This window comes from Ctenopharyngodon idella, chromosome 15 (assembly GCF_019924925.1).
Source record: "Ctenopharyngodon idella isolate HZGC_01 chromosome 15, HZGC01, whole genome shotgun sequence".
In the NCBI taxonomy this organism is placed as follows: domain Eukaryota; kingdom Metazoa; phylum Chordata; class Actinopteri; order Cypriniformes; family Xenocyprididae; genus Ctenopharyngodon; species Ctenopharyngodon idella.
In genome coordinates, this window is record NC_067234.1 from 28,328,824 (window position 1) to 28,575,476 (window position 246,653).

At 37.0% G+C, this 246,653-nt stretch overlaps 10 protein-coding genes and 1 long non-coding RNA gene across 21 annotated transcripts in view; 4 read left to right on the forward strand and 7 right to left on the reverse strand.

Annotated features, from left to right (window-relative positions):
- Window positions 1–6,731: 6,731 nt before the first annotated feature.
- On the reverse strand, window positions 6,732–31,451 carry mnta (MAX network transcriptional repressor a). 2 transcript variants are annotated; one of them, XM_051863456.1, is made up of 6 exons: window positions 31,409–31,451; window positions 22,859–23,405; window positions 22,668–22,709; window positions 21,459–21,570; window positions 11,143–11,335; window positions 6,732–9,974 (listed from the first exon to the last, which is right to left on the reverse strand). In XM_051863456.1, the coding sequence occupies exons 1-6, from the start codon at window positions 31,434–31,436 to the stop codon at window positions 9,211–9,213; spliced, it is 1,686 nt and encodes a 561-aa protein (XP_051719416.1). In that variant the 5' UTR covers window positions 31,437–31,451; the 3' UTR covers window positions 6,732–9,210. The 2 variants fall into 2 exon arrangements, with proteins under 2 accessions (XP_051719416.1, XP_051719417.1); XM_051863457.1 differs by lacking the exon at window positions 31,409–31,451 and adding an exon at window positions 29,641–29,927.
- A 975-nt stretch (window positions 31,452–32,426) lies between these two features.
- mettl16 (methyltransferase 16, N6-methyladenosin) lies at window positions 32,427–73,257 on the reverse strand. 2 transcript variants are annotated; one of them, XM_051863458.1, is made up of 10 exons: window positions 73,096–73,257; window positions 72,431–72,571; window positions 48,844–49,031; window positions 47,504–47,644; window positions 47,300–47,412; window positions 47,040–47,182; window positions 41,159–41,228; window positions 38,084–38,173; window positions 33,589–33,762; window positions 32,427–33,101 (listed from the first exon to the last, which is right to left on the reverse strand). In XM_051863458.1, exons 2-10 carry the CDS (start codon window positions 72,556–72,558, stop codon window positions 32,616–32,618), a joined length of 1,533 nt encoding a protein of 510 aa, XP_051719418.1. In that variant the 5' UTR covers window positions 72,559–72,571; window positions 73,096–73,257; the 3' UTR covers window positions 32,427–32,615. The 2 variants fall into 2 exon arrangements, with proteins under 2 accessions (XP_051719418.1, XP_051719419.1); XM_051863459.1 differs by having other exon boundaries at window positions 73,064–73,227.
- Window positions 73,258–73,863: 606 nt separating this feature from the next.
- On the reverse strand, window positions 73,864–113,732 carry pafah1b1a (platelet-activating factor acetylhydrolase 1b, regulatory subunit 1a). Of its 2 annotated transcripts, XM_051863461.1 has the most exons (11): window positions 113,565–113,732; window positions 106,831–107,071; window positions 91,561–91,645; window positions 89,812–89,886; window positions 89,401–89,607; window positions 85,867–86,035; window positions 82,114–82,216; window positions 81,540–81,768; window positions 78,562–78,663; window positions 78,296–78,452; window positions 73,864–76,691 (listed from the first exon to the last, which is right to left on the reverse strand). In XM_051863461.1, exons 2-11 carry the CDS (start codon window positions 106,860–106,862, stop codon window positions 76,618–76,620), a joined length of 1,233 nt encoding a protein of 410 aa, XP_051719421.1. In that variant the 5' UTR covers window positions 106,863–107,071; window positions 113,565–113,732; the 3' UTR covers window positions 73,864–76,617. The 2 variants fall into 2 exon arrangements, with proteins under 2 accessions (XP_051719421.1, XP_051719420.1); XM_051863460.1 differs by lacking the exons at window positions 106,831–107,071; window positions 113,565–113,732 and adding an exon at window positions 98,837–99,042.
- Window positions 113,733–114,188: 456 nt separating this feature from the next.
- cluha (clustered mitochondria (cluA/CLU1) homolog a) lies at window positions 114,189–145,965 on the reverse strand. 4 transcript variants are annotated; one of them, XM_051863454.1, is made up of 26 exons: window positions 145,625–145,965; window positions 136,486–136,679; window positions 136,234–136,405; window positions 136,008–136,151; window positions 135,791–135,918; window positions 135,540–135,694; window positions 134,538–134,663; window positions 132,200–132,347; window positions 132,029–132,121; window positions 131,248–131,942; window positions 129,779–130,074; window positions 127,523–127,624; window positions 127,326–127,426; window positions 126,800–126,952; window positions 126,420–126,482; window positions 125,441–125,685; window positions 123,758–123,842; window positions 123,516–123,669; window positions 123,298–123,437; window positions 121,557–121,637; window positions 121,016–121,141; window positions 120,715–120,836; window positions 119,896–119,989; window positions 118,430–118,564; window positions 118,254–118,327; window positions 114,189–117,356 (listed from the first exon to the last, which is right to left on the reverse strand). In XM_051863454.1, the coding sequence occupies exons 1-26, from the start codon at window positions 145,752–145,754 to the stop codon at window positions 117,230–117,232; spliced, it is 4,083 nt and encodes a 1,360-aa protein (XP_051719414.1). In that variant the 5' UTR covers window positions 145,755–145,965; the 3' UTR covers window positions 114,189–117,229. The 4 variants fall into 4 exon arrangements, with proteins under 4 accessions (XP_051719414.1, XP_051719413.1, XP_051719412.1 ...); XM_051863453.1 differs by having other exon boundaries at window positions 129,719–130,074; XM_051863452.1 differs by having other exon boundaries at window positions 129,632–130,074.
- A 1,659-nt stretch (window positions 145,966–147,624) lies between these two features.
- Window positions 147,625–163,401, reverse strand: ccdc92ba (coiled-coil domain containing 92Ba). Its single transcript, XM_051863767.1, has 4 exons — window positions 162,746–163,401; window positions 159,957–160,089; window positions 158,793–158,840; window positions 147,625–153,398 (listed from the first exon to the last, which is right to left on the reverse strand). Exons 1-4 carry the CDS (start codon window positions 162,755–162,757, stop codon window positions 152,698–152,700), a joined length of 894 nt encoding a protein of 297 aa, XP_051719727.1. The 5' UTR covers window positions 162,758–163,401; the 3' UTR covers window positions 147,625–152,697.
- Window positions 163,402–164,908: 1,507 nt separating this feature from the next.
- tlcd2 (TLC domain containing 2) lies at window positions 164,909–191,612 on the reverse strand. Its single transcript, XM_051861258.1, has 4 exons — window positions 190,975–191,612; window positions 190,582–190,664; window positions 188,338–188,420; window positions 164,909–167,760 (listed from the first exon to the last, which is right to left on the reverse strand). The coding sequence occupies exons 1-4, from the start codon at window positions 191,151–191,153 to the stop codon at window positions 167,371–167,373; spliced, it is 735 nt and encodes a 244-aa protein (XP_051717218.1). The 5' UTR covers window positions 191,154–191,612; the 3' UTR covers window positions 164,909–167,370.
- A 2,008-nt stretch (window positions 191,613–193,620) lies between these two features.
- Window positions 193,621–201,758, forward strand: aifm4 (apoptosis inducing factor mitochondria associated 4). Of its 2 annotated transcripts, none has more exons than XM_051861254.1 (20): window positions 193,621–193,762; window positions 194,022–194,125; window positions 194,198–194,279; window positions 196,125–196,234; window positions 196,415–196,524; window positions 196,675–196,719; window positions 196,806–196,881; window positions 197,243–197,355; window positions 197,494–197,580; window positions 197,670–197,761; window positions 197,907–198,037; window positions 198,628–198,743; window positions 198,829–198,900; window positions 198,993–199,056; window positions 199,136–199,212; window positions 199,832–199,949; window positions 200,501–200,599; window positions 200,698–200,773; window positions 200,871–200,975; window positions 201,125–201,758. In XM_051861254.1, the coding sequence occupies exons 3-20, from the start codon at window positions 194,212–194,214 to the stop codon at window positions 201,156–201,158; spliced, it is 1,593 nt and encodes a 530-aa protein (XP_051717214.1). In that variant the 5' UTR covers window positions 193,621–193,762; window positions 194,022–194,125; window positions 194,198–194,211; the 3' UTR covers window positions 201,159–201,758. The 2 variants fall into 2 exon arrangements, with proteins under 2 accessions (XP_051717214.1, XP_051717215.1); XM_051861255.1 differs by having other exon boundaries at window positions 193,654–193,762; window positions 194,077–194,125.
- Window positions 201,759–201,985: 227 nt separating this feature from the next.
- On the forward strand, window positions 201,986–220,291 carry pak4 (p21 protein (Cdc42/Rac)-activated kinase 4). Its single transcript, XM_051861253.1, has 10 exons — window positions 201,986–202,172; window positions 210,881–211,102; window positions 211,357–211,571; window positions 211,669–212,101; window positions 212,371–212,826; window positions 213,052–213,185; window positions 215,227–215,353; window positions 216,693–216,818; window positions 216,906–217,040; window positions 217,158–220,291. Exons 2-10 carry the CDS (start codon window positions 210,902–210,904, stop codon window positions 217,311–217,313), a joined length of 1,983 nt encoding a protein of 660 aa, XP_051717213.1. The 5' UTR covers window positions 201,986–202,172; window positions 210,881–210,901; the 3' UTR covers window positions 217,314–220,291.
- A 611-nt stretch (window positions 220,292–220,902) lies between these two features.
- zgc:152863 (uncharacterized protein LOC562658 homolog) lies at window positions 220,903–227,031 on the forward strand. 2 transcript variants are annotated; one of them, XM_051861256.1, is made up of 5 exons: window positions 220,903–221,103; window positions 223,175–223,281; window positions 223,959–224,156; window positions 224,779–224,920; window positions 225,896–227,031. In XM_051861256.1, the coding sequence occupies exons 2-5, from the start codon at window positions 223,188–223,190 to the stop codon at window positions 226,206–226,208; spliced, it is 747 nt and encodes a 248-aa protein (XP_051717216.1). In that variant the 5' UTR covers window positions 220,903–221,103; window positions 223,175–223,187; the 3' UTR covers window positions 226,209–227,031. The 2 variants fall into 2 exon arrangements, with proteins under 2 accessions (XP_051717216.1, XP_051717217.1); XM_051861257.1 differs by having other exon boundaries at window positions 220,911–221,103; window positions 223,172–223,281.
- Window positions 227,032–232,517: 5,486 nt separating this feature from the next.
- The window catches only part of hif1al (hypoxia inducible factor 1 subunit alpha, like), a 16,253-nt gene continuing 2,117 nt past the window's right edge, over window positions 232,518–246,653 (reverse strand). Inside the window, exons 1-15 of one of the 3 annotated variants that reach the window (XM_051861555.1) lie at window positions 246,220–246,423; window positions 242,102–242,292; window positions 241,016–241,167; window positions 240,145–240,229; window positions 239,896–240,008; window positions 238,170–238,357; window positions 237,286–237,392; window positions 236,944–237,091; window positions 235,650–235,885; window positions 235,390–235,526; window positions 235,215–235,310; window positions 234,989–235,119; window positions 234,286–234,397; window positions 234,054–234,171; window positions 232,518–233,959 (exon numbers count right to left, since the gene is read on the reverse strand). In XM_051861555.1, coding sequence (XP_051717515.1) covers window positions 233,880–233,959; window positions 234,054–234,171; window positions 234,286–234,397; window positions 234,989–235,119; window positions 235,215–235,310; window positions 235,390–235,526; window positions 235,650–235,885; window positions 236,944–237,091; window positions 237,286–237,392; window positions 238,170–238,357; window positions 239,896–240,008; window positions 240,145–240,229; window positions 241,016–241,167; window positions 242,102–242,150 — 1,752 coding nt within the window. In that variant the 5' untranslated portion in view covers window positions 242,151–242,292; window positions 246,220–246,423 and the 3' untranslated portion in view covers window positions 232,518–233,879. Of the gene's footprint in view, window positions 233,960–234,053; window positions 234,172–234,285; window positions 234,398–234,988; window positions 235,120–235,214; window positions 235,311–235,389; window positions 235,527–235,649; window positions 235,886–236,943; window positions 237,092–237,285; window positions 237,393–238,169; window positions 238,358–239,895; window positions 240,009–240,144; window positions 240,230–241,015; window positions 241,168–242,101; window positions 242,293–242,498; window positions 243,431–246,219; window positions 246,424–246,653 lie in introns of those variants that run through there. The other 2 variants (XM_051861554.1, XM_051861553.1) reach the window with 2 other exon arrangements.
- The window catches only part of LOC127495104 (uncharacterized), a 1,460-nt gene continuing 1,048 nt past the window's right edge, over window positions 246,242–246,653 (forward strand). Inside the window, exon 1 of the long non-coding RNA XR_007925058.1 lies at window positions 246,242–246,397. This is a non-coding gene — a long non-coding RNA (uncharacterized LOC127495104). The remainder of the gene's footprint in view (window positions 246,398–246,653) is intronic.

Sequence of the window (246,653 nt, forward strand, 5' to 3'; positions counted from 1 at the left end):
GTTTTGTTTCATTTTAAGATTTCAATGACAGTTGGTTTTGTTTGGTTGTGAGATCACAATGACAGTCACTTTGTTCTTTTAAGAGTTCTCAATAACAGTCAGTTTCGTTCCTTTATGAGATCTCAACAATGGCAGGTTTTGTTCCTTTACGACTTTTCAATAATGGTCGGTTTTGTTTCATTACAAGATTTCAAAGACGGTCAGTTTTGTTTCGTTACAAGGGTCCAGTGACGGTTAATTTTATTTCTTTACGAGATCTCAATGATGGCAGGTTTTGTTCCTTTACGAGATTTCAAAGACGATTGGTTTTGTTTCTTTACGAAATTTCAATGATGGTTGATTTTGGTCGTTTACTAGATCTCAATGACAGTCAGTTTTGTTCCTTTACGAGATCTCAATGGTTGATGGTTTTGTTTTTGTTATTTTACGAGATTTCAAAGACATTTGGTTTTGTTTTGTTACGGGTTAGGGTTAGGGTTAGGGTTTACAAGACTTCAATGATGGACGGTTTTGTTGCTTTAGGACAGGGGTGCACAACCCTGTCCCTGTTCCTCAATGGTTGATGGTTTTGTTATGAGATTTCAATGACGGTCAGTTTTGTTCCTTTGCGAGATTTCAATGATGGTCGGTTCAATGGTTCATTGCCAGTCAGTCAAATTTTAATTTGTTCAGTTACGAGAATTCAATACAGTTTGATTTGTTCTTTTACAAGATTTTAATGACAGTTTGTTTTGTTCCATTACGAGATTTCAATGACGGTCAGTTTTATTCCGTTATGAGATTTCAATGACAGTTGAGTTCAAAATGATTCAAACTGATGGTTTTGTTTTGTGAGGAGATTTCAATGACAATCCAATGACAGTTGGTTTTCAGTGTCATTTTTGTTCCATTACAAGATTTCAATGACGGTCGGTTTTGTTTCTTTGTTCTTTTACAAGATTTCAAAGACAGTCGGTTTTGTTTCATTACGAGATTTCAATGATGGTCAGTTTTGTTCCTTTGGGGGGTTTTTTTATGAGATTTTAAAGACAGTCGGTTTTGTTTCGTTAGGAGATTTCAATGAGGTTTGGTTTTATTCAGTTACGAGATTTCAATGACAATTTCAAAATTAATCATTTTATTCAGTAAGGATGTGTTAAACTGATTACAAGTGATAGTAAAGGCTAATATTGCTAGAAAAGATTTCTATTTTGAATAAATTCTGTTCTTTTTAACCTTTTATTCATCAATGAATCCTGAAAAAAGTATCACAGGTTCTAAAAAATATTAAGCAGCACAACTGTTTCCAGCACTGATAATAAATCAGCATATTACAATGATTTCTGAAGGATCATGTGACACTGAAGACTGGAGTAATGACTGATTAAAATTCAGCTTTTTATCACAGAAATAAATAAATTTTAAAGTATATTAAAATAGAAAACCATTATTTAAAATTGTAATAATATTTCACAATATTACTGTTTTTCTGTATTTTTGATCAAATAAATACAGGTTTGATGAGCATCCTTCAAAAACATTAAAAATAGTAATGAAAAAAAAAAAAAAGAGTCCTTCCATGTAAATTGTAAGAATTAAAGTAATACTTCATTTGTGATGTGAAACTAACTACCTGCATGTTATGTGATGTGATGTAATGTAGGGATTATTTTTGCCCCAGGGTTACACCCCTTATTTTCTGGGGTTTATTTTAATCCTTTATTCAGTACAGTTTATGGCGACTGTACTGGGTATGTTATGTGCTGTATGGATTATTTTGCACCAGGGTTACACCCCTTATATTCTGGGGTTTATGTTAACCCTTTATACAGTACAGCTTATTGCAACTGTACTGGGGCGTTAGGACCCACTCAAGCCACAGGTTGATCAGACCCATTGGCCTCTCTAACATCTCTTCCCGCTGCTACCCAGTCTACCATCCAGACAGAGACTAGACTCAACCCTACTTAGCTTCAGTGGGTGTGCAGGTGAAGCTTCAGGTTGACCACTGCAGGGCTTCTCAAACATCTTTCTAACTCATTTATAACCTCTTACGTTGAAATATAAATCTCGACAATGGTGACATGCTTCATGCCGCAATGTATTCTATAGCAGACTATTATTAAGTTGAAATTAACTGCATTACATTTACATGATCAACAACAACAAAAAAAAAAAACACTGAAAATTTAGACCACTAGATGATGACAACCTCTTCATCATCAAGTTGTCATCATCACCTGACCACATTTTCTCTTGCTATTTTTGCCACAGCTAATACAATTTCAGCAGCAAGAGAAAACTAACACTAAAGGTATGTTTACACGACAACAATGTACTAAAACGGGAACGTTTTTCTTTGTACAGATGACAATGTTATCAAAAATCCCCATTCACATGGATCCATGCAAACGACTAAAAACTGTATTATGCATGCCAGACATTAAAGGGTTAGTTCACCCAAAAATGAAAATAATGTCATTTATTACTCACCCTCATGCCATTCCACACCCGTAAAACCTTCGTTCATCTTCAGAACACAAATTAAGATCTTTTCGATTAAATCCAATGGCTCAGTGAGGCCTGCATAGCCACCAATGACATTTCCTCTCTTGAGATTAAAGAACTAAAAACATATTTAAATCAGTTTTATAATATTAATACTAAACTACTGTACTCACATGAACTCATTTAAATATGTGTTTAGTACGTTAATGGATCAAAATAAAATATACAAACAAAAATATCTTAATGTGTGTTCCGAAGATTAACGAAAGTCTTACGAGTGTGGAACGGCATGAGGGTGAGTAATAAATGACAGAATTTTCATTTTTGGGTGAACTAACCCTTTAACTGCTCCCGATCTAGACAGAGTGTCCCCAATCATGTTTCATATTTACAACAAGCAAAATTATCTGCCAATGGGTTTAGAAAAATAACAAAACAGAAAATTAATAATTTTGCTTGTTTTGAGCAAAAACCTACTTCATTTTGATGTCCCCCCCCCAAAAAACAATGTATTATGTCATTTTACTTATCTAACAAAAGCATCAGGATTTAAGAAATTTTATTTAGACTACAAAAAAGACAAAACAAGAAAAGCATTTTTTTTTATAGCATAATACATTTACACTACAAATCCTGTTACCGCAGCATGAGATCATGCTATATTGCACAAATCAAATTAAAGTACACACAAAAACATTCTAAATTGACACACAAAGACATCAAGAATCAGCACATGAATCTCAACAATGGTGACAATCAAAAATGTCATGCCACAGTGCATGCTGGGAACAATAGTACAAAACTCCCAGCATGCATCACAGCATGAATAAATTATGCAGATGAATTGTCCTTTTAGTTTCTTTAATTCTAACTATTAGTTTTTATTTTTTGCTGTGGTTTTTGTTCTGTCTTTTAGTAGTTTTTTGTGATGTCCAGAGTTGATCTGATTGTCTCGATATTTTGTTGTCACCATTGTTGAGATTCATACGCTGATTGCTCATATCTGTGTTTGTCATTGTAGTTTGCTATCTTCTGCACATGGTTTTTATCTTCAATCTTCTGAAATACAATGTGTTCTCATATTGCAATAAAACATTCTTTTGTAGATGAATGACATTAATAAAGTCAACCTGGTTAATAATATATGAAGCTGTAATGCTGTTTGTGGAGTTGTTTTATCCTCCTCTGCTGAGATCTGGAGAGATTTAATGTCTTCTTTTATCTTCAGTTGATTTCATCTAAGGCTGTGGCGGAAGTCAGTTGTAGCTTTTGTGTTTCTGTTTCTCTTTTTTTGTTCTCTTCTTTCTTTCAGTGATTCTGCTTGTTAACAGGCTTATTAATGCTAAGATGATTCTATAAATAATATATAGAGATTTTGAGGCTCAGATAAGGTCCAGTTCTGGTTTATTCCTTTGCTCTTGGTTGACATGTGGCATTGCTATGGCCTGCTTGTGGCTCAGATCTGGCAAACAGGAGCGGTCCGCCCAAGTGCTATCAATCCACGCCGTATGTGGCCCAGATCATCATACCACGTATGGCAGATGTGGGCCGGATTTGGGCCGGCACAAAGTTGCTATCTGGGAACTGTCATTTGGAACTCATTTATAGAGTTATTTTTATTATAAATATATGTTGATAATGATTAAACTCTTCAGTGCCCTCTAAAGGCATCATTTTAGGTAGCCTGTATAAAGGGATGGATTGTGTGTGTGAGAGAGAGAGAGAGTCTGGTGGTTATTCCAATACTACAAAATAAATAATTTAATGAATAATGCCTATTTTACTACTCTTTAAATCAATAAATAAAAATGTTTAAGGCATAATAGCCTCATCCTTCTCGCCGATGACCACACCATCCCAATATTTTTTTTTTTTTTTTTTTTTTTTTTTACAATTCGACCTCTGATTATATCATATAATTAAATTATATTGTATCATAACTAAATTATATCTTTACAATCACCATATCTGTGCTTATGCAAAGAGATAATTATCTCATTTAAAGGTTAACTCATTTATCTCATTCATAATTAATAGTCACATTGGAAAACACTGCAAAAAGTATTATTACATAATTCTTAAAGAGAATGCGGTGCTTAATTTAAAAAGTATGTATTTGTTAGCTGTTGGGCTTCTTTAACTATCCATATTCTTGTGATTTACCCTGGACTTTCCCACTACAATTCTATCCACATGGTTTGGTTGAGATGGGCAGGATTAATCTCCACCCTAATACGGACTGAAGTCCTGCCAAGGTTTTGAATGCATAAATCAACTCTCCTTTTTCAAGTGCTATGCATCACATATTGACTGATTCAGACAGACAGGTATGGAATCATTTTGTGACCTTTTATTTATCTTGATTTCAGCCAAACCCTTGCTGTTGGATGAACAGGGGGTGAAAATCCTAATGAATTATGAGGTTTTGCTTTGTCATCTCATGGCATTTAATACTTTGCCAGAACACATTCCATTCCCAGATGCTAACGCTCCTCATCTTGCTCACCACAAAACTCTTCTGTTTGTTCTCCATTTTGTTTTGTTTTTTTGTTTTTTTTTACTTGTGTAAATGGAGCAATTTTTAGATATTATGTTAATTAAAACTTTTTAATGTACGGTACGTGAAGGCCATTTCCACCTCAACTTAAAAAATAAAAAGGTAATTCTGAGATAAAAGTTGTGAGTCACACATATCTAAGAGATATAAAGTTACACTTACCTTTTGTTTTTTTACTCTGAGCCACACCATATTAGAGGGCTATTTTAATTGTTTTATTGTCCTACATACAACTCGACAGTCTAAATTAGTACTGATGCGCGTGTACAGAACACTATTTAAAGGGATTGTTCACCCCAAAGTGAAACTGTCATTATTTACTCACCCTCGCACCATTCCAAACTTGTATGATTTTCTTTCTTCTATATGAGGAGATGTTAGCAGAATGTCAGAGTTGCTCCCCTCCATACAATGAAAGTGGATGGTGACCAGAGGCTGAGCTAGTAGTTTAAAGTTTTCTTTTTCATGTAAACTATATGGCCTTACTCAAACTGTCAAATGGATGTTTAGTTAAAAGTGGAGGTTTAAGAAATATTGTACAAATTTAAAGGGATAGTTCACACAAAAATGAAAATTCTGTCATCATTTACTCAGTCATGTTGTTACAAACCTGGAATGACTTTTTCATCTGTGGAACATAAAAGTTATTTTGTAAAATGTCTCAAAGTTGGAAGTCAAAGGGCTCCAAAGTTGTTTGGCTCTTAATGTACTTCAAAATATCTTCTTTTATTTCCCACAGAAGAAAGAACATCATAGAGGTTTGGAATTTTTGGGTAAACTATCCCCTTAAAGGGTTAGTTCACCCAAAAATGAAAATTTTGTCATTAATTACTTACCCTCTTGTCGTTCCACACCCTTAAGACCTTCGTTCATCTTCGGAACATGAATTAAGATACTTTTGATAAGATCCGATGGCTCAGTGAGGCCTGCATTGCCAGCAAGACAATTAACACTTTCAATGCCCAGAAAGCTACTAAAGACATATTTAAAACAGATCATGTGACTACAGTGGTTTAACCTTAATATTATAAAGCGACGAGAATACTTTTTATGTGGCAAAAAAACAAAATAACGATTTTATTCAACAATATCTAGTGACGGGCGATTTCAAAACACTGCTTCATGAAGCTTCGAAGCTTCACGAATCTTTTGTTTCAAATCAGTGGTTCGGAGTGTGAATCAAACTGCCAAAGTCACGTGAACCACTGAAATTTCGAAACACTTAATGACGTAACAAAGCCTCGTTTACTGAAATCACGTGACTTTCACACTCTGAACCACTGATTCGACACAAAAGATTTGTAAAGCTTCGAAGCAGTGTTTTGAAATTGCCCATCACTAGATATTGTCAGAGTCGTTATTTTGTTTTTTTGGCGCACAAAAAGTATTCTCGTCGCTTCATAACATTAAGGTTGAACCACTGTAGTCACATGAACTGTTTTAAATATGTCTTTAGTAGCTTTCTGGGCATTGAAAGTGTTAATTATCTTGCTGGCGATGCAGGCCTCACTGAGCCATCGGATTTTATCAAAAATATCTTAATTTGTGTTCTGAAGATGAACGAAGGTCTTACGGGTGTGGAACGACATGAGGGTGATGACAGAATTTTCATTTTTGGCTGAACTAACCCCTTAAGTTAACTATTTGACTATCAAATTAATTTGTGTCCACAAAACAAGTAAATGCATCAAGATTTATTTATTTTTATTTAACATTTGTTCTTTTGTTTATTTTTGCTTTTCTTATAACATAATGGACAGTTACTGTAGGTCTATGCGCAGCCCCAAATTTACAGGCTATATACACATCTTAAACTTTCTCCATAGGGAAAACACACTATATATATGCGCATATATAATATCAGTGTGGAAGGAGGTCTGAAAAGTTGCCCCAACATATATATAACTGTACATGGTCCCATAAATTTAAAAGAACATATTTTAAAAAGTTACCACTGAAACAGGAATCATCCATCTACATGCGAAACACAGCCACATCAGTTTGTCTAAGAATGTGTACAGAGTGTAAATACACATAACTGACAACCAAAATAAAAAAAGTTCAGTGTGTTTTCTCTCACACGCTTACAGAAGCAAAACAAATGCAGGGATTCTTGCGCAACATAATGCTAGTGTGATTTGTAAACCTGGTTTGCACTTATTGGGACAACTGACAGGGATCACAGTGTTAGTTTTAAATCAAATCTCTGTGTAGGGGTCAGTGCGGCTCAATACAGACATCTTCCCGTCCACGCATCCTTCACCATCTCTTACAACTGTCCTGAAGCCTAAAAATGTTCATTTAAGGAACACGAGGTGACATCCATCCACCTTCCAATTGCACGGGAACATTATTAGTCACAAAAACACACATAAATCCTCTGTGAGATGCATTCGCCACACACACACACATCAGCACTGTGCATGAATGCATGTAATTTTAACACTCATGACATCTGCTACATGCAAAAATAACCTCGTACTGACTGCACATATAATGGACATTTATCACCAGTGGCAAGATGAAGGCATTGAATGTGTTGGAATACATTCGCAAACTGATGGCTACCCCTCAGCGAATGGGCAGCACAAGCTGAATTCATACACCACTGAGCTGGATATAAGCTGGTGGATTTGTTAGTGAATAACTTAGAGTGCAGTTGCAACATAAGAACAATAGGGGGCGTCTGTGCAGCATTGAACGGGACTCCAGATTGACAATGTTAAAGGCACTGCTGTCAGATTCCCAACGATTCATGGACAGTCACCGAACAAGAGTGTCTATGCCAGCTAGAGCACTACAGATACATCATGTAAACTCTGTAAAAAGATATTTTCTTTTTGAAACATCTCACATACGCTCCAGGTGTCAAAATCTAGAAGTCAACTACATGATACTGTACACTGCAAAAAATTTTCTTAATCAAGTGTTTTGTTTCGTCTTGTTTTACAGTACCAACATCGAGATACATTTACTTGAGAAGCAAAACGACTTGTTTTCTGAAAAAAAATTATCAAAATTAAATGAGTTTAAAACAAGAAAAAACAAAAACAAAAAAAACAAAACTTAATTTAATAGGAAAACAAGATTATTTTTCTTACCCCATTGATATATTTTTTCTTGTTTTAAGCATAAACTCTCTTCATTTTGATACAGTTTTCAGAAAACAAGACTTAATATCTTAAGCCATTTTCCTTCTCAAGTAAATGTATCTTGATTTAAGAATTTATAGATAATTTATAGATAGGAAAACAAGACAAAAATACCAAGTAAGAAAATCATGTTTTGCAGTGTAATGATGCTACATCATGCATCAACTATAGTGGTAAAATATGACACCAAACCGACCAGGTAAGTTGATTTTACAATGACAGTACACCAAAAAAAATGACAATTCTGTCATTACTTAGTTACCCTCATGCGGTTCCAAACTTGTATGACTTTCTTTATTCTGCAGAACACAAAAAATGTCTTGGTGTTTTTTTAGTCCACGCAATGAAAGTCAACTGGGTCTAATAATGTTTCGGACCCCATTGACTTTCATTGTATGTACAAAACACTTCTTCATGTGTGTGTTTTGGAGAAGAAAGAAAGCCATACAGGTTGGAACAACATGAGGGTGAATAAATGGTCTCTGTAGGGACTGCAAGAACTGGTTTGGGAATTACATCAGACACAACACAGTACATTAAACCTGGTCTAATGGGAGCTGAGAAGAGTATTCACATGAGGTGTGCTGTTAGTTGAGGAGTTAGTATGAGGTATTATGGGGGAGTCCTTTTAAATAAGTCATTTAAACCAGTAGTCACACGTAATAGGCTGGCTGAGAGTCAGTTTAGGCTGGGATCGGACCACAGTTTCATCATAATATACTCCACTAGAGCCTAAAACACACTGAGCAGCACACAAGTACTCTAGACTTTGCCTTTGCCCACACATAAAGATAGAACATCTCTTTTTGTCTTTTATTATATATCATTATATAGTATTAGACATTCAATAAATTTCTTTCTGTCACTTTTTGAGTCTTTATATACTTTCTTTTCATTTGGAATGTACTGAGTCCTGTAGTTTTATAGTTCGTTTAGATGCAGTGCCGCAGTCTCAAACGGGGCGGATGTGGTGTAAGTGTCTATACTCTATCTAGGGGTCCGACTGTCAGCGCTTCAGGCCAGCTTTAGCGTGCTGACTGGGAAGGAGGGCATGGTCACCATGGTGACCGGGTTGAGGACGGTCTGGCCCACCAGCTGAGGGTGATGGGTAACCACTTGAGCACCCACAGCCGTCTGCTTGCCAACCATGGCGGATTGTGCGGCAGATGCCGAAGTGCCGTTCATTTGGCCGTGAGAGAGTGTGTGCGCGATGTGGCTCATAACTGCCGGCTGTGTGACCGTAACGGGCTGAGGGTAGATTGCAGGAAGGTGGGCGACAGTGATATGGCTAATGGATTGAGGTCCAGGAGCCAGCTGCACCGAGCTCGAAGAGGAAGGGGCGATGTGGGCCACGTGCTTGGAGCTTGGCTGGATGACGTGATTGATGGTTTGGATGACAGAGGCGTGCGACGCCGATCCCGCGTGAGCAATGACGGAAGGCTGCAGGCTGGCCGTGGTCACTATATGGGTCTGGGCCGGAGGTAGGGTCTGCGGGGCCGGAGCGGATGGTGGGCCATTAGGAGCCTGTGCTGGCATTGAGGACAAAGCGGGAGCTGTGATCGGGGCAGCTGCGGCGACAGGGGATAGTTGAGCTGAGGGAATCGGGGACAAAGTTTTAGACTGTTTGTGCGGGATGGAGATGTGCTGTGTTATAAGGGGCAACGCAGAATGGGATTTCTTTAACTCTGGCAGAAGCGCAACAGGCACTTTGAGTAAGGCGTTGGCCATGGCGGATAAGCTCTCGTCTTCAATATCTTCATCGATGTTGTCTTCGCCTTCTGTAGAGACAACAAAATAAAAAGGGTCACAAACGCATTATAAGTAACTCAAGTTATGTAATCAGATTACTTTTTCAAGTAACTAGTAATGTAACATTACTTTTAAATTAAAAAATTTCTTAGTTACTTTTTCAAATAAGTAACGCAAGTTCCTGTTTTCCCATTTATTGACTGACAGCTCTCCTGTGCCCATGTTGAGAGAAGTGCAGGTGTTGTGTGCGCTGTGTAAACATGATTTTTATTGTAGTTCTAGACTAAATGTGATCTTGCATTGACTCATCTCACTTTCACAAAAACTGATTCAGTATTCTTCAAAAGGAATAAAAACAGTGAAATGCAATCTCAGAATATTACGCAAACCTGCAATAATTAAATATTAAATTACACAAATATACTTCATATATTTAATCTCACTTTATTAACCAATGTCTTTGATGCTGACCTGCGATGACCCAAATCAACCATATTAATAAGCAAAAATTACTTTAGATAAACCACCAAATTTGTGTTTCTTTTTTTTTTATTGCTGAAGAGTGTTGAACTTTCTTCTCCTGCATCCTACATTCTGCAATCCAGAGTGGCAGTACAGCTGAAAGGTTTGTTTGAGCTACGCCCTCTACTGTACTGGAGTGAATTTACATTTCCTTAAGCCTGAGGCTTATCCATTTCACTTTTGGCATGAAAGAGCCTTTATATTTGACAAAAATTGAACTTGTTTTTTCTTTTGTTTTTTTAAAACAAACAAGCGAGCCCAGCCCAGGGTAGAAAAAGTAACGCAACTCATTACTTTCCATAACAAGTAACTAAGTAATGCAATTAGTTACTTTTTAGGGAGTAATGCAATATTGTATTGCATTACTTTTAAAAGAAACATTCCCCAGCACTGCTTTTGAATGGTAGTATATGCATTCAATAATGTAGACTCTTTTCTGGACTGAAAAACATTGACTTATTGACTTTTTTGCACTCATTTTTGACTATTTTTTTCTTTGTATTTTTAAAGGGGGATGAGTCCTTGTGCCACCCAAACTTTAACTAAAAAATTACCTCATGACAGGACAAAAATACATTTCTCAGGCAAATTTATGGAGATTTTTTTAAGTTCTGTTGGCAGGCATGCTGTCAAATACCACAGAAACCTGCAGACAAAGCCTTTTGCAAGACTAACCTGAGGCAGTGGAGGTAGAGGCCTGGTCATCATCTGGTTGCACAGTCTGTCGAAGAACGCGGTCGATCTCAATCACATCGAATCGCTGGCTCAGCTCGTTCTTCAGCTCAGCCAGTCTCTGCTGCAAGGCGATCTTCTCCCGCGCCAAACGTTCCATCTCATGCTCGTAGTCTTTCTCCTTCCTCTTCAGAGTCTACAAGGGTAAATAGAGAAATAGGCAAGTGAGCATTTATCCAACACATTAAGAGCTGGCAGGGTGCACTTAAAATCTATAGTCCTCTAAAGGCACAGCTGCAAGAATTAAATGTCACCTCGCTGTGCAACAAAAAGCATGTCAATAGAATACAAGACAAGACCAGCATTCCAATGTACTTAAGAGTTGATGGCTATTTCCTAAACCCCCATCTATTATTAAAGAAGTAAAGCTAAAGCAAAAATAAAACCACACAGAAAAACAAGGAACCAGTAAGAGACATGAACAGCAGGATGAGTAAGAACTTAAAATAGAGGAAGGCAGGTTACATCTTATGTAACCAATGATAACTAGTCAATAAAAGTAACTTTAAATGCTGAATAATACAATAAATATATAATAATTATTAATACAATATAATAAAATGTAATAAAATAAATACATATATACTGAAATACAAGACTGATGAGGGATTATTTTGTGATGATGACCAATAATATTTTTTACTCATAGCCTAGTAAAGCACAATCAAGGCTGATTAAATTATTGAAATTTCTTATAAGGAAGCAACTGGAATTTTTTTTAGACTTGTAGATAAAACAGATGTCACATGCTTCTCTGTAAGTGTGCCCGTAATCATCCATAGGCGTGGACACAAGTTCCTGCTCCTTCCTGAATGTCTCGCTCCAGCTTACCCCTCCCCCACTGTCTGTTTTTGCTTTCATCAGAGCCCTGCCACGGCTCTCGTACTCGCTCAAACACGTGGATTACCCAAAGCATGACAGCACCTCCCACTTCTGGGAAGGCATTCACTTGGTGTGCACGAGTGCACACGCTGAGTAACATCAGGGGGAGGAGCTCATGACGCAGGAGCTTGGCCAATCACAAGTGGACATCTGGGTAGTGTGAACGTGCCAAACAAGAGTACATTTCTACCTTCCCACATTAACACATAGATACTCATCCATCTTCACAAACATGAGGTAAACTGTAGATCAGAGAAACAAGAAGCTCCAAACACACACAGAGATAGAGTGGGAGGGCAGGGACAGAGGGTGAGACACTGCACACAATGGGCAGGGCCTAAGCGACCCAGTTTCCCCTGCACTGTCAGCTGACGCATGAGAAACAAACAGGCAACGAGGACACAGCAGAAGCTAAGGCCCTTAAGAGGATGGATAGAGAGAGATTAAGGGGTCTGCGCACAAACTCCACTAAACTAAAAACCACGCAGCTCACGGTGCTCATCTGATGGGGGAACAGAATGAAATGTGAAGTTAAAACATAATAATAATATATTTTATATTTAAAAAAAATTCTTTTCAACAGAAATATGATGTCAATATATTTACAAAATCTTGTACAATATATAAATATATTTTATATGTAATAATAATAATAATAATCTGATAGGGAACTGAATAAAATGTGAAGTTAAAACATTAATAATAATATATTTTTTAAAAATATTTAAAAAAAAAGAAATGTGGTGTCAATACATTTACAAAATATTGTAAATTTTTTCTCAATATATAAATATATTTTATATATAATAATAGTAATAATAATAGAATTCACAGAGCTCAGTGATATGGACTTTAAAATGTTATGTATTTTTTTATTTTAAAAGTGTAAAGTCCATTCTGTTCATCCTTCAGACATATAGCTGAGCATGTGAAAGTTATTATTATATAAAATATATTTATATATTGTACAATTTTGTGAATACATTGACACTACACTTTTAAAAAAAAAAAAACATAACATTTTACTGTTAATATATTCACAAAATTGTACAATATATAAATATATTTTATATACTAATAATAACATTCACGTGCTCAGCTATATGTCTGAAGGATGAACAGAATGGACTTTAAAATGTTATGTATTTTTTTTATTTTAAAAAAGATGTAGTGTCAATATATTCACAAAATACTGTACGATATATATGTACAATGTTATTTAAAAATATCCATGTTAAAATAATATAATGAATAATAATAACATGTATAATATAATAATATATTCAAAAATATGTTATATATTATTTTTTAAATATTTTATTACACAACACACAATAATAATAATAATAATAATATGATTCTTTTATTGAAAAACCTGAACTCTGAAAGCTGGGGTTTATAATGAATCTCTCTGTGAACAGTGAGTGATGATGCAAATGAATCACTGAATCAATTAACTGAAAGAGACAGCTTGAATTGATTCATTGAGATGAATTTAACTTACCACCTCTTTAAATCGAGACGTTATTAAATTATAGTTGCATGTTCCTGATAGTTAAATGATCAGTAATGTATTAAATGATCATGAAGCTTGTCTAATGACATAGGAAATGCACAGAGCACGTTCAAATTACTGTGATATGTGCCAAAAAAATCATTGCATATAAAGTATAATACACTTAAAGAAACCCACTAATGACACAATAACCCTCAAACAATGAGGAATGACAATGGTCGAGGACACACATATCACACAGCTCATCCTTTCCCCACACCACGTGCGCTGGACAAGCATGGCCCTGCAAAAACAACAACAGCGTGGAAACTAGATCCAGGCCAGTCATTTGATATGGGTACAGTTATGCGTACATCGCAACACAGAAGATAAAGAAGGGCTTCCAGCTCGACTCGGGGTCTGTTCTTCTGCACGCTGGTGAATAATGACAGGTCACGGGGCCAAGCGATACACGCCACTTCCTTTTCAAAGCTCAGAGTGCCCTTTTGCCTCTCAGAGGTGTCAGTGTCTTTGTCTCAGCAAATTAAATGGAGTACTCCACCGTTGTCAAGGCAACAGCTGAAAACCGTCACAGTTGCCGTGGTAACAGGTATAGTGAGCGGGCAGCAGAGTGTGACAGCATGAGCATGTGCTGTCTGCACTGGGCAGAGGTATAAAAAGCCTGTTTGATTAAGCACCTCTCAGTGGCTCCATATATAGGTCTGGTGTGCAGGACAGAAGCTTAACGTAACAACACTAACAGAAGGAATCAGAGCAGCAGAACTTAAAATAGTAGGAAAATCTTCACTTAGCCCATTACTGACCAATACTACCTTAGCAACTGTTGCCGTCTGGCATTTTCTCAGACAAGTTTTTGCTCTTTTTTTAATAAAGGTTTGGTGTTGGTAAGATTTTTTTTAATGTTTATGAAAGAAGTCTCTTATGCTCAGCTCAACAAGGCCAAAATTTGATCTAAGTAAACAATTAGGAAATATCATTACAATTTAAAATAACTATTCTATTTTTAATATATATTTTAAAATGTCATTTATTCCTGTGATGGTAAAGCTGAATTTTTAGCATCATTACTCCAGTCTTCAGTGTCACATGATCCTTCAGAAATCATTCTAATATGCTGATTTGCTGCTCAAGAAACATCGAAAATCATGCTGTTTAAAGAAATCTTGAGTTTTTTCCTATGGGATGTTCTATGGGAAAGCTCATCTGAGATAGCAAGAGTAACCAAGTGGGTGGGTCTGAATGAAGGGACTTTTACAAACATAAACCTCCATTTGAAAGACCCCCAGAACCTACCAGAACACAAACCTAATACTGAATCTCATTGCAAGAATTTCATAACATTAGAGCTGTCTCTGGTCTTTTTTTTTTTTTTTTTTTACAATTGTGCCTTCCATTTCCCTGGGGGGCCAGCACATTCCTTGCTGGCTGTCTCCAGCAGGCCCTCATGGACCTCACCTCCTACCGCTGATGAGGCATGCTGACAGCTCTGTGGTCTGCGTACTGCATCAGGCGCAGCTCCAGCTCACAGCTGTGCATGCCTGCCTCTATTAGTCACACACACACAGAGTCCGGCCTGCTCTACAAACACCCAAACCCACTGAACTCCTGATCCGTAGACTGGGGCCCCATTCCCTCCCTCCTGCTCCAGCCCAGCTAAACCATCTCCCGACTGAATATGAGTGAGATGTTATCATCTCCTACATCGAAATAACAACATCTGGATGGTGTTTGAGATAGAGATGAATGTGAATCACTGTCGTATTTATATTCTGGAGGACATGGAGGTAAAATCAGGTCAGAGACTAGTGGTTGGCCAATATATTGGCATTCTTTAAAAGGTGGGGTATGTATTTTTTTAACTACACTGTTTGGAAGTTAGTCGGGCCGACACCAACAACAAATGTCTAACCAATCAGCATTAGGGGGCGTATGATGGTCGAGGAGAGAGAATGAGCAAGAGGGAGATTTGAAAAAAAAAAAAAAAAAAAAAACGCAGAAAGAGAAATGATGAGACAATGCAAAAGAGCTCAAAAGAATATCACTGGAATGAAGGTTTATGACTGGGCAAGCACTTTAGGACCAGCGTTAATATTAGAAAAGCTTTCCAGTGCTGGAAAGAGCTAAGAGTGTCTGAAAACAGACACGGAGGCTTCTTTGATTCTGCTTCACATGTGAGTAACACTGGGTTTAAGTGTCATTGATTGTCTGGAGCTGCTGTGCTGTTGGCGATTAACAACAAACTCTTGTTTGTATTTACTCTTGTGTTCTGTACGTTCATTTTTTTGTGATTCCTTGTCGTTTGTACATCATCTGCGCTTTATTTTTCGTGAAGCATTTTGATGCGTGTCAGCTGTGATACACCCACTCTCGTATTGCGTGTGTAACAGTGGCCAGCTAGTGAGAGTTTTGCAGGTAAATCACTGCACACTGATGACCGCTAGAGAATGAGGTGTTTAGCGTCAGTGCACTCGCCTCGCATGCCAGCAACGGACGGGCCGGGGTTCGAGATAGACTCTGAGCAGGGTGGTTAGGATTGGAGAATGAGTTTTGGAGGTGGAGCAATTAAGAGAGGGGTGGGTTTGTTTGGGTTGATTTCAAATATTAACAATGTCCAACAGCGTTGTTGAAAAAATACATACCCCACCTTTAATTATCGGCATTGGCCGAAAAGTTTTTCTGCTTGGCTGATGTGGGGGAAGCGAACTTTAATTTTGACTGCACTGACAACGGCAGGAATCACAAGCTGCTATTGTGAACTTGCAACTCCCCTTCAACAACAGAACAAATGTCTACACCGGATGTAACCATTGTTGCATTATGGCCCTGTTTACACCTGGCATTAAGATGTGTTTTGGTCGATCGGATCACAAGTAGACGAGGGAGGCACATACCATTTACACCTGGTATTATAATCCGTCTCTTTTGTCCACTTTCAACCACTTCTGTCCTGATTTCTTCGAGGGGAGGGTCTATGGGCGGGTAAATGTATGGGCTTTTCAGATCTTTAGCTCTAATGGACAAAATAAGCTCACATAATTTACATATGAACGCGCCCGGAGACAACTGAAAAACATATGGAGAGCAGCAACTTTCGTTTCTGCGCTGAACGCTGTGAGCGCGTGTTTGAAATCAGGAATGGTGAGAGAACATTGTGCTTGGTACGTTTTCGTCTTCAAACCAAACTTTACAAAAGGTTTAAAGGGGGGTGTGACCAAAAAAGTTTGAGAACCCGTACTATAATAGGTATCTAAGGCATAAATCTAATTTATTTTAGGCTTTATCGGCCAACCTGCTCTCTAAGATATCAGCATTAGGCATTTAAAAAAAAAAAAAAATTAAAAAAAAAAAAATCAATATTGTTTCACCATGATCAGACAAAAAAAAAAAAAAAAAAAAGTTCTTCACCATCCATCAGAACAGCAGCTCTCAAAACCAAGGGTCGAGGGATGAGCTGAGAGCAGCTCTTATTAGCTTTAGTAGTTGGTTTCAACTACAAGCCGAGCACATGACCTCCCCCTCCCTTGGCTTACTTAAGCTCCTCCCCCATGACTATGCACATGCTAAAGTGTGCATTTGTGTCGTCATGTTTATGTATATACAAGTGTACATGCATACGATGGATTTGTATGAGGTAAAAATTAACCTGATGTTGTCACATGCAGTGTTAGATGGGGGAGGGGTGTCCTGTGTTTGCAGACTCCGTTCTGCAGAACAAAAGAAGGGAGAGAAAGAGAGCAAATGAGCCACGTTGCAGCTCTTCCTCATAAACAAGCCTGCAGTGAAAGATACCCTGTGACTCCAGTTTGAGGCATTTGGTAACTCGGCCTGTTCAAGCACAGCTGTAAATCTCACTGGGTCTCTGGTTTGACGTGGTGCTGAAAAAGAGGAAGTCTTGTACTGCAGTGTATATTTGTGTGGAGACACAGAAAGCTCAACCGACAACAACAATATTGGCCAATCTTTAAATTGAAACAGAATATAATAAAGTCGGAATTAGCATTTTATAATTGCAGTTAGTTAGAGCAGCTTTGTCATATTGCTAATAAATCCTTTTGTGTTTCAAAAATCCTAATAGTTTTGAGCGACATGAGGATGAATAGATGACAGAATTTTTTTCTATTTAAAGTAAATTATCTGCAGATGGTGCTGACATTTACCAAAGAATACTTGACTCAGTTATATTGAAATTGCAATGGTTTGTACAAGACAAATGGGTCTTTTAGCATGCGTAGTAGGAATCATGTGATCCTGCCCACAAGGACAAGCCACTAGTTTCTGCAAAGCATGATATAGATGACCAACTTTTGACCTGCATTGGCCTTACTCTACTGCTGACACACACTTCTACACAAAGACAGGAAATGAATCAGGTGGATTTCATGGGATTCCTTCTGGTTTTGCACATCCTGATGATATGATCAATCACAATCCTTCTGATCGTGAGACACCAGGTTTGACGGCAACGTAAATCCAGTGGATGTGATTCAGCACACAACTGACCTTGTAGATTTCACAATCCACCACAAACCATCCAAAAACAACTAAAAAGAAAATATCAATATTATTATCTGGTTTAAACCATACATCAGTCACATAGTTAGCACTGAAACACAATGACCTGGAACCTACTTCGCAAAACAGGTCCTGCAAGGTTCCTTAAATAAAAGGCAGCAAATAATGCGGGGGTGTCAGGGATGTGGCTAAACTAAGATGGAGTGCTACGAGTGTGCCGTGCTGCGGCAGGAACAGCAGCTGGAGGGGGGCCGTCATGGGGGGGTGACGTCACGCGGCTCTGTCTAGCCATGTGCTCGCTACTCATGTGGCAGCGGCAGGGAGCATGATGAACGAGAGACTGGGGGAAGGAGGAAAAAGGCACAGAGGGAGGGAGAAACGGAGGAGTGGCTCTGAGCTTAAATGACATGGAGAAACTCCTGAGACTTATCAGGACTGTAGGATAACATTTAAAGCAACAGTCACCATAATCTGCTTACTGTCTGGGCTATGTTACTATTATAGGACATAAAATGAGACTAGTATAGCATTAAAAATGAATATAAATCTGCAGAGTACACATTTGTGCATTGCAAAACAACAATATGAAGAATGAGTCAAAACCACAAGGACTGATGTGACTAGTTCCTCAAGATTTTTGACGACGAGCAAATTTCTCTGAATATTCAGAGAAATTAAACAAACTTTTCTTCAAGCTTTTTTCACCCCAGTATGTTACAGTGTTTTAGTATTATTTAATATTTGCTTATTTACTTATTATAGTATTTAACCATTTATAGTATAGCTTTTATTTTTATATTTACAGTTTTCATGCTAATTTTAATAATTTTTTTAGTAACAGTGTTTTTTGTAGTTTTTATTAGTTTTTAATATTTCTATATAGCTTTAATTGATTTTTATTTCAGTTTTAGTAAGTCTAATACTAAATTATTTCAGTTAGTTGCCAAGGCGACATTTCTAATTTTCATTTAAAGGATTAGTTCACTTTAAAATGAAAATCAGCCAAAGCTTTACTCACCCTCAAGCCATCTTAGGTGTATATGACTTTCTTCTTTCTGATGAACACAATCGGAGAAATATTAATAAATATCCTGACGCATCCATGTTTTATAATGGCAGTGAACGGGACCAACGAGTATGAAGCTGAAGAAAGTGCATCCATCCATCATAAACGTACTCCACACGGCTCCGAGGGGTTAATAAAGGCCTTCTAAAGTGGAGCGATGCGTTTGTGTAAGAAAAATATCCATATTTAACAAGTTATAAAGTAAAATATCTAGCTTCTGCCAGACCGCCTTCCGTATTCAACTTACAAAGAAAGCGTAACTGACGTCACTTTTTTCGTAAGTTGAATACGGAAGGCGTAGGACGTAGCGTAAGCGTTTTGAACTGCGAGTGGCATTACACTTTCTTCCTAAGTTGAATACGAAAGACGGTCTGGCAGAATGTATTTTTAACATTAACTAGCATCACAAAATACTTCTAATGCATTCAATAATCTTAGTTCATTTCAACATTTACTAATACATTACTAAAATCTAAAGTTGTATCTATTAATAGTATTTAAAGGGTCTGAGATAACATGAACTAAAAATTAACAGTTGTATTTTTATTAACAACATTTAAGAAATAATGTAACAATCATATTGCTTATTGTTAGTTAATGCATTATCTAACGTTAACTAATGGGACCTTATTGTAAAGTGTTACCGTTTGGCCGAAACACATAAGCATTGTCGCAATTTGTCCTGCGCTTACTAAATCACTAATCAATTACTTTGGATGTCAAAAAACAGATTTGGCACGATGTCACAGAAATATGTGAATCAGGTGCCATGAAGAAAAATAAAATGAAGAGTAATCTCATCAAACAATCCTCTTATTCAGTTCCGAGAGAAGCTGATTGGTTGCTGAGGGGAGAGTGGGAGGGGCCGCGGACCGGAGCGCATGCAGAGGCAGACGCGTGGAGGTGAGGCGCGCGTGCCTGCCTCCGCCCATGGCTGGCCTGGACACACACTGTGCCACCGCCAACTCCAGAGACCATCACAAAACACGTACACACAAACACAACACTAATCATTAAGAGAGAAGCCCCGTGACCTGCAGGGACACGCTAATCTTTTAGCAGGAACACAGAACAAAACAGAAAGGGAGACAGAGAGATAATGGCTGCTCAAATCACTGACTGACTAGCTAAAAAATACACATGAACTTCTCACAAACCTGTTGTCCAGGAAAAACATTCAAAGACAGTAATTATTCAGAGTCACCAATAATAATACATCCAGAGTGAGTAACTAAACAAAATGTTGCGTTGCTGTTTTTGTCACACTGTATCAACGAGCTTTGAAAATACTGACAACTCATTTATTTTAAGTTAAATTCAATTTCATTTGTTTGTTCGGACAGTAAATGGACTGTGAATGTAAACAAACTGGTTCAAAAGCTTTAACGTAGTTAACTGTTTTTATAAGTAACGTATAGTGTAGCTATAGTACTTCTTTATCCAGTAGCTTGTAAAGCTACATTTTCAAACTAGATCTCAAGATTAATTACATTTATTCAAAAATATGATTGTCCAAATACAACAGTCACATATTCAAAAACATTCAACCTCCCAGTATACTGATCAAATCCTAGCAAATGGCTGGTTGTTTTCAACAGGCCATGTGCTTTAAATAAATACACCTTAAGCCTGGTTGAGCAACCGGCGGCAGAAAGCGGGAAAAGCGATAATGGGTCGGTCTGTCAAATCTACCAATGGCTAGAAGCAAGCGGCTTAAGGGAGGGGGTGGGTGACGGCGTCGGGGATCCAGTGACACGAGTTCTGTTTCCACACTGCCCTAGTTTTCTGCACGTCTTGTGCCTTAGCTAAATCAAATCCTTTGATTTGATTGGATTTCTTCTTCTACTAAAGGGTCTGCCTGTAGGCGCACGCATGTGTGAATGAGGCGCTGGTTTAATCAGATAGAGCAACGCTTATGATCTCGGTTTACATGAACCAAAGGAAGCGATGGTTAAGCGAAGGTGCTCTGCTTACACTGCAGGAGAGCAGCAATCCATTTTCAAACAAACTCGATTAGTGATCTGTAATCTCTTGTGCTTAAGATCATTCAAAGAAGCATTTGAAATAACTCATGTTCAGCTAATCAATCTTCAGACAAAACCACTGCAACTATCAAACTTAAGACAGCCTCATCGTGTGGTATTCCCTGCTGCTTATGCATTGTTTACATGTGTAAATACACACCTCAAGTCAAGGTAAGAAGACATGGGAAGAGATGTAGACATAGAGCAGACAGTGAACATTTAAACCAAGATCTATCACCGCAGATGGTGTGGATCTTACCTGAATGTATCTCAAAGCACTTCTCAGAACGCTCAGATTGGAGGTCTTCTTTTCATCAACATTAGGGATGTTCTTCTTCAGAGTCTCAAAACACTCCTTTAAGTGTGCTCGTCTGAGAAAAGGAAATCATTTTTAATTAGAGAGAGGTTATAATCGACAAGGGTTTTCACTTATTTTTTTAGGATTTTAATATTTTTATAAAAATGTGTATATTATAATACACTTATTACAGGTAATAACTACTAATAATTAACATAATATTATGTTTTAATTGTTTTTGATTTATATTTGTTTATATATATATATATATATATATATAATAACAATGTAAAAAGCCAATAGCAAAATCTGTTTTTGATAAGTTTGTATATCGAACAATGGCAGACAGTTTGAAACTCATTCAAAGGTTGGGGTCAGTAAGTTGTTGTTTTTTAAAGAAAAGTATACTTTTATTCAGCAAGGACAAATTAAATTGAAAGTAAAACTAAAAGTAAAGACATTTAAAAGAGCATTTCATATAAATACTGTTCTTTTGAACTTTCTATCGATCAAAAAAATCCTTAAATATCACGGTTTCCACAAAAGTATTAAGCAGCACACAACTGTTTTCAACACTGAAAATAATAAGAACAAAATCAGCACCAAATCAGCATATTAGAATGATTTCTGAAGGATCATGTGACATGTGAGCAATGATGCTGAAAACTCAGCTTTTCCATCAAAGGAATAAATTGCATTTTAAAATATATTCAAATAGAAAACAGTTATTTTAAATTGTAATAATATTTCACAATTTTATTGTTTTTACTGTATTTTTGATTAAATAAATGCAGCCTTGGTGAGCAGACGTCTGAAAAAAATATTACCCTCCCCAAACTTCTGAATGGTAGTGTACACCTTCCATCAACTTCTATGTAGAAAAGCATTGGGTGAAAGGCATTTAAAGGGATAGTTCATCCAAAAATGAATATTTTACTCACCCTCAAGTTGTTCCAAACCTGTATGAGTTTCTTTTCTTATGCTGAACACAAAAGAAGAATGTCGGTAACCAAATAGTTGATGGACCTCACTGACTTTTATAATATTTTTTTCCCATGTTTTTTCCAGGTTTGGAACAACTTAAAGGTGAGCAAATGATGACAATTTTCATTTTTGGGTGAACTATCCCTTTAATAGTGGTAAACCAACCGCAAACAAAGATGACCTTACCTGTTTTTTTCAAGCTTATTGTGCACTTCTCTCGTTCCTGCCCTGTAAACACATCATACAGTCTTTAATAGTTAGCTCCCAAACATAATTCAAACTCACAGCCATAAAACCAGCTATAAAAGTTTTCGTGTGATTCAGTCTTAAACATTGGTTAACATGGTCATAAATGACACTTTCACGCCCTGACTCACCCTCCAGGTCTTTTCTTGCCATCCAAATTACGGTGGTCATCAGGCGGGCTGGATTGGGCTGAAGGAGGTCCAGGCTGGGGGAGAAGTGCATGCTGGGAGGCCGCGATGATGGAGCCCGGGAAGGTTTGGAGCTGCTGGGCCAGTTTGGTGCTATTGGACTGAGACAGTGATGTGGTTTCTGCCTTCACCTGAGACGAGATGAGGGGGCGCTGGTGCAGCGCCTGCTGGTTTGGCAGCAAGTGGGCGTCTTTTCTGGGTGGCGTGAGGCGGGGTGCTGCCGACGGGCTGAGAGCTGTGGTTGGCGGTGGAGGAAGGGCGGGAGGAGTGGAGGATACCACCGGGATAGGGATGACTGTGATGGGCATGGTGGGGGGAGGGGGAGGGGGTAGAGGCTGGGCCGGGGCAGGTATGTGGCGATGCTCAGGTCCGGACTCCTCCACCCAGGTCACATGGTTCATTTGAATGGGCTGAGTATAAGAGTTGACTTCTGCTCTCCGCTTTTCCGCCTCCTGTTCACGACGCCGCCTTTCCTGAAGCTCATTCTCTTCTGTTGAAAGAAATATAGGAAAAATATCATGAATTATTCAAATTCAGAACCTATTGGTTCTTCAATGGTACATAGTAAAAATGTATAAGGAATGTACCGATATTAAAATTTTGGCTGATACTTATAAACCGATTATTTTCATGCTATGGCAGATAACCAATGAATGGCCGGATTTAAAATAATATATTATATTGTTTAAATAAATTAAAAATCAAACACTAACAATTTTATTCAAAGTACGAGAAATGGATATTAAATTTGAGATTTGTTAAAGATTACATTTAACTGTGTTATGAAATTACTAGTGTTTTTAAGGATTAACTTTAAGTGAGCGTTAGATGACGGCTGTGGTAATATAAATTAACAATTTGAAAAATGAATGAATAATTGAATTTTCAGTGTTATTTTAGTATTATTTATATATTACATTATAATATCTATTAATATTTTAAATTAGCTTTTTATATTTACAGTTTTCATTTTAATTTAATTAAATTTTAGTAGTTATGTAGGTTTTGTAATTTTTAATTTTTTTTTATTTTATTTCTATTCTATTTTATTTCAGTTTTAGTAATTTTAGTAGTTCACCATACTAGTATTTCAGTTAGTTGCCAAGGCAACATTTCTAATTTTTGTTTATGTTATTTAAGTTTTTCCATCTAATATTTCCATTTTATTTTATTTCAGCCCTATTTAAATTATTGAAAATTATTTTTATACTTTTAATTAACGATAACACTGCCCTATAGCAATAAATAAAAAAATAAATCAGCCAATAACCGATACATGATGGTCGATTATTTTTCTAAAATTAAATAAACACTTATTTTATTTAGCATTTATTCAAAAATCATTACAGATCTGTAAACAGCTAATATATCAGTCAATAAACATTCAGGAAAATCAACAAACATAAATAATAAAAAATAAATAAAAATGGACGTCCTCTCTGTCTGCAGTCTCTCTCAGTATAATCCAGTAAACAGTGTTCAAGGAAATGTAAGAGACTGAACTATATGTTGAACACTGCAGGTAACCTTTGACCTCACACATATGATGTGATGACATCTCATCTAAACCAGGCCATATAATGGAGACAAGGCAGCCAGAAACCAATATAGGTCAATAAAGCAGCCTGAGATTATATCTGTCTCAGAGTGAATTCCTTTAAAGGAGCTTTTGTGTGCGTACAGACAAATAAGTGTTACTGGTTAACAATGGAGGATAGAGACTACACTGTTAGAGCACATCGTGTACAGGCTTCCGGCTAAAGTTTCTCTGGCCTAAATGGAAACACGATGCTTGCCCCCCCTCCTACCACACTCCCATCTTCAGCAGTGAAGATCCAAAACACCAAAACACCACAGGACGGCCTTCTGAACCTTCGCTAAACCTTCAGCATCAATTATACATGCCGTTGCACCCTACTTGAAACCGTTTACGAAAAGTAGACACAAACTATTTTTTTTCACTCAGAGAGGAGAACTAGAACTACAGCATGTGATGCACAAAGGACTTCCGCTGCTGTTCAATAGTAAAGCAATGAGAGAAGTTAGGTCTATTTTAGATGAAAAGATTGCTCCCAGACTGAAAAACTTTTTTTCCACCAGTTAAATGTGCAAACCCAAGTAATTAAAAAGTAACCCATTCGTAGTAGGTTGATTTTCAAGTATGTACATACACACACGCCGTAAGATTTTAAGGTTTTTAAAAAACATCACTTATGCTCACCAAGTCTACATTTAGATAATTTGATGGAAAATACCATAAAAAAAAAATATTGTGAAATATTACTGCAAACAGTTTTCTATTTCAATATATTTTAAAATATATTTTATTCCTGTGATAGCAAAGCCGAATTTTCAGCAGCCATTACTCCGCATTAACACTGAACTCACCTGACAAACTTATAGACTTTGCTCAGCTAAAGTGCATTTAGATATTAGCTCACTGTTGAAGGAGAATTATCTTGATCAGCGGTTTTATGGTTAATCCACGTCAAGTCATTCCAAAAGCTATCTATACCAGGGGCGTTTCCTCCGAGGAGGCAAGGGAAGCATTGCCTCCTCAAAAAATTGGATGAGAAAATAATCCATATTACAAAAATTAAAAATATTACAAAATGTGACATTAAAAAGTCTATAAATCATTTGTTTCTAATGTAACACTGTCCAACAGCAACACAGCGGGAGTAAAGTTACAACGGGAGTCTGCGTCTCTCTTGCCTCCCCTGAGCCCATTGAGTTTTAACAGACCCCCTAAAGCAGGGGTCGGCAAGTAAGTTTTTCGCCACTAGATGGCGGGCCAGAACATAGTCAAGGAATAATTTAAGAAATTAATTGATGAAAAATGCAACTAGAATTGCCTGTGACAGACTGTTACAGTGTCTTTTGTAACTGGTAGTGAGCTGTTACTCTGTGTTAAATCCTGTAGTAGGACAGTCATTAACAAAAAGCCACATTTGTGTGGCGGTGTCCGGGTTTTACACTGGATAAATTAATAAAGCAGAGTAGTGACACGTAACCTGACAAATATCTTCATTCACCAACTTGCAACACAGACCGCCTTGTTAAAAACAAAACCATTGCGTCGTCTGCAGAGTGATTTTAACATTTAAGCTAGCTGGTGAGAGAAAAGGCCACTATCAAAAATGGCACTATCAAAGAGTCTAAAGAGGAAAGTTGACAGTGAAAATGGGGCATACAAAGAAGAATGGAAAGACAACTATGCGTTCATCCTACCTAGTTTTGTGAATACAAAGCCAGTGTGTCTTATTTGCAACGAAGTTGTCACTATTTGCAAAGAATTTAACACCGTGTCACCGGATGCGAGCGGTGCGACGCGTCAAAAGATAATTGAACCTATTATAATCAGTGATATTGTCTGCACTGGATGTGGCACGGTGCGACGCAATACAACACAAATTTCCGACAGTAATTGGATTCCCCGTTCTATTTCTGACGTTGTCCTAGTGCTTTGCAATGGTCGGTTTGTCGACAGTCACGTCTGGTGTAGACACGGTGATTAGTATAATTAACAATATTAGACAGCACCACGAGACGAAGATTTATTTCAGAACCAGTCGCTATCGAAATAAAATGGCTGCATAAAATAAAATTATTGCCGACCTGTTGCCGACCGCTGCCCTAAAGCATGCGGTGGGTTTTGTGGGGGATAACTGAGAATGAATGGGGGAAAGTCGAGCGAGAGGAGGCAATGCCTCCATCGCGCTATTGGTTATGATTGGATATGATTGGTTTGTGCGGTAAATCCCGCCTCTTGTTGTGATCCTGCCTCTTGTTTTGTGTCAACAAAATGATGGTGCTAATAGGAAGACTAATTAAAAGTAAGTAAACAACCCACCCAGTTAGATATCACTGCTTTATGTCACATCAAAATCAAACTTGAAATGACCTAAAAACATGATGACTGTGGGGATTTTTAGTGAGCAATCAGCTTGGTGAAATTAAAGGTACATCTTCGTTTCTGTGACCAGTGTTTACCGAGATTGATGACTGATGATCCGAAAATAAGTTGACTATTAAAAAGAACAGATGGATATCAGTTCACAAATAAAATATATTGTTTAAATTATTACTGCCTTGAGTTATTTTGGAATAAATGTAAAAATGCTTGAAAACAGATTTATACTCGGTTTAAATAAATAGAACATTAATAACATTGTTTATGTAAAAATACAAAAAAAAAAAAAAAAAAAAAAAAACTGTATTTGGTTTCTTTTTTTTATGTAATGTATATTTAACCAGAAAAATGTGACAACATTAAGTGTAACTGGGAAATGAATTTACATTTGATTTATAAAAAACAAAAACAAAACAGGAAACACAAATGCTTTCTATCAGCCAAATAATACATAAAAAAACACATCAAAAAATGTATAATTGCACAATGCTACTTGTTTTTAAAAAATCCTCTTAACGCCCAGGGTAGTAAAGAGGTCACAGGCATATGAGATGCCCTAGATAAAATGAAAAAGACACAGGTGTGTGTGTGCAGCTGAAACGTCATGAATCTCATTAGGGTAAAAAGCCAGACAGCATCAAATCATGTGCACTCAGAAGATAATGAGACTTTTAAGACATTCTTATCGTGTGTGTCAGCGAAGGGGGTGGTGAAAGTGCTCCAACCTAATCTCAGCCAATCACAGCACAGCAATCCACCCCCAACCAGTCACAACTGTGCTATTTGAACAGCGCAAGCTTCCTCCTGCTGTAAAGAGGTGTGGGGGGTGGATGCCTAGTTCCTATGGAACCAAACAACCAATTACCAGAATACACAAGGAAGGAAGCAAATACACATGAAAAAGCAAGTCTTTCAAGTCAACATGAATGAAAAGTGACTGTTAATACACTCCCTTTCCTGACATTAGGACTGTTAACAGCTGATTAATGAGACATTATTAATCCACAATGCAATAACAGGTAATGCAACACACTATATATAAATAAGAGAGAGGAAAAAACACCTCCCATATGCGTAAACACATAGAAATGTTTCACTTTTCATTGAATACTTCTGATTTTGTCAGACAAGGAAGAGAAGCCATCAGGTGTTTCTTTACATAATTCCTTGGACAACAACACCTGACTGTCCAAAGTATTTTGGTATACTAATTTAACACCTACATAGGGCAAAGGGTAACTGCACACAGGAAATGACTGTCCACCGGTGTGCAATGCCATTTACAGCCAAGCTTAACAAACTGCTGTCTGAATGCTTTTACAGAGTCACATGCTGAGTGGAATTACAGTCAGCTATGGTGAAATATACAGAAGTGAAACTGATCGAAAGGATTTCTACCACAAGCTTAGACTGGAGTAAAATACATGTAGCATGTGTTAGTAAAAAAATAGAACATTTAAATCCCGTAGATTATGCCTATGAGAGGTTATTTGCGGCACAAAATAATCATTTACGAATACATTAGACATATCAAATGAGAAATATAAAATCAATTAAGCGATGAGTTATAATTTGGACAAGTATATGAAAGTGTCTACTTCACGGAGTATGAAAAATAGTGTTATTATATACATTTTTAAATTCAATAATGCACAGAACTGCCTCCTGAATGGGAGTGGGCAATATCGCGATTACTTCATAATAACATACTAAATAAATGTTTTTCATTTTTAAAAATCAAACTAAACATTATAAATCTTTATTTTAATATTATAAATTGCTAAACTGAATACTGTATTTTTATTTATTAATTATTAATTAATTTTACTGATCTAAATCTCTCAACTGATTTAATAATTTCTCAACTGATTGCGTGACCTCAAAGTCAACAAGCTTGTCAAGGAAATTCTTTCTCAGAAAGTCATACTTTCAGTGCTTTATTGTTTGGCTAAGAGCAACACGATAATCCAAAACTGCAGAAGTGCGTTATATAACTGCAGTACATTTTGGAAAAGCAAGCGGGGGGGGTTACTGTCCTACTTTCCCCTCTGGTTGTAAACCCCCTCCCTACACAGAGTAGCGCCTGGCGCGCACATGGAGGAAAGGGGGAGGGCCCTGTCCACGCGGTTCTTACAAAGGGGCGTGGCTATTGCAAACACGTCACCCGGGCGCTTAAGGGGCGTTGCTAAGGCTGACACGTCACCGAGGCGCTTCAGAAAGCGCCAGTGGACGCATGCAGCGCGGGAGAGAAAACAATAGTGAGATAAATAAACCGTACACCATGGCGCTGCAGAACACCCTAAGAAAATTAAATAACACATTATATGCATTCCTCCCTTCAGAAATGATGCAGAAGAGAGCTGCGTAATGTGATACTTGGGTCATTATGTAAAGAGCAACTGGCACTCGCGCACGTACTTGTAAGCCACCGCCCTTAAAAGCAAGCAGGTATGTTTTCCTACATCGACACTGCAATTAAGTGTTCAATCACTATCTACCCCAACAGTCGAAGCAGATAAACACACATTCTCTGCATTATGCTGTCACTATGCGAAAAACATCAGTTTACCACACTAGAAAGTAAGCGTAAGGATGGTATTCTACAGTTCTGCGGTCTTGTTATTATCGGATTATTCTAACAAAATCTTTCATGTCACGCACTTCACCAAGTCCTGTAATCACACAGCCTGTGACATCACATGCAACAATGTCTCATATTACCCTGCTACTCCATTAGAGAACAACACTGATTCATTAAAGTGACCCTCTGCCTGTTATAGAGGATTGCGTCCCCATATTTTTCCTTTCTTACCACGTGCTTTCTGTTGTTGCAGGGCTTGCAATTCCAAAAACTTCGCCGCCTCTAAAAGCGTCTCGATACTCATCTCTCTTTCGTGTTATGGTCCAGAAAACGATTGGAGAAATGAATTAAAATGCTAACTAGCTAGATTCAAATGCGTCTGCTCGGGATCCAATCTTGTCGTCTATAAAAAAAAATAATAAAATAAAAGGAAAGACGTGACTGGATCCCCCTTGAAGTCACTCTTCCACGCACGTAGAGGAGTCACAACAAGATGGCGGGCTATTCAGTCAACACATCGGGCCATTGTACAGACAGTTTGGCTCCGCCCCCCTGCTTCAATGACTCCGCCCCACGCACGCTGGTATTTCAAAACACGGAGATGGCAGTTCATAATAATAATCGCATGTTTTCGTCGAATTACGACACAAAAAGCGAAATGACGGTAATACGTGTACTACCACGTTTCTTGTCTATTGGTAAAAAGGCCTACACAGAACGCTTAAAATGGAAATGTCAAATCCAGGTTTTACGCAATACACCTACACATACCACGGCTCAGCTTGATTAATAAAACATGAGATTAGAGCAGCCAATAGGAAAGTAGACACACAAGGCATGGTATCTGCTCACATGGGTGTCATTCTGCGCACGCCAAACTAAAAAACGAAAATGCAACCTACAGACAGACCCATGGTGCCGTGTGAGATTAGTCACTATTCAAACAGACAACGAGTATCGATAAACAGTGCGCAGTAACATGATTTGCCTGTCTAAAACACTTTCTGTGACAAAGAACCACAACAGTTCTGAACACAATATAAGGACTTAGGGTCCTCATAATGTAGGACAAACCAGTACACACATATTTAACAGCACACACACACTGCTTTACAGCAACTTTAGTTTTAATGTAGTTAAAAACCGAATGTTTTTGGTCTCCCACACTATTTCATATTTATACTGATTCATAAAAATGACAGCCATTTTCTGTGACCAGAAATATGCAACTTTTCTACACAAAAACATTTCACCACAGACACATTTACCCTCATTTTGAGGAATAAACACCACTTCATGCTGCTGTCCTTTTACACTGGAGATCCTATCAAAGCACCACAGAATTTTTTCCTTGCTGCCATGATACATGCATTGACTGAATAAAGGGCAAGTCATGTGACTGTATCCATGGTAACCCGTGAGGCAGTGTACTGCAGGACAGTAGGGAGTCTTGAAGAAAAGGAGGACAGAAATTATGAATGCTGCAATGCATTGATTATATATCACAAAAAGGGGAAAGTGTCTATAAATACATTCTATTACTGACCACCCCAACGAGTTAATTAATAAGTACATCTAGACATTTCCAGCAATAACTAATAGTAGTACATTTCTAAGCCCCTCGCCACTGAATCTAATCTCTCTCTTAAACTTTCTCTGCAATTTCCCACATTATTTTTTAAATAGATATTGCATATGTATTCAAACCAATTCATTCAAAAGGACAAGCATTACAAAAACAGCGGAAATCATTTTGTTTACATCTTTCTGAAAAACAGCCTTCCACTTGAGATCTAAAATCCTCTGCTATGCACGTCGTCATTCATCATTTCCTTTTAATCGCTTGAAAAGGTCAAAACAAAGGGTATGCAAACTTACTCATAAACCTGCGCTACCTTCATACTTTCATATGACTCTCACATGCATGGCAAACAGTGAATAAATTCCTGTTTTAACTTAAGAAGCTGCCCCTGGAGCAATTAGAGTAGAGCTTGTTTACCATGGGAAACCTTCACGTGACTCTCCATGCACGTTATCTGCTCGTGGACCTGTCGCTGGCTGCTGCTGCTTCCTGTTATGAAGCACTGCTCATTTTGGGACATTTGTACTGACTCAGACTTCCTGTGATACAACCAAAAAGGCATTCCAGGGACAAGAAATGCTGAGAAGCAACACAACCTATTATTGGGTTACTTCTGAGGAATGCTAAAAATTTTTTTTTTTTTTTTTTTAAATCGAAAGGATAATTTTTGTTCAGTAGAAAATTATGCAAAATAATAATGTAAATTGTAGATCCATTCAGATTTCTTTAAAGTCAACATGAAATGAAAACTCACTATTTTATTTAATGCATTTTATAGATCTCACTGTGAACAATTCATCAGTGAATACGTTTAATTTTTAAATTTTTTTTACTTTTTTTTTTTTTTTTTTTTTACTTCAAAATGTTTCAGCAAAATGTCATAACTTAATCTTCCGGTAAAAACAACAGACTTAAGACATCTTAAAATTCAGTCAACAACCAATGGGTAGAACCAAGTCCCTGCCCTACTTTTTTTTTTCTTCTCAATATCACTTGGATGTTCTGTCACAATATGGAAGAAAAAATCTGTCGCTACTTTAAAAAAATTGTGATAATATTGTTATACATTACAATATGTAATTTCCAAGCATTAAAGGGACTGAATTTCTTACTTCTGCTGAACACAACAGAAGATATTTTGAAGAATGTCAGTAGCTAAACAGTTGATGGGCCCCATTGACTTCCATAGTTTTTTTTTTTTTTTTTTTCCCCCCATACTATGGAAGTCATTGGGGTCTATCAACTGTTTAGTTAACCATATTCTTCAAAATATCTTCTTTGTGTTCAGCAGAAGAAAGAAATTCATATAGTGTTGGAACAACTTGAGGGTGAAAATTAAAGTGTTTTGGACTTAGTAATTTTCCCTGAATTCATGAATAAAATAAATTACTGAGTGCACCTTAAACCAAATTCACAAAGACACTAACAACAAAAATACTTAAAATATTTTTATTACAAACGGGATAAAACTTAGTTCAAACAACATTGATCAGTGGCTAATAAAACATCTGATAGTGGAGTTTTGTTTTATTTTGGAGTCCATTTGGTTTGGAGTTTAGTTTCATTTACTGCTGTGAATCTGTGTCAGAAGAGGGAAGGAAACGTTAACAAAGCCCATGTAGTGTTAGGTGGGTTTGGCTACCTGTCGGAAGAGAGAATTCTTCAAACAAGTGCAGAGCTGGTTCATCAGATCTTTATTTTGCCCTTCCACCCAATGCATCTCCACCAACACATCATTCTCTTCTTCCTTCACGTTCACCAGGCACTTGAAGAGAAAGTGCTGTACCGTCTCTGGGTTTTGAGGACCGCTAACATCCGCTTCGGTGGGGGATTCCATTGGAACGTCAGCACCTTTCTCTGGGTTGTGCTGCTCGTCTGTCTCCTTCCCGTTGCTGCCCTCTGCTGTGGTTTCCTCTGGTGCTGGAGTGTCTGCGCCGGGGACAGATGGAGCGGAGGTATCCGTGGCGGAGGCCGGTTGTGCTCTAGGGAGCTCGCGTAGATGTCGTCCCTGTTCTCGTCTCTTCTGCCGTGCGTGAATCCAGGTGTTCTCCACTGCTGTCAGGAAGAGGCTAAGCTCTGCCTCTCCACAAGGAACCCGCTTGTGAAGTATCTGAAGATGGGAAGTTCAGTGTTAAACAATTGTGTCAACCACTGTCCATATAGAATGAAAGCTTGTTTTCGCCACTAAATAAAAAAAGGTAATTGCGACTTTTTATCTCACAATTGTGACTTTTTTTCCTCAGAATTGCGAGATTTAAACTAATATCCAATTGTGAGGGGGAAAAAAGATTGTTTTTTCTCAGAGTTTTAAGTTTATATTTCGCAATTCTGACTATAACATGCAATTGAGTTATAAAGTCAGAATTGTGAGATATAAACTCGTAATTCTGAGAAAAAGTATTTTTTCCCCTCACAATTGGACATTATAACAAGCAATTGTGAGTTTATATCTCGCAAATCTGACTTTATATCACGCAATTCTGACTTTATATCACGCAATTGTGAGTTTATATTATATTTTTAGCTTAACTTACCATTTATCCCTGATAAAAGCATTTAATTTCAAACATTGGTGCGTTTCCATTTATTTTATTTACCTTGAGGTCTGTGAGGATCTTCTCCAGCCAAGCAGTCACACTCTCTGTGGGGCTGATGTCAGTGCAGCCGATGCTTGGCGCCTGCGCCTGTAGCTCCGCCACAGTGGGCTTCAGTACAGTGAAAGTGATGGGCTTACGGGCCTTCTCCAGCTTGCGTTTCTTACAGGGGGGTGACTGAGAAAGATTTAGAAAGAAAATGAGTTTTTGTTAGATAACCTAAGAGTGTTTATATCTCATGTATGAGGTCTGCAGCCTTAAAAAGTCAACACAAGCACATACAAAAGATGCAATTTTACTACAAGAATAGCTGGTTGCCAATAGAGGGCAGCAAAACACAAAGTTCACCTTGGCCTTGAGTTCAATGAATAATACTGTAGCTATCTGGAGTCCTTGTGGCATTCATGTTTGTCTGCTGCTGTCAGATGAATAGCACACAGTTTTACAAGAACCAAGAACACTGGGTAACGACAAACCCATCAACCCATCTGATTAACAAACCACACTTGTTTGATTTTTATATCAGTGTTTTTGCTAATTAAAATTATTTAAAAAAATTTCCATTAATTTAAATAAATCTGAAATAAAATAAAAATAAAATATGAATATTAGATGAAAAACTGAAATGACAAAAATCTCACCTTGGCAACTAAATGAAATAAATTAAGTTTAATTTAAAGTACTAAAATGACTAAAATTAGAACAAATAAAAATAAATAGAAAAAAAAAAAACCCTCTAAAACTTATAATAATAAAAATGGAAAAAAAAAAAAAAAAAAAAAATTACTAAAAACAAGCCCAAATTATCTTGGAAAATAAAATATATTAATAAATAATATAACAGTATATAAATAATACTAAAATAACACTATTTTAAATAAGCTTGAGACAGACTAGTATAAAACAATCATTTCTTTGTAATTAAAGTTGGAAAAATTACAAACAAAAAATGATAAAACTGCCAATTTCTCTGAAAAAAAAAAAATCAACCAAATTGGACTTCTACATTAAATGTAGTTAGGCTGCAGTCTCCATATATATTTCTGATTCATATGCCATTGTATATGAGTGTTACCTGATGTGCGTTTTTGTTTTCGCATATTATGCAAAAAAATATATATGAATGAATGAGTTGTCTTGTGCTTGGAGTAATTTATGATGTATAGTAACCACTGAATCATGCTGTACTGAGACATAACACTACACACAGGCACAAACACTACATACACAGCGCATTAAACGTGGCGACAGTCATATTTGACATTTCCAGCTCTCATCATAGCTGATTTACAAGCAGAAGCATTGCTTCAGTCACATGTCTCTCTCCTCCTCTAACAGAGCATCTGTTGTTAGAGCAGATAAACGGACAACATGACTCATCACAAGCCAACGGACCGACCCCCTCACTGCCGAATAACACACCACACCCATCATCTACTACTGCAGTCATCCATCAGCGTTTACAACACACCAGACAAACATCTTTCATATTTAGTCTTCCTGTGGTCGTCTTTTTTTAGTCAGAGCCATTGTGTCGTGGTGTTTGTGACCGTTAATCCTAATACAAGACAAATCACACAGGTAATCTGGCATCCATCACAGGATCTTACTCCACTTAACACCCCATTGCTTCTGTCCTGTCTGGATAAACAATACATTTAGTACACACTGAACCATACATCTTAACTATCTTCCTCATATACGATAACTACATTAAGCAGATTCGATTTAGGCACAGTCAACTAGTATGGTGTCTGAATAACTCCCTGTGCTGAAGTTGCTGGTTCTGCCGTTCGTCAAATTTGTCATGTCTCAGCAGACAACGGTTAAATGATGGTTTCACATAGGGTCATTGTCAGGGGGGGCACAACCAGTCCCTTGGGGTCCCCCGAACCCTAGTTTGAAAGCAAACATTTTAAGGTAGAAAAATGTATTTTTAATACATTAATGGGTTAGTTAAAAATTCTGTCATTTACTCATCCTCACGTCGTTCCAAACCCATAAGACTTTCGTTTATCTTTGGAACACAAAAGAAGATATTTTAAATGAAATCTGAGAGCTTTCTGTCCCTCCATTGACAGCTACGCAACTACCACTTTGACGCTTCAAAAAGTTCATAAAGAGGTCGTAAAACTAATTCATATGAATTGAGCGGTTTAGTCCAAATTTTCTGAAGAGACTCGATCACTCTAGATGATGAACAGATTGAATTTAGAATTTTTTTTTTTTACATAAAAACATTCATCAACGCACACATCAGTTATGATAAACAGAAGCTCAAGCATATTCGCTTGACGTGCGAGCACCATTGAGGTTCATTTTCATGTTACGCACCATGTTTGAGCTTCAAACCAATGAGGTTTGTTCTCGCGCGCCAAGCTAAATTTTACAGGGATGTAAAATTTAAATACAGGGATTTACAGGGATTTTTTTTTTACCTGATGTATGACCCAAGTGAATTGCAAAAATCTGAGGAAAAAAATTGCTGCATTTTTATATACATTAAAATACATTTATTTAATGCATTTATAGTTTCCGACAGCACTGGATGAGATAAAAGCTTGTAATGAGAATAGTTTATAAATCTGTTGTCAACAAAAGTGAAGCTTTATGGTCTTCCAGCAGCGTTCTGCTAAAATAAAACATATTAAGCTATTAAAAGTTAAATTATTATTAAATAATTGTTTTTTTATTTTACAGTACAAAAGTATTATTGCAGCAGTAATATTTCGTTATTGATTTCATTTTTAGACTTTAAATAATATTCAAATACAAATATTATTTTGAATAATAATAATAAATAATATTAAATACTCTCAATTTTACAGTTATTACAGTTCTTTATTTTTCAATAAATGTGATTTAATTTAAAATTTCTGAATTCTTCTTATTATTGTATATTATTAAATATATAGTAATACTGAATGGAGGGAAAAAACAGGTTTTTCTTCTTTTTGTCTTTAGCTGATCACATGTCTGATTTTATAAGATTTAACATTAAGGCGGTTCCCCTTTCAGTCCAGCATCCTTTTTCAACACACGAGGGCGCCATTTTCTGACTTTAAGTTGTCAAACTCGGCTAAGCATGACAAAATCATCCCACAGACAAAGTAAAACCTATTTAAACATTTATTTAACTATTGTGGCTGCAGTAATTCTGTAATGACTATATACTGCAAAAAAATAAATATGATCAGACTACCTGAATCTTCAGTGTTTTGCCTCAAATGTACTGAGCAGAATGTTTTATAGATTGTCAAAAAGTGCAATCTCTATCCATCTGTGATGAGCACATAATGGATGGAAACAGATGAACACACACATCGATCCACACGCTCCCTCTTAATTAATTTCTATCAGTCTTAATCAGAGCAATGCACTGCTTTTATCCCCTCTTCACTGTGAATTATAACCCCCTCCGTTCTGTCCATTATTTATCCAGCGACACATTTGCTCTAAGTAGGTTGAGTAGATCCTGCATTAAATAGCTTCCACTCTCAACACCGAGCCTCTTGATGTGTCTGAAGGGGCCTCGCTCGTAAATGTACAAAAAAAATAATCATGAGCCTTGGGATTTTCGCTGCGGTGAGACGAATAAAAGGTCATTATTCAATTATTGAACACAAGCAGACGAGTGCCGCAATGATCAGCGGTTATCCATGGATGCTGACAACTAGGCTCATTCTGCCCCGCTTTACACTTCCCCCAGTACTGCCTCCTGCCTGCTGACCTTTGACCCCTCAGCCTTCACCCCCACTGTAAATCCACTGCTTCAACAGCCTCATATCCCAGGCATGCTTTCAGCACCACAGGGTCCTTTTCAAGCCCTACCTTTTTTGTCTGAGTCTTCACTGTACCCCCTACCTCTTGTGCAATACATTTCACTGTCAAAGAGATTGATCTAGCTTCTGTGCTCGCTGCTAATGGGGCTCAGCTGGCTTCAGAGAGGAAGAATGGACACAGGAAGCAGAAACCAACACAAATGGGAGAGGGATAAAGCACAGAAGGATGCGGGTGCCATCCAGATCTAGACATGTCCGTACAGCCCTAGAAGTCTGCTGTATGAGGGCAGAGCAGCTCGCAGACAGATATGTAGGCCAATCTTTCTGCTCAAGTGCTTGTGAGGAAAAGGGCATCTGGGACTTGGGGAATTCTCCTGAAAGACCATAACAAATCATCCCACCGCCCCCTTTTCCATACCCTCAACCCTTTTTTCCCTTTTATAGCTCTTTTTCCCCTCTGAAGTGCGTGACTATATAGCACCGTCACCCTGTCTGGGCAACTGTTGCTAAGAAGGAGGTGCGCCGTGCCTTAGGAAGCAGGTCAAGTGTATCTGATGGAATGGGCTAAAGATGCATTATTAAAAAGAGTGCCGAGCACAGTGAATATTCAGCAGGTGTTGCTTTCCCACACACAAACACATCAAACAGTCTAGAGTGCATGGGTTATGTGAGGACTAGCTGATTCTAAACTAATGCAAGAAGAGCTGAAAGCTTACAGGCACAGGTACGTCATCATAGAAACTCCAAGCCAGGGCCCAGCGCATGGTCCGACCTTGACAGAACTCAGTGTGTGTTACTTTGGGAACCTGTGAAAGAACAAAAGATGATGATCTCATCAATGATGATTCAAACACAAAATAGGCAGTGAATCTTACAAAAACTGTCAAGAAAAGTCTGGGTTGTCCTAGAAATAAAACACTAGGAAAAAAAGGTAATCTCTCGCCACGAGTTACAACCCATGTAAACAACTTTGTATTCTTTCATGCTAGAGTTGAACAAATGAGGGTACTTTCTATCCTCTTCGCACAATCTCTCTTCTATGTAGGCCTCCATCATCACTCTAGCTCGCATGCGTTCTGGTCTGTTCTGTTTATGCAGTTTTTCTTTGACTACCTTGTAAATCGACGCCCCCAGGGCACGATTGCCACCTTGTTGATAAACTAATTACAAAATAAACAAAAACTAATTAAATGCGCATATGTGACCTGCGCATACAAAGTATGCATGGTTACAAAAATCCGGCAGTGGGCGTACTCTTCTGATGATGAAATTTGCGTCATGCGCACTGTACGCTGACCCTTGCGTACGTGTAAAAAGTGAACTATACTTTGGGCTTATTGCTCACTTAAAGAAAATTTTTAATAACAATAATTTAAATTTAAGTAAGCAGTAAGGTACGAGAGGCTGTGCTGTATCGTGAATAAGTCACGGCTGAAGGGGCGTTACAACCCCTTCAGCCGTGACTTATTCACGATACAGCACTAGCCTCGAGTACCTTATTGCTTTTATAAAACGGTTACCACACAATACAAATATTAAAACCAAAAATATGTATCAATGCAATTTTCATGAAGTAAACTTTAACTAAAAGCCTTCCTTCTGCCGGAAAAAATAGTCCCTGACAGTGAATGGCAACAGAAGTTACATTATTACGCCATAAGATGGCGGCAAAGACTGTCTTTATGAGTGTGTCAGTCAGTAGCGAAGACGTTTATATTGAAAAGACTGAATTGTTTTGAACACGGAACAAGACGCAACTGACAAATACTTTGACTAGCACTGTCAGTCACGGGAAAACCCCTTAACTGTTAAAAGGACAAGATAATACATCGAACATTTAAACAGATTTTTTATTATGAACATAGGACTGACCTGAAGGAAAATGCTAAATCTGAATGCAGGTAATAAACTTGCTCACTCTATCTTTTTCTCACAATACTCTTCTACATAATACAGTAAGCTTCAATGAACAATATCAATTGAGAACATACAGTTTACGTTGCTAAGAGTGGTTGCTAAGGGTGTTGTGTAGTGATACACAGAACCGTTGGGTGAAGCGGTCATAGCCGTGTTTTATCGTGAATAAATAAATAAATCAGAATCAAGGACAGGAACTAACCGTTTTATAATTAAAGTTTTAAAATGTAATTTTTTAAGCAAATTTAAAAATGAAAATGGCCATTTAATATAATTTACCATAATTGGCCATTTTGGCCATTATATTGCATTACCGTTATGAGTAATGCAGTATTTGTTTTTACATTACAGTAGGTTGCAGATGTTTGGAGGAAGGGGATTAAATATGCTCGATTGTCAAGGATGCAAAATGTCACAATGCAAAAAAAAAAAAAAAAAAAAAAAAAAAAGATAGTACTGATGAGAAAATGACTTCGGGAAAGACTATATGAAAGCATGTATGTGCAGAGTCTATGACCAACACCAGACCCTCCCAGTAGGCTTAAACACAGCATTATAGACACAGACCTGTCATTCACACAGTGGGGAGTGTGTTTTAACAGATATGTGGGTGTTAGGGGTGAACTATCGGGTGAAATCAAGTCGAACCGCTCTTCAGTAAAAAACACCATCCGAGTCTGACCTTTGCAGGCAGAGGGCATTTAAACAACAGATAATAGCAGAGAAAAAGGAGAGGGGAAAGTGAGAGGGTGAACGAGAATGAGAGAAAGAACCTCATTAGCATATTAATTACAGCCACAGTGGCGAGAGGAGGAAGCGGCCCTGTCTGCTGGACGTTGGCCAGGAGCACAATGACTCTAATGAGGGGTGACAGGACTCTGACACCTTCAGATGAATCAAACGACACATCAGGCCTGAGTCGAGCAGACTGACTGACACCAGACTAATAACCTGTGAGCAGGACGAAAGCCTTTCATTCACAGATATCACAGCGTTCTGACTGTACAGACACAGGTGGAGGTAATGGAGAGGGGCTGGAGGGGTGAGGCGAGAGCTAATGATGCCTAATGAACTAATGAAATCTACTCCATTAGCGCTCCCTGTCGTGGTACGTTTATATGCCACGCTAGTGAAACTCATTAAGATCAATTAACCTGAAGTCTTGGGGAGACGCCCACTCATTTATCAATAAAGATCCTAGAGGAAAATTAAAATAAAATTGGGATGCACAGTATATTAGTATAATACGAGTTATCAGCCGATATGACAGATTGTTTTCATTTATTGGTGTCTGTCGATATTGAATATATAATTGTGCAGGCACAGCCATATTTTTACATTTAGATTACCTTTGCTATCATCTACCACTCACTTAAAGATAATCAATATTTTTTTTTTTATATAATTTTAAATTTTTATTATTTCTTTATTAGCTAAAAATGACATTTTTACATTTATATATATATATATATATATATATATATATATATATATATATATATATATATATATATATATATATATAAAAAAATGTCATTTTTAGCTAATAAAGAAATAATAAAAATTAAAAAAATACTGTATATAAACTGGTATTTACTGGTGTCATAAAATTGTAGATTTTAATTTTATTTTTATATTTATTTATACAAAATAGTATAGAATTTTAATATCAGTCAATTCATAAATAATATACTGGTAGCATTTACAATTAATTATTTTAGTTTGTTCAATAATTTACACAAAACAGTATAGAACTTTATATATTTGCCATTTATCGGTAATCAGACATTTAATTTTGAAATCAGTCATTCCTAAATATATATTTGTATTGCATTGCAGTAATTAGAGCACAAAGTGGTCTAAGAAAAACTCACCCCTTGTTTCCGCAGCTCATCTTTCAAAGGTGCCAGGCTGCACTTCTTTCCCAGCATGCAACTGTACCACCTGAAAACAGGAAAAAAAGGGGTTGTGAAACCACCAGCCTGGACACCTGATCCATGGGAGCACATCAAATAAACCACAGGACTCAGAGCCATGGGTTGAATATGGGCTCGCTCTGTGGGAACGGTCAGTTGGGCTACTCTTTATATTTTTAAGATATGAGGCTCAATGGTTAATTAAAAACCCCACTTTGACAGGGAGCTTTGATGTTGCACATGAGACAAAAATCAATGCATATCCACCATTATAAAAAAAGATGAGGCTTCATCAGACAGTGCCCACAGAGAGTAGGAGGATAACACGGTTTATGCATAATTGATTGGTACTCAACCCTTAATTTTCTAATTCTTTTAGTTTTCTAAATTGACAGAATCTTGCTTTTAATCACTGAAGAATATCTTAAAGGTCAACATGAAGCATTCACCTATTTTATGTCTGTAATGTGACATTTATGAGTTTAACAGGATATTTAATGAATAAATGTAGGGCAAGGAATGGATTGGACTGTAGAAAGGGGGTGTTATATATCAGAATATAGCCAGACGTAAACACAAATTTGTTCATTATAGATGACAGACAGCACCCATTTTAATGAGTATGTGTGAGCAGAACGTAGTGGCTGAAGGTCAAGTTCACTTTCAAGAGCATCTTGATGGTAACATTTCTTCTTCAAATTCAAAGTTATTTGCTAGTAGTACCATAACTTTTTTTTTTTTTTTTTTTTACAATACCATTAACCTGCATTATATTACTGCTTTTTAGAAAGATTTTAACTATTTTAAAGACAAATTCAACTATTTTAGCAACACTATAAAATATTAATGGCTGCATTACCTAAAATAGTAGCCTAAAATAATAGCTACTCCACTAGACTCCTGAAGGTGTGCTGTGGTATCTGGCACCAAGATGTTAGCAGCAGATCCTTTAAGTCCTGTAAGTTGCGAGGTGGGGCCTCCATGGATCGGACTTGTTTGTTCAAAACATCCCACAGATGCTCAATTGGATTGAGATCTGGGGAATTTGGACTCGTTGTTGTGCTCCTCAAACCATTCCTGAATCCTGAACCATTTTTGCTTTGTGGCAGGATGCATTATCCTGCTGAAAGAGGCCACAGCCACCAGGGAATACCGTTTCCATGAAAGGGTGTAACAATGGTCTGCAACAATGCTTAGGTAGGTGGTACGTGTCAAAGTAACATCCACATGGATGGCAGGACCCAAGGTTTCCCAGCAGAACATTGCCCAAAGCATCACACTGCCTCTGCCGGCTTGCCTTCTTCCCATAGCGCATCCTGGTGCCATGTGTTCCCCAGGTAAGCGACGCACACGCACCCGGCCATCCACGTGATGTAAAAGAAAACGTGATTCATCAGACCAGGCCACCTTCTTCCCATTGCCCATGGTCCTGTTCTGATGCTCATGTGTCCACTGTGGGCATGGGCACCCTGACTGGTCTGCGGCTATGCAGCCCCATACGCAACAAACTGCGATGCACCGTGTATTGTGACACCTTTCTATCAGAATCAGCATTAACTTCTTGAGCAATTTGAGCTACAGTAGCTCGTCTCTTTGGATCGGACCACACGGACCAGCCTTCGCTCCCCACGTGCATCAATGAGCCTTGGCCGCCCCTGACCCTGCCGCCGGTTCACCACTGTTCCTTCCTTGGACCACTTTTGATAGATACTGACCACTGCAGACCGGGAACACAAGAGCTGCAGTTTTTTTGTAAAAAAAAAAGTACACAGGGTCAATTCTGACTCCAAGCTGACTTTAACAACTAACAGACAGTTGTGTAAAGACTCTCTGCTTAGACTGATTTTTGTTGGGCGGCGGTTTTGAGTTATCAAGGGGGCAATCTACCATAAGAATGAAGGAGTATAGATGAACACACATTACACTGCATATGGAGCCTTAGGGGCCTGACAATCGTTTCATTTTGTGTGATGAAATATTAAAGAGCCCTAATATCCACACATGTTCTCCAAACTGGAGTGGAGGGAGGCTGTGTGGCACCCTGACACATGGCACACTCCGCTAATAATGGGGTACTCCAGCATCTATCAGGTCTTTGAAAAGAGGGTGTTTATGCATTCTCTTTAGTTATCAGGCCCTGAGGAGGAAGTAGTAACAATTACAATTTCAATAGCACAGATTGTTTGGCATGAGGAAAAATCAGAGTTGTATTTAGGATGTAAGCGAGACAGGAGGGGCTGGAGGAAGACTGGCAGTAATTACAGATCTGAGGGGCTGGAGAGGAAGATCAGAATGCCTGGCTGGCTCTACAGGCACCTGCTGACGCACACACACACACACACACACACCGCTTTTACGACAGTCTGCTTGCATAGTCTGAACCCATGAGAGAAGGAGCTGGTAACAGCGAGATGGAATAGCGCCCAGCTTCGCCTGCGGTCACCAATCAATTCTCAACACAAGCAGAAGACACATAAAACACTCAAAGGTTTAAAACTACATGTGATCTCATGCAGACAGTGAACATTAAAAGATACCATTCAACTTTTCTATGCACACACACAGCCACGTTCCTCTTGGGGTTCAGCTCATGACATGGTTAATAAGGCCTAATGTTGGTTGCTCTGCCGCCCCTCCCCGCCCGCCTCACTCCAGTGCTCCACTGACAGTCCTGGCACAGGGGGGCTCGTCGTCTGCCCCACTCACACACACAGCTGCTCCCGTCGGGTGGCCCGGATACCGCCTCGGGTAATTATTTACTTTCCCTGTCAATTAATTACGCAAACTCTGTATGACAGATCCATCCCAGGATCCATCTGCCCTGCCCCTTTCATCAGCGTGGCCTCTTCCCCTCTTTGGCTTTCTCAGTATAAAACACCTTCTCTGCAGACCTGGACACACGTGGCTGTTTATTCCTTTCTCATTACACTCCTCACAGCCCCTCATGTGTTGACAGTGGTGCCAGACTGATATATCAGTTGCTATTTGGCCATTTTGAGAATTAACAGAGGGCCATTTTGGATGATTAACAGAAATCTAAGTTTCATAGTGCACGTTTACCGTTTAAAAAAATTCTGAATGAATTTTAAGTGAAAATTGTGTAAAATAAATACTTTCAATTTTAAACAGCATTTTGCTAATTACATTTATACATAATTATATACAGTCTATATATACATATATATGATATAAATCAGGGTTCCCATTCTAAGCCAAATGTCAAATTCCCTGACCTTTACTGATTAAAAAGCTGATTTTTCATGACCTATAATGAATGGAACAACAGGCCGCTGTTGTGCTGACAAAAATCAGCCACAGACAATATTTTAAAACCATCCATTTGCAAGCTTTATTTACTTGTTCACAGACATTTTTAGTACAAAACTAAGTTAAACACTCATACACACGACTTTTTTTTTGCGTTTACCCGTTAAATGCACTTTGATATTTTTCTGTACTATTTCTACAGAAATTAATTTATAGTTTTTATGGTTTCAGGGGTTAAACACTCTAGAGGATTTTCTGTTTGTCATCAAGTTCACCATTCAGTCTTTTTATTTCTTCACATTTAGTTTTTGCAGACCGTCTTAGACTGTTTGACATTAGGCTATTTCTGTAAAATGGTTATGATTATTTAAGTCTGAAATAATTATTTAAGTCCTGGAAAACCCGTAATATTTTTCCTTCAGAAGTAATGTTGACAGTTTATCCAATGTGTATAATTTATTCATATTTATTCATTCTACCATGGTGAATAAACGACAGTAACGGCTACGCACGACCAATTTGAAAATTCTGTGCGACTGCCACTAGGGGGCGAAATGCAACAGTCGTATCCTAATGTCGTGTGCAGTGAAAAGGCGGCTTACCGTGTCCTAAGGTCCTAACCAGACGTGACAAAGCTACAAGAAGACAAAATCAATCATAAATCACAGCCAATCATAACAGCGTGTGGGCGGGCTCTGTTCGCAGCTAAACACGAAAATCAAAGAAAATGAAACCATAAAACATTATTCAAAATACATACTCAGTGACTGACAATCTGTGTCATGAAATACACTTGTTTGAGCTTTGCATAATATTAAAATGGTTTGAGCTTGAATATCATTTTGCATGACTTTAATAGCCACTATGAGAGCAACGATGGACAACTTAAATTAAAGGAAACAAGAACGTTCAAACTGTAAGCAATAAATACTTTTTATTGTGCATTTATGTCCTTGTTCCCTCTGTATGAACTGAACTATTAGCTGCAAAATACAGAAACCATTTCAAAAATAGAATCCTTTGTCGTGTCGCGGCTGGTTAGGACAGTCTTTGACTTAAGTGATTGCCAGTTGACCAGTGGGAAGGGAATAAAATTCCACTGAAAAATAGCCTAACTATAACAATACACAAAATGCGTGAAACGTGATTTAAAAAAAAAAAATATCCATTTTGATAAATGGAAACTAAAATAAAAGTGATAAACAAAAATCCCTGATATTCCATGACTTGGACAAAAAAATATAGAATTCCCTGACTTTCAATGTCTGGAACAGACCTTTTAAAATTCCATGATATTCCAGAAATTCCATGACCCGTGGGAACCCTGATAAATTGAATAAACAGATGTAAAAATAAAACACTACATAGACTTCACTGTAAACCATCAGATTGAAGTGTGATTTTCACAAAACTATATTTTCCAGCTTTTTTCAAGGTAAATTTAGATGTCTTTCCAAAAAAGGACACCAAATAACCAAATGATATGATTTCATATAATTCATACATTTATGTAGGCTACACCAAAGCACCCATAAAAAAAAAAAAAAAAAAACGTTTCAGAATTCACAGCGTATAGTATGTGCAACAGCAAAGAGCTCGTTTACATTTTAGACAAGTCAAGTTGCGACACTGAACAGGACCACATGAAGATGCCAAAAAACCTTAAACCAGCCGCCTTGACCTGCATATATACTAAAGTACACAGCAACATTCACAGGACAAATCCAAACATTATCCTAAATGTGTGTGAAAACAACGTGAATGTACCGAAATGTGTCTGTGCATAAATACAATGTGCGATCAGTGCGTCGAGAGCGCTCATACATGATTTGTTTGCGCATCAATATAACGGACTCACGCGTGCTTCTGTACGTCACCGCAATCGTCTTTGATTCGTCTTTGAATCGTCTTTGAATTGTCTTTGATTGCAATCCTCATCCATCAAAACTTTCATAGCGAGACGCTGGTTTGCTTTATCCAGCCGATAATCATAGTTTTCATATCATCTGCCCATACAGCGGTGGGATGTTTCGACGTTCCATTCAGACAGTAACAGCGCAATGCGGGAGGGCTCACACTCTTCAGATACAATGACACAATATGACCGAGTTCGTGTTTTAAAGCGAAACAGACACTGGAATGAATAATTCTTTCTGCCATTTCTGATATAATCAGCATGGACTTTAAGATCATCTAACTGCGTGATGTAAATTAAGTTATGACGCAATTTCACATGCTTCCGTAGTTTTTCCGCGTTAAATGTGTATAATTATTTTAGCGCATTAAGGATTTTGAATTAATCGCATGCATTAACACATTAACGTTGACAGCCCTAAAATAAATAAATAAATAAATATATATATATATATATATATATATATATATATAGTCAGTCATGTCATTTTTCTAAATATCACTACGGGTCACTGAACTACCCATATTGGTTGCTCATTATTTGCCTTCCAAACTTGTGAAAGCAGTTTTAAAATGGACTATACTTAAATTCATTTGGGTTTGTCCTTATTATAATTGTGTGTGCGTGTTAGTTTGTGTGTTTGTGTGTGTGTGTGACCTAAGCCTCTTCTTCAGTTGCAGACTGTCATGGATGATCCTTTTCACAAATTCCAGCTCTCCACCCTCTGCCATGATCTCAGTGACACCCCCTGTGTTGATGGAGCTGGGCGGAGGTCTGCGGGAGTTTCTCGAATTCACCCCCTGACGGAGGAAACAGAAAAGAGGGGAAGAAACGGAAGAATGAATGGATAACAGCTATTGTCATGTGCACAAAGGGAAGGGGGGCAATGTCTGTTCAAACACTGGAGCTGAATGTACCTTTGCTTCTAACTGGTTGGCAAAGAAAGGAGGATTGCACATGCAGAAATCATAGACAATGGACTCTTCCTTTAGCGCATCCATCAGCAGAGTCTTCTGGGGCACCTTTACCACTGCAACACACACATTTATGTGGTTCAGTGGGTTAAATTACATATAAAACTGTCAAGCTCTCTCTCTGCATCACATACAAACCACACCTACCTTTAATGAGCTCTGCCAGGTGGTTTTGCTCAACGTTCTTCTTCGCATAATTAAAGCAGATGTCATCCACTTCTGTGGCGAGGAAGAACCAGCCATTCATTGTGGCTCCCAGCAGGGGGTAAATACAGGAAGCACCAGTACCTGCACACAGCCAAAACCCATCATATCACAAGCTTAAATACAAACGAAATATGATCTGCCTGAGTCTTTACGTAAACATATTCTTCATGTAGTGACAACACTTCAGATCAACAGTGCGATTCAAAGAATTGTGAATGTTTTTTGTTATTGTATCAATTTCAGATATTTTGTATCTAAACTGAGCTCAGAATGAATGACCTTTCTGAGTCTAGGTAACAGGATGAGTATTCACTGTGCAACATGATATTAGTTAACTAAATTTATCCTTATCCATTGAAATTAGAAATGTGTAAATAAAACTTTCAACTTATTCAACAAATTTAACTTAAAAAAGGACTCTCAAGTAAGTATTAGTATGATAATATGAAGTGCAAGCGACTGCCTGACAGAGTGACATATGAATATAATGCAGTTAGACTGAGGCAGGGCAGCTATGGCCATCCATTATCCAGTCACCAGGCCTTAAATGGACTGAAATTTAACAGAACTGAACAAAGATGATACCCATAAGGTCTGAATAAAAGAGATTTAGAGCTATTCATCATGTGTGTGACACTAACACCGCTAATCTCATCCCAGAGCTGGCAAAGGTCTTCCATCTGCAATCTAACCCAATCAGCAGAGCCACAACTATATCTCTGACACAACGGCCAAAGACGTCCATCTGAATGTGTATGGATGCAACACTAATGCTTTCATCAAAAGAGATGAAATAAAGACACAACTTTTCAAAGACTTTTACGTATATAGCTGACAACAGTAAACTAAAAGACTGCATGCTAATCAAAGCTCTGCTGCAAAAAATATCCAAACCAAAAAATGAATGTTTGTGTGTGTATATAAAATATAAATACAACAATGAATGTGTGTGTGTGTGTATGTGTATATATACACATACACACACACATTTATATAATAAAAATATACATACCTTTTTATATTATTATATTACTACTCTTGACAATTGTGTCCCAACTATGCTGAAAACATGGAATATTTTAATCCAGAGAATCTGGTGGTTATGTGACTGCCAGCACTGTCTTACTCTCCACCAGCCTGTGTGTGTGTGTGTGTGTGTGTGTGTGTGTGTGTGTGTGTGTGTAAACCAACCAGCAGCCCTGCCAAAACCTCGTAACACCAGCCTGAGGGACCGCAAAGAGCTTTAACAGGATAACACCAGTGAGTCTGAGCTGGCATACCAATGTCGATGCCTCTCCGTGGGTTCCCCTGTCCCCCAATCAGGTCCTCCACCCAGTGAATGTAGTTAAGGCGGAGCGGCACAGTGGGGATGAGCCGTTCCAGAGGGATCTCGATGGTTAGGCCAAAATCCTCTTTCAGCAGGGTGCATGTGAGAGCTCGAACAGCCTCCGGGTCCTTAAAGTTGAGCCTGTGGGAGGGACGAGGTTTAGTGGGGGGGTAATAGACTGAAAAGTACAGAGAGGGGTCAGCTAATAGCCAATCTTAAAAACACATCACATAGCCTCTTCTCAATTCATTAGTGGTCATCATAAAAACATCTATGCAGAGAAACACAATGAAGCACCAGCTGCTGTTGGTTTGCAAAAATGTATTAATACTTTCCCTGCCATTGATGGAATTTTTTGGCAATCCATGTTCTCACTGTTATAATGGGGCGCTATTATGCATCCTCTGAAAGAGTACATAATCTCCAGATTCAAAAACGTGTGAAGAAGCAGCAGAAACAAGTGACAGAAAAATTGCTTACGCATGTAAATCAAAACTGCCTTATGTTACTGAATGAAATGTCGTCCCAGGAAGATGTATAGGACTGTGCAAGCTTGGGGGGTGTTGATGGAATCTACTTGGTCTATGTTTTGATTATCATTCTGAATCCGATCCGGTGTTGTGCCTATTTTCGACTCCCTGCCAAATTATTACCCTCCTCGTTGAAGCCGCTACCTGATTGCCTGATCCTAACCCCGCCCCTATACCTAATCCTAAACCTACCTACTGTATACTGGGGATTAAGGGGGGTAATAATCTAGCGGGGTCAAGATTTGGCACAACACTGGACAGTCTTTGACAAAAATAAGATTTTCCTCAGCTTTTTGTTTAAAATGTTGTTGTTGTTGTTTTTTAAATAAACATTGCTTTTAAAAAAAAAAAAACACATTCAAGTGTTTATTAAAAAAAGAATGCATGAAGCTAGAATAACTTTTTGTAGTTTCTTTTGATGTGCTGTATGTTCAGATATTAATAAAACAAAATATTCTGGAATTTTTTTTTTTTTTTTTTGCAAAAATAAAATAGAAATATGAATAAAAATGTTCCATCAATTTTTTTCACAAGATAAGAATGAAGAATTTTCAATTTTTATACATATATATGTTTATATGAGCTTTAATGCACTTATCAAATTAAAAGCAGTCAAATTTCTGTTTTGATGACAAATGTCAATGAACACAAGTCTATAAATAAATCTGTAATTTACTGTCATTGTTTGAATGTAGTAAAACACCCACAGATGTAGCATGAAACATCTGGGTCATGTTTGCATTTTCTTCTGTCACTGGCCACAATTCTAACCCTGAAATCAGGAATAGACATAAAATAACATCATACATGTGAAAATCATTTGAGTATTGAACAAATAGTTCTAACCTGGTTCAGAGGAAGATAGGGATCATGTCTTTGTGACAGCTCTTCACCTTACAAATGGTTGTCGAAAGCAAAAATGCTACTAAATGCACCTTATATTTTGTGAGAAAGTGACATGCTAGAGCAAAAGGCACTATTTTTGTAATCAGCACCCCAACATTAGGAAAAAACAAGTATTGGATTTCATTCAGCAAATATGATGTAATCATCCTCAAGAATAGTCCTTTTCTCTCAAAACCCTTAATATACATCTTAAAGCATTCAGCGGCGGTAATGTCACGTTTCTGCAGTTATAAAAGCATGGAGGGTGAGCCAGGTGTAATTAGGGTGCTTTCGTACATTCACACCTCTATAGATGTAATTAAACGCTCCATGCGGCAGTCCATGTCTGCCACCTCTGAAGGGAAGCAAGATGTGCGTGTGAGCCGCACGGCTATGATGCTGTGGAACAGAGCCATGGTGTGTGAAATGCTATTTTGCAGAGCCTTTAAAAACACCTGCACCCCACCCTAAGCATTAGAGCTCTCATCACAAAAGAGCTTTGCGACATTAAGACATTTAAGTAATGGCTGTACTGGGTTTACTGGGATGTGCAAGCATTACCAAATTAGAAAGAAAGTGCTTTAGCCCAAAACAGCCTGATGACTGTGATTTGACATAGAAAATGTGTCAATGTGCAAAAAAACTAAAGAAAAAATAGCAAATCTGCCTTTTTGAATAGCTTTTTGGCTACTCAATGGGATGACTTTTTTTTGTTTTGTTTTCTGGTGTGGGATAAAAACACATTCTGTCTGTGATATGACAATCCGGTTTAAACCTTATGGTATATTTAATTTAAATAATTTTTAATTTTTCAAAACTTGCTAAATTATTTTATTAAATTATTTTATGTTTTTAAAAGAAGTCTCTTATTCTCACCAAGGCTGCAATTATTTGATCAAAACATTTAGAATTTAAAATTGCTAGTGCACTGCATGCATGGAGAAGGCTCTGAGATGAGGAAGTATTCGTTCTGATGATGGGAAAGAATTATGTAGTTATGCAGTCTTTAAATTCATCTCCAAAGTGGTGCTTTAGAAGACGTTTGGCTTCAGCATAACATCTGCTTGCGTTCATGTAGAGACAGCTTCAAACTAGTTCTCTAGGTTTGCCTGTGGTATACTGCTCTAGATAGTACAATCGGTCTTGGCTGCTTTGTTTTCTCCTCATGAATGGCCTATATTCCAGAGGATCACCACTGAATACTGGAATCCCCCTTGTAGGAAGTAAGTCTTGTTTCTGCTGGGTTACAAATAGATCAACCAGATCGCTTAGTCTTTGCAGGATAGGACAGAGATCAATATAATGTTAGTTTTTAAAGCTGCAGTCTGTAGTTTTTCTTCTTTGTCGCCATCTCTGTTTGAAACCCGTAATTGCAGTTGTTTGCGGAATCATCATCTTTACGCGCATCGTGCCTCGGCACGGCTCCTCAGTGCGGATGAATCTAATGTTTGCTGTCAATCACTACACCGGTGTGGATACTATACTTTGGAATCACAGATTGTAGTCTTGGGAGTATGACCAACATAAGAATTTTCACCGGAAAATGTCATCTGAACAAGTAACATGTCTGCCACTTTTGTTCTGAGTGAGGAAAAAAAAAAAAAAAAACATTACAGTAAATCGCACTGCCAATGGTGATTTAATCTAATGATCGCTTAGCTCGGATCATGTCAGACTGTGCAAATTATTATTATTGTTATACTTTCTCAAATTGTTAATGTTAACAACATCAGCATTGCATGACTGTGTGTATTTAGTGTGTATTAGTGTTACCATTTAGTGTGTATTAGTGTACAGCTGCTGTGAGAAAAGGCTATAAATGATCCTCCTTACATGCGTTGTAGCGTACTAGCTGGGACTCGTTTTTTATGTATACAGACGTGACGCAATGACATGCTCGAATTTCCCACGGAAACCCACCAGTACCACCCGAATTAGAAAACATTATTATAAGCTTACCGTTGTGAATTGGGCTAAGGTAAGGAGATAGTTTTGAACACTGGCTGGTTATGTACAAGCTCAAAAATTGATTTTGGATCATTTTTAACCAAAAAAAAAAGTTACGGACAGCAGCTTTAATATAATGCCAGTGTCATTGTGATTGTAGTTGCTTGATTAGAAGTAAGTTGGATGATCCTTTGTGTTTTAGAAATTTGTTTCAACCCTTTTCTTCCAAACCTTTTTCCAGGTATTCGTTCATAGCATCTCCTATTTTGAGAGGTGTGTGGGAGCTATACAGTGAACTTGCTTCAGAAGCAAGGAGATGTATTTAAAATGGCTAGTGCATACATGGAGAAGGCTCTGAGATGGGGTAATATTCATTAAGATGATAAGAAAGCATTATCTATATAGTTATGTAATCTATCTCACAAGGAGCACAAGATCTGGCTAATAAGGCAGAGATAATTCAACCTAAAAAAATAGTCTCTAGGCTTCCTTACAAGCTAAGGGGAAAAGGGAGATCTACAGACTGTTAAATTCTGGAACATACTCAAAAAAGGCCAGATTTTATCGACTTGGTAGCTTGCATGTTCCATCTATGTTGTTTTTGTATTGGGTAAAGCCAAGGTGGCCCCCATGAAGGGGAGTTATGACTTGAATTATCAGCCGCAGTTCTTGCAGCAAAAGTCGCCAGGATGTTCGCTCACCCAGTTTAAATCTAGATTAAAGACATCTCTTTAGCCAAGCATTCACATAATCCATCTCATATCAGATCAATTACACATGACTATCTTTGCTTAATGTTATGAACAGCAGCTATGCTAATTATTCTCCATTTGCTTTTCTGTTTTACCTCGGGACGCCCGTGACTAGAGAGTACATCAGTTTCAGTTTGGATCCAGCCTCTTAAGAAGACCTTAGATGACTAAAGCTTTGGAAGAGACGGCGCCAACTCCTGCGATGACTTCAGAAGATGCAACATCTGGATCAACACGCACATTCGCAAATTTCTATATATCCTAATTATTGTTAATATGTAATTCATTTTTCCAGGAGCTCTTTGCTTCTACCTTCAATTAAATTGCAAACAGTGATTGTATATTAATCGCCTAAATTATTACATTATTAGCTAACTGCATTCTCCAAATTGTAATGTTGACATGCATTCTCTGTAAAGCTGCTTTGAAACGATATGTATCGTGAAAAGCGCTATACAAATAAATGTGAATTGAATTGAATGTTGAGAGGAGCTGGAGCTAACACTGGATGATTCAGTATTCTCGACAGACAACACATCAGTCCTCAAATACATCTTTAGCAATACCAGCAGACACCAGATTTACATGGCTAACAGATCAGATCCATCACAGAATTTCCAGTGGCGTTATGCAAGTTCTGCAAACAATCCCGCTTATGATGCCTCCTGAGGTATGAGGATTGGCTTATTAGCAATGATGGAAGATGGCTGAGAGGGCCAGAATATTTGAAAAGTTTTGTTACTGACTAGCCTGAACTCCCTCAAGAATCACTTCACATCTCAGACATTGACCCAAAGATCAGTTACTCCAGTCACCCAGCTCATAGAATATTTCTCATCTTGGGAAAAATTGCAAAGAGCAGCTGCACTACTGTTGAAGTGCAAATATATATATATATATATATATATATATATATATTTTTTTTTTTTTTTTTTTTTAATATATTTTTGTACTTGAGTCAAAGATGGAAAGAAGCAGAAGCAATCTTTTCACAACATCCCAAAGCACAAGAGTTGATCAAGGACCACATGACTAAAATCAAATCTCGGTTGGATGTTCTAACACTCTCTGTAGGAGACATTACACCTTACACAGCAGTACATTCATGATGAAATAACCTCACTAAATAAAGGCCATGCTGTGAAAACCAGTAGCAGAATATACAAACTAGGTCCGATCCTAAACAATGGCATCTTGAGAGTTAAAGGTAGGTTGAATAGGATGGCAATGCCAAAAGAGTTCAAGCACCCAGCCATTTTTTCCCAATGATAATCATGTGTATAGACTATTAATGGATCACATTTACAAAATGTTAAGCCACTGTGGTAGGAGCCAATTGCTTGCTAAGCTCCATAAGAGATACTGGATCACCATAAGGTAATGCTCCTGCAAGAAAAGTCATCAGAAATTGCCTGTTCTGTAGGCATTGGCATGGAACTGTAATGGAGCAAAAGATGGCCGACTTACCCCTGAGCCATATCACACCTGACTTATCACCTTTAAGTCATGTTGAAATCGATTACTTTGGTCCCATTGAGGTAAAGAGGGGCAGAACTCTTGTTAAAAGATATGGAGTGGTATTCACCTGCTTAAACTCTAGGGCTGTCCATCTCGAAATGGCCTATTTTTTTTAACATAGATTCTTGTACTTGTGCCCTCAGGAGATTTATCTGTAGAAGTCAAGTTAGACAGATAATTTCTGATAATGGAACCAAACTACTCAGGGGAGAGTGAGAATTGAGAGAGGCAATTGCTAAATTCAACCAAGATAGAATACAGAAGACACTGCTGAGAAAGAATGTAGTGGACATTTAATCCTCCCTTAGGCTCTCACCATGGAGGTACAGTATCTCACAAAAGTGAGTACACCCCTCCCATTTCAGCAACCATTTTAGTATATCTTCTCAAGCTACAATACTATAGAAATGAAAATTGTATATACTTTAGAGCAGTCAATGTGCTCCTTGTATAGAAGTACAGATTTACAGTCCTCTACAAATAACTCAACATCCAGCCATTATTGTCTAAATAACTGCCAACAAAAGTGAGTACACCCTAAGTGAACATGTCAAAACTGTGTCCAAAGTGGTAATATTTTGTGTGAGCAGCACTGTTATCTAACACTGCCTTAATCCTCCTGGGCATGGAATTCACCAGAGCTGCACAGGTTGTTGCTGGGATCCTCTTCCACTTCTCCAAAATGACATCACGGAGCTGCTGGATGTTAGACACATGGCGCTTCTCCACCTTCCGCTTGAGGATGCCCCACAGATGCTCAAATAAGTTTCAGGTGTGGAGACATACTTGGCCACTCCATCACCTTCACCTTCAGCTTCCTCAGCAAGGCAGTTGTCATCTTGGCGATGTGTTTGGGGTCATTATCATGTTGGAAAACTGCCGTTTGGCCCAGTTTCTGAAGGGAGGTCATCATGTTCTGCTTCAGAATGTCACAGTACATGTTGGAATCCATGTTTCCCTCAGTGAAGCAGAGCTCCCCAGTCCCAGCAGCAATCATGCAGCCCCAGAATATGATGCTACCACCACCATGCTTGACTGTAGGAAAGACAATTTTCTTGGTACTCCTCACCAGGGCGTCGCCACACCATTTGAGCCAAACAAGTTTATCTTAGTCTCATCAGACCACAGGACATGGTTCCAGTAATTCATGCTCTTCAGCAAACTGTTTGCGATCTTTCTTGTGAGCCAGCTTCAGAAGAGGCTTCTTTCTGGGACGACAGCCACGCAAACCGACTTGCTGCAGTGTGCGGCGTATGGTCTGAGCACTGACAAGCTGACCATCCGCTTCTGCGACCTCTAAAGCAATGCTGGCAGCACTCATGCGTCTGTTTTTTAGAAGCCAGCTTCTGCACCTGACTCACAGCACGAGGACTCAACTACTTTGATCAACCCTTGCGGGGCCTGTTCCAAGTGGAACCCGTCTTGGAAAACATCTCTCTATGACCCTGGTCACTGTGCTGTAACTTAGTTTCATGGTGTTACCGATCTTCTTATAGCCTAGGCCATCTTTGTGGAGAGCAACAATTCTAATTCTCAAATCCTCAGAGAGTTGTTTGCCATGAGGTGTCATGTTGAACATCCAGTGATCAGTATGAGAGAATTGAACTCAAAGCACCAAATTTTAACTGCTCTAATAAAAGATACACAAATTTGTATGGTCCTATCAAGCAGACAAAAACATGAACATGATGAATAGGATATGTGGCTTTGCATGGACGTAGAGCTGTTATCACTTAGGGTGTACTTATTTTTGGTCGCCAGCTATTTAGACAATAATGGCTGTATGTTGAGTTATTTTCAGAACACAGAAAATCTGTACTACTATACAAGCAGCACATTGACTACTCTAAAATATATACAAGTTTCATTTCTATAGTATTGTCGCTTGAGAAGATATACTAAAATAGTTGCTGACATGTGAGGGGTATACTCACTTTTGTGAGATACTGTATATGGGAACAAATCATTTGAATCCTTAAAAAGATTCTGTATTCTGTCTTGAGACAGCAGACCCTAGATGATGAGGGCCTACAGAATGCTCTTTGTGAAGTGGAGACCATACTCGATGATCGCCCAATTACCACAGTCTCTGGAATTCCAATACAGCCTCTCGGCCTCTTTCAGAAGAATGACATACCTCTTACTAATGCAAAAGAGGCAGAAGTGGAACAAAATCAGACAAAATCTTAAGGCTGGTGATACTGTGCTCATCATTGAAGATGCTTAATTTCGGAATTCTTGGCTTTTAGAGACGTGTAGTAGAAACATTCCCAGACAACAGAGGATTTGTGCGTCAGGTTAAAGTGAGGACAAAGGTTCATAGAATGGTACGGAACGGTTCCAGTTGTGTATCCACTTGAGCCTGGTACGGCACGGCACGATTACATATCGGTCTCAACCCGGAATTCTCGGCTTGTCTAACCGTGCTGAATCGTGCTGGTAGAATCCGTGAAGTGACATCGCCACTCAGGATCGATCATTTGTCTGTTGCCTGGCTACGCGCTCTATTTGAGTGATGTAAACAAATTAATAATAGAATTAAAAAAAAATATCTGATCATCTTCCATAACGCGGTCATTATTTACATCTCATATCATCAGTAAATGTTGCTTTACCAAGGCAACAATTGACGCTTTTCCACCGTCAGGCCGAAGGGTTCTTATTGCGTAACCGTTCCATTCCGGGACAGCTGGTAACTTTACGTTTTCATTTTCCACTGTGGGGCTGATAATGGCTGCTCTTTAGAATGTTGTATTCTAAAGAGCCATTCTATGGCTCCTTTTAAATGAGCTATTAGAATTGTAACACAGTGGACAATTAGGGGCCAGGATGTTGGAGACATTCCAGATTTGGGACTAAAAATTTAAAATGTGATTAAGTTAAGTTTGAGAACTGTGTGCAATATTTGTATCTGTATGATTATTGCTTCGAATGTTATGAGTGATGACTTTTATTGTGGTTGTGTAAAGAGTATTTAGGAAGGGTTGTAAGGGTTAAGTGGGGTGGAGTCCAGATGTAGGGGGTGAATACAATTTTCAGACTGTGTTGGGTAGAAGAGAGGATATGGCTCAGCCGTGTCTTACCTTTGTTATTTTTGTTCAATTTTCCTTTTTTCCGAACAAATAAAACATAAAGTAGCCTACCCTATGGAGTCACATGTCTACTGATATCGTTTGGACAGCGGCTCACTAAAAATGTGCCAACAACAGTACTATTGTGAAATATTATTGCAATTAAAAATAACTGTTTGCTTTTGTAATACATTTTAAAATGTCATTTATTCCTGTGATGGCAATTACTCCAGTCTTCAGTGTCACATGATTCTTCAGAAATCATTCTAATATGCTGATTTGGTTCTCAAGAAACATTTCTTATTATTATCAGTTGTGCTGCTTAATATTTTTTGTGGAACTTTTTTTTTTTTTTTTTTTTTTTAGGATTCTTTGATTAATAGAAAGCTCAAAAAGAACAGCATTTATTTAAAATAGGATCTTTTTTTAACATTATAAATGTCTTTACTGACACTTTTGATCAATTTAATGTGTCCTTACTTAAGAGTATGGAGAAAAATAAATAAATAAATAAATAAATAAATAAAATATTGACTCCAAACACTGTGGTGCATAATATACTCACATTGTTTGCAGAAAATATAATCCAATAAATTAAAACAAAGAGAATAAATGGTAATTAAACAGAAGCATTTTAACTAGTGGTCTCTTTGACTAGATTTTGTGGTCCACTGTACATAAAGGCTTTATCAATACTGGTCATTAGCCATATACTTCTTTGGATACCGGCATCAGCCATTAAAGCACATCAGTGGACCACAGCCTTTAACACTGCAAACACGGTGTTGGAATAAATTATGAGAGCACAACACAAGAGAGGAAACATTTGTCATGTGAAAAATCCAATTCACTTCTATCTTTATAATTTATTAACACATTAGCCCTAATTAATCCAGTTTTCCAATCCAGACGATTAATCTTGAAAATGTGACCTTGGGAATTAAATTTAAATATGGATGTCGTAGAAGGTTTCCATGGTTACCACTTAACAGGATTAACTACAATAATAAAGCCTTCATGAAACACAAATGTCGACAGTAAATAAAATGAAAGCTCGGTGAAGAATTTACAAAGAGGGCCATATATGACATAATGGAGACCCAGCAGCTCATCTGGTCCTCACAGAGTGTGTAAATGATCCAGTGTAACTGTGGCTGACCTTGCATCCGTCAGGTCATAATCAGTGTGCAGAGGATGAGGCAGCGAGAGCCGTTAACCTGCCCTCTATTTTTAGCCTCCATGTGAATCGTTCGGCTCACAGGACGAACACCAAGTGCCGCAGCCCAGCCGTCTCCACAGTAACCGCTATAGCGCATGTGAGCGGCTAACCCGCCCCGCAGAGAAGTGTGTGTTAGTAGAGCACGAGCGGTGTGGATGTGTGTTAGTGTGTGAGAGGACAATGATGCTGACGTGATTTGGGTGTGTATATGGGTAGATCGGATGAGAAACTCAGAAACTGAAACCCTCTGACTCAAGGACACGGACTGGAATGAACGATGAAAAACATACTATAAGCTGAAATAGGATGGTTTAGCAGGTACAAATTAGAAGATTCAGAAAGAGATGTGTCCGAAGATCACAAAAAAAATAACAAATATTGCAGTCACGCTAAAGGAGGTTCATATCTGAAAGGGTGCAAACCAAAAACTACACAAACATTTTAATACTTCTTAGTCCTGAAGCAAAACCACTGTTCTAACCAATCATACTAACCCAACAGCACAGCATGGGTCTACCCATCAGCACCATCATCAGCATCACAAGGTCACCTCTACAGCTCTGTTTAGCCAAGTTTCAATCCCCCGAACTCAAATGCTTCCAAACCCGACCATTAGCAAACAAAGCATGGATGCTGAACACACTCCACAGCTTTTTGCTGCATTCTGTAAGATCATTGCTGTTTTAATAAGATAATGGAGAGCCGAGTGGTCTTATGAGGATTGACGTTCCACCAACTGTCAGGTTTTCCTTGGTTTTGTCAGCATGTCAAATCTCCAGTCGACCAGGATCTCACTTCAACTTAACACTGCAGTAAACACGAGCATGGCGAATATCCTGGGGACGTTCACCTCTGAGATTTGAGATTACAAGAGTATGGTTTCTGAAATTTTGAAAAGTAGAAACTAAAGGCAAACTGCAATAACATTATTTAAAATAAATTCTTTATTATTCATTATCACGTCGATCCAAACCTCTATGACTCTCTTCTGTGGAAAACAAAAGATAATTTGAAGAATGTTCAAGCTGCTCTTTTTCATACAAAAGAGAATGGTGACCAGAGGCTGTCAAACTCCAAAAAGGGCGTAAAAGCCCATAAGAGCATCATAAAAGTGGTCCATGCAACTTATGAATTGTATTCAAAGACTTCTGACGCCATTCAATAGTTGTGTGTAATGAATAGAATGAAAGTCATTATTCCCTTAAAATCTTACTTAAAGGCCCACTTAAGTGTCTTGGAACACGCAGCATTATTCAGTGTGTTGATGTCATTTCAACTGAAACATGAAGACAGGGCGGGACATATCGAACAGCTCCGCCCCTTTTTAAAAATAGCCAATAGAGTTTCATTTATACCACAGCTCGGCCAGAGCCGTTAAACTCTGTAAAACCTCTGTTTCCTTCTAATCTCTAACCGTTTCTCCTCCTAATGCCCTCTATATTACTTTAAAATACAGCATTCTGTGCATAATTCAAATGGGTCCGATACATTTTGTGGTCTGTGCCGACTCGCGGTCCGCAGATATGATCCGCTCTGTGTTCTCGTGTCTCTGGACCAGAGCAGACAGTGCTCGCGCTGCGGCAGTTCACGTGACACTAACACGGACTTCATTCACATCAATGGAAAGCATTTACACTGTCTGAACCGTTCCCTATTCTCTATATAGTGCACTATGCCATTCACCATATAGAAACTAGTAAATATGTGAACAAATGATCGATTTCAGCCGCAGCTTCAACGTCTGTTTATAGTGTAGGAGGGGGCGGGGCTTCAGATTCTAGAGAGCATTTGATTGGACAGAAGATCTGACGAGAAGCTGAAGTGTGATGTCATGAAAATCCGTCATTCATTTTAGCGGAAGTGAGAGACTGTAAGTTTTGAATGCTTATATCTCCTAAATGCGAATTTTGTCATTGTTTTGGAACACACCAGCCTATTCATAACCTCAAGGTAAACATATTCATACTAAAAGCTAGAAAATTTTGATTTCAGGGGGACTTTAACAATCGTGGCCACCTTAACTTTCACTGTATAGAAAAGAGCAGTTTGGACATTCTGCTAAATTTTTCCTTTTGCGTTCCACAGAAGAAAGTTATACAGGTTTGTAACGACATGAGGGTGAGTAAATGATGACAGAATTTACATTTTTGGCTGCTCTATTCCTAAGACAAGCTGATGGCTAATGCCATCATGTGTCAGAAACTGACACCCCAACAAGGGGAGCGTGAGTTTAAATTTAGGATTAGCCCTGTAGCAGGCAGCAGAGAGGATGAGCAATGCAAGACGCCCCCCTCCATGTCCCCGCATCTCATTTGTAAGCGAGCTGAGGCTGAACCCCGCAATTACGCCCAACATTTCAGCAGAGGGCCCTCACCATAGACAGCCCTCCGCTGCATCAATAATGCAACTCACTGTCTGCCAGGCTGCAGAGATTAATGCTACACCTTTACTGCAGCTAGAAAAGATTATATATAGTCTTATTTTCACAACAGAATGAAATTAAAGGGATAGTTTGCCCCAAAATGAATATTCTGTCATGTTTAACCACCTTCATGCAATTTTAAACCTCTTTTCTTTTCCTTTCTTTTCTTTTCTTGTTGAACACACAAAAAACAATTTCTTAGAATCTCCACATAAAATACCATGAATGCATAGTGGTCCATACAATATGTGCACTATATTGCTGTTAATTACTTAATCTCTGCTGCAACTACCAATCCAAATATCAGACAGGAAGAACATCAATAACAGCAAATGTCACATGACATCAAACCGGATTTGAAGATCAGTACTGGAGGTGAGGATTACTAGTGAATTTAAAGTTTGGTCTTCATCATGCAAAGCTTTTGAATGGCTTCAGAGGCTTCAGAAAAGTGCAGAAGCTGTATGGACCTGCCTTTTTTTTTTTTGTCCTTTTTGGAGATTGATGGATTATGGGCTGTATGGGCAAAAAAAAAAAAAAAAAAATGATAAAAAAAAATCTTTTTGTATTATTTTATTCCTTACAGTGTCATTTCCTCTTTCTATTCATTAAATAATCCAGAAAAATATTAAGAATAAACATTAAGCAGCACAAATGTTTGATAAGAATTTTTCTTGAGTATGAGCTGAGCTGTATATGATGGATGGATGTGGATGGAGACACTTTCTTCAGCTCATATTCGTTTGGTAGCGCATTACTACCATTATAAAGCTCGGATGCGTCAGGATATTTATTAATATTTCTCAGATTGTCTTCGTCAGAAACAAGAAAGTCATATACACCTAGGATGGCTTGAGGGTGAGTAAAGCTTAGGCTTTTTCATTTGAAAGTGAACTAAGGAGTAAGTGGCTGCTGAAAACCCAGCTTTGCCATCACAGGAATAATTTACACTTCATAATATTTTAAAATAGAAAATAATTTTGTCAATACTGAAAAATAATTGTATTGTTTTACTCTATTTTTTATTAAATAAACGCAGCATGCAAGACTTCTTTCAAAAACATCTTACCAACCCCAAATGTTTATACAGTATAGGTTTGGAACAACATGAGAGTTAATAAAGGACATTCATTTTTGGGTTTCATATTTTCTTTAAATGTCACCCTGTAGTCTTAATTATTAATGCTCCCTAGTTCCTTCCAGGTTGTCCACGAGCCACTGATGGACGTCGCCTCTCTGGTTCATGCCTTCTAATCCAATCTCTCTCTGGATGACATCTGCGCCCCAAATCTTTCCTCTCCTTTCATATCTTTCTCCTCCAGTGGCAGCAGAAGAAAAATGAAGGGGAGAGGATTCCTTGTCATACCCATATCCCTCTCAGTGAGTGTCTCTTTCCAGATTAACCCTATCCTCCAAACTGTGGCATAAGAGACTTAGGAAAGAAATGGAAGGAAGCTTATCTAACCAGCGTGGCAATGTCTGGAGTCTGAAACGAGGAATAGGAGAAGCTAATGATAACTCGTATATATAAAAGACTTAAATATTTCGGCAAAAACCACATCTTAAGACTAAGTTGCAAGGCTAACTTGTGAAGTTTCGGTTAAATACCAGATCAGTTGGGTTTTTTTAAGTGAATCTCTAAGCATACCACAAGAAAAAATGAGAGACGGGCTATGAACAGAATATGATGCTAATATACTACTATGACTATTCCTGAAATATTTTCTTTATGACTTTCATTTAATTCACCAAAAAGTACAGAGAAAAAAAACAAACAAACATAAAATACTGTATCACACAATGAAATGCATTTGACTCGACCTTCTACCACCAACATGTTGAAGCAACCAGAGATAATAACTCATGCCTCATTATTTAATCAGACTGCCAAAAGGTATATTTGTACACAAAACATCTTAAACACAAAACAAAAACACAATATCTGGATGCCACATACTGAATTAAAGATGCACTGTGATTAATTAAACAATTAATATTAAATAATATTAAAAACACCACATAGACAAATAAACAATATTAAAAACTTGATTTTCACAACAGGGCGCCTTTAAATTAAAATACAGATTGTTGATAATGTGTTACTATAATGACTGATAACCGATAAATAGCTGATATTAAAGGGTTAGTTCACCCAAAAATGAAAATTCTGTCATTAATTTCTCACCCTCATGTCGTTCCACACCCGTAAGACCTTCGTTCATCTTCAGAACACAAATTAAGATATTTTTGATAAAATCTGATGGCTCAGTGAGGCCTCCATAGCCAGCAATGACACTCCCTTTTTCAATGCCCAGAAAGGTACTAAAACATATTTAAAGCAGTTCATGTGACTACAGTGGTTCAACCTTAATACTATAAAGCGATGAGAATACTTTTTGTGCGCCAAAAATAACAAAATAGCGACTTTATTCCACAATATCTAGTGATGGACGATTTAAAAAAATGCCCATCCCTAGTTTTTTGTACCTTTCTGGGCATTGAAAAAGGGAGTGTTATTGCTGGCAATGCAGGCTTCACTGAGCCATCAGATTTTATCAAAAATATCTTAATTTGTGTTCCGAAGATGAATGAAGGTCTTATGGGTGTGGAACGACATGAGGGTGAGTTATTAATGACAGAATTTTCATTTTTGGGTGAACTAACCCTTTAAAACTATATACACTTTCAGCTGTTTAATCATTTTAAATGCTACAAGTTAACATTAGTATGTATGTGTTTGAAAAAATGGATATTAATTGCGTGGTCTGATAAAGATTACATTTACAGTAACAGTGTTTTTGAATTTATTAGTCTTAGGGAAATAAGCATGCACAATTAAATATCCTATATATATATATATATATATATATATATATATTTGATGACACCTACTGAATTAAAGATGCAAAGTGATGCAATTAAACAGGCCATGCTAAAAAAATAACTGTACCATTTAAAAATGTCACGTTAGCAATATACACTGTCTACTGCAGTGTTCATTAAGCTAGTACAGCTTTCAGAGCATAATCAGTGAGAAAGAGTGAAAAAGAGAGTGATGTGTGTGTGTGTGTGTGTGTGTGTGTGTGTGTGTGTGTGTGTGTGTGTGTGTGTGTGTGTGTGTATAAGAGATGAGCATGTGGTCCAGGACAGTGGTTGATGGTAACTGTGCTGAAATGTACACCTGCTGCAGATGGCAGGAGGATTTACAGTTTTATATAAAAAAAATAAAATAAAAAAAAAACACATGCAAATGTGTGTCAAACTAACACCTGCTGCAGAATTAATTTACATTTAAACAATGTTGTTTCCTCCTGTTGATACTGAGATTGTCAGACCACACATGCATAACACATGAGCCGTAAACAACTCCAGACATCTGACCAAAGTACCGTGTAGATAAAACTCTTCCTAAAAGACACTTGTCCAGAATTCCTAAATGTAACAATTCATTTTTCTTATTTATATATAATCACTTATGTACTATTCTTTTATGTAACTGAACAAAGCCCCTCTCTCGGTTAAGACCAGTGTGGTCATTTCAAATGTCCTTATTATAGTTATATCTGACCCAGATCTGTGTTAACTAATCCACCTGGATAAATGTGGCCGATGTTGGCTTGATCAAAGCAATCAATCATGCATAAGTCATGAGGAACAAATGAGGACTTTGAGCTGATCAGGTGTTTATGCACCACTTTACTTGAACAGATACCACTGGTCCAGAAAGCACCACTAATTAGCTGAATCTACAGCAGGACTGCAAAAACAATATTTAATTGGAGTTGTGAGCTTCTACTCAGAATTGAATTTGTAAAAAAAAAAAAAAACATGCACTGCAAAATGCAAAGACAACACGTCTTTCTACTGCGCAAGCTGCACACATAAACAAACACACAACACAAAATCAAGTCCGATTCACGTAAAGATGATTCTTATGAACCGGTTCTCCATATGGATCACCCAGAAAGACCCACAAACTCAGTTTGAATCACTCTGAAGAACCCTTCACCAATTGAACTCACTAAAATCAATCAGAACTTAATTCACATCTCACTCATTTAACCGCAAGTATTTACTTTTAGTAACTCAAAATAAAGTATTTTGTGCACTTAAGGTCAATAAAACATCAATATTAGAAATGCATAGATGGGTCACTGACGAATAAGGTTTTTAAAAGTGTAAAAAAAACCATAATGGAGATATAATTAATTAAAGTTTTGTTAAGTGTTAACAATGAGATTAAGTGGTTTTTATATCAATTAACACTGCTTTTGTCATTTTTAACAAGATGGACAAAATTTGTCACCAAAAAAATTTCGGTTTTACCGAATGAAACTTTTGGTTATACCGAATGAAAATATTTTCGAACAACAGGCTGATATCTAGCTAGCTAACAAAAGGACAATCAAACATTTTATATTTGGTACAAGTTTTTAAAATATTACAACATTTTCCATGTTTTTTAGTGGTTGTACCGAATGACCTGATGTTTCGGGACATGCGTATGAGCAAGTGAAAACATGAATTTTTCAAATAGTTAAAAGAGAGTTAGTTACTTTGCTTCACGACCATGTGGTCGTGCAGGTGTCTGAATGATGTCACATCCTGTCACATGATATTAACCGCATGACTTGATCCAAAATGGTTCCTTTATATTGGTTACTCCGAATGACATCAATGAAATTAATTTTTCTGGACATTTTTTCTCATAACAAAGCAACGGCTTCTACACATAATTTTAATACCATTTTGCACTATGTTGATATATGATGTTATAAAATCATGCCAGAATAAAAAATTATATAAATTTATTACATTAAAATATCAAATATAAATATAACAAATGAAATGGCTGTATTGGCCATTGGACGGTTAAACCGAATGACCTTTTGACACTTCAAAATCTTTAAAATACCTTTATATGTAGCAAAATATAATTCAAACCTTTTGCATTCAATAAAAGAGATCTAGTTGTACTACCTTTGTTTTTTATTAATTATTAAGGCCTTTGGACAAAAAAAAAAAAAAAGACTCGTCATGTCATTGACCCATATGTAAAATAAATAATTAGTAAAAAAAAAAAAAAAAAAAAAAAAAACCAATAAAAAAGATCTCATAATGGTAATGATACATTGTGCATCCCTAATCAAAATAATTAATTTGACAACATATATTTAAAAAAAATAAAGAGGTATTTGCATGCTCTATATGTGCACTAGCAAAAGGACAAAAGACTAGAAGAAGAAACGCTAACAGAGGAGGGAGTTTGTGGTGGACAGGCTGGACAACCCTGCTAATTAGACCGCAGAGGCGAATAGCTCCAGGGGCGTTGTTAGAATTTTCAAAACCATCATTAGGAATCAAAGGGTGAAGAAACACGGGGCTCTTTTCAAGCCGCATCTTCAAAAACAGCCTCTACGGCCAGACCTGACAGAGCACCTGAGAGAAAAGACAGCAGAAAGATGGACACACTAATGCTATCAGCTGAGCCTCTCCAGGTGCACAGACATCAATACAGTCTGGGGCTGTGAGCACAGGCCTTTACAGACCGGCTTTCTTTTGTTCCTCTGCTTTCTCTGAAGCACAGATCTCTCTCGCTCTCTCTGTGTCACACTATAATGACTTTTCCTGCTGAGGAAATGTGACGTGACCTAGACAGGATCAGCGCTGTAGGTGAGGAAAGACAGGCCAGCTCTCTTTGTGATATTATAGCTAACAATACAAAAAACAATAATACACAATACACAAGTAAAATATGATAGGAGAGTCAAATACCTCATTTAAACCCATAAATCTTATATATGATTGATTTATAGACCTATTTGTTTTTCTCAAGCTCATTTTAATTGTTTCAAATTACTTTAGAAAATATGCAAAATAAATTATATTTTAGTTTATTGCAGCATTGCTGTGCTTGTTACATATTTTAAATGAAGTATGTTCATTTAAACATTAAATATGTCTTTAAATTAAATTGTGTGATATCATACCCTGCCGTTTAAATGTTTGGGTGGTGAGTAAGATTTAGCAAGTTTTAGCAAGGATGCATTAAATTGATCCAAAATGACAGTAAATACATATGTAATGTCACAAAAGATTTCAATGTTTTTCAAATAAAACTTTCTATTCATCAAAGAATCCTGAAATAAATTATAACAGTTTCCAGAAAAATAATTAATAAAACTGTTTTCAACATTGATAATAGGGGTGTGAGATTAAAATTCTGTGAAAAGCTGTCTCGCGATATTGCCATGACAGAGTGTGAGGGTGAAATTAGGATAGAATATGCCACCAATATTTTTACATTATGCCTCCACTGTTGTTTTGCTTTTTATAGAAATAAAAACCATTTAATTCAGTTGGGTAATGGTTGCTTCAATTCCATCCAGCTCATCCAACACGAGATGCAGAGTCGTAGGTAGTGCAGCAGAAATCAGAGTTCACTGATCACGTATCGAGAGTAAGTGAAGAGATGACTGACAAGACCATGGCGGAGGATTTGTTGCACAGAACAGAGCCTAAGCGCCTGACAAATGTCTTATCTTTTAGAATGCGCGCTCAACACCACCTCCCTATTCAGAGTACGTGCGATTACAAAATCGAAAGAGAAAGTAAAACGCGAGTGTGCATTCAAACGTGATTTCAATACCCCGCATTTTGAAAGCGACTCCCTGACATGTTTTCAGAATAGTCACGTTGACTATTTTAACGATGTCTTTACTACTTCTCTGGATCTTGAATGTGGTAATTTGGTTTCTTTCTATGGGAGATAAGAAACCTCTTTGATTTCATCAAAAATATATTAATTTGTGTTCAGAAGATGAACAAAGGGCTTGTGGGCTTGGAACGACATGAGCAAATGACCATGCAAATGGTCAAAAAACTAAATCAAAGCACCCTGTTAGCATTCTTGGACAACTAGCCAATCATCATTACCCATTAGTAGAAAATACTAAAATAATTTTATTTTTTTTTGTGTCGTTTGATGACATTAATATATATCGGTTTAATATAAGCTACCTTGATCTCTAGATACCAACATTGGTCATTAAAAACCCCTATTGGTCAACGACTACTCAAATCTCAATGTTCTTTCTCAGATCTATGATGCTCAGAAGTCAATGATCAAAGACGACACTCTGCGACTCAGTCACTGTCACTTCTGCATACACATTCCGCCTGACGTTTTTCACATCTCTGTGACCCAATTACAAGCTCCATACCCTCCAAATCTCAAACACTTGAGGCGTTCTTCCGCACCAAGATGCTTTTGTACCCATTTCCACCTGCCACTCTACAGCTCTGTAGTGCACATCTGCAGTGCTTTCCCACAGATATGGACAGGAAACAGCCCAGTGTCGAAAGGCAGCATCCAAGATTCCTGCTTCCTCTCATACATGCATAATCAGGGCGGTCTTTCTTTCAGCTGCCAAAATGGGTCCAAAACAATAGCTAAAATAACAACGGAGGCTAAGCCAGTAAAAACTTTAGTGTGTGTGATAAAAACCCTCAGGCTTGGCTAAGACTGTGGAGATGTTCCAGAGACATGGGCCGGGGCAGAATGGAAGAACACCCAAGAGATTTAAGACAGTGCCTTCTGGCACCTCAAGCGCTAAACTCCCAGAGGCTGAGATCTTTGCTCCAATCAAGATTTCACTGAACCAAACATCGCTTGTTTCTTTAAGGCTGAACCCCTGTAGGCACAGCGGCCGATTTGCATGCACTACCTCTAAAGCCTTTGGGACGTTTCGCTCAGTAGAGAGAGAAGTACACACCTCTTGGCAAGGTCAACAGTAACGGTGCACAACCAAGTGGGAATGACTGGAAATATGGAGACTTGGCAAAAAATGCAAGATGTTCAGCCTCAGACATGACTTTAGGGCGTATGCTCAAGATGATTCCCATTAGACCAAAAACTAATCTTGCAAGTGAGGCTAAAAAAATGAAAGAAGATGGATGGGGAAAAAAAAAAAAAAAAAACTCAGGCAATTTTCCCAGAGAAGAGTGCTGCTTGTCAAGTTCATTTTCTGACAACAGCACGAGCTCCGCCCCTCCCCTGGAGCCCTGGATGCGCTGCTGTGTATCGACAGTCACAGCAGGAAGCTCATCCAATCATAGCAGCCGCTTCAATGGGACAGGCCTAAAGTACTGCGCCAATGTGATTATTGATTCACAAATAACTCATCTCCTTTTACAGAGCCAAACCAGAAGTCTGCTGACTGACTCCTCTGAGACTACATGCATCCTAGCAGACATTAACATACCAGTTTGTGGGCATTAAATATGATCTCTAATTTATGTTAATGAATTTATTAGGAATAGAGTGCCTGTTGTCTTGAAATAAAGTGTAATTGGTAATTTAAAGGGTTAGTTCACCCAAAAATGAAAATAATGTAATTTATTACTCACCCTCATGTCGTTCCAGACCCATAAGACCTTCATTCATCTTCGGAACACAAATTAAGATATTTCTGATTAAATCAGATGGCTCAGTGAGGCCTGCATTCACAGCAATGACATTTCCTCTCTCAAGATCCATAAATGTACTAAAAACATACCTTAATATTATAAAGCGACGAGAATACTTTTTGTGCGCCAAAAAAAACAAAATAACGAATTTTCAAAAATATAGTGATGGGCCGATTTCAAAACACTGCTTCGGAGCTTTACGAATCGAATCAGTGACTCGGAGCACCAAAGTCACGTGATTTCAGCAGTTTGATAGGAGATTCAGTGTTCTGTAATCGCCCATCACTAGATATTGTTGAATAAAGTCGTTATTTTGTTTTTTTGGCACACAAAAAGTATTCTCGTCACTTTATAATATTAACATAGAACCACTGAACTCGCATGAACTGTTTTCAATATGTTTTTAGTAGCTTTGTGGATCTTGAGAGAGGAAGTGTTATTGCTGGCTATGCAGGCCTCTCTGAGCCATCGGATTTAATCAAAATATTTTAATTTGTGTTCTGAAGATGAATGAAGGCCTTACAGGTGTAGAACGACATGAGGGTGAGTAATAAATGACATTGTTTTCATTTTTGGGTGAACTAACCCTTTAAGGGCAAAGTTTGTAGTGTTATTAATGTTAACATACTTTCTGCTATGCTGGTTTAAAGTCATCACAAGAATTATATACTGTAAACACCCACAAATTTATTGCTGTTCAAACGTTTAGAGTCAGTAAGAACTTTTTTTTTTACTTTTATTTAGAAAGGATGCATTAAATTGAACAAAAGAGACATTTATAATGTTCCAAAAAATACTATTTTTTTTTTTTTTTATTCAAGAAAGATTCTTGAAAAAAATGTATCAGTTTCCACAAAAATAATAAGCAACTGTTTTCAACATTGATAACAATAAGAAATGTTTCTTGAGCACCAAATCAGCATCTTAGAATGATTTCTGAAGGATCATGTGACTATGAAGACTGTAATAATGATGCTAAAAATTCAGCTTTGATCACAGGAATAAATTACATTTTAAAATATATCACTTATTTTAAATTGTAGTAATATTTCAAAAAGATTAAAATGCGACCAACCCCAAATTTCTGAACGATAGTGTATAGTAGTGTGTGTATTATACATTCTCTTAATACATAAAATTAAGAGACCACTGCAAAATGAGCAGTTTCCCAAGATTTACTATTTATATGTATGTGTTTGAGTAAAATGAACGTTTTTGTTTCATTCTTTAAATTACTGACAATATTTCTTCAAAATTTAAAGTAAAAACATTGTCATTTAGATAATTTATTTGCAGAAAATGACTGCTGTTCTGTATAACAAAAAAGATGCAATGTTTCAGACCTCAAATAATGTAACATGTTACTAACGTTTTAACTTCAGAAGAGTTCAGAAATCAATATTTAGTGGAATAATCCTAATTTCCAATCACAGCTTTCATGTGTCATGGCATGCTCTCTATTAGTTGGGTGACTTTATGCCACTCCTGATGCAAAAATTCAAACACTGCGGCTTTGTTTGATGCTTGTGATCTTCAATCTTCCTCTTGATCACATTCCAGAGGTTTTCAGTTTGGTTCAGGTCTGGATTTTGGGCTGGCCGTGACAGTGTCTTGATCTGGTGGTCCTCCACCTACACCTTTATTGGCCTGTCTGTGTGGCATTGAGAATTGTCCTGTGGGGAAAAAAAAAACCAATCCTTCGAGTTGGGGAACATTGTCAGAAGAGAAGGAAGCTATTTTTCTTCAAGGATAACTTTGTATATGGCTTGAGATATGAGTCCTTCACTAAAAAGGATCTGCCCGATTCCAGCATTACTGAAGAACCACAAGATCATCACCAGTCCTCCACCAAATTTCACAGTGGGTGCGAGACACTGTGGGTTGTAGGCTTCTCCAAGTCTCTGTCTAACCATTAGAGGACCAGGTGTTGGGCAAAACTGAAAACTGGACTCATCAGAGAAGATCAGAATCAGGCAGATCCATCTTTGTAAAGGACACAAGACTCAAGCCACGTAAGGTTATCCTAGAAGAAAACTGGCTTCCTTCTGCTCTGACAATGTTCCCCAACTCGAAGGATTGGTTTTTCCCACAGGACAATTCTCCATGCCACACAGCCAGGCCAGTCAATGAGTGGATGGAGGACCACCAGATCAAGATCCTGTCATGGACAGCCCAATCTCCAGACCTGAACGCCACTGAAAACCTCTGTAATGTGATCAAGAGGAAGATGGAAGGTCACAAGCATCAAACAAAGCCAGTGTTTGATGCTTGGGGTGGTCCAGAGGTGGCATAAAGTCACCCAACACATGACACATGAAAGCTGTGATTGGAATTTGGGGATTTCTTAAGTTAAAACATTAGTATTGTGTTGTTTAAAAATGAATATAAACTTGTTCTATTTGCATTATTCAGGGTCTAAAAACATGGCATCTTTTTTGTTATTTGGACCAGTTGTCATTTTCTGCAAATAAATGCTCTAAATGACAATATTTTTATTTGAAATTTGGAAATGTTGTCAGTATTACCATCATTTGTAGCTGATAGTCAAACCTAATTAAAAAAAAAAAAATCTTTTCAACAAGATTTCATGATCCTCCACCGGCTTGTAATTTAAAACACAGATCATTCCCTCACAATACTAGTACAGAACACATTTATGTCTTGCGTCATAATTCCTCTAGCAAATCATATGACACTTTAAAAATACAAAAACACAACATTACTTACGTCACTCTGCCGGTCAGTGTTGTCTGCACATGCTTCTGGAATTCAGGATATTTAGAGGCCAGATACACAAAGTCTGGAGGTTTATCCTTATAACGGTTTCGAGGATGCATAGATTTATTCAGAGCCATTTTTTCTGCAACACTGCAAAGACAGATGGCGTGTCAACACAAACAGCAATCACAAAGTCTTGGCAGAGTCATAATTCAAACATAATTCAAACAGAGATTCCATTCACTTTCACTGTATGGAAAAAAAGATGCTTTGCAAGTCAATGGTGGCTGATATCACCTCCTTCTTGTTAAACAGAAGAAAGAAATTCATTTCATACACATTTTTTAAAATAACATGAGGGTGAGTAAATGACAGTTTCATTTTTGGGTGAACTGTTGCTTTAAATCTTGTTTTCCATGTGCATGATTTAAAGTGCGACACATATGCGCTGTTATTGCAGACCGTCTATTTTTAGAGGAATGATATTACTCGTGTCAGTATGCAATGTAATAAATTATCACAAATGTGCTCAGTAGTAATTCTCTTGATTTGTGCTAAGAGAATAGCCAAACAGCTAATAGATTCACCAGACAAGATACTGTAAACATGCAACTCTAACGAATAGCACAGGCGACACTCTACCGTTTAAATATATCGGAAGAATAGATGAATACCGATGAGTGGAAAACTTCAGTAGTTTCTCAGTGTTCAGCACACTCGGCTGTCATTGGCAAATCACGTTGTCCCAACGTTCAAGTGTTTCTTCCCGGGTTCCGCCTCAGTCACAATTCTGCGTCGGCGCACACATATGGCGTCATGGGATCGGTTTATTTTAATAAAATGTAATATTTGCCAGGTCATTTACTATTATATATATATTTTTTAATATAATAATGTATTATCATGATTGTTATTTTCTTCTTTTACCCTTGGCTGTTTTTTTTTTTTTTTTGTACTGTTTCTTTATTGTGCTATTGTATTTATATATTTGCGCGTTTATAAACAACAACATAAACAACATTTCCTAAAATACAAATTATACTATAGTAGGGCAGATAAACCTTTTTATTCTTAATGCAAAAATTGCTAAAGTCAGCCTAAATTTCACTTTTGTTTACACAAATGGGAATAGTATTTGCAATTCATTTAAAAAAAAATCGATTTTTTTAAAATTACATTGATAATTTATTTTTATTACTTGTTTTTCTTTACATTCTGCTTATAGTCATAAATATAAAAAGTGATATTTGTATTTTATATTGTTAATTCTCAATGTTTGCATTATTTTTTCTGACCCGTTTTGTTTTCTTGAAAAAAATGAAACCATGTAAATGTGTTAGAATTAAGTTGTAATCATTTTGTACTGATTTGTAACCATTGGAAGTTGAGTGTCGCATCCTTGTTTGACTCTTCATACACCATCACTACCAACAGACACAACATTCATATTTTTTCTTTAATTATGTTGCAAACAATAACATCCAGATATATTGTTAACAATTGGCTGTGTGAACAGTGATACCATAAAAAGCAAAGAGTCCCATTCAAGCTGTGAAGTCTGAAGCCTCCAATCTATTCACAAAGTAATAGCTGATGATAGACCTGTGGCTGGAGGATGGACCTACAGACAGGACTTCACGAGTCTGTCTGTACATGAACCCATCCAGCGTGTGCAGCAGTGGGATTGCTTGGGACCTGCGAATGGCAAACTTTCTCTCCGGACACATAAAAACAGGACGTCATCGTTGTCAAACCAAGAAAGACCTTTTAAAGAGGCATGTCCAATCTTAAGGTCTTAAGGAAAGCCAATCATAAGGGAGTAGCACTTCTCTTTGGGATAAATTCTGGACGATGTTTATACATGTTTAAATTACAAATGATTAGTTTCAGGAATATTTTTGTCCAAAATTACCCACTTTTTTTGGTTTAGGTTTACAGCCCCGTTGCATAAGAATCTCTTTTTCTGTGCTGCGTAACACAGTGAAGTGACTGAAGAACCAATGTCAATCGTCTCCACCAGCATCTAAATTACTACAGGAGGCATCAACGGTGTTTGCTTGTGATGGGCACTTCTCCCTTGGGTTGCTCAGTCTGCCACAATCCCATAGCAAAATCAAGTCGTCATCTTCCTTCATACAAGCACACACAGATCGGCCTCTACAACCACATACTGAGCGGCCCACTGTTATCACGCCAGCTGACCTATCTGGTAGGGTATCTAGCTTCATGAACCAATCATGGCACAATATAAATATATTAGACGTCACTTTGACCATTTGAGGATGGTTGGACATCAAATGTGGCCAATGGTTCCCCACCAGACAGCTCAATCCTCAGTACAGTTACATGCAGCAGTGCTACGTGGACAGGTACAGATCTCAGACTAGTCACTATCAGATTTTCAGCAGCAGCAGCAGCAGGTACATCCAGTACACACACAACAGGAAATCGCTTGATAATAGCATGGTTAAGCAGTGAAGTCTTTATTATATAATTGCATTGGAATGAAAAGGCTAATTAAAATGCATTTTGAAGCCTTACATTGCGTAAATCTTCAATCCGATGGGACCGAAAATTTGACAATAGCAGGGATGTGCAAGTTAATTGAATATCTTTTGTCTTCGCACAAAGTCAAAAGGCATATATTTTCCTTAAAAGATATGGAATGGTTTATCTCCATGTTTGGGACTTTATCAAATCATTTCCCATTGTGTATTTATTTGTACATTTATTAACAGATAAAGCAGAGAGTGTGCCACTCGTCGCACTTAAGTAATGGCTTGAGCACCTGTGGTTATTTTAGGGATATTCAGCTATGGTCCACAGTATGAAGATCCCTTTACAATAGGAGTCACCATCAGGACTCTCCACAGAGAGAACAGGCAGATCATCAGTTTGTAGCGCCACAACTTGTTATAAGATTGAGCTTTCCACAGTATCAAGTGTAGGTTTTTTTTTTTTTTTTTTTTTTTTTTTTAACATTTCATCGTAAGCCATCGTTTCTTTTTCTTTTTTTCTTTTTTTTTTTTCCACCATGGAAATCTTTGCACCCATTCTTTTAAGACAGATTTTTTGCACATCCCCTGATGAGAGGAAACTTTGAGCTCTTGTCATGCTTTGCACCCTATGTCCAAACTGAGGATTCTCAAGTCTCAGCGCAACTGTCATAGGGGGCAACAAGATCATTAAACAACAAAGGAAGAATCAGGACGTCTTCATCTGAATGCAGTCTTAACAAACGTTGAGGGCCAAATCAAGTGCTTCGTAGAGGCAACGTTTAAGTTTGAAGTGCTCCTGAGTGACAGACAAATCATAGAGGTCAAAATCAAAATCTTTACTAAAGCTATCTCTGATTTGGGGCAAAAAGAAAAACTCTTGCTGCCCACTATGCAGCATGGTTTTTTGGATACAGGAGTTTCATACAAATTTACTCCTATTCTCTCTTACAGTGTAAAGTCATGTCTCTGGGATTGTATTTCTCAAGTAGGACGTGTCATGACAAGTGTACAAAGATTTATTCCCAAACGTTTCCAGACAAAACACATGAAACGTTCTTAGATGCAACCATTAAATGTTATCTAAATCCACAAGAAGAGAATGGTAAGTACACTCCAGAAGTGATGCAACAAAGCTACAGAATAACTTTGATAACAAGCCCCATAGACGATCAGATCAACTCTCCTCCTCAGCATTATAGGTTCGTTCTGTAGCCTTTGCCCCTTGAAAGGTCTCCAAGCTAGGCACAAACAGACTAAGACAGTGGACAAAAAACAAAACTAAATAAAAAAAAACAAACAAAAAAGACAAAAATAAATCAGACACTGTCATTAAATTATCAGTTTAGTGCCCTACATTTAACCCAGTCAGCTTCTGCCTTCAGTAGGTCAGGCTGAGTGAAAGATCAGCCTGTGTTAAACCTATGGTACTTCTAGACAACATTATGTAAATTTACAGTATACAGTTTTGGATTCACCATGCAAGAATACTTTTTTTTTTTTTTTTTTTCTCATTTAATAGCTCGATCTACATCCAGAATAATTTACATAAAAGGACACGCTATTGAACCGGAGTTTGGTGGGTGATAACCGTGGTGTTCGAGTGCATCCAGAAGAGCAGGAGGAAGCTGAGGGGGAAGTGGAATGGGTCCGGGGGTGGAGGGGAGCATGGAGGTGTTGTGAAGGGTCCTGCGGCTATGATCAGCGACACTCCCACACTTTTACTGTTTGATCTACACTCCCAGTGACGACGTACGGAGCCGTCTTGTGGAAATCTGTGGAGAGATCAGAGACACTGTAGTTTAGGAACATACAGACTTGAACTTAAAAGTTATATGAACATCACTGGTCGACCGACAGATTTTTTTGATGGCCGACGCAGATACCTTAGGAGATCTATTTCATTTTAAAGATAGTAATTAACACATAATGCAATGAAATTTATATTTACTTGACATAATATTCACTAAATTAGAAATAAATAATTTTATTAATAAATAAAAAAAAAAAAAATAGAAATAAAATATTTTTGGCAGGCTACAAATGCACATTTCAAATGGATTCGATAAAGTTTGCAAGATTCGTGGAATTAGACATTTATCAGACTTCAGCAAATGCGTATTTGCTAAATGCTGACAGTATATGAGAAAGTATCATAGTGTTTGCCTTTCTATTACTAATAATAGAAAGGCAAACACTATAGGGTCATTCTGTGTCCAATCAAATCAGCTTTAACATTATTTGTTCTTCAGATATTCCTCTTTAAAAGAAAAAAGTATCAGCTGTATGCAAAGTGACCCACATTTGGTTTTTGACCACTGGAAATGTGTACAATTTACCAATTTACTCATGGAGCCGCATTAAGATCTCCTTATCTCTGGGATTGAACCATCGAGGGCCTTTAAAATATTAACAAAATAAAAAAATTGAGCCGGGGACCTCTGGTTGAATTGACACGGAGTGACCATATAATACTTTTTTATATACCTATTCACTTTCCTTATTTAGCAGTTAAGTCTAATAATTTATTAAACAGGACTGTTAAAAAGACTAAAACTAATGAAGATGGAGAATAGGAGATCCTGTGCGTCTGCAATCAGCTAAAGTCCCACTTCCAACATTTATCGGCCAAACAAAATGTATCGGCCAATGATTAAAAATGCCAAAGACGTTGTATAATTTGACCATTTTTTTTCTTAAAACTGTGATCAGTCCAACATGGCGGCATTAGCTCAGCCAATGGCATGAGTTTAGGGCAGGGCTACCTGATCATTTGACAAATGGAAGAGGAGGAGAGAATCTTGTTTGAAAACAATCTGTATTTTTTCCAAATCAATTTGGTGACGCTCATGGCACAGACATGACAAACTTCAGCTTTAAAACATACATAAAACACTTTAAATAGCAGGATTCACAAGCTCAAACAGTGTCAAGAGACCTGAAGCCTCAGACAGACATTCTATTCACACCAAAACCACTGTTTCAAATCAATAGCCTAGAAGACGAGTGTTGTGTACTGAAGTGCTTTTAAAAGGAAGTTTAAAGCTTCACAGGAGCCTACAGGGGAGCTGGCTGAATAACATCAAGTATCTCTAGAGAGCTTCAGTGCCTTGATCCACTGAAAAGATCTGGACTCAAGCAGTTAAAAGACTGGAGGGTTTAGTGTCCTCTCTGAATATGTTGCCAACAGCTGACAGGACTAGCTTTTGTAGAGTTACAAACTCCATCTAACCTGAAAAATCACTCTTTGGGGAAGTAAGGATGCGCTGTACACTTCTAAAAGGCATCTTTACCTTTCCTTGGTCATCAAAACAACTGAAACATTTCAAACAACATCAGAAACCAGTGAGAGAACATTAGTGTATATACGGCCACTTACCCAGAGAGGTAACAAAATGTTCATGGGCACTCAAGGTCTTCATGCAGCGCTTGTTTTTGTAGTCCCAGATCCTCAAAGTCTTGTCATCAGCACAGCTCACAATAAACTTTCCTCCAGGGTGCACAAGAACCCCACGGACCCAGTTATCATGGCCAACCTGAAGAAGACACCAAACAAAAAGATTTAGATTCAAAAAGCATAAAGATTCTCAAAGAGTCACATTCTTCACTGCAGAGACTCACACTAATTTTACAAGACTGACTCACCAGTGTCATAAGGCACATGCCAATGCTCACATCCCACATCTTGATCGTCTTGTCTCTGGAACCAGACAACAGGAAAGGACCAGGTTTCCCGCTCTTCTTAGTCTGGCAAAACAAAACAGCAAAAAGAGCTTTTAAACCAATGCTGGGGAGGTTTAGTCTAAATTCATGTGTTCCGAAGATGAACGAAAGTCTTACAGGTTTGGAACGACATGAGGGTGAGTAATTAATGACAGAATTTATATTTTTGGGTGAACTAACTCTTTAAGGCTCCGATATACTTGAAGCGAAATCGAAGAATGAACTGGTATGAAGTCATTTTGAACAAAACCAGGCCAAAACAAAGTTCGTTTTGGGAGTTCATAACAGCTTGCCACAGCAAAAAAGTTTGCTCCAGCTATTAAACACCATCAAACTACAATTGGTCCGTGTCGACTATGTAATAGGTAGGCGTGTGCTGAGGCTTCACCTTCTTTCAAGTGGAAATCTTCTCCGGTTTATTTTCTCTGTTAATTCTATTGAGGTCAGATGTCTGTGAGTGAAAACAAACACTGGAGAGCTGCTGTATAGCAGAAACTGAAGTGTAATTCTAATTGAAAGCAACACTCACTGTTTTTTTTTCTTCATGTTTAATACTGTAAAGCTGTTTGGTTTAAAGCATTCCATTGTATAAAGTGCTTTATAATTAAATGACAACTTTACTTGACTGGAATGTCAAATTTCAGAGCTCGTGCAAACTTCCACATCACCATTACCACATGCTGTCTTAACTGCTGTCATTTTTGTGTGTTTATTTTCTTATTGCGAAGAAAGAGCAGCACATATTTTACATATTCATCTAAACGTTCTCAGCAGTATTTCGGGGACTTTATACAACTGTGTTCCCAAAGAGCAGGCATCCGCCTCCGAAAGCAAGATAACATGACTGCGTTAAATTTATTATATACAAAAAAAGCCCCACAGTGACTTCTCCTACTGCAGCCACTTCCATTTTTCTTGCTGATATTCGATGGCAGTTTATCAGGAAGTTATGATTTTCCTCTCCTCCAACTCACTGGATGGAAACATTATACACGTTTTATGCGATAACAAAATTATCGCATAAAACATTTGCAAATAAAGCACCAAGTTAAATTCAAACTTTGGATGGAAACGTAGCTACTGATGTATAACATCTCACAGAGAGCATGTGTGTAGAGATGAATATTTATGGTTCCCCTCCATAAAAGGCCAACTCTGCTCAAGGGAGAGTGTGAACAGACACATAAAAAACAAAATTGCTCTTGCTGAGAGGTTGGCATGCTCAGACAAGTGTTCAGGCACATTCATACCTTTACACAAAGCTGCTGTAATGACATACAAGGGCTTGTAATTAACATCTGTGACAGCGTTACTGATGTCAAGAGAGTGCTTTAATTCCACCTGAACAGGTTCAACAAGACCAAATACCGTTACTCTTTTAATATTGAGGAGAAAGTTCTTTACACAATAGTAATTACTGTGAGGGTTGAAGGCTGTATTCCACATGCTGTGAGGGCCAATTCTTTATCAGATAAAGATTAAATTGGACACGGTTGATCATAAGACTGGCAAAAAATCCAAATGGTACGTTCTTCACCTTAGGCCATCAAGTGTTAATCCCACCTATGTCATTTCATGATCTATTTCAAATCATTGTACATGATAAATTTAGATCGTCAGTTGAAAATCGAAAGGATTATCAAAATGTGTTTACAGAGCACAGCAAAGAAGAGACCAATATGAAAATGAATAAATGATGGATTATTTCCAAAAACAAAGAACCATTGATTCAACCCATTTTTTTTTTTTTTAAATAAAAGGTTAAAAGAAGTGAAATAAATGTCCCGTTGACCTGTAATAACATCTGAGAGCTGGTTTCTTTTTTTAGAATCTTGTAGACTTCTGTAAAATTCTTTTTACCTGGTATTTTACTGTACCCCATGTTGTGCATATTACATGTTAAAATTACTAATTACCCATGGTGGATGAAGTACACAAATCACGAGTACACAAAAAAAATAAATAAATAAAAGAACAGACCTAAATATGATTTTTATTTACAATAATCAATACTAAAGTCCGGCATTAACATTATCACATAAGCTAAACTTTGCAGGTCAAAAAAGCTCCATTGTCTATTGTCAATAGTGTAGCGATTTACGAACCTCACACAAAAGTCACTTTTAAAACAAAAATCTTTATGTTGGTCAAGTTCAACATGGCTAAATCTTCTACCCTCACGCGAAACTCCCATTCGCATTTCCAATCAAAATTATTTCACCCACAAAAATTCACTGATCAACAGTACATGTGTAATATCTTGGTTATTGGCTCATTTTGAGTCAGACACAAAGACTCGCTCTAACTGGATCATTGAATCAGCTGTTGACTCAAACAGATTAATTGTTCAGTGTGATATGTGAACTGATTCAACGGGTTCATTGAAAGAATAAGCTCATTCACGAATCAGAAATCGCTATCGTATTGACAAATTCATTGAGTTTGAAATAACAAGGCACAATGTGTTTTTATATAATGTAGTGGAGTAAAAATGTATGCTAGTACACTTTGGAAATGTGATGAAGTAAAAGTTTACCAAAATAAACACTCTGTTTCCGTACTTGAGTACATTTCGTCAATTATCTGTACTTTAACAAAGTAAATATACTTTACTGTCCACCACTAATAGCAAAAACAATCCAAGAAGCGGTTCAAAATAATTACGGGCATGCAAGCAATTACCTGTTACCTATAATTATAATTATCATGCATATTAAATAATAGTCTTTGACTTAATTGATAAGACTTGCCATTATAAATACTAAGGCACTACTTTGAAATCTGTTAACAGTAGTAGTTTCAGAAAGCATCTAAAATTATGGAACATACTAAATGGCACAAATATTTACTATCACAACTGCTACAGTATTCCCCCCCTAATTTTGACTTTGTGCCCTCACCTCTGAGCCGGTCGCCTCTAGGATGGTGGGATGAGCGCTTTCAGGGGCCCAAGAAATGCACTCCACCACGTGCTCATGCTCACGTAGCTCCGCCTTGCATTCTTTTGTGGCCACCACCCAAACACGCACTGTTTGGTCATTAGAACTACTGGCGATCAGGGTCCCGTCCTGGTTGGGCCGCACCATGCGCACCCACTCTCTGTGGCCAGTGAATGTCTTCACACAGTACCTGTTGAGCATTTCCAACAAACACAGATTTAAGCACATTTATTATTGTCAAGAACATTTCAGGTATTAACTAATATCTGCAAGCTTGTCACATCTGTTTGCAAGTCACATCTGACTATTACAACATGAAAAAATGCTTAGAAAGCAAAATGTTGCTTTGTTACTTGTACAACATCTGCACAGGTGCTTTTCAGCTGAAGTAACTCAATACAGTAAATGAAAGGACTGTTCTGTTGGAGCAAGCACCTTTGTTTTAGCAGCCCAGGACTTTTAACCAATATGCATGTTAAGAAATCTCAAAATAAAAAGGATGAAACCTACATACAGCATTTGCTAAATGACTTACCCAGTAGCCACCTCCCACATTTTAATGGTTTTATCCCTTGAGGCAGAAACTATGTGATCTCCATTGGGCATAATAGCTACAGATGAAACATTATGGTCATGCCCTGAAAAAAAATAAAAAAGTCAGTAAAGAGTTAAGTATCAAATTGTCCTGAAATTGTCATCCAATGAAGAACCAGCAGTGTCTGAGATGGATGCATTGAATTTAATTCTCGATTCAGTGCATAATATACAGTATCTCACAGAAGTGAGTACACCCCTCACATTTTTGTAAATATTTTATTTTCATGTGACAACACTGAAGAAATGACACTTTGCTACAATGTAAAGTAGTGAGTGTACAGCTTGTATAACAGTGTAAATTTGCTGTCCCCTCAAAATAACTCAACACACAGCCATTAATGTCTAAACCGCTGGTCACAAAAGTGAGTACACCCCTAAGTGAAAATGTCCAAATTGGGCCCAAAGTGTCAATATTTTGTGTGGCCACCATTATTTTTCAGCACTGCCTTAACCCTCTTGGGCATGGAGTTCACCAGAGCTTCACAGGTTACCACTGGAGTCCTCTTCCACTCCTCCATGACAACATCACGGAGCTGGTGGATGTTAGAGACCTTGCGCTCCTCCACCTTCCATTTGAGGATGCCCCACAGATGCTCAATAGGGTTTAGGTACCCTCAGCTTCTTTAGCAAGGCAGTGGTCATCTTGGAGGTGTGTTTGGGGGTCGTTATCATGCCCTGCAGCCCAGTCTCCGAAGGGAGGGGATCATGCTCTGCTTCAGTATGTCACAGTACATGTTGGCATTCATGGTTCCCTCAATGAACTGTAGCTCCCCAGTGCCGGCAGCACTCATGCAGCCCCAGACCATGACACTCCCACCACCATGCTTGACTGTGGGCAAGACACACTTGTCTTTGTACTCCTCACCTGGTTGCCGCCACACACGCTTGACACCATCTGAACCAAATAAGTTTATCTTGGTCTTATCAGACCACAGGACATGGTTCCAGTAATCCATGTCCTTAGTCTGCTTGTCTTCAGCAAACTGTTTGCAGGCTTTCTTGTGCATCATCTTTAGAAGAGGCTTCCTTCTGGGACGACAGCCATGCAGACCAATTTGATGCAGTGTGCGGCGTATGGTCTGAGCACTGACAGGCTGACCCCCCACCCCTTCAACCTCTGCAATAATGCTGGCAGCTAGGGCTATGACGGTGGCAATTTTTTCCTACCGCAGTGGGAAATCACCAACAACTGCCGGTGTTGCGGTGGTGGGGTCCGGGTTGGTTTATCAGATGTTGCGTTAGACTTGCGTTTTGCAGTCATTTTGATGGACAGGACCGTAAAAAAAAAAAATCCGTCATAATCAATTATTACCCGTCATTTTAATTTTTATATTTTAATAACATTTAATAGCTTCTGATTTCATCCACATTTTCATTTTTATTCACGAACTTACAGGATAAGCAAATAGGCATAGGCTATGCATTTATTTATATTATGAAAAGAAAGTTGATCAAAGACTGCGTCACTTTTCATCTTGAACACTTGTCGGGGATCGTGAGTGAATGCGATCATCCTTTCCTCTTTACTACTGTACAGAACGAAATAAACAAATGAAAATCAAAAAAATATGTTGAAAGATACAGTAGCGAAATCTGTATCACGTCAGTTCAATCAGTGTTGCAAACAATGTCACGTAACATTGAACCTCAGAAAAAAGTCGTTTACCATAAACAGTCAGCAAGAAAAATAACAAAAAGAACCATTTAAAACAAAACAAACTGGATTAGAAACTTAATGTAAGTAAGTATAAGTATTATAACTTTATTATTATAAAATGGACTTAAACTGGGTGCTAGCCTGTGTGTATCATTTTCATTTTATTCTGGAGACTGAACTCACGCTCTGCAGACACACTGGAGCGCACTCACCACCAACTACAGGGGTGGGAATTACAGTTACAAGCAACATCAGCCTCAGTAATCTGGGGACAGCAAATTTACACTGTTATACAAGCTGTACACTCACTACTTTACATTGTAGCAAAGTGTCATTTCTTCATTGTCGTCACATGAAAAGATATAATCAAATATTTACAAAAATGTGAGGGGTGTACTCACTTCTGTGAGATACTGTACACATTTCTACCATACAAATCAAACAGTCATGCACATTAACGTCTGACAATGTGCAGTTAAGGTTTAAAACACATTGAACAATTTAATAGAGAATAAGCTGCTAATTTGCCTTGGGCTGCTTTGTTCTCACAGTGTGCAGGGAAAGAGATGAGCTAATTACACAGGACGCCATTTTTAAGCTCCTGAATAGATGATGAAACTAAGTAGCCTAGAAAAAGCAGTCTTAAATATGGAGGGGGGTGGGGGGCACAAAATGTTATCTCGTCTCAAAGAGGATAATTAAACTGCTGTCCAAATCTCCTAATCTTCCGCTAAAGCAGCCGACCCACGAAGCGAGACGGGGAGAGAAAGAGAGCGAGCGCGAGCAGAAGGGGGACTTGCAAACAGAAGGTAGGGGGGTTCCTTTGCCACCTCTTCAAAGATAGACTGTGCTAGAACAGTCTACCCTAGTCTCAGGACATCATGCCAGCTTTAGTGATGGGTGTAAATTACAAGCCTTTGGATGTGTGCATATTACAAGTTGTCGCACACGTTATTTGGATTATAACCACTCAGGATTTACACATTTTTGATATGGATTACAAATGACTTGAGGGAAACTCTGAGAACACTTGATTAGTTTTCATCATGAAACATTAAAAGATGTTTTTTGACACGCTAAACATTGATGTATTATGCATGACAAATGATAGGGCTCTCCATCCTTACTGGCAACCAATCAACTGACCTATTCTTGAATCAACACTGCAAACGTGAAATTGTGTATTTTGATGCATAGTACCTTTGTTTTTGGCTTGTATTGTGCGCTTCTAAAATAGTACAAATATTTGTGCATTTTTAGCATAAAAAACTGAATTGCTGTGTGCATTAGCGAGGTTTTGATACAGTTTAAACTTCATAATTAATGAAATATAAGTGGCTGGATCACAAACAGTTGTGCCCCCACCCCCTATTTCTCTTCGCAGCTTTTCACACCGACTGTTTTTGCACTTTTCCAAACCTGTGGTGAAATCTGACCCAAGATAAAATGGGGGGTTTCATGACACTTTAAGTGTTAACTATTCATCTAACACAGGGAAAGATGTTGACATAATACAGCACCCCTAAGATAAAATGCAAATTCACTTGTGGTGTGATCTCCCATATGAAAAGCCTGAAGGCCTCCATTTCCTAAAAAGCTATTAAAATGTATCAAGCAATTAGGATTTTAAACAAGGGCACAGCCTAAGGAATGGCTTTCTTAGGGCAGGATCTCTCACTTTTGTGGATTTTGTGGATGTTCCCAGAACAAATCTTAAGCTTAAGAAAATGTTACATTAAATACATTAAATTTATAAATATAAATAATAATAATAATAATAATAATAATAAAAATAATAATAATTATAATAATTATAAAAGAACCTAAAATAAACCTTCAGAAACAGCACAGTAACATGTGTGTTAAAGGCTGGCTTCTAATACAGGAAGAATCTCTCTTATGGATGCGTCGGCAAGCTGGCATATTAATGAGCTGCGTTCAACACCTGCCTCCTGACACTCTATTCCCTCCTGAGACGCCCCACCGCTCCTAACAGTTCCCAGAATCAATGACAATATATGACACCATGCTCACCGTGCATGGTCCTGATACACTCGAAGCCCTGGAAGTCCCAGAGCTTAATGGTCATGTCCGCTGAACAGGAGGCTAGCAGCTTTCCAGTATGGTCAAAGGAAATGTCCTGCACCGAGTCTGTGTGGCCCTTGAGGGTCCGCTCAAAGTCACCCGTTTCATAGTCCCATACCTGGATCAGACACAAAACACATGTTTTAGTCCAAGATAAGCATCTTTTCAAAAAAAAAAAAAGCCATTAGCTCGTTTGGCAGGTTGTAATGATAAGGTAACATATTAAAAGGCAGGTTTGGGCTTGTAGCAGCTATTATATATTCAGTGAAACATCTGTAATGCAGCCAGCTTTTAAACACCATCAAACACGCCAGACTGCCCTCTGGATCTAATCTATGGTGTGAACGTTTTTATCATGTACTAACGTTTAGTCTTTATCATCCTGTCAGAATTTCATCCCACAGTAACCTTACAGTATCTACTGCACTCCAAGCAAAATTGTGGCAGAATATTTTGACATCATGTTTACCCTAAAATTCAGTTTCATCATTTTCTTTATCATTAAAGCATTTTTGTGAAGTGAGGCAAATGTTTTCTGCTTGTTCGCCTGGATGCACCAGTATGATAAACAGCCTCAGGGCTTAATGTGAAGATCAGGTTTCAGCAGTTTCTAGGCGGCAGCCAGACACACAGGGATAAGCTCTGTCTGCTACATAGGGGGCCGGTGACAGAAGCCCCTCCACCTGCTTATCTGTCTCCTGCTTCCAAAGGGGGAGACTGAACTCAACCAGTCGTGTTCTGATAGAAAACATGCACAAGAAAAGCCTGATGTGGCACACCTGGGTCAGTCAAGCACGTAAGCTTTAACCATGTAGCTGAGACTGCAATATTATAGAGTGTATACTATAGTAAGGACTTGTATCTGCCTTCATTGATCTGTCTGTATGTGCATGATCAACAAACTCACCTTTATAACAAAAAATAGGGCTGGGAGTTTAACGTGTTAATTAGATTAATTACGGAAAAAAATAACGTGTTAAATTTAACGCATTTAATGCACTTGCCCTGCCCCTAGACCAACATAGGTCATCTGACATTTCATACAGTTGACTGATGATGAATATAATGCAGGGCAACATCTCACTGCGTGATATAGCCTATAGAATGCAGTTAGAATGCCCATAAAGATATGAAAGGCGATTTGAACCCTTTAAAGCGTACGACAACACCGGTAAGATCAGAACGTTCACTGCTAAATTCAAACGTGCTTTCGCGCTTTGGCTGCACTATTGTGCCTGCGTGACATGTCGCCCCCCACATTAATAATAAATGTGCACATATTGTGAATTAAATTTAATAAATTTAGTAACCTAGCTTTCTTGGTAGCCTTCAGTAAATTAACTTCTCTAAGAAAATTATTCATAAAACATCAGCTGACCATGTGTTTACTTTCAATTTCATATTTCCATATTGATTATAAAAAAAAAAAAAAAAAAAAAAAAAAAAAAACACCAAGATATAGTTCACCCAAAAATTAAAATTCAGTCATCATTTACTCATCCTCATGGTCCAAAAGTTTATGTAATAAACTCTGTTGAATGTAAAATATTTATTTCTGGATCTACTTTTTGTAATGTCTATTTGATGCTTTAGACAATAATGACTTCAAATTATCTTTTGGGGATAATTTATCAGCCAACTTTGATGTACAATAAATTTGCGATTAATTTGATTAATTACATGATGTGGCGATTAATTAATTAGAATAAAAATTTTAAAAATCGCTTCCCAGCCCTACAAAAAAACAATACATATTAAATTTTAAAAAAAAGGGGGAAAATTTTGGGACCACAGCAAATCTAAGCCAAAATTCTGGCTGATACCAATAAAGGCAATAATTATTTTCATGTTATGGCTGACAACCGATAAATGGCCAATACTGAAATTATATACTACTTATAATATAATTAAAGATAAAACACTAAAAGCAATTTAGAATTTAGGCATCACATAACGGTTTAAAAAAATTAAAAGATTTACTAAAGATTTATAAAATTGTTTTTAAAGATCCACTTGAGTATTAGATGTTAATGAGCATGTTAGATATCAGCAAAGGTAATCTAAATGTAAAAACAAAGGTAATCAGCATGCACAATTTAATTTTTGATATTCAATAAATAAATACATTTTAGCTGATAACAGATATGGTCCCGATATACTGTGCATCCCTAAAAATCTGTTCATTTTTTATCTAAAAAAAAAAACAAAACAAAAAAACAGGCGGAACCAAGACTAAATATCTAGGCTTCAAAAGCAAGGGAACAGAAAAATAAAAGCATGCTGAAATTACCCATGCAGTGCTGCATGAACAGAGAGTGCTTTTTTTAGAATAGAGTGTTGACGTTTCAGATAAATTGTGGAGATGAAAGAAAAGACTGCATGTTTGAGCGCATGTCATATGTTCATGCGCATGTATAAAATATCACAGTCTGAAAAAAAAAAAAAAAAAACCATACTTGTGCTTGTAACTGAACTGCAAACCTGAATTGCAAACTTTGGCAGATTCAATGACCAGGCTATGCAAGAGAACGGTCTTGTCAAGAGGCAAAAAAGAAAGCTGTCAAACTGCTGATTAACATAAGAAAAAAATGTTTAAAAAAAAAAAAAAAAAGACCTGCCACAGCCGCCTTACCACATATTACACTAAGCAGAAGTGAGAGAGAAAAAAAGCATCTGGCTACGCAGCTTCAGGCTCCATGATAATTAGCAATGAATATGTGGATGGAGAGAATGGGACAGAATATATTTGGACTAGCTCTAGCTGTCTGCCCTTTTTAGCATGGGGAGGACTGGGGATTTTAGGGAAGGGTTTATTAGTACCAAGTACAAAACTAGGGCACGGGAGGAGGGGGCACAGACTCAGGTTGGTGGCCATAGCTGCCGGCACTAAGGCAGAAGATGAATCACTCAAAAAGCAAGTGTCCAGAAAAAAAGAGAAACCCTTCATAGGGCTAATTCCAAAAATAAAACAGAACATGCAGAAGGGGATGCCTGCCTTTCATATATTATACCTCCCCTCTTGGCTTTAAAATCAGCCAAAAAAAAAAAAAAAACCTTAATAAGTGGCTATAAATAGGTTTAGACTTAGGTTGTCTGTAGAGTTGCTGGGCTCGGTTATGAATAGCAGGCAGGCAGAAACAGGGCTCATTACCACGGGAATGTCACAATGCTTGTGCAGACTTGTGTATATTGTGTGCCTCAAGAGCCTCTGTATGACCAAGTCGAGAAAAAACAAAAAACAAAAAATCAAAAAGGAGGACAGTGGCTGCCTGCTGTCAAATTTACAGCTCATTCAAGGCAAGATGCTGCAATTATGTCAGTCAGTGAAGCAGGTTAGCCTAAATTTGATGGGCCATTTTCACACTGTAAATCAAGATTTAATCATACCAATGTAACAAATGCAGGGTCAGTTTTAGGGGTATGAGATGTACACCATGCAGACAGTGTGCTTGATAACGCCACAGAAGATACAGAAGACCTCACCTTTATTGTCGCGTCCTCTGAGGCAGAGACTATGACGCTGAAAACAGGATGGAAAATGACTCTGGTGACGGGACTCCTGTGGCCGCTCAGGGCGTATCTCTCAGGGGGACGGGGGATCCATTCTTTGGGGTCTCGCTTCTGTCCAACTGGCCCACCTAAAGTAATCTCCTCTTTCGCCTCATTCAGTTTTGATTCTAATTCCATCACCTAGCAGAAGGCACAATGTGTAAAAACTCATCATTACACACATCAAATTAAATGACTGGTGACACTTTGGATTACAGTTGCTTTAGCTGAAACACAGCGTTTCTAAACCCAAACTTCTGCCATTTCAGAGCATGAATAGTCAATGAGTCAAGGCTGCCTCCATGGTTCTTAATAGGATTTGCATTAAATATGAAATGCACAAACCTTTTTCTGTAATCTGATGACTGATGTCCATTTCTTTTCCAAAAGACCTGCATACTTCTTATCCAATTCCTCATTCTGGTGACAAAAGATGACAGAAACTTTATACATTAACACAACACACTGCATTAAAGAAATACAAGAATTTCATACAGCCTTAAGCAAAAAGGAAGGCATACACCTATCACCCCAGTGGCAACTGTAAATTCCCTCTAAATCCCTTCACATGGGTTAATCTCTGGCAGACAAAGAGAGCTTACCAAGATTACAAATACACAAACACTGCACTGTGAAAAATTAACTTTAGGGTGCCTGGCACTAACTAGACCTTTCTATAAGTCACATTTAGTTTTCAATTACAAATGAATCCCATTGGCATTGGCATCAACAAACCAGCACAAATAACTAAGAATGATTTTAGGGGTGGATGGTATGACTTGCATTTAATATGTATAAATAATAATAAATTATTAAATACACAATTTAGTTTTATTTAGGGCCAAGAGCTCCTCTTAAACATACAGAACATGAATATCAGAGGCTGGAATAGCCTACACTTGCCAAAACACAGCAGTAAAACAAGTGTAGGCTATCTTAATCTTCATTCACAATTCCACTTTATTAAGGGCTAATTCCTATTCAGTCTAATTCTGAAGTATGAAAATCCAACAAGAGTAATTATGTGTAAACCCTGACATATGGTCTTATGGTTGTGTTTTTAAATACGCAAGCTCATAGTCTCAGCCAGAGAGCAATATGAAGGTTCTGCTTGCTGAAAGAAGTGTACACATGGTTTTGCTTCACAAGACTGGTCTCTAACCATCAAAAATGCAAAAGCATAAGACAGCTCCCAGATCTATGGTTGATGAAAAAAAAAAGGATGTGGCAGACAAAGAGAAAGAGAGGCTCTTTTGGAGTAATATCAGAGGTGTCCAGCAGAACAGGTGCCGTTACTGTGATGAGAAGTGGAGTGAGAGGGGTCGTGTCATGCGTCTCTGAGGGAGAGGGGCATTTAAAGCCTCTGCAGAGGTCTGATCCACCATCTGCCTGGACCCTCTGCCACGTGTGGCGGCCAATGTACCAGCCCCATCAGCCATGCCAGCCTCTAATCACTCCTGTCTGACAGTCCATCAGCTACCTCCAGCCCTCAGAGAGCCACTCTTCATCTACAGTTACGCCTAAAGTCACAAAGCCCTGCAACCTCTCAGAATATCTTAACAGCTGGAAGGATCGATGATGAGATCTCTTCTGCTAAATGAAGCCATGTTAATAGCATTCTGGTTAATTAAAGGGAGCTTTTAGCACCATAGACCACCTCTCGGTCAACAAATCTGATCAATAATTCATCCTCTTTCTTCCCTGTACAAAGAAAATAAACAGTTCATCTTCTGTCCAATCAGGAGTGTTTTCAAACAAGAGCTTCTGTGTGCACCAAGTGCTCTCGCATTTCCAGACGGCACATTACGCAGAACCGTTTTCTGCTGAATTTCAGTAATTGTCCTGGTCTATCCTGTGATAATGGAGACACTATTCAGTATGTCCCCTTTATCAGTGTGAACCATCGCTTAGACAACAGGGAGCATTGGGTTTTACATCTGCCACACATCATAATTATCTCTGCACTGCCTTAATTCAGCACGTGCGCTGTCAGTCACAACCTCATACAGAGGCGCCAATTAAAAGGGGAATACTTCAAATTAAGAAATATTGGTTTGACTGGGGGTTTAAATGGAGGGGGGTTCCCACACTCACCATGTCTAATTCTGCCTCCTTTTTGAAAACTGAATATGCCTCTTCATATCCATTGGAACGAAGGTAATCAGCTATCGCTCGGTTTCTGAAAAACAAAGAAAAGCCTAATTAGTTCTCTTGATAACCAGGCTTTATGATTGTGGATTAAGAAAAGAGCTGCGGTAAGAGCTTTTGACACAACTGAAAGAACTTGTGAGTCTGAGCACATATTCAGACAGTGGTACAATGGAATTTCGTTATGAGAGACAAAACAACCGCTCATGGAAAACAGCTTTTATGGTGAATCAGGTTTGATAAAGAGGGAAAAAACACTGATATGCAAATTGCTCAGTAAATTTCATTACTGACCCAAAGATGTTCCCTTAAAAATACATTTATGAAGGCAGTATATCTGATTACAAGTCATCCAAAATAGAAAACATCAAAACCTGAAAAAAAGCATTAGTGTACAACTAGATTTATCCACTTGCAAAGGGTAAGCTTTTGCAATATTACCAATAACAATAAAAACACATGTACATATTTGCACACAGACACATATATATGTGTTCGCACACGCTCATCTCAGACAGCGCGCAAATACCGAGTTCTCTTTTAAGTCTTGCACTTGAACGAACAAATTCACACAAAAATTATGTCAACATGCCCATTTTGGCCAGTATGCTAGCAAACATAGTCGGTTATGTCTTAAGTATAACAGTCGGAAAAATACAACGCATGTGTAACAGTATATGTACTGGATCGTGCATTATGTCTTAAAGGGAAAGAAGCCTAATATTGTCTGTGTTTTAATGTTAAACAACAAATGACAAAGAAATCACTTACTACTCTTGACTGAATAACTTCAATAATGGTTAATCTTTATTTAATTTATACAGAGTGAAGATATGTAGTGTTATTTTATATTTGATATTTACTTTATTCATTTTCTGTACATAAAAAAAAAAAAAAAAAGTTAGATACCGGAAAAACATTGTTAATTTATGTGAATCTTTGCTCTATTGTACTGATTTGTGCTGTTGCTTGTAGTTTGATTATTTGTTATTTTCTTTATTTTTATTTGACAGTAGTCCTATTTTCCCTGAATACAGCACATACCGAACCGTACCGAAACCCTAAACCGTGATACAAACCGAACCGTGAGTAACGTGAACAGTTCCACCCCTAATATAATATATATATATATATAAAAACACACAGGCTTGCTGCAGTAGTTGGTGTTAGGCTGCGGTAAAAGTCGCTCTTCATTTGCATAAAAGTTACATATTTCTCAACTTTGTCGTGTCACTGGACATGCCTACATCCTGTCACCAAGTCACCGTCGCTCATGTCAGTAGAAATCGCCAGCTCTCTATTGAAATGTGTGAGTGTCACTTTGTCACTGGTAGTTTGAGCGCAGCTTTACACAGTCTTCACCGATTACATTACTTGGCCACTGCAGCACCAGCCCCCACTGCCGTTTTGCTTTTTTGCAGAAATAAAAACCATTTAGTTCAGTCAGACAACAAACGACAATTATAAACTGAAAGCTTCTGGTCTGCTCTATACAGCATGAGCTGCAGAGTCACAACAGTGCAGCAGGAGTCTGATTTCACTGATGAGAGTAAGGAGAGATGACTGACAAGACGATGGCGTGGATGATTTGGTGCAACAGATCCTGAGTGTCACTAGTCAAGTTTCCATCCATATGCGTAGAAAGAGCTTATGAAATTTGCTGTCTCCAATTGGCCTTTTACAGATAAAATGGTGTGTGTAATGACATCATCCCTAAAAAAAAAAAAAAAAAAATGCAGTCGCATATGTTTTTGTTGTATCGCTAAAAACATGCCCTTGAGCCATTTCCATACGTAATTTCGCGTATATCACAAATTATATATTATCTTGCACATCTCAAATGTGTGTAAAATTTAGAGTAATGAGACAGTTTAAATTCGCTAGTTTACGGCTTACTATTTTTTACAAAAAAATATATTTACATTAGAAAATATGAGAAGACAACGGTGAAGTGGAGCAGCTTGTCTAACAGGACTGCATGTAACTGCTTTTATGTGAAAAAGCCCATGGGTTTGGAAACAAATTTTAAAATTTCAAAATTTTAGGATCCATAAAAAAAATAAAAAAATTTGTACAGTGAAATGTTGTCTTTGCATATAGCAACAATCTTTAATGTAAGCTACCCTTCAACATGCAAAGCCAGTTGCAATTTTACGTGCCTGCGCATTCACAGCTTTTACAAATGCTTTTTTACTTTCATAGGGAATGAATGTGTCAGTTCTTAGAAGGAAGCCTCCACCTCTGTTTTCAACACATTCTGAGATGCTGAGGAGCCAGCAAGACTGTGGTGAGCGGAAGATATTCATTGATAGTGAAGACAAAGAAGGCTGTCAGAGATGCCACTCTGCTGTCCAAACTCTTCCTGGCATTGTGATGCCAGAAGGATCCACAGCCCAATATGGAAATGCTGTTTCAGCGAGACAGCCTCATTGTGCACATATACTCTTAAATCAAGATCAAAATCAAGACAGACAAAAAGAATTATAATATCTAAAGACCAGACAACAAAGAGTCTAACAGCACATACAGGCAGAGGAAAAACTCTGGGTGTGGCATGGTTGGAGATAAATGATATGATTATATATACAGTGTGTAACCTATTTGGTGAATTGGCCAGTTCACAAAGGGGCAGACAATAAAGTGACAGAGCACTAGCACCATATCTACTGCAGTCTATGACAGTTAGGGTGCTTTGATTAAAGTCAAGGTTAGCATGAGGTTATCTCTCATGTGACAGACGGCAGGAATGAACTACACACTGCTTAATGCTGAAGGGGATATATGTGTGTGTGACTCTACTCTGCTTTGAGTGGGACATGCTCAACAGATACCTTTCCTAGAGACACAGCTCAACAACAATGCTTCTTTGTTAGTCAAACAGAGCAGTTTAACAAAACAGTGATGATTATGGCCATGTACATTCTGGAAAGTTTTAGGAATGACAACTACAGTTAAATGCAGGAGTGAAAGCCCCGAATACTGTGAATCATTCCGTGTATTGTATACAGCAGTCAATTACAATTTTGCAAAACATGTTGCCATCATACAGCTGAACGACAGCAAAATAAATTCAATTTTAACCAATAATTAAAACGTCTGATAACATGTTTTTTTCCCAGTTTATGTACAGCACTAGCGTTATATTTTGGATTTCAATTAAATAAGGTCAACTGTAGTTCACTCAATAATGAAAATTATGTTTACTTATCAGTCAGTCAGTCCAAAATTATATATTAAAAAAAGTATACAGGTTTGGAACGAAATGAAGATGAGTAAATAACGACAGAATCATTTGTGGAGGACTATCCCTTTAAATGTAATGCTCAAACATACATTGTATGAAAATGAATTAGGGGGCATTGGTCTGGTTTTACACTCACTTGATTCTATCAAAACCTGGTGCATTTGCGTTCATCTTAAATCACAAACATGCATGACGAATGACAGAAAAGAGGACGCAGGCCTAAATATTGTGTTTTTAATTCATTTGGTGCTATTATGCTCAACAAAGTGAACGACACTTGGGTTTACCATGTGTGCATCGCTTCATGGGAAACGGACGCAAATTATTTGTAATAAAAATGGAAGTTGCTGCAATCAGTGAACAAACTGTAGCTCTTTTTTCTACATCATAAATGACTGTCGTTTCAGAGTGCGCAGACAAAAAAAGCTGCCATGTTCTTTTTCATCCGGATGCCTGATGTTTGTGAATGCAATTGTGTGAGATGCTTCAGGGAGGTCATTATACCAATATACTGTGGCATTTTTATGCACATTATTAGAATGCGTTTTTTATGTGACAGTCCGAGCTTTCACATTCACCCATAATGCTCCACAGTTACAGTGCAACTAAACTCAAACCACCTTCAACAGGTTCGGTACTCCAGTGCGCTCCTGGGTCCACATGACAGCTTTCATGTTACCAGTTTTTCATGTTGTTCATGCCCTATTTCGAACTAAACTACCAGCCTGCTCTTTTAGTGAAGACTTTGAAAGTTTAGCGTGACTCTTTTGTTGCTACAACAAGCCTTTTTTCCAAAATGGAAACTCTTTGGAACTCATAACATTTACAGACAAGAATATAACTAAGAATATAACTGTAAATGTAAGTTATGTGCTGGAGAAAAACAATCCTGAAAATCACTGAACAGCAAGTGCAATCTGACAAAACACATCAAGCAGCCCACGTGAAACTCTGCTTACGAGCTTCTTTGAAGCATTTAATAAAATGCTTGAAAAAAGAAGAGCTACAAAGGCAAGTCCTCTACTATGAAGTATTATGTTCAGTTTATCATTAAGATGGCCACAAGATGACATTTCAGTGTTTCATCATGGATGATATGGAGACAGACAAGTACCAAAGATCAGTGCTGGTGTAAGTAAACAAGTAAGCACAGTGTCTCTTAACAATAACAAATTACTGTAAATTAGTTCCCATTATGAGGTAATGAGGTCCCATTATGCCATGACTGTTAGACCCTTAGGTGCATACTAGTCACTCACCTGCCCAACCACTTTTGAACATATCATTCAAACCAGAGATTCCAATTAAAGCCAACTACAAGAACTATGTTTTGCGATACTGCTAGCTGCACAGTCGAAACCCAATAAAAAGTGGAAATAGTACTGAAAATTGCAAAGGAAAGAAGACACTGGCTGAGTCCGAAATTGCGTACTGTAGAGTAGGTACTACATTTGAATTTAAATTTACTTCGCGACCGTTGAAAAAGTACGTTCTATATAGTGTGAATGCGTGTAGTATGAATGAATTCGGACGTACTACATCCGCTATGTTTTTACCGTCACATGACCTACCAGCGTCAGTTACATCCCTTCAACTCCATTCACAAATCCTATCCCAGGGACTCATGGGATAGTAAAGTGTCCGTCGTATGCGCACTTCAGAATCTCGCAGGAAGTAGTAAGTCATCCGGGTACTTTTCGCCTACTGTTTTTCGAATACTATGAATTCGGACATACTACTCTGTTCGCATACTGTTTTTCACGTACTATATAGTAGAGAAGTATTCGATTTCGGACGCAGCGACTGTGAACAAATGAGTGCTCATAGCTTTGGGCTGGTTTCCATGGAAACCGAGGAGCAGGCAGAGAAGCAAAGTGGCGATTGAAGACAAGGAACAGAAGACACTCTTAATTAAGGCTGGCCACACACTTGAAGATTTTAAGCGTGATTTTAAGCCCGATTTGCACCCCTGAATGATTGGGGGGAGGGGTGGGCCCCGATTCAAGGTATGTCGCAAATTATTTTGTCCAAAACATCCTCTATTGTGTGGTGTCATTATGATTATTTAACTGCTCCCGATCGAGACGGAGCGTCCCCGATCTCATATCGTAAATATATCACACGTTACGACTCTTGATCGGGCTGCCTCTGACGTGATACCCATGATAGCCAATGAGAGTGAGCAAGTGTCACCTACCAGATGTTGCACGCTTCTTTAGCTGAAACTTGGCAGCCACAAACATGCCTCGAAAATGGAGTATTGAGAAAGAAGACTGCCCATATTCTTTTTTTTCTACTGAATGCGCTCCAGGAAAGCCAGCTGACAATGTTGATTGTCCTCCATTTGTTTTTCTTCTCGAGTCACGTTTGATCTCACAAGTCTCCGTGAGATCTCGTTTCACTGTGAAACCGTTCCTACAATCAACAGGTGCATGGTCTCACAGTCCAGTCGAATCATCTAGTGTGTGCATTCAGAGGATTATAATGCTAAAAATCGGTTGAAACTGTCATTATGTCTGTGGTCTCCCAGAGTTTTAAAATCGGTTAAGATTTGAAAATCGTCTAGTGTGTCCCAGGCCTAAGAGAGGGTTTCCTCAAACTAACCAAAGACTGTCTCAAAATCTGCAGAGCTGCCTTTCTAGACAGCATTTTTGGCAACATGGGCACATTTATACATTCAAACAGGATTATATGCTGGACATGTAAAAATTTTTGCGACAAAACAATAAAATGGCCTGGTAATGTATCTTGTTTAATAAAAATGGATGTTAAGTCATTCATCTGAGAAAATGAGTCTTTATAATATCTGACAGTGGCCAGGTTGTGGAAAATGCAGATGAAATTGCAGAGACCAACCATAAAAATGGAATTTACGGTGTAACACAGAATGTCACAGAAGTTCGCAAATTTTGGACGTCACGCTCGTGGTGTTCTCAGCATCTGCAATCTTACTATATGAGGACACTCTACATGAACCACAACTGCTCTAAAATTTGACTTCACCAGAATTTCCCCATTTCATTTGAAAAAACTATCATTAGAAACAGACAGAAAGTCCGAGGTCATCACTACAACCCACCAAAATAAACCTTTGACTTGCCTTGAAGAAATTATGATAAAAATGTATTACTATGGTACAGTAGAATGTACTTGTACTCAAAGTAATAATAATAAAAGCTTATTAAAACATTTAAGGATTATCATGCAATCATACAATTTTTAGTCCACTGTAAATCTCTGTTGTGCAGCACTCTGCAAAAAATGAAAGAAATTGCTCTTTTTGATTATATTTTAAAAGTTGAATAAAATTATTAAAGCATTATGCATTCATTAGATTAATGCCCAAAGTATATTTCGCTTTTTATGCATACCGTCGAACGAGAAGCCTTTCAAAGTATACTCCATTTGATAACGTGTGCAAACACAGGCTGACAACAAACGCCCATTAGAACATTTCATCTTTGTCCAGTGTCTGTGCTATTTTTCTCCAGAAGTTACAACTTATAAAATGTCTTTGCATTCTTTTAAACTAAAGTTGCTGCTATCACACAAGTGCTCGTCAATGCGGACGTCTGTTGTATTGCATTCTCCAGTATTTTGTTGTTTTTGTTCCATCTCTTTAGTTACATCAAATGTAATTCATTTTTTTTATAATAAATTTAATAGAGTTTTATTAATTCAATTGATAAGACATCATTTTTGATTATTAAAATTCAATTAAACCATTAAAAACAACCCAGAAAAATTCAAACTAAAACAGGGAATTTGGGAAAAATAAAACAAATTTCACACTATATATAACTAATAGCTAATTTACTGATGCATTTGATCTTTAATAACTGTTTCTGGACCAGAAAGCAAGTTATTAAAGGTCAAACTATAAATCTCAGGCAGGGCGGTGGCAGTATCTGTGTGCAATGTGTAATGTGTAAAGTGAGTAAGGAGAGAGGCTGCAGGAGAAGAGATGAGCAGCATTACCTCATTCTTTTTGGAGGAGAGTCATCTCGCTCTAACATCATTTCCGCTAAGTGCTTGCTTCCGGATCCACATCACCACTGCCAGCAAGACAGCATCCCGTACCCCTCCCACATCGACTCCACAAACCCAGTGCATCTCTCCTCAGTAAACAAACAGTCTTATCAGACTCAGATGAGCCCCTGTGGGTATATGTTGTCTGACTGCTTCTGGTGCGTGGATTTGCTTTGCTTATTATCCATCTGCCATCATGTATCAGAACATGGCATCACAGGACTGCAGAATGAGTCCCTCTGCAGGCTTTGAAAGTTGGTAACCTTTGTACAAACAGAAAAAAAGAGTCTGATCTCCCCTGCAGCTAGCCCGTACATGAAACAACATGGCCGACAGAAAATGGCTTTCATCAAAGCCAGCACTCTCTCTTTGTGTCTCTATCCAGGGATTCTACAGGAGAGCTGATTATTCCATGACAAAAGGCTCATAAACGGAGGTTGCTGCAAGTCTGCTGAGTAAGCGCACACAGTGTGTTCTTGAAGCATCCAAGTGGATTGTACACTGGTTTCCAGTAAGAACCAGCTAGACAAACCTTTTCACTCAATGTCGGACCATAACAAATGAGCTCTCAAAACTGATGACTCTAAAACTAGAAAACCCAGAGAAATAATGCAGAAACCACAGCATATCTAACATTCTGACCTTATCAGCCCTCAAAAAGCCTCATTAATTTCATCCACACTACATGCCAGTGAATAGGTCAAACAATGCCTGTAATATGAACAGGGATCTTACTAAAATCAAAAAGAGAGCATATAATAAAACAACAATATAAAAACGCATGAGGCAGATATTGCTGCATTGGTAAAAATAAGACTAATGCTCAAACCAAAGAAATAGTAAGCAAACGATGCATTATGGTTACAGTAAGCAACACTATATTGCTTACTAGGGCTGGGTATTGACACAAATTTCAAAATTCGATTCGATTTCGATTAAATTCGATTCGATATCGATTCTTTTGGATATAAGGAACAGTACATGGCAAATTTTCAAGGAAAAAAAAAAAAATCTCTCACCTAATGCTGTAAACAATACATGGGAATCAGTTCTACATTACTATAATATTGAAGATTAAAATTAACTGATTTGTATACAAACACTTAGATTAGTGGAAGTTAAGGAAGTTTTTATAATAATAAAGTTAAAATACTAACTTTACAATTATGTAATTATATTTGTACTCCAATTCGTTTTTTGAAATACATTATTTAAATGGTGGATTTATTCAAACATGCATTAAATATTGAAGAACATTATAAATTATAACGAATGTGTAATATGGTGCATATTTAGCAAAATGCTATTCTCTAGAGTTCAGTTTTATAGCTGACTAATGAGTTTATGGTCACTGAATATGGTTTCTGAGGTAAATGTGACGTTACGTGACATGTTTACAAGCTGTTTTATTGACGTCTTTCGCGTTTGAAACACTGATTGAGCTAATTCGTGAGACAGGATACGGATTTCGGTAAGTTGTACTGTATCTTTGAACATACCTTTGGTAATTTATTCATGTTTATTTCGCGCTGTAACTGGTATTAAAGCAGTTCACGCGCTCTTCGCGTTGCCGCCTCTCTTGATCTGAGGTTACAGCCATCTGTCATGCCACATCAAACAGCGCCAAAACGGTTTTTTGAATTTCGTAATAAAATGGACAGAATTTGAAATCTGAGACTGTTTCATATCAAAAGTAACAAAGCACAAAGCTTATTGCCATTTATTAGATGGGAAGAGCGCTACAATGTTCTGTTCATTCATCAACTGAAAACAGACTAGACTAATCGATTCTTGGGATTTAAGAATCGGTATTGGTTCGTAAAAATGAGAATCAATTAAAATCGAGAATCAATTAAAATCGAGAAATCAATATTTTTTACCCAGCCCTATTGTAGGGCTGGGCGATATGGCTGAAAACTGTATCACGATATCAGTGTTTCATATCGGTCGATATCGATAATTATTGATATTTTTATGACCCATTTAAAATAAGGACCAGGAGAAAAATATATTACATTTAAACATTTTTATTTTAAACTTAACCTTCCTCTGATCATAATCCCCTCAGTTATTAAGACAGAAATGTCAACAACCATGGAAAACTCAAATAATTAAAATGTTGTGCGGTGTTGCAGCTACAGATGTTGTTGGTTGAATACGGCTGTGCTCCAAAGGGTGAGCGCAGCTAAGGTGGTACATCAAGTTCGTGGTATTACCAGTCTTGGCGGGGACGACGGTCTTGCATAATTTGCAGACGACATTGGTCTGACTACGGTCAGATTTATAATATCCAAAAAACTGCCATACTGGCGAGCTGACTTTTCCTCTTTTATTTACAATTTCCTCGCTCGCTGCGGCACTCATTTTCTGCTTATCAGTCGCCGGTTACTGAAGAGGAATCCAGCAGACCAGCACGAGACAACGATATGGCGCAACCAAACTTGATACTGTTACATTATTGGCTGTTAGCGTGTCACTCCCTACGTTGCTAGGTTACCAGAGAGCGAGTGCCTTTGTTAATGCAACCAAACTTGCTTTGCAACCTCTGTTTTCTTCCAACGAAGAATAAAAAAAATATCGAACGTTATATCGAACACATTTTTTATTGATATCGATCACGTGTCTATCGCGATACATATCGTTATCGTTTTATCGCCCAGCCCTACCCTATTGCTTACAACACAATATTGCTCAATTAGGGATCGTTCTTTTAAAAAATAAAAAAAATGAACAAATATAAAATAATGCCACAGACCCCTGAAGACCCCTGCCATAGACTTGCATTGGAGGAAGGACCTGAACCATATCTAGGCACTACCAAAATATCATTTACACAACAACCTGATAAAAAAAATGTGATAAATACTTAATAAAATAGAACCTAGCAACCACCAAGCAATGCCTTAGCTATAAACTAAAACACTTGAGTCGATGCATAGCAACATGATTAAACACTCAGAACACCTTGAAGGCCTGTTTATTTTGAAAATCATTCAATGCTGAAAACTGAAACCCTATACCCAGAAAATGTGACACTACAGAGGAGAAAGCCAATCAAATAAATGAATGAAACATACAGACAATCTTATTTTAGTGATATGATGAATGTAGGTTAATTGCAAATGCTCCATGTTCTGGCAGTTCAGAGACGGCAGACCTTGAGCTAGTGTGTGTAAAGGGCACATGCATTTGGATGTGCGTGTGTGTGCACAGCATGGGAGTGTTGAGCCAGCTGTCTCACATACACACGCACAGTCGCTTTGACAGAAGCGTTAATGAGATTTGGGTTGCTCCGCAGAGGCCACACCCCTTAAGACGACTAGAGCGGGGTCTTAGCACTAATGCTGTGTTTTTGTTTACAATCATTTGAATAAGTCCTGAGCCATGGCACAATCTCATGAATGCACACACACACCAAGCAGGCAGGAGCAGAGGGATTTCCACACTCTGTCGAGAGGAAGCACTAGATTACGCATTCACCTTCCCTCGCCGGTATGAAAGAGGGGCGGTTGGCATAGTAATCTCTTGACTGCATGTGGCACTAATGCATGTATTATGTGTGTAAAGCTTTGCTCAGCTCCTCCTCAGGAATCTCTTAATCATAAACAACTACAGAAACAGCACCTGCCTGAACCTTTTCTTTACATCTCAAATTGTTGGCATTTCAATTACCCTATTTCAGTCCTCCACAATAACATAATAAATCTCAATATGAAGTCTAGACTGACCCTAAGGATGCTGAGGTAGCATCTAAATCTGTGGGTGAAGCCTCTAAGAGCAGCAGAAGGGCCGTCACCTCCTCTGTGTGCCAGTCTGCAGATTAAATCCATACTGGTGATGGGATTCCTGCTGATTGGCTGGCGGCAGCTCCATCAGAGCTCGCCAGGGGCTGGCAAAAAATGAGGTGGTCTCCAGAGCCCAGGCCTGCACACACCTGCCACACCTACAGCACAACACAACACTAAACCTACAGCGGTCACAATGAAATTACACAACCACACACAATTTATTTAAATAATTATTTTTGACCAGTACATGTAAAAGTATTTTTTAATCACTTTGTTTGAAACCGTGCTAACCTGAAAATATTTAAATAAATTAACAACAACACTTATTTATTGAAATAATATAAATGGTAAAAAACTTAAAGTAGTATTGTTGTTGTTTTAATGTATTCATTTCAAATGTAGAGAAATGCTGTCATCTCCTCCTTTAGAGACGGTAACCTGTAATGGCCAAAAATGTTTGGAATTATGCGAATGTAAAAAAAGTGAACAGAGAATGTATTACATTCAGAATGCATGATATGCAAACTACGTCAGGGCAAAAGGACTTCTGGTCCAATCTGAGATGGTCTGAGCAATAATAAAAATAAGCAAATAAGCATTTTTGTTTCATTCGAAATTCCCAAATTTTGCAGTTAGTTTAAGTAATCGCTATAGGCCCTGTTGAAGCTTATATGGATGTAGAGATAGATTTCAGTGCTAAGGTGATTTTAAAGTTGCAGTTCGGGATAAGAAAGAGCATTATTTAGACTAGATCAGCTATGTGTAGATAATGCATTTCTCAATTAACTTGCAAATGTGTTTAATTAGAATAAAATCCCAAAGCCAAAGAAGGCAAGATCAAATAACAAGATACAAGCAACACAACCAAATTCAGACAGCCTGGAGCAAACTGAGAGCACATTTTATCTCAACCGCAGAGTCAACAGCAATATTTAGCTCCTATAGGAAGACCTGACCTATGAGCCCACACTGAGCGAGTTAAACTCTCGCTCCAGGAGAGCAATGACTCCTGAGACACTGTTAACATGAGAACAGCAATCCTTCCATCATAAATACCCACATCTTCTTTATACCAACTCTGTGTCTACAGAGCAGTGTGCTGTGTGTTTATTTTTAAAACAAACCCTCACAGGCTTCAATCTGCCAAGCGTTCAATGCACCAACACAATGTGCTCTTGTATGAGTGACTCCATTATGATTTTGTAACTATATATAAGCCATTTTTAAATGTTGTGCAACCGTATGACCAAGATAAACATCACCAAGAATCCTGACACAGTTTTCCTAATGCTTTTTAATTCTTAATTTTCAAATAAACAAGCAAATCTATTTAAAATGAATATAATAGACTGTTTTTATAGACTGTCAATTTTACAAGAAAAACCTAGCCAGGCAAGTAAAAAAAACTGAATAAATCAAATATAAAGAGTGGGCCAAGGAAAACAAATCTTACAATTGATAAACTCTGCGCTCCAGAAAAGTTTTTTTTTTTTTTTTTTTTTTTTTTAAATAGTTCAAGTATCATTTCTGTATGGCCAGCAGCTGTGCTCTATGCATTGAGAAAAGCCTGAATAACACAGATTCAATTCATGTGTTCTGTATGAAATCAGTCAAAGAGGAAAACTGTTGAGGCAGGCGGTCAGCTTGTCACTGCCTCCATTTCCCCTCTGCTTTTGACTAATGAATCCAGCAGTAATGCATCAAGATGCCCCCTGGTATTCAATCAGTATTCACAAAAACTGTCCAGCATTTGCTGCCAGTCTAAAAATCACTGTTCACATTTATTCTAGAGAATTTATGCAGGGTGGGAAGTTAACATTCATTCTGCAGTTGTGTCATTTTTTCTTTTTATCCCAACATTAAACTTCAACAGAAAATACACATAAAATGGAGCATTTATTAAGTGGGAGGGTTTTATTTAGCCATTAAAAAAAAAAAAAAATCATGTTATGATCCTAATTTTTAAGAATGTAACACTACAGCTAGGGGTGTGCGATATGTATCGTCTGCAATAATATCGTGATTGTTGTTTTAACAATATGCGATCTGAAATTATCGAGTATGTCCCTCACTTTACAAAAACACAGAGCTGCATAAATACACTACGTGCTGTAGTCTAGTAGGTTAGACTAGTGTGCACGCTGGCGCGTTTAGAGTGCGCACACTAGTTTTGATTGATTTATTAGTATATTGATTTTACACAACAGTTCAATAAACAAGAAGTTAATATTTAGTGACTTTTAGACACAATATTGCCTGTTTTCGCTCTATTTCGCCAACGAAAACAGTTCCAAACAAAGCCACAGAACTGATTTGCGTCTCGTCAACAAACGGCGGTGAATGAACAAATCTTTTCAATTAATGATTCAATGACTCACTCATTAAAATGGCCAATTTGTTCCTGAATGAATCAACCGTTTGAATGAATCAGTTGACACTCAATGACTCACTCATTAACATTGACTTGCTGCCAACTATTGGCGGTTTTAATTTCACATTTAAAGTATCTTTTTATTCTTTAAATAATTTCAAAATATCAATACTCAACATTTTATGTTTAAAACATCAAAACATTATTTATGCATTTGTAACTGCAGTTAAAACGCATTTGTCAGCTCTGAGCTGCATTAAACAGTGTGTGTAAATGCATTTAAATGGCATTCAGATGCAGAGCTTGTGTTTCCTCTGCATTGCAAAGGTTAATTTTGTTGATTCTGATTTCATTTGATTGGTAACAGCCCTACTGTGTCTTATTGTTCTAATTGAATTTATTAAAAGTAAGAATTTGACACAAAAGATGAGGCATACATTTAGTTAGGTTATTATAAAGGTAAAAATGCCCTTAAAAATGTAAAAATCTATTTAAACTTAATGAAAAAGATATTAATTCAAGTCACTGCTGTGAACTAACCAACGCACAAAATATGAAGAATATCAAAAACTTTAAGAGTCAGCTGCCCACAGCAGCCCAAAACCTGCCAAGGTACCAACACAATAAACACACTCAGCAAAATATCGTCTAATTATCGTTATCGAGAAAATCCCAGAAAATGTCGAGATATCATTTTTTGAAAACTAAAGTTGCAATCCTAATTGAAATCGGCACGGACACTGTTTTTTAATGTTTAATACTTTAAAGTTGGCTGCTTTAAAGAAATCTATTGTATAAAGTGCTATATAAAATAAACAAAACATATGCAAACATATCCACACCTCTCTATAATCAGATGCTTTCTCGACTGCTGTTTTCTCACCACCGTTATTTTTGTTGTGCTTTAATTTTGTTATCAAAAGGAAAGAGAGCAGCACATATTTACATATCCATCTAAACGTCGCTCTCAGCAGTGCAGGCTGCGTAGGGATGTTCGCTAACAGTATATCGCTGCAAACATATTTCAAACTTCTTTTTACCTCTAAGCGAAGAATGAAAAAGAACTTTGCAGTGAGTATATCAGGGTCTTAACCATAACCCTCTAAATCAACAGCCAAACGCAGAAAGAAAATCTGTATTTCTCACCTTTTTGTCAGGATAACAAATGATAAGCTCCTGCAATCAATATCTTCATTAGGTTGTTCATTGAAAGCCAGGCTACAGCCTCTGCTATGGAGGAGGGGTAAACAGCTTTACATATTCAACTTATTTTAATCTCTCCCTCATTACCTCATACTGATGATTAAAAGCTCTTATCTGTCCAACTCATGCATGTTCGAAGGTTAATTACACCGCGTGCGGGACCTCAGGACATATTTATCCTCGAACAACTGCAAGACAACTCAATAACCAGACCAAATTACAGCACTTTTTCAGTGAATAGATTAAAACAGCACATGGCGTCAATGTATCTAAAACATTTCTCACAGTGGTTACAAGCTCTCTCGAACCTATTACAATGACGTCTATCCTGATGGGACACAAAAGGGTCATTTATGTCCAGGCTTTGTCTAGACCTCCTGTAGTCACCTTCTCATTGATTCATCATGACAGTGAACCAGTGATCTTTTCAACTGTCAAACTCCCTGATAAATCCATACTGTCCTTTACTGTGGTCAAAAGTTGAATGAGGTACGAGCACTCAAAGATCATGATGTCTATCACACATTGATAAATGCATTTTCTATCACAGTGAGAAGAGATCAGGAGGTTGGTGAACTTACAGTTCGTCACGTTGCCTCTGTGACAGCACCATGGTGGCGGCGGGGACGGGGCGGGGATGGGGGTCAGGTGTAGAGTGTGCAGCAACTGCTGTCTCCTTGGCAGGAGATCAGAGATAGGACGCCGGGTCCGACTCGCAGGGCGGTCAGCAGCTCACCCCAAACACTTCTCCTTAAAGATGGTCTCCAGGAATACCACGCATTGACAGCCTGCAGGCATCTACCAACCAGACAGTCCTTGCATCTGTGAAGTAAAAAAAAAAAAAAAAAAAAAAAAAGACATATTCGTCATTCACAATAACAGACCTCCTGGTCTGAATAAGAATGCAAATAAGCGCAGTCCAGATGCGTAGTGGTCATACAGGCTTAAGGCAACAGTGGAAACACGCTACTGACCTTGTTCCTCTGACAGTAGCTTTGGGGGCTAACACACATTTCATCAGGTGTTCCATCTGCTCTATTTCCCCCAGCACACATCTCATTCTAGCCTGCATTCAGTCCACCCTATCGGCTGCCATGAGGAGCGTTTTGTTACGGACTCCTGCTGCCCCTGTCGGGAGCTCTGAACACGTGTAAAAGGGACCGCTGACCCAGATTTTAACATCAACCTACTTCTGCACTCAAGTGAGACACACAGTTTGACAGTAATAAGCAGGCCTCTGAATTTTATTTTTTATATTTATTTATTTTATATATTATTTATTTATATATATATATATATATATATATATATATATATATATATATATATATATATATATATATATATATATATATATATATATATATATATATATACACACACACATAAAATTTTATTCTGTTTTTCTCCGTTCACAGAAGTGCTGCAGGTGTGTGATATGACAATGTGTGAATCCTCCTGTTCTTTGGTATTTTTAATGGGTCACATCAACTTATTCTTTCTAATTTAATTTAATTCTAATTTAACATTGTCAGTCAGGTGGGGTAAAAACTAAATGAACACCCCAAGAGACTATGTCATCATTGGCATGAAAAATATATTGTCATAGCACCCAGCCCTAGATGGGACAAAGAAAATCTAATGTGTGTCAAAAAAAATACTGCATTGGTATTATACCTTCCAGTGTAAATACAGTCTAATGTTATTCAAACAATATAGTATTAACAAGAAAACTGAAAACCACTTGCTGCTCCTAAATTATTGCTGTTCTTTATTACGGACCATTTCCTTGAATAATACTTATTAAAATACTTTAAGGCCCTGTTTACAGTAGTGCACTTTCGTTTTAAAACGCATAACTTTTGCTACGGTTACGCCTGTCGTTTACACTAATCGACCCACGAAAACGGAGACTTTTGAAAATGCTGCAGACCCCATTTTAGTTTGAAAATGCCAGGGTTGCGTTTCAGGGTAAACGGAGACTTTTGAAAACGATGGCGTGGCTGCCCACCTTCGCTCTGCGTATCCTTGACGACCGTGTAAACAATAACATGGAGACTGACCTGCAATCTTTGCTGGCTTTGTCATTTTTAGCAGCCATTGTGCAGTTAAACTCAGCATTTTTTTAATACTGCAGCTGCCTACATGCGCAAGAGGCAACTGTTTAAACTTGTACGCACATGTCCAGTGTGCATGAACAGTCATGTGACATGCGTTCTTGGTTGTGTAGTGTAGACGGAGATCGTTTCTAAAACGCTGTGGAAACGGCAGTGTAGACGAGGATCGTTTTCATTTTAAACCGCTTTTTAAAAAGAAAACGCACAAGTGTAAACAGGGCCTAAAGCTACATACCATTGTTTTAATTACATTTGTCAACATTTAGCTTAATATTTAATTTTAAATATATAAAAGGCATGTATTAAAAGGATAAAAGGTGCTATGTATTGCTTTAAATCAGTATCAAGTACCATTTAAGTAATTAGCTATGTTTCCATTCAGAGCGAATTTAACTTGTGCGCAAATTTGGAATATTGCATAAAACATTTGCAAATAAAAATAACAAAATCGTCACTTCCTGATAACTGGCGCTAAATATCACTAAGAAAAATGGAAGTTGCTGCAGTAGAAGTACTGTACATAATTTTCTTATATAATAAATTAGACGGACCGCAATAAATGCTGTCATGTTATATTGCATTCAGATGTCTGGTGTTTGTGAACGCAATCGTGTGAGGTGCTTCTGAGAGGGAATTATACCGAACCACTTTAACAAAAGACTTTGCTCAGGCATTACAGAATGACCAAAACAGCATTTCAGATGCTGTGCAATGAGATCGGTCCACTGGTTGGTCCAGTTATGCCATCCTATCGCAAATTCACATCTTTTTTGAAGCTCATCAAGGAATTTATTCGGTAAAGGTTTATGCGCATGTTTTCGTATCGCATGAAAAATTTATCCGACTCATTTGAGCGCATACATTTTTTATGCTCATTTTTAGAATCTATGCGCATCTTGGCGTTTCCATACAGCATTTTTTTTCCTATGCAATATCCCAAAATGTGCATAAAAATAGGTGGATGGAAACATAGCTATTGGCACTGGTGCAAATTACTAACATTTTGGCATTGTGACAATCCTAGTGTGTAGATTTATGATACAGAACTACTCTATTCTGTTCAAGGATTCAAATTGTGGAATTGAGAATATCATCCTGCAAACAAACTGCCTGACTATTAAATAGCTAACCCAGCCATTAAGAGTCAGTTCCCTCTCTAAGACAACAGGGAAAACACTACAACCCTCTTAGAGACCTGGATCTTGCTATAGGAGGTCTATGATGCTACTCGTGATGAACAAGAAGGCAGCACAATGAATTCTTCACCCGAGCCCTAAACACTCAAAGACATTCCACACATTTACCCACACCTAAACAGGTTCAGCACCGAGTCAAAGAGAGCCTGAGTTGAGACCAAAAAACAACAGCTGTTGAGGGAGTTAACGTGCTTCCAAACTAAATATTATTAACAAGAATGAGAGAACAGTCTTTATCAGCAATTGACCTGCTGGGCCAAACGTTTATCTGTAAATTGCCAGAACCTAAGCACCACTTGAACTATGAACAACTCGAGAGGCTCTGATATGCTGACAGGCCTGTCATTACAATGGATCAGATAATCACTGAAAAATATAGAGAAGCAGAAATCAAATCACCATGTCATGACAGCCTCAGCAGGCTTGCCAATCCCAGCAGCGTTACATGTGATGCACACCAGACCTTTTTTCTCTTAACAGCAAGGGCAGCGGGACACGATGCCAGGAATGTGAATGATATGCAAAGAGCAAGAAGAGCTCTTTATCTTCCATCTCACCCCTTTTTTTCTTTTGACTGTTTTATTAAAATAGTTCCTGTAGTCTTTTTCAGTCTTTGCCATGCAAAACATTAACAGCAGCTGAGGGAATCTAATTCAAGCAGACCCAATTTACTACTGGCACTACATTTATTGCTTCAAGTACAATTTCATATGAGAAAGTGCTTTGGGACTTCTGCAATACTAACTGTAATCTTTGAAAATTAGATTAGGGTCAGAGAAGCAGGTTCAGGCCACAAAGAAGCAGTATAAGCAGCTATAAGCTTATAAATTCTCAAACGCACAGGCCTTAGTCATGCTTTGTACCAAACCGAGCCATAACATATAATCCTGGCCATTTCAGCATGTAGATTGAATCAAAAACAGGGACAAGATGCTATTGATCCATCCAACTGACCACCATCTTAAAATCTACATTTCACACATCAAACAGCAGAGCTTTTAGTTGCCATGGTGAACACATTACTGATCCCCACTGGCACCAAAACGCATTATGGCCTCTTCTTTGCAGACGCACATCCAGTGAGCGCACCAAACCCACAGCAACCATGCCACGCCACCTCCATCCCAGTCATTACAAACTGCCCGTTGGGACTCCACAAACACACAATTATCCTGCGTTATTTCAGCCAAGGGCTTGGAGGGGTCTCTAGTAGCAACCGTCTGTCTGTGTGAAGCCGAACCACACAACTGAAGCAAAACAGTCCAGTAGTGATTATCCGTTACTGCTATAAAAAGACCAATGCTGAGCATGTTATTAAGACAAAGAATGAAACAAAGAAATCTAGCATCTGCTGTATTCTGGTCTTCACTGTTTGTTTATTAGCATAAAGATAATGAGAGATATTCAGCAAGAACCTAGGCTAGACTAATATAACACAAATGTTGCATGATAAAGGTGTAATCTCTTCCCATCATTTACTGTGCATCTCAAACTCAAAAACAGTCCTGCAAGTCTGTCATTTCAATAGATTCTTTATCTTAAGACAGATGGCAAAAGTTCTGGAATTCTGGAATTGTGCAAGCTGGTAAAGACAGCCGGCCAATAAAGCTTGGACTAGTAATCACTTCTCACATTCCCTTGATGGAATTGCCAGGATCACAGTACATTTCCACTAAGGGAACGTTGGGTAGTTCAAAAGATGACCAGACGTGAGCTGAATACTAACTTCAGATCATAATGAAGCAGTACGTTATTAAAACATTATTTTATTATTGTTATTTTTAAAGAAATTAATACTTTTATTCAGCAAGGATGCATTCAATAGATCAAAAATGACAGATATTGAAAATGTCAAAAGATTTGTATTTCAAATTATTTTGAACTTTCTATTCATCAGAGAATCCTAAAAAACATTAGTAAGAAATGTTTCTTGAGCACCAAATCAGCATATTATGATTTCTAAAAAGAGCATGTGACACTGAAGTCTGGAGTAATGGCTGCTGAAAAATTCAGCTTCGTCATCACAGGAATAAATTACATTTTAAAATATATTCAAATATCAAACAGTTCTTTCAAATTGTAATAATATAGAGGTGATAACACTGTGTTATTATGCCAAAAATCATAACCATGATTATTTTGGTCAATACTGTAACCACGATTATGTAACACGATTAGGAGTGGGCGATGAGACCAAATATGAGTCATACTTGCATACGAGTAATTTTTCCTGATAGTGATTTTTATTGTGTATATATTTTGCTGGAAATAAGGTTGCTATCCTATGAAAATTTTAGATAACAGTGAAATTTCAAAATTATTGATACCAATTTCAGTACCACTGCAGAAAAACTAATACTAGAGCTAATGTAAATAAAAAAAAGTCCTCAAACAATTGTTGAAGAAACATACAGTAATAGAGTAAAAACAAAGAAGAAAATTACAAACAAATAAAATAGAAAAAAGATAACTAAGTTTTTCATGTAAGTCTATCTAACAATATAGTATTTAGTTAATAGCCTACTAGAGAAATTGAGTATTCAAATGTTTAAAAAAAAAAAAACTATAGTCTTTAGTACTGTATGACTGGAATACTTGATGTTTCTGATTAAAGTTACTAAAGCTTTAATAGCTAAATCGAAACTAAAAAACGATTAATCGTACAGTGATTAATATTACGGTTTTTAATGTATTTTTGATCAAATAAATGCAGTCTTTTTTTTTTTTTTTTTTTTTTTTTTTAAATCTTATAACCATTAAAAAGTCTTACAAACCCCAAACTTTTCAACAGTATTGATTATATTATGCTGTTCAGTGAACTTGATCCAAGCTCTAACATGCTTGCAACCATCCATGACACCTGTCAAACAACTAGAGGGAGTGTACAGCAAACTTGGCAGCTTAAACCATAACGATTAGAGTGCATCCAAAGTACACAAGGTACGACATTTATTCAAAGCATTCACACCTTGATAAGCAACATGCATACACCTGCCTCTTCAGCATGTCTACATCTGCATGCAAGATATCGTTAGTTATGCAGTAAGCAGTCGTTAGTGCATTTATTGCTGCCTCCAGCGTTGGACTGGAAAGATGGCCAAATAAACTGCAGGAGTGATCATCATCACATCACAACACTGCAGATCATCACAGTGTCCCAGCGAACAGAGCACTAACGGGTCTGCATGCAAAGAATCAGCTGACCTACATTTGAGACCAGCTCGGCACAGGTACCGGTCCAAATCTTTAGCTCGGCCCTAATGACAATGTTTTATATGCAAACGAGCTTACTAATTGTCAAATACCTCGATTATGCTTAATAACCTTGAAGTAAACGAACACATATGTTGTCTAGGTAAAGCACAGTATTATGTTTTAAGACAACCAAGGTGTTTGACTATTTGAAGCTTGTTTGAATACTAAACATGTCAGGTTAGTAGTTATCGATCATATCTAACCCCAAATATACTGTCTAGGTAGGAAGTTCACTAGGTTTTGAAACACAGCCCTCATCAGCCTTTTTCTCAACCGCTATGCAAAAAAAACGACAATATGGATGATGTAACTATTATGTATTTACCCAAACTGAACTGGATACGGCAAGGTCAACCTTGAATTTAACGTTTATACATGATAAAATAGAGATTTGTGTTGACACGGGCGTTAGCCAACTGTTGCTAGCTAACATGACATTGATGAAACGACGTGTTGATTCGCCGACAACATACACCTCTAACGAGCCGCTAAAACTACAGACCTGAGCGTGTAATTTTTTGTATTTATAGCAGTAAATACGGTCACACAATACACACCACTGGAGCTGTCGATATATTCACGACTAATGAAGAAAAAACAGAAGCTGAAGTATTTCTCCAACGGCCGCGTCCGCCATTTTGAGACACCGAGAAAAGGAGGCGCAAAAATTACAGCCACAACAGCTCTTCTACCGGCGATTTTTATCTAACACAGCCGCAAACAGAGACACAAATAAGCTGTTCTTACCCTACAGAGTTATCGCAGAATGTTATTCCTCAGAAGACGGTGGTAAGGGACGAAATAAGTGTTATTTTCGTGTTGAAAAGGGGGGCTGAAGTCTCGGGGTCTGCCTCCTTGCAGCGCCGCATTCGCCTCTACACGGGCACGGGAGCGCGCATGGGCTGACTTCAGCAGGAGGAGGCGCGCACGCCCTTCAATCTCACACCCTCCTTTCAAATACTGTGGGCGTTACTTGAATAAATATTCAGCTCACCGCTTAGAATTGCAGATAACTACAAAAATGGACCGTGAAAATGATTTCTTACATGACCCAAATCAATGACTTTAATCTGGGTACAATCAGAGCGCGTGATCTGTTTGTGAGAGTCAAAACAGCACCTGTGTCATGCTCATGTCAGGTGCACAAACCAGTTCACATTATTATGATTTAGGCTTTGAATGTAACTTCCCAGCCACCTGAAGCAAAGGATTTACATTTATATGTCTATTAGGTTGTTACAACCTACATAAAGTTTATATATAAATAAAAACTTCAGTTCCTCTAAAAAAAATGTAGACAATAGGCCTATTGAAAACAAAGAGTAAATGTTTTATGTTTAGACACAATATTTCAATGAATATAATCACATGTTGTTTTCTAGTTTCTTTATTCATTTTAATACAAAAGGATACTCGGACCAAAAATAATTAGATTGTTATTTAGAAGAAGTGACATTAAGGTACCACTCATTAAAAGAAACCAAAGCAGACACACAAAGGGCATGATAAACATTTCATGTTGAAAACAACAAAAAAGAAAAAAAATCCATAGATATCATTGGTTTTTTAAAAAAAAAAAAAAGAAAAAGAAAAGAAAAAATACAAGGTGATCTGTTTGTTAGACACCAGATGACATTGAGACTGAGGACTGTATATTGCTCCAAATCAATATCCTCACATAATATATATATATATATGTTTTGTTGACGTTCTAGTTTATATAGTGGGTTTATGCGGATTATTTTAGAGCAAATGTATCAAAATGTGTTGCACTGAGGGTGGCGTGTGTCTTAATTGCAATATTCCTTCAAATTACTGGTGTACAGCAAATCATTTGCTAACATAAGAGATTTTTTTAATATTGCTCTATCAGTTTTCTTCCAACAATTTAAAGATCCAAAAATGAACTTGTTTTCTTTGCTTTATATGCAGGCCTACACACAGAAACATTTTGTGATTAAACTGTAATTTGAAGAACATTATTCCCAGAAAGACATTCAAGACACTTCAGATTAAAGACTAATTCAAAAAGGAAAATGAATGAAAATACCTGCTATTTTGTTTTTGGATTTTTGTTGTAGGTTAAAAATACTAAACATCTAAATTACATTAAATTGGTTTGTCATGCAAGCAGTTATTGAAACCTTGAACTGACATGTTGCTACATAACATGAACACATCACAGATTTGGTGAACATTATTATGAAAATGACTTTGCGGTTAAATTCAAAACAGGTTTAATCCATTGCTTTGTTCATTATGAGATGTGCAACTATGGAAGCTTGAAGATATTCAATTGAGATCATATTTAACATTCTTGACTGCAGATTGTTTACTTGTTATTTTTATAAACCACGGCCCAGGAAAAACCTGAGGTTAAGTACCTGGCTCAAGGACACACTAGAGACAGGATTTTCTCATTAACCCTTCAGTTCAAAGGTCACACTTATATCGACACTGAACTTGTGATGCATCCGTTACCAACTCAGAGCTCTACCACCACGTCACCAGCAAATTAGTCATGTTCCTAATAATTTACTGTTGTTAATAACTGTTGTCAATTCCAGCACTTGTTTTGTTTCAAATGTAGTTCATATATTATAATGTAACACAATTGAGTTTATCCATTATCGAGTGTTAATACATTGACTACAGCACACCCATGTGGCACCTAAGGGTACTGAAGTAGACATTCAATGACTTCTGTCCAACATCCAAGCTTTCAGATTACAAAAATCATCAACTGATGGCCAAGAAATGATGAAATGACGATGAAAAAAATACAGTTGCCCGACCTTTTGACTTAAATAAGCTTAAATAGGCACAAATCTCACATACAATTAGATATTCTTGCCCATAAATATGATTTACCAGTAAAATCGTTTTTTTTTTTTTCCCGCACCAATTTTCAGAGACAAAACATTTTTTAAACTATTTTACTTTTTTTAATATAGGGAAATACAACCAGGCTAGCGGTTTTCTTGCATCCATGTGCATAAACCAAGGTTTCATTTAGTTCCAGCATATTGCTTCATACACAGCAACAATTTTGACATTTGCAGGACACACACAAAGCATGTATACAAGCAAACACATCATCCTTGATCATTTTTTTGGTATATTACATCATCAAAGCAGCCTATCTTATTCCTCTTTTGGCGGTCCTATATGAAAACCACACAAAAAAGAAAGTGCAATAAATACTGCTAGGGAGGAACACGAGTCTCAAGTTCCTGAAGGTGTGCAAAATTATTCTATACTGATCTTATCTCAAAAACCACAGTATTAGTAGCACATTTTCACCATCTTCATCACCAACAGGTTGCACGAGTCCATCCGTTATCAATGATGTATGTATAAAAATATCATCACAATATCGTTCTGTTGCAGCAGCTTTGGAGGAATCCTCTGAATCAGTTTCTGCACCAGCAAGGACAACCATAAAGAGACATACATACATAAACACGCACACATACACACGTTTAACGTGAAAAAGAGTTTCAACACAACAGTCTAATTCAAACTGGACATTTCAAATCATTTCAATCAAAATGAATCAAGTATCTGTCTAACCCCCATGACAAAGCTTTATACAGCTTCCCAATGTATTTCTATAAAACATACATGGCTTAAATTAACGCTTACATGAAAGATCTAATGGCTTCTCATGTATTTTTACAAAAAGATTCCTTGCTTTACAGATGCTACCAATCTAAAAATGATTGGTTGAGAACACGCATCTGTAGTTTCTCCAAGTTGCATCAATCCGATTTTGTCTAAAGGCAGCAGCCACGGCGAGGGCAGAATTAACGTATGGGACACAATACTACCATTCGGTCCTGAGACTAGACCTTTAAAGTTTACAATCTTAAGCCCATGATTCTCATTTGTCTGAATTGTACGGTGAACATCTCTCATCTGGTGCGCGGTGTAGGAATCACCTGAGTTTTCAGATAGGGAGGTGTGTTTTTAGGATCTCTCTACACTTGTGGGTTGGTTTAGGACGGATTGTGGTTTATCCTGGGCTCAGATGAGAAGATAAGAGATGGGGATGATGGATGGATGGATAAGGCTCTGGTATAAAATGTCATGGTCATCCTTGGTCACCTCCAGCCTCATCTCTGCAAACTCATAGAGGAAGGACTACATTCTCCCCTGCTTCCTCCTCTGGTAGACCTCGAAGGGTCGGGTTGTTGAATTGCACGTGTAAAACATCTGCTTTCATTCTCTTTACAGCTACAAACTACACTTTGTACACTTTATTTGTTGCCTGCTCCTAGTCCTCCCTTCCCCATTATGCTCAAATTGAATTGGTTAGATTAGACAGCTCAGTTCTCAGGTCCACAGGTTCAAACAGATGGCTGCTGCATTGTGTCCTCCTCATATGGAGAGGGGCTGTCTGGTTGGGTTTGTTAATCATCCACTGGCAGCTTGTCATCCAGCTCTAACTGGCTACCCTGCTGTTCCACAATTTTCCCAGAATCCTGCATCAGCTGCCGTCTCTGCACTTCGGCCTTTAGATTTTCCAGGTCCTTTTGGCTGTGTAAAGAAATCAATGGCTTGACTTAAGTGCTAAGTATAAGTGTATATATACAGTCAAACCAAAATTTATTCAGACACCTTGAACATTTCATTCATTAATTCAGTTTTTTCACTATAGTTTTAAAAATGGTAATAAAATATGACAAGATCTCAGAGTTAAACTGTGTCAGAAAAAATTAATCAGAATGTCAGATAACACTTAAGCAAAACATGGTCAGGTCAAAGTGTCTGAATAATTTTTGGTCCCAAATCTTTATCAATTTTACTGGTAGTCCACTGTATGAAGAATTTTTGGGTATAATATGCCACAGTTTATTTTGGTTTGACTGTATATATATATATATATAGAGCGTAATATATAATTTCACTTCATTACACTTCATTATAAAATACATACACTATATTATATGATATTATATTATGTTATATAATATCATATAACAATATAATATAACATAATATAATAATATAATATAATATAACAATATAATATATTGTAATATGTAACAATATAATATAATAATAAATGTAGCTTATACCTCATTATAAGCATAGGTAAAGGAAGTATTAGCTACATATATTATTAATAAATCAGACATGTATTTGTATATAAACAGTAATTGTCTTTAATTACAACAGTTTGTAAAACCCATTTTAAGCAGAGTAAGCTATAGCAGATCTGTTGTGTTATGAGTATGATGATGCATTCTTTATATGCTTACTAGTTGTTTAAAATGGGAAAAAATTGTCTAAAGTTTTTGTAAAATTATTATATGCCATTTCATTTTGGGTAAAAAGGGCTACAATTAAAGAATATGACATGACAAAATATTTAAAAGACTATGACTTTTACTAAACAATTACTAAAACAAAACGGTGTAAACATTTACTCACCTGAGAGGAATAAAGATGATGCCATTGATGATATTAAGCTGTTCCAGAACACTGGCCATGTTTGGTGCCGTAAACTACAGAGAGAAAAAATAATAAACCATCAAAAAAGATCCTGAAAAGATCATGTAACAAAATTTTCAACCACTGAGACCCGGGATGGCTGAGGTGTGACTGACTTTGAGAGGCATTATGCTAGCGTTTGATCCGTTCTTGTAGATCTCGTTCATGGTTCTCTGTAGAGCCACAGCCTGCTGTGTGAGGTACTTCAGGTACTCTGAGCTCTCCTTCGTCTTCTCATGAGCTTCACCAACCTTAAACACAAGTATATTGTGTCGTCATTAACATTTATGATATTATCAGTGTACTACAACTTCATTATTAAAATCAGCCTTTTATTTGTATAAAAACATTAGTTGTTTTTAACTGCAAAGGTTTGTACGACCCATTGCAAGATTAAACGTGGTCACATTTACCTTTATTTGTGAATTTTCACAAGCAAAATCAAGAGAAATCTATGACATCAGAAATTTCGCATGAGGCCAAAACAATTCCCCACGTAAATTTCACAAAGGCTTCAAGTTGGTCACGTGAATTTAGTGCATTAACCAACAGAAGGCTGCTTGATTTGATAGTGTCTTCTGTGTGAGTGGTGCTTCATATGTATCGCTACACTATAGATAATGTGACTGCACCTTAAAGGATTAGTCCACTTTCAAATGAAAATTTCCTGATAATTTACTCACCCCCATGTCATCCAAGATGTCCATGTCCTTCTCTCTTCAGTCGAAAAGAAATTAAGGTTTTTGATGAAAACATTCCAGGATTATTCTCCTTATAGTGGACTTCAGTTGGCCCCAAACGGTTGAATGTCAAAATTACAGTTTCAGTGCAGCTTCAAGGGGAAGCCATACCAGACGGGGAATAAGGGTCTTATCTAGCAAAATGTTTGGTCATTTTCTAAAAAAATAAATAAATAAAAAAATTATATACGTTTTAACCATAGACGCTTGTCTTGAACTAGCTCTCTTCTTCTTCTTCTTCTCTATTAGAATTCCATCAGTGTAGACGCTACTAAGTGTATTACTGCCCTCCACAGGTCAAAGTTTGAACTAATTGTTATATACATGCACTAGTATATTGTATATGACAATTTAGTTCCAACTTTGACCTGTGGAGGGCAGTAATACACTTAGTAGTGCCTACACTGCCGGAATTCTAATAGAGAAGAAGAAGAGAGCTAGTTCAAGACAAGCGTCTATGGTTAAAACGTATATCATTTTTTATTTTTTTTAGGAAAATGACCGAATGTTTTGCTAGATAAGACCCTTATTCCTCATCTGGTATCATTTAAAGCCCTTTGAAGCTGCACTGAAACTGTAATTTTGACATTCAACCATTTGGGGCCAACTGAAGTCCAATATAAGGATAATAATCCTGGAATGTTTTCATCAAAAACCTTAATTTCTTTTCGACTGAAGAGAAAAGGACATGGACATCTTGGATGACATGGGGGTGAGTAAATTATCAGGAAATGTTTATTTGAAAGTGGACTAATCCTTTAATTGTATCATTAAAATGACATCAGGTCTGATCTATATGGGATAGCAGGTCTGATATACTGTACATTTATGGTTGAATGTACCTGGTTCTTGTATATAGTATAGCCCTCCTTCTCATGCTGCAGTGCAGAGCGGAACTCAGCCTTGCTTTCATAAACTCTGGCCACCAGGTGATGACTGCAGAAGAACAGAGAGGGTGAACATTACTCGACATCTTGACTGCATATGACACCAATGATTTGAACTAGTGCTGGGTTGACAATATTGATTAATCAACTTTAATCGATTCTCAATTTGATGAACCAATATCGATTCTTAAATCCCAAGAATCAATCTGTTTGAACTTGAAAAAAAAAAAAAAAAAACTCTAGAGAGGAGCATTTTGAAAGAAAAAAAAAATGCACTATATTACGTTCATTATATTTTTACTTAACCTTTATGTAACATCTCATTTATTGTATGTTTGAATAAATCTGCCATGAAAACAAGTAAAGACAGCTACCACTCAATATCTTTTTATTTCAATGACGAATTGGAGTAGAAACATAATTAAATCCTTAAAAAGTTGATATAAAAACTGCCTTGTGCGATTTAAATGTTTGTATATGACTGTTTTTATTTGAGTGTTTATTAGTCCAAAAATTTGGACTCTGTTGTACATTTTTTATATTATAGTAATGTATATTATAGCCTTTTATATTATAGTAATGTACCAACTGACAGATTTCCCTGTATATTTTACAGCTTCAGTTGAGAGATTGTTTTCCTTAAGAAAAATTGACATGTACTGTGCCTGATATATAGCCAAAAGGAATCTATATTGAATCAAATTGAATCAAATCAATTGCTTTGTGAAATGTGTCAATAGCCAGCTCTAATTTGAACTGGTCAGACATATGTACCTGAGGGCTACTTTCACGGACCGTGGCCCATGGTATTTTGAATTGATGGCCAGGGCGTTCTCCAGGAAACGCAGAGACAAGTCATACTCCATCACACCATGAAGCACCAGACCAATATTGCTCTACATCAGAGACAAAGGATCACAGTAAGACGTTGGCATCGTTCCACTTGACTTAAGTGACCACAGAAATTCAATTTCCTCTCGTTGTGACAAATCAGGGTTTACGTCATCAACACTGTGTGAATTGAAAGGATGACCATAGGTTCAGCACCAAAGCAAAATAAATGTTTTAGGCTTACATCGAGCAGAGCCATTTCAGGATGGTCCTCCCCACACACCACAAGCATGAGGTAGCGAGCGCGGTACAGCAGCTTCAGGGCAGTGGACAGCTGACCATTGGCAAAGCAGTACAGAGCTAAGTGCATCTGTGGAGAACAAACATGAAACATTTAGAGATCACAGAGATTGATTTGAGGTTTATTTATTTTCATTTGTAGTTTGTAGTAGAACATTTGTACATTTTCTGAAGAAAATCTGAGTGGTGTTTGTCAGTATCGGATCTGAATATCTGCTAGTACATTTCTAGGCGATTACCAAGCTGTTCCTTGGTGATTGCTAGAGCAATTAGAGTCTTTGTTAGTGCATTTCAGGCGATTACCTAGATTCTTCAATGCTTGTCTATAGGATTTTTTTTGCCAGTTTTATCGTATGTCTGATCCCTTAGAAAAGTAACAGCACAGCACATGATTCAAGAGATAGGGGTTCAAAGTAAGAGCAATAGTACGAACATTAGAAAGCACCACAAATAAAATACGTACAGAACATGATATAGATACTTACGTATTCTTGAATAGTGTTGGGGTGTTCAATACCCAGTGCTCTCTCACTCATCAGGACGGCCTTCTGCTGATTGCTCAGAGCCTTGAAAAGAGGGTGGAAAAAGTCAGCATCACGAAATCCTAAAAAATTATCAGTAGCTGATAGGACTAGTCTTGATAAAACTTACATTTTGATAGTTCACATTTTCAAATAATAGTGAAGTCATAAAATTAGTGATAAAAAAAAAGGAGTAGTTCACATGTATGCTGGGCACTTGTTGGCTAATTTTCCTTCACATCCATTTTAAAATAATAAAATTAGTTTGGTAAAATAATAGTTTCGTAAAGAAATTAATATGTAGACACAATTTTCATTAAATAGCAAAAACAGTTAAGTTGTGACATATTACAATTTATAAGATGGTTAGTTCCTCTCCTTGATTCTGTAGTTAGTTCCTCTCCTTGATTCTGTCCAATAGCTGTGTTTTATTTACGATAAAACACCGCTATGACCGCTTCACCCAACGGTTCTGTGTATCACTACACAACACCCTTAGCAACCACTCTTAGCAACGTAAACTGTATTTTCTCAATTGATATTGTTCATTGAATCTTACTGTATTATGTAGAAGAGTATTGTGAGAAAGAGATCGAGTGAGCGAGTTTATTACCTGCATTCAGATTTAGCATCTTCCTTCAGGTCAGTCCTATGTTCATAATAAAAAATCTGTTTAAATGTTCGATGTATTATCTTGTCCTTTTAACAGTTAAGGGGTTTTCCCATGACTGACAGCGCTAGTCAAATTATTTGTCAGTTGCATCTTGTTCCATGTTCACAACAATTCAGTCTTTTGAATATAAAAGTCTTCGCTACTGACTGACACACTCATAAAGACAGTCTTTGCCGCCATCTAATGGAGTAATAATGTAACTTCTGTTGCTGTTCACGGTCAGGGACTATTTTTCCGGCAGAAGAAAGGCTTTTATTGAAAGTTTACTTCATGAAAGTTGCATTGATACATATTTTTGGCTTTAATATTTGTATTGTGCGGTAACCGTTTTATAAAAGCAATTAGGTACTGGAGGCTAGTGCTGTATCGTGAATAAGTCACGGCTGAAGGGGTTGCAGGCACTCCGCTTTGCGTCGTGCCTAACAGCACCCGTTAGCCGTGACTTATACATGATGCAGCACAGCCTCTCGTACCTTATTGCTTACTTAAAGGAACTTTTCTATTTTAAAATATTTTAAAATTTGTTTATTTTTAATTTATATAAAACATTTTATTCATGTGATGTCTAAGCTCAACTTTCAGCATCATTACTCCAGTCTTCAGTGTCACATGATTCTTCAGAAGTCATTCTAATATGCTGATTTGCTGCTCAAGAAACATTTATTATTATCAATGCTGAAAACGGTTGTGCTGCTTCATATATTTGTGGAAACCATGGTCCAATTGTTTCAGTATTCTTTGATGAATAGAAAAAAAAAAAAAAAACAGCATTTATTTGAAAAAGAAATCTTTTGTAACATAAAAGTCTTTACTGTCACGTTTGATCAATGGAATGGATCCTTGAACAAAAATTGTAATTTCTTTCAATCTTACTAACCCCAAACTTTTGAACGGTAGTGTACATTTATCTACAAAATTAATCGCAAACAATTAAGCATGAGTATAAAATCTAAAAAATTTTTTTAAATAATTTGAAACAAATTCAGTCATTTGTATCCAAACATTAGACTGGAAACCGTTTTTAGGATGTACCTCAGGGTGATCACCCATGATGTAGTTCAGCCGAGCCAGAAGGCGCAGACAGGCACAAATCTCCACGTGCATGGCTCCATACACATTGTTGAAGAGGTTCAGTGCCTCGTTGATGAGCTCACAGCCCTCCTTTAGGAAGCCTATGAAACGAGGACATGTCAATCAGCATTACAAAACCATTGTATGTGGAGGTTCATCGATGATGTGTTTTAAGGTACCTTGCTGAACCTTGGCCTGCCCGCTTTGGAAGAAATGGAAGGCATCTGAGGCTTTGGGGTTGACGTGCTTCACGACAGGGAAGATATTCAGGATGTCCTCCTCGGTGAAGGCCGGCTTGTGGCGGCTGTCAAAGTTGTACTCCTTTATCAAGATCTGCAGGGGAAGCACAAAGGAAAGCCTTGTCGCTATAGGCCTGACGGAGCACTTCAGAGACACGTAGCAAGATCGATAACAGCACTACCTGAATGCCAGTCTTGATTGATATCTCCCTCAGCAGCGTGATCTTCTGCAAGCCGTACTTCTCCACTGCTTGGTCCACACTTTCACTGCGAAACATAAAAACACAACATCATTAAGGCAGTGACACACCAAACCAACAACAAAATCCAACCGCGTGGTCGCATCGTGTGCGTTAGGGCTAAAAAGTTGCACTTTAACACACTGCAAAGACTACAGCCAACAGCCCACTACGTTCAACTTCTGCTTGAGAAGAAACAACTATCTATATCAGCAGGTGTCACTAGTCTATATTCGAAAATCAAAAAGGTAAACCGACACTAGAACTGTGGATATACAATGGGTAAAAAAAGCAGCACTTACCATTTTGAATATGAACCATGTTGATCATTTTCTTTATTCCAGATGGCCATGTCATGAAATATTTGCGTATTGGAACGCTCAGATAAGAGTGAAATTAGAATGGCCTTCTGTTGGTGTCGCCTTTTTACTACTTTGCTCGCTTTCATCACTATCACTTTTCACTGGTTCATTAAAGTCCCCATGAAATCAAAATTTATGTCTTCTGGCTTTTAGTATGAATATGTTAGCCTTAAGGTTATCTATAAGCTAGTGAGCTCTAAAACAATGACAAAATTCACATTTAGAAAATATAAGCAGTCTCTCATTCCCACCAATATGGATCATTGATTTTGATGACATCACTCTGCACTTTAGCTTCTCATTAAATTTTCCGTCCAATCAAATGCTCTCTGGAATTTGAAGCATCCTGCCCCCTACACTATAAATAGATGCTGAAATCAGTCACTTGTTCACACAATTTCTATTTTCTAAATGTTGAGTGGCACATAATGCACTAAATAGGTGATAGGGAACGATTCAGACAGTGTAAATATGCTTTCCATTGGGGAGAATGAAGTCTGGTTTCATGTTAGCGTCACCACAGTCTGCTCTAGTCCAGAGACACGATAGCACAGAGCGGATAATATGCGCAAGTCGGCGCAGACCACAAAACGTATCAGATCCATTTGAATTCTACACAAAATGCTATATTTTAAAGCGATATGGAGGAGATTAGGAGGAGAAACGGTTAGACAGACTCTGCATTAGAAACAGCACTGACGAGAAGAAGAGATAACACCAGTGCCATGCACCAACATAAATTGCACACTTTTCAAACTACACATCCTCAGCATTGATTATGTTCAGAGTTTTGCTTTAGTAACAGTTTCATATTAAATCTAAAAGGAGAATCTATTAGACAGTGGCTGTCATAAACTGTCAAATGCGGCTTTGCCGAGCTCAACGGCTCTAGCAAAACGCTATTGGCTATTTTAAAAAAGGGGAGAAGCTGCTTGATATTTCCAGCCCTGTCTTCCTGTATCAGTGGAAACTATGTTAACACAATGAATGATACTGCGTGTTTCAAGGCACTTCAGTGGGCCTTTAAGCTGAACAGACAGAGTTTTCTCTCGATTCAACATATTCAACAAGCCACAGACAAAGTTTAACTAGTGCGGGATGCAAAACACACAGCAAAAACTAAGCTGACAGACACTCAACGACGGCCTTACGTTGTTCGACGATCAACCATTGGCTTGGTATATCAGGGCCTTTAGTCTCCAGAATACTAAGTTAATAAAACCAGCGGTGCTTATATATATATACACATATAACTAGATCTCACCATTGCAGATTAAAGTGATAGTAGCTCTGTGCCTCAGAGGTAATGTTCTTCCACAGCTCACTGGGTGTCAGGCTGGCCCAGGTCGTGTTGTCTCCTCCACCAGGGACACGGTTACGTCTCTTGCGGCTCTTTCTGCGGGACACCAGCTCATCCGCAGGAAGGTGAGCCACTGCATCTGGGAAAGAGCTCAAGAGGCAGTTCAGGAAGTGGCTCACAGCAGCAGATAAAGCAGAGAGCTCCACACCCTGCAAATCACAAACACACAAGCAACAACACAAAGGTAAATGCTAATAAATGATCAACAACTACAAACAAGTAAAAGTACAATGGTACTGCCATTGTTTCATTGAAAATGTATCATGGCAATACCATAATTTAGAGTACCATGTAAATACCACGGTAAATAAATACGGTAATAATTTATTTCTATATACAGTATGTATATTTCAAAAATTTGGTGTCATAAAGAAAGAAAATAAATTTTATATTCAGCAAGGATGCAATAAATTGATCAAAAGTAAGAGCACACATATTTATGATTTCCATTTCAAATAAATGCTGTTGCTGTTCTTTTCTTTCTTTTCATAATAGAATCCTGAAGAAAATGTATCACAGTTTCCACAAAATATAAAGCAGCACAAATGTTTTCAACACTGATAATGATAACAATGTTTCTTGAGAAACAAATCAGCATATGATTTCTGAAGGATCATGTGACACTGAAGACTGGAGTAATGATGCTGAAAATTCAGCTTTGAAATAAATAAATAAATAAATAAATATATAAAACAGTTATTTTAAATTATAATAATATTTCACAATATAATTCACTGCATTTTAATCGAATTTATGCAGCCTTGTTGGGCATAAGAGACTTCTTTCAAAAACATTTTTAAAAATTTTACCGAGCCCAAACTTTTGAATGCTCGTATATATGCACCATGGTATTCCTGTCAATGTACCATAGTAAATTGCTTACCTGAAGATATGTTTTGAAGATATGCTTCGCACATCTGGTGATCAGCTCACTGATTCCTATTCTCTGCAGGTACAAACAAAACAAATTAAATCCATAGTATTTACATAGTATTAAAATTAGAATAATATTTTTGTAATATACAAAATTAATCGAGGGCACTTTATTTTACAGTATGTGCACTTGCGTGTACTTACAGAATACTCACCTAAAAAATTACCCAGTAACATAAGGTAGCTACATGGATTAAGGTTAGGTTTACAGGTAGGTTAAAGGTTAGTACCTAGTTATTACCCAGGTATTGTAGTAACTATAATAAGTACATAATGTACATGTGGAACAGGACAGTAAAATAAAGTGCTACCAAATGATCCTTCACTTACATAGATGTGTTCAAGTTGTGCTTTTGCAGGCATGTTGTCCACAAACTCCAGCACAGTACCAAGATAACGCACATTAATGCCACGTTGATGAAGGGCTTCTGTCATTGTTGCTCCATCCATAGGCAAAGAGCTGTGATCTAAACAGTCTTTTACCTGCACAAAGATAAAAAAATAAAATAAAAAAAACATTAAAGCCAGCAGCAAAATTAATATTTCTACAAACACTTTCCAAAAGTATCTGTGCCTAAATGCTTCTTTTAGATACCATGTAAATTCAACTCTAATATTAATGTTTCAAGCCACCATGTTGCTTGGAAACTGTAAACAGCATATGGATGGACTAGTGAATTATATCATTGGGTTTATTCCAAATATTATTTGAATATTTATTGAAAAGTGGGTTCTTTTACCATATTGCTGTAGATGCCATTTTGCATAATATCAATAAGCCACTTAAGTTCAAATGACTTTACCACAGCCTTTCAAGGTTTTTTTTGGAGAAGGCAGGTGCTACTTAGTGACTCACAAAAGAAGGGATCTGGCAGGACACTAGGAAGGCTGCAGCATCTTTGAGAAGCTGCTTCTGTTTCTGGATGTCCTCAGCGCTGTCATCTGGGAAGCGTACTCCTGTAAGAGATGAATGAGGTCATGTGAACAACTTTGCCCATATTGTCAAAAAAATAAATCATAATCCATATAAAATAAAAACAATATACACTATACCTGGAGAGAAGATATCTGGATTGAAGCGAATGTCAAAAGAGGTGTTGCTGATGGAGCCCACAGCTTTACAGGCGTTGAGGACCACCTCTCGACTTTTAGGGTCTGTGAAAAGGCAAATGTTCCACAAAATGTCAAGATGAATTCACCATTAAAAAAATAATAATAATAATAATAATAATAATAATGAAAAAAGAACAAACTTAGCAAACAAAATGACTGATAACCATGATCAGGTGTTTGGTTAAATCAGGGGTTTTCAAACTGGTGGTGTACCACAGAGAAAAAAAAAAAAAGAGAAAAAAAAAAAGAAAAGATTTTACAAAATGTATATTAGATATGTCATCAACAATTTTTTTTCCAATTTTATCCAGATAATACAACAAATAATTTAAATATTTCTGAAACAAGCATTTCATTTTGTTGCCCTTATTTAAAGATAATAATTTAAAGGGGTCATGAACTGCACTTTTTTTATTATTATTATTATTATATAATGCTTTCCTAGGGTGCACTTATAATCTTAGCATGATTTTTACATCAAAAATTGTCATAATTTAGAAATAAAAGGCCATTTTCTACCCTGATTTTAGCCCTCTGATTTGAACGCTCTTCAATGGGCATTTTCTTCAATGTAAACACCCACTGCTATGATTGGCTAACACCTTTGCATATGAAATAAGTATTAACCGTTTAAGTATTAAACATTTACTACGTGCAAACACAATGTAAATAACAGATTCATTGTGCAGTGTAGACAGCATCATTGATTATAACGGGAGTTTTGTCGAGAGTCCAGAACTCAGTCACTGATAAACTCACGCTGTGTGATTGACAGCTCCAGCGATTATAAAGGGAGGGTTCTTTGATCGCTTTCTTTATATAATTTAAATCACAACATATTATTTTAATGCTACTAAGAGAAACAATGTGAAGTTGGCCTTTTAGTCACTGGCTTGATTTACTGATGAATAAACAGCAATAAATGATTTTGAGACAAAGAATGTCTGACATACATAAATCATTACATATCAGAAATCACTGATCACAAATTAGGCATTACTGTCGGGTTTTACATCTTATAGTAAAAGTCTGTTTGCAAACACTGTGCCAAAATTGCAACTGATTTACCAAAGAATCCACAGTGAAATGTACCGAACAAACAAATAATGCTCTACTGAGACATTCACATAATTGAAAATAAATAACCACTTTGCCAGCATTAGGATCCTTCGGAAAGTAATGTTATTTTTAGTCCAGTGATCCTGTATCTTTCTTCTCATCTCACTAACACAGCAGTGGGCAGGGCCAAAAATGTGAAGATGCAGAAGTAGGCAGTCTTTCGTCGCACTATTACGTGATAATGTGATAAAAATTTTAAATGAAACAGAGTCAGAACTTGCTTTCAATAAAAGGTGTTTTTGGACTAACAAGGACGTTTTGAGTTCTGAAACTTTTAGGATGTTTTTATAGTACAAATGACCTCTTAGATGTCAAGATTTCTCAATTCATGACCCCTTGAAATTCATGATCTCAGTATAAATGGAGCAAAAATTTATTTTTATACATTACATGTATTTTATACATGAAAATTAACAAATTTTTAAATATGAATATTAAAACATGTATATAAAGTTTGAAAAACCCTGGTTTCAATTATTAGCATAATTAACGACAGGGTTATAACAGCACCATCACCACAAGTTAATCCTACACACAATAAATTAATTTGGTTTTTAATGGTTTTCTAATCATCACCACAGAGAAAGATTAGAAGAGAGAGTGTTGTCAAGTGGAAGATGTGGGGATAATAAACTGAAGTTCTAACACAGTGGAGCCAGATTATAAAGCCAATTGAGGAGATCTGTGTCTCCTTTAATGAGCCTCAGAGAGAACATGAGCACACAGCAAGAGGAGAGATGCACTGAATAAACACAGATAGCAATTGAAAAAGACAACAGCAGGACATCTAATGAGTTGATGACAGAACTCAGATGGAGCTAAGATAAGCAAAAGTGAAAAATAAAAATAAAAAACAGTATGTGTGCATGTCTCTGCCAGCTCTTGCTCTTGTTCCCTCTCATGCTCTTTTCGGTCGCTCACAGGACGTACCGATACCTGATCCATCTTCTGCTGCTAAGGACTCAGCCAGCTCTTTAGCTTGGGCAAGTCCAGGAATTATTTCATCAGCTTCCTTACCCTCCAAGAGACTATCACACCCTCCATTCTGCCTCTCTGGAGCTGAAGGCTCATGAGTACCGTTGGTGTTTGCCGTAGGAACTTGGTCTTTCAGATCGACCGGGGCTTCCTGGTTCTCAGGAGCAGAGTTTTCAGACACAGTCGTTGCCTCTGACTCATCGGGGGTCAAAGTGGATTCAGAGGAAGTTGGAGAGGACGGTGTGTCTTCAGGAACCTTTTCAGATGCTTCAAGAGCCTGAAGTTTGCTTTCAGACTCCACATCTGCAGCGCTCGTGTCATGCAGGGCTGCAGTCTTGTCTTTGTTTGCTTTCTGCTGCATCAGCTGGAGTGCTGCCATCTTCATGAAGAGGAGATATCTGAAGCACAAGAGGATGACATGTTTACACGCACTGAGAAACTAGCCTTCAGGACATTCAAGAAATTAGCAATTAAGGAGACACTAAACACTTCTAATCTAATAAAATATAATTAGTTCAATTCTACATTTTCTATGGATTATTTATATTTCACTTTTTGATTTTTTGCAATATTTATTTTTGTAATAATAATTATTAGTATTATTTTTATTAATAGTAACTATTACAAAAAAAAATCCTTAAAACTAAAATGTGTAAATGTTTACTTTAAATAAATATGTAATTATTTACTATTTACATCTATTTTACTTTCTATTTTTTGTAAGAATTGCTAAGAATAAAAAAATCTAATATTAACAATAATAATAATAATAATAAACTATTATTAACTATAAAACATATGTAAAATATACATAAATATTTCTTTTAAATCTATTATTAATAATAATAATAATAATAAATATTATATATATATATATATATATATATATATATATATATATATATATATATATATATACACACACACAATTACATATGATAATTACAGATTTAAAAGAAATATGTATATTTTACATATATTTTATAGTTAATAAGAGTATATTATCATTATTGTTAATGTTATTGATAATGTAGATTTTTTTTTATTATTAGCAAATAATTCTTAGTAAATAATAATAATAATAATAATAATAATTATTTCCTCCTCCTCCTCCTACTACTACTACTAATAATAATAATAATAATAATAATAAAAATATATCATAATTAACAACAAACATATGGAGCTCAAAAATCTGTGTGACAATAACCAAATGACAATAACCAAACCAAATTCTGAAATTGCATTTGCCCTCCTACACATTCAAAGAATTGCTTTCGATTCAGACGAGAATCTATTTGAGATTTGAGTGCTATACTGGAGCTAACAACCTAAAAGGTTGGCTTACTTTATTCCTATTACAAAGCTATCGGGTGGCTTCAGATGACTTTGAATTTATGGCTTCATTTTTATGAGAATTTTATGGTGCCTTTTTGGAACCTGAAATCCACTATTGGTAATTAGAAAGACCAATTATACAAAAACACAAATTATACTTTTATTAGACAACAAACGGGAGAGCAGCTTTACTCAGATTTAAATAAGATGTTGATCAAGTAGCAGGAACACACCTGTGCTCTACAAAGGCCTCAATGAGCTCCTGGCGCAAGCAAGCCAAGCGATGGCGATGTTGTCGGGGGAAACCCAGCTTCTGGCTCTCGGGGGTGAGCTCTTCTCCCTCCACTGGCAAAAAGTTGAGATCAGGAGGGAAGGTACGCAAAAGGTCCAGGATGTAATGGCGCCCATCATTGCCAATGATACCCTTACACTCCACAGAGGAGCAAAGTTCTACAGAGGCGTCTTTCTCGTTGAGCACAGCATGCCGCTGCACCTTCAGGGGGCGGCTGGTCTTCTCCAAAAGCTCCAGATACTTGGGATGGGACACTACGGTCTTTCCGAAGTCGATGGAGCCATAGATGACACTCTGCTCCTGCTCCCTCTCCAAGATGCCAGGAATGATGGACTGAGCAGTTACACGGTAACCTCTGTAGTCCACCACCACCGTACCCAGGGTGTAGAGCCCCTCCACGTCCACAGCACTGTATGCCCTCACCCCGTTCAAGTCATTGGTGGGGGCGGTGTGGGCGGCAGCGTCCCCACCCAGCTCCCTGTAGTGGTCGCGTACATCAAAGCCCAAGCTGAAGAAAATGTTGTTCCAGATGAACATCTGCATACGAGTCTCCTCTCCAGGATTGATCGCCATAACGTTGCCATCGATCACTGCCATCGCACCGCGCGTCGCCGCAGCAGCAAAGTCGCTATGAACCTGAGGAACAGAAGTGCGTTTGTGAGCTGAGTAATTTTTATCAAATGAAACCATACTTGTTCTAAACCTAGTGCTGGTATGTTCACCTTGAATATGGCTCGTTCTCTCAGCAGGCGCTCAGGGAGGTTCTTACGAGAAAGTTCTCTGGTCGTCTGGAGCTCCTCGTTCCAGTCTCTAGTCTATCATAGAGAACAAGAAACTTTAATAGGGCTTTTTTTTAAAACATCCACCCAAAATTAAAGCTTTTTAGGACATACTTGGCCAGGTATGTGCTCTTCATAACCCAGGCGGGAGGTGTAGGCATCTTCAGCTCTCACACAGTCCATTGCATGGTCAATCTGTGGTGCAGTCCAGCTGTACACTTGGAAGGGAGTAGCTATTCTCTCAAATGGATGTCTTTGTACCCTATTACCAATAACATGACATAACATAATGAAGATGGGGGTAAAATGCCTAAAACTGACACAAATAAGCATTTAGACCAGATGTTCTCAACTAGGGGGCCTCAGCAAACTTCCAAGGGGGCCACAGGATGACTTCAAATAATAAATTATTATTAATATATTCAAAGAACCTTACTCAAATCTAAACTAAATTGCTAAAAACATACAAATCAAGATGTAAGCTGAAATCATATAATAACTATTGTTTTTATGGAAGAACATACAGTTCTTGGAACTTCTGGAATCACAAAATTAATCATGATTAATTCATTTAATACATCAACACTCACAGTTTCTGGTAATAATAAAGTTTTGAAAACAAGCAGCTTTGTTATAATTACAGCAGATTTTGGGATTTCTGATTTTGTGACCACACATGTGATATAGTGCTGCATGTACATGCATACAAAAACTTAAGCTGGCATACTGCTGCTCCTAGGTGTCCTTTTTCACACTCCTGACTCTGAGTAGGACATTAATACTAAGTGCAAATGTGGCCCATCTTAGATAAAAATGGTTCATGGTTCTTTAAACAGGCTAGAGCCGGTTGCGTCAAAGGAGTTCTTTATTAAGTGGAAGTGTTACGTCCAAGGACGTAGCAATATTTTGTTTCTGTTATTTATGCAAGGAGTGTTATTGAATTTTGTCTCTCTCTTTCTCTTTCTCTGTGTTTGCTGAGATTAATAGGCACCACCTGTGTTAATTCGCCTACGTCAGCACTGTCCACGCAATGGTGCGTGTCCTGAGGATTCCAAGATAAAGCTGCAGAGAGAGCGCTGAGGAATGAGAGAGACCACACGGCATTTGAGGTTGTTCCGCCCTCCATTCCCAGTCGAGTTAGCGCTCGTTGCCCTGTTTGCTGTTGGGTTGCAAATGTGTGTGCATTTAAGTTGATGACATTTGTGATAAGTAAAAAAAAAAAAAAAAAAGTATGGGTAGGAGGGTGGAGGATGCCTATATCTTTTTTTAAAGATATTTATAACGTAGGGTGGAGGATACCTATATCTTTTCTCCTGTTTAGTGGATAGTTAGAGAGTGAGGGAAGATATATGATGTTTTGTTTTCTTTCTTTTACGGATAAGTAAGTTAATGTTAATTCCCCTTTAGGTAGAGGTGTTTTGGTTTATTCGTAATGCTTTATTTCAAGGGTTAGTTCACCCAAAAATGAAAATTATGTCATTAATTACTCACCCTCATGTCGTTCCACACCCGTAAGACCTTTGTTCATCTTCGGAACACAAATTAAGATATTTTTGATGAAATCCGATGGCTCAGTGAGGCCTGCATCGCCAGCAATAACACTCCCTTTTTCAATGCCCAGAAAGCTACTAAAAAACTATATTGAAAACAGTTCATGTGACTACAGTGGTTCAACCTTAATGTTATAAAGCAACGAGAATACTTTTTGTGCACCAAAAATAACAAAATAGCGACTTTATTCCACAATATTTAGTGATGGGCGATTTCAAAACACTGCTTCATGAAGCTTCGAAGCTTTACGAATCTTTTGTTTCAAATCAGTGGTTCAGAGCACCAAAATCACATGCTTTCAGTAAACGAGGCTTCATTACGTCGTAAGTGTTTTGAAACTTCAATAGTTCGTGTGACTTTGGCAGTCTGATACACGCTCCGAGCCACTGATTCGAAACAAAAGATTTGTTAATTTGTTTGTTATTTTTGGTGCACAAAAAGTATTCTCGTCGCTTTATAATATTAAGGTTGAACCACTGTAGTCACATGAACTGTTTTAAATATGTTTTTAGTAGCTTTCTGGGCATTGAAAAAGGGAGTGTTATTGCTGGCGATGCAGGCCTCGCTGAGCCATCGGATTTTATCAAAAATATCTTAATTTGCGTTCCGAAGATGAACAAAGGTCTTACGGGTGTGGAACGACATGAGGGTGAGTAATTAATGACATAATTTTGACTTTTGGGTGAACTAACCCTTTCATATCTCTGCTTTCTTTTGAACCTCTGCCTAATATGAAAATAAAATGCACCTTAACGTTTGTTTGTGACTAGGGGCTGGAGAGCTGGAGATCCTCAAAGTCTCTACCCATGTTTTTTTGTTCGTCATTCCCCATTTACCCCTAGACTGAGGGGGAGGATGTAACAGAAGGTAAACTAAATTGGTATTAATAATAGTGTATTACCTCTTCTTTTGCAGAGCAGTGAAGTTCTTCTTGAAGGCGGGGCTAATCTGGCTCAGCAGTTCCACTAGAGAGTGGCTGAGGAAGCTGGGGTTTGCTGGCTTGGGGTTGAAGCTATATGTAGTGGACCTGCAAAAATCAACAATGATATAAATATTCTATACTATTTTGTCTAAATAAATAAATAAAAAAAATAAAAATAAAAAAAACCAAAAAAAAAACCACTAAAGCTAATCGTTTTACATGCTACAAGTAAATCATACTTGTAAAAAATTGTTGAAATAATGCAGGCTGATGACTTCAACAAAAGCATACAACATTGGATAAAAGGGTTAGTTCAACCAAACATTAAAATTCTGTCATTAATTACTGACCCTCATGTCGTTCCAAACCCAAGCATGTTTGCTTGATGTGTGCAAGAACCAATGATGTTCATTCTCGTGTGTTACGCAGCACGTTTAAGCTTCCGCAAGAACCAATGAAGTTTGTTCTCGCATATGTAGCAGGTTCGGTTGAGCTTCTGCTTATGTTCGCTGATCAATGTTTATATGTGAATAAAAGACTAAATTCAATCTGTTCATCATATAAAGCGATCGTGTCTCTTCAGAAAATTTGGAATAAACCACTCAATTCATATGGATTAGTTTTATTACTCTTTATGAACTTTTTGAAGTGTCAAAAAAGGGACCGAAAGCTCTTATATTTCATCAAAAATATCTTCATTTGTGTTCCGAAGATGAACGAAAGTCTTACGGGTGTGGAACGACATGAGGGTGAGTAATGACAGAATTTTCATTTTTGGGTGAACTAACCCTTTAACAACCTTGTATCTCAAAGTAGGCCTGTTTTTAAAGGTTTATTTAGAAGTTAGTATTAAAAATTAAGAAAATTTATGGTATTTTTACTACTGGGACCTGACTCTTGCACTCTACAACTGATCATGAAATGCCACGTTGACCAATCAGAATCAAGTATACTAGAGAGCAGTATAATAAAGTCACTTACTGATTGAGGTAGAATCCGCGGGTGGAGGCAGTGATGCTGATGTGTCTGTCCTCAACAGTCACAATGTACAGATACATGAGGTCTCCGTGCATCTTCCTGTTGCCAGGCGGTGGGTTCCAGCCACTCATTGTCAAGACCTTTAGGCACTGCATAGGCTATAGACAGAGGACAAGACAAAAGTAAACAAAAATCTCAAAACAAAAGCAAGACATCATGAAAAAGTCATGGTAAAATCTGTAATCTGCACTCACCTTCCAGTCTTTGTTCTGTGGCTGAAGGGGAACCAAAGGACGCTCTTTGCTGCCTGGTAGAATGTGTTCAGGTGGTGTGCAATCAATCTGCTCAAGTTCACTGCCCTTCTTTTTGCGTCTCCCAGTATCTGCGGAGATAAGAGCAAACAGGCCATTGAATACCAGCCATCAATCTCCTAGAAACCATTTAAGACCTCTTATTCTCCCTGTCACACACCTCCAAGATCTCCATCCGTGAAGACACTGAGGAACGAGAGGGAGTTGCAGTCCACTCCATTATAAGCGTCTGATGGATCCAGACTTTTCAGCAGGTCTCTGATGTGACGGACGTGAATGCGAGCTTCACGCACTGTGTAGGGCTCTACAGAAAGGAAACGGATACATTAAAAGCTAGGTACCTTTAAACGAGACGTATACTTAAGATAGTAGGTCTCGAATTGTACCTTCGACCACTTTGAGAAGGGAGCCTTCCTGCAGGCCCTCAATAGACTTGAGCTCAGCAAAGTTGTCGAGTACATTGCCGTCGAGCTGCAAGGAGAAGCAGGTGCGGTGGCAGGTGTCCTCGCGGTCCATCAGAACTTGGTGGATCTCTTGCACCATCTCCTGTGGTGACACCTGAGCAGGAACCATAGATTTTGTTACAATATTGTTACAAATTTCATGTTATAAGCAGTCAGTGCAAGAACAGGCCTCACCTGAAGGTCAAAGGGTTCAGTTCCTGGTGCTTGGATCTTCACAGTGAAGCCAGTGTCTTGAATTACGATCACTTCCTGTTCGTTAGCATCCTCTGCAGAGTCTGCATCAGCACTGCCATCCTGCTTGGAGTCGGCCTCCTCGGCCTGATCGTGACCAGCGTCTCCGTTCATCACTGCTGTGTCACCACGGTGCCCTGTGGGTAGAGAAATTTGAAAAAATTGTTACAATAATTTAAAATTTAGTAAACTTTAGGAAAATGTATGAAGTTTTGACATGTTATCTCGTGAGGTGGTGATAGCTAATTACATCTTCAGACGGTGGACAAAAATGAACAGCCTATCACAGCAAACAAAAGACTCTTATGAACCAGTTAATCAAAGATTCATAGAAGAGATTCAAACTTCCTTGTGATTAGTGATTTGAATCAGACTCTGTAACAGCTGTGATTGATTCACTGATCGACTGAGTTCACAACCGACTCCCTTACTAAACCGCAAGTCATTTTTCTGTTGTGATCACTTCAAAGTTTAGGTTTGTAAGGCCCCGTGTCCACCAAAGCGTTTTTTTCCAGCGGCTAGCGTACTTTTCCAATTGTTTTCAATGGGAGCGCCGCATTTTTTAAGCGGCAAGAGCGTAACGAGGCACTAAGTGTCTTTTTCACGCTCAAGCGCTGAGAGCTGTGCGTTTTTTTACCGGTCGCCTCGAGTTGAAGACTTTACTTTGAGTAAAACGCTGCACTCATCACTGTCACTTTTTAGACAGCTGACCAATCAGAGTGGAGGAGGGGCGGGACAAACACAACACCGACCAACTGTCACAACATTCTTGCTGTACAACGACATCAACAAGCAGAGAACGGAACAAAATGGATGAGAAATTAATATTGCTGGTCTCCGAACATACATAGTGCATTGTGTCAACATTTTTAGTCTGAAACTAATTATCTGCGATAATCATACGACAATGAGTAAATAAGACACACATTTACAATGTTTAAAACAAACAAACAAACAAAAAAAAAACACTGAAAACAGCACAAATATAATCAAGATCACTAGAGTTATAACTATTTTACCACATACAACTAGAAAACACCATAGTTTATATAATTTAATGCTATATTATGTAAATTATTATTTTTTATGTTATATATATATATATATAACAAACTTTAAAGGGATCTTAAATGTTTAATTTTAGGAAAACATGAAGCCCTGATTAATTGCTCATTGATCATTCATATACAATACAGTTTTGTCATTGTTAACTAAAAGTAAATAATTTTCATTTGGATGAAAAACAAAGTGAAAATTAGAAATGTTGCTTTGGCAACTAATTGAAATAAGTCTAAGTACTAAAATTACTCAAACTGAAAAAAAAAAAAAAAAAAAAAATACGTTTTTGAATAATAAAAAGACAAAAGCACATAATAAAATGACTAAAACTTGAACTATCATTAAAATGAAAACTGAAAATATAAAAATAAAAGCCAATTCAAAATATTAATACTATAATAGTATGGTAACACTTTGGTATGGGGAACACATTCACAGTTAGTAAGGTAGTTGTAGCATTTAAGTTTAGGTATGGGGTAGGATTTAGGGAGGTAAAATATGGTCATGCAGAATAAGGCATTAATATGCTATTAATAATAGGGCTGGGTAAAAAAAAAAAAAAAAAAAAAAAAAAAAAAAAAAATCAATTTCTCGATTTTAATCGATTCTCATTTTTACGAACCGATATCGATTCTTAAATCCCAAGAATCGATTAGTCTAGTCTGTTTTCAGTTGATGAATGAACAGAACGTGTAGTGCGCCTCCCATCCAATAAATCACAATAATCTTTGTGCTTTGTTACTTTTGATATAAAGCAAAGTCTCAGATTTCAAATGATGTCCATCTTATTATGAGATTCAAAAAATAAATACCGTTTTGGCACCGTTTAATGTGACGTGACAGATCGCTGTAGAGCCTCAGTTAAAGAGAAGCGGCAGCACAGAGTGAACCATCTCCTCCGCTTTAATACCAGTTACAGCGTGAAATAAACATGATTAAACATCTGAAGGTATGTTAAAAGATACAGTACAACTTACCGAAATCTGTATCATGTCTCGTGTAATACCTTAATCAGTGTTTCAACCGCGGAAACACGTCAATAAAACAGCTTGTAAACAATGTCACGTAACGTCACATTTACCTTAGAAAAACATATTCAGTGACCATAAACTTATTAGTCAGCTAGAAAAGTGAACTCTAGAAAGCAGCATTCTGATAAATATATGCACCGTTACATATTTATTATAATGTTCTTCAATATTTAATGTTTGAATAAATCAGTTATGACAGCCACGATTTAAATGTTTATATTTAAAAAAAAAACAAATTGGAGTAGAAATATGATTATGTAATTCTAAACTTTATTTGTTATAAAAAACATCATTGAGTGTAATTTAAGTGTTTGTATATAAATAAGTTAATTTTAACCTTCAATATTATAGTAAAGTAGTACCAACTGACTCCCATGTGTAGTTTACAGCATTAGTTGAGAGATTTTTTTTTTCTAGAAAATTTGCCACGTACTGTAACTGATTTACTACATTCAAAATAATCGATATCGAATCGCAAGCATATTAATAGAAATCGAATCGAATGAAAATTGTCAATACCCAGCCCTACTATACCAGCCCTACTTAAGTACTAATATACAGCCAATATGCAAGCTAATAAGCAACTAGTTAAAAGTGAGAATTGTTCCCCATTTCTAAACTGTTACCAATAGTATATAAATAATAATAAATAAATAAAAAACACTGTTCCAATAATCATTATATTAATTTGTTGATTATCTTAATAATCATTAGTTACAGCCCTCTATACTTTCTCAAAGGATGTTACTCACAACACGAATCTCACTAATCACTTAGTTTAATAGGTACTGCTTAGCCTGAAGGATTTGCATAAAGGCTAGTGGATTTTTACCAGTAGGTCAGCCAACTAGCACAGCGGTCATCTTCTGAGGGCCTGTGACACTTCACACACTGTACACAATACAGCTCCCACAGCGCTATGCCGAGCTGCCATGGAGATCTCCACGGAAACAGTTTAAGTCCTAGGTCTCAGGGGGCAATCATTCCCGGCACGCTCTGCGGCTGAATGAATGTAGCAGAACCAGTGGTGCTGCAATATCATCTGACTCAACTGTCATCGGAGGTCCTTTCTGCCTTACTGATTGATTCACTCACACAGATCTGCTGAGGCTGCATGTTTTGTGATACACTAAATTGAATAAGATTACAAAGATTCAAGATTCCGGCCAAGGCAGACATGTTTTCGAATGCCACAGCTGTCTTGGCCGTAACTCATAGCTAAAATACACTGTTTGCTTTAGACAACTGCAGCATGTCCTTGGCTCTCCTCAATGGTCACGGCTATGGCAACAAGCAGCTGCTCTCACACTACAGACACCGAGGACCACAGGGGAAGCGGATCAAACAGATTTCACAAAAGGAGCTTCGAAAACCCCCAATCCACATACACAATCACTTCAAAGGACAATTTATGTATTATATAGTTGTGCCTAAGTGTAAATAGCATGTAATGAGTAATTTATTTTCACTGTCTAAAAGGAATGTGGAGCTTGTGCTTATTTTCAGTCACTAACAGCAGCCATCTTCAGTTCAAACTGAAACCGGCCGTTTCTTCAGACCTAGCAGCACCATATGGGTATTTTATCTTGCTCTAGATTGAGTGTTTACACAGACAGATCTCCCCCAATCCAATCCAAATTTAATCATGAGCATTAGGGTAGGTGGTTCTAAGTATAGGAGCTGCCAACACAAATTTTTAACCACCTTACTGCAAGAGAATCCTGTAAATGGTGTACTCAAAGTATCTGATAAATGAGAATCAGAATGATTATTTAATTTTTATTCTTTTATTTTTATTTCATTTTTAGCAGTAGTTATTTTAGTACATCAATTGAAACTAAATGCAAATGAAAAATGTTGCCTTGGCATCTAGCTGAAATAAAATGAGTTTTTTTTCAGGATTTTATTTTGGTAACACTTTAGTTTAGGGTCCAATTCTCACTATTAACTAGTTGCTTATCAGCATGCATATTACAAGGATGTTGACTGTTTATTAGTACTTATAAAGCACATATTAATGCCTTATTCTGTATGACCATACTCTATATCCCTTAATCCAATCCAATACTTAAACTTAACAACTATCTTACTAACTATTAATAAGCAGTAATTAGGAGTTTACTGAGGCAAAAGTCAAAGTTAATAGTTAGTTAATAGTGAGAATTGGAACCCTAATCTAAAGTGTGACCTTTATTTCAAACTAAAATGTGTATGATTTTTCGTTTCAGTTAATAACACTTATCAGAATACCAAAATGAAAATACATCACTGAAATCTGAATTTCCAGAGGAAAAGCACTGGTTTCCAACCTTTTTTTGACTCCAAGGCATCCCGTTGTCTACAACAATATTCAAATGCACCATGACTTTTCCATTCATTATAAAAATAGAGCTTTACCGTTTTATTAATTTAAATGATTTTAGAAATAACACTTTTAAAATTGGGCTTTCAAAAATTGTGGGAACCCTGGTTATTCAAAGAAAAAACAAACATGTATATACACATATATGTATATAGATACAGTCAAACGAAAAGTTATTCATACATTTTTTATATATTTTTACTAGTGGGTGCAGGACACTATAGTTCATTTATGTAAGTGAGGATAGTAAAATAAACTGACATATTATACCCAAAAATTCTTCATACAGTGGATTACCAGTTAAATTGATAAAAATTTGAAACCAAAAATTATTCAGACACTTTGACTTGACCATGTTTTGCTTAAGTGTTATCTGAAATAATTAAGATTAATTTTTGCTGACACAGTTTAACTCTGAGATCTTGTCATATTTTATTACCATTTTTTAAAACTATAGTGAATAAACTGAATTAACGAATGAAATGTTCAAGGTGTCTGAATAAATTTAGGTTTGACTGTATGTATGTATGTATATATATATATATATATATGTGTGTGTGTGTGTGTGTGTGTGTTTTATAGTTTTAACTTATTTCAAAGCATTTTTTTTCTCATTTTAAATAATCTTGAGTTCTCCTTGGAAGTTTGATGGGGTCCCCTACTGGACCCTGGGCTCCTGTTTGAGAATCACTGTCCTAAAATAATTTCAAACCAGGCAATCCAGTGAATTGCATCACAACAATGGCTGGCTTTTAAATAGATCAATGTGCGTACGAGGTTTGTGCCTCGGTATTGCACAACCCCAAAGTCAATCCCCCTGTCCTTCAGTCCTCCCTCTCACTCAGCTGGGTGAAGTCCGGGTGTACGACACATTTAGTGAATCTGAAGGCTGGATGATCAGATGTAAACAGTTTACATTAGGCTATACTGATATGCTAATCTCTCTATGACACTAAAGTCAAACATGTTCTAAGACTTTACTCCACCCTTTATCCTTTAAGCCCATTGCAATCTACATAGTGTGAGTTTAATACATTAACACATGCATCACATATAATGGCACTGCTGCAGAGGTTCAGTTTAGAAATAAAACCCTGACGATTAATTTGCAGCCCTATCCAGGTAAATCATTCAGAGTGGTCAGGAAAGAGATATTACACTTCTAACTAGCCAAATTTCTTGTTTTTCCTATACTAAAGTGAATTTGCTAAAGTGAAAGGCAATTGTAAAGACCCATTGTGACAACAATAGCGGTTTAACAACAATCCAAAAAAAAAAAGAAGCAAACTTACAAAACGGCAGCAGCACAAATTGGCAGTTAAACCTGCAGTCACACACAACAAGGGACACCTGCCAGACTTTATCACAACTGAGATCATGGTGGCCTAAGTGAAACAGAAGTGAGGCCGCAGCCTATATAGATCCCCTGTGGAATGACATGATGTGTTGGGACAACAGCGCATGGTGTCGGAACATTTGGCACCAGTAATGCAATAGCTACAGGAAGTGATCCTTGTAATCCAAGTTATGCAAAAGGAAGTAAGATACACTTTTTTTTTTTTTCCCCCCAATACAGTCAGCCATGATTTTATACTATAAGTGAAAGTATCCAATAATAAAAGGGTTAAAGGTGCAATATGTAATTGAATTGGGATAGGACTCGGGAAGAAATCATGTTCATGGATGAGATTATTAACGTTACTGTAGTACGAAGCAGAGCAGGACCGAGTGTTGTGGGAGCTGAACGAGGCCGCTGGAGCGATTGCGCAAAACACACGCCTCACGAGCAGCGGAACTTTTATTATGCCACAGTCGCTGGCGCTGCTTCCGCTTTTCCGGTCATGAGTATGAGGTAACGCAGCTCTGTTTATCATATTATATACATTTGAGAGTGTTGAAAATGATGTTATAAAGTTACTCTGTGCGTTCGCTCGGCAGCTGCTGCGAGACACTTGTTACACAATGCAGTAACCTCAGATCGATTTTAGAATATCATATTAAATACTGGATAGCTTGTGTTGATAAATGGCATGCAATTCCTTTTAAAACGTATTGTATGATGGAGAAAATGCTGTATTACTGTTACCAAAAATAAAGCTGCATCTGATTATGCTATGTTAGCTACTACACAAAATAGGTTTTTTCCTCTGAGGCATGGTAAAGCATGGTACTCGCAAAAAATCAAGAAAATTAGATTTAACCTAAACAATAAGACTAAACGTGTTGAGCTATATAACAATAAGTTTTCTGTCTATAAATATATCAAAACAGTTGTTCCCTTGTCTATTAAAACATGTAAATATTAAAGCATCTTTGGTGTTTCCATGGTTTCTACAAAATAAAACCCAGGTATGACGCAATTGACAGGCGACTCCTCACACGTCCCGGAGCCTTGGTTAAAATTGCAATTTTCTCACGATTTACGAATAGTTGCAAACATTCGGGATATTGAAAGTACTCAAGAGAACAAAATATATAACACTGGCCTAGTGGTTTTTAAGTATTTTACTGCAAAATTCTTACATATTGCACCTTTAAAGTATTCATATTCATCTCAAGTCATATTCATATATCTCAACACAGCCTCCCCCTTGAGGACCCATTATATGTAAAATAACACAGCTTTCAATAGGCTAATGATATGAATTCAACTCTAATAAAGCATTATTATCTTTAAGTGCAAAATGTTTTTGAAAGAAAAAAAAATGAATGCATATTCAAAAGCATTTGATTAAGAAATGTGGAATGAGGCTGAACAACACCTGCAGATTACAGTATAAACACAGACAACTGAGTAACAAACAAAAGACGGTCTAACCAGCTTCCTAAATGGCTTTATTAACATTTATTGCGTGTATAATCATAATGCAATAGCATACAAATCATGTCAATGCACAAAGACATCTATTTTCCAGCCAGAAAATTCACATATCAGAAAGATCACATCAGTCACAAGCAGGCATCATCTCGAGCATCAAATCCAACATATTAAACGTGTTGTCAGAATGAGCAATTCCACAGCTGTCAGGTGCCATAATGACAGTCAGTCTCTTCCAAGGTCTCCTCAAATGTGACACTGACTGCAGCAGTTAGCTGACAAGTGTGCACAACATCCGACTATTTGCTCTAAAACAATCTAATGACAGTCTGCAGCTCTAAAATAAGTCGTAAATTACAGGATCGCTCCTACGTGCTAGGCAAACTGTGTAATCCCGACACTTACCAAGCAGATCCCTCTATATTTAACTGGTAGCAATAACCTTCTATCGGCATACATGCACCATGACTTTTCATGTGTAGCTACTTCCGCGTCCGGGTCGAGGAGCGAAACTTTTCTGAATGAAAACAGGAGGGGGGCCGATAAACAGACGTGCGTTTAAACAAGCTATACATTACGAATACGAGATTTTGTTCAAGTAAATATTCGAAACTCTTCGATATAATAGGTCATTTAGGCTATCAAATGTATTCATTACAGTGTTACCTAAAATTCAGACCGTAGTAAAGCCACGCTCTCCTCTCTGGCTCAATGGTTCCGTCCCACTGAAGGTGACCTTCACTCAGTTTATTCGTGTTCATGCGCGCTATTACAGAACATGTGCGTCAAGATTTCACACACAGCTAGCGAACAGGCTACTGACAACACTTTACACTGCTGATAATGAAAGTTACCCTGTACATGACAAGTAAAACGTCCCGGATTAATCTCTAGCGTTCAAGTTTAAAAGCTTCACGTGGTCGTTGAATAATTGACACATTTTGCACTTGCTGTTGACTTTGCTAGAGCAGAGGCATGTCTTGTTGAAAGTTTGTAATTATATTGTCATTTACTTCGTATTATATTACAATCATCATTTTATGTGCTACTACTTTTCAGACAAATTCATTTCAATGAACTGTAGTATTGTTTCATGTAAATGAGGCACATGAAAATACAATAAACACTTTTTGACACTATTATATGTGTGCATTCATGCATTACATTAACCTTTGCTACAGTTTACCATCCTACTAGCTTAAATTAGTCTGACCTCCCCTTAAAATGACACAAAAAGGTTTCCATGGTCATAATTTAAACCCTTTAAAACATTTAATTGGACAGAAATTGTTCAACCGCTACAAGTTTCAAACAATATTTATCCAGTAATAACAAAAGACTTGAAAAATCAGAAAGAAAGCCCTGGTCACAGCACATAATATATATATATACACACACTGACACTGCATGGACATTTTATTTCAATTTTAGTTTGACAACCTGCCTTCTTAGAGAAAATATAATATTGAGAACTAAGCTGTGAATGAGTGTATCTACACCAAGCACCATGATACGATACGACCCAAATCAAGAGCAGTACTTAAAGTACATTAGGCAGGACTTAAAATGAAAGGTTGTGAGCACAATGAAGGCACCTACTTCCCATTCAGAAACATAATGGTGTAAATCAGACAGCCCTGCGGGACTGTCCTTTGATACCAACTTCCCTTTGACCTCTATCCAGTCAATCATACATCAGATCTCAACACTGATTTACTCAAAAGTGACTTGTGTTAAAATACATCAAGTTCAGTAACAGCACAGTGATTTCTGCCTTTGTGGCTACATGCTACAGTGCAAAAGCTCACATACCGCAGGCACATGGATCCTTCAAAGCGGTCTTGCTGGTGTCTTTGCTGTTTGATGTCTCGCCTTCCCGGGCAAGATCAACGGGGTTGCAGTTCGGCACTGATGCTGGGATGTCATCCGTCTTGCTAACCATGATTCGTTTCCCAGAATACTAATTTGGTTTCAGAGTTAGCAACAGATATCCGTTGCTGAGGGCTGTGATGTGGGTCTGTCGAATGGCCTTCCGTCAGACGGAATGGCTGCCTAGTTACATGCAAAGATATTACAAAAACAACTAAACTTGCGAAGGACAGTTCTCAGCCTGGCTGTCACACGTGGTTTCTCCTCCTCTTGACCTGCTTGCCTTTGTATTTGTCCCACCCACCAAACACACGGCTACGGCAACCCTATAGCTCCATTTAGAGAAGCGCATTTTACTGCATTAGTTCTTTAGTTTGTTCTTTATTTAACCCAATTTAATAAAAATGTTACGTAACATAGATTTGAAATTGATGCCTTGCCAAATTCAGGGAACAAAGTGAAAGGGTCAGCATATTACATCAAAAATAGTAATGTGAAGCCGCGACTTACTTCCAAGATTGGGTTCTTTCGAGCTCTTCGTTTCAAAGATCCGGTTAAAAAAACAGTAGGCCTACTAATTTTACGTGATTTTTAAAACTCAGTATGGATTAAAATATTTAGTGGTAAACAAAAGTGAATTTCTTTAGACTTGACATGCTAATCTACTTTTCTTTTATTGTATGCACTCATATATATATATATATATATATATATATATATATATATATATATATATATATATATATATTATTGGTTAAAGGGTTAGTTTACCCAAAAATGAAAATAATGTAATTTATTACTCACCCTCATGTACACCCGTAAGGCCTTCATTCATCTTCGGAATACAAATTAAGATATTTTTTGATTAAATCCGATGGCTCAGTGAGGCCTGCATTCAAAGCAATGACATTTCCTCTCTCAAGAACCATAAATGTACTAAAAACATATTTAAAACAGTTAATGTGAGTTCAGTGATTCTACCTTAATATTATAACGCGACGAGAATATTTTTTGTGCGCCAAAAAAAAAAAAAAATAACGACTTTTCAATAGTGATGGACCGATTTCAAAACACTGCTTCGGAGCTTTACGAATCGAATCAGTGACTCGGATCTCCTTTCAAACGGCTAAACTGCTAAAATCACGTGACTTTGGCGCTCCGAGTCACTGATTCGATTCGTAAAGCTCCGAAGCAGTGTTTTGAAATCGGCCCATCACTATATTGTTGAAAATTCGTTATTTATTTATTTGGCGCACAAAAATATTCTCGTCGCTTTATAATATTAAGATAGAGCTACTGAATTCGCATGAACTGTTTTAAATATGTTTTTAGTAGCTTTATGGATCCTGAGAGAGGAAAAGTCATTGCTGTGAATGCAGGCCTCACTGAGCTATCGGAGTTAATAAAAAATATCTTAATTTGTGTTCCAAAGATGAATGAAGGTCTTACGGGTGTGGAACGACATGAGGGTGAGTAATAAATGACATTATTTTCATTTTCGGGTGAACTAACCCTTTAAATAAATGTCTAATCACTGCCACTTTTTAGAAACCACATTGTATTTGAAATGTTGACAAAATGCAGAATTTCCTCAGTAATGCAATGTTTATTCTTTGTAATTGTTATCTATAAACCTAAGTGTATGAAGACAAAACATTATTTTTGTTTGTGTGTGTGTAAAATTGTCATAAAATTGAGTCAAAATTTCCAGTGTTTTATTTGTAACTTTTCTGCTATTTGGCTATAAAACTTGCTTTAAATGTAATGAAGGAAATGTTTCCTATCAAGCATGGCCTTACATATCAAGATGATTAAAATTTACGGGTTCAGGAAATTAACAACATCTGCAACAATACAATTGTTATTCTCTAAAGTCAATGATGTTGACGTTTCTAACCATGATTAAGGTTGCAATTAACACAGTAATTTAATCATACAGAATAAACAGTGGATTATTTATTGCGACACATTATTGTTGCACAATGTTGGGTCGTCCAAATGTTTGTGAAACAGGACACTGATGTCTGGAATTGGCCAAACATACAAATACAGTGTGTTACATTGTTGCAGTTTCCCATGAAATTTGGTTCTAATCACTTCTTTCCATGTCATTTCACTGTCATTCTAAAAACAACAAAGGAAAAAGAAGTTTAAAGACCTTTACCATATAACAGTCAGACTGTTAAAGGGAAGACAGGTTATTCCACACTTAAGGACAGAAAAAAGCCAAATAAAATCACCATAAAACCCTTGGTAAGCACAATGTTAACCACATGGAAATGGGGACAACAAAATAACATCAGAAAAATCAGATATTGCATGTACTGTATCTGTATGGATTACTGTTTCCAATTCAACACAATTTTCAAATATGTATGTTGTAAATATGATTATATAGAAGTCATCATGTGAGGCAGTATTGCTTCTCTTTTTAACATCACAATGGCATTATAAAGAACTAAGAAATCAATTAGACAATCATTTCATAAGCAAGTATGTTTTCAAGATGAAACATTAAATGAAAAACAAAATGTATTAATTAACTAATTGTGATTATATCATGTATCACACAGTCTAAATCAACCTAATGTCCTAAATCGTTCCTATCGCTGCACTGATACAATACAAAAACTGGTTATAGGCCTTTTAAATAGTCAGGCGTATCTGCGTATACATTTACAAAATAAGGTTTCAGACCCTGAGTGAAGCAAATATCACTTTTGTTAGGGCTGTGTCAAATTAGACACAATTTTAAGCTGAAAGGAAAACTTTTTATGCATTCAGATACAATCCCTATTAGAACTGCTTTTCATATTTGGATTTTTAACAAACTTATATTCAATATTACAAGCAAAATTACCATTCTGATCTAATAAAGAGAAATATCACATATACAATTGTAAATATCTTTAGAAAAGCTCAGTTTGCAAATAGGTGGTACTAAATCACCTTTACTTTCATGTTTCTGCAAAATTACGGTCGTCGTCGTGGACTGTGACACTATGGTATAGCCTACTCATTATTAAAATTATTAGTGTCTGTTAATTGTCAAGAAAGGTGATGTTGTCGTCACCCCCATTCAATCCATTTCCATGAATTAACCCTCTCTTAGTTATACATCTAAGTGCAGGAGTTAAGTTTCAATTTGTACCACACTTATTCTAATCTTTTACAAGCTATTGTGTGATACAAACATTTAATATGTTTGCAATATGTATCACATTGCTATTAATCATCATATCACCAAAGCTCGGTATATGCACATATACCTGACCTCGCAGAATTATAAAACAGGATTGTGATTCTAATGAAACATATGCAAACATGTTATCTGCAACATCAGACTAAAATATTACAGCATAAGCAGCATAAAACTAATCAGTCCTTTGGGCATCACTGGCTCATTTAATGATGGCAAAACAATGGCCCTTGACCCTTGAGCCCACTCTCTTCTAATCAACAAGCCCACACATAAACACACTATACACCAGATAAAGCACTTAAGCAAATGATTCAGGCTGTACAGCCTACAGATCTCATTCACACAGGTTTACTCTAAATGAACCAATAGGGGATAAAATCCCCATTGCATCAGGAGGGGTGAGAGAGTGCACTTGTGGTGACACCAGACAACCTGATCATTCAGAAATATCTGAGATGAGATATTCCACAAGGGCACATAGATTGAAAAAAACCCAGTTGAACAATAACTCAGCAGCAGTAACAGGTTCACAAGGACACTGTCTTAGTCTGTTTCACACATCATGCGTCTGCAGTGAGTAAACAGCAGGGGTTATGCTTTCACACTGACAGTGTTTCAGTAGGTCTATACAGAAAAAGAAAGGAATTAATTAGTTACAACATTGCATATTTCTTATCTAATAACATTAAAATTGTGAGTTCTATTGTGCAATTGAGAATTAGCCTATTAATTTAAATGAAGAGGGGACTGCATGTGTACATGTATCCAAACATCTTGGGTTTTGCGCAATCTAACTTCCGTATTCTGTAAAACAGATCAGATCGCTTCCGGTTTACGTCTTTTGTATGTGCTTTGTGAAAAAATTAGCTGTTTTATTCAAGATAATTTAAAAGATGAGCATAACCAAAGACTACAGATATAGAAAGACTATTCACTCCTAATAGTTATGAATAGAGTACCTCAGGGATGACGTGTTTTTGAAGGCAAAACCCGGAAGCGAGTTAGCATTTTAGGACTTCCGGTTCCATCGCCATAAAGTCAATGGGTTTTTTGAATGGGTTTTTGCTAAATCGCCTGAAATAAGGTCTGTGGTTAACAAAGCCTCTAAATATTTTCACGTTTTGATCTATGACATAAAACACACCAGTTATAACCCGCTTGTGATTTTTTTTTTTTAAACCTTTATTGTGTCTTAAAAACGGCGGTTGTTAACAGAATGCTAAAAGGGACTACTTCCTTTGGCGGGGACTTTAGTGTCATCATGACAAACAGGACATTTGGACAGCATTTCTCATGAAAAAGTGGGTAAGTATTCATACACAGCGCAGATCATAATCAGCGAGCATGTTTTTAAATAAAGTTGTTTTCTAAATAAAGTTTGAGGAAGCATGCTGGTGGTGACGTTGATCCGCAACCATGGTGTGCTGTAGTCCGTTTATAGCCTACTGTTAGCTTTTTATATCTGACGACTTTATTTAGCCTTCAAAACGTATTAATGTTGTGTTAACTTGTAAATAACTTGTAAAGGTTATCTTGATAGACAAAACGTTTAAGTGTCATAACCCTTTGTTAAACACAGAGCTAATTTTTTGCGATTTTCCAAAAGTCTATGGGAAAAATGCATAGGCTTTCGATCGAGGGAACCCGTGCGCCGCTAACTTCCAGGTTGGCCTACAAAAACACGTCATCCCTGAGGTACTCTATGGGAGAAACTGCAACGCGCAATATGGCGGAATACGTCCCGCCTTCTAAGTAAAAGAGCCAATCGATGATTGATAAAGTCATTGCGTCACTGTAGCTGCTGTTAGAGACTCCGGTTCCCATAGGACTGCACATGCGCATTGGCTCGTCTCGTCAAAGCTTTTTTAATGCTACTTTAGCATTAGAAACAACATTTATGGGACGGTTCGTGTCAGATTTTGTTGCTAATTTGAAATATGTAATTTAATTGGGAGTTCGCTAAGCAGTTTTTGAGATTTCAGGATGCCCCATTCAAATAGATAGGACTTGGATGCCCGAAATAGCTGCCCGGAGGCGTTGCAAATATGGCTGCCGAGTGAAGACACTTTCCTTGAAAGGGACTTTGGCATAACTGATGTCCCCCGCATATGCAGATTGATATTTAAAAGCTTTTTTCATTTTTCTTCTTAACACTAACGTTTAGATATTTAATATAATAAAACACATATAACAATGTGACTAGGTAGTTTCGCTGATTACCTTAAAAGTCCATAGATATGCCGTCAGTTCATACTGCTGTTAACACTTTCTCTGACAAGCGGATGCAATGAGACCAGTTTTCCGGTTTGGTCCTGTGACATTCGACATATAGAAAATATTCGTGCTATAAACAGATTTATCCTGCATTTGAAACGTGTTTTGTGCCGTGTGACCCCCTCATCTGGCATGAACAGGCGTTTCGTATCCGGATATGAAGTGGATTGCATTTACACCTTCATTCAAATGTGTCTCCACTCCATTGTGATTGAAGTTCCGATCGCACTTACATGGGCAAAATGCAAATCGCCACTTTATTAGGCTATTAGATAATAGAGTAGGCCTACGTTAACAAAAAAAATTCCATCCGTTATTTTTAAAACATCGACGGATCATTCAAAATGAGTTCAGTTGTTTATTGCTTTTCCTTTCTTGCGCCTAATGACGATGCTTAATGACAACACATGTGCATTTATACTTTCGTTAAATATAATAAGAATCTATCCCAGACCACCTCCAAATGGGTTTTCACAGTCAGTGATCACAGGCGATTCAATCCTGATGTGATCACACAGGGCATAACAATGGCTGCTAGAAAAACTGCTAGAAAAATAAAGATGCGTTTGCTGGTCAGTTAATGTACGTTTTTGACCAACATTTTCCACTTTTGATGTCATTTCTATCGAGAAATTACTACTGTAGTAATTAAATATTTGTTTAGTTCTCAACAAAGCTCGAGCTATTTTGCTGTAGATTATTAAACTATTACACTGCCTCAGAAGTCTGTCCGAAATCAGTTTTGTGAGGTGCCTTAATGCACAAACGCTGCCTTACAAGTCACTGCCTGATAAGGCAGCGAGGCAACGAGTCAGCTGCCTAAGTTTTCGGATGCAGCCAATATATTAAGTGTATAATGCTGCTTCCACTAGCCTACACGATTTAATTCCTTATTTTACACTCGCCGACAGTTAATTGAAATCGTTGACGAAATCAGAGGCAAATCAGTGCTCCTTCACGTGAATGACGATGGCTATGCTTGAATTTTTAAATAAATACGCGTTCATTGACGACATGAAATGAAAATTCATCTTTTTTTAGTTTGTAAATGCATGTTATAGATCTTATTGTGACTGATTCATCTGTGTCAATGATAATTTTTATTTTATTTATTTATTTTTTGACCTGTAATGTATTGTGAATAAAACAGCAATATAATGTGTGGGTGGCATAAATGTCAGTGTGAATGCTGTAAACTCTTAATATTGCCAGTGAAAAAAAAAAAAACTACACGCCGCAGATGCAGGATGCATGAAACAGTATTGAGGACCTCGGGGTCATTTTTGATTACAAAAATGCTTTACAGCAACATAAACATAATCAATTTTGGTTTAACAAGAGCGTAAGCAAGAATCTCTCCTCTGTCTATTCATCACTGCATGTGCAAACTGTAGGAAAAAAAAGCTAGCAGTATTGCAAATATAAACATTTCTGTCATAATGCAAAAGTTCTCCCAAGGGGCTCAAGGTGCAATTCAGCAATTTAGGGGAAAATATCATAAAAACAAGTAGGTCGTTGAGGTGAACCGTAAAAGAAACACTCATTCAGCGTTGTTCTCTGTAGTGGATGCCGTGGTCGCAGTGGCTTTAGCTACAGTCGTTGCCAGTCTGCTTACTGAAGCTCCCTGATCCAGCTCCTCTGACTCCTCCCCATCTGCCTCCTGCAGGGCGTGTCTGTGTGGTGGGCGGGGCCGGGATCTGTGTCTGTAGGGGTATAGGAAGAGGGCGGGGTCAGGCATGGCCATGGGCTCCTCTGGGCCCGTCACCCTCTCACGCGGCACGCACTCCCTGGCGCGCTCTGTGCGGAGGTGCGAGGAGGGCCGGCTCGAGCTCCGCCGCTTAGGTTTAATCACTGTTGGGCTGCTGGCGCTGGCCTGAGGTGAAGGGTGGATGGGGGGCTTGTCCGTGCTGAGCTGGGCCGGCCTCCTTCGCTGCTGCTGCTGCTGCTGCTTCTGCTGCTGGAGTTTCTGCTTTGCTGAATGCAGCTGGAAAGACAGGTATGCAGCCACCTCTGTCTGCTTCTGCAGTTCGGTGTTGAGCGCAGTGGTTCTGTGGCTGCGGTGTTTTAATTCCTCCAGGAAACGGCGCTCTTTCTCCTTCAGACTGGCACGGAGAGCGCCCACCAGCACTGACTTCTGGCTCAGCTCCCATCTCAGATCACTCTGGACCTGCTGCTGCTCCTGCAGATGCTCCTCCACTTCCCGACAACGGGCTTCCAGCTGCTGCTCTTCCTCCTGCACATCTATAGAACAGAAACTTTTATTGTAACAACTCAATTCAGTGAGATAAAACAATGATTCAGTGAAGCAAGTTTAAGCACTGTGTGAATTATACCACGACTTTCAGGAAAATTTGTATAGGCAATTTTCATGGCATGACTGTTTGAAGTTTGTCTTGCAAGTTTGTCCCCAAGCAAAATTAGTCAGCATCAACTGATAATTTTAATAAACATAGGATAAAATAATAATTACCAATATAGCTGCGAGCAGAAATTATCGGGGTTCAAGCGCTTTAAGGCCTTTAAAGGATTAGTTCACTTTGAAATGAAAATTAGCCCAAGCTTTACTCACCCTCAAGCCATCCTAGGTGTATATGACTTTCTTCTTTCTTATGAACACAATGGGAGATATTTTAATAAATATCCTGATGCATCCAAGCTTTATAATGGCAGCGAACAGGGGTCACGAATATGAGCTGAAGAAAGTGCCTCCATCCACATCCATCCATCATAAACATACTCCACACGGCTCCAAGGGGTTAATAAAGGCCTTCTGAAGCGAAGCGTTTGTGTTAAAAAAAAAAATCCATATTTAACAAGTTATGAAGTAAAATATCTAGCTTCTGCCAGACCGCCTTCCGTATTCAAGGTACGTAGAAAGTGAAAAACTCTTGCAGTTCAACTTACGCCAGTTTACACTTTCTTCGTAACTTGAATACGGAAGGTGGTCTGGCGGAAGCTAGATATTTTACTTCATAACTTGTTAAATATGGATTGTTTTTTTTACACAAACACATCGCTTTGCTTCAGAAGGCCTTTATTAACCCCTCGGAGCCTTCTGAAGTACGTTTATGATGGATGGATGTGGATGGAATGGCTTTCTTAAGCTCATACTCGTTGATCCTGTTCACTGCCATTATAAAGCTTGGACGAGTCAGGATATTTATTAAAATAGCTCCAATTGCGTTCATCTGAAAGAAGAAAGTCATATACATCTAGGATGGCTTGAGGGTGAGTAAAGCTGGGGCTAATTTTCATTTGAAAGTGAACTAATCCTTTAAGCATAGGCATAAAAAAGTTTTATGTTTTATTTAACAAGCATGTAACCACTTAGATCATAGATATAAAAGACCATTTACAGCCAATACAAGCAATTTACCATAGGAAATTTATGGTTTATAAAGCTTTTTAACAGTTATCGAGGTTGAGCCAAAAACCGAGGACTAGTTAGCCAAAGTTGTTTTTTTAAATAATCTCCAATATTTAACAAATGATTCAATTGACAGCGGCAGTCGTAGAGGCAAAGTTGCTCAGAATGAGGAGTTCTACCATGTGGTATGAATGTTGTGGGTGTGTGCGAAAAATCGCGCGATACACGATCCTATACGCACGTGAAAAACACGAAGACGCCCCCCTCTAGGGCTGTGAGTCAAACAGGCCCAGCAAGTTTCGTTCCGATCGGCCTTTGTTAGCTCAAGCTAACCTTGTCTGATAGCTGCTCAAATTCATTGGCTAATGGCAGACATGTTTTTTGAGACACGTCAATGTCCTCATAGGCAGTCATGGCACCTCAGACAAAAAAACTGAATGCCAATTTTTAAGTTGATCGGACTAACGGTGAAGAAGTTATAGCCGTTTTCAAGTTTTTTTGCTGTTATAGCACCACCAAAAGGCCAGTAGCCACATCCTTTTTCATGCGACTGCAGAATGAGCTCTTACATAGGTGTGCTGAGTTTGGTGCAAATATCTCATTCCGTTCACAAGTTATAGCCATTTTAGTAAAAGTGGCTCCACCCACTTAAAACGTTTTGACAGCCCTTAGGGACCGTGAATTGAAATTTTAACTTTTTTTTGGATAATTATTGACAAATCAGACTCCGGAGAATCTCGCTGCACTGGTTTGGTTCTGATCGGGCCAAAAACCTAGGTCCGTCTTGAGCCAAGGATTCCAACTATATAAGACACTTGAGCCTACGCCATAGTTCAGGAGTTATGAGTGATTTCGTACTTTTCATCACTGTAGCGCCCTCGTCAGGCCGATCTGGGCGAGCCTTGGTGACGTAGGCGGTGTGAGTACTACCAGCCCTCAAAGTTTCAAGTAATATGACATGAGTAATTAAAATGTTTGGTATATGTACTTTTGAAAAGTCCAACTTTTTGTATGGTGGGTTCAAGCCTTAAATAGGGAGATCAAACCCCCTGTAATTCATACATCTTAGAGTTTCACATTTTACATGCAGCTAAAACATAAACCAGAGGAAGTGAGAAGACCCAGAAGCTAAACATCACACACATTTGCTGCTGAAAATGATCTCGTCTATGATCCACCTTGTGATATGAAACATGCATGTCTAATATGAACAAGCCCCTGCGTTTAAAATCATATTTTAACCGTAAAAGTGAATTTGTAACTAATCTGAGATCTAAAAGGTAAGTGGATGTGGGTGAGGAAAGCAGACAAAGGACTCTTCTGTGCCTAAGGATTACAGACTCACTGAGTAAATCCAAATCAACTAATCTCAACTCTGGTCTGGCTACTGGCAGGGTGTGCCATCTGTTCAAGGTTATCAGACACATTAAATGTCTAGGACAAAAGCTCCCTGAGCTACCGTGCCCACAAAGCATAGAGCAAATGTGAAGGAAATCGCTGGCACACAACAAAAATTACATCATTTGAAACTATTTTATAATAAAACTGTAAACTGAAAAATGACAAATTATAAATCTATATGTTCAAAACAAATGAAGGATAAAACATGTATTTTCCAGTCTCCTGTCTTTACGCTTACATTAATGTAATGTGTTTCAGATAAATTATAGGCTAAGTAGACTGAAAATGAATTATGTAATCAGTGTCAGATGTCCTTTAAATGATCCACACAAACTTGATGACCTTGTGCTGTGAGTTCAACATCTGTCCCTAATTTTTGTCTCTCATGCTCTCCTTCATTTTACTGCAACTAGCACAGTTCTGTCTATCATTTTGTCCAAATTGTCCTGACTTCACAGCCAGCCTATCAGCCTTCACCCCATGCGTCCAGACTGAGATGAGCTCACGGTGTGAATATAGAAAATGCTGTGTTATCTGATCCTTAAATCTGATCTCTCCACTGTTCCTCAATGAGTTCACTCTTTGCTGCCTCTAAACCTTTTAATAGAATATGTAATGAAACTGAGATGTCGACAACAATCAGTTGACAAAGGCATTAGTGCAGATAAGAAGCGATAGACATCAAAAAATTATGAGTATTGTTCATTTAATACTCACATTGTGCCAGCAAGATGCTTGTAAATTAGGAAATCATTTTCACCACCAATCAGTGTTTGGTTCCTTTGGGGCTTCTTTGAAGAATAAACTAACACATCCAAAATATGCTGATGTTTGATCTCAGATTAATAATTTTTCACAGCTAACATAGGCTTTGGGAGTCATGACGTGGCATCAGTTAACACGTCCTCTTTTTATTTTTGACTCACTGCACAGTTACTTCAGCAGTTTATTTGCCTCATCCATTTTTTTTCACTGTATATATCACTCCGTTTGTCAGTGTTTGCATATTCCAGACAGATTGTCAGTCTGTGCATTTTAGCGATGGTATTATTCAGTGATTTTTCTTCAGTTTACATTGTTACACCAGTAGGTGGCGATAAGTGTCTTTATGAGCCATTGAATCATTCACTCAACCAATTTGTTTAAAACACTGATTCATTCAGAAACGTCACTACTACATATCCAGATAACAGGGAACGTTCTCAGAACTTTGGGTAATGTTCTGGCAAGGTTATGAACAAATGTTTTTTCAGTAGCATTAATATAATCTTTGTTTAAAGTTATCTGGTCTTTAATAATGTTCTTAAAACGTTAGCACAAAAACATTATTTAAACATTGTTCACAGACCTTTTTTTTTTTTTTTTTCCTGAAACATTTTAGTTGGACGTTCATTAAACTTTTTTTTTAAATGTTACTATTTCAAAATGTTGAACATTCAAAAGTTACATTCCCATAATGTTTCCAAAATTATAAAAAGGACTGTGCCCTTAACATTCGTATAACCAACAAAAAATTGTTTTTAAACGTTTAATAAACTGGACAATCTAAAATTATCTAAAATAATGTTTTCATAACTTAATGGGAACATTAGCAAAACGTTCTTAGAACATATTTTTGTTAGCTGGGTATGTGTTGCTCAGTGACTGAAAGGTTGATTCTACTTTCGTTTGGAATTATTTTCATTTGCAGAGCACAAATACATCAAGTAAATGGTACTATTTTGTTTAAATGTAAGTTACACAATATTAACTTCTTGTTTATTGAACTCTTGTATGAAAAGCAATATCACACTCACAATCTTGCTGCTGGAAACTTCCCAATTAGGCACTGTAAAAAGGAATTGTTGGTTTAACTTAAAAAAGTAAGTTACCTGCTTGCCTTAAAATTTTGAGTTCATTGAAATTAAAAATTTGAGTTCATACAATGAAGGCGATTGATCAAATCAACAGAAACTCAAAATATTATGTTATCTGAACCACATTAATTATTTAAGTTGATTTGAAAGAAAAGAAAAAATGTTGTGATAAGTTAACAAATTAAATGAAATTTTGTTTTTACAGTGTAGGCCATTTTACTAATAACAGCATTGTTGGAGTAGAGAAGACATTAAAATAAAGGTATTTTCTCTTGTCTTTATGTATATATTGCTGAATATATTAAGTAATCATTTCTTAAAAAAAAAAAAAAAAACGGTTACTGGCCCCAAACTTTTGGATGGTAGTGTGCGTTATGTTCATATTATGGTATATGGTTTAGGTAACTGCTTACATGTTTACTAATTAATTAGTAATTTGTACAAATACATTTTAAAACCTCTGATTATAATTTAGAAATCTCTTTTTTCTCTCCTATTCTCAGCTTTCTTGTGCTGTTCCTCTCTGTCTCCTTGCCCGACTTTGTCTCAGCAAAAAAACATGCGGTAATTGGACACCCCCACTGGGACTGTGCAGCAAAAGCAGAGGAAAACGCAGGCAGGATCAATTTGTGGGTGGATGAGGCTGCGTCGGGCTGGAGGAGAGAGGGATGACCTGCAGTATGAAGAGGAGTCTTCTGCTTAACAATGAGTGGCCTCTTGATGTGAAATTGGCTCGAGTTTTAGATAAATTATTATTACAATCATAAGACACAGCCATTAAAAACACTACATGTGCCTCGTTGAGTCTAATCACTTCAGTCTTTCAAATGTGATCTAGTAATAACAGATACCAACATCTATATGCAGATAATCAAGATACTAGATGATGTTGTATTAAATAAACCTACTGCTGTTGTTCTTTGTTCAACTGAACACCTGTGCTAAAAATACATGAGCAGCTCTGCTCAAATAAATGAAACACTATTTTTTTTGGAAGGCAACAGAGCTCACCTGCTTGACTCCTGCCTGGGGGCTTCATGTTGAGTTCTTGTGTGAGTTCTGTAAGTAATATACGGATGCACTGTTAATTCTCAGCTATTTTTTTTATTAAACATTTTGAAATTGATACATTCCAGAATTATTATAAATCATGCTGTAAGTCTTGAATTAGTTTTGTTTTTGCATTTACATGATCCAATTAATTGTTGTTGGTTAAAATGTCCCATCCTATATTTTACATTTCATTTGGCATGCATCAGATTATAGAAGTAAAAGCAATAAGAAGTCAAATAAAATAATAATAATGCTCAATTTATTTAATTAAATAATTATATTCTCATGTACAAATGCTGTTCAAAAGTTGGAAAGAAAATTATACATAAAATTGATCAACAGTGACAGTTAAGACATATTAAAATTGTTATAATATTACAAAAAAAAATGTATATCAAATAAATGTTGATAATAATAAGAAATGTTTTAGCATATTAGAATGATTTCTGAAGTATCATGTGACACTGAAGACTGGAGTAATGGCTTTATTTTAAAATTATTTTAAAATAACTATATTTCACAGAATGACTATTTTCACTGCATTTTTGATCAAATAAATGTAGCCTTGATGATCATAGGAGACTTCTTTGAAAACATTAAAAAAAATCTTACCCCAAACTTTTTAATGGTAATCTATATATCAAAGGATTTCAAGAGAAAAACTGATTTCCTGTGGTCTTGAACTAGAATGACTGGTTAGAAGAGCAGAAGAACAAAGAGATGAATATGCAATGTGCTGCTTTTTCTGCCCTATAGCTGGCTCAGCACATTTACAGCAAAGTTCAGGTAGAAAGGCCATGCACTATATTACTGAGAGGGAAAACACAAGCCCTGCACTGACAGGAAGCTATTGACCTGTGGTTCTCTCTGTGGAGCCTGTGCCATCAAAGAGAGCAACATTACCCTGCTCTCCTCTGCACAGGATCCTGGCATTAAGCATTCAGGGCATTGCCTATGCATGCATGGCAACACAATTAGATTGTGTACCAACATAATTTTTGGAACAACATCCAATTAGGAGTGATTTATGATAAATGAAATGTCACTCAATTCAATTATGCATGTTATTAACTGTGTACAACTTGCAGGCGACTATACGGTGGGAATGGTCTTGACACACACCTGTACAGCGTTTCTGGAGGGTCAGGATCTCCAGGTGTAGTCCATGCAGCAGAGACAGCTGCTCCTGTCTAAGGAAGACAATGCTCCTCTCCACACTCTCCACCTGCCGCTCCAGGGAGACCACCGGTGATCCCTTTACCGTACAAAACACAGGGATATTTGCGGTATATAATGGTACGTTTCAGTCCTCTAATCTAAATTTCCAGCGTTCCAAGAGTACTGATATTTAGTATAGTACAAAACTGGGACTTTTCACTGTTTAAATAAGAGCATCTGTCTTTTCTCTCACTTCATTGTCCTCTTACCAGTGAGGAAATATAGTGGTGCATGGATACAGAACCAGGAAACGAGTTTGCATTTTAGCACTTCTGGTTCCATTGTCCTGAAGAAGGTTTTTTTTTTTTTAATGTGTTTTTGATTAAATTCTTGAAATAATAATTTCAATAAATAATAATTTTATTCTATGACATAAAATACATCAGTATTACCCTCTTGTGATCTTTTTAAAGCTTTTACTTGTCTTGTAAAATGCAGTTGCTAAAAAGTGGCTAATTGGGACTACACAGGATTGCCAGGGACATTAAAGGTGCAATGTGTAAATTTTAGGAGGATCTACTGACATAAATGCAATATAATATACATAACTATGTTTTCAGGGGTGTATAAAACCCTTACATAATGAACCGTTATGTTTTTATTACCTTAGAAAGAGCCATTTCCATCTACATACACTGCAGGTCCCCTTACATGATAAGTCACCATTTTGCGCTGGCATGTTTGTACAGTAGCCCTAAACGGGCAAACTGCTCTACAAAGCGCGTTTGCTTGACTGTCTTAGACAACGACATCTTTGTCCTGTGTTGGCCACCGTAGCCTCTCTATATTGCAATTCGCAACCTCACCACTAGATGACACTAAAATTTACACACTACACCTTTAAAAGTCATTAGCCAAACAGGTAAACTCAATTACTCACTAGTCCACTTTCATAGCCTTGTTGTGTTTATAATCACGCTCTTGCAAACTATTATAACTCTAAAGCCCAAAGTATAGTTCACTTTTTACACGTGCGCGAGGGTCAGTGCACAGTGTGCGTGACGCAAATTTCGTCATCAGAAGAGTACACGTGTACCGCACACGCACTGCCGGATTTTTGTAATCGCGATTTTTGCAGTAATTAGTTTATCCACAAGGTGGCAACCGTGCCCTGGGGGTGTCGATTCACAAGGTAGTCAGAAAAAAACTGCATAAACAGAACAGACCGGAACGCATGCGAGCTACAGTGATGATGGAGACCTACATAGACAAGAGATTGTGCGAAGAGATTAGAAAGTACCCTAATTTGTACAACTCTAGCATGAAAGAATACAAAGATGTTTACATAGGTTGTAACTCGTGGCGAGAGATTGCTCAAAACTGCGCATGCGTCGAACGCCTGTGTCTGCGTACGAGTCAAATTAAGTATACTTTCCAAGGCTGTGCGTTCAACTGTGTGCGTACGAAGTATACCCAGGGCTTAACTTTCAGGGAAAATGTTTTTAAACAAAGACTGAAAGAGTTGTCGGAAGTTTAGTGATGGTGGCATTGAAGTCATGCGACCGTTGTAGTTTGTTTATAGCCTACGATTAGCTTTTGACTTCTGCAAACTGTATTTATGCTTCAAAATTCATAAACGTTGTGTTAATTTGTGAAGATTATCATGATAAACAAAACGTATAAGAATCATAAGCTTTTGTTAGTCACAGACCTTACTTCTTGCAATAATCCAAAAGCCAATGGAAAAATCTTATTGGGTTTTTGCCGAAGGAACCAGGGCGATGCTAACTTCCGAGTTGGCCTACAAAAATACGTCATCCCTGCACCAATCTCTTAAAAAAATTGGATTAAAGAACATTTTGGTATCATATTTTGTGTTGATATTCAGTCCAACATATTTAACAAAGAATGTTGTCAAGCGCCCCGTAATAAGAGGTCTAGCATAGCCCACCCATAACAATTTGGTCCCGGGCCCCATAAATTTATATACACTAGGCTAGGGTCAGAAATTAATGAAGATATGGGGCAAAATGTTAGACATCAAGTGTTAAAAAATGGTAATGCCACCAAAAGTGGCACCAATAAAATTCCCATTAAATGCAAAATGTGATACAAAATTCTCTTGTTAATTCATCTTTTTTTTTTTTTTTTTTCCAATATCTGATATTTATCCTATTTTTGTTATTTTACAGTATTTTACATCAAAGGTAATGGTTAGAAATTATGTCCTCTGAGTTTCTGAGTAGATCTGTTCCACCTGATTTGACCCTACTCTTTGGTGTGACCTAATGTAGGTTGGCTGATTCATAATATTTTTTGACTTGAATGAATTTTTGTTGTTACCATGCACATTTTTTAAAATAGAGCACATTTTAAGAGCACAAATAAGCACAAATTAACAAAATGTGTTAACAAATAATATTTATAGGCTACTATTTTGTAATATTCATAATATCACTTATAAAAGAAATTACATTTTTACTAGTTTAATTGATAATTTTAACATTTTGTTTTGACGTGATCTTCGTGTGACACAATGTAAAATAAACTTCTGAGCGTTATTCTGCTTATAAACACCCAGCGAGGATATTAGAAACATTTAATGTCGACTGCTCGCAGATGCATTATGTAATACAACTACATTGCATTGTAAAATCCATTTAAATGTCAATAAGCTGAATAGTCACTCTTTCCCATATACATAACAATAAAAGCCTTAGATAACACTGCGCATAATATTATACAGCACCCACCGTATTTTCCATTAGCGCGGCTTATATTAGTATCCAACAGCTGAGGCGTTATAATGAAAAGAATGAACGTGCTCCTTCACTTCCACATCTCTGCCCTTCAACGAACCGACCCTTGAACATACAGGATGACGACATCTTTAAAGAAGATCAATGCACATCTGAAAGGGAGAAGGAAACACGGATCTGCCCCAGAGTAACGGCAGAGCTTTCGCGAGAACGACGAAATTTCAATCCTTCATAATCTTAGCTAAAGTACAATTGCTTTATCCGACAATGTCACGATCGATTAAAGTGATCCCGACGTGTTCGTGTGTCCTGCGTCTACTGAACAGCATCATCATCGCGATGACAGACAGCAGGACAGCAGGAAGAGCCTCCTTCAGTACCAGGGCAATGATGCAACTGATTCAGGAAACATAACGATGCTCTGAGGAACTCTCCACTGCAGATCCGATCTCACGTGTGGCGGGCATCTACTGACTCAAATGGTTCTTTGCAGTAGCACATTAAGCTAAGGCGCATTATGTATCGCAAATATCTAAACTAATGTCTAATTTGAGTGAAAAGTACAACTGAATTATACAACAGTTAGCTTCAGTCCACGAATTTGATTAGCCGAGCTGCGTTTCAAGAGCACTATCATAGCAGTTTGTATCATTCGAGCCCAGAGTAGCCTATTTGGCTGTTGTCATTTTATTTTATTTTTTAAATAAAATTCATTTAGCCTATTTTTTTTAATCTAATGATGTTTTATTATTTGGATTGTCTATTACAGAGTATTTGTGTTGTACTAATTAGCCTACTATTTCCTACAGTTGATGTCTTATATTCCACTACATTAGACAGTAGTGAGCAAAACTGAGTACAAACAGATGTAAATATTGTGCACTGCAGAGGGCTGTGTAGGTGTCGAGTAAACATAGGCCTACACGATTTCATTAGATGATGACGAGACCCTATTAGTGCATTATGAAACCACTGATCTCCACTGGCCCTGTTTACACCTGCGTTTTGGTCTATCGGATCACAAGTAGACGAGGGAGACACATACCCGTTTACACCTTGTATTTTTTAATCCATCTCTTTTGTCCACTTTCAACCACTTATGTCCTGATTTCTTCAAGGGTGAATGAGCCCTGGGACGACGGAAAAGCACACAGAGAGCAGCAGCTTTCGTTTCTGCTCTGATAGCCGTGCAAGACCATCTCTCATTTGAACACGAGAACATTGTGCTTGTTACTTATTTCGTCTTTTCAAACCAAACTTGGGTCTTCAGTGACAAAGTTTAAATCCCGTCTGGCTAGCGTGCTTCCCATAATGTTTAGGAATTAGGTCAGTACACATTTAGCCACATGAGCGTCTACACTACTAAAGAAATCCGGTCAAAAGTGGACTAGCTCAAAACGTTTTAGCCCCCGTTTACAGCTGTATTTAGTGTCGTCCACTTGTGATCTGATCGACCAAAACATATTATAATACTTAATACCAGGTGTAAACGGGGCCCAAGTGTGGGTATCTGGTTGGAGTAATGGGCGTGACGAAAGGTTGGGGTGTGCCGAAAGTTAGGGGCATGGAGAAAGGTCTTTATCACTAGTCGTAAAAGCAATCTGTCAGGGGTAGGGTTAGGGTTTAGTTTCTGTTGCAATTCACCTTTCAACACGCCTCCTATCTGTATAACGGAGGCCAGCTAGTAAGAGCTTGTGCAGATAAAGCTCACTCTAGAGGCTAGAGGCTGCAGTCTTTAGCCTCCTTGTTAGTGCACCCACCACCCACGGCAGAGACCTGGGTTCAAGGCCAGCACAGAGAGGGGCGAGTAGGACCTGAGGAGTTACATCTGCACACCAATTACTCTGTCCTGCAGCTATCCCTGTCTCCTAAAATGTCTGACACACAAAATAGTACAGTAAGGGTGAATTCAGCTTTGGTTTCTATAATTTATTTCATTAGCGAAAGAAGGCGGGAAACTAAAAACTATTTTACCTTTTTGGAAACTAGCATTAGCAGAGACGAAATTTACTAATTGGCCACAAATTTTTGTCTGAAACAATATTTTCGAGAAAAAAAAAACTAATTACAGGAAAATTATTTGGTTTAATGTAAATCATGTAGAATTATTAAATCCTATCTTATATACTATCTTTCCCATAAAACAAAAACTTCAAATAAAGTGTTAATAACATGTTTTATTTCACAATTAACAACATAATGGTCATATACAAATAATTTTATATTAATTACAAAACAATTCATCCAAGCAAAAATAAAATTATGCTATATATATATATATATACACACATTTTAGACAATTTTTTAAAATTCAATTCATTAGGCTAACTGGGACAGCAAGGGTTTAAAAAAAAAAGAAAAGAAAAAAATCCTTTTGTTCTGCTCTCCTAGGATATGGGCATGAATATCTTTTTTTCCAGCTGGGATTTATTTTTTAAAAAACATTCTAAATTCTGGCTTTGGAAAACAATGCAGCACTATGGTCAAAAAAAAAAAAAAAAAAATCAGATCCACAACATAACAGTGGCTTATCTTTCACCAAACACAGTACAGAACTGCACTCTCAAGTGAAAGACAACCAAACTGCTGAAATGACCTTAAAAAAAAAAAGTTACAAGACAATCAGGTTTTCTCTCAACTAAAAAAAAAAACACACAAAAAAAACACATTTTCCTTCTTAAATACATCGAGATACCAGTTACCTCACTAAGGGAGCACATATACAAGCACACAGTCTCAATATGAAGCTGCCAATAGTTAAAAAACTCAAAGATTCACTACTTCAGTGCAAACTTTTAAATTTTTAAACTTTCAAGTTCCTGCAATAGTTTTGACATGAGTAGCTTTTTAGTATCTCTCCTTCAATCAGTAAAATAAGGCAGGAATATCTGAATGAAACATTGTTATGAATAAACTTTGGTACTTTTAAAAGAATAGTTTTGTGGCACAAATCGGTGATGCTACATGTGATTATAGTGCGTAAACATTCCCACCGTATAGAAAGGCCACTCTTGCCCAATCAAATTATAATCAGACTTCAGTCTACAATCTCAATGGCACTGAGTATATGAAATACGGCTAAACAAATAAATGCCTTTACTTTAGTACATCTGACCAGGACCGTTCTTTGTTCACCATCAACAAAATCACAACACCATTTTGCACTAGACAGTGTTCCACCATTCAATGTGTTTTCAGAAGATTTTTTTTTTTTTTTTTTTTTTGCAGTTCGCACCCAACCACAACAATCAATGATATTAAGTACAAATAAATTACAAAATACAAAAACAAACAAATTACAAAGCATTATTAAAAAAGGTTCTGCACATTTAAAGCAATATAAGTGCTGCTTTAACCATTCCTCTCTATAGATTAAGCATTAGCATAAACTAACATGAGGTCTCTGTTGTGTGTATGTAGTGCCACCTACAGGCATGATTTGTGCAATGACAGTCCTGTCAGATCTCAAACCTCGCACATATCGCTCTGATTCCTCAAGAATGAGCAGGAGTGTTTTTAATTCTGATAACGGTTGTGAAGACTCCAGCATGGAGATTTAGATCCTCCACTTAAAGGGTAAAATATTAACTGTGAACAGTGATCTTTATCCACAAGGTAAGTCTGCGGTCAAGTTGACCAAATCAACTCATACCCAACTTTGTGGAATACAGTACTGATCACTGAGCACTTCCTGTCCATGGCCACTTCATTTACTATTACTAGTCAGTACAGATAATTTCAACTAAAATTCAGCTCTATGAAATTCCAAAAAAAAAAAAATGTGAAGGGACAGTTCACCCAAAAATGAAATAACTATCATCAAATCTATCATATGGCTTCAAAAGACTTTGAATATAGCACATTGGCTACTGTTACAGTACTTTTATGATTTTATTTATGTTTTTGGAACCTGACGGCCACTGGTCACCATTCACTTTCATACAGAAAAGAGCAGTGTGAACATTCACCTAAACATCTCCATTTGTGTTCCACAGAAGAAAGAGAATATTCATTTTTTGGATGAATTGTCCCTGTGTACAGAATTAGGATGATACTGCTACAAGCTAATGAGGTAGCAGCTGTAGGTGTTAATGAGGCTAGAAAACATATTTTGCGTAATGCTAGTTTTAATAAATAAACCAAACTTTTACGTTGGTTTTATTCCTCATATTTTATCCCCACTTGAGGAGTTCCTAATTGAGCAGAATATTTACTTGTATTTAATAGTTAATGTATACATTAATTGGGGTAGATCAGCATTTGATTAGATAAAGGTAAGCAGATCCAGTTCCTTTGAACTTAAACATAATGTTTCATACACGCTCAGGTTATTGTCTAAACCATGCACGAGTATTTGAGCATAAGGTTGCATGTGTAAATATGTCATCCGTTTCAGACATCTGTAAACCTGTGACAACAGCCATCATAGAAATATCTTAGTACAGTTTGAGGTCTACATGAGATGGAGTCAAAATGACTAGAACTTTGTTCTAGTCGACAAGCAGGTGCTGCGGGAATGAAGTCAGCAGGTTTAAAGGAAAAATTTTTCCCAAAAGTTTGGGAATGGTGGTGATGAGAGTGGATTTGGTTTGAGCGGGAAAGCAGGAGTCGTCCTTTTCCTACATTTCTTTCTCCTTCTCCTTGCTCACCTCCTTCTCACGGCTGGACTTCATGAAGTCACTTCTCATCAGGCGGCAAAACAGCACAATGTTCATGGCGGTCATGATGGCCAGACCCACGCTGCCGATGGTGTAGCTGGCCAGGGGGATGAGGTCACGATTCAGCACCAGCCAGCGGGTCATCCAGGCCAAAGTGTTGATGCGAAACACCACGTAGGTGCCCAGGTTTATCATGCTGTTGACACGGTAAACTGTACTTTTGGCCAGGTTGGCCATGCGGAGCACTTGCCTCATGTGCAGAAAGATCGAATTGATCTCAACCAACAGCGCCACCACTGCAAAACCCACATACCGACAGGTCAGCACCGAGATCCCGAAACAGGTGATCACCTGCAAACAAAAGAGATTTTTTATTAGGAATGCACTTAAATTTAGGCCAAGGAAAACTTTAAAGTCACCATGAAATCAAAATTAATTGCATTAGTTACTTTTTATGGAAAGTAATGTTACATTACTTTTGCATTACTTTATCCCATCTGGTCTGGGCTGTTTGTTTGTTTTTATAACAAAAAAGTTCTATTTTTGGCAAATGTAAAGGCCCTTTCACACCAAAAGTGAAATGAATAAGCCTCAGGCTGAAGGAAATGGAAATTCACGCCTCTACAGTAGAGGGCGCAGCTCAAACAAACAAGCCTTTCAGCTGCTGCCATTCTGGAATACAGAAGAATAAGATGCAGGAGAAGTAGTAAATGAGTAAATGTATGCTCACATTTAGTCTAGAACTAGTCTAGAATAACCATCATGTTTACACAGCGCACACAACACCTCTGCACTTACTCCCGATTTCTCTCAACATGGGGACAGGAGAGCTGTCATTCAATAAATGGTCACTCACTTGAGATCACAGCAATAGCAAACCACAACAATCTAACAATCCAATCAATTCCTGATGGACAAAATCAAGTCCCACCCTACATTTTTTCTTGTTTGAGAAGCCATTTCACTTTGATATTCATCACAATAATGAAGAAAAGACTAGTTGCAACTTCCGTTTCATGCTGACTTCAAGATGACTGTGCTATTTTCGGCTTTCAGCTAAAAGGCAAAACAGGGAGAAAGTGTAAACAAAAACAGTTACTTTGACATTCATAACAGAACCAAATGATCAAATTGGCTCTAATGATGGATGATACATTGACAGAAAAGACGTTGTGTTCGCCTGTGAGGACATTCAAATCAATGTCTCAAGCAAAATATGAAGGCTGAAAAGCTTCTGTTGCTGAAGAATGTGCCACTTTCCCTGAAGCAAAAGAAAATAAGCCTTTTATTCTTGTTTATTCTTAAGCTCTATTTTGTAGGTTACAAATGTGCTAATATTAGCCAAAAGACAGTTTGGCCCAGATTTATTTTGAGATCATTGTTAGTATTCTGTTTTCTACACACCTCAGTGTCGCAGTTTGTTTAAAGTCTTGCACTGAACAACACATGCATCTATACCAGTGTTTCTCAACTGGAGGGTCACAAGACCGTTTTGAGTGGGCCCCGGAGTGTGTAGTCAAGGAAACAACAACAACAACAACAAATGAAATTCTCAATGCTGTTGACTCTTTTGTCAGACGCAGTTTAAGTAAAGCGTGCTTTAGAAAAAACGTGTTTTCCTGATATAGTATCTGCGATCAGATGAGATGTTATCAGGCTGTTATCTAACATTATTTTCATAACTTGTCTTTCACCTCAGAAAAACAAACTTTCCTGTCCCGTCAGTCGTTATACTGTGCTCATAGTGCGCACTTTTTAATTGTATATCACTTCACTATATAAAGAGCAAATTAAATTACGAGCGTTCAACACTTAAGTTACATTGTCAATTAATAAGTCATGAAATTACTTATTAGCTAAACTCTGCAGGACAGTGGCCCTCCAGGACCCACTTTGGACACCCGTGTCCTAAACAGTGTCAGAAATTAGCTTTTCATTAAGGGGTAATATTTGCCAGTAGGTGGCGGCAAGTCATTTAATTCAACTGATTCATTAAAAACGGGCCCAGATGCGCATCTGTGTTTGTTTGGAACTATTTTCTTTGGCGACATGGAGCAAAAACATACTGTTTTGACCATATGTTTACAATTTAAAAAAATAACTTATTTTTTTATTTAACTGTTGTATAAAATCACATTTGCAATCATGCAGATAAAGCTATTTAAAAAGCTATTGAAAAAACAGCTTTTGTCCCACACTCCTATTAAAAGACTACCATTTAAAGATTACTCCATTCAGTTTGATGGAAAGTGAGAAAGAAATGGACACCCCAGAGTGGATGTGGAGCAGCAGAGTCATTACAGAATGTATTTAGCGTGGATTGAGATCCACTTCGCTCATATATTTGTACTCTGCTTGCTACAGCGGTACCCCAGCCCGTAAGGGCAAAGGGGCATTGGTTCAGGCCCCATAGCCACCAACCTGTGCACGTCCCTGGTGTGTGTCAACCATTTTTGAGAAATAAATTAGCTTGGTTCAAATTCCTAAAAAAATTAGGTCGCGGCCCAATGACCATGGGAAAATGTGGGTCCCATGGCCAAACCAGTTGAGAACCACTGATCTATACAGCTGTACAATATTTTTAAAAATATATAATGTAATATAATATAATATATAATATAATTTCAATTATAAAATGGTTAGTTCCTGTCCTTGATTCTGATTGGTCAATAGCTGTGTTTTATTCACGATAAAACATGGTTATGACCGCTTCAACCAACGGTTCTGTGTATCACTACACAACACCCTTAGCAACCACTCTTAGCAACATAAACTGTATGTTCTCAATTGATATTGTTTATTGAAGCTTATTGTATTATGTAGAAGAGTATTGTGAGAAAGAAATCGATTGAACGAGTTTATAACCTGCATTCAGATTTAGCATTTTCCTTCAGGTCAGTCCTATGTTCATAATAAAAAAATCTGTTTAAAAGTCCGATGTATTATCTTGTCCTTTTAACAGTTAAGGGGTTTTCCTGTGACTGACAGCGCTAGTCAAAGCATTTGTCAGTTGCGTCTTGTTCCGTGTTCACAACTATTCAGTCTTTTCAATGTAAAAGTCTTCGCTACTGACTGACACACTCATAAAGACAGTCTTTGCCACCATCTAATGGCGTAATAATGTAACTTCTGTTGCCGTTCACGGCCAGGGACTATTTTTTCCGGTGGAAGGAAGGCTTTAGTGAAAGTTTACTTCATGAAAGTTGCATTGATACATATTTTTTGGCTTTAATATTTGTATTGTGTGGTAACCGTTTTATAAAAGCAATGCTTACATAAGCATTTTAGGTTTTTTTGCCCACTCTCCCAGAATTTTTTGTTTAATTTCTGTGGCTGCCCATGAATTTCAAAGTCAGCACATTTATTGCAAAACCATTATGCATCCATCTTATTACAATCATTACCTTCAGAAACGATCTTTCATCATAATATTATTTTAAGCATTTTAAGGTTTTGTTTTGACTCGTTCATTCACCTATAGAAAGTTTAAATAGGCCAGTTAAGCCATACACAGACTAATGTGCTTAATTTCAGAAGCAGCTCTTTCATCTTCTCAACACTAATATGGTGTGAGGCGACAAGAAACAAATGAACGTGTGTTCTGAATCATCTGATAACAGCAGAGAGAGGCTGAGCTGAGGACAGGATCACAAAGGCTCTGTTGATCAGTCCTAAATCCAACATGACAACAGCCAAAGCGTTCAATCACCATAAGTGACACAAACAAATCCTAGTGATGATTTTTGTCAATATTACTACAAATAGAGTATCATTCCCCATTAATTGTCTCTATAAGCATTTATAATCATTCTTAAATAAAAAAATACCAAGTCTTGAACCAAACCAACCAGCTCTAAGAATAATCAGAGCAAAAAACCTTGATTTAAAAAACAGAAGTAGGTGAAATTTGTGACTGTGTATGTCACAATGTTTTTAATTTAATGAAATAATGTGAATGATAAAAAAAAAGTCAAAAGAAGAAAAACAAAACTCTGTTACAATATAAAACTATTAAAGGATTTGTTCACTTTCAAATGAAAATTACCCCAAGCTTTACTCACCCTCAAGCCATCCTAGGTGTATATGACTTTCTTCTTTCTGATGAACACAATCTGAGATATATTAATAAATATCCTGATGCATCCGAGCTTTATAATGGCAGCTATACACCTAGGATGGCTTGAGGGTGAGTAAAGCTTGGGGTAATTTTCATTTGAAAGTGAACTAATCCTTTAACTTACAAATACATTTTTTTGTTGTTGTTGTTTTTATATAAATATACATAAAGGATCAGAAAGTAAATTTTTCGAAAAATCTGTTGTTAGATCAAGCTTTACATTTTTTTTAAAAAATTTCCTTTTGGATGAAAAAGGATTGAAAAGGAAGTACTTTTTATGATCTTCCACTAGATGGCAGTCTATACCTATCATTACAAAACATTAAGTGCATGGATTAATCTGAAATATTTTGTGATCAACAGCTCCTACTTACACTTAATAATGCACAACTAATATTGAGCATTTAGATTTCAATCCATTATGTAGTATAATTCTGAACCTCTATAATTTATATAATTATATTGACATTTATAAAACAAATCCGCTATCATAACTGGTATGATGAGTCTTAAGTAGAGCATAAAGGTGTGGTTACATGATGTCCAATACTGAGTTACATGACTAAGCGGTGTCCCTGTGTTTTGTAAGAGGAAATACATTTGTCGGGATGAGCCTGTAATGCAACCCTGTTCACATGACACCCGCCTGGTCCTTGTGGTCAGGAATGTCACAGCAGTAAGGCTAGTAATGTTATTCACATTAACACTGCTGCTTTGGCACATGCCTCTCTCAAAAGCTCATGGTGTGTGTTTGAAGCAGGCACATAATGTATAATGGCTTTTAACAGCTTGAAATCCAAACATAAACCCCTTTATAGCAATAATGTGTCATGTATGCTGCATCATAAGGCTAAACATGACAAACGCTGACTATCTAGCTATGTGGACTGTAAACACATCTGAGTTTGCTTTACAGTGTCTAACAAAAGAGGTCTACAGTCAGACCACAGGTTACAGTAAACAATGAGGGCTGAAAAATATGTTTGTTATGTTGTTATGCTTCTCTGACTGCAGTGAAGGGCGTGTTTTAACATAAAGATGGATGATTACTAAATAAGATTTGTGTGACCTCAGTCTTATGACTGGGAGGATGTTGACCTTTTGGTTAACACTGTCTTTTTCTTGGTGAGGTTAACCGGTTACATTACGCTTACACAACGCTTGAGCTGGATAACACTCTGAACATCACAAACAAAGCTGTTATCTTCAGGAGACTCTATCTCTCCTAAAGATGACAAGAACATCAGTCCAGAATATGGAAGTAGTAAAGTACTATGTGGATGAACATATTTCATATTAGTAATGAAAGTGAAGTGCGAACAAGACTTGGCTTCAACACAAAATGAGGTTAAGAGGTGTGTCGCAAGTCAAAGACTTCAAAAACAAACACTCACTATTGTACAATTTGTAATATTTGAATGGTGACCATAGTAAAGAGATAAAACACTATAACATCCTTCTCAGCCTTGAAAAAACAATCATTGACAGGAAAAGAGCAAAGTCTTTATGTCAGATACATCACATAACATGTTGCTTTATGTTAATAGCTGTGTATCTGTAACTCCTGCTAGAACATTGCAACAGCAAGGTCATGGGTTCAAATCTCAGGGAACACGCATGTACTGATTTAATGTATAGTATACTTTTATTCACCGAGGATGCATTAAATTAATTAGAAACATTTATAATGTTACCAAATAAAATGTTATTTCAAATAAACATTGTTCTTTTGAACTTTCTATTCATCAATTGCTAAAAAAAAAAAAAAAAAAAAAAAGTATGTATCATGGTTTCCAAAAAAAAAATATATATATTAAGCAGCACAACTGTTTTAACATTGATAATAATAAAAAAACGTTTCTTGAACAGCAAATCAGCATATTAGAATGATTTCTGAAGGATCATGTGACACTGAAGACTGGAGTAATGATGCTGAAAATTCAGCTTTGCATCACAAGAATAAATTATATTTTAAAATATATTCAAATAAAAGCAGTTCTTTTCAGTTGTAATAATATTTTACAATATTACGGTTTTTACTATATTTTTGATCAAATAAATGCAGCCTTGGTGAACATAATTATGGAGCCCCACATGGTGACAAAAAAAAAAAAAAAAAAAAATATATATATATATATATATATATATATATATATATATATATATTAGTGGACATAAATTAAGAATTCATTCTCTCAATTTAGTCAATTGTGGGCAAAAATTAAGAATTTGTTCCCATGATTTATTAATTTGTTCCCTCCATTTACTAAATCTGGAACGAATTGGTACAACGTGGCCACAATTTAGTAAATCAAGAAAACAAATTATATTGTGCGCACGATTTACTTAAAACAAAAGGAAATAATTATTAAAACGTGCTGACGTATTATTAAGTCATGGGAACGAATTGTCAATTCGTGGCCACACTATACATATTTTTTCCCCACATCAAGAGACATTTTTGAAAAAAAAAAAAAAAAAACATTTAAAAATTTTACGGACTCTAAATTTTCAAACATTAGTATCAGGGTTCCCACTCTTTTTCAGCGATCATTTTTTAGGACTTTTCCAGGACAATTTCAATTTTACTATGGCAGGAATAAAAGACAAGGATCACGCCCTGAAGTAATATATTGCTCTCTAAGTCTTTAAAAGGCGTACAGTTAATTGCCATGACTTAACTATAAAATCAGTTTTTAATATGAGCTCTTAATCATACATTATGACTATGGAAGCTTGTTTCCGCCACAGAAAAAAAAAAAAAAGTCGTAATTACCTTTTTTGTATCTCACTATTCTGACTTTTTTTTCCCCCCTCGCAATTGCGAGTTTATATCACAGTTATGCAATTTATAATTCTGACTTTATATCAAGCAATTGCGAGTTTATATCACAATTATGTAAGCTCGGAATTTTTTAGAATTTTGAGATAAAAAGTTGCAATTACCTTTTTTATTTTTTATTCATCAGCAGACACTCCCATAGTTTATTGCCATGACTTAACTATAAAATCAGTTTTTAATATGAGCTCTTAATCATACATTATGACAAATTGTTCTCGTTACCAGTGTCCATATCATAGCAAAAAATATTGGAACTATTTTAAGGTCTTGTTTAACTATTTGAAAGTAAAAATATTAGTCAAAGACAAAGTCGATGAACAACAAAGAAACCCATAACAAGTAATAGAATATGTGGCAGGTCTATTAGTTATTTCTGTCCCGTCCAATGCTGGTTATCACCATGTCAATCAATATAATTTTGGATTCAATCCCGCATTTAAATAAGTTAGTCATTCCCAAAACTTTGCAGTGTGTATACTTAGCAGCATGAAAAACTTTCAAATTGCGAATGGGTTATATACAGATTTTCCTTTTTTAATCACTTTTGTGAAAACTCCTGTTATAATCAATGAAGCTGGCTACACTGCACAATGAATCTCTTATTGACCTTATAATCACATCAAAATTATTAGTTAGCAAGTTACTGAATTAGGTAGCTGCTTACTAATTAACATTTTCTGCATACATTTGAGCAGTTAATAGCATTAGCTAACTGCTGCAAGTGGCAACACAAGACTAAACATCATCATTGAAAATACTATGTCAAAACTCAACATTCCTGAACATCACACTTTCTGCAACTAACGGTAATTGTTTTTGGCCAGTAATAAGCTTTTTGTTCTCGACTACAGAAAAACCTAAGAACTTTTTAAAAAATAATTTTCAAGGACAACAAGATTTTCCAGGACATTTTTCATTTTCTTTCATTTTTCATGTGTTTTCCAGGACTGGAAAGTTTGTCATTAATTTCAGGTTTTCAAGGTTTTCCAGGACGAGTGGGAACCCTGAGTATATAAGACTTAAAGGTGCAGTATGTAATATTAGCAGCTAGTGGTTGAAATGGGTACTGCAATCTAAATTCAAAATATTGGATAGGGTTGTTTCTCCCGCTCCCCTTCTCCTCAGACTCTCATGCTGGTTGCCAGACATTCATCATAAGTTGATGAATTTATTTATCTGCATTTTAATAAGCCTCTGGACAGAGTTTTTTAGATGGATGCTGAGGCTTTTTAGGTCGGGTAGAATCCGGATTTCTGACCTAGTTTGTTCGCTGGCTTCCGTGGCTACAATACGCCGTGTTTTGGCAACTGGCAACTCGGGGTGTCAAAATACTTTTGATTAAATGGGCAGTGGGCAGAATCACACAGACCAAAACAAAAACAGACATTCTGACACAGAACGCACATTTTAAAGTAGAATAACTGACTTTAGGATTGTTTTTTAGAGAAATGAGAATGTGAACTTAGCATGTTTCCTAAATCTCTGCAAACATATGCTTTAGTACAGTCACAAAAAAATTACATACAGCACCTTTAAAAACTTTGCAAGCCTCGCACAAAATGCTGTGATGAGAAAAAAAACTTAAAAATTAACAAAACTGAACTAAATTAAGAAGACAAATTGAAAAGAAAGTAAATAAATAAATAAATAAATAAATAAATTCAGACTCAGTTTAATGTTGTTTAAAACTAGTTAAGACAAGGTGAATACCTAAGACTTCTTTCCCACTAGCAGGGAAGTGGCTACTTTCAATTAAGTTTCTGAAGAATCTTATGGACACTACAGTATGATTTTCTTTTACAATAAAACTTCCTTTAAAAATATGTATTGTGAAAAGTGCTGTACAATTAAATAAGAAAAAAACAATAATCTACTCCAACATAATGCTTTAGAGACATCAACAGACAATCAGAGTCAATCTGCATTAGCAAGATAATTCCCATAATCCATCTGCAGTCACGCTGAAATAATCTTATTCACTCACTCACACACACACACACACACACACACACACACACACACACACACACACACACACACACACACACACAGCCCTACAGTTGCTAAGCCAAAGCATGGGAGCACTAAAAAACAAAAAAACAAAAAAAAAACACACATGCTAATCAGACCTGAATATTTTTGTTGTTTACAACCAAAACAATAACCTTATTTTTTTAGTATTTTACAAGTATGCATAAAAAGTATTAACACTGATGCAATAATAACATTAGATTAGCACATCTCCATTAGCTTTCTCCCCTGCTGTTTCCTTGTCTGTAAAAATACAGTAAACCTACAGGTCTGTGTATGTTTTGGATTCATAAAACTCTCCCTGCGGGGTCAATTATCACTAGTACGGTCTCTAATTTCTCCATTACACAAAAAAAACATGGCAGACACAAACACTCCTCCTGGGTAACTCGATGGGGGGGTGGTAGCAGTTCCAGTCTAAAACCAGTTAACCTGGCTACAGGTGGAACTCGTTTAAAATGCTTTGCCAGCAGGCCCATTTGAGCAGCATGTGAGGAATACTGAAGCTCAGTGAGAAATAGAGCACAGATGCCAATGACTTTAGGACCACATGAGGTGATGAGAGAAGAGTGGACAGGTGGACTAACAGCGAGGACACATGCTTCGTTGAAGATATACACGAATACACACAAATGAAGCATACGAGGGATAGTACATGGTCACTTTTACGAAGACTCAAGAAGGAAAACACTATAAAAGTGGCCCGTACAAATTGTGCACTATTTTTCCACCATTTAAAAGTTTGGGGTCAGTAAGATTTTGTTTAAAGAAATTAATTATTTTATTCAGCAGGTATGCCTTGCATTTATTAAAACTCTGTGTAAAGACATTTATAATGTAACCAAAGATTTTTTATTTAAAAAAAAAAAAAAAAAGAAAAAAGAAAAGAGTTGAAAACTGTTTACTTCCAATTATTAAAAATACATTTTAATTTTTAGTGATGGGCAATTTCAAAACACTGCTTCATGAAGTTTCGAAGCTTTACGAATCTTTTGTTTCGAATCAGTGGTTTAGAGCACGTATCAAACTGCCAAAGTCACGTGATTTCAGTAAAGGAGGCTTCATTACATCATAAGTGTTTCGAAATTTCAATGGTTCACCACTGGGGCGCGTGACTTTGAAACAAAAGATTCGTAAAGCTTCGAAGCTTCATGAAGCAGTGTTTTGAAATCGCCCATCACTAGATATTGTCGAATAAAGTCGTTATTTGTTTTTTTGCCACGCAAAAAGTATTCTCGTCGCTTCATAACATTAAGGTTGAACAGTGGTAGTCACATGAACTGTTTTAAATATGTCCTTAGTAGCTTTCTGGGCATCTGAAAGTGTTAATTATCTTGCTGTCAATGCAGGCCTCACTGAGCCATCGGATTTTATCAAAAATATCTTAATTTGTGTTCTGAAGATGAACGAAGGTCTTACGGGTGTGGAACGACATGAGGGTGAGTAATTAATGACAGAATTTTCATTTTTGGGTGAACTAACCCTTTAAGATAAATAATGAATAATAACCTACATTTCAATCTGTTCTTCATACAAAGTGATCAAACGAATGGTGAGTAAACAGAAGAATTTTATGAAATGCAGTGCTGTGGGTCTGTGAGGCACAACCTAGAGATTGCAATCACAGTAAAAGAACAGACACAAACACAGAAAGCAGATCCTCACAGTTGAAGAGCGAGGAGGGGCCAGATGATGTGAGAGAATGTGAAACTGGGCTGGGAGATGAAGCAGAAGGTGGAGTGTGTATGTGGAAATACAACAGTATGAAATTAAAGTGTTGAGAAAGCTGAACTCAAAGGGTGTGGTAAAGTGTGAATGGGAAAAAAAAAAAAAAAAAAGATACAACATGTATGAATATGCCAGTTTGTGTTTATGAGTCACACGTTCCAGCGTCAATTGGGTATGGCAGGGTATGGCGACTGCCATACCTTGGCTGCCTGGTCAACTCCATTCAATGAAATTTATATAATTTTATTCATTGCATGCAGGATTAACGGAGTTCATCTGTAATCCTCCTATTACTATGTGTAACATATAATTTGTATTGTTAAATAAAACAGAAATGTAAGTAAATTAAAGCAGTCTGGTTGTTATATTCGTGTCATGTAAGATCAACAGCACTGCCAACGTGTCTATTCACAACGTAATTTTGCAGCGTTGAGTACTGTAGCCAATCACAGGGAGTTCTGTTGAAAATATTGACCAATCAGAGGTGTTTAAGTTACTGGTTGTCCTAACCAGCCGCAACGATTCTATTTTAGCAACAACACAAAGTATGGCAATGATAATCTCTGTTAATGTTTATGTGCTTTATTTAATGATAAAAGCATGTTATGTGACTTTTGAATATAATTTAGTGCTCTCAGCTTTGTAAGCAACAATGGATAATTCACCTCAGATCTTAAAAATTAAACAAATGGAAGCAAGAGCGTTCAAACTGTGAACAAAACAAGTGTATACTATGACAAAGATTGTTTCAGTATCTCAGTGTGTATTTTAAAAAATGGTTAAATTTTGTAATATTTGTGAATTTGATTATGTACTCATCCATTTCCTTGCGAATGCCGTCAAGATTAATCTCTGGTGCCGTGCAAATGCCTCGAGAGCCCGCCCACACTCTGTTCTGATTGGCTGTGGTTTTTGATTGATTGGCTTTTAGTTTTACATGAGGACAATATTTGTAGGATGAACAAAAAAAGTTGTTATATTAAAAATAACACTTAAATTGGATAATATTCAGACTTTTGAGCTTTGAAGTGCTGGAAAAAAGTTGGGATTGTCACATCGAGGGAGTAAGACTGGATGACGTCATCAGGGCAACCGGACACGTACTATGGCGGTGCTCCAGATCCACTTAAAAGTACTCAGACTCAAGGCATTGAAATGCTTTGAATCAAACAGGACCATGTGTCTTTAGGCCTTATTCTCAGTACGGTACACACTGAACTCACCACGCCAACAATTGTCCATACCCTGGCTTTTGGTGAAATGACGCCACTGCAGTGAATCATTGATGATTTTTAAGTTCGGTGACATGAGGGTTTTGAAGGGGCTGGGGAGAAGAGAGGGTTTCTGAAACATCTAAGACATGTATAGTGGTGAGTGATGAAAACACATGAAATCTATGACTATAAAAACCAAACACAATGATTTTAATGTACTTTTCATTTGCCAATTAAGTTTCCTAAAAAAGGTTGTCATTAGACTAGTTTCACAACTGTGCTTTGTCTTGTGAGCATGAGAGTTTCTGTTCAGATGACCCATTTGAAAACTGATTCAATTGGATCATTTCTGAAAATGAAGACTAATAAGTGTAAGAGATGCTGACACTTTTTCCTTCTATCATTGTAAATGGTGGAGATGTTTACCCAATCATGCTCAGGACAAAGTCCACACCCTGGAATAAAACACAAATCACAAACCTCACCCTGACAAGAAAACAGGTTAAACAAGATATGACCCCGAGGAAAGCAAGGCTAGGGCAGTAAAAACCCCATAAAACCCTGGTCAAAGAATGACAAGTGATGAATATACTAGGGATGCACCGATGTATCGGCCGCCGATATTTATCGGTCGATTTTTGCTCAATTTACAACCATCGCCATATTAGCTGTGACAGAAAAAAGGCCGATATATAAGAAACCGATGGTTTATAAATTAACTGCGTGAAGGTGCTGAGCTGTATAATGACTGTTGCTAATCCTAGCGCCGCTGTCTGTGCTTTAAAGTTAATCAAATAACAAAAGATCGCACACTTTTCTTGACTAAATAACTTTTGTAACTTTCATAAGTGTAGCGGACACCAACCGAATGATGACCAAAACTTTACTGATGTTTTATTAAGTTTATTGCGTCCGTTTTCACTCCAAACAAATCACCACAAAAGCTAAACATTACAGAGCACAAGAAGTGCGCATTAAACTCTCTCTCCATTGCATTATCATCAACATACAGCGAATTACTCAAAACACTTATTACAACTAACAGTAAATAAATACATACAGATCTATTGCCTTTTCAGGGGATGCTTAATAAACTGACAAACTTTAAATCTGCAAAATAACTCTGAAGAACTGCGTGCTCTCCATAGAGTACCTCAGGGATGACGTGTTTTTGTAGGCAAAACCCGGAAGCGAGTTAGCATTTTAGGACTTCCGGTTCCATTGGCCTGAAGTCAATGGATTTTTTGAATGGGTTTTTGCTAAATCGCCTGAAATAAGGTCTGTGGTTAACAAAGCCTCTAAATATTTTCACGTTTTGATCCATGACATAAAACACACCAGTTATAACCCACTTGTGATTTTTTAAACCTTTATTGTGTCTTAAAAACGGCGGTTGCTAACAAATCGCTAAAAGGGACTACTTCCTTTGGCGGGACTTTAGACATCATCATGACAAACAGGACATTTGAACAGCATTTCTCATGAAAAAGTGGATAAGTATTCATACACAGCGAGCATGTTTTTAAATAAAGTTGTTTTCTAAATAAAGTTTGAGGAAGCTTGACGTTGATCCGCGACCATGGTGTGCTGTAGTCCGTTTATAGCGTACTGTTAGCTTTTTATATCTGACGACTTTATTTAGGCTTCAAAATGTATAAATGTTGTGTTAACTTGTAAAGATTATCTTGATAGACAAAATGTGTAAGTGTCATAACCCTTTGTTAAACACAGAGCTTATTTTTTGCGATTTTCCAAAAGTCTATGGGAAAAATGCATTGGCTTTCGATCGAGGGAACCCGTGCGCCGCTAACTTCCGGGTTGGCCTACAAAAACACGTCATCCCTGAGGTACTCTATTACCTGTATTAAAGCTCCGTAGACGAGAAAACCCGTCAAAATAAGAGTCCCGCCTTAGTAAAGGAGATCTCATACATATTTAAACTTACGAAAAATATTAAAATGTATACAAAAACTAATTAGAAGATTAATCACAAAGTCTGTTACAATAAAGAAGGATTAATATGTATTTAATTTATACAGTGAAGAATATGCAGTGCTATTTTACATTTGTTTACTTTATTTCTGTACCTGAAAACTATTAAACCTACCTAAAAAGCACTGTTTCATATGTATCTTTGTTCTGTTGTCTTTATGTAGGCCTGCTGAATGTTAAATGGATCCAATCCATGTTCATTAAAAATTATTTGATGATGCAGCAATAAACCTGCTAGTATATTTTAATGCAGGTGTTTTTGAACTTTGCTTATTTAAAACATGATCAAAATACTATCTATTTTGATGACAAAATTTCAAATAAGAGAGGAAGTGACAAATATCGGTATCGACCAATAATTGTTTGTTAAAATCGGTATTATTTTTGAGAGAAAAAAAAAAAAAAAAAAAAAGTGTCTTCTGCTCAAGTCTGCATTTATTTTATTAAAAATACAGTAAAATAAGTAATTTTGTGAAATATTATTACAATCCAAAATAACTTTTCTATTTGAATATATTTTAAAATGCAATTTATTCCTGTGATGGCAAAGCTGAATTTTCAGCATCATTACTCCAGGCTTCAGTGTCACATGATCCTTAAGAAATCATTCTAATATGCTGATTTGCTGCTCAAGAAACATTTCTTATTATTATCAATGTTGAAAACAGTTTTGCTGATTAATATTCTTTTTTTTTTTTTTTTTTTTTTTTAAAACATTTTTTCAGGATTCTTTGATGAATAAAGTTCAAAAGAACAGCATTTATTTAAAATCTTTTGTAGCATTATAAATGTCTGTACTGTCACTTTTGATCAATTTAATGCATTCTTGCTAAATAAATTTATTATATATATATATATATATATATATATATATATAAATAAAAATCTAACTGAATGCTCTAAACTCTAAACCTCTAATTGGTAGTTAATGCACCCTTTTACAATATGCCATTTTGCATTTATTTGTTCAAAACATGAGGTTATCAGATACAAAAAATGCTGTAGGCGTACCTATTATTAGGCATACCTAATATTTTCCATTTCTTTGGAATATGTTTGTATACAAAGACAGCACCATCATCTGTTGCCATCAGAATAGGACTAAAGTACTGATATGATAAATCTGATAAACTGAACACAAAAGATCAAGCTATATTGAAGCACAAAAGCGTTTCAACCTCTCCATTTGATGAACAAAATCAGCATTCATAATTTGGGAACCATGCGTAGCATCGTGCATTCACACATGCACAACACAGTTGCCGTGGCAACCGGACACGTACTATGGCGGTGCTCCAGATCCACTTAGAAGTACTCAGACTCAAGGCATTGAAACGCTCTGAATCAAACAGGACCATGTGTCTTCAGGCCTTATTCTCAGTACGGTACACACTGAACTCGCCACGCCAACAATTGTGTTCCTTGGCTTGCAGCATTGCTATCGTCAATTAATTGAGTGTCAAATTCACCTACATTTTCAGCCTGACTTCAGTCTATTGGAAAGATAAACATCGGATGAAGCTACTTTATACTACAAGAATGTTCCATTCAAAAAAAACAAAACAAAAAAAACAGGAAGTTTTCAGAATATAAATGTAGTCTATTTTTTGGTTGCTAGGAAGACTGAGATGTTATTTACAAGTGGATTGTCTTGGCTCAGACAGCATGTCGTTCTGGAAGGTTTGCTGTAGTAAGTACAAACAGAGGTCTCTCGTGATGTGGGGAAGGGTCTATATCAGAGAAAGATGGAGAGGTTTCTAGATCTACAGGAAATTTTGAGGATCTCTTCTATAAGGGTGCTGGAGCATGAGCATATGTGGACCAGATGTCTCTGCTTCTGTCTGGAAAATGCTGAATGCATGCTGCAAAAGGAGGAGGGATCCAGCCACAAATACTTTACACTCTGGAGCCAAAAGTGGTTCCCTCGCTCGTACACATTCTTTCACTCTCATTCCTCCGCTGCCTCTTATTCTTTCCATTTCCCTTTCAACAGAACAAACCCTGCTGTTAACCTTTGACCTACTATCAATGTATACACTCCACTATCATTTGCTCTAGAATCAATAATGCAGGAACAACTGCATAAGTCAAACTGTGCAGTGGATATAGTCAGTGGGCAACTAGATTTTTTTTTTTAAATAAATAAAATTACTATAGTTTACAGAGGAATCATATCAAATCAAAATACTGTTACACAGTGTTGGGGAAAGTTACTTTTAAAAGAAATGCTTTAAAATATTACATTACTCTCTCTAAAAAAAGTAACTAATGGTGTTACTTAGTTACTTTTTTTAAAAAGTAATGTGTTATGTTACTTTTGCGTAACTTTTTCTCACCTGGGCTGGACTTGGTTCAGTTGGTAGTTTGTTTTTAAATGACAAAAAAAAAAAAAAAAATCTATTTTTGGCAAATGTCAAGGCCCTTTCACACCAAAATCGAAATGACGCATGAGAATAAAGTTCAACACTCTTACTTCAGAAATAAAAAAAATAAAAAAATGAAACACAAATGTAATGTTTAACTAAAGTCATTTTTGCTTATTAGTATGGTTGAATTGGATCATCGAACGTCAACAGCAAAGACACTGGTTAATAAACTGAGATTAATTACATAATTATGTATTTAATTATTGCAGGTTTGTAATTATTGCACTGTTTTTAATCATTTTGAGGAATACCGAATCTGTTTTGTGCAAGTGAGATGAATAAATGCTCACATTTAGTCTAGATCTACAACAAGCATCGTGTTTACACTGCGCACACAACGCCTCTGATCCTCACTCACGATTTCTCAACATGGTGACAGGAGAGCTGTCAGTCAATACATGGGAAAACAAAGTAAGTTGCTTTACTTATTTTAAAAATAAGTATTATTTTGTTGCAAATTTAATGCAGCTTCAAAGGGCTCTACACGATCCCAGCTTAGGAATAAGGGTCTTATCTAGCAAAACGATCGGTCATTTTCTAAAAAAATAAATAAAAATTTCTATACATTTTAACCACAAATGCTCGTCTTGCACACGTTGGAAAGGTCACGCGTGACGTAGGTGAATGTACATATCCAGTGTCTATAAAGTGAATCTGCAAAGACTAAGTCAAACGGCCTTTACAAAAAAAAAAAAAAAAGGTAAAACAACGATATCAAACGATTTTGAAGTTGGAGGAGAAAATGAGATGGAGTTTTTCTCTCTACCGCGGTACTTCCGCCTACATCACGTGTGACCTTTCTAACGTAATGTGTGGCGGATCGCAGAGCTAGTGCAAGATGAGCATTTGTGGTTAAAAAGTATATAAATTTTATTCATTTTTTTTTTTAGAAAACTACCGATTGTTTGGCCAGACAAGACCCTTATTCCTCGTCTGGGATTGTGTAGAGCCCTTTGAAGCTGCACTGAAACTGCAATTTGGACCTTCAACCAGTTGGTAACTGTTGAAGTCCACTATGCAGAGAAAAATCCTGGAATGTTTCCTCAAAGACCTTCATTTCTTTTCGACTGAAGAAAGAAAGACATGAAAATCATGGATGACATGGGGGTGAGTAAATTATCAGCAAATTTTAATTCTGAAGTGAACTAATCATTTAATGAAGCCCTATATAAGCAGGTTAGTTTCAGGTTCAGTCTTAGGAGATGTTTACCTAAAATATAGCTAAAGTATTAACATTTTAGACTTCAAAGATGTCTGTCTGAATGTTCATTGCTGTAGTGGTGGTAATTAGCTGCTAAAAACAAAAAAGAAGCAAAAATTTACCTCACTTTACCAAATCAACTAGTTGGTTGAACCATCCCTACTATGCAGTTCCATTACAACTGCATCACAGTCAGGTAAGCTACATAAAAATGTTTTTTTACACTGAAAACTATTTTTTTGTCAGGCTTGTGTGGGCCTTTTTCTTACTACAGTTGACTTGTTTACCACTCATGGTACTGACAGCTTTTTCCAAAGTACAACAGCAGGGAAAGCCGCAGGTTTAACACAGCAGAGCTGGATTATCAGGTTCTACAGAAAATGCAGGAGGCTGTAATTGAGTTTCCTGGCATGACACTCGACTGCATCACTTTAGCTATTGAGTAAAATCTGTCACTGAGCAAACACAATCACCTCAGGCTTCTGAGTAAAGGTGAACTAACAATCACCCTTGACTCTGCCAAACCGTCGAACTCCCCCCGCAGTGTTTTGTATTTTTCCACTGATTCTACCTCAACATGAATGGTATGAATGAGCACTAATACAAACTGATCATCTCAGCCTCCTCTGAGACCTGCAGGCTTTAATTAGCAAACTCAATTGTGCTAAATGAATGGGGGATGAGAGACATTTGCTCTACAAAGAACCATTTCTGAGAAACTGATTTAAAGGAGCCAAATGCCAAAAATGTTATTGGGTTAGCGTGATGCTTTTCACAGAACCACCTCTGGAAACTTAGTAGTAACAGCCAAGAAGTAATACCCACAAACCAACCAAACCATTTTTAAATTTCACAAACCAAACAAACCATTTTTATCTTAAGTAACAGTTCTCTTTTTCCATTTACTATACTGGCATGTGACATCAACTGGGTTGATAGTGGGCCTCACCAACCGTGCTTTTCCACCGCAAATGGACGACTCCTTAAGCAATCAGTGTTTCCATACATGGACTTCCTCTTCACCTCAAATCAGGCTCAGCCTTATGTACACTACCATTTAAGTTTGGGATAAGTAAGTTTTTTTTTTTTTTTTTTTTTTAAAAATGAATACATTTATTCACTCAAAGAATCCTGAAAAAATGTATCACGGTTTGCACAAATATATTAAGCAGCACAAGTGATTTCTGCATTGATAAGAAATGTTTCATGAGCACCAAATCAGCATATTAAAATTATTTCTGAAGGATCATGTGACACTGAAGACTGGAGTAATGATGCTGAAAATTCAGCTTTACCATCACAGGAATAAATTAAATTTTAAAATAGAAAACAGTTATTTTAAATATTTTATAATATTGCTGTTTTTACTGCATTTTTTTTTTTTTAATCAAAATCCAGACATGGTGTGCATAAGTTTATTAAAGAATCTTACAGACTGCAAGTTTTTTGATAGCACTGTATATAGTTCACCATCCTACTATTTCAGGTTTTAAATTTGACCGAAAACTACAAGCAGCCATGTTAGAGTGGAGTAAAAGACGCTTGCACCTATCTTGATCACATGATCTAAAGCTCCAATGATATTTGAATTCCAAATGGCTTTCCCACAGTCTCCCCGACTGCCTTCGAAAACAATTCACCTGCAGACATTTTGATCAGTTGAAAAGAAGACAAACATAATGTTTTGGCGTGGCATGACAGACGTTCAGTCAAACCCGAACCAGCAACAAAGGAAGGCCTTCTTGCTGCATTCCATTCAAACTTAGCACATCTAAAACAAAGCTTCTCTAATAATTACAGTTTGGCTCATGATGTAAATAGTGGGGAAGAACGGGATGGGGTGGAGATGAGAGGGTCTGACAGTTTCTCACACTGCCACTAAGAATCTGGCAGCACGTTCCCTCCGGCCACTTCACTGAATGAAATCCCAAGAAAAGAGGGAACAACAACAACAACAAAACCACAGAATGAAGCTGGCTACTTTACCCAGTGGTGACGCCATAGAACCCCAAACGAACCGAAGCTCAGAAAACCCCACTGAACTCAATGGAAGTGTTTGGACAGCGTCTTACCTCTGCACATTGCAACAGAGCAAGACACACTGGCTGTGATAATCAAAATGGTCTCGCTACTGATTTGTTTAGCTATCTTAGCTATTTCAGCAGTTGTCCTTCAGCTGACCTTCTCACCTTTTTCCAAAAAGTACACACACATAGCAATGACAAGGTGGTCAGACAGGTTGGACTCTTTGAAAACACTGAAATCAGGTCTGATTAGATTTTATTAGATGGCTGAGTAATACAGAAACCGCTTTTGGAATGATGTTATTGTTTACCACCAAAATCTCCTTGACACAAAGTCAGTGGCTTTCTTTTAATTCTCATTAATTATTTATTTTTTCTATTATTTTATTAAATTAAGCACATTTATCATCCAAATTCTCATAACTGTAATGCAAAAAATAACGAAATTGAAATTAAATTATGAAGTATTTAGAAATTAAGATACTTGTTAACCTTTAATGTAAGATGATTAATTTTTTTTTTAAAATCTGAATTAATTTATTACTATAATCAGAATGTAATGAGAATCACTTTTGAATGAGATTTTAAATGGGATTAAAAAAAAAAAAAAAAGGATGACAAAGGTCTGGATGGAAGCATTACAAATGACAATTATGAGGAAAATATGATTAACTGTCAAAAAATATCTTAAAGGGTTAGTTCACCCCTAAAATGAAAATAATGTCATTAATTACTCACCCTCATGTCGTTCCACACCCGTAAGAGCCCTCGTTCATCGTCAGAACACAAATTCAGATATTTTTGATGAAATCCGATGGCTCAGTGAGGCCTCTATTGCCAGCAATGTCACCAAACTTCTCAAGATCCAGAAAGGTACTCAAAACATATATAAAACAGTTCATGTGACTACAGTGGTTCAACTTTAATATTATTAAGCGGTGAGAATACTTTTTGTGCGCCAAAAAAACCAAAATAACGACTTTTCAACAATATCTAGTGATGGGCGATTTCAAAACACTGCTTTGGAATCTTTTGTTTCGAATCAGTGGCTCGGATCGCGTGTCAAACTGCTGAAATCACGAGACTTTGGCACTCCGAATCACTGGCAATAGAGGCCTCACTGAGCCATCGGGTTTCATCAAAAATATCTTAATTTGTGTTCCGAAGATAAACAAAGGTCTTACGGGTGTGGAATGAGATGAGGGTAAGTAATAAATGACATTATTTTCATTTTGGGGTGAACTAACCCTTTAATGGTCCTAAACATAAGCTTTACCCATTTAGCAGTAAAGTCATTGGTTTTCTCCAAACATATATAATAATTTGTTTGTGCCATGTTTTACATCTACTCACCACTACATGGTGGAAAAGGAGCTCCCATGAATGGCTGATCTTCTGATTGATAACCATATCAAAGAAATCATATATAAAGTACCCTGAAACACAAAAATGCATATTAACCCTCTATTTCTCAAACAGTGGAAAGATCATTCAACAGGTTTTTCAACCAACAGATCCCGTGACAACAATTGTGCTGGTTACCAAGATGTCAGTTCCAGAGGGCTATTTATATCCATCTCCCAATAAGAGGGTCTCCATGGAGACTGCATTTTAGAGCAGATCAACAACAAATGAAGCTCAATATAGGAGACTTCATTAATATAAATGTTTTGATTAGCTTTTTCAATATACACACCTGTTTCCCATTTCCATTTGTTTAGTTCACGTTATGCTAGTAGCAGTGTTCATTTTTTGAAAACAAGGTGATGAACAGATATTTTTACTGGAGAAAATGATAAAACACTAACGAAGAACATAGCCCTCATGTTTTTTCTATATTGAGGCATATTAGAAACATGCTTTCCTCAGACTTTTGAGCAAGACCTTAAAAAGCCACAATTTTAAGAGGGCTTTTTATGGGTACATACTATGCAGAGACAACAGGACTGGGATACATTTTCTGTAATAAATGTAAATAAAAACTTTTAAGTAAAGGCCCATTCATAAACAGTCATGTGACCTATGGGGGTAGCACTGGAGCCTGGGACGGATCATAAAGCCAGCCATTGATTCTGTAGCTAAAGCTGACATCTCTGCCAACTGTATGTGGGATTCCTAGAAGTATTCAAAATATCTCTGGTATTTGGCATCTTAAATGGGAGTTATCTACTTATTGGTTGAAATAAAAATAAACATTCCAGTCAACTGTGCAATGTTTAAAGGATTAGTTCACTCCAGAATTAAAATTTCTTGATAATTTACTCACCCCCATGTCATCCAAGATGTTCATGTCTTTCTTTCTTCAGTCGAAAACATTCCAGGATTTTTCTCCATATAGTGGACTTCAATGGGGACCACTGGGTTGAAGGTCCAAATTGCATTTTCAATGCAGCTTCAAAGGGCTCTACACGATCCCAGCCGAGGAATAAGGGTCTTATCTAGTGAAACGATCGGTAATTTTCTAAAAAAAAAAAATTAAAATTGTTATACTTTTTAACCACAAATGCTCGTCTTGCACTAGCTCTGTGATGCGCGTCCACGACTTCACGCATTATGTAGTCACGTTGGAAAGGTCATAGGCGGAAAAGCCTTTGTCATTGTTTTACCTTTTTTTTGTAAAGGCCGTTTGACTTAGTCTTTGTACGTTCGCTTTGTAAACACTGGGACAGTACTTCTGCCTATGTCACGCATGACCTTTCCAACGTGATTACGTAATGCGTTTGTGGTTAAAAAAGTATATCAATTTTTATTTTTTTTAGAAAATGACTGATCGTTTCACTAGATAAGACCCTTATTCCTCGTCTGGGATCATGTAGAGCCCTTTGAAGCTGCACTGAAACTGTAATTTGGACCTTCAACCCATTGGTCCCCAATGAAATCCACTATATGAAGAAAAATCCTGTAATATTTTCCTCAAAAACCTTAATTTCTTTTCAACTGAAGACATCTGAACATCTTGGATGACATGGGGGTGAGTAAATTATCAGGAAATTGTAATTCTGGAGTGAACTAATCCTTTAAGAGCGATGCAAAATAACAATACACAAATAATAGCTAATAATCCAAGGGGAACAACAACATCCACTGTTTTCCAGTAAGTTTCATGTCACATTAATCTCATTACTGCAATGCAATGCAAAAAATGTCATTAATTAGCAAATTTAAATGATAAAATATTTATAAATCATGGTGTTATTTGTTGTACAGATTTAAATGAAAAGATAGTATTAGAATCACTACTGGCAATAATGGAAATTTGAAAAAGAAAAACATATGGATCAATTAGGAGCAATTACAATTAGGGGCGATGTGCTTATAGTTGTCAAAAAAGTCCCAAAGCAAAAAAAAAAAAAAAGTCCTAAAATAGTCTTCATATTGGAGTAATATGTGAAGCGTTTTTCGTGAGATTTGCCCATATAGCAGTAAAGTCACCTGTCAAGTCTAACCCAGTTTCCTCCAATAACACTGGACACTGTTGCACATGACAGGAGAAGAGTGTAACCATTGGCATAGGGTATAAGCACGCCCCCTCCGAAAAAGCCAGATAAATAACATCTTATAACCCTTAAAATAATACAAATAATTCTTTATACTTACCGATGGATACCGATACCAGGGCGTGAGAGAAAACGGAGTATGTTTCTATCAAGTCCTCAGCCATCTGGGGATGCATGCAAAAACTACAAAGACAGACGAATTATAATCAAAGCATGGCGTTTAAATGAAAGTGCACCAAATTTGTGATGTCAGGTAGTAATAAACAACGTTCATATTATCAAGTGATGTGAACCACATGTGTCGTCTATGTGCAGCCTATCGAATGGTGTCTGTTTAACTACATCCGTTAAACATACAGAGGTTGCCAGCCGAAAAGATCTTACTCTTGGATAAAATTCTCAAACATCTGATAAAGGCATCAAACAGACGGTGCATACGGGAGTATATGGGTGTGTATTCCCCATGCACATGTGGGGGAATTCTGGCACTCACCATAGCACGGACCATACTCCAGTTATGAGGCTGTGTACGAAAGACGTGGAGATGTTTTTCCATTTCCAAACGTTCCTCTGAGCTGTCTCGGCGATGGGAAGTTTGCCGATTCCATAGTTTACTAATTTGAAAAAGCCCACCGAGGATCCAATGGTCAAAATCACTGAATTCAACTCCATATTTTAAGCGCGCGCTTCTGTCTTTTTGTCACTACCCGAGACTCTCGCGCGCGTCTAGACCTTTCCGAGATAAACCCGCTACGCTTTATCTGTTATTTCATCAAAAAGACATCCCGATTGTTTGTCTCTATTTCATTTTCACTTTCAGTAATCCAAACATATGCGACTATGTCGTTTCTGTTGGCAGAGCCCTTGTATAATTCAAATTTATCGATACTATCTTTGTTAATTTAAAAAAAAAGAATAAAAAAAACAAAGCTGTTTGTTTTAGAGCTCAGTTTGTTCGGTCCGATGTAAAGCTAAGAAGACACTGATTGCTTGCGATTGGCAACAATGAAATAGTATCTAATGCATGCGTTACAAAATCCTGACGCTTGTGTAACTTTCTTGCTTTTACAATTACCAAACAAGAGACTCTCCGCCCAATCATCGTGAGGCGCGGTTGAGCAAATAAGCGTCTCGGGCGTGTGTTTCTCTTACCTCTAGTCCCGCCCCTTCGTGTCAAAGTGGAATTATGGGAGATGTAGTATATGCAGGGCTTTCGTAACTTGCAATTTAAACGGATAGTTCACCCAAAGGTAATATTTTTTGTCATCACCTCCTCGCCCTCAAACAGTTGACGGTAGCCAATGACTTCCATAGTAGGAAAAAAGTACTATGGAAGTCAATGGTTACTGTCGTCAACTGTCTGGTTACCAATATTCTTTAAAATATCTTCTTTTGTGTTCAACAGAAGAAAGAAATTCATACAGGTTTGGAACAACTTGATGGTGAGTAAGTGATGACAAAATCTTAATTTTTGGGTGAACTATCCCTTTAAGAAAGAAGAAAAGAAAGCGGTCGGGGTCTTCAGCTGACGGACGCTCAGATTTGATCTTGCGCCACAAAGCTTCTCCAGCCTCGTCATTATCCCATCTGTCTGAAATAAATGATTTTATTCAACAAATGTTTTCCCATGACATTTATTTGTTATTAGCATATTTGGCCTATTTAAACTTTTGACAGGCTACATTAAAACCACGCGTTGGCCTATATACGTAGTTTTAATAATACCAATAGGCTAATAGGTAGGCCTAAATTCATTTTATACCAATGGATTTCCGTTGAAAAGCTGTAGGCCTATATATAGTTCTTCATCTAATAAATCCTTGCTGAAGGCCTGTATTAGCCTAAATGTAGGCCATAAAATGTCCACCAGAAAGTGATTTGAGATGTGGTGGGCACAGAATATCATAATTAATCAATGCATGCATGTCCACTGGACATACACTGTTGAACACAGTAAACAAATTGAAGGAAGTATAGAGTCTGAAAAGTGTGTTTTAATGAGTTTAATTTCTGAAAATCTACATGACCAGAAACGCAGCAGGTGGCGTCGAGCGACATCTTGTGGTTCTTTTTTATGTAAGCTATGGTGTAGCTGTTTCACAATACTTGAGTAACGAAGGTTATCACATGTGACTGAAACCATTAACAATTCAGACACAGAGTCAATGCGTTAAAATGATAGCTTAAAAAAGGAAAAGAAAGAAAATTCTGGCATTATTTATTTAGGCTACTCGCTTTCCAGACAATAACTTTTTTCTTCTGCTGAACATACATGAGGATATTTCGAGAAATGTCTCTGTTTTTGTCCATATAATTGAAGCCAGTGGTAACCAAAACTGTTTGGTTATTAAAGGGTTAGTTCACCCAAAAATGAAAATAGTGTCATTTATTACTCACCCTCATGTTGTCCCACACCCGTAAGACCTTCATTCATCTTCGGAACACAAATTAAGATATTTTTGATTAAATCCGATGGCTCAGTGAGGCCTGCATTCACAGCAATGACATTTCCTCTCTCAAGATCCGTACTAAAACATGTTTAAAACAGTTCATGAGAGTTCAGTAGTTCTACCTTAATATTATAAAGCGACGAGAATATTTTTGTGCGCCAAAAAAAAACAAAATAACGACTTTTCAACAATATAGTGATGGGCCGATTTCAAAACACTGCTTCGGAGCTTTGCGAATCGAATCAGATTGCAGATTGCAAATATCTTCAGATTGATGCTCTACAACACATGAACTATTCTTTTGCATGAGGTTTATGTTTGCAGTGTAATTATTTGAGTGTTTTTTTTGAGTGTTGTATTTATTTAATATGATTTTTGGAGTTTATGTAATTTACTTTATTTTCTTTCAAATCGTTCTGTGTAAGGAAGCTGGTTTGTGTTGGGATCCAGAGAGGGTTGGCTGGTTAGTAATATCTTTTTTTGCGGGGGGAAGGAACTTTTGTCACATGTATCTTGTTGTATTCATTGCTTCATTTGTATAAATAAATGATCTTTTTTTGTGATTTATGAAGTTTTCTTCTCCCTGATTATATTAGGTTGTTTTTTTGGTCACCCTTGTTGGAAGTAAGAGTGGACTAGTTACATAAGCATATTACAGAAGCGGCTCATTAGTTAATTTGATGTCACCGCCACGTGCGCTGATTGGCTGACAGGCTCGCTACTGCCTTGTCATCATGAGGTGTCAGCGATTTAACTAGTTTATTCTGAAAGGACTGCAAAGAAACCAGCAACAGGTAACCGTATGAGAACCGGAGAATTTCGTCCAGACAGGTAAGAAATGAGGAAATGATAAAGTACGCGAGGTCGACAGCACAGATACTAGCCTATAGTAAATATGAGCCTATAGTAAAAATATTTATCGAGTTACAAACCATCTCAGCTCAGGGTGTGTTTCAGTATTCCACGAAGAGCTGGCAACGTGCTTTCCTTATAAAAAATTAACATCTTTATTACTTCTGCTCTTGTACAGTCTCTTGTGTAATCTAGTTACCATCACTAACTATCCCTAGTGATTTATCTTGTGTTACAGATAATTAGTGAATACTGAACTTGCAAGTTCAAGTCTCTTCCTCTACCATTTGAAGGTAAACTGCAGAGGAAGCTGATTGACCAGATGTGCTTTGCTGTATAAAGGTAACGTTAGTAGTACAAATAGTGATGTTTGATATTCATCGGTTGTTGCATTGCTAATAGTTATCTCTTCAGCTGATAAACCAACAATGGAGACAAAACAGTGTGAAGAGGTCACGGAGATGGTGTGTTTAGAGTCAGATCTGCAGGATGGACAGTAAGAAGTGACTTTTAGAGTACATTTGAGCCAAACATGTTAAAGTATGTAATTTGTATACAATAAATAGGATCATGTAAGTGTTTGTTTGATTTTGTTATTACTTAAGTTATAATGTATTTACTATAATAATTATTATAAATACATTGGTGGTCAAAAGTTTGGAATAATTAAGTTTTTCTATGTTTTTTTTTTTTTTTTTTTTTTTTTAATTCTTATGCTCACCAAGGGTGCATTCATTTTATAAAAAATATAGTAATGCAGTAATATTGTGAAATTACAATTACAATTTAAAATAACTGTTTTCTATTTTAAAATGTAATTTATTCCTGCTATGGCAAACCTGAATTTTCAGCAGCCATTACTCCAGTCTTCATGATCCTTCAGAAATTCATGACGCTAAAAATAGAAAACCGTTACAATAGTTAGGGATGCACGATATATCGGCCACCATGTCGGTATCGGCCGATATATGTTCATTTTTAATGTTATCGTTATCGGCCAGATAAAGTAAATTTAGCTGATATATTAAAGTTGATAAATAATGGATTATATTTCCTTAAGCTGAGACACTTCAGTTGCGCACTGTTCATCATGATGGTTTTGAATTGCTTGAAATATGATAGAAATCACTTCAAAAAGGAAAATACAGTTAAGTGAAACATGTGCAGCTCAAGTCTGTCATATAAGATACATAAAATTATAATGAGAACATTATAATTGTGTGCTTGGGACATGGTTTTTAATGGTGAAACTTTTGTTTTTGTAATCAGGCTCTCAAAAGTTATATATATAAAAAAATGATTTAGATTTATCAGCCAATATATCAGTTATCAGCTTTCAAATATAAAGAATTATCGGTTATCGTTATCAGAAATTTTCAAATTGGTGCATCCCTAATAATAGTAGTTATAATAATATTTCATAATATTAAAGGGTAAGTTCACCCAAAAATGAAAATAATGTCATTTATTACTCACCCTCATGTCGTTCCACACCCGTAAGACCTTCGTTAATCTTCGGAACGCAAATTAAGATATTTTTGTTTAAATCCGATGACTCAGTGAGGCCTCCATAGCCAGCAATGACATTTCCTCTCTCAAGATCCATTAATGTACTAAAAACATATTTAAATCAGTTCATGTGAGTACAGTGGTTCAATATTAATATTATAAAGCGACGAGAATATTTTTGGTGCACCAAAAAAAATTAAATAACGACTTATATAGTGATGGCCGATTTTAAAACTCTGCTTCATGAAGCTTCGGAGCGTATTAATCAGCGTGTCGAATCAGCGGTTCGGAGCGCCAAAGTCACGTGATTTCAGCAGTTTGACACACGATCCGAATCATGATTCGACACGCTGATTCATAATGCTCGGAAGCTTCCTGAAGCAGTGTTTTGAAATCGGCCATCACTATATAAGTCGTTATTTTGTTTTTTTGGTGCACCAAAAATATTCTCGTCGCTTTATAAATATTGAACCACTGTACTCACATGAGCTGATTGTTTTTAGTACATTAATGGATCTTGAGAGAGGAAATGTCATTGCTGGCTATGGAGGCCTCACTGAGCCATCGGATTTCAATAAAAAATATCTTAATTTGTGTTTTGAAGATGAATGAAGGTCTTACGGGTGTGGAACGGCATCAGGGTGAGTAATAAATGACAAAGTTTTCATTTTTGGGTGAACTAACCATTTAACGTTTTTACTGTATTTTTGATCAAATAATTTAAGCCCCCCAAAAATGAAAAAATCATAATTATTCCAAATTTTTGACCACGAATAATTGTATTTATTCATTCATTCATTCTGGCACTATGTCCCCCATGTTCGTCCTACAGAATGAAGGAGGTTGAGGTGGACCAGCATAAAATCCTGTTGGTACGCAATAAGGGAGAATTTGCTGCTGTGGGTGGTCTGTGCACTCATTATGGCGCCCCACTTATCAAAGGTAGGGTTTGGTTTGATAATCACACAGGCTGACACAAACTGAGCAATAAATAACCCTGTCATGTGTTTACTTAGCACTGTAAATACAATGAAAACAGGTTTTGTTTTTTTTCATTCATCATTCTGTGCCCTTTACCTTTGTCATTCTTTAACAATCACAAAAGCAGTTTTATGCTTGTAGGTGCATTGGTTGGAGATCGAGTTCGGTGCCCGTTTCATGGAGCATGTTTCAATACTAAAACTGGAGATATTGAAGAATTTCCTGGGCTGGATTCTCTGCCTACGTTCAAAGTATGATTAAATACTGCAGGATGGCACTTAAGGAAACAAGCATTTTTGTTGTGTCATATGCCTGTTATAAATTCATATTTTATGTCACATGCAGTGTCCCATACAGTATATTTTGAATTAAACCATTATCTATTTTTTACTTGTCCTAAGGTCAAAGTTGAGGGTGGTAAAGTTTATGTGACTGCTGATAAAAAGGTTAGTCATGTACATTACGATTTTCATCAAGATTAGTTGTTTTTGAGGAGCATTTCATGAAATGTTATGTATTTTGCACATCTTAGAAACTGAAGAAGCGTGTTAAGAAAATGTGCGGTAGAGTGCCTGGAGTCAGTCACACTGTTGTTCTGATTGGAGGAGGTGAGTAATACATACATCATCGAGACAAACCTTTTATATATATTTAATGCTTATTTCGCTTATTTGCTTATTTGATATTTCACCTCATCCTAAGATGTTCATCGCCCCCTAGAGGGTTTTGTGTCGTACTGCAGGGGGGTCAGCCAAATAATGAAAATATGTTTAACAAAAAACAAAGCCAAAATTGAGAAGCTGAAGTTCAGCTAAATGTTTCATTGTCCCTCCAGCAAATAAATATATTTAAAAAATTTAAATGTGATACACAAATCTATCCACCATAGCCTTAAAAAAGTTTGTAGGCCTCTTCCCTAATCTGTCATAGTGGGAAATGCAACATTTGTGCGTGTTTGTGTTTTCACAGGTCCAGCTTCATTGCAATGTGCAGAAACCCTTCGTCAGAATGATTATGGAGGGAGAATTATAATGGTTACGAAAGATGAGCAGCTGCCTCTGGATAAGACCAAGCTTAGCAAGGTTGGAATGGACCATAAATGAAACAAAACCAGATTATATGATTTTTAATGGCTCCCCATTGTCTTATTGAATTTATAAACTAGTGTAGTTCCCTGTTTACTGTTTATGAAGATGTTGTGTGTTCATGGACTCTTGTAGGCAATGAATATTGAAATTGAAAAGGTGTTGCTACGACAGATTGATTTCCTTCAACAACATGGAATTGAAGTGTGGACTAAAACAGAGGTGGGTTTCTTTTATATCTTTCATTTATTTTCCTGGGATAACTTGCATTGTATTTATTTGTGGACATTAACAATAATTGTCCCTCAAAGGTAAAGTCTGTTGACACAGAGGCTAAAACATTGACTTTCAAGGATGGCACTGTCCAACACTATGACCAGCTCTTGATTTCTACAGGTGGCAGGTTAGATCATAACTTGTTTTTAAAAATGCTAAAGATTAGATAAATGTCTCATAAAAAGATCATATATAATGTGTGTGTATATATATGATAGACATATAGATCTAAATGCAACGTCTGATGGTGAATTATGTACTTTTGTCTTAAGAGCCAGACCTCTGCAGTGTCCTGGTGCTGAACTGGAAAACGTGAAATTGCTGCAGAGCTTTAAGGATGCCACAGAAATTCATCACAAGAGTGTAGGCAACAAGGCCGTCATCGTTGGAACTTCATTCATAGGTATACAGAAATCAACTTGAAAGTAGTATTCTTTCACAAACACTAGGGCTGTGTCCGAAAGCTTAGGCAGCTGACTTGTTGCCTTGTTGCTCTATCAGGCAGTGACTTTGCAGGCAGCGTTTGTGCATGAAGGTACCTCAGGAAACTGATTTCAGACTGTCTTCTGAGGCAGTGTAGTGGTTTAATGATCTACAAAAAAATAGAGAGAGCTTTGGTGATAACAAACCGAATATTTAATACTAACTTCCCACTAGAAATGATATCTAAAGTGGAAAAAATTGTCAAAATGTACATTGACACACAAACTGACCACCATCTGCAAAATTTCAGACTGCATTTTTTTGTTATGCAATGGAATGCACAGGATGGTGGGATATCAAAGGCAGCGAAGGATACATCTATGCTGCCTTCAAAAATTGATCAGAGGATGGTATCTCACTAGACAGTATGTGACACAGTCATTGGATTTGGACATGTCTTGTTGCCTTCCTACCTCCATATGCTGCCTGCGGAGGCAGCATTTTTCAGCTTTCGGACGCAGTCTATGTTAATGGCAATATTGCAAATTACGATTTTCAATTATCAATCAGGAATGGAGGTAGCAGCTTATCTGTCTGACAAGGCAGCCAGCGTCACTGTTATCGGCAGCAGTAAGTTTCCTTTCCAGTCATCACTGGGTCCAGCTATCGGAAAAATGACAATGCAGGCCAGTTGAACATTGTGGTATTTTCTTTCATTTTTGGTTTACTGCTATACGCCATCTATCTCAAGTAATTCATCTTCTGTTAAAGATGCTGGAGGAGAAAAATGTAAAGTTCTACACATGTAATGGTGTGGCTGAAATTCGAGGTGAAAATGGAAAGGTACAGTAAGAATAAGAGTCAATCATAGTCAATCATAGAGCTGATGTCAGTGCATCATACTGTAAATAAAATATCTTAACTTAATTGTTTAGGTCAAGGAAGTTGTTCTGAAAAATGGTGAAGTCCTTCCAGTTGATATTGTAATTGTGGGAATTGGTATGTACAAAAACAATTTTGTTATTGCAGTTTTGCTGTTGTCACTGTTGTCACAGTTACGTCTATATTCCTTTCAAAGGTGTCATTCCCAACACTGATTTCCTTAAGAGAACATCAGTGGAAATTGATTCACGCAATGCTGTTGTTGTTGACAAGGTAACCGCCTTCATATCACATAGAGTGAACACTTTAAAGGGTTAGTTCATCCAAAATTGAAATTTCTGTCATTAATTACTCACCCTCATGTCCCTCCAAACCTGTAAGACCTTCGTTCATCTTTGGAATACAAATTAAGATATTTTTGATAAAATCCTAGAGGTTTTTTTATTCTCCATAGAAAACAATGAAATTACCACATTCAAGGTCCAGAAAAGTAGTAAAAACATCGTTAAAATAGTCAGTGTGGTTCAACCTTAATGATATGAAGCGACGAGAATACTTTTTGTGCGCAAAAACAAAACAAAAATAACAACTTTATTCAACAAATTCGTCTCTCCCCTGTCATTCTCCTATGCTGTTTACGTTGGAGCACTTTTTTTTGAAGTCTTTACTACTTTTCTGGACCTTGAATGTGGTCATTTCATTGCTTTCTATGGAGGATAAAAAAAGCCTCTCAGATTCATCAAAAATATCTTAATTTGTGTTCCGAAGATGAACGGTCTTATGGGTTTGGAACGACATGAGGGTGAGTAAATAATGACAGAATTTTCATTTTTGTGTGAACTAACCCTTTAATGAACAAATATAGCAGTTTTTATGACATTGTGTTTTTCAGTTCATGAAAACCAACATTCCTGATGTCTTTGCTGCTGGAGATGTGGTGTCTTTTCCACTTCCTTTGGTCGGACATAAGAGAGTCAATATTGGACATTGGCAATTGGCACAAGCTCACGGTACAACCTGATATAATAATGAGAGTTTGAATGTTCAGAAATACACTACCATTCAAAAGTTTGGGATAAGTAAGATTAGTAAGACGTTTTTTTCCAGCAAGGACACATTAAATTGATCGACATTTACATTTTTACTAAACATTTCTACTTCAAACAAATGCTGTTCTTTTTAACTTTCTATTCATCAAAGAATCCTGAAAACATTATCATGGTTTCCACAAAAATATTAAGCAGCACAACTGTTTTCAAAATTGATAATGGTAAGAAATGTTTCTTTTAGAATGATGTGACACTGAAGACTGGAGTAATGATGCTGAAAATTCAGCTTTTCCATCACAAATAAATTGCATTTTAAAATATATTAAAATAGAAGTTATTTTAAATCATAATAATATTTCACAATATTACTGTTTTACTGTATTTCTGATCAACTATATGCAGCTTTGGCGAGACATTTCTTTCAAAAACATTAAAACATGTTACTCACCCCAAACCTTTGAAGGGTAGTGTTTGTGGAAATGTGTAAAGTATGTGGTTGTGGTCTTCCACAGGAAGAATTGCTGGCTTAAGCATGCTGAATCAACAGGTTGCGATTAATACTGTGCCATATTTCTGGACCATGCTGTTGGGGAAAAGTATCCGATATACAGGTGACCATTCCAAGATAAATCTCCCTTCTCTGAGCACATATGATATTTAATACATGAATAAATTAATTTTAACTCTTCTTCTGTTTAAATTCTGCTAGGCTATGGGGAAGGATACACTGACATTGTTTTAAAAGGAAGTACTGAGGAAAGAAAATTCTTGGCATTTTATATCAAGTAAGCTGATTATGAAGAAGCTTTACAAGTCCATCAAATCTTTATATCTTGAAATTAGAATCTCTCTTCATTCATCACTGTTTATATCATAATCCAGAGATGAAGAAGTTGTTGCAGCTGCCAGTTTGAACTTTGACCCTGCTGTCGCGAGGTTGGCAGAAATGTTATTGATGGGGAAGAGGATCACTAAGGCTCAGGCACAGTGAGTATCAATAAGTCAGAAACCCTCAACTCATTGCATCCTTATGCCAGAACTATGAATTGAAAAGCAATTATTGAATTTATTTGCACACATTTCAAAGGTGAAACCTGTTTAGGGGATATAATACAGGATTTTCTCTGCTTTCACAGATCTGATGACCTCAGCTGGTTGCAGCTCCCATGAAAGTGCTTTGGCAACACTTTCCTCCATGACTATTGATTACAGTTTATCCATCTATCATTTTATTTGACTGTCTTGCCTATAGCTTATATTCAGTAACAAAGATGGTACTGTGTTTTGTCTTCTAATTTTTTTTCCACATAAATATTAATTCAGTTACTCAGCATTTGGGTGTACTAAATAATGTGTGATAAGCATTTGTGTCAATCAGACATTTTATGATACAATACAATATATTACTTTTTCTTTACTTAAATACTACATACCCAAGTAAAGTTATCATGTCCTTTTGATTACAAATAACACATAAAAATATAAAATTTGTACATTATAAAAATCATTATGTCTATGGAAAGTCCCTATAAAACATGGAAACCCAACATGTGTGTATATTAAGCAAATTTTCAATGCATAGATATTTTTTCAAAGATAATTTGTTCTTCAGTTGCAACATCAAAAAGGACAGATAATGGATATCTTCAGAAGAGCTGTGTAAACAACACCATAAGGATGAGGTGTCACAGTTGGTGTTTCTATGTGGATTTAATACACTTGTGTACTAATATTGCTAGGAAAATAAAATTATAATCTTCATTTATCATATTTAATTATTGTATTACTCGTATTGTGCACTAAATATTTTGATTTCTTGTTAATTTCATAATTATTTCACTTACAATCATAGCAGACATTTTATTAACAAAATAAAGTAATATAAATTAAATAAATACACGTACATAATGTTCTACAGAAATCTTTAATGTGACATGATTACAGTGTATAATACTGTATACATTGCGGTTGCTGTGAGCACGGCATGCTGGGGCCAGCGCTCAACGGTCAGTTCCCCGGATGAAGGTTCAGTGTGAATATGGCGCAGAGAGCACGAGCAGCGCGCTCGTGAGGGTTTCTGTGAGACTGATACGCGCACTTAGCCCGCTTAAGCTAACTTTATACTCAAGAAACTTCACCGACCATATGAAGTTTATTTTTCAGCGAACACTCTTCTCACTACAGGTAGGACTTTTTAAACGTGATCTGTATTACAAACGCGAGTTGTTTGTGTGCCATCGCAGTTTGTTTTGTGTGTCAGCCTGTAGTTTCGGTGAGTTTTGTTCGTCGTGCTAATTTAGCTAATTCCTCACAGCTAGCAGAGTAGCTTGGTCTACCGAGTGTCAAAACATTAATTCAAGTCATAAAAGATATTAACTGGAAAGTTACTGTGTTTCTAATGCCACTAAAGTGTGTATCTGTGTTTATAGGTTTAGATTGAGAATGATTTACAGTAGTTTGCAAATATTGCCATCCTTCCAGTCCTCCTTTTCACCCAGGACTCGGATCAAGAGAGAAATTTCTGAGCTGCTCCTGAAATGCTATCTGGAAAGGAATGAATTATTCGTTATATCAGTGTCAGAAGGTGCTTAAAACTACTTGAAAGTTTGACTGAAGTGTTAATGCGTTACTGGTGGAGTTAACAGAGCAGCTAGTGACATAATACGGTAATTAAATAACACCAACGAATCAAATGAATTAGACTTGCTGTTCTGTTAGAGCTTGTTAATCTCTAAAATAGAGCTATTTTTTACGTGTCTGATAAGAAGCTGTGATGCTGACATACATCCATACAGTCACTAAGCTATTTGTTTATTTTACATAAAATATCATATTATTACTGTCAAAGTTCACAGTACATTTACCACCCACCGTTTCTTCCGTATGTAAAAGCAAGTTGTGAATTTCGAGTCAAGTAATATTTGGTATCGATGGTTTTGAGTGGGCAGTATATGGTTGCACCTGTAGTATCGATTCTGGGATGCTTTTCTCAAAAGCATCATGGTGAGCTAAGTTGATTTTAGAGACCGATGGTGGTAATGGTTCTGGTGGATTTAGTGTATGTATCGCTTCATGACAGTAATTGTTTACATCATTTAAAAGAGAGCTTCATTTTCTAAGTAGTGTAAAACAATTGTTTAATCGTTTATCAACATTTTCAGGGCAAGGCAGCTTGTTGTACCTTGTTTTTTTAATGTAACGGTTTAGACTAAATAAAACCTGAAATTTTTGCATATGTGTTTTGTTTTGTATCATATCAGGCTTTTATGGCCCATATTGTATGATATAGTCATAATATGGAGCTCTCACATCTTAAAAAAAAAAACAAAAAAAAACTTTGTAACAGTACAGTAGACTATTTGTATAAAATGCATATAAATGTGAAGCTCTACATTTAAAATGTATGGCAAAAAGAATTAAATGAACGTGTATATATAACAAACTATATGAGGTGAATCCAGGAATAAATCAAGGAATTGATTTATTGATTTAGACATGACCATGTTGTGTATACACAATGTCAAATTGATCATTTAAGACTCACTCATTCATAGTGAGTCTTGAGAAACCGGTTTGTGACTTGAGTAAGAAGTGTAAAACATCTTTTAATAGGATGTCCATTTTTAACTGATATTAGACAACATTTTTATTCAGAAAATATATTAATGGACATTTTTAAAATGGTCTCTCCTGGAGTAATTTTAGATGTTTTTTTTTATTTTTTTATCACAAATTAAATTGAAAGATTCTTTGTGACATTTATCATTGCTAAATAGATGTTATTGTTATTTATGTTTTTGTATATTTATTGCTTCTTCAGAAAATTTTTATATTATTGTAAGTAATGTATTGAAATTATATTGCAATGAGAATTTATTTTTTTTAAAATACTGTTAATATTGCAATGAATATAGCCTTTGTTGCTAATATGGTGTTAAATCATGAATAGATAAATAAATAAATATAAAATGCATATAAATAACAGTTGTCATTCACTCTATATCTCCCAATAAGACTGTATGTCCTATTAAGATAAAAGTATTTAAATTTATGATCAAAGCTCTGTAGTTTTTATTGTGGGGACAGAACATATAATGCATTTCTCTTGACCTATATCTAACAATATTTTTGTTTACTTTATAAAAATCATTAAAGAATTTACAATAAAAAGACACATGTACCACGACCTGAAGGTAGACATTTTTACCATTATACTAAAGAGATTTGACTTGCTAAAAAGTAACTTTCAATCACAGTGCTGAAGGCATGTAGTAGATTGTGTACAACAGGTTTTTCATTTTCAGCAACGTTTTGATCATGTTGATAATTTGGAGGCCTTAGAAATTCACGTATCATGTATGATAAAACAGGCTTTATCGGGAAAATTGTGCTCTTCCTTGACTCATTGTTCAAGCAGATATCACTTTTAGTTTTGTTTATCTGTGCTTTCATTATTATGTGAGTAGCATGAAATCTAATTGGAATGCTGCCTTTATCTTTGTGATGAACTACTATAAAGAGTGATAAAACACTCTCACATGTTACTCAACAGGTAATGGGGTTGTCATCCAGTATGTCTTGTACCTCTTCCTATGTCCCTTGTTGGTTGTAGTTTCACTTTCTTTGCTCCTGTGCTTGTTTCTAGCAGCTGTGAGTTTGTCCGGATATGTCTGCTTCGAGGAGGTGTGATGGGAGATTCAGTCAGGGGTGCAGTCTGTACCGGGCACTCCAAACATTCCTTAAATACTTCAGTGCCGGACAGGGTCGTTCATAATGTGCAATCTCCCATGCTACCGCTTATTTAGCCTAGCAATTGACTTTGTCTTTCAAAAGAAGTGTTTAGTATGTCACTTTTATTATTTAATTTAGAAATGAATGAGCAAAAGTGTGGTTTATTTTGCTTATTCAGTACAGTTTTAAACATTCAGTTTACCCATTGTGTTGCTTCTCAATGACATTGACTTGAATTTCAAATGAATCTGATTTTTAATGAAAAGGGGTTTTATGATACTGACCCTTCTGGCTTGAGAGGCAGTTTTTCAGTTTCCTGGTTTTCTTTGTCTAGAGCTGTGATATGAATTTCAGGTCTGCCCCATGGAAATGGCTGTCTGGACAACATTACCTTGTCTCAAGTGATTGAAGTTTTTTTTTTTTTTTTTTTTTTTCAATAGGCATTATTGTTCTATTTCTGCTGTTTTGAGAAAGTATTACTAACGATTTTTCAGAGAATATTTTTCTTTTTCTAAAGTAACTATTCTGATATTTGACTGATTTATCTCAGGAAAACAAATATACATTACCACTCAAAAGATTCCTGTTTTGAAAGCGGTGTCCCCAAGGCTGCATTTATTTGATCAAAAATACAGCAAAACAATAATATTGTGAAAAATTATTAAAATTTAACTTTATAATAATTTAAAAAGTTAGAATTAACTTTTTTTATTTTGATATAGATGTATGAATCTTCACTTGCCTCGCATCGTAAAGACAATTATATTCCACAGCTCTATTTTAAAATGTAATTTATTCATTTATTCCGGTATGATTTTGTCAAAGGTTTAAAAGACGCGGGAGAATCGTTGTCATTAATAAAGTAGGATCGCAAGGGTGCTTGAATCGAGATCGCGACCTTTTTACGATTAATCGTGCAGCTCTACTGCAAAGTCATAACTGTATAAATTAAACATAAATTAATCCTTATTAAAGCTTTTCTTTTGTTATTCGATTATCATTTATAATACAGACCAATGGTAGACCTGTAGCATGTTTTAAAGGCTGCTGTCACTAAGACATAATGGACAGAGACAATATGCTGTTTCACATTCACATAACCAACATGAATATGCCAAGACTGGCATTTTGACATAACTGTGTGTGTATTTGAACGTTTATGTGTAATAAACCACAAAAATCTGACACTCGCGAGAGGCGGCGATGTGTGTGCGCTTTGGTTGAGAGCACACAGACTGAAGACCGTCTCGCAGAGAGCGCACGTTTTTTTTCTCTCTAGGACATAGCTTACATTTTACAGTAATGTTCTTGCCTACCTGTGTCAAAAAAGTGAAATAATTGGAATATTTCCATTCTGCAAAACAGCCACTCGCCACTCGTTCACTTTTACCTTTAGACGACAAATTTAGATTTTAAATTCAATATTGATTTATACAGAACTGTTGAACTAATTTACAGTATGTAATGGAAGCACATTTTAAGTAACTGTAATTTAAATTACCTAAAATTGAACAGTAATCCCTTACTTTACTTTTTCAGCGGATAAGTAATTTAATTACGGTAACGTGTTACACCCATCACTGGTGGTGAGAGAACATTGTGCTTGGTACATTTTTCATCTTCAGCCAACAAAGTTTAAATCCCGTCTGGCTAGCGTGGTTTTCATAATTTATGCATTAGTTCAGTAGGTCTTTTAGTGGCTGTTCAAACACATTCAGCAAAATGAGCGTCTACACTATGAAAGCAATCAGTCGTATGCGTTTTCAACTACCTTCTGGAAGTGGTTGAAAGTGGACAAGCTAAAAACGTTTTACGCCCTGTTTATTTAGCGTCGTCTACTTGTGATCTAATCGACCAAAACATATCTTTACACAAGGTGTTTGAGCTTTTGGGTGTATGTAGAATGCGTAGCTGTTGTTTTATGACAATGGATAAGAGAGTTCAGTTTTACACTGTAGGAAAGCAATATTTTCTAATGTTGAAAACGCTCTAATTTTAAAACATGCTTAGTTTTTCTTTTTGGTTAGTATTCCTTGGATAAAATGATCTAGGATACTCTGTAACCGAGTTGAAACTATTGTTGTAGCCTCAATGTAAGTTGTTCAGTAGTGCGTTGCCTAATTACCCATCAGCTGCAAAGTGATGCCACTGTCCAACTTGCACATGTGTTTCGGGAGTCCCTGTACTGAACACTGAACTGTTGTCTTTGGTGAGATGATGTGTAATCCGTTCCATCAGAAAGCCCTCTTATCAAGCTCTGACCTGCAGTCAAGTGCACATAAAGACTTTGTGTATGTAGCAAATGCAAAGCATTGTGGGACATTATCACATTGGAGCTAGGCTACTGCTTTTAGTATTACACAATGACTAAATAACAAATAACAGTTGTTGGCCGACAAGAAAAGCGCTGTTGTTTTGTTGCATTATACATGCATTACCTGGAATATTCAAAAGGAGACTCTGTGTTTTGTTTCTGATGAATGGCCTGAAACATAAAAAGATCCATGTCTATTCAAAGTGACAACTGTTACTTTCTCTGAGATCACTAGTTATGTGTGCAAAATTAAGTTTCTGTCTGGAAATTATGAAAACAAATGCTAGTTTTTTTTGTGGTGGGGGGGAACTTTGTCTAAAACAAGCAACATTGCATTACTTTTCTCTTGTTTTAATCACAGCATTTTAGTGGACAGAAGCAGCAGGCTCTGTAAACACTGGGTTGGTCTGATAAGAAGACCTCTAATGACAGAGTTACTAGTTCCAAGGTCAAGCTGTATTTGTAAAAACAAACGCTGCAGGCCTGTTTCTGCTAAGCTTGCTTTATCCTACACGTACAAACTTTTACAAAAATATCTGTCGACTTGAATGGTTTCTTCAACTCTTTGGGCTGTTTTTAGGGGTCAGTGTCTCTGCTTATTAAAAGCCAATCCGCAGAGACAGTCTGCCTGGCCAGGGCCCATCTCGACAGCGTTGACCACAGAGACGTCTTTCTCACTGTTCACCAGTGCATAATGGTATGTGGCTGGAATGCCAGACTCAACCAGGAAGTGTTTGACTGTTCAAGTTTAACTGCTTTACACTTTTTGATGTCAGACACAAAGGCTGATTGATTAGTTTTTTAGTGCCTTTTGTGGGCTGATGCCACTGATGGTCATAGAACAGGAAGAGTTTGTGGAAAAGTGATTCATTTACTCGCATTTGTATTTCTGTATGCGTGTGAAGCAGCTGTAGCTGTAGATCTCTGCTGGAGAACCTGTTCCTGTCACTCATGTTCGATCCTCACCTGTTCCAAATAAACAGGTGCAGGTTAACATCCTTAGTTTTTCTGTGTAGCATATAATAGTAAGATGGGTTTGAAATTGCTTCCTTTTTCCTTATTGACACTGTATTGAGTGTTGTACATTTGTTTTGCCAGCTCAGCTTTATGCAAATGTTATTTTCTTTCTTGACTCGCTCATTTACTTATGTAACGTTGTTAACTCGTTTGTTTCATGATTTGAATACTCTATTATCTGTAGTTAACATATTTGTCTGTCAATTAATACACAGAAACGCTACAAGGTTTGAATGGGTGAGATTTTTCAATATAAAAAAAAATAAATAAATGAACTGCTTGTTCATATGCTACGGTGTAAGATATTTAATATTTTTATTCAGCAAAGATTGATCAAAAGTGGCAGTAAAGACATTTATAATGTTACAAAAGATTTCTATTTCAAATAAATGTTTTTTTAATTTTTCATCAAAGAATCCTTAAATTACATTTTCCACAAAAATAATCAGTAAAATAAAAATATTCAGCTTTGCCATCACAGGAATAAATTACATTTTAAAATATATTAAAATAGAAAATTTATTTTAAATTGTAATAATTGACAAAATGTTTGCTATATTTTTGATCAGAATGGTGAGAATAAGAGATTTCTCCGCCTAATGTTAAAACATTATGAATCCATATTTTCAACATACAGTACAGTACAAAGAATTACCATGCTGTGATACCATCCGTGCAACCACAAAGCTGACAATATGCATGTTTCAAAGTAAGGTTATTATACTAATAAGTCTGTGGTTCACATATCCAAACAACAGTGTCTGAATTTGCTCACTCATTTTTGTTCACTCTTTCCTATCAGCATTCACTATCAGGATCTAGGAAGTTCATCATTAGCCATGTTTACTTGGACACTTTTTGTTTCAGTCATTCAATTACAACCATTTCGAATGATGAATCCGAGCATAGTGTTTACAGGAGCACTAAATAAAGTGACTGGGTTGATGTGCGCGTTTATGTTACAAGCTTCAAATTGGATTTAATCTTTTAACATGCGCACACTGCACAAATATACAGAGTTTCCCGCTGTTGTCACATGCTAACCATCCTCATTTTCTTTGTTTTAAAAAGCAAACTTAGTATTTATCTATTTCGGGTCCTATTTAGGAGTAGGGTTGTCAAAACCCTTTTTCAGTTGTTAGCATTTTGAGCGGATTCTTAAAAGACTCTGATTGGCCATTGTGTTCACACGCTCAACAGATATGTCTGTGATTGGCTACAATGATCAACGCTTCAAAAACAAAAAGCAGCTTTAAAGCAGGCATCTATCAGCAGATATACACCTTGTAGCATCTCTGTGTAAATGCTGGTATCGTCACATTTTTACAATTTCATTTCCGAAGTCGGTACTTTTTACAAGCCCTAATTAGGAGACAACGCGCACACAGCTTTGTGCCATGATGCTTATTCAAGCAGTAAAAACGCCCATTCCTGCATCCAAAACAAGGCGCCTGCAGATGAGAGTCTGAAGTGGGACAATGTTGTCTTGAACCACTTTGCAAATGATGAGTGGAAAGAGAATATTAGAATGACACGACAGCTCGTTCTGTGCGTCATACGTCATTACGCCAGTTCTACATCATTACACATGCACAAAACTTTCCAGTTTCAGTTTTCAGTCTGATCAAGTGTTTACATGTCCTATCAAATGGATTAGAAAAGGATTACCCCTCTTGATTAAAATTTCAATCGGTTTGGGCATTTTTTTTTTTTTTTTTTTTTTTTATTCCGATTGAGGTGTTTACATGGAGCATTTTCAGTTGGATTGGACTTTTTAAACCGTTTGTAATCTGAACACAATGCTCCATGTAAAATTGTAAATGCACCTGTTGTGACATTGAAAGGCCCCTCAGTGCCAGCTTGCTCCAGGGTACATTTTGGCAACTGGTGCACAGTAAGTAACTATAGCATGAGTGACGCATAGCTCCTTTAGCACAGTCTTTGTGGAAGTAGTTGCTCATCAAAATGTCAAATGAGTTATGACTGCTCATCACTATGTTGTAAACTGATGTGCTTGTGCAGTCTTTCTTCCTATAGTGAATCTCTATCTGCTTCCGGAAACTATTTGAATATTTTCCAGTTCTGCAACTTTTGAATACTTCACTTGCTCTGAATGTTTTCATTACCCTCAGTGTTGGAAACCATTAAACATTCACTCGGATTCCAAGACTTCTGAAGCTGTGACCTCATGCCCCAACTGACATCGTCCCAAAAGATCAGGTTACACTTCAAATGCTTCACACTTTTGAAAAATGCCTCTTGCTGCTGCATCGTCCCAGGAAGCAGCTGAGTTTTCCCAGGCTCAGCCTGTCAGGTGTGGGAGGGGGTTTCGGCCCAATCATATCAGAGTCCAGTATTTGGATTCTGGGAGTGTCTTTGATACCCATGGAGAGAATGGGCAGGGCAAATGCAGAGAAAAGGGAAAGCATGGAAAGCTGGACTGCTTTGTTTTGTACTGCATAAAGAGACTTTTGTTGAAATGCTCAGAAAGGTGAAGTGAGAGAGCTGACATTTTAAAACTGAACAGCTGACTGTTTGTCTCTCCCATGTTTTGTGAATGAACAGGGCAAGTGTTAATTGCTATCAAGTTGTCAATAATCAAGCTTGGTTGTGAATTTGATAATTGTCTTTGTTGGGGCTTATGAGGTGTGAAACCATCATGTAATTCAATGCTATTATTATTCCAAATGTCATTATTTACTTACTCTCTGATTCATTTCTCTGTTTAATTGCCCATTTCTTCTTATGTACAGTACACTACTGCTTTTTTGATAAAATATACAGTAAAATATAAACAAAGCTAATTATTTTTGTCTTTCCCTGTTTCTAGGTCTGATGCTCTGCTGCAGCCATGTTCAGCAAGAAAAAAAAGCAACGTGTCCAGATCTCGGCACCCTCCAACTTTGAGCATCGTGTCCACACTGATTTTGATGAGCAGGAGCAGAAGTTTGTGGGGCTTCCACGCCAATGGCAGAGCCTCATTGAGGACACGGCCAAGAGGCCCAAACCCTTCATCGACGCCACAGTCATCACTACTGTAGAGCCACGCAAGGTCAGAGGGAGGGAGTCTGCTTGTGTGTTTGGTTTAGGTTTTGATTTAAGCTTTTCAGTTTTTGTTACAATCGTAAAAAAAGTATAACATTTTTTGGAAAGTTGTTAGACTCTGGGTGAGTAAAATCAGTGAATTGTAGTCCAATGCAATAACATTAACTAGCATGTTTCAGGTATCTATTTCTATTTTTCTATTTTCCTTTTCCCTCTTATCCATTCACCATAAATGACTTATAACCTGTTTGTATTGCACAGACAATCGTGCGGGGTCGTAAGATCGGTGACGATGGCTCTCTCACGTGGCTCCTGGATGAGTTTGAGACCATGTCTGTGATCCGCTCAAACTCCTTGCGGAGAGGCAGCCCACCACCACAGCCACGCAGAGACTCCGGATCATCAGGAGGGGGCCACGAGAACGGAGAACACCCCCAATACAGACATCCTGATCGCTATGGAGACAGCAAAGAGAGGTACGCAAATGACTTCTCTTACTCAAAAATTAAATTTTTGGTTTCCAGTGACTACAATGACAATATTGACAGTGAGGCTGTTTTTTTGTCCATGTAGGGAGAAACCACGTCAGGAGCACCCAGGTGCTGACCCCAGACAGTCTCAGCGGCCAGCCCGCTCATCCAGAGAGGACAGCCGACCTCACCAGCAACCTCGCGGTCAGGAGCCCAGCAGGCACAAAGAGCCCAACTGGTCAGGAGGGCCAGCCGCACCGCCCCAGCACAGAGAGCGAGACAGAGACCCACGTGATTATCATGATCAGGTAGTAAGGAGAGAGGGAAACAACGATAAGAGGCCCAAATCCAGCTACACTGGTAGGGACAGCAGCCCACAATCGCCTCGAGAGAAGAGACCACTGTCTGGGCCAAATATCCGCACCCCTAACCTGCCTGTTACAGAGGGAGTAATAAAGACCGCACAGCAGACTGGCCGACCTTTCAACACATACCCACGTGCCGAAAGTGACTCTGGAAGAAGCCCCAGCGGCCAGGTACACAGAAATCAAACTAAATATACTACTGTGTTTCTAGAATAGGTGTGCTGCTTGTATTTTTATTTTTGTAACCAGCCAGAGCAAATGAGACAAGTGAGTGAGAGGAGGCAGGTGTCAATTTGCCGTCTGAGAAAAGATCTGGTATTGATGTATCAATACTGTAGAAAAGGAGTATTGGAATTATTTCAGATATTTCACTATCTCAAAATATTTATCTTTGACAACTCTAATGTATATATAAATTCTCATTTATCCATGTTATGCAGGATTTAAAACCAGCAAAATCTCATGAGCCTTCCCACCACAACGGCCCCTCTACTGGGGCAGTCCGGGGTGGCAGCAGCAGCAGTAAAACTTCTGCTCAGGGGCCGCACAGAGCAGAGCCCCAGCATCACGCTTCCCAACCAGCCTTAGGCCCTGAGCCTCCTCACAACCAGCAGATGCCCCCAGCACCAAAACCATCAGGCCCAACTGCACCACCCCAGCAGACTCGCTCACCTCAGAGGGAGCCACAGCGGGTCTCCCACGAACAGTTCCGTGCTGCTTTACAGATGGTGGTCGACCCCGGGGACCCACGCACTTATCTGGACCACTACATCAAGATCGGGGAAGGTTCCACTGGCATTGTTTGTATCGCTACAGTGAAGACCACAGGCAAGCTGGTGGCTGTGAAGAAGATGGATCTGCGAAAACAGCAGCGACGAGAATTGCTGTTTAATGAGGTGGGTGCACTCCACACAAGATTACAGTGTTATAATTGGTTGTTCAGATATAGGTGTTTTTTTGTGATATTCAGCACATGGGAGCTGAACGTTCTTCTTCTGTAAACACTGTTTGTAGATTGTACATGAAGACATTTTGAAAATTATTATTGCTGGTTGATTTTCCTCCAACATTTCTTTCCTTAGCCACTTGATTAGATTTTTAAATAGTTTCTTGTTTCTAAGGTGGTGATCATGCGGGACTATCACCATGAGAACGTGGTGGAGATGTACAACAGTTATTTAGTGGGCGACGAACTCTGGGTTGTCATGGAGTTCCTTGAGGGTGGAGCTTTGACTGACATCGTCACACATACCAGGCATGTATTTCTCCAAAGTCCAATCACTAATTGTTTTTCAGTTATGCATTTAATCACATGTACTTTCAGATTCTGTTTAAAATAATTGGTAACACTTTACAATAAGGTCTCATACATTAACATTAGTTAATGTATTAACTAAGATGAAGTAAAAATGAGCAATACGTTTAAAAATACTGTCGTTTATTGTTTGTTCATGTTAGTTCACAGTGCATTAATGTTAACAAATACAACATTTGATTTTAATGATACATTAGTAAATGTTGAAATTGACATTAAGATTAATAAATACTGTAGAAGTATTGTTCATTCTGTCCATTTTAACTAAAGTAGTTTAAGGTGGGGTAAGTAGTTTTTCAAAAATGCTGTTGGACATTGTTGATATTTGAAATCAAATGGAAAAAAACCCACCCCTCTCCATTGCACGTAGGGGTGTAAGAAAATATCGATACACATGAATATCGCGATATTATGTTTGGCGATACTGTATCGATTCTCAAAAACACTGTATCGATATTTATTTATTTATTTATTTATTTATTTATTTATTTCGTGATTCGAGATTCGTGGCTTTGTGTTCGGTTTAAACCACAGACTGTATAAAATCCAACCGCTAGATGTCAGTGTTATCTCAGAACGTAAAGTGATGCGTAGCCGGAGAAGCGCAAGGTGCATCGCTAACGTTAGCATTAGCAAACCCAGCTCACAAGACGATAGAATTATTCCGGTCCCGCGGCATACAGAGCTGAAGTGTGTGTGCTCATTTTGGCTTCAACTATAAAGAACCCACTAAGGAGATCGACAAGAGTCAGTTGTTTGCAAAATAGGCCATGTTAAAATCCAAAACTCGGGAAACGCATTGAATCTGAGAGCTCACTTAATATCCCGATGCCATCCGCACTGCTGAGAGAGGCGTTCGATAGAATATGTAGTATGTACTGCACGCTTTCCTCTCGGTAACAAAATAAACACACAATAAAAATGACAGCGGTGACAGAATTAAGAAAGCATCTGATCATAGCGATGTGAATATGTTTGCACCAGCTCTGTTCAGCACTTCAGTGAAGTCACGTTTATTTAAATAGCACTTTATACATTAGACTTCTAAAGCAAGCAGCTTTACAGTATTAAATATAAATCAAACAGATATTCAGTCATGAAATGGACTATGCACTAGTTGTTAAATAGTTTAGAAATTAAAAACTGCTATACCGTGAACTTTTAAAACATATACACCTAAAGAATCCTGCAGTACTATTTTCCCTTAGATTGCATAAAATAGTGATTAGTGATATAAATGCAAATGATACTGCATTGATTAAATAAAATAAAGTTTTTTCTAAAATTACATCCTTTTTTCTAAAAAAAAAAAAAAAGGAATATCACAATATATCGCCTTTCTTACAGTATCGCAATATATCACAATATATCGTATCGTAACCCCTGTATCGTGATACGTATCGTATCGCCAGGTTCTTGGCAATACACAGCCCTAGTTACACGTTTGTTGTTGTTGTCGGCCCGACTAACTTCCTAACAGTGTTTTTGAAAAACTACTTACTCCACCTTTAACTAATGTTAACTAATAAAACCTTATTATTTTAACCTTATTTTTTATTCTAATTTTTTTTTTTTTACTGTATTTTCAGATTCTGTTTAAAATAATTAATTGTTGTATTATCAACTTTTTGCTCCTTTTTTAATTGTCTTATTTTATTGCAGCATGTCTGTTAAGCCATCAAAATGAAAATATGGTCAGTAAAGTAAGAAAAAGACAACAGATATTTAGGAAATAAATCATTCTATTCTGTTGTCTTTGTGACAAAAAACATTTAAATATATTATACATATATGAAATGCATTATATGCACATTTTTAGCCCAATCACCTGTTACTGAGCAATTGTGCAGTACCACTAGGTGGCAGGGTATCACAGCAGTCCAGTTTGGCATGCCATTCAGCCTGTATGTGATCATTTTATCAGCTTTAAAGATTTTATTCAATGTCTAACATTTCAGTTATGTTGTTTGACTGTTTTCAGGATGAATGAGGAGCAGATCGCCACTGTTTGTCTGTCAGTTCTGAAAGCACTCTCGGTCCTTCACTCCCAGGGAGTCATTCACAGAGACATTAAGAGTGATTCTATTCTTCTCACCCATGATGGCAGGGTAAGTCCCTCACTGCTCTTCAATAAAAAGTCTTCTTCAATTACGTCAGATGATAACCAGTTCTTTGGTCCTACTGTCTGCAGTAGAGTAAATGAGCATGACATGTTTTGACTTGTGTTATGAGACTGCCCTACTTGCTGCCATTGTGGTGTTGTTTTCTGAGAACCTCAGTGTTGATGCTTAAACAGGTTTTTGACAGACCTGTTCTTTTGTGTTCTAAGACCAGCATGTTTCTTCTTGTGATGAACAGATGATCTGAATGTGCTGTTAAGTCAGGAGTGAACTAAATCAGAATTAAATTGTTGACAAAGTGCACCTCAAGAACATTACCATCATTTATTTATTTAAGAGACCTCAAACAGCTACATTTTTGTAGCTACATTCTTGTCAATGTATTCACAGAAATATATTTCTGCAATTTCCGGCCATGATACCAAACCCAGATCTTCTTTTTGATGGTTCTGAAATAGGCAGTGGTTTGTTAAGCAGGGTCTGTGTTTCATTGTGTCTGTGGTTAAAATAGGCGGAAATTCTTAAAGCCACCCTCAGCTGTTTCTCGGCAGTGGCTGATTGTCTATGTATGTGTGTTTGACCTTACATGTTTCATTTCCTCTTGCATGTGTCTGATTCTGCTTCTCATGCAGTATACCAGAGGGCATCATTTCTGGTATAGTTAGTCAAGCAAGCATTGCAGAAGCGTTCACAGAAAATTTGAAAAGTTTCTTTAAAGATACATTAAGCAATTATTTGTAATGCAAACGGGGCTTTTTTCACTTTCACATGCTCATTTGAGGTGTAATATTTCATGTAACAGTAAATATTTTAGAGCACATGATGAGAATTGAAATAATTAAGCCACCAGTGGATGATTATTCACACATTTATAAATATATGTTATGTTATATGCACTAAGGATGTGAAACGTACTTGTACTTTGGCACCAAAATTCTAGTAAAATGTTAAGAAATAAGTTCTGACTCAATTCGATAGTGATCTGACCGATATCTGCTTTCAAACTCTCGCATGCGTACTTGTGCATGTGTACTAGCTCTGCAAGTAAATTGTGTAGTTTTTGTTGTAGTATCAAAATTGGCATGGAGAATCATAAAGTTTAATGTTATTGGTGGACGACTGACATGTGTGGATTACTGTTGTCATGACACCAGCAAGTTTTGCACAGACACTTAAAAAGAGGAATAATTACCTATAGATGCATGATAATAATAATGCAGTCCCAACCAACGAAGAAGCAAGCTTAAGTAGAAGTTTCCGGTTTTTTTTTTGCAAGTAATATAACTTCCTCTTTTTCTTTTGGTTTTATCCCTGTTCTCATTTGCAGGTGAAGCTGTCAGACTTTGGCTTTTGTGCCCAGGTCTCTAAAGAGGTGCAGCGCAGGAAGTCTCTCGTAGGAACGCCCTATTGGATGGCCCCCGAGCTCATCTCAAGACTCCCATATGGACCAGAGGCAAGTCCCATTCCCCTTTACTGTTCATATTATGTTGCATTATTGCTGACAGCACCGCAGCTTATACAAACAAAACTGTTTCCACAGGTGGATATTTGGTCACTTGGCATTATGGTGATTGAAATGGTGGATGGAGAGCCGCCGTACTTCAATGAGCCTCCTCTCAAGGCTATGAAGATGATCCGAGACAATTTGCCACCGAAGCTTAAAAACCTTCACAAGGTAGACCTGTAACCTCTTGCTTAACCATGAAGGAGAAAAAACACATTAATGTTTAAACCGGTGCGAACTGACCGGATTAAGCACACTTCCACTTACAATGTTGTTCTGTATCCATAGGTCTCACCACTTCTCAAGGGATTCTTGGATAGGATGCTTGTGCGAGATCCTGCCCAGAGGGCCACAGCTCAAGAGCTGCTAAAGCATCCCTTCCTGAGTAAAGCAGGCCCTCCCTCTTGCATTGTTCCCCTCATGAGACAAAACCGCATGAGATGAGAAGAGAAATCAGGGCGGGATCTGTCAGGCCCTCTACTGAGCTCAAAGCAAAGACCCAGATGCACACTTTAAACATCTGAAATGATTGTACAGGTCAAGAATTTTAGGAGAAAAGGCCATTGATGCTATGAACCTTGAGAGGCCTTTTTGAAACAAACATTTTTACCACTGTTTTTATTACACTAATAGAACACACCACATTTGGTGACATGAAATAGACATGGTTAGATCCTTCAGTGTTCTGCTTGAAGAGGTTTTCCTCTCTGGCTAATACAGAAACACCAGAACATGTGGTTTTATACTTGACCTCTAAGACTGCTTTTGGGTGAACCGAGTTAAGGAGGTTTAGACATTATGAAAACGAACCACTTGGAGATAATCTAATCTTCCCTCAATGTAAAGCAACAATTTGATGGATTTGTTCCAAACCTCAAGCTTTTTTTTTCCTGCTCTTCATCTTTTGCACCAGGACCACACTACTCATTAATCCATCTAAACAGGAAAACAACTACTGAAGAAAACCTTTAAAAAAAAAAAAAAAAACGAAAAAAAAAAAAAAACTCTAGGCTCCTGTTACAACACTAAGCAATGGTAAACACTGGAGGTGTTTTGTTTCGGACCGTTTTTAATTTTGTTTTAATGAACGTAGAGAGCTATATCGGTTTTGTTTTCCTATTGTGTTTTGAGTGACAGTGTGATAGTTTAAAACACTGTTCTGAGATCGAGCTTCCTCCTTTTGATCAATTCTTCCACTTTTTTAATATAATAAAGGGGGGGGGGGAGGGTTTGGTGTCAGGTTTTTTCCTCTTCCGAAACTTTCACCACTGCGCCACGCCACATTAGCTGAAGCGATCAAGTTGTTTTTTCAATGTAGGGCAGTCTGCAGGAGAATGTCCTTTCATGTGAGCTTAAATCCTCCTGCTAAGTAGCTTACATCTTTGAAGTATCGCAGCCTTTCTCTGAAAGATGTGTTTTGTTGGAGAGATGTTGGACTATACAAATGTATAGCTGAGCGTTATGTATGCTCTACTTTATGAGAGCTTGTTCAAAGGAAGTGGACCCTATAGATTGTGCTTGATCCTTCACACTAAAGTATAGGCCGTTTGTACTCATTTACACTACTGCTCTTCATTATAAGAGCACTATGACATGTTCAAGGATTTTAGAGAAGAGGAATGGAACAACCAAAGATGGTTTGAAATACTGGAAGTTTATAATACCAGTTAGTCCAAACATATTCCAAGCACACTACATCACATCGCGTTAAAGGGATAGTTCACCCAAAAATAAAAATTCTCATTCGCATTTATGACCGGCAATGTTGTTTTGGAGCCTGAAATTTCTTTTTTCAAAATATCTTTTCATGTTCCACAAATGAAAGTAAGTCATACAGGTTTGGAATGACATGACAGAATTTTCATTTTTGGGGTGAGCTATCCCTTCAAGACTGTATCTTTTTTGCTTAGTCACAAAGATCCAGGACCAAAGTGGTTGAAAACACTGACGAAAAAAAACTGAAAGGTGTTTAAAATTGTAGATTTTGTCGTATTGACTCAACATGAACACAAGCTGAATCACTAAAGAGAATCGAGTGAATGCACATTTGTGTGAAGATCAAGGTCACAGTTACATTTGGTAATTTACAAATTGTTTGAAGATGAATTGTAGAGATTAATCTTAGACTGAAGCGGTAGCTAATGTATATATTTTGAGTTTTTCTAAAAATCCTTTTCTTTTGCTGATGGCCTAAACTGTAACACAGCAACCATAACTCTAATTGTAGATGTGAAGGTATGAGAAAATTAATGACTGTTATTGACAGACATAATTAATATAAAAATACTACTAGGATTTTTTTTTTTTTTCCCACCAGTAAAAGTTTTTAATGACATTTCTTTACATGCTGGGCTGTGTTACTTTTTCAGAAGGTGAAACAAAATGATGACAATCAGGCATTGGAGCAAAGTATATACACTAGCATTTAAATGTATATTCAGAGATGAATAAATAATGAAATTAAGAGAGTAGGCTTATGTTTATCTGTGAAGTATTGCAGTGCACTGAAGCAACAGATGAGTTTAGCATTCCTACAAACAGAAAAAATGCCTTAATGCATTGAATATCTTTAATGCATAACTGAAAATGAGCACATTGTGTTTGGGCAGTGGACCAGCCACACATTAATTTGTGTTTATATATGTATTTTTTTGATAAACCTGCAAAGTAAGAGGATACCTCCTTTAACCACAAGCCTTATTTGATAGGATTGTGTGAATGGAAAATGCTGTACTGTGAGCAAAATGGCATAATGCGTTATGATTGATTCAGTGGACTTGTTGAATGGCTTCCAGAAATGACTTCTCTATTTTCTGAATCATTCCCAGGGAGTATGATCTCTTGTGTGGTAAGGTAATCTGCTTTTTTTGTGTGTTACATTTCCAATTTTGTTCCTCAATTGGTGCTCACAAACAAATGCTCTATGGAAGGGTACATTGTATTATCACTTTGTCTCTATCTCAGATTGTCGCTGCATTAAAACTAATGGATTGCCCATATTCTGCTGATGACTTATTTTAAGCCTAATAGGTTTCTAATTAATCTTGCACTGCTTTTTTGATTTTTGTTATTTTTTTTCAACATGTAGATAGTTTTTAAGAAACATTGTTTTGAAGGTGAAATAGAAGCATGAACTTTGTGTTCTCACTGGCATTCTGACATCATCTTGATGTTGCCCCACATCTGACGGACTTTGGAGTTAGAATCATCTTCACCTTCATCCTTTTGGAACTGCTACTGACAGGCCTGCATTTCTGTGACATGTAAAATGGTTCATATTGGTTCTGTTGTTTTCTCTTTATTGTCATTTTTGGTGGTCAACCAATGTCAAGAGTTTCCTTTAAAACGTGAATTTTTACTGGTGGTAAAATGAACTTTAAACTGATTTTTTTCTTCTTCCAAATACAGCTTTTAAACAACAACTATCGGCTCTTTCATTTCACTTTTTGAGTCAAATGTGGTAGTATGATTTTGCTGGAGTCTGGTTTTTTATTTCACTCGTGAGATGAACAGAACTGTTTCGTTATTTTTCTGCAGGATGTGTCATAATCATATTGGTTTGTTGAGCATACATATGTTGCTATGAGGTAATTATCTAGTAGATGGTGTTAACTGGGAAAGTATTGAACGTCATTATATGAATATAATAACATAAAATTTTTGTCTTTTAAAATTATATATGCTGATACGTCAGTGAGGTGATGTCAAAACAATTAATGTGAAACGTTGAATGCGCCCAGAGAAGCAGTCTAGGTAGTCCGCTCACAAGCGCTTTATCAACACTTTTTATCACTTCTGGTTTTTTTGCCTTTTCCTCAGACTTTAAGCTAAATGGGGAAGCGGGTGCTTTAGGTGTGGTCGTGAAAATATTTGTATAAATAATACAACCACAGTGTCTTTTTCTACGAATTGCTTTCGGTTTCTAGAATACGGCGTCCTATGTGGGCGGTCCACTCTCGTTGATGCTGGGCGGGGCTATCGTGATCGCGCATCACGGCGACCAATCAGAGCTCGAGCTGCGTATGATAACTCAGCTGTGCGGTGAGTCATCTGACAGCTGCTCGGGAATAGATACACTTGTTGAATCAGGTCCTGAATTCAGCCGGGGGCCACAGGTTGTGCGTTAAGTCACCTGAAATCTTCGACGGACCCCTTGTAAATGAAAACGCACTAAAGAACCGACTGGACTAGATCGATTTTATAACCCCACATCACCGCGGAGCTGCATTGCCAGGTGAGTTTCGTTTTGGATCAGACTTTAACATACAATATGATGCTACAATAGAGCTTTTGTGCACCTGTCGCCTTTTCACAAACGCACAGTGAGCGTGTGAATAGTGCTATTGAATTACTCATGGGTTTTGTACAGTGTTTGCAGTGCACAGCAATGACGAACAGAACCAGCATTGTAGATTAATGGCTTGATTAGCAGAGCAGAAGAATCGAAGATCAGTTCTCTTTTATTGTGTGTGTCAGTGATGTTCCCATAATTCCCGTAACTAGCTTTTTTAATTGCCTGTTAACAGAAAAATGCATATTAATAACCTAATAGCAGAGCACTTTAACTCCATTCTTTGCTTTTTATTGTCACAACATCATATAGGCTACACAAATTAAGTGGTTTAGTGAAAATCAGTGATATTTTATATAGTGTTCTATAACCAAAATGTCAGTTTTTTTAATTGTTTTATTTCTGATTTAATAATACTAATAACATTCATGCTATTAATTTTCTGCGCATCTAAATTAATTTGTTTCATTTTAATTCTTTAGATTTAATTTATTTAGTTGCTTTGCATTTATTCCATTTATTGGTAGATCCGATACTAAAGATCTGATTAATGGTTAAACTGATTCTTGGTCTATTGCTAGTGTGTACTGCAGCCATGGAGTGACAGTAGAACATAATATACAGTCAAACCAAAAATTATTCAGACATTTTTTATATATTTTAACTAGTGGGTGCAGGACACTATAGTTCATTTATGTAAGTGAGGATAGCAAATTAAAGTAAACTGTGACATGTTATACCCAAAAATTCTTCATACAGTAAAATTGATAAAAAATTTGGAACCAAAAATTATTCAGACACTTTGACCTGACCATGTTTTGCTTAAGTGTTATCTGACATAATTAAGATTATTTTTTATGACAGTTTAACTCTGAGATCTTGTCATATTTTATTACCTTTTTTTTTTAATCTATAGTGAATAAACTGTATTAATGAATGAAATATTCAAGGTGTCTGAATACATTTTGGTTTGACTTTACATACACAATATTTCCCTATGCATAGTATACATATTTATAACATACATAATGCACAATATAACTTGTAATTGCAGTATGCAGCTCACATAATCCTTCTGCAAAATGCACTTACTGGTAAAGGATTCACATTTAAGTTCTACAGTTTAATAATGAATTTAGTAAAGGAGGTGGCAGCAAGCCGCCCACATTGTGGTATGTTTTGTGCCAAGCTTATCTGTGAAAATGTCAAGCTGCCAAGGAGGGACAATCCCACATGTTACACAGATGACTACACCATTGCAGAAATCATAGCAAGCATTCCGTTTTTATGGTTCTTGAACATGTTTGCATACATCTTGCCCCAGTTTGTGGCAAAGCTGGCAGTCATTTTTAGACCACTACTGAGTGACGCCCTGACATTTAACGCCGCCTTTGGCATGGGAAGTTGCACTCTGGGTCGTGCATGTTGTGTTGTTCTCGGGTCACAGGCTGGGTGTGACGTGTCCCAGCTGTTTCACGGCCAGCTGTAGATGCATCCCTCCTCTCTGTGCAACCTCACCAACATGTGGTTAATGGTTAAAAACACAATTTAGTCAACAATTATTGCACTTAAAGGGATAGTTCACCCAAAAATGAAAATTCTGTCATCATTTACTTATCCTCAAGTTGTTCCAAAACTGTATGAGTTTCTTTGTTCTGCTGAACATAAACGTAGATATTTGCAGATCTCACCCATCATTGACTACTATATTTATTTTTCCTACTATGGTAGTAAATTGGGGGCGAGATCTGTTTAGTTACTGACATTCTTCCAAATATCTTCCCTTGTGAACAGAAGAAGGTTTGAAACTACTTGAGGGTAAGTAAATGATGACAGAATTTTCATTTTTGGGTGCACTATCCCTTTAATGCATATCTGAATGATGCTCAAATCTAAACTGTCAACGCAGTGACAAGCAAGACTCAAACCCGTGGATCTGTTTAGTAATAGAAACTGCTGATATGTGAATGGCTGCAGGTTACTGAGTCTTTTTGTGTGTCTGTTGTGTCAGCAGGACAGGTGTTTTGATGTCTGCACAGCGATTGTCTCTCTGGACATGTCTGCGTACTGCCCTGAGCTGCGGCGTTCTCATGCTGGCTGCTCTGCCAGACTTAACCACAGGTCTGAAGATTTCCTTTCACCTTCCGCTTCCAGATAATCAGCCACTAACTTCCTGTGAAAGCCGCTTGTAAAGATAGGCAAATCATAATTTTGGCAATAATCGCTTATGAAACTTTGTTCACACTTTCATTCAAAAGCTTGGGGGGCAGTAATATTTTTATTTGAAAGAAATGAATAGTTTTATTCAGCGAGGATGTGTTTAGTTGATCAAAACTGACAGTGAAGACTTAAATTCTATTTGAAATAACATTTTTGATAATAAAAATATTTGAAAAATGTACTACGGTTTCCACAACATATATTAAGCAGCACAACTGTTTTCAATATCGATAATAATGTTTCTTGAGCACCAAATCAGCATATTAGATTGATTTCTGAAGGATCATGTGACACTGAAAACTGGAGTAATGATGCTGAAAATTCAGCTTTGCCATCACATGAATAAATTGCATTTTAAAATGTATTAAAACAGAAGATTGTCAGAATTGTACTGCTGTCCTGATCATAATAATGAAAAGAGATTCACTGAAAGACTGAAATTCTTGAAAAGAAAACATTATTTTTCATTACGATTACAATTATTCATTATTATATATTAGCTATGAATATATATATATATATATGACTGAAATTTATCTTAGTGTCATTTCAAAAAAAATTTTATTCTTTGTTTTAAGGCAAGAATTGCTCCCACCCGATCATCCCTGAGCATGGAGGTTTCCGCTGTGAACCCTCTCCCTGTCGCGGCTTCCCCCAAAAGAGCATCATTCGCTTCTTCTGTGAGCCCGGCTACACTCTTCCCAAACGACAGCATTGGTCAAAGTGTCAGCATGGGGAATGGCATCCGAAAGTGCCCGTCTGTATGCTCCGAGCAGGTAAGAGAAAAGAAAAAAATGGAGTTGCATTTGCTTGTGCCGGAATACCTGGCACAACCATTGCAATCCAACCATTTACTGTCTTTTGAAGTAAGAGACTTATGCAAAAGACTGGAAGCAGCGTGTGCTGACATCTCAGACTCTTTCCTCTTGCATCAGTTATCTGATAGTTCTGCATTCTGAATGAGGGAAACATGTTGAGGAAGGCATTACACAAGCAGAACCATTAATAAATGACCCAAAAAATAAACTCCAGGGACCCGGTAGGGAAGTAAAGTCCTATACCAAGGAGGGGAGAAACCATGATACTTCATTCACCGCGCTCACTTCCTTGTCTGAGCCGAAACGTATCACGAAAGGAAACCAACAGCTTGAGCAGGAAGTTAGCAAAGTCACCAAACTAACCAGTATTACTTTTTCTGTCATGCACGTAAAGCCTTCGGAAAATGTTTGCATCATAGAATCCGAATCAAAGGATGTAAACTTCAACCACATATTCCAAAAAAAACATGCTTGGCATCCGGCCTTAATTTGCATGTCAGTACTTTTTCAAGCTATTTGACGGAAGTCTTTAAATGGTTTGTGTGTGTGTGTGTGTGTGTGTGTGTGTGTGTTTTAACAGAGGGTCATGCTGAACAACAAGAAAAAATAGTTAACTCTATCCCAAGTGTGGCTACGACTGCTATTGGAGTGTCCATCTTCCTTCTCACAACAACAGCCTGTTTGGTCATCAAATCCCGTCTACTCTCCTGCCGAACGCAACGGTATGCCATTTTACTAGTCCAAAAAGTTTGCAAAAGCAATGAAAAGCACACAACAGTTAAAATGTTTGGGCTCAGAGTAAGAATTTTTTTTAAATTATTATTCAGCAGGGATGCATTAAACTATGGAAGCTTGTTTCCGCCACTGAATAAAAAAAATAAAAAGGGTAATTGTGACTTTTTATCTCAGAGACACTTTTTCTCAGAATTGCGTGTTATAAAGTCAGAACTGATATAAAGTCACAATTCTGACTTTTTTTTCTCGCAATTGCGAGTTTTTATCTCGCAATTCTGACATTGTATCTCACAATTCTGACGTTTTTTTTTTCTCAGAATTGCGAGATATAAACTCAATTCTGAGAAAAAACGTCAGACTTTTTTTCTCTCACAATATGGACATTATAACAAGCAATTGCGAGTTTATCTCACAATTCTGACTTTATAACTCGCAATTCTGACTTTAGGCTATAACTCATAATTCTGACTTTATATCACACAATTCTGACTTTATAACTCGCAATGTGTTTATATCTCTCAATTCTGAGGAAAAAAAAGTCAGAATTGTGAAATAAAAAGTTGCAATTACCTTTTTTATTTCATGGTGGAAACAAGCTTCCATATTAAACTGATCAAAAGTGACAGAAAACTTTTGTAACATTTTAAATTATAAAGGCTATTCTTTTGACCTTCTATTCTTTGCAAAAAAATATTAAGCAGTTCAACTGTTTTCAACATTGATAATAAAAATGTTTCTTGAGCACCAAATCAGCATATTACAACGAATTCTGAAGGATCATATGACACTGGAGTAATGATGCTGAAAATTCAGCTTTGTCATCATAGGAATACATTACATTTTAAAATCTATCCAAATAGAAAACAAAATGGTAGTGTAACCACCTAACAAATAGCTTACTTCCATGTTGCAAAATAAGGCGGATATCAACATCACATTAACTGTTACGTCTTTCTCATCAGGCGTTCCTCAGACCAGTTGGACCTTGTGGTAGATGGTTTACCTGTATCTCTTCCCACATATGAGGAGGCAATCTATGGCAGTTGGGGCCAGCGACTCCCACCGTTCCGTGGACCCACTCAGCTCCTATTGGCCCAGGACACATCAGAACACAGTCCGCTGACTTCGCTCATACGGTCCGATTTGAATCGTGGCACAGACACAGCCAATCAGAGCACAGAATCTCTGCCGCCGCCTTATGAAGAGGTCCAATCACGATCCAGAGACACTGGGAATGACAGTGAAAGTGCACTTTCTGATGATAAAAACAACTAATTACTGGACTATAAATGAACTCACCTTTAGCCTTTTGATTGTTTATTTCCTTGCACAGGAGTCCTTGTGACTTTTCTTTCAACCTTTGATTGTGGATTCATACTTTTGTGGCTTAAAACACCAGTACAACACTGGTGCAAATGTTTCGCAACGACCTTATTGGTCAGATATATTTGGTTTTCTTTGGTGACCTGCTGCAATATTCATTTTTGTCAATGTTTTCACTGACCAAGCTGGAGATGTGGCTATCGTCTCCCCTCCGTGAGGGGAAACAAGGTGTTCAAGGGGACTTTTATGATTGATGAATGACTTTTATTTAATATTGTAGGTATTGCAGCTATATCTGTGAGGATGAGATGCTGTGTAGTTAAATTTTAGGGGTGATGACTTCAGATTAGTATGGAAAGAATGATTCCTTTGACTGATACCTGACCTTTCACCTCATTCAGTGTTTTTTTTCTTTTTTTTTTTTTCTCTCAGAGCATTTAGATTGCATGAATGTCATAGCCAGACTGAGATTGTGCCTGTTGACTGATGGATTGTAGTATATATGATTTTATTCTGATTCCTTCCACCTGAATAGATCTATCTGTTGTTAAATACTGCATTAATATATAGAACAGGGGAACTGACTTGAAGTATGCTTGCTGAATGGACATTGAATGTGTTTTTGTGTTTATATTCTTCATTTATCATTTTATGATATGTAACATTTACATCTTGTATATAGTTCTGCACAAATAGAGTATGTAAAATTAATAATTATACATTTTTAAAAATTTATGAATGGAATGTTTGCTATTAAAAATTATTTTAAATCTTTCTTGGGTTTTTGAATGGTTTTTAACACATATACTTTTAGGTTATCATAGGTTGATCCTCACTAAAACCAACATTTTTTTTTAGTGGTTTATGTGTAATGGTGTGGTAATAACAGCGGGTTTAACAGCTCTAATACAATATCAAGCTTGTTAAGAGTTGTTTTCAAACTAGCAGACAGATCAATGTTGGCTTAGAAACCATTACCCATAAGAGAATATCACAAGGAACTTGTGTTTTAGAGGGTTTATGTAGGTCAAATGTAAGTGTGTAGGTGTCTTGCTTTCCTTTTCTGCTTCTGAGATACTTGCTTTGGGCCTTTTTTTTATAGGCAGTAGATCATGTAATGCTTAACGGGTTTCTCGACTCGCAAAGATAGGAAGTAGCTGTTCAAATAAGTTAAATATAGTAAAACAATCAAAACATTTATCATCAAAACATTTATTTCATTCATTTCGTTCAATCTGGGGCAAACTGAGGTTAAACTTAACATTGCCCAGTTGTTTGCAGAATATTCTTGCAAAAGAGGACATGCTGCAAATTATTTATCGACATAAGTACACTTTCACCTTGTAGAGACTTGGCAGTAGGCCCTATCTCCATCGTGAGGTCGAACGCAGTACTGCACACACGTGCTGGGAAAACACGGGTTGTTTTGAGTTTAATATTAAACACCGAGTGTTTTTCTGTTTAATATTAATCTCCATTAGAGATTGTTGGAACATAGTGTCTGCTCTTTGCCACGTAAGCAAAATAATACAACAATCTTTTATGCATTAACCACATTGTTTATAACTACATAGCCCCCATGGGACACGGTGAAGGAAAAATATGATATGGAAGGAAACGTTTTTTGATAGTGTGATGAAAAGATATAGAAAACCTTTAACTGTAATATGTCAACAAAATGAAACAAGATATTTGAACCTAATTGCTTTATTTAATCTTCAGGAAATGTGTGCATATTCCTGCAAAATTAGAAACTTTTTCCGATATACGTCACAATAGGGAAGAAATCGCAACTTCTGCTTCGTGACTTTAAAAGTAGCGTAGTGCAGGGTTTTGCCTGTACTGTCTTACCTTAAGGATTAACTTTCAAGCAATCCTAGGTGTATATGACTTTCTTCTTTCTGATGAACACAATCGGAGATATAATATCTTGACGCATCCGAGCTTTATAATGGCAATGAACAGGATCAACAAGTATGAGCTGAAGAAAGTGCCTCCACCATCATAAACATATTCCACACGGCTCCGGGGGGTTAATAAAGGCCTTCTGAAGCGAAGCGATGCATTTGTGTAAAAAAAAAAAAAATATCCATATTTAACAAGTTATGAAGTCAAATATTGAGCTTCCGCCAGACCAAAAGTGTAAAAGTGTAAAACTCTCGCAGTTCAAAAAGCTTACGCTACGTCCTACGCCTTCCCTATTCAACTTACGGAAAAAGCTTAAAGGGTTAGTTCACCCAAAAATGAAAATTCTGTCATTAATTACTCACCCTCGTGCCGTTTTACTCCCGTAAGACCTTCGTTGATCTTCGGAACACAAATTAAGATATTTTTGTTTAAATCCGATGGCTCCTGAGGCCTACATAGGGTGCAATGACATTTCCTCTCTCAAGATGCATAAAGGTACTAAAAACATATTTAAATCAGTTCATGTCAGTAGTTCAATATTAATATTATAAAGCGACGAGAATATTTTTGGTGCGCCAAAAAAAACAAAATAACGACTTATTTAGTGATGGCCGATTTCAAAACACTGCTTCAGGAAGATTCGGAGCGTTATGAATCAGCGTGTCGAATCATGATTCGGATCGCGTGTCAAACCGCCAAACTGCTGAAATCACGTAACTTTGGCGCTCCGAACTGCGGATTCGACACGCTGATTCATAATGCTCCGAAGCTGCCTGAAGCAGTGTTTTGAAATCGGCCATCACTAAATAATTCGTTATTTTTTTTTTTTTTTTGATGCACCAAAAATATTCTCGCCGCTTTATAATATTAATACTGAACCACTGTACTCAAATGAACTGATTTAAATATGTTTTTAGTACCTTTATGGATCTTGAGAGAGGAAATGTCATTGCTCCCTATGTAGGCCTCACGGAGCCATCGGATTTAAACAAAAATATATCAATTTGCGTTCCGAAAATTAACGAAGGTCTTACGGGTCTGGAACGGCATGAGCGTGAGTAATAAATGACAGAATTTTCATTTTTGGGTGAACTAACCCTTTAACCAAAGAATATACACTAACAAGAAGCGACACTCAATAGAACCATTGCAACACCGGCGCCCAGCAGCAGCCCTGAGCTTCCGCCATTTTGGGGTGTAAGCGACTCGGCAGTCCACTAGTTTCTATGGCAATATCAGCTGCTTTGTTAAAAAAAAAAAAAAACGTACATTGAAGCTGAAATCCAACCTGAATGATGACAACACAGAATAAAATACTATCACTAGTGATCATCAAATCCTTTTTACAGTTTATTTTACAGACTTTGTGTTTATGTCTTCCACTTTTTGCACAAAACCTTTGCTCTCTAGAAACCCAGTCAGTTTGGGTTAAAATTCTTTGAAGTTCAAGTATTAGCATTAGGCTTATAAACACTGAATTAATACCAACATATGAAATTAAATTAAGGACATGCATCAGAAAAATTGGGAATGTTGGACAATAAATATATGAATATAACATAATATATGAATTGATTTTGCAGTGTTGTCTAATGTCCGTTAAAGCAAAAGTGTGAATTATGCAATAACGGACACAGCAATGCATCATGTATTATAAGATCATTATGTTTGTAGCGTGATCCATTAAAACGTACAATGTAGCCTATTTCAATTCAGACCTAGTGGAGTAATACTATTATTAGCTACTATTACTCCACTAGGTCTGAAATATATTGTTCGCTGCAAACATGATGATCTTAAATTTATTAATTATTAATTTACTATTAATAAATGTGTAAAGTTGCAAAATGGAAATACTCAATAAAGTAGGCTAACTACGTTACCTCAGATGGTTGAATGGTTGGATTCCACAACTGGTAAAATAAAACATATATAAGACAATACATCATTTACTGTAGGTGCCATAAAATTTACTGATGATTTCATTTGAAAAAAATGTTCTTTTGCGCTTCTAATTTGGCAGTGAAATTCGCCGATTTTGGGTGCGTAAGATGTGAAGGATTCTATGGTCCATTTAGTATTTTCACCCCATAATGGCGGCCGCGCTACCGGAGCGCCATCTAGTGGCTGTTACCCAAAAAGTATCAGAGTGTCGCCTCTTGGGTTCTATCCACCTTATTCCTGACTAGCCTACTGCGTTTCGAATTATGGGTTGCACTTCCGGTTTTGGGGAACTTCCATTTAAAAAGACTGAAACGAATCGTTTTAAATCATAAGGTTGCCCTACAAATAAAGCTTATCCGTCAGTTTGACTGAATGAGCTGTCAATTTTTCTTTCATGTTTTATATCCAGACATCATGAGAATAACGTAACGCTTGGTATTTTAACATAACATTTTGGGTTTTATTTTTATAACCTAAAGAGAACCTTCCCAGAACGTTCCCTGCAGGTTGTTTTGGGTTTTATTTTTATAACCTAAAGAGAACCTTCCCAGAACGTCGCCTTCAGGTTATTTTTATTTTTAGATTTGATTATAACCAAACTATTGCAGATGATAGACCAATAGGCTACAGAGATGATTAAAGTGTTATCTTTCTTTACTGCGCGCCTCATCACGCGCTTCTGTCTTCCAGAGAGCCGCGCCCTCGCGTAATTCAAAAATGAACGGTCATTTCATTTTACTGACTGAAACATTTGTTTATCGATCGCTTTATTGAATAATTATTTATAATTAATACATGTACGAGTGTAAATAGTGTGATTTTAGAGACATTTGACACGTAATTGAAGACAACATTATGTTAACCGAGAAGTTTTTGTTTACCGACCAAAAGAGAGCGCGTCTCGCTAATTCAGTGGTAAGAAATTAATGTAATATTATCCCAGTTAAAGTCACACATAATTGCTATTAATTTTTTAATGTCTGTTAATAAAATTAATATTTTAAAAACCCCATATTGCGTTGAAGTCATTGTTTGTCGCTTAAGAAACGTAAAATCTGCTTGTGGTACAGTGTCAGTGATACAATTTACGAAATCGTACATATTAATGCATAAATTCGATCTTATTTAATCCTCCATAAGGTTTATGTGCTCGGATTATTTATAATATATTTCTATTGATTAAATAACAGTTCAAAACAAGACATGGTCTGTAGTATTGACGTCCATTCATCCGTCTTCCGTGCCGCTTATAGCATATGGGACGCGGTTGATAACTGACGTACAACAGGGTAAATTATATCGGAGTAAAAAGAGGTTAGGGGAACGTTCCGGGAACGTTCTGAGAACGTTTTGGGAAGGTTAGGGGAACGTTCTCCAAACCAACAGGGAACGTTCTATTTACGTAAAGAAAACTTTCCTGGCTAACCAACAGAGAACGTTAGGACGAATGTTCTGGGAACGTTCCCAGAACGTTCTGGGAACCAAAAATTGTTAGGTGGGTATATATCATAGTTATATTTAACCCGTCCGTTATTGCTGTGGAAAGAATCGCGCTTTTTCATGGCCTGTTGAAAGTACCTTGTTGATGCTTAAATGTCCTTTTAATATTCGTTGGTTGAAGGGTGAGTAGAATAATGTCATCTCATTGTACCCAGTTTAAAAATAAAACGTATTATTGCGTTCATAGAGCGAGCCTTTCACTGACTGTTTACAGCTGAACGGAAGTTACACCCATAATTGCGCGCAAAGCGTCATGGGGCGTCGGAATAAGGTGGATACTCTTTAACTGACAAAACGCCAGTTCCGTTTTTTTTGGTAATTTGCATACGGAAGGTGGTGTGGCGGAAGCTAGATATTTTACTTCATAACTTGTTAAATATGGATTTTTTTTTTACACAAACGCATCGCTTCGCTTCAGAAGGCCTTTATTAACCACCCTGGAGCCGTGTGGAGAACGTTTATCATGGATGAATGTGATGGAAACATTTTCTTCAGCTTATACTCATTGATCCCGCTCACTGCTATTAAAGCTCGGATGCGTCAGGATATTTATTAAAATATCTCCGATTGTGTTCATCAGAAAGAAGAAAGTCATATACACCTAGGATGGCTTGAGGGTGAATAAAGCTTGGGGTAATTTTCATTTTAAAGCGAACTTATCCTTTAAGGAAGCTTAAAAAAAACAAAAAAAAAAACGTATCAAAATACTGCATTCCTCGCCGACGCGTCTTGTGATTTTAAAGTCATGAACGCATTGTGAACGGTCCCTTACAAAACATGTCCTTCTATCTATACAACAAATTTTATGCAATGAATATGGAGTTGTGTGACAAGTAAAGCTTTTAAATAATCAAGATGAATATGTGATTTAGAATACTTTGATGTCCGTTTACATTAGTACACAACACGTTTTGAAAGCATTTAAAATGTTTTATTTCTTTATCAGTTAATACAAGCTATTCATACATTGGAAATAAATGATGCAAAAATACACAAAGTAACATACACAAAAAGTCTAAGTTATCAGAAGAACTGTTATCCATATGAGAAGGCATGTGTCTTATTGGACACCATTTGAATAAGGCCCCTTAAGTGGTGTCTGTACTAGCTACAGAAATCAGGGGAATATAACTTCACAGCCAACTGAAACAAAGCACCACAACTAATCATGTATGCCACCATTTAACAAAAAGTATCTGCTGCATAAAAGAGGATCAAGAAACATCAACAAACAAGATGATCGCTTTGCTGTAAATGCTTTCAAGCAATTTACTAGTACATTTGTCATTTTAGCATCTCATGTTATGATTCAAAAAGACATCGGACAAGGCTTTCAGTCAATACGACAGCAGTATCAACACTATAGCCTTTTCTTTTTTTTTTTCTTTTTCTTTTTTTTTTGAACAGATCATTCGACATATTGGAAGTGACACAAAAACAGAAACAGTCATATTTGTAGTTCAACACCAAAGACACATAGTATAGATTCACTTACAAGTTGTAATTGCAAAAGTATATAAAATGCTTTATAAAAATCAGATGATCACTGATAGAGTATTTGTTGCGTTTGTCAGCTATGGCCTCAGTGAATAATCTAACTCAAAAGCATGATCACGTCGACTTAAAATCAGCCTAACCCATGATTCTAGCACTAAACAGAACCGCTGTAAGAAATCACCTCGTGAAGCTTCTTTCAGAAAAACTTACAGTCAAGTGAGGTTATGCTTGAAGTTATGAGATTTATAGGTTTAGATTAAGGCTACAAGTGGTAGAACATCATTTTAACACTATTTCTAACACATCCTGACCAGTTTAGCTTCGATTTCGACCCCATTTTGGCCTCATTTGTGCTTTGGAAGAAACTGGACTGAACAGCAGGGGCGACAGGAGCACCATTTTTTAGAAATGTCACTAGACGAATCTAAATTCAGAGTCTCTGCTGAGAATGGGCATGGGTTCATAAGTTCATAACCAATGACTATATTATACCAATCCTATTAACTAAAGTCTATTTTAACTACTCTTCATTAAAGTATTGGGGCAAAAATCTTATATATATATATATATATATATATATAAAAAAAAGAAAAAACAAGAACATATGTAAAAAAAAATGTTTAGGCCAATTATCCTCCTGTGTTTTGTGCGTAAAACTTCACTCTTTGAAATACATGTTAAGCTGATACATGTTGAGCGCGAAGAGGGTCATTCGTAACCCTCCCTGTTAGCGGTCACTGTTTTTGCTGAGAACTCATCCACATTGTTTATTCTTCAAGTAAGGGACGGCATGGTTTCAGCAACAGGTCGCATTAAGTCAGGTGGGCGTGATAGGAAGGTGTCCTTCATGAGAGCTGTTAACGAGAAAATAAAGCTAATGAGTTAGCTTTTACAAATTAACTTTATCTTCAACAAGACTTTTTAAAAAAAAAAAAAGTGGTTGCATACCTGCTGTATCACACAACGCCTGCGCTCCACCCAGTAACGGGTCCCTGTCGGTCAAAAGCTGACATCGCTTTTGAGGTGGCGGTTCAAATTCTTCCGAAGCATCGTCGGACAAGCCATTCTGCCACCAAAAACAAAACAAAAGTCACACTCTGAAACATTTTCTATACCAAGTGTTTTGTGTGAATAAAGTTTAAAAGGTGAAGGCCCAAAAATAACATTTGTCCTTCCTTACCAGTAATGTGTGGCTGAGCAGAAGCTGTTCCTCTATGGAGCTGCTCATCTGTTTCTTCTCCCATTTGGCAGCCAGAACAGGAATGTCATCTTCCTCCTCATCTTCTAAACATCTATTGTGGAGAACGACATAGAATGGGATATTAAATATCGGTCGTAATCACCACAAACTTTTGAAGAGTAGTTTTTTAAGAAATGAATACTTTTATGCAGAAAAGACGCATTAAATTGATCAAAAGTGACAGCAAATCAATTATAATGTTACAAAAGCTTTCTATTTATCAAAGAATCCTAGAAAAAAAGCATAAACATTTCATCTTAAATGTTTCTTGAGCAGCAAATCAGCATATTAGAATGATTTCTAAAGGATCATGTGACACTGAAGACTGGAGTAATGATTGCTGAAAATTCAGCTTTGCATCACAGGAATAAATTACTTTATAAAATATATTCAAATAGAAAAAAAGTTATTGCAGTGTAATAATATTTCACAATATTACTGGTTTTACTGTATTTTGATCAAATATATGCAACTTTTGTAAGATTAAGAGAAAAAAGCATTAAAAAAAACAAAGCAAACATCAGCCCATAGCTTCTGAACAATAGTGCGTTATCATAATTGAAACATTTAAATTGTATCTTCAAGACGATTTAGTTATGTTGAAGTCATCATCATCAAAAAAAAGCTCCTTCATCATCCTTACCGTTTCCTTGAAGTGTTGGTTAGCATTTCTGAAGATGCAGCCATTTCACTCTGGGGCAGAAAGGTCAACTGGAAGTCATCATCCATGGAGATATATGGAGCTAGCATGTCCAAATCAAGCTCATCCATAGCCTGTCAGAGAATGAACGTATTAAACACACATGACTTCTCTCTCAAATGTGTCTGAAACATCTCAGAAGGCATCTAAAAATCATTTTGAGAACTACCTCTGATTGTCCTTTCAGAGTTACACTCTCTTCAGGTTTGAGGGCAAAGAACTTCTCTACCCCTTCCATCTCCATGGGCAGCTCTTCAGCGGGGCTCTAAAACAGACCCTTCAATGTCAGATCAACTGTTCAAACCAACAAAGATACCCAGACAAACATAAAATCTCATATTTACCGCAGCAGGTGGAGATTTGGTGGGCCTGTCGAATATTGGAGAAAGGAGCTGGCGGAGTTCAGGCGTACAGAAGTCCTGAGGGCATTCTGGGACACTGTTGGGACTAGGTGGCTGGCAGAAGGACAACTCCACACCCTCTGTGAATGATACAAAGCAATATTAGGATCATATTAGATTTTTCTAAGAATCCACAACCAAAGTGATTTTAGAGGACTAATCACAAACAGTCCTGTTCTGTTGGAAAGCATGATTGCGAGCACCTCTTAGGGAAATGATAGTGTCTCCAGAGTGAGGTGCCAGCTGCATTAACTCCTCTGGGTTCTCCTTTATCTTGAGGAAGAGCGTCGCAGTGCTGCTCTCCTCCATGTCTGAGTCCTCTTCTTCCTCTTTCTCCTCCTCCTCCTCCTCCTCCAGCACAGTCAGCTTCTCAGCTTTGGGCTTTGGTTTCTGACAGGTCTGTTCCAACGAGAACACAACATCTGCCTCTTCCACGCCACTGCCAGAAAGAGAGAAACAAGAATTACTCCTTCATTCACACCAGGGTTATTGTTGTTAACTAAAACCATTCACATATTTTTGTTGCTTGAAATAAAATAAATATTAACTGAAATAAAATGAAATATAAAAATTATTTAAAATTAATATAACACTGCCTGTTAATTGTCACTTTATGTGTTTATTAATGCCTTTTTGGTAATCATCATAAATCAGGTATCATTCGAAAGCTTAAACACTCAAAATTCATCTTGTGAAAACTTTCAAATTTGCAACAACTTGCTTTTCTAGTAATTTTACGGTACATTAACACGACAACAATGTACTAAAAATGGAAAAGTTTTTCATTTTGCGTTTTTCTTGTACAGACGAAAATGATCCCCGTTCACACATCCGCGAAAACAATTAAAAACACTGCATTATTAATGCCAGGCCAGTAATTGGCGATGTCACTTTGTAAAAAAAAAAAAAAAACACGCATATAGACAGACCACGTAATGCGCATGACATCACAGTTTTTTTTTTTTTTTTTTTTTTTTACAAATTGGCATTTTTGTAGTTCACATAGACAATAATGGTATCGTTTTCAAAAACTTGCACTTTGAAACCTGTTTTTAAAAGTTTGCATTTTTAGGCCCCCAAAATGCCATTGTTGTGTAAATGAATGGCCAAAACCCATTAAAATATGCACATAAAATATATTTTTTTGTATAAAATAAATGTTTAGTTCAGTACATTTGTTTTACAGTACAGTAAAACAAGTGAAAGTAAATACGGAAAAAGTGTGTTAGGTGAAACAGCATTTCTAATTATTTATTTTAAGTTGAAAAACTAACATTACTAAAACTTATATATTAAGATATATTCCATAATAAAAATGACAAAATTACTAGAACTAAAATTGGAATGAGAACAGAAAATATAAAAAACAACAACAATAATAGTATATTAATGATATTAAAATAAAACTAACTCACACTGGCCAAGCAATGATAGACCTTGATCTAGCAAAAATTCAAGCACAAGAAACAAATTTTACACAGGGTCAGACTGAGATACCTGAGGATAAAGTTGAGGCAGACCACAGCCTCGGGTTGAGAAGTCCTGCTGTTGTAGAGGACAGTGGCTTGAGTCTCAGTCCAGACAAATCCTCCATTCTTAGCCAGGAAGCGGTAATGGCTGGTGCACACCTGACCCTTGGAGAACACTACAAGTACAAAGGAAAACAATGAGGAAGAGTTTAGCATTGGTCATTTTTCTTTCTATAAAAGAAATCATCAAGAAAAAACATTGTTATTGAGGATATTGTCAAAGAATTTAACTAATTAAGTTCACTGGTTGTGGTAAGATTCTGAATGTATTGTAAAAAAAAAACAAGAATGAAGAAAAAATTAAACTTACAAATGTGTAAACTCCTGGTCACATGATCAAAATCAAGGGCGTGATAAAACTCATAGGCAGACCGGCCAATCAGATCATCAGGTTGGTATCCAACAAGCTCAGTGACTCTGTGAACACAGAGAGCAGTAATTACACATTTAAACTTCATGAACCATTTGACATTGAAGCAGTTCAGAAAAATGACTCAGCAAGTTTTCTTCTGACAGATTCAGTGAGTATGTGTCACTCTGAACAGGTAACTTGTACGTTTCAGTCTTTTATGAGCTGGTTCTTTTAATGAATCATTCCAAGAGTCATTTGTTTGTGAATCAGACTACACTGGTCTTGAGTATATGTTTGCGTCTTTATGCTTGTTTTTGCATGAAGGACAATTCTTGCCACTATTTTGGATCATTTTTTCCATCTCATAACATTCAATTAAAACTGCAATTTCACATTCACTGTTGTGGTGTCTGATCCCAACACTAAGACTATAAATATACTGTGCTCTAAGTGCAAGCTGAGAGAAAAACACAGCAAACTCAAGTCACATGCTTTCTCACACCATGAATGAAATCTGTCCTCAGCTGTCACACATACACATTTCAAAAACAGAATCAGCAGCTACAAAGCTAATTAGGTTTGCAGATAAACTGAGTAACGTGAGATTCACTCACTGTAAGTGTGTGAGTAGATTAAACCGTGAGTAGGAAGGTGAATTTGGACACCTTACAGAGACGTTTTAAAGAGATGAACTGAGCACACTCCTACACAGAGAAACTCAGCTGATCCTCTGGAGTCATCAGACACTACGCTGTCATGAGCTATTTTAACTTTTACGACCTTTGAGTGTGTTGCACACATCCAAGAGGATATGCACAAGCATGCATTTCTACACATCTTACCGTCCGTCGCATTGTGTGAAAGTCAGGTCCATGCTATGGCGTGTGAGGAAAGTGCTGCTGTCAAGTGGGAATTCAACGCTGGAGGGGTGAGGAATGGGCTCACACAGCAATGTCAGGAAGCTGCCAGCAGGGAGCGAGGTCTCATCATCACCGCTGAACGTCTGCATGTGTCCTGTGCAATGAAGGACCTGGGAGAAGAAATTGAAAAATGCTATTTCAAAAGAACATATAAAATAACAAAATTATAAAGTTAGTCCAGTTTGCACTTTGGATAAATATACACTGCAGTTCAAAAGTTTGATGTTTTTTTTTTTTTTTTTAATTGAGCAAGGATGCATCAAATTGATCAAATGTGACAGTAATGGCATTTAAAATGTTAAGTTCTGGCATGAACATTGATCCACACTAAATGTACGTTTACACGACAATGATGTACGTCCAAAACACATAAAAAGTTTTACGTTTTTAGTTGAAAATGGTTTCTTGTAAATGGCCTCTAAAGCCTGTCATGCTGCCATTTTCCTGTGAGGTTCAGATGAGTTCATTTGAACAGGCTGGGATGGGCTACGCTGCATTTCCAGTCCCTCCTACGCCGATATTGGGTGTTGACATTTTACCAAAATACATAATAACACTCGCTGTAAATCCCTAACCATCTAAACAGCACAAGGGATGGGCGTGACTTGTGACTTGGCTGAAGGACACAGTGTTCCTGCATTTATTTGCAAGAGCTTTGGCACGAGACTACGTGCACTGCTTTTAAAATCATCAAAGTTTGAGGGTCAGTTTTGAAAAGAAATGAATGCTTTTATTCAGCAAGGATGCGTTAAATTGATCAAAAGGTGACAGATTTCTATTTCACATAAATGCTGTTCTTAAAAAAAAAAAAAAAAAAAAAAAAAAATTAATAACGGTTTCCACAAAAATATTAAGCAGCACAACTGTTTAACATTGATAATAAATGTTTTTTTTGCGCAACAAATGAGAATATTAGAATGATTTCTAAAGGAACATGTGACACTGAAGACTGGCGTAATGATGCTGAACATCCAGCTTTGCCATCACAGGAATAAATTACATTTTAAGACATATTCAAATTATATTTTACAATATTACTTTTCAAATAAATGCAGCCTTGGTGAGCATAAGAGATTGCTTTCAAAAACAAACTAAAAAAATCTTACAGAACCCAGAAGTGTATATATTCTGAGTTCAGACGACTGTCTGTTCATTTCTCAGCAAAATACACATGACAAAGATGAAAACACAATATTGTGCAACATGCCGTGCGAAGCAAGTGGTCAAGCTGGACCAGTGCCTTCTGTCTTGGCACTGAATGTAGCTGGACCTCTGCCTTCAGCGTATTTGTGTCCTGTTTTATGCACTCATGGGACCTGACCCCATAGCTCAACAAAGAGCCAAGCTGATGTGAAGCAGTAATACTGATACAGTTCTGCATACCCTTCAGAGCAATCTACACCCGCTAAAAATGAGCTAACAGGTGCTGTGTGTGAAAATAGCTAAAGGAAGTCCAACACCAGTATTGATTAAACCATGTCACGCAATCACATTTTTAATAAAAACAAAACTGGTGAGCAGTGCATGTGGACACACACTGTAGAGTTGCTATTTTGTGAGTTTGAATATAGTTTGGGTCATTTACCGAGACCCCTTCTTCCTACAGTCTTTAACACATTGAAAAGTGTAAAAAAAATTTTTTGCATACCTTCCAGTTTGCAGACTTCATATTAACTGTTCTTCCTGTGTGGGTGAGTGTGCTCTTCATCCGGAGGAAAAAATTATGTTCTGCCAACTTCTCTGTCTTTTTCTTTGAAATACCTGAGGATGAAAAATTCTCCTGGTCAGTCCCAAACATGTTCAGTAACACATAAGACTTCATAAAACAATTCAATAAACAGTAAGTCACTGCATAGCAGCTAAAAATCCAGCCTTTGGGCTAGAAATCTTTTATTACCTGGTCTTGTGGTGAGGATGTCTCGCAATTCTTCTTGGTCACAGGGATGAACAAACTCATACACACTCTGTCCAAGAAGCTCCAGCTGTACAACAACACATCAAAAATAATCAGGAATTTAAAATGCCTTCAAAACAATACCATAACAGTAGAGACACGATTTAAAAAAAAAAAAGAAAAGAAAAGAGAAAACATTTACATTTATGTATTTTGCAGATTAATTTATCCAAAATAATGTCATACATATGCATTTGACTGACTCCCAGATACGAGTCACCTGAACATGTTTCAACTTGAATAGATGAACTGTAATTCAAAGAGTGAAAGTAGGTCATCTGTATGCGATTACATGTCCTTTCCATCAAGTCATACACTATCATTCTTTAAATGCCTTCACTGTAACAAAGTTATTTGGGCAACTAAAAACACAATTAAGAGATATATATATATATATATATATATATAAAATTTCGTCTTCATTGTCATATATATTATATTATATATATATATATATATATATATATATATATAAAATTTCGTCTTCATTGTCATATCTGTTACATTTCGGTACTAATCAATCTATCTCTTTTATCATTGCATTCCTTAATACTAACCTACTTAAAAACATTGTAATTCCCTCCTGGCCGATTACAGAACAAAAACACACAAGACTGCACGTGTTCCCTCAGGAACGGATCTATTCTAAGGCGTCTGGTCACACACGTAACCTGAACATTATGCCTCATACCACAGGGGATGAATTCAAAGTGACAACATTCTTGAGCCACGGGTCTCAATACTGCAGCCAACATGTCTAAAATGCTCCACATTGTGAAATTCACACTGGGGTTTTTATGCAGTATGCACTCACCTGTGTTATGCCGATGTATTTGCTGACACTTTCTGAGAGGAAAATCATGTCCCCTTCCTCGGTCATCACCAGAATAAAGCCAGCCAGTGCCTGCTGATAAAAGCCATCAGTGGGATTCTCCGTTTCCTCAGTCTTTGTTTTGGTCGGCCCCACTGGATGTGACAAGAACCAGATATTAGCACTAGAATATATTAGCCAAAGGAAAAGTATTTGGACATGTATCTATATACACTAATGTTTTTTTTCTTAAAGAAATTAATACTTTTATTCTGCCAGGATGCATTAAATTGATCAACAGTGACAGTAAAGACATTTATAATGTTACAAAAGATTTCTATTTCAAATAAATGCTGTTCTTTTAAAATAATCCTAAAAAAAAAAAAAAAAAAAAATGTATCAGTTTACACAAAAATATTAAGCAGCACAACTGTTGATAAATGTTTCTTGAGCAGCAAATCAGCATATTAGAATGATTTCTGAAGGATCATGTGACACTGAAGACTGGAGTAATGATGCTGAAAATTCAGCTTTGCCATCACAAGAAATAAAATATATTCAAATATATTTTAAAATGTAAGTGTTAATTTAAATTGTAATAATATTTCTGTTTTTGATCAGATAAATGCATAGATCCAAACACAGTACCAGTGTTATTTATAATGCCAAAAAAGGGTCCATAAACACTGTGTAATAAATTTATTACACTGAACTAGATTTTGATTATTTGATCAAGCGTCTCTTTTTATTTTGAGTGTTTGGTTTCAAAATGCCTTTCAATGTTTTCATGCATCTGGCATCCATTAATTGCCTGCACAAACACACTGTGGTCAGCTCAAACCAGGTTTATCCTTCTTGAACTTTAACCCAAATTTAACAAAATTCTCTTTTCACTTGTGCAATTTGCTCAAAGTCTTTGAGAAACTTCTTTCTACCGTCAACAACCCCCAGCATGATTATATTTAGTTGCACTTGTTTATATAAGTCCACAACCCTATTAAATCAGACTCATTTTTGGGTTTTGATCAACCAACTGAGGACCACTGCAACACATCATACAATTTCCTGCTTGATTTCAGCAGAACCCACCGGATTGGATCAAGCGGTTCATGCGCAGATAGCTGAGCGTCACCCTCATGATGGCAGCTTTGTCCAGGTGGGAGGTGATGCGTCGTGGAAGGGGCAGCGAGTGGGCCAGCTCGTAAAACACCTCAGTCTCCTGACTCCTCCTACAGCGTGCCGCGTCACGAGAACGCACCTTCCGCTGCTCCAAACTGGGCCTAAATAAGGAAAAACAAACTTATTTAAATGACCAAATTCAGAATATCCAATCCTTGTAGAGAAGCCAAAATTAGAAAATAGCGTTTTTGCAATGGCATATCTTAGTATAAATGGTTTTTAAAACTGTTGAAGATTTTTCTTTCCACAGTTTTTCTTCATCCAAAAATTAGGACACCAAAAACATTGTGTTCTCTTCATGTCTTACATGTTGTTCTCTATTCCTCAAAGTTTTCCAAGCTGTAATTGATGTGTTCTAGCGCTCTGTGTATCCTAGTCTTGCCAAAAGAGAGTCCCAGATAAACGTTTTAAAATGAAGAGAAGGGAAAGCCCTCACTCTGTGCCTTTCACTCCAGTTCCCCTCCTCCACATGCCTCAAGTATGTAGAACTCCGGGTCATTTATGACATTAAAGCCTGTCCCACAGCCCTCCCCCTGGCTTCCTATCCCTCCCAGCCCTCAGAAAGTGACCTCCTTTGTGCTCTGAAGAGGACAGAACACTGCTGACCCCTGCCATTCCAAACTGACCTGTGAAATGGTAGCCAAACTCTCATCACAGGCTTTACGAACATAATAAGCACACCTATCTGCACTCACTGATTTATTGTTTTGTCAGGTTATTTCTGGTAAAATGGTGTTACATTTCTTTTTTCAGGATTCTTTGATGACTTTTGATCAATTTAAAGCACCCTTGCTGAATTTTTTTTTTTTTTTTTTTTTTTTTTTTTTTTTTTCCCCCAAAACTGACCCCAAACTTTGATAAAGACTTTTTTTTTTGTTTTGTAGTCAAACATTTCCTTTAGATATACAGTGCTGGATTAACCTTTCTGCTATCAGAACATAATTAGCAAGACATTGATTTATTGTGTTATTGTATTTCATGGTGCAGTAAACAGGACAGAAATGTGCACAGCATGTCTGCCCAAGCTGGGCTCCAGCCACACGGTTTCATTCGGCACGTAGCCTGTGGTCAGTCAGGCTCTGTGTACTTTGGTAAAGAAAAACATTCCTCTCCCAAATCATACTCAAATGACATGTAATGTACTAAAAAAAAACATCAACACAGGAATAAGTCTGTATAAGGACTCACTCAGTCAGGAACTCGGGATAAACAAACATGTATCAGTGCCCTAAATCAAAACGACTATTTGTAACCACACAACTAATATAACAACAGGGCATAAACCATAGAGCCTCACAATTAAACATTGCAAAAAATAAATATTAAATCACAAACTTGTTTCAAACACCAACACAATCTTTATTCCTGAAATGTCAACAATTCAGCTATGTCTATTAAAGAGAGCTGTTGTCATGTATAGGTATGAAACAGCTTCACAAACAGTCTTTTTTTAACCAGACAGTATCATTATTTCTGTGTTATAATAATTCATATTATCACAGAAGTACTAGGATAAAAGTTTTGGTTCAGATATAAACAATGATGTCTACGGTAGCGATTAAAATAGAGTAAGTCACCTTTTGCTTGCTTGATACAAATAAAGACTGTATCATTACAGCAGTAGGTGGCGACAAGCAACTTAAATGTGTTTGTCATTGAATCATTTATTCAAGAGATTCGTTCAAAAATGCTGATTCGCGCGGAGACGAAACAAAAGGAATCTTTATGAGTGAGTCATTGAATCATTCACTCAAACAATTCAAATCAAATCAAATTATTTTTAAAATAGACTGTAGCAATTGACATTTTGTCAGAACCTCTAGTAAATTACATGCTATTTTGTTTAGGTTGTTGTCTATTCAGGATCATGGGAGAATCGTGAGTTCTACAACCACATCAAGACAGCGATCAAAGAACAGATTTGTTGATTTAGCAGAAAAAAAAAAAAAAAAAAAAAAAAAATCAATGGAAACCTGCCAATGCTAGCATGTGTCTTCACAAATTAACAAGCTGTCAACATTTTGCAAGTCTTTATTTCACATATAAGACAACCAGCAAAAATCAGAACATACTGTATAGGCTAACTGTAAAAGACTAATAAAACAATAAAACTCCTTTTTGTTCTTTGAGTGATGAAAAGAACTGGATTACTATGATGATCTTTGTACAAAACATAAATCTTATCAAGATGGAACTCAAGTCAACAAGCTTTAAGTCAGAACAAAAAGCTAAATCTGAGACAAGCTGAAGCAAGACCCAGCATCCAATTTCAAGCCCCAGGCGACCACATCAGATTACACAATAATCCGTTCTCAGCCGGTGGTCAAACCTGTACAGAATGACCATTACAAACACCTTACCCAACCCCTTCTAAAAATAACACACAGAAAGAGCTCATCCATCACATTCATGACAACATTGGAGATTATTTGTTCTCTGGGACATTAATAAAAAAAAAAAAAAAAAAAAAAAAAGGTGCCTTTTATAACAGATTTTGGGCTTTGCATATTTTGGGAATGTATTAGTAGGAAGAACTGGTTGTTCTGCACATTGCAATCCAATCAGTGAGTAATAGGATCTGGAGAGAATTATATTTAAAGTCCTTAAAGGGATAGTTCACCCAAAAAATAAAATTCTGTCATCATTTCTTCAGTCACAAGTTGTTCCAAATCTGAATAAATATTTTTGTTCTGCTGTACACAAAAGAAGATATTTGGAAGAATGTTTGTAACCAAGCAGCTCTCGTCCCCCAATAACTACCATAGTAGGGAAAAAAAATAAATAAATACTATGGCAGTCAATGCGGGGCGAGATCAGCTTGGTTACAAAACATTCTTCCAAATATCTTCCTTTGTGTACAGCGGAACAAAAATATTTATTCAGATTTGGAACAACTTGTGACTGAGTAAATTATGACAGAATTTTATTTTTGTGTGAACTATCAATTTAAATCCGTGGGAGATAAACGTAATCATAACAATGAATATCTTAAGTCGACTATCTGAATGCTAAGTGCAAACAAATGTAATCTTCAGAAAATCTCAAAGAATATCTACCTCATACTGTACATCATAATGTTGTGACGCCTAAACTTTTTTTTTAAAACAAGTGTTATATAGGCTACATTCAGCCTAGTTGATCAAAAATTCAGTAAAAAAGCAATATTGTGAAATGTTTACAAATTAAAATATCTCCAATTGAATATATTTTAAAATGTAATTTATTCCTGTGATGATACATTTTCATGTGTCTTCAGTGTCACATGATCCTTCTAATATCCTGAGTTGGCGCTAAAGAAACAATTCTTATTATCAATGTTAAAAAGTGTTACATTTTTTATTTTTTATTTTTTTTTAGGAATTTTCATGAATAGAAAAGTTTATAAGAACAGCATTTATTTGAAATAGAAATCTATTGTAACATTATAAATGTCTTTACTGATACTTTTGAACAATTTAACGCAACCTTGCTGAATAAAAGCATTCATTTCTTTCAAAACTGACCCTCAAACTTTGATGATGATGATTTTAAAAGCAGGGCACGTAGTCTCGTGCCAAAGCTCTTGCAAATAAATGCAGGAACACTGTGTCCTTCAGCCACGTCACAATAGTCACGCCCATCCCTTGTGCTGTTTAGATGGCTAGGGATTTACAGCGAGTGTTATTATGTATTCTGGTAAAATGTTAACACCCAATATCAGCGTAGGAGGAACTGGAAATGCAGCATAGCCCATCCCAGCCTGTTCAAATGAACTCATCTGAACCTCACAGGAAAATGGCAGCATGACAGGCTTTACTGGGGTGGAATGTTCATGTCAGATGTTATACTGGTTGATATTAATCTGGCGGTACATCAGGATTTGAAGATGTATGACCTGTGACATTTACACTAGACAACAATCCCTATAACACAGGGATGTTCAAAGTCCGGCTCGGAGATGAATTTCAAAAAAAAAAAGTCAAAGTCAGAACTGTGAGATGTAAACTCGAGAAAAAAGTCAGAATTGTGAGATAAGAAGTCGCATTTACCTTTTTTGTTATTTTTTTTTAGTGGCGAAAACCAGCTTCCATACGGACTCGCTCCAACTGCTCTGCTGAGACGAATACAGATCCCCGGACTGACTGAGCGAGCGAGAGTGTGTTAGAGGTTCAGCAAAGTTCGTTTGCACGGTGATGGGAGGGGGAGACTATGGGAGCTACGCCAAGAGTAAGGCTGAACAATATCAATGTGCCCATAACATGCAATCATATGAGAAAAGGTTGAGAGTTTGCTTTCTGATATACGTCATTTCAGGAACACAGTGTTCTCTTTGCAATATTTTAGTGGATATGCAGTACATTTGAAGCAGATTTACCTTATTGTAACAACAAATCTAGATAAACATATTTATGTACACTAACGTTCAAAAGATTGAGGTCTTTAAGTCCTTTTTTATGTTTTTGAAATGCTCACCAAGACTGCA

Bases quoted from the DNA above. Each gene is read 5' to 3' on its own strand.
- aifm4 (XM_051861254.1), top strand. From the start codon at position 194,212: ATGGAGACAAAACAGTGTGAAGAGGTCACGGAGATGGTGTGTTTAGAG. The intron at 197,762-197,906 runs GTTAGATCATAA...TTTTGTCTTAAG, and splicing joins TTGATTTCTACAGGTGGCAG to AGCCAGACCTCTGCAGTGTC. The intron at 199,950-200,500 runs GTACAACCTGAT...GGTCTTCCACAG, and splicing joins GCAATTGGCACAAGCTCACG to GAAGAATTGCTGGCTTAAGC.
- tlcd2 (XM_051861258.1), bottom strand. From the start codon at position 191,153: ATGGAGTTGAATTCAGTGATTTTGACCATTGGATCCTCGGTGGGCTTT. The intron at 190,665-190,974 runs GTGAGTGCCAGA...CTGTCTTTGTAG, and splicing joins GGAGTATGGTCCGTGCTATG to TTTTTGCATGCATCCCCAGA. The intron at 188,421-190,581 runs GTAAGTATAAAG...TTTGTGTTTCAG, and splicing joins CCTGGTATCGGTATCCATCG to GGTACTTTATATATGATTTC.
- ccdc92ba (XM_051863767.1), bottom strand. The intron at 158,841-159,956 runs GTGTGTGTCAAG...TATTACTTACAG, and splicing joins CCTCCAGAAACGCTGTACAG to AACTCACACAAGAACTCAAC. The intron at 153,399-158,792 runs GTGAGCTCTGTT...TCTGTTCTATAG, and splicing joins CCCAGGCAGGAGTCAAGCAG to ATGTGCAGGAGGAAGAGCAG.
- mettl16 (XM_051863458.1), bottom strand. From the start codon at position 72,558: ATGGCTCTGAATAAATCTATGCATCCTCGAAACCGTTATAAGGATAAA. The intron at 41,229-47,039 runs GTCACACACACA...TCCTGTTTTCAG, and splicing joins CAACTGAAGAAGAGGCTTAG to GTGGTACAGTTGCATGCTGG. The intron at 38,174-41,158 runs GTGAGTTTTTCT...GTTCTTTCACAG, and splicing joins ATGAGCTGCGGAAACAAGGG to GTTCCCAAAGTAACACACAC.
- pafah1b1a (XM_051863460.1), bottom strand. From the start codon at position 98,877: ATGATGTTAGAGCGAGATGACTCTCCTCCAAAAAGAATGAG. The intron at 78,664-81,539 runs GTGAGGGCACAA...TTGTTTTGCCAG, and splicing joins TAGAGGCGACCGGCTCAGAG to ACTAAGAAGAGCGGGAAACC. The intron at 78,453-78,561 runs GTGAGTCAGTCT...TGTCTTCTTCAG, and splicing joins GCATGTGCCTTATGACACTG to GTTGGCCATGATAACTGGGT.
- cluha (XM_051863452.1), bottom strand. From the start codon at position 145,754: ATGGTTAGCAAGACGGATGACATCCCAGCATCAGTGCCGAACTGCAAC. The intron at 121,142-121,556 runs GTAAGTATCTAT...TGTTCTCCACAG, and splicing joins CCAACACTATTCAAGAATAC to ATGCACTTAGCTCTGTACTG. The intron at 120,837-121,015 runs GTAAGCCTAAAA...TCTCTGATGTAG, and splicing joins CTGAAATGGCTCTGCTCGAT to AGCAATATTGGTCTGGTGCT.
- zgc:152863 (XM_051861256.1), top strand. From the start codon at position 223,188: ATGTCTGCACAGCGATTGTCTCTCTGGACATGTCTGCGTACTGCCCTG. The intron at 224,157-224,778 runs GTAAGAGAAAAG...GTGTTTTAACAG, and splicing joins CGTCTGTATGCTCCGAGCAG to AGGGTCATGCTGAACAACAA. The intron at 224,921-225,895 runs GTATGCCATTTT...CTTTCTCATCAG, and splicing joins CTCTCCTGCCGAACGCAACG to GCGTTCCTCAGACCAGTTGG.
- pak4 (XM_051861253.1), top strand. From the start codon at position 210,902: ATGTTCAGCAAGAAAAAAAAGCAACGTGTCCAGATCTCGGCACCCTCC. The intron at 213,186-215,226 runs GCATGTATTTCT...GACTGTTTTCAG, and splicing joins GACATCGTCACACATACCAG to GATGAATGAGGAGCAGATCG. The intron at 216,819-216,905 runs GCAAGTCCCATT...CTGTTTCCACAG, and splicing joins GACTCCCATATGGACCAGAG to GTGGATATTTGGTCACTTGG.
- mnta (XM_051863457.1), bottom strand. From the start codon at position 29,713: ATGAGTATCGAGACGCTTTTAGAGGCGGCGAAGTTTTTGGAATTGCAA. The intron at 21,571-22,667 runs GTAAGGTCATCT...TCCTTTTCTCAG, and splicing joins AATAAGCTTGAAAAAAACAG to ACGAGCACACTTAAAGGAGT. The intron at 9,975-11,142 runs GTTAGTCTTGCA...TTGTCTCTACAG, and splicing joins CTCTACCTCCACTGCCTCAG to AAGGCGAAGACAACATCGAT.